Raw genomic sequence first — 249,979 nt, forward strand, 5'->3', positions numbered from 1 at the left:
TACTAGAGATATCTTGGGCCCGGGGTGACCTTTCCAACTGCCACCTCACCCCAGAGGCTCAGTCAGAGGACGACCAAGGAGTTACTTCAACTAGTAATTATTTTATGGATCAGTTTTAAGTTTCCTGAATATCAGAGGTTGTTAATCAATTGAGGTGAAAGGGGTATAAAAATAAGTTTCTAAGTAGGGACTCTCTAGACACACATGGAGTACTTAGGCCGTAAGTGAAGGGAAAGCTTTTATCAAAACCATTTTTTTTCAGTAACAGATGAATACATATTCATTGAAGAAACTTCAGAAAAAATAAAATTCAGAAGATGTTATTCATGATCTAATCAACTCAATATCATTGCCTTTAACATGTACATACATGAAGGAATATTTTCCTTTTGTTTTCAAAACTTGTTATAAGAAGTCAAAACATGACTCCTGCTGGAATATTGAGTCTACTGATTAAGCACAGCTCTCTGGAGTCTGTTCACTCAACTCCCTAGAGCAGTGGGAGACGGCTCAGCGGTACTTGCTATAACAATAGCTATCTATCAATTAGTGTTTTAGAGGAAGCAACCAGGCCTAAGTGGATCTCCTTGGCTGGCAGGAAGTGATGGCTGAACAGTGAACTGAATGGAGTATTTGAAACTATTATTCTTACTTTCTCCCCTGTGGCCCTGGGGACTGAACCTAAGGCCTTATGCTTCCAAGACAAGCACTCATCCATTGAGCTACATCTCCAGCTTAGAATTCTCTTTAAAAATAATTATGAAGCCTGAAGGGTCGCTATTGCCTAGCAAACAGAAGTTAGGAGACTATAAGTCTTTCTGAGGTCTGGCTCATCTTTATTTTTTCTTCACAGGAGCCAACACAAATTTGGCGTTATAAGAATACTTGTCCATGACAAATGTTCTTTGCTGTTGTGTGACCATGGCATTTCCTGATGACTAAGTAGGAAAAATTATGGCCAAATTTTTTTTTAAAATATTTATTTATTTATTATGTATACAACATTCTGCCTCCATGTATGCCCACACACCAGAGGAAGGCGCCAGATCTCAGTACAGATGGTTGTGAGCCACCATGTGGTTGCTGGGAATTGAACTCAGGACTTCCGGAAGAACAGCCAGTGCTCTTAACCTCTGAGCCATCTCTCCAGCCCCTGGCCAAAATTTTTATAGGATTATTTGGCTCAACATTTCCAACTTTGATTAAGCAAATATGTTATTAGAACTAATGAAGTATTTGAAAGCCTCCTCTGGTGTGTTAGCTTGAACTGTTAATACACAGATACAAATTCCTTTTGACCTATTGTGCCCTTCAGAATGAAGCAGGCTCTATAAACTCTGAGAGTATATATGAATATGTCATATACGAACAGGACATCAGGTTGGGTGTGGTGGCACATGCCACACCTTTAATCCCAGCACTGGGGAGGCAGAGGCAGGCAGATCTCTGAGTTGGAGGCTACTATAGTCTACAAAGTGAGTTGCAGGCTACAATAAATAAAGTAAAAATAATAATAGCAAAGAAATACGGGTGACTCGTTTTTAGGTATCTCGTAGTGTGTTTAACTCTTATTTATTTATTTATTTATTTATTTTTCTGAGACAGGGTTTCTCTGTGTAGCCCTGGCTGTCCTGGAACTTGCTTTGTAGACCAGGCTGGTCTTGAACTCATAGAAATCTGCCTGCCTCTATCTCTTGAGTGCTGGGATTAAAGGTGTGTGCAACCAAGCCAGGCAATAGGCAGTCCGTCCCCCCTCCCCATTAGAAAAAAACCCAGGTTTAATGGATACAAATGTTCCCAGACGGCTTCCCAGTCCCCCACTCCGACCCCGGGAGACAGGAAAGGAAGACCAGAAAACCACCTAGGCAGTATTTTTAAATGCATAATTAAAGTGTCAAAAACACCACACTGGGTAAAATTACACATCTATTTTTATTTCCATTAGAAAAATATTATCTTGTAAGATTTTGGTTTACTTTATTCTCCTGTACTGTTCAAGTTTAACTATTTTGATTTAGTTCCCTATATCTAACATGAGGACTAAATATTTCACATGAGCAAAATAATAATTTAATTAATTAGCTGTGCTCTTACTATTTGTCATGAATAACAGCTCACCTTCCCCATTCCTGCCACTCACACGAGCAGCTGTGCTGAGCCTTCTCTCACTCGGCAATGTGAGTGTGTGTAAGCATAGTTAGAACATCAGCCAGTGTACCTAGTAATCTCCAATTCATTTCTCCGTGCGTGAGGTTGTTTCCTCGATGACCTCAGCTACTTTGGTCACGTTTATACTTCCCAGCATCATTCGTAAAAATTAAGGTGTGAAAGACGTTTTTAAAAGATCCAGAGTCTGCGTCAGCATGGCCACTTATAGTCATGCTGAGCTGAACGGCCCCAGGACAGCAACTGCTTCTATTTCAATTCGACTTCCCTGGAAAGAAAACAAGAGTCACTATCTCCATCATTTGACACATTAAGGCTCAATGCTACTTTCTAAAAACAGATGCAACTAGTAGCAACACAGCTTTTTTTTTTCTTTTTTGAGACAGGGTTTCTCTGCAGTTTTAGAGCCTGTCCTGGAACTAGCTCTTGTAGACCAGGCTGGCCTCCAGCTCACAGAGATCCGCCTGCCTCTGCCTCTGTCTCCAGAGTGCTGGGATTAAAGGCGTGGGCCACCACCGCCCGTCTAGCAACACAGCATTTTTTACCTTTCCTCTCTTCACAGAAAACAAAGAATAGAAAAAAATCCACTAAGACCCTGCTGCAGGTCAGGCTACCATGCTAGGTACGTTCAGGTGTGTTAGCTCATCTGATACCCGCAGCGGGCACTAGTTGTGAAACCAGGCACTCGCCTCAGAAAGGCTGGTCAAGTTGTCCCAAGTTGCAAAGATGAACAGCGGATGACCAAACCCATGTCTTTTGATTCCAAGCTTAAAGCTCTACACCCAGGGACCCTTTCCAGTAACTAATTAACAGTAACTAATTAAGACAGCAAAGGACACTGCTAGGTGACACCAGGTCTTTACTGGCAAGTTACAGGAAGTGAGCAGGACCTGCCTCTGGGCTGTAGGTGCGCAGCCTGTGCAGGACACACAGGAAAAGAGGCCCTAGTGGGGGACACCAAAACCATAATGGTGGCATTGTGTGCCACTGGTTCCGAGAGCATCATTCCAGTGAAAAGTCTAGACTCTATTCAATGAGAGCCAGGTGAGGATACATAATAGCACCAATGCCCAAATTCTCTGGCCAATACTCTAAAATAAGTAGAAACTAGCTAGAGTGTTAAGACACCCTGCTGGTATGTAGAGCTTCCTCCAGCAAGAGCAAAGGCTGTCCTGAGGTCTCCACTGATTCTACACTGGGTTCCATTTGAAGAAGTCCTTACGGAAGGTGGAGGACTGGCAGGAAGTCAGACTGCAGGGTGACACACAGGAGGGGCCCAGCAACCCACCACTCCACCCTCAGCACAAATCCCATTCCCTAAGTAACATTACGAAACTGTCGCTCTTAAGGTTTTTCTCATAATTTAAATCTCTGGAGTGGGTCATGCCCGTGTGTTGCTTTATAAGATTTCTTAGTTTTTTTTTCTAGGTACATAGCAGTATCAGGGTTTTGCCTTTAGACTTTATGTTTCTGAGAAACGGGACTGTACTATTTTTGGGTGTGCTTTCGGAAAGACGGGTTTCGTGTGCCCATGCGCACTGGCCATCTTACGCGGCGTACTTACTCTGGGCAAAGCAGCGACCTGGTACGCAGCCCTGGCAGGAAGGTTGCTCTTGAAATCTGAATGTAGAACAACATCAGGTTAGTCTCAGCAGGAGCAGCCAGAGTCTGGGAACTGCCTCGCGGCCCGGCTGTTTCCCTGACACAAATGACACCTCAGAAAGCTCAATTTAGACTGTCTGACCACATGACTTTATGACATCCAGTGCTTTCCTAAATATTTTATAAACCAATAAGAGACATGATCAGGCATTTTTGTTTTGTAATGATGAGAATGGTTTGGGCCTTAAAATGATACCCATGGGACAGTTATCCAAAGAGGGAATGGCTCCTTATCTTCAGTGAGGACGCTCCTACGAACTCTGGCCTTCTCTGGCCATTTCTTCTGCAGAGAATAATAAGGACATTTCTCCCACACCGCACCTTTGTCTTATCTCACCAGGAGACAGGGACCCGCTTCCCCCACCATGGCAACGACAGCAGCCGTAGCATCTGCTCAGTGCCAGCATCTGTTCTAAGAGCTTTATAGGGCAATTCATTTAATCATCCCAACAGCCTCCTAAGGTAGCGGAAGACTGTCCTCTCTTTACATACAAAGAGACCAAAGCATGGGAATGTTAAGTAACTCCCTACTGATTCTGAGAGAGCCAGAACAAAGATATTAGCTAGACCTTATCATAGCAATAGCAACAAGGCTATATGTCTAGAAAACATTTTGGGGGAGGGTTTAAAAAGTCAAAGAAACTAATAAAACTAGGCTTTAGGAAAATGAACTTGCAGGGTTTATGTATCTTCTATTTCTAGGAACTGCGATAGAATACATTAGATCTTTTCCATGAGGCCTACTGTATGCTTCCAAGCAGAAGATGGACTGGCTCAGGACAAAATAGCATTTTAAGATCTCTGTCACTTTTACTTGACAATGACGCTCATTTACATTAGCAGATTTACTTCCCTTTAAAAGTGAGCAGGAATAAGGACAAATTACTCACACATTTTGTAGACCTCATTGACAGTGGCAAAGTCATTTATGTCGGCCAGCAAAACAGTTGTCTTTACCACTAGAAGACAGAGTTTTCATTCATCAGACTCAAAACAAGGCTCAGGAAGTCAGTGTGTGATTTTGTGGCTATCTTGACGAAAGCAGGGAGTGAAGAAGTGGAAGGAAACAGTGCTGTCTCCCACACCATTAAAACCACAATCTTTAGCAACTAAGACGGGACGCATATTGTTGGGCATCATACGTCCTTCACAAAGACCAAGGAGATATCAAATGACTCAATGCCGGAATGCTTACCCAACATGCATGAGGCCCTGAGTTGGATCCTGGGCACTGCAGATACACAAACAACAACAAAATCCACCAACTAACACTGAAGAAAAAGACCCAGTGGCTCACCGTTAGTGAAGTCACAGCCTGCAGCTTTCAGAATCTCGCCCAAGTTTGTAAGAGCCTGCGAATCAAGCCAGAAAGGTCAGATGCCGATGTTATATAATCACACGTATATAATGTACACATATATACAATCATATAATTGGTGTCTCCACACAGTCAGTTATGTATTGGTTCCCTTGAGTGTGGACTGAATCTTTCTGGAATGTACGGAGAAGGCTGTATTATTCTGTAGGAATACTGGAATGGAGCTACACTTGGGAGGTTAAGGCAGGAAGATGAGGAGTTCAAGGTCACCTATGGCTGCACAGTGAGTTCAAATCCAGCCTAGGCTACGTGAGACTCTGTCTTAAAACCAAAACAACCCCTCTCCCCCAGACTCAAAATAAACCTCAAATAATCAAACCCTTATTAATTATATATATATATATATATACACATACATATACATATACATATATATGTTTGACACTGAGGTCTCTGGAAAAACCTTAGTTTTTAAATTCTAGCTTTAACTTACTCTTTTCAATATATTCTTCCTCCCCATTTAGGTGGTAACAATACAATATTTGTTTGTGTGTTTATTTTTTTAGTTTTATGTTTAATCATTTGTGTGCATGCGTGTTTCTGTGTTCTGTGTGAATCCACACAAGTGCGTACAGGTGTTCATAGAGACCAGAGGTGTCAGATTCCCTGGTAGCTGGAATCACCAGCTATTGTGACAACCTGTGTGGGTACTACAGACCAAACCTGGGCCCTCTGCGAGAGAAACAGGCTGCTTTTCAACCTTGAACCATCTCTCCAGTCCCTTAATATACAAATAAAGCAAACAATTAAAAATCAATTTTGAAAACCCCACATACAGGGAAAAGGTCTCTCATCCCTTTTCTCTCACTCTTAGAACCAGCCATAATTTCAAGTTTTGTATATGGGGCTAGAGAGATGGCTCAATGGTTAAGAGCACTGGTTGCTCTTTCAGAGGACGCAGGTTCAATTCTCAGAACCCACATGACATTTTCCCACTATCTGTGACTCCAATTTGGAGGCCCTCTTTTGGCCTATGTAAGCACTGGGTACACACATGGCACACAGACAGACATGTAGACAAAACACCCATACACATAAAATAAAATTCAAATTTCTTATAGGGACTGGCACTATGGGAGATGTGGCCTTGTTGGAGTGTTGGTACTAGGGACTGGGTGTCTCAGTTAGGATTTCTATTGCTGTGAAGAAACACCATGACCATGGCAACTCTTATAAAGGAAAACATTTAATTGGGGCTGGATTACAGTGCAGAGGTCCAGTCCATTATCATCACAGCGAGAAGCATGGTGGCATACAGGCAGACATGGTGCTGGAGAAGGAGACAAAAGGTCTACATCTTGATCTGCAGGCAACAGGAAGTGAACTGTGCCCCGTGCTGGGTGTAGCTTGAGCATATGAGACCTCAAAGCCCACCCCACAGTGACACACTTCTTACAAGGCACACCTAATAGTGTCACTCCCTATAGGTCAAGCATTTAAACACACAAGTCTATGGGGGCCATACCTATTCAAACCACCATGATTTGGTATTCCACTTTTGTTTGGAGTATTATGGTCTTTGGGACTTTGAATTAGAAAAGAAGTTGAATGTTTTAAGTGGGGGCTTCATGGACCATACTAGCAGGAACATGGAAGACAGTGGTGCTGAGGAGCTTGGCTCAAGAGGTTTCAGAGGAGAAAAATAATAGTATGTGACCTAGAGAACATTCTCATGGTATTGTGTAGAAAATGTGGCTGTTCTCTGCCCTTGTCCCAAAAAATCTGCCTAAGGTAAAATTGAAGAGTTATGGATTTACAACTTGGCAGAGATTTCCAGACGCCTAATGTTGACTATGTTACTTTGGTGGCCATACTTGGAAAAGGAGCCAAGCAAGGAAAGTTACAAAATGTACAATTTGAGGAGAAAAGGGGCACCAGGAAGTGAAATAGAGCTACGTGTTCAAGGAGATAAGCGGATTAAAGAAAATCCTGACGTTAAATGGAATAAAGGCAGTGGCGAGTTCAGGGCAAAATCTCATCCAGCTAAGCTTCCAGTTTGTAAAAAAGAATTAAACAAAAGTTTAGAGCTGGGTGGTGGTAGCACACGCCTTTAATCCCAGCACTCTAGAAGCAGAGGCAGGTGGATCTCTGAGTTTGGGGCCAGCCAACTTAAGGCAATGAAGGAAACCATAAAAAACAGGAAGTTGGTGAAGATGTAATTGAACGAGAGGGCCTGCCCCAGCAAGCAACAGAACTTGGCAGTTTGGGCCACGTGGTTCTGGCTTTGGAGTCAAGGACAGAAGAAAGGGGTTCTTTAGATACCCAGAGGTTGTATTCCGCATAGACAGGTAATCTTCAAGCACTTCAAAAAACTGTAAATATGGCATTTCAATAACGTAGGGTTCTGCTGACATAAAACATGACTGCTTCTGGCAACACCAATCTATTCCTGAAAAAATGTTGGACACCGAAGATACTCCACTTGGAGCTTGTTCTCTTCTTGGCAAAACCGACCTTTGGGCAAAAAACTGCCTATGCCTCGACCACTGACAAAATGCATGGTGTCTGGACTGGACAAGCAGGACACAGTGAAAAAGACTGCCAGACCTTGCCCAGACAGGGTAAGACAGTTCTGAAAAATTTCCGGCCTCTAAAAATGGTCTGTCAGTTACTCTAGGCCTTAGCCAAAGTTGGTTGCTCCAATGTTGCAAATGAGACTTTGGGTGATTGCCCAGGTAGCCAGTGGTCTCCATCATTTATTGCACATTTTGGAAGTCGCTTGATTGCACTTCCTGTTTACTCAAGTAATATTATTTCCCCTCTCAGGTCTTCAAGGGGGTTAAAGATTAGATAGCTGTAGTTACTTTCCTCTCATGACTTAGCCAAGCCATTTCTAATACAAGACGTAGACTCCTTAGGATAGGAAAATTATTAAAACATTTAACATATGTTTCTTAATATTGTTTAGGCTGGCTATAATTCTAATTTTTATACTTGATATCTGTTCTTATATTGTATATAGCTTGTATTGGGTTTGAAACTCTCTTATTTAGACAAAAGGGGAGATGCAGTGGGAACTCCTTCAGCCAATGGCCTTTGAGATGCTGGACCACTTTGGGCGTGGTCTTGGGTACTATAGAAATAGATGTAAAAACATGCGCAGCCTCTCTTGGCTGCTGGATTCAGTTCCTGTTCCCTCTCATGCAGAGGATTGTTGATCTCTGAGTCTACCCCTATTATTACACTCCCTTCTGAGCTAGCATGGGACTACTTTATTGTAATCCATTACATTTCCCCATCATGATTTTGACCACCCTTGCTCATATAATCCCTTCTCCCTCTCTTTGACTGGACTCCAAGGGCTCAGCCCGGTGCTTGGCTGTGGATCTCTGCATCTGCTTCCATTGGTTACTGGATGAAGGTTCTATAAGGACCATTAGAGTAGTCACCAGTCTGATAACAGGAGGCCAGTTCAGGCACCCTCTTCACTATTGCTAGGAGGCTTAGCTGGGGTCATCCTTGTGGCTTCCTGGGAGTTTCCCTAGCCCCAGGTTTCTCCCTAACCCCATAATGGCTCCTTCTAATTAAGATGTCTTTTTCATTGCTTTCCCTCGCCATCCCTTCCCAAACTTTGGACTTTTAAAGAATGTTGAGACTGTTATAGACCATGGGGACATTTAAAAAAGTTTGCATTATGATATGGCTGTAAGTCTATGGAGGCCAGGGAGTGGATGTGATAGTTTGAATGAAAATAGCCCCATGGACTCACAGGGACTGGCAGTATTGGGAGCTATGGTCTTGCGGAGGAAGTGTGTCACTAAGAGGTGGACTCTGAAGTCTCAGAAGCTCAAGTTATGCCTAGTGTGTCTCTTTTTCTTCCTGCTGCCTGTGGATCCAGACGTAGAACTCTGAGCTCCCTCCCTAGCACCGTGTCTGCCTGCCTGCCACCATGTTTCCCACCATGATGATAATGGACTAAACCTCTGGAACTGTAAGCCAACCCCAACTAAGTGTTTTCCTTGCTAAGAAATGCTGTGGTCATGGTGTTTCTTCACATCAATAAAACCCTAAGACATACATAGAATAACTAAATCTAAAATTAGATTTTTTTTTTTTCAAAATCTGAAATCAAGTAGTGAGTGGCCGAAAACACATTTATCGGCTGATGTCTACTAAACTTATCAGGGCCATGGATGATCAGTGGCAGAAAGGGCCTCTAATGTGAGGTGACTCACCTGTTTGGCTTCTTCTACTACCCCTCCTGGCACAAGCTGTCCACTGGAAGGATCCAAGCCCACCTGTCCAGAAATGTAAACAGTCCTGTCCACCAGCACGGCTTGGCTGAAATGAACAAAAGCCAATATACATGTAAAAGAGATAACATAAAAGTCAATGCTAAAATAGCAATTTAATAAGATAAAAATGTACAAGGTGTAAAATATAAAACTGATAAATTTGACTTTTAGTAAATTAAAATTTTGTTTATTGACAGACATATTTAAGAACGTAAAAAAGTCAGAGGAGGGGAGAGAATATTTACAACATATATCTAACGAAGGACTTGCACCCAGAATATATGAAGAACTTGTAACTAAATAATATTAAGATATACAACCTAATAGAATACAGGCAATTGATTTTGGCAGATACTCCATAAGATACACAAACAACTAAGGAGTACAGGAAAGAGGCTACACACACACACACACACACACACACACACACACACACACAAATCTAAGAAGCCACTGACATCACAGCAGTGGCAGAAACACACCGCACCTGCAAGAATGAAATACACTGGAAAAAGTAAAGAGCCAGAGCCTTCACACACGGAACACTGGAAAAAGACTGGGCCACTTCTTAACATATCCTCAACATGCTACCCAGTATTATTCCATCCCTCAGGCAGCTACGTAAATGCGAATGAAAACACATCCAAAAACTTTACATGACTGTTTGGGAACAACATCCCAATAGACAAAACAAACCACTGTTGGATTCAGCGGATGACTATACATGGTTTAAATTCCAGCAAAGACAAACTATTAGGAGCCCTTAAGAAAAGGTGTCTGGTGGAGGAAAGGTTAGTTATTGCTTGTTGTATAGCTGTAGATGCATTCTGAGAGCAAGCCATTCCTCACAGAGCTTACTGTGAACTTCTGTATGTATATTTTTCACTCATTATTATTATTGGCTTTTCAAGACAGGGTTTCTCTCTCTGTGTCTAGTCCTAGCTGTCTTAGACTAGCTCTCATAGACCAGGCTGGCCTCGAACTCACAGAGATCCACCTGCCTCTGTCTCCCACTGGGATTAAAGGTGTGCGCCACTATCGCCCAGCATTTTTTTCATTAATTTTTAATAGCTACAGCATATTGCATTATAAAGATATATTTTAATCCCCTTCTCTTCCATTGTGGTTTCATACACTGAGACAACCCCCACCCTCCACCTCTCTGTTTCCACTAGATCACAGAGGTCGCCTCATTAAAATAATATTTTTTTTTTGAGAAAGGGTTTCTTTGAAGCCTTGGCTGTCCTTGAACTCACAGAGATCCGCCTGTTTCCAACTACCAAGTGTTGGGCTTTAAAGGTGTGTGCCATCACTGCCCAGTTCAAAATAGTACTTTTGCGGGGTTTGCTTTTGCTTTTGAGAGAGGGCTTCATCATGTAGTCCTGGTTGACCTGAAACCCACTGTGTAGTCGAGGCTGGCTTGAATTTATGGTGATCCTCCTGCCTCTACCTCCTGAGAGCTGCGTTTACAGCTATGTGCTACCACAACATAAGGATAAAGAGGACAGTTTTAAACAAAGCTTCTATTATTTTCTTCTTTTCATTTTTGAGTCTCCTGTAGTCTAAACTGTTAAATAACCTCACTATGTAGCTACTTTGAACTTCAGATCCTCCTGCCTCCAGCTCTTAAGTGCTGGCATTACAGTCACACACCACCCCGGACTTTAAGGACTTTCTGTTTGTTTTCTTGAGACAGGATTTCACTATGCAGCCCTGACTCTCCTGGAAATCAGTATGTAGACCAGACTGGCTTTGAACTCACAGAGTCTGTCTGCCCCCCCCCCCCTCCCGGAGTGCTAGGATTAAAGGTGTGTGCTGCTATGCTCGGCTTTAAGGAATGTTAAATGTCTATTCTGAGTCTGTCTCCCAGACTGTAAACTTCTGAGGGCAGAGAACCATGCTGCATCTGTACAGGGTGATTCTCTGCACACAGCACGCATGCTGTGTTTGCAGCTGCTGCTGTGTCCTCTCAGCACACAGCACCACCAGTCCTGGCTGTTAAAGCCGTGTTCTGTGCAGGACCTTGAAGTGCTGGAGCTCGACCAAGAACGCAGAGAGCCTACGGTTCTTCTCGACTCTTGGCTTCCTTCCACCTCTATCTTCAGACAGATAACTACTGAGCTTGTTAATGTGTGAGTTTTCTCAGGTTGAACAGTACCACTAGTTAACTAATTAACTATTAACTGACCCTTGTAGAATTAGGTAGGCCACCTGCACTAGGCCCTTCACAAAAATATCTTCAGTTCTCCCAACACCTAGAAGAGTTTAAACTCAAATGCATTATCAATAAACAAAAGTTTTATGATAGCTAAAAGAAATCTACTTATTCAGAATAACAAAGCTGAAACTATTTGAGTTATATGAATCACCCCCAAAGGTTTATTTATTTATTTTGGTTTTTCGAGACAGAGTCCTGGAACTCAGTTTGAAGAACAGGCTGGCCTCAAACTCACATAGATTCGCCTGCCTCTGCCTCCTGAGTGCTGGGATTAAAGGCGTGCGCCACCACCACCCAGCTTAAAAAGGTTTGTTCACAAAAACAAAAAACAACAACAAAAATCAAAAACAAAACAAAACAAAACAAAAAACCCAATTGGCTACTTGATACTTTGGGGGCCTAAGAAGCCTACTCTTCCAGCTGTTAGGTTCTAAAGCTGTCTTGTAATTTTTATTTTTCAAAGATTTTATTTGGGGGCTGGAGAGTTGGTTGAGTTGTTAAGAGCACTAGCTGCTCTTGCAGAGGACCCAGGTTCGATTCCAGGCATCCACAGGGTAGTTCACAAATGTCTCTAGCTCCAGTCCTGATGCGATCTGGCACTCTCTTCTGGCCTCTTCATGTATGCAGCATATGTACACACATACATGCAAACAAAACCTTCATACACATAAAACAATAAAATAAACAATTTTTACAAATAGACCTTATTTTTACTTATGTGTGTTTGCGTGAGTGTACGCCACATTGTATGTGGGTGCCCAGAGGCCAGAAGAGGGCATCAGATCCCCTGGAGTTACCTGATGTGGGTACAGAGCACTAAACTTGGGTGTTGTGCAGAGGCAGGAAATGCTCTTAACTACTGAGTCATCTCTCCTGCTCCCCATTTTTTGAAATACATTTTATTGGTGTGTGTGTGTGTGTGTGTGTGCATGTGCGTGTGTGTGTGTGTGCATGCGTGTGTGTGTGTGCACCATGGTGGACACTGGAGGAGGAGTCAGTTTTCCCCCTGTACCATGTAGCTCCCTGGACCAAAGTCACTACATGCTTTTCCCTGCTGAACCATCTCACCTGTGCAGATTCCAGACACTTAAAAGCATTTTATTTTACTTCCTGGCCAGAAATACAATAGGCATGATGGTCCAAACCTAGAATTCCTGTGCTTAGGAGGTTCACCATGTATGAGGCTTACCTACACCAAACCAACCTTAAAACCGAGGGTGGTAAAACTCTCAAAAATGTTCCAATTAAGCTCCCAGTCACAATCGGTGCCACATTACGACAGAGCTAACAAAATGGAACGGCACACACGGATGTTGCAATCTCTCCAGACTCTGTCCTCGGCATCCTCAAGTGTGCTGAGCTGGCTAGTTAATTAGTGACAACAGCCCATCCATCCCAACGCTGCGGACTGAAAAGATCAGCACATTAGAATTCTCTCTACAGAGGACCTAGACTTTCAACAGTGTACGCACCACAAACTTCATGCACAAAAGCCTTTATTTCCAAATGGTCTTCTAGCATTTCTTACTCCCTTTGATTAGAATGCAGGGTGGGACGTCCAAACACCATGATGTCTCGCCACCCCACAACCCCCCCAAACTGACATACTCTTGTTGAGTCTCTTCCCTGCACGCAGCTTGACAAAGCAGTGACCTCACCTGTTCCAAGTCAATCAGAAATATTTTACTATGTTTTCTTGTCTCCCTCTATGTATGTTTGGAGTGTGTGGTGTGTGTGTATACATGTTCTTGAGCTTGATGCATATGTGACCGTGGAGGCCTGATGTTGACATCAGGAGTCTTCTTCAACCTCTCTTCACATTATATATTATACTGAGGCAGGGTCTCTCAGCCGAACCTGGAACTTGTGATTTGACCTAGTCTATCTAATCAGCTGGCCCTGGGGAATTCTCTGTCCATGCCTCCCACCTGCTGTGGTCACGGGAGGGTCACCACACAGGGCTTGTGTAGGTGCTGCATGGGGATCAGACTCTCTGGTCTCCATGTAGAGCAGTTCTTTTTTATTTTATTTTTGTTCTTAGATTTATTTATTATGTATACAGTGTTCTGCCCATATGTATCCGTGCAGGCCAGAAGAGGGCACCAGATCTCATTACAGATGGTTGTAAGCCACCATGTGGTTGCTGGGAATTGAACTCAGGACCACTGGAAGAACAGTCACTGCTCTTAATTGCTGAGCCATCTCTCCAGGCCCCATGAAGAGCAGTTCTAAACAGAAAGAGGGGGCCTACACCCGGGTTACTAGGCTTCAGGACAAATTTGTTTGGCCTGATCGCTTCCTTATTTAAGCTTAAGAACTAGGGTTACTATCATGTTCACCTAGGAGATAAAGAAGCAACTAAGACAAAGTCTCTTTGCAAGGCTACACAAGTAAAAAGAAGTCAAGTAAGAATTTAAATCCAAAGTCCAACTCTGTTCTCCCTGACAGAATCCAACTCTTTGTTTTGAGACAGGGTTTTTCTGTGTAGCCCTGGCTGTCCTGGAACTCTCTCTGTAGACCACAGAGGCTGGCCTCAAACTCACAGAGATCCGCCTGCCTCTGCCTCCAGAGTGCTGGGATTAAAGGCGTGCACCATCACCACTGGCCAAAGTCTAACTCCTAATGCCAACTTTTCAATGTTTCCCCAGAAGGTCAGCCATAGACAGTGAATCATATTAAGAGAATTTTTGTTGTTGTTGTTGTTGTCTTTCAATTCTTCTAAGCTGGGAACAACAAATGAAATTGTTCAGAATCAGCCCCGGAGTTCATTACACTGCTTTCAAATTGTATTACATAACTTAGGGGGTGACCTTGGCAAATTATTCAACTTATTGCATGTCAGCTCTTACATTTAAAAATGGAGGCTGTAATATTAATTGTGCACATGGAACATTGTTAGGGCTAAGAAAACATCAGTAGAAGTAGCAATTGTGGTTCTGACCCTTCTTATTGTATTAAGGATTAAAAAGATTATTTTCAGAAAACAAGTTTAAGAAACTATCCCCTTTAAAAAAAATAGCGTGGGGAGTCACACATGTTCAGCAGGCTTTTCCTTTTTTCTTTTTTTTTAAAAAATATTTATTTATTTATTATGTATACAATATTTTGTCTGTGTGTATGACCGCAGGCCAGAAGAGGGCACCAGACCCCATTACAGATGGTTGTGAGCCACCATGTGGTTGAATTGGAATTGAACTCAGTCAATTGAAAGAGCAGGCAATGCTCTTAACCTCTGAGCTATCTCTCCAGCCCCTCAGCAGGCTTTTTCACTGAGCAATTTCCACCCTCAGCCAGGAACACATGGAAAATTGTTATTATTATTTGTGTTTGTGCATCTGTGTATGTGCATATGTGCACCATCTGTGTGCATACCCATGAAGCTAAAACAGGGTGTTGGATCCCCTGGAGCTGGAGTTACAGATGGTTGTGAACAGACCCATGCTGGTGCTGGGAACCAAACTTGAGTCCCTGGAAGATCTCTTAACTGCTGAGTCAGCCCCAGCCATAAACACTTTTTTTAAAAAAGATAATTTATTTTTATTTTATGTGCATTAGTATTTTGCCTGCCTGTATGTCTGTGTGAGGGTGTCATGTCCTCTGGAACTGAAGTCACAGACAGCTGTGAGCTGCCATGTGGGAACTGAACCTGGGTCATCTGGAAGAATAGTCAATGCTCTTAACTGCTGAGCCATCTCTCCAGCCCCAGCCAGAAACACTTTCAACAAAAAGAGCAGGCCCAAAGCTTTGAGCCAACCGCAATACGTAAATAGAATTTTGCAACTTAGGGGCTGACCTTAACACTTTTTATTTGAGTTTTTTTTAAATAGTTACTTTCTGTTGTACTGTTTCCTATTTTAAGTATTCTGATAAAGTTTCCCTTTAAAATTAATTTAAGTAAAAGTGAGTCATTTCAAAGAAAATGTGTATGAAGTTATAAAACACCCGGTACATAGTTTGGGAGGGAAAAAAAGCATTTCAATTGCAAAACTATTTCCCCCAAAAGTGTACATCCTGTATTCTTCTATCTTTGCGCCCTCACTTCAGCTAGTTCCTCTGGTAGGATTGCAAATCCTCAACAATTCAACTTTAAAGAGTCAAACTTCACAACACTGCCAGAAACGAGAAGTCCACCTTTAAAAATTTAACCTGATGACCTTTCACAAGCAGTTTTCCAAATCTTTTTTCTTCTTTCTCTGCTCCAAATAAGAGAATCAGTTGTCCCCCCTTTCATTTGGTCTCTCACACCATCAAGTTTCATTTCCAACCCATTTATTATAATAATGGCTGTTCTGCCACACCTGAATGCTAATTCTCTTGCTAGTGTGGTATTCAGGGAGCTAGAGTTCAAACCAAGCTGTCACTTACAGACCCTATGACCTTGAGCTAGTCAGCTAGCTTGACCTTGAGACCACTTAAAGAAGAAAAGGTGCCTGCCACGTAGCATCCATGGATGCTTTCTTGTTGTTATATAGGTGAAGGCCTTTCACACCGGATCACTTCTTACACATTTTCGTATCAGTTAAGAACTTGGCACCCACTACACATCTTCCGCTTTTCAAATGTTGCAGCTGTAGAAAGGAAATCTGCAGCTCTGATTCACAGTGAAGAGATACTACATCAGAAACTACTCTTTCAAAAGGAAAATTGGCTCTAGACATACTTTAGTGAAGATTTAGAAAGGAATTAACGAGGGGAAAGTTTGCAAGAACACATAAGATACGATCCAGGGATCTTTTAAAGCCGAGGCGTCTTGAGAAAATAAGGTTTCAAGTTGGTCCCCAGGTTTTAAGAGGTGTGCTGTTCCCCATCTCAGAGCTAAGAACACCGAAACAGACCAGCAGGTTCCAGGTTGGTCTGAGCTACATCAATAGTGAGACCCTGTCCTTCACAGGCAACCACAGAACGAAGCGTAAAGGGAGTACATTTCTATGTAAAAGCACTTCTGGCAAGTGAAGATAAATGCCAAAGGGTGATTTTTTTCCATCTAGTATATGTATTTTTTTATAGTATATAGTATTTATATTATATAGGGCCATCTCAGAAAATCGCCTTTGATGTTGCTTCTATTTGATATTAGTGATAAATAAACATGGAAAACCATTCACACACATCACAGGGCATGCCTACATGTTGTAAAAACCAAGGACTTGGATAGACATACGGGGATTTGCTGAATATTGCTGTGATCAGCTGTCCACATGCAACAAGCATCTGTTGATGGGTTTACTCGGGAATGAAGAAAGGATTAGTTCAAACTTCATGTTAGTAAAAGAAGCCCGTCACAGAGGACTACATAGTATAGGATACTTTTATGAGGACACATCTTTAACAGGTAAGCCCTATAGCGATGGGAAGTAAATAAGAGGTCATGCGGAACGAAAGCTTATTTTAGGAAGGACACAAAGGTTTCTTTTCGATGGCTGACAACTTCTGCGCATAGTTGAAAGCCACTGAATTGTACCCATGAAAGGAATGAGAATTCTATGACTAGTTTGCTATTTCTCAACAAAGTTGTTACGAAAACCAAAACCAGAAGCCACAAAAGCAAAAGCCGAGGGGTGGGTGGGTGACACCACTTCTAACCAGAGACAGCGAGTTTAGGCAAGTTTGGCTCCGGAGTGAGGCAGCTCCAGATGGGGCCCAAGTCCCTGGAGGGCAAGCTTCTGGGCACACTAAGCCTCCCCTATTCCCTGAGGGGGATCTGGGCGCAATGTCCCCTTCTGGACTCATTTTCCTCGCGTGTTATAAGGGGTCGGTTCTGAGACCTCCAGCGGCCACAGTTCCAAATGGGCGACCCGTGCACACCCGGTACTTGTGCTACCATGGGAATCATTACCTGTAGGCACCGATGGCCGCCGGGGCTTTTGCGGTGCTGATCACCTTTTTGATTATGGACGACATGCTAATCCTCTCACGAAGACTCTCCAGAAGAAGACTCTACAGCAACTCTTCTCACTCCTCTGACGAGACAACTCTAGGCACCAGGGTTTTTGCCTCAGGTCCCGCCCCCCAATGGGTTCGCAGGGCATGATGGGAATTGTAGTTCGCGCGCGGCTCCGGGACACGTGGAGGAAGCTGCCGTGCTGGCGCATGCGTCCTCAGCTTGCTCGCTCACTCAGTCCTTGCGGTGGGAGCTTTCTGACCCGCGGAACCCTCAGAGTCTGGCAGGTTGGTGTTGAGGCGCTGGTGCCTAGCGGGGTTCGTCAGCTCGCGGGGGCCGCGTGGTGGGGCGGCCCGCCCGCCCGCAGTGGCGGGGTCGGCTCGGGGCATCTTTCACATGCCGAGGTCCATGCTGCCCGGGCGGGCCCTCTTCCAGTCCGGAGCCTCTGGCTGCTGCGATCCCTCGAGCTTTACGCTCTTTCTTGCCCTGCCAGGCAGAACCCACGCTGGGAATGCGCTAGCGTCCCATTCTGGTTCCCTAAAGGGGCGGGGTGGGTCGTTGGGGGGAACCAAGCAGAGGTGTGGTCTGCCTTTCGTTATCTCCTGCCTCCTTTCTCTGCAAGATCGCCTAAGGGCGACTGGGGTCCTGTGTCAGGGGCGTCTTTTTCCTCTAGCTCAGGGCTTCAACGTTTTCCCACTCCCGACCCCGGTATATGAACTAGATGTACAAATCAGTTACCGATAATATATCATAAAGAAGTTTATTTTAAATCAGTTCTTTAGTGTATTTGGTGTAAATTTACCATTTATTGTATTTATTAAAGATAAAAGCCAGTTTGCACTTTCTGAAGTAGATGTGCCTGTTTATTTTTTCTTCTTTCTTTTTTGTGGTGCATGTCTTTAATCCTGGCACTTAGGAAGCAAAGGCAAGCAGATCTCTGTAGGTATGAGGCTAGTAGCCAAGGTTACACAGAGACCCTGTCTCACATCTACCCCCTCAACAACAATTTTTTTTTTTTCCCCAGGAGGAGCAGGTTTTAAGACAGGGGTTTCTCTGTGTAACAGCCCTAGTTATCCTGGAACTCTCTCTGTAGACCAAACTGGCCTCGAACTCACAGAGATCCACCTGCCTCTGCCTCCCAAGTGCTGGGATTAAAAGCGTGCACCACCACTGCCTGGCAACAAAAATTTTTTTAAGGATACTGGTGATCCAGATTGGAAAAGCCCAGCTTCAGTGTAGCTATTAGACACATGGAAACCAAATCCCACACCTCTCTGCCGTCTGCATTCTTATCCAATACTTACAGAAACCGTGAGAGTGGGTGCTCGTCTCTTGTTTTACAGAGAGAAGCTAAGGCTTAGGGAGACAGTAAATGGCCAAGCAGGGGCTGGAGCACAAACGCTATCTCTAAATTCCATCACCTCAGTTAAAGGGTCCCGGGTGTCCTTTATTCCACACAGTAGCGCGTGCATGCTCTTGTTGGCATGCCATCACTGCGGTGCTGGTCATTATGCCTCTGCTTTTCTTTGTCTGTGGGAGAGTAGAGAAGAATCCAGGGCCTCTGCTCCCTGTGTGCAAGGCTGAAGGACAATGAGGGATCCAGGCCTCTGCTTCGTGTATGTTTCTGTTGAGATGAGTTTTGGGTATGGATACCTATTCATGGCTTTTTTGGAATACTTGCTATGGATGACTATGGTAATGTTTTGGTGTCATCAAATTTTGACCTATATAAACATTTATTAAATTTATTGTTTTTACCTTTAGTATTTATTAGTGTGGGGGCCTAGGGGTATGTCACAGTGAGCATGTAGTTGTCAGAGGACAACTTTAAGGAGTAGATCTCTCTTTGCATTGTGTAGGTCCCTGGGTTTGAATGGAGGCCATCAGGTTCGTCAGCAAGTCCCTTTACCTGCTGAGCCATCTTGCTGGCCTGCTTTGAAATTAAATCCTTTTGTTGTGTTTTGAAATAGGGTCTTAGGTATTGCAGGCTGTTTTCATGCTGTATGGCTAAGGATAACTCTTGAACATCCTGCCTCTGCCTCCTAAATGCTGATGTGAACAACCGTGTCTGGCAATTCATTATTTTCGAAATAAGAGTTTTCTCTCTGTCTACTAAGTCTATTGCTTTCTTTCCAGAAATGTCGAATGCAAAGGAAAGAAAACATGCTAAGAAAATGAGGAACCAGCCCACTAATGTGACTTTAGCCTCTGGCTTTAGGGCTGACAGAGGTGGTAAGCACCATTTTGGAGAGGGGAGACCTTTTCAATCTCAAAAACAAGGTAAGATGCACACAGTGTTCTTTCTACTTTATTTTGAGTTAAATTGCTTTTGCCAGTTTTGTTTGCTAGCCTTCATCTCAGAGGTAAACAATTTAAATTGATTTAAGGAGAGATACAGAAAACTCTGTTATTAGATCTTGCAAGTCTGTCTTCTTATTAAAGTTCACCTGTAACCCCACGCTAACACAGAGCCGTGCCGTCATCCCTGGGTGTGTAGAGGCCCAAGTGTTGGTTACCAGCTGCTCTCCTCTCAGAGGATGGAGAAGTACAGTGTAGTGTAAGGACCTCTAGCTCTGTCTGGGGTTTGACTCTCAGCCTTGGGGTCACCCCACGTGAGTCGCTTCGCACTTGAATTTCATTCTATTTTTGCAAAATAAAAGCAATAGAACCCACCAGTATGAATTGTTTCTAGACTTTAAAATCACAGCCTGGTAAGATGCTCCATGGGTCAGGTGCTCAGTGGGTCATGTGCTCAGTGGGAGATGCCCAGGCCACCCATTCCTGACCACCTGGGTACCATTCCCTGAACCCACGGTGGAAGGAGAGAACTGGTTTTTGAAAGTTGTCCTTTGACCTTCATTCATGTGCCATGTTTGAGTCAATGTGATAATGATACATAAAATTATAATGTGTATGAGATTAAATTCTCTTTTCCACTCATTACATATGTGAGTGTGTGTGTGTGTGTGTGTGTGTGAGAGAGAGAGAGAGAGGGGGAGAGAGCGAGGGAGGGAGCGAGGGAGTGAGCAAGGGAGGGAGGGAGAAGGAGGGAGAGAGAGAGAGACAGACAGGCATGAAGGGAAGGAAAGAGAAAGGGGGAGGAAGAAGGGAGGACAGATACTTTTGTTGGAGTGGAGGTTTGAACACTGAGGGTTCACTTGACTTTTTAAGATAGACATATTGCCATAGTATGCTATGCATATTTTAGAGCTGATATGTTTGATTTAAGTTATACTCCTGTATTTCCTAAGAGAAATATAGTCAGCATATCACCATTTAACCAATGTGATAACCGCAGACCCTTGTGAAATGGTAGGGTAGAGGTGTCTACTGGACAGCTGTAGAGAAGGCCAGTTTGGAAAGGTTGTTTAAGGAGCAGGGTGCTTTAGACCTGATTGGTTGAACATGAGATTTAAATTCTCTCTCTCTTTTAAAGATTTATTTATTATATATAGTGTTCTGTCTGCATGGATCTCTGCACATCAGAAAAGGGCACCAGATCTCATTATAGATGGCTGTGAGCCACCATGAGGTTGCTGGGAAGTGAGCCCTGTCCTCTGGAAGAGCAGTCAATGCTCTTAACCTTGGAGCCATCTCTCCAGCCCCTAGATTTAAATTCTTAAGCTCTAGATTTGATCTAAAAATGGATCTTCTGCAACTTTGCTATGTGGTACAGCCTTCCCAAATATTATCTCATTTATAGCTCACAGTGACAAACCTTCTAATGTGTTTTCAGGTTGTAGAGGCCTAATTCACATTCCAATGGAATAGCCAGGAACCCTGTGCAGGTCTCCTTGACCTCTCCTGTCTGCAGATGTTTATACCATAGCAATTATAGGGCTTTGATTAATCTCAAAGGAGAAAATCTCCTTGTTTCTATTGACCTGGCATATCAGTGTGATTACTGTTACACCTGTCAATATGTCACCCTGACACGATCATTGGCTGTATCTGTCACTGTGTCACACTGACATCATCATTGGCTGTATCTGTCACTGTGTCACACTGACATCATCATCGGCTGTATCTGTCACTGTGTCACACTGACGTGAGTACCTGTTGTACTGCCGACTCACTTTGTGACTTTGGGCTTGTTCTTGTCAAAGTCACCTTGCTACCCAAGATTCTTCTTAGAAGAAAAGATAGTGGGGACTGTGAGTGTACAAGTGCTTGGTGGGTTAGCCTGGAGACCTGAGTTCAGTCCTTGGAACCTATGCTCATACATGAATGCGTGCACACACCAACCCCCCCCCCCACACACACACACCAACACACACACACGAGTATGGGCAAATAATAAAAATTGTATGATGGTTGTAGGGTTAACAGGTTAATTCTCTATGGTAATCCTACCTCTCGTAACATATTTCTTTTGTTTTATTTTTGAAAACATCCTAGAACTTCATTCTGGATCCTCGCAGCAGTGGCAAAACAAGACGAGCCCCCACTTGCTCCCTGAGTCTGATGGGAATGAGCAATCTTCCTCCAAAATAATGTTTAAGAAAAAGGGGGGCTGGAAAGCGGGTCCCGAGGGCACGTCCCAGGAGATCCCCAAATACATAACCGGTAGGTGTGGGTCAGGAGCTTGAGCTCTTTGTTTCTAGAGCCAGCACACTGCCATCTGCTGCCCTGCCTGGCTCCCCCCTCTCTGTTCTAACCACTGCTCACTTCTAGCCTGAACTCCCACCATTGCATCCTTAGGCTGGTGTTCTCTCTTCAGATCTCAGTCCTCTCATCAATCTGTTTGTAAGCTGTTCCCTAACTTCCTTCTCCCTCTTCCTCTGAAAATACTGCAGAGGCCGTAGAAGCCGAGATTGAAAGCCTGGCCTCCAGGTTCACATCACCTCCATCCCCACCATCACCTCCATCCTCACCTCCATCCTCACCTCCATCCCCACCATCACCTCCATCCTAACCTCCGTCCTTACCTCCGTCCCCACCATCACCTCCATCCTCACCTCCATCCCCACCATCACCTCCATCCTCACCTCTATCCCCACCTCCATCCTCACCTCCATTCCCACTATCACCTCCATTCCCACCGTCACCTCCATCCCCACCATCACCTCCATCCTCACCTCCATCCCCACCTCCACCCTTACTGCCACCTCCATCCTCACCTCCATTCCCACCGTCACCTCCATCCCCACCATCACCTCCATCCTCACCTCCATCCTCACCTCCATCCTCACCGTCACCTCCATCCTCACCTCCATTCCCACCGTCACCTCTGTCCGCGCCGTCACCTACACTCTTTGTTCTGTGAACCTGACTTAGCTGTGCTTTCTGATATTTCTGTTTCTAGATGAATTTGTTTTACTGGCACCAGTTTACAGAAAGAGATACGTGCAGAAAGAGCTTGACACTGATTCTGTTTTCAATGAGGAAAACCAATAAAAATTATTACAGGCTTTGAAAAAGCAGAAAGTGATGACCCCCTTGAAGTCAAGTTTTATAAAGTTTTTCCCTTTGTTTTTTCATTTGTGAACATTGTAATTAAGAATGGTTGTGATTAGGGGTTGGGACACTCTTCACACGGACACTCGCTTGTGAAAAGCTGGGCATGGTTGACCCCGGGAGCTCCCTGGCCAGTCCAGTCCAACCAGACCTTTGAGATTCCGGTTCAGCTGGAGACCAGAGAGTGATAGGAACACACAGATGTCTTCCTCTGGCCGCTGCACTTAAGAATCGGGGTGTGTGTAGCCATGTGCACACAGCACAGTGTACAGCCACGGAGATAGGAAGCACAGGTTGTGATTCTGTGTCATGACTGTACAGTGCTTACAGCCTCTGTTCTTCACAACTCCAAAGTTGGCTAACCTTATTTACAGACTAGAATATTTAGGAAGATAAAATTTTTTCCTAGCTTGAAAATGGGATTCTTTTAGAAAACTTGGAAAAGTGTCAGCATTGAAGAATCTCCAGGGACTAGAACACAGAAATGACCAGTATTGGCGCTTACTTGTGGGAGTCGTGGTGTCTGGATGTAAGTGCTCATTTCAGATCCGATCCCTCTGAAACCCAGCAGTGACCTTGCCGTTTCCCTTACAGCCTCTACTTTTGCTCAAGCACGCGCTGCTGAAATCAGCGCTATGTTAAAAGCTGTGGCCCAGAAGTCATCGAATTCGCTGGTTTTCCAGACTCTTCCACGGCACATGCGGCGAAGAGCCATGAGCCACAATGTCAAACGCCTTCCTAGACGGTTGCAGGAGTTGGCCAAAAAAGAGGTACGCATCCACTTAGTGTTAAGGTTTAGGTTGGTAGTTCCCAGAAGGGTTCACAAGTGTTGGCCCAGAAGAATTTTAAAGGAAATCAGCACACCCACTGTGACGTTCTTTTTGTTTTTTTGCTTGAATATTTTTGTTTTGATCATTACCTAAAATATTATCCTGTCCACCTTCTCTGGCTACTTTAGCAGGTAGTTAAATTACAGCATCTGTCATCCCTCCTTCCTTCTCTCCCTTTTTTTTTTTTTTTTTTTTTTTGAGGCAGGGTCTCACATAGCACAGGCTGGTCTTAAATGTGGTCCGTAGCTAAAAAACAGATCTTCTTACCTTTACCTCCCTAGTGCTGGGATTGCAGTTTGAACTTGGTTTTAATCTTTTTATATAAATCTGATTATGTTTGGGCTTTACTCTAAAATTGGCTAAGCTACCCTGTCTTTACTATATGCATTAAGATGTATTTATGAAATGCCTACTATGTGTTGGTACTGTGCTGGGAGCGGGTTAGAATCCAGCAAATTGAAATCCTTATCTTTCAAGGGGTTTACAAACTATAAAGAGTTTGTTTTCAAAGAAGTTTAGCTTAATAATAGAAGAGATTTAAGTGTGAAAACTAACCAGGAATTTTGCACATTATCAATCAAATGTGAGGTTTGTTTCTTAGCAAAATATAGCATGTTTAAATGAATGAATTGGCGTATTCATTTCTGTATTTCTTTTTCTTTTTTTTTTTTTTTTTTTTTTGGTTTTTCGAGACAGGGTTTCTCTGTGGCTTTGGTGCCTGTCCTGGAACTAGCTCTTGTAGACCAGGCTGGCCTCGAACTCACAGAGATCCGCCTGCCTCTGCCTCCCTGTGCTGGGATTAAAGGCGTGTGCCACCATCGCCCGGCTCATTTCTGTATTTCTTATGTAAAGGTTAAAGCAAGAAGCTAGTGTTTGATTACTCTTGTTCTCTGCTAATAGCCACAGGAAGCTTATGCTACTATGTTGAACATTTTTTTTTACATTTGTTTACTTTGTTCCATGTGTATGAATGTTTCCTGCATGTATGTATGTATGTGTATTATGTACATGCCTGGTGCCCAGACAATCAGAAAAGGGCACCAGAAATTACAGATGGTTGTGAGACACCATGTGGGTGCTGGGAATTGAACCTGGGTCTTTTACAAGAACATTGTGTAGTAAACCACTGAGCCATCTCTCCAGCCTGTGTGTTGAAATTTTATAAGTATTGTATCTTCATAAAAGATGAGGCTTGCCCCATTAGCAGACAAGGAACTTTGCTTCCTTTTTCCTGCCTCTAAAATCTTCACTTTCTGTTGCCTCCCTCTCTGACCAGTGTGGGGAAGACTCCAACCAGTTAAGCAAAGTGGCCCATCAGGTCCCCACCCCATGTATTATAGTTGTTTGAACTCCTAACGTTCAGCCGTGGTCTGAGGTGCTTACAAACAGGGTCAGCCTTTCTTCTTTAAACTGTAGGCAGAGAAAGCTGCTCATCAGAAAAAAGAACTTTCAAAAAATAAATGCCACAAAGCCCGAAGATGTCACATAAACCGGACGCTGGAATTTAACCGTAGACAGAAGAAGAACATATGGTTGGAGACTCACATCTGGCATGCCAAACGCTTTCACATGGTGAAGAGGTGGGGCTACTGTCTCGGAGAGAGGCCCACGTCCAAGAGCCACCGGGCCAGCTACCGCGCCATGACGAACCTCTGCCTCCTACAGGTGTGCTTTGCTGTTGGCCTGGGAGCCTTCCCAGAACTTGCTTTTGATTGTTCCAAAGAATATCATTGTGATAAGTCTTTTCTGTGAGGACTGGGACACTGCTGTGTGCTGGAGAGGAAGCCGCCTTAGTGGGAGAGATGGACATCTAAGGGATATGTGCCATTCTTTGGTTTTTCTTGAGACAGGGTCTGAACTAGGGCCGTCTGTATCCAGCCTGTTTTCAGTGCTTTCCGTGTGTCCACTCATTCAGTCCTTACAACCACAGCATGAGGTAGGAAGTTTCTGTTGATAGACGAGGAGACTAAGTTACAGAGGTCTGGGTAGCTCACCATGCAGCTACTGAGCTGGGAGTCTCGTCATCCATTTCTCTGTTGTGACTCAGTTGTACAAATTTGGGCAAGGTCCATCTGGTCACGGATAACTGAGAGGGAGCCGTTGTTGGCAGGAAGGCAGAGGTTGCTTGGGATCTGTCCAAAGCACAGCTCTCATTCTGTCTTTTGGTTCTGATTGCTGAGTAAACTGGGTTGGTCTGGGTGTCAGTGGTCCCGGCATGAGTGCTGCTTCTGCTGAACCATGTAGCATTGCACAAATAGCCATCTCGGTGCCTTGGTGCCCTCTCCTGCGATGCAGGGAACGGTAGGATCGGCTGTGAGGTTGTAGGGAAGGCTGTAGCTGTGGCCATAGTTCTTCAGGGTTCTCAGTACCCAGTGCTGTCTCCCTTCATCCTGTCTGCAGTAGCAAGACTGTACCCTCGCTTTTCTTGTGTGTTGATTAGTCAGACCGGCACAGCCAGGACAGCATGGGAGGGAGACAGGACAAGTTCACTGCTTACGTCAGAGTTCAGCGGTGTGCTGTACACGTCAGGGACTGCCCTGACTTCAGCTCACTTTGTGAAATTCTCTGTCTTGTCCTTTCCTATGGCTTCTCACCTTACGTCAATCTGAGGAAAGAACAATCCATTATTTAGAAGCAGCAGTTTCTATAGCCCATTTTGAACTAGCCAATGAGAGTGGGATAAAATACAGATATGCTTGTTAACATGTGGGGCTCTGTATGTTATGAATTAAATGAAGATTCATTTTGACCTTTGACTCAGATTGGCTTCAGAACATCTGCTAATGTATAGTGATAGGCAGGCTGTGGGGTTTGAGTTGTGGAAGCTTTGGGTGGTTTGATCTGTGTCTTAGAACAGGTTTTCTTTTTTGCCAGTGGTGTTAGATCAGATCCCCTTTGCGGCTGGAGTGATACAGTTGTGAAGCCACCCAGAGTGGGTACAGAAACTTGAACGTGGGTCCCCTGCCAGAGCAGTCCATGCTCCTCTCCTCCTGTCTCTCAGCAGGTTTTCTGACATAGCATTGGCTTCCTAGCATTTTTTTTAAGCCAAGTAACAGATCTTAGCATATTTAATTTTTTTTTTCTTTGTTCAGGACTTATCGTATTACTGTTGTTTGGAGTTGAAGGGCAAAGAGGAGGAAATACTGAGGGCGCTTTCTCAGATGTGTAGCACAGACACAGGTAATGGCTTCCAAAGCCAGGCGCTGTTTTAATCTCCGTGTGTTTATAAATGTGTTGAATGGATGTCTACTGTAACATTTCATAGTTTTAATATGACAATGTGTGAGATATTCTTACTCCCAGTGCGTGTGTTAATGTAAGAAAGATTGAGTTGATATTTAAATCTTGAATAGCATTCTTTTGTGTAAAGTGAGTCATTATTCTGTGGAGTAAACTTAGGCGGAAACAGCTTGAAACTCACGAAGTCATTCATCTAACAAATCTTTTTGGATAGCTCTCTGTGTGCCTGGTTCTCTGTGACTTAAATAAAGGAACTAAAGCTTCTTCTCTCGTGGAGACAAACAGTAGTTAATAGTACGGCCCTCAGGAAACAGTGCTGCTTGTGAGCCCTTGAAGTCACGGTATTTTGTTTGTGTTTGTTGCAGGACTGACTTTCGCTGCAGTTCACTGCTTGTCTGGAAAGCGACAAGGGAGTCTCGTGCTTTACCGGGCAAATAAGTATCCCAGAGAAACGCTTGGGCCTGTCACGTTTATTTGGAAGCCTAAGAAGACCCCAGAGGATACGTCTGAGGATAGGCAGTTGTGGATCTGGCTTCATCCGACTCTTAAGCTGGTATATCGTTGAGTCGCATTCTGTTTATTTATTATACAGTGTGTGGGCATAGACGTGGAGGCCAGAGGACGGCGTGTGGGGACCAGGGATCAAAGCCGTGTCTTCAGAATGATGGCAGTCCCGTTTACCTGTAGAGCCATCTCACCTGCCTACTGTTACATTCTTAATTACCACCTGAAGACGATCTTTTAGAAATTTCAGTGGTATAAAAGTTTGACTGTCAGTTTGGTATGATACTTTTATTAATGAATCAATTAAAATTTTGTTTCCTTCCTTCTCTCCTTTCTTCCTCTTCTTTGAGACTGACCCTGTGTGGCACTGACTGTCCTACGTCTGCCATGTAGACCACACTGGCCTCAGACTTGAGTAATTTGTCTGCTCTGTCTCCCAAGTGCTGGGATTAAAGTCATGTGCTACCATACCTGACTGATATTCCTTTATTTAAAAAAATTCTTTTTATATAAAACTATTGAACAAAGATTCAATAATCAATAATTCAATAATGGTTATGTTTACCTTGAACATGATGATTTGATCATTACATATATAAAATGTAATGATTACCACAATGAACATACCCTTCTCCACCAATTCAATTTGTAACAGTGCATTTAATTTAAACACACGTTTTAAATTTTTATTTTAAAATTTTATTTATTTATTTTTCTCAAGACAGGGTTTCTCTTTGGAGCCTGTCCTGGAACTTGCCCTGTAGCCCAGGATGGCCTCAAACTCACAGAGATCCGCCTGCTTCTGCCTCCTGGGTGCTGGGATTAAAAGCATGTGCCACCACTGCTCAGCTTAAAAATATTTATTAAGAATGTATTTATTTTTCTTTTATGTGTGTCAGTGTTTTGCTTATATGTATATCTGTGCACCATGTATGTGCCTGGTGCCCAAGGAGGCCAGAAGGGGCTGTCTGATTCTCTGGAGCTGGAATAACAGACAGTTGTTAGTCCTTGTGTAGGTGCCGAGACTTAAAACTGGGTCCTCTGCAGGGGCAGTCAGTGTGTGTTGTAAAGTCCATGTTTAACGACTTCTTAGGCTGTCCTGGAGGAAATGAAAACAGTGTGCCAGTGCTCAGAACCCGTCAGCTCAAGTGTCTCCGTTCCTGACCCACTCCCGACACCAGACCGAGAGGAAACTCAGCCTGAAGTGGATGGTGAAAACATTGGCAAGAAAAGGAAAAGGAAAGACGATGCAGAGAGCGCTGAACGGACCAAGAGAACGCTTGGGGATGGGACTAGAGACCCGTGCCAGCCGCGCTCGTGGGTCTGTCTTCCTACAGGGGTCGTCATCAGGTAGGAGCTGAGTTCACCGTGGAAGACCTCGCTCCCCCCCAGGTTTCCCTGTGTAGCCCTGGCTGTCTTGAACTCAGATCTGCCTGCCTCTGCCTCCCGAGTCAGGCCTGGCTGCCTTGTCCTGTGTGCTGCCATGTCTGCTATGACTTGTCCCAATTTTTGCCAGTGGTATAGACATCATAAGTGATGAAGTTTCTGTTTATTGGTCTTTTCTCAGTGATCTGACGATGGAGATGAACAGGTTCCGGCTGATCGGCCCTCTTTCCCACTGCATCCTGACCTCGGCGCTGAGGGCTGCTCCTCTACACACAGTGAGTAAATGTGACTGTCGTGCTGGTCCAGGCAGATCTGTAAACCTAACATGATCCGATAACCCATCGGTTGTTCCTTAAACGTATATTTCCCAACTTCCAACTTGTCTTTCTTAACAAAGATTAAAAAAAAACCAAACTTTCACTTCTAGAAGATTAAATCTCAATGGGTGTGATAATTCAATTGAATTTTTTTTTTTTTTTTTTTCTGAGATAGGGTTTCTCTGTTACATCGTAGCTGTCTGGAACTCGATCTGTAGACCAGGCTGGTCTGGAACTCAAAGAGATCTGCCTACCTCTGCCTCCCAAGTGCTGGGATTAAATGTTTACAACATCATACCCGGCTAGCCAAATTGAATTTTAAATTATAGATTTTTTTGCTTTTCTGGTTCTTATAGAAGGTAATCTCCCCTCCATAGATGAGCAATGGAATGCCTCTAAAAAAAATCTCTGAAATTGTCTGCTAGTCTTCTTTTTTCTTCCCCCTCCTTTCCTTCTTTTTTTTTAGTTTAGCTTATGATAGATTTTCTGGGAAGTTAAGTATGTCCACTCAGCACTTCGGGTCAGAAGCAGGGAAGATAACCACCACTCACATGACATCATTGAACACTTAACAATGTAACTGAATGGTTGAGACACTGAATTTGTACCTCTTTTAATTTTAACTAAAGATCAATTCTCTCTGTGGCTTGTGACTGCCATATAGGCAGTGCTGGTCTAGAGCATGAAGTGTGGTTAGGGGTCTCCTTTGGGTTCAGATCTCGTTTATTTTCCATCCTAGTCAGTTGATTTAGCAGGTGAGCCTCAGATTTGATGTGGGCAAAGACAGTGATCAAGCTGAAGAAAGCGTGGGCTTTTAGGACAAGGAGGCTCTAAACCATGAAACAGCCCCTCTCTGTCTCCTTTGCCTTCTGCTGTCTCGACCTGGGGTCCTGGTGTGGATTTAGGTCTTTCCCTTGTTATTCCTGCTCAGGATGGACAGCGATCTTTTAACATTTTATTCATTTTTTGTTATTGTTGCATTGCTTTTTGTAGATGGAATCCAGGCCTTTTGCTTGCTAGACAGGCAGTCGCTGTAGCTAGCCCTGAGCTATATTCCAAACCCAGTTAATTCATTGCTTGTTGAGATAACAAATTCTCAAGTAGCTTCTCATGTAATTTAATGTAAAACTCAGATCCCGTAGTGTGGCCTGTGTCATCTTAGACTTTTAATCTTTCCCCACCCTTTGGCCACGCCGGCTTTTCATGGTCTAGAAAGTGTCATGTCCATTTCCTTGACTCGTACTTAACTTTCTTTCTACCTTTTTAACATTCTGTTGTGCTACTCTTGGTTAGGCTAAAATTTCCTCATTCTTTAAGTTTCAGCCCGTCTCATGCAGTCTGTATTCCCTCTAGAACCCTTCCTTGTGCCCTCAGGTTAGCCCCCCCATTGTTCTGTAGCATCTTGCACTTTTCCTCAGTTTACTAGTATAGTCTGGTTCTTGTGTTTATAACACCTGTGTCTCTCACTGGCCTCTGCGACTCATGATGGTCAGCAGGCCCGGTTCTGCCTGGTTCTGCCCTCTGTTCTATCTCCAGGGCTTAGCATAGTGCCTAGCATAGAGTCTTCCATGTGCTAATAAGTTATGGAGTAAAGATGTGAATTCAGGTTTGGTTCTGGGAGCCTGTGCTCCAAACCACTTAGCTCTGCTGCCTGTCAGGTTCTGTCAGGTGGCCCCGCTTTAGGGTCCAGCACTAATCACTGCTCTTGGTGTCATGTCTGTCATGTGTCTCATACTTGAAACACCGTGGAAACCTTGCCAAATCCCAGCCTTGCCTGGGCGTTAGTGAAGCGTGTGTGCATCTTATCCCGTGTTGCTAAGAGTAGCACAGCGCTGGCCTGGTGAGAAGGGAGCGTTTTATTGCGTACATTAGAGAGGAGGCGGTGAGAGTGGGGGAGAGCCGGCGCCTCCGTAGGAAGCGTGCACAAGGAAGAGTGGCAATGCTTGATTAAATAGCGTCTTGGAAAGGCGTGAAGTCTCTAGCGTGTTGGTCTGGTAGTAATTTCTATCGAGTACAGTTACATCCTCACTGCTGCTCCTGGTGAACGGGTTTTCTCACACCCAGAGCCAACGGTTACAACCTTCTTACAACGTAGCGATCATTAGGACCGGCTCACCACAGTTGTTAGGCCGGCTGCTGAGGAGGAGCTCTTGTTTTCCAGGGGGAAGAGGATGCAGAGGAGACACCCCATCACTGGTGGAGTGGCGCTTGCAAGAGCTCCGATGGTGTTGTCCTTCATCAAAGACAAGAAGCCGTGTTTCAGTTGCTGGGAGGTAGAAAGAGGGAGAATCTGCTATGCTGGGGAGGAGGGGAAGAGAGGAGTGGGGAGGGGCCAGAGAGCAGTTGGCCCCAGTGAGTAGTCTTGCTTTCTGTCGCCTTTATTTGCTATGATGTAACTCGAGAAGCGAGAAGCTGGAGTCCAAGATTGAGGCATTGTGCTCATGCCTGTGAAATAAGGTTGTTCGTATTCTAAGTCACTGGCATGCCGAAGTTACAAGTGAGCGGCCCTCACCCAGTGTCTGTGCTTACTGCCCCCTTGGGTGTGTAGCTGATGAGAAACCTACCGGTTCATGTTGGAAGATAATTTTATGTCCTTTAAATTTTATCTTGCAAGAAACTTTACTTTTAAAGTGTTAATTTATTTTCCGAGTAAGTTAATGGGGAAAAGGTGATACAAATTTTAAAGTAATTTCCCCAAGAAAATAGTTTCATTAGGAAAATCTGAAAGGCTCAAACTACAAACAAGATTGTGCGTGTGCGCGTGCGTGTGTTTCTGTGTGTGCGTGCATGTGCGTGTGTGCGTGTGCGTGTGTGTGCATGTGTGCGTGTGCGCGTGCGTGCATGTGTGTGTGTGCGTGTGCGTGTGCGTGCGGCGGTCAGAGGACCCCGTGTGGAAGTCAGTCCTCTCCTTTCACTCACACGGATTAGACTCAGATCATCAGCCTCCAGCAGGCGCCTTGACTCACTGAGCTGCACCTGCGCTGAGCGAGCCTTTCTCTAAGCTTCTGTTTAACACATCCCTCTGTTTCTGTTGTGTTGAAGGAGTCTCCTCACCAGCGGAAATTCCTGCAGGTACTATTCTGGGATTGACAGTGAGGGATCCGAGAACAAATTTGCCCCCACAGCGGTCCAGAGCTTTGCCGCATCCAGAAAGACACCAAGGTAAGGTGTTGCCATGCTCCTGGTCGAGCTGTCAGGTCCCATGAGGTGTGTGTCTGAGGACATGGCGTGGAGAGTGTCTTTCAGGGAGGTGTAAACCACACAGCTAGCTGCTCAAGTTTGATGTTTTTCCCAGAGTCCTCAGTTTTCTCTAGTGTGTCTGTAGTCTCCCAGATGCCTGGAGCTTCAGAATTTAGCTGTGAGGAAGGGATATGCACCGGCAGCTGGTCTTGTGCTCTTTGGAAGCCTCTGTCTGACCATACAGATGATCCAGGTTCGAATCCTGGCAAGGCCATCCCAGGTGCTGAAGTATCAGACCACATGGTTTTGACAGAGTAGAGGGACCCATGCAAGCTGCTTGGCTGGGAGGTGGGTTGGGACTGGCTAGAATTTTAAACTGCTCTGGATTGGCTGCAGTTGGGATGGTGTCATTTAAACACATTAATTAGGAGAGCCATTGAAACTAGCTTCTGAGTTTGGGAGAACATTTAAGTGTGTCATAACAACTTCACAGTTTTGTTTCCAACCTCTCTGCATGTCGTTAGCTAGCTTACTAGGGACCAATAAATGGCCCCGTCAGAGCTCCACATAAAAGGTGCCTGAGGATTTGAAGACTCATAGGTAAATTAGTCACCGTGGAGCCTAAGACTGTGTTGCTGTGGCTGTCGCATTCAGTGGTCTAGTGAAACTGTGTACGTGGGAGGGTCTCCCGAGAATTATGTGTGGAGCTGTAGTCACTTCAGAGCCACGGGTGGACTCTGCATCCCTCTTGCTTCCTCATCATCTACGTTTGGATGGGCAGTTCTAACGCCCTTTCTAACAGGTGTAGCATGAACCGGTTAAAGAAGATTAAAGCCTGCCGTGAAACATGATCTGGTTTCTACTGTAAGATTCACTGTTGTGTTAGACATTGGCGTGGATTTCATTACAGCCTGCTTTTGTTGCTATTATTTTGTTGTTTTGAGACAGGATCTCATTGTGTACCTCTGGCTGGCCTGGAACTCCCTTTGTAGAGCAGGCTGGTCTTGAACTCACAGAGCTCTGCCTGCCTCTGCCTCCTGAGTGCTGTGATCATTAGAACCTGTTTTAAGTACTGTAATTCCTATGAAGATACTTTTATTTGATGTTGAACTACGTAAAGAAGTACACTTTCGGGCTGGGGATGTGGTTCAGTAGATTTCTTGCCTAGTATGTGAGTGGCCCTAGTTCAGTCCCTAGTTGTTTTGAGATAAGGACTTGCTATGCAGCTATGGCTGGCCTGAACTTGTTTTAAAGCCCAGGCTGGCCTTGAACCTGTCAGTATTCCTGCCTCAGCATCCTGAGTGAACTCTTCACATGAATTAGCTGAATTAATATTATTCTTTTTTCTTTTTTTTTTGGTTTTTCGAGACAGGGTTTCTCTGCAGCTTTTTTTTTTTTTTTAGAGCCTGTCCTGGAACTAGCTCTTGTAGACCAGGCTGGCCTTGAACTCACAGAGATCCGGCTGCCTCTGCCTCCCGAGTGCTGGGATTAAAGGCGTGCGCCACCACTGCCCGGCTCTGAATTAGTATTATATCTGTATTTTTTCTTATCTAGCAAGCTGAGTCAAAACAAAGGGTAGAGGTACATTTTGGGGGGCTGGGTCATTTGAAAGATCAGTCCTTAGAAGACTCAACAGGACAACTTAAACCTAATTCCTCGACCTAGCCCAGTCTGCCTATATCTGAAATTGTTCTCTGCCCGTTTTGACTTGAATAGGCAACAATAGCAAAATTGACTCAAATGCTTCTAGCTTGAAAGAGTTTGCCTGCTTTGGGTAACAAGCTCCTTATTTTCTTAATAAACTGGATCTTAGGCACCTTTTAGAGGAAAAGGTTCTGAGGAGCCTGACTGTATTCTCAGGCTTTGAAGAGGTTAAGAGTTAATTATTAATGTGTTTTTATAACATTTTCCAACTTCACTAACAGAGCGGTTTACTGTGTAAGTGACTGGTCTTATCCGAGGCTGGAGGTGTAGCGTGGTGATAGAGCTCGTGCCTAATATCACACGGGCCTGGGTTCGAGTCCCAGCACTGGGAAAATGGAAGGAAAACCTTGAACCACATTTGTGCTGTATGTTCTCCTTCATTCGCTGTCTGTAGCAGTTGCTGACATGCTTCCATAGATTGTTTGAATTGACTCTTGCTAGAGAAGAGCTTGCTTTAACGCTGGCCCTGGAGGCAGAAGTATGGGTCAGTGGCGGGGCATGTTCTAAGTGTGTGTGTTGTAAGCGTGTACTCTGGCTTCTCACTCACTGGCTAGCAGCAAACAAACCAAAAGGGAAGAAAGGAAATACTGAGCTACATTGTGTGTGTAGCTCCTTTAAAAAATTGCTCTTGAAATATCCTTTGGCTATATGTCCTTGCCACCACCACAACCATGAAGGACTCTGGTTGCCTTCATAATGGCAGGGGGGCAGACATATTTTCCTTTTCTGGTGCTCGTAAGCACGGTTACAGCACAGGGCAGCCGTGGCCTCCAGTGCTCGTGAGCCCTCTCACGGCACAGGGCAGCCATGGACTCCAGTGCTCGTGAGCACGGTTACAGCACAGGGCAGCCGTGGCCTCCAGTGCTCATGAGCACAGTTACAGCACAGGGCAGCCGTGGACTCCAGTGCTCGTGAGCACTCTCACGGCACAAGGCAGCCGTGGACTCCAGTGCTCGTGAGCACTCTCACGGCACCTCAGGCCTCGCTGCTCAGTCTCCAGGAGAAAGAGCAGTTGTAGACACTCTCTGCAGCTTTCTTCTCGGGTCTGTTTATCAGTTTATTTCTCTCCAACTTTGTTCTCCCTGAAATCTGTGAGCCAGTGCCTAGTCACTCCCAGCTTATTTTTCCCCAGCCGCAGACCCACACAGGAATGTGTTAAGTGAGTTCTGTGTTGGCATTTTGGAACAATAGCTGTCCCCTCCTCACCAGTTGATTTTTTAATTCTTCAGTCTGACAATATAGATTTGAAGGACTTTTTTAAAAAAAAAATTTTTTATTATTACGTAACTGTCTGTGTGTATGCCTGCAGGCCAGAAGAGGGCACCAGACCTCATTACAGATGGTTGTGAGCCACCATGTGGTTGCTGGGAATTGAACTCAGGACCTTTGGAAGAGCAGGCAATGCTCTTAACCGCTGAGCCATCTCTCCAGCCCCTGAAGGACTTTTTTCTGTCATGTTTAAGTGATGGTGTGGAAGTGTCCATCACTGAAAACCCTCCTTTCTGATATTCTAAGCGCAGTGTGCCTTCCTTAAGAAACAGGATAGTTCACAAACACTGCTCTCCTTAAAGGAATAGAGAAGTGCATTTTACAGACAGGAGTGACTAGCTCAGTAAAGTTAGTTATAAGAGAACCAAGGGTAACGGAAGTGTCTTCTAGAAATTGATTATCTTAAATTCAAGGGGCAACTTATAATTATTAGTATTATAATTGTGTGTCTGCACAGAAGTAAATATCAAAGAAAAGTGCTTATTAGCCTTTGTTATCTCATGGGCTAGGAGACCAACTATGGGAATAACTTAGTTTCTGTCTTCTAGCTCGGGACATGCCCGTCACTACCGTCTGCCAGTGTTCGGACTGACGGAGAGAAAGTGTGGTTTGAAGGCTCTTTCTTTTCCCTCTTAGATAATGAGCAAGTTAGACAGCTGCTTCTGGAGGGCGTGCCTGTGGAGTGTGCCCACAGCTTCATCTGGAGCCGTGATATCTGTAGGAGTGTCACAGAGAATAAAATCTTGGATCAGGTAACTAACGTGCCAGGATTACTGGTAAGATTATGGATGACGGGGAGAGTCACTGTTTTAGAGACTACAAAGTGATTTTATGTTTCACTGTCCCGTGTACCTATTTATATATTCTCTCCCCCACTCTACCCTGAGACAGGGTTTCTCTGTGTAGCCCTGGCTGACCTGGAACTCACTTTGTAGACCAGGCTTGGCCTCGAACTCAAAAAGGTACGCCGGCCTCTGCCTCCTGAGTGCTGGGATTAAAGGTGCACACCACCACTGCCTGGCTGATATTCTTTACTGTGATACTTGGAATTTTTTTTTCTTTGATCTTATTCCCCTTAAACATTCTGTCGTTAAGTTTACAATGAGCCAGGCATTGTGTTATACTTATAGATGACTAGAGTGTTAGGAAGCCTAAGAAATGCCTGGGACACTGAAGTTGGCTTCCGGTTTGAACCTACTCACTTCTTGGGGACAGGATCAAGGCTACAGAGGAAAGGGATGTCAGAAAGTAAAAACAATATGTACAGTGGTCCAAGCCTGAACCTGTTCATAGTCCCCAGGTGGGGCAGGAGATGGAAGTTAGTAGTGGGACAAAGGAGAATGCATGGGACACACAGGCTAGAGGGGAGAGGACCTGAAGGCATTTTAAAGATTTGGACCAACCATATGGGTTCCGCTGAAGTTTTTAAGACTGGCTTTGACATGATTGGATTTCACTCCAGCAGTATGTGGTATGTGAAGACAGAGTTAGCCTGAGGTTGTGCATGGAGAAAGCCAGGGAGAGGACTCTGGGTCAGATAGCTTAAAAAGAAACACGTGTATATAAAACAGCTGGATGTGAAGAAAGAAAGAAGCGTACACATAAGACATGGTGGAGTCTAAATTGTGCTGAAGTAAAGGGGTTAGGGCTCAGAACATTTCAGAGGATAAAATGGTGAGATTTGGTGGTCGCTGGAAGATGACAGAGGGTGTCTGTATATTAGCTCCTAACATTCTAGTTTGGCTCTAGGGTGTCAGCTAGAAGAGAGCCAGGGTCATGTTGACTTGTTCACTGTTGTGTTCCCAGGTTCTAGGAAAGCACTTAGCGTGTAAGAGGCACTCAGTAAATATCCTGGGATTTGTGGTATCGTTCAGTTAGATGGGACTTTGGAAGAGAACCATGGGAAGGCGAGACATTTGAGAGGCAGTACACGTCTCAAGAACTGATTTCTTAAGAGATGGGTCTTAAATTCCTGGTGGGAAGCTTGGGGCCACAGGGAAAATATTGCAGAATGAACAGTAAATACATAGGTGGTCATAGAAAAAGCTTAGCAAAAGCAAAAAGCTCAAGGCTTGAAGTTGGTGAAGTTGCAGTTATACCAAAATGTGGAGGAGTGTCTAGGTATCAGTGAGTTGAGAGACACTAGCTGCACATCTCTGAACACAGCACACATTCCTTCCCCTCCTGAGCATCCTTTTACAGCTTCCAGTGAAATCTGGAAGGAGGTCGTTCACTCCTTACCTTGCATTTGTGCATGCAGCTTATAGTGACTTCTGTTTTAATAATTGAGACCTGCTAAGAAATCTTCTCAAGCAGAGCATTCTCAATTGTTCATCTTTGAGAAGTCATTAATTTTTGTACTGTTTTACTTAATGATAACATATCATAATTAAAAGGGATAGAGTATCAAAGTGTAGAATTGATTTTGATATGAGATTAGCAGAATGAACATATGTAAGTTAACTTTGAGTTTTCTATTATACCCCAGCCCAGAGAGCAAGTTGAAGATAATTTGACATTTTCCTACCAAAGCCTGCATATAGAGGAAAATCTTTATAGAAAGGATATTTTTGCTTATACTGGCTCATGTTTGCTTATTCAGAGTCTTTTCCTTTCCCTTTTAAACTTTTAAATTTGCTCCTATGGTGATCTAGAAGATCTAGTAAGATGATCTAGAAGATCTAGTAAAGTCTATAAGGTCTACTAAGTTCTAAGTAGATCTAGAAGGTCTAGGAAACTAAAATGTCTAGTAAGATCTAGAAGGTTAGGAAGATCTAGAAGGTCTGGAAGGTCTAGGAAGGTCTGGGAAGGTCTGGAAGGTCTAGGAAGATTTAGAAGGTCTAGGAAGATTTAGAAGGTCTAGAAAATCTAGAAGGTCTGGGAAGGTCTAGAAGGGCTAGGAAGGTCTAGAAGGGCTGGGAAGGTCTCGAAGGTCTACAAGGTCTAGGAAAGGTCTACAAGGTCTAGGAAGGTCTGGAAGGTTTAGTAAGGTCTTACAAGGTCTAGGTACGTCTAGAAGGTCTAGGTAGGTCTAGAAGGTCTAGGAAGGTCTGGGAAGGTCTGGAAGGTCTAGGAAGATTTAGAAGGTCTAGGAAGATTTAGAAGGTCTAGAAAATCTAGAAGGTCTGGGAAGGTCTAGAAGGGCTAGGAAGGTCTAGAAGGGCTGGGAAGGTCTCGAAGGTCTACAAGGTCTAGGAAAGGTCTACAAGGTCTAGGAAGGTCTGGAAGGTTTAGTAAGGTCTTACAAGGTCTAGGTACATCTAGAAGGTCTAGGTAGGTCTAGAAGGTCTAGGAAGGTCTAGAAGGAAGATCTAGAAGACTGACTGTTTATATTGACTTATTTTCTTCCCCTTTAGGATTTAAATCGGATGAGAAGTGAATTGCTGGTGCCAGGGTCACAGCTTGTTTTAGGGCCTCATGAATCCAAGATACCTATTCTTCTGATCCAACAGCCAGGAAAAGTGACTGGCGAAGACCGGCTGGGCTGGGGAAGTGGCTGGGATGTCCTCCTTCCCAAGGGTTGGGGCATGGCTTTTTGGATTCCATTTGTAAGTTGCCTTTTGATTTCACGTAATAGTTGCACTATTTAAAACACAGTGATTAACGTATTAATTGTACAGCTACTCTGCGATATTTCCATATGCACTTGCTTTACATGTTGATATCCACCTGTCTACCCTGGCCCCACACACTCTTCCCAGGCACCTCCCACGCGGTAGTCATAAACAATACTAAGTTTTTGAAGTGGAATAATTTTTTTTTTAAATAGTAATAACAATAGCTGGGTGGTGGTGGTGCACGTCGTTAATCCCAGCAGAGGCAGGCGGATCTCTGAGTTCAAGGCCTGCCTGGTCTTCAGAGTGAGTTCCAGGACAGCCAGGGTGGTTACAGAAACTGTCCTACAAACAGATTTAAAACAATTGTAAGAGCATACTTTTGTGGTTTTTAAATGCTAACTATAAACATATTCTGTTCCTGTTTCCCAACTGTAGTCAACATTTTTATTAAAATCTGTGTTGTGTGTATTTTCCGGCTAGCTTAAGCATGACTCTGCTAGAGATGGTAAGAGGCGTAAGAGGCATGCCGGTGTCAGACTGCTGGTCTCATGCAGGTAGTTAATTTTTGGCATTTTATGCCTAGTGCAGGGAGCAATCTGTTAATCATTTAGGAAGGGTTTTTTATTTTATTTTTTAAAGTTGTTCCACTTAATTTCTTTTTAATTAGGGATTTTTTTTTTTCTGTTTTCTTGTGCTAGGAGTTGAACTGAAGGTCTTAGACAGGCTAGGAAGCACTCTCTCCTGTAGCTACAACCCCAGACCATTAGGCATTATTTCATTCACATAGAAAAGATAAAGTCCTATGTACTGAGGGGCTGTGCACCCTTTGCCTGCCGTCCCACTTAGAAAATTAAGCGTACAGATTCACTGGCAGGGCTTGACGCCTGGCACACCAGTCTCCCCGCTCCTGAAGTGACACCGTTATGATTTTGGTGTTTGTTTTCCTCTGTGCATATTCTCATACATTTATCAAATGCGTGTATCTCTGTAAAGTACATGTTTTTAGTCTTTATGCCTTATTGTGTATGTGCTTCTGCAACCTGTGTTATTCACTGGGTACTGAGGATCTTTTCATGTGTATTGAAGTCCATTCATTCATTGATACTATGGTGTGGTGTTTGGTTATAGGATTATCCTAGCATGTATTTACCAGTTATCTTTTTGATGGGCTTTTAGCTTATTTCTCATTTTAATATTTTAGGATTAATCCTTGTAGCTTATAGAGGCAGTTAAACAATTTCAAGTCAGTAAACCAACAGGACCTCTTGTCGTTTCTTTTAGATCTACCGAGGTGCAAGAGTTGGGGGGTTGAAAGAGGCAACAGTGCATTCTCAGTATCGAAGATCACCTAACATCCCAGGTGACTTCCCAGACTGCCTTGCTGGGGTTCTGTTTGCAGAAGAGCAAGCTAAGGATCTTCTAGAAAGCTACAAAAGGTAAGGAAGGGACTCTCTTCTGGTCTGTCTCTAGGAATGAGAAGTGTCTGCTTGAATCACCTAATGGCTTGGGGAGCATTGCAATTACCCTGTGTTCAGTGTGAGCCTCCCCTTGAGTTCTCTCTTACCAAGAGGTGGCTGAGAAGATGGTGCTTTAGCCAGGAGCTTCTCTGTTGGCCTTTGGAGGCCCATCTGGTACAGCCCTTCTCTCGGTTACTTTCTGACTTGTGTGATGGACAGCTGAACTGCAGACAAGCATTTCAGATGCTTGCTAATAGATCTCACCCCACCCCACCCCACTCTTGTGGAGATTCTGCTTTAAAAGGCTGATTCATAAACGTTTAATGAAGCCATGGAGGTGGGCAGAACACTTTATGCTGCTACCGTTCTGCCACCCAAACAGACGTGCGCTGTTTTTAGTAGTTTAGTATTTATCCTTGTAGTCTCTAATCTTTCAATGGAAATGAGTGGATGAGGGCCTCTATTTCTGATATATAGAGAAGTGGACCATAGGTCTCTGTATTCCCGTTAAACTGTTGGCTCCCGGAAGCACAGATACTCCGTCTCGTGAGCGGTGACTGTGGATCCAGCCATAGGCGGTATGCAGTCGGCCTCACTAACGTTTGATGAAGGAGTGGACAGTTGGATGTTGCAGTGACTTTGCTGGGAGCACCATGAGGGCTAAGTCGGGAATCCCTGCTCGTTACCACAGCCACAGAGACAGGCAGGGGCCTGGCCCGTTTGTTGAGTGATAGACAGATGAATGTCTCAGTGGCTGAGTCGTGACTTGATCCTGCACCAGGCCACCAGCAGTCATGCGCTGCGTGTCTCTGTACCTCCCAGACTGTAGCTGAGGGGCCTGTAACTAAGAATACTTAGTTTTCACTATTTAGACTTTTTCACACTATCTTGAGACCTGACCTTTCCATTTAATCATATATTGTGTTGGTTTCCATATCAACAAACAGTGATCATAAGCCGAATGTTGGCAAGCTTCTTTTGTAGAGGGCCAGATGATGGCAGTGTTGGCTTTGTAGACTCTTGGTGACCATGACAGGGACGCAGCCACAGACGACGTAAACAAAGGAGCGAAGGTGGAGTTCCAGCCAGGTCTTATGTACGTTCGCTCACATTTGGAATTCATAAAATTTTCAGTGTCATGAAATAGAATCATTTACTTTTTCAGTCGTTGAAAATATGAGAATTATTCTCAGCTCATGGGTCAAATAAAAACAGATAACAGGCCAAGTCTGGCGTAACTTGCCGGCTGTGGTGCAGGACGGAGCTTGGAGTGGTTCTGTGAGTTTGCAGCATGGAGGGACTGTGTTTCATCAGTGACCTTTTAGGTTGCCTCTGTTTTCTTGCCCTGTGGTTTGGGAAACTTCTACCTATATACATCTCTATATATTTGTCTGAATCATTCATTCATCCAACACATTCATTTCAAGTCTACTGTTGAATCCAACACCCCTGTAGACACCGTGGCTCTTGTAGGCACAGAGTAGACTTAAGTCTGTCCCTGACTTTATGGAGACTCTATCCTTCCTTCCTTCCTTCCTTCCTTCCTTCCTTCCTTCCTTCCTTCCTTCCTTCCTTCTTTCCTTCCTTCCTTCCTTCCTTTTTCTTTTTTCTTTTTTAGACTAACCAATGTTAATTTCTTTTTAATTTTTTTTTGATAATTTCATACATTGTGTTTGCTGCCCCCTTGTCCTCTCTTATCCCCCTCCCTGTTCCTACTGACTTCTTCCCAGGTCCTCCTGTTTTCCTGTCCTTTCTTGTTTTTTTGACTCATGGAGTTTAATTAGGGCTGTGTATGAGTATGTATGTGGACTGTGTGCTGGAGCATGGGCACATTAACAATGGCCACACCGCTGAAGAAGACTTCCCCTTCTTGGGGAAGAGGGCCTGGTGAGCCCCTCCCAGATCCCTGCTGGCGTTTTGACAAGCTTGCTCTTTGCAGGCCTTGTATGGGTGGTCTCCATGTGTCCATGACTGGTGTGGCTCTGCCATGTCCAGAAGACGGTGTGGCATAGTATGTGTGGCTCTGCCGTGTCCAGAAGACAGCGTGGCACAGCATCCATTCCCTCCTTCGGTTCCGTGTCTGTATCACGGTTCCCTGAACCTTAGAAGGGGTCATGTAGATGTCCTGTTTATGGCCGAGCATGCTGTGCTCACTTATTCTTGGTACTTTGGCAAGCTATAAGATGTGCATTAATTGCAGAAGATCCTCTGACCATGGCTGAGAGCAGCACTAGTCTATAAATATAAGCATAAATGTTTAGAAGGCAGTTTGACGACAGGTCCAGTTAGCACAGCGGTTCAAACCTGTGGGTCAAGACCCCAATAGGGGCTGACTATCAGATACCCTGGATATCAAATATTTACATTATGATTTGTAATACCAGCAAAATTATAGTCGTGAAGTAGCAATGAAAATAATTTTATAATACGTCACCTCAAGATGAGGAACCGCACTGAAGGGTTGCAGCATTAGGGAGGTTGAGAAACCCTGCTGTAGCAGAACATCAGTAGTTTGAGTCTTTCCAGGGGCCTGTGGTTTACAGTGGAACTTCTCCCTAAATTCTGACCTGGTGTGTCCCATCCGCCATCCAAACACACAGTATCAGTTTCCTTTGCATCCCTCCAGGTACCCTGCCCATACACAAAAGTTTGCAGGACACAGTCTTTCTCTTTACTCACATTTAGTACAGTTGTCAGGTCAGAAGTGAGGGAGACGCCTTGTGCATCTCCAGGGATAACATTGCCCAGCCCCAGGGGCACCATGATTGGAGCTCTCAGGGTAAGCACTGCGGTACTGCATTTGGTTTTCAGAGGCCACATACATTTGTAGAGGTGTGATCTATTTAAAAACCAAAGGTCTGGGTGCGGTGGTGCACACCCAGCACAGGGGAAGCAGAGGCAGGTGGATCTCTGAGAGTTTGCAGGCAGCCTGGTGTACAGTAGTGAGTTCTAGGCAGGTCAGGACTACACGCACACATACATGCATACACACAGCAACAACAAAACAAAAAAGACCAGAGAAAACAGCTTCATGAGCAGGGTTGGTGATCTTTATTATACGTTCCTTGGGGAGTCTTGTGTGTGCGTGTTGGCTGCAGATGTGTTATAATGGTCTTGTTTGTTTTAATTCTCCACTACTCAGTTGTTTAAAATTGATATCTTTTTTCACCAGACGCCCTCCTGCCAAAAGGCCCAACTATGTTAAGCTTGGCACCTTGGCACCTTTCTGCTGTCCCTGGGAGCAGCTGACTCAGGACTGGGAATCCAGGGCTCAGGCCCGAGAGGCATCTCCTATAGACAACCCAGGACGACTCTCAGTGCCCTGTGTCCCTGAAGAGATCTGCCAGGCTAATGAGGCAGACATACCTGAAAACCACCTCACAAAGCCAGAAGTCACAGGCTGTCAAGCACAGGCAGGGACCGAGATGGTCTTAGAGCACGGTGCCGGTGAGAGCCACACCTCCGCCGCTAGCCAGCTCTGTGTTCTGCGGTAAGTGCAGGCGGCTGCCACAGCCATTGAACTGTTCTCTGTACTGAGCATGCTCCTGTATGCTGATTGGTGACTTTCTGAGAAAGGGAGCCGGTTCTTTGATGTGTGATAGGCGGCCTAGGGAAGCAGTTTTTTTTTTTTTTTTTTTTTTGTTTTTCGAGACAGGGTTTCCCTGTAGTTTCTAGAGCCTGTCCTGGATATAGAGCTCTTGTAGACCAGGCTGGTCTCGAACTCAGAGATCCGCCTGCCTCTGCCTCCTGAGTGCTGGGATTAAAGGCGTGCGCCACCACCGCCCGGCGGGAAGCAGTTTTTGATTTGAGACACAGTACTGACTGATGAGAGATGATTGGAAATATTGTCCTAAACCAGGGACCCTGATGGGTGACAAGCCTCTGTTTTGAGTTAGCCTTTCCAGTTCTTGGAAATTAGTGTGTGTGGGATGGGCCGTTAGTCATTCATTGTGGGGATGCTGCAGCATCCATGTGTAGGGAGCACGAGGATGCTGCAGTGTCCATGTGCAGGGAGCACAGCGTCTATATGCAGGGAGCACTGTGATGCTACGGCGTCTATGTGCAGGGAGCACTGCCCTTGATGCTGCTGTGGACTCAGCTTTGCTTCTCGGCATGCTGTAATGTGCTCCTATTTGAATAGTGCTCCTTTCACCCATTTTATATCCTTCTTTGTCCTTAAGCTCTATCTTCTTGCTTTGATTATAACCCTAAGATCTGTCTTATTTTTCTATAAGCCTTATTTTTTTTTTCTGTGCCAATTCTAAAATTTTTGTTTTTAAGTTTGGCACAGTTTTTTAAGTTTTTCAGAATGGCAGGCATATGAAAAGAGGAATGTTAGTTATAAATAAATATATAGTATGCTTTAAATGTTTTTTAATTATAATTTTATATGTCTCTTACTTCATGTAGGAGTAGGAAATTACTGAAGCAACTCTCTGCTTGGTGTGGGCCCAGTTCTGAGGCCAGGCGGGCTCCCTGCAGCAGCCAGCGAGAACTGACCAGAAAGGCCTACTTGTCCATTCTGGATGATTTCCCCAGAGCCCTGGTGTGGGTCAGCCTGTCTTTGCTCAGGAAGGGCAGCCCCGAGCCTCGCGCCATGATCTGTGTCCCGTCCAAGGAGGACCTGCTCCAGCTCAGTCAGGATCCATGTTACCATGGACCCCTGGAATCCAGACACAGCGACCCATTCAAAAGCCTGATTCTGAAAGAGAAAGAAAAGAAGAAAATGGAGAAGAGGCAGAGCCAAGAGCACACTGCCTCGTCGGGCCTGGCAGCCGGGGCGCCCACAGCTGAGCAGGAAGCTCTGATACGGGGACTTTGGTCAGGCCCTCTCTCAGGACTGACGTCACACTGCTCCAGAGTCCTCCTGGGCTTCGTCACACAGGGGGATTTCTCTATGGCCGTTGGCTGTGGAGAAGCCTTAGGGTTTGTTAGTGTGACTGGCTTGCTGGATATGCTGTCCAGCCAGCCGGCAGCCACAAGGGGCATGGTGCTCCTGCGACCACCTGGCTCTCTGCAGTATCGGTTTGCAAGAATTGCCATTGAGGTGTGAATTCCGGTTAGCAGCCTGGCTGGACATAGATTGCTACTGTTTTTGTTGACTCCCATGGGAGTCTTGGCTGCTTTTGTCATCTGTTACAATGTGCAGTTTGGAAACAAGAATTAAAATGATACAGTTATGTGGATGGTGGTCTGTTTACCTTATCCTAATAATCCAAGTGTTTCCATCTTTTCCTGTATGGGAATATGTTCAGTTGTTTAGCATGTTAGTTGAACACTTTGTATTAAAGTAGTATGACCCTCTCCAGACCCCCATGTGCCGCTTCCCAAGCTGTTTTTGTTATGAACAAAAACCTGAGAGGTCTCTCTGAAAAAAATTTCAGTCATATGGTATGCAACTATGACTGTTGACAAGTTTGACTCAAGAGTCTAGGGAACTGGGTGGTCAAGCTTTTGCATGGATGAGGCCCTGGGTTTGAGCCTAGCTTGCATCACAGAGCTAAGGAGACAGGCAGACACGTTAAGTGCCTGGCTTCTGCACTTGAGGCCCAGACTGTGTGGGCTGTGCATAGTTATATCCTGGTAAACTGAGTATCTTATTCCATAAAGAAGTCACAGGTTGGTGCCTATTGTCAGGAGGGCTGGGTGTGTGACAGAATGTGTTGGGGGGGTCTATGTCATGAGCCCGTGATTGCTTTGTTGTTAATTTTTTTAAAAACACCATGGGATACACTTTTGGTGAGATTGTCAACACTGCCAGAGAGCACTCCGGGTATTGAGATCCTGGGTACTGCCTAGCGGCTGCAGCTTGAGTGACTGCCACTCTCCTGACATCATATGTGACATCAACGGTGGTACAGTGGAATGCCCAGCCAGTTAGAAAGCAGCAGGAGAAAATACTTCAATAAAATAAACCACCTGATTATCCATTGGTTGTAGTGCACACCTTTAACCCCAGCACCCTGGAGGCAGAGGCAGGTGAATTTCTGAGGTCAGCTTGGTTCACAAAGTGAGTTCCAAGACAGCCAGGGCTACACAGAGAAACCATGTCTCAAAACAAAACAACAAAACTCATAAATAGACAAAAACCCATTGTTTTCACAGATGATCTCTAAAGGCCATGAAGGTTTCAAGATACATTCTATTAAATATGATCCCTGCCCCCCAAAAAGAACCCAAGGTCAGGTTGATTTAAGATACTTCAGGTTAAGCAAAAACATTTCTTTTTGTAGTGAAAGGATTTCTGGAAACTTTCATGTTGTCGTGGACATTGGGAGTCTCCAGACAGTAGGTGAGAATGCATAATAGTTTCCAACTTTTTAATTTTTCTTTTAAGGAACATTTTGTAGGATTAGTTATTAGTGACACCAGGACACACAACAGCTATCTCAGCAAGGTGGTGGAAATAGCAGACCATCCCTTTGCAGTCAGTATTTGGTTGAGGTCTTGAAAGGGGCCAGAAAGAACTCTTTGGTGAAGCGTGAATCTAATTAGTCTTAATCAATAAAAACCTGGAGTCAGCTATTGGAAAAAGCTGTAAGATGAGAGAAGCAGAGCAGCAGCCACCAGAGACCTCTATGAAATCTCAGACTGAATGGGTGGCTACCCTGTCTCCATCTCTCTAGTGCTGGGATCAGTGGTGTGAGCCTCCATGTACTGGGATCAAAGCTATGAGCCACCACTGCCAGGTTCTGTTTCTCTTTTAGGACTGGTTCAATCTAAAGTAGCTCAGGGTGGCCTTGAACTGATCTTCCTGCAGCCTTCTCCCAGGTATTGGGATTAAAGGTGGAGCCACCACTGCCTGGCCTCTAAGGTTAGCTAGTGGCTAGCTTCACCCTCTGATCTCCAGGCAAGCTTTATTTGTCAGAGCACAAACAAAATATCACACAGCACTTTGGTGTTCCTAGTAAGTGCTCTTTAGGGCTCTTTCACCGGAGGGGCTGGAAAGAAGACAGGCCTTGCAGTCAAAACTGGAGCCACGGAGATGGCTGGTGTCCCCTCTCACCAGTCTCGTTAGTGCCCAGCTCAAATGAACTGAAAAAAAAAAATAGCGTAAGTGATGTCTGTAAACAGAAAAATACTACCTGATGTTCGCAGTAGTTACTGGGCCATTGCACGTTTGCTTCCTAGGCTGTTTGCCACTTTGTTGCTTAGTGGTTTCCATGGCGTGTGGCCACCCAGCTGCGTTCTACACAGCACTCTGCCTGCTGTCCTTGTTCTCAGGACAGGGCAGTGGCTCTGCTTTGTGGGTGGTAGGTCAAAGAGCCGTGCAGTGAGAGCACAGGCCAGCCCTTCCTGGAGCACTGGTTCTGGGAAAAATGTTCCCTTTACCAAGTGAGCTGTGTTCCACTGCAGATTCCCAGTGCACATTTGAATAGCAGAGACTCTGCAGAGAAGAATTCTCTTCCAGGATCTTCTTCCCACTCTCCATGTCTATTGTCCAGAGAACACAAGTTTTCTGGAATATTCTTTGAAAAAGTGAAGATCCAGCTCCCTCAAGAAAAAGACTTATTAGGATAGCTGTTCTCTATAGTAACGGAATTGATTGCTAGAGTCATGCAGCTATTGAGATAAGTGGCTATGGTTTCTGTTCTTTTATTGAGGGAGCAATGATGTCATGGTTCACAATTCAAGCAGTGTCCCAAAGGTTGTAAGTTGAACACTCAGATCAGTTACACATGTGGGACACAGAATTAGTTCTGGGAGATTTTGCATTCCATTTTTTGGGGAAGGTGTGTATCCTATAGTCCTGGCTGTCCTGGAACTCTGTGTAGATCGACCGGTGTGACCAGGCTGGCCTTGAACTCAGAGGTCCTACTGCCTCTGCCTCCTGAGTCTTGGGATTGAAGGTATCACCGATCATTTCCAGCTTCTGGGGGATATTCTTTCAAATATTTCATGATGCGATGGTTAGTGTTAATATCAAGATCTGGTCAGTTTGGAGACAAGCCTGTACGCACTAGGTTAGCTTCCAGATGTGCCTGTGGTGAGGGTCAGGTTAGCTGAGGTGCCATAGCCCACGTTGGGACTGTGTAAGAAGGAAGATCTGAGCCGCAGCACAATCCTCATCCTTCCTGAGTGCGAATGGGTGCAATCAGACGCTTCATGCTCTGTTGCCCTGACTTTGCCCTTGAACTGTGAGCCAGACGAAGCCTTTCTCCTTTAGGTTGCTTTTGTCCAGGTAACAGCAGCAACAGGAAAAGTAGACCGTGAATGTGAGTCGGCTGTTTTTATCTTAAAGGGAAGACAACAGCAGTAACAAGCATCTTCTGGTGGTTTGAAGCAGAGTCTTCCCATGTAGCCCTGGCTGACCTGGTACTGCCTATGTAGCCCCAGCTAACCCTAAGGTTTGCAGCGGTTTTCTGGCCTCAGCCATGAATGGTTGTGTCTGGCAGAATTTTTCTTTTCCCAGGCTTGGCCTCAAACTCTGGCCTCCCAAGCCTTTTGATTTCTTGTACTGCTGCACCTGGCTAACAACACCGTAATTTTAACCACACTGACTTTCACCACCCAGATGAGAACTTCTGCTAGCTTCCTGTAGCTATCCATAGATAGTAAGATATAGATGAGGGGACAGGTTTTTTTGTTTTGTTTTGTTTTGAGACAGGGTTTCTCTGTAGTTTTGGAGCCTGTCCTGGAACTAATTCTTGTAGACCAGGCTGGCCTCGAACTCACAGAGACTGGCGCCTGCCTCGCCTCCTGAGTGCTGTGATTAAAGATGCGTGCCACCACCGTCCGGCTGAGTGAACATCTTTTAAGAAAAAAAAAAAAAGGTAGGTTTGATAATTAGTTAAACAAAAGCCCATGCCCACGTGGTGGAAAGAAAGAATTGACCCCCCAAATGTTGTCTTTTGACTTCCACACTTGCTTGCACAGGTGGCCAGACTCAATTTAAAGTATCTCCAGTCTCTTGCTGCACCCTTTCAAAAAGCTGAAGTTTAACCAGACTCTGTCCCAGAGGATCCCCTTTCCCCATCTGTGCGTTCATTTATGGACAGTCTTCTAGTTTTGGTCCAGTCTCTTCACGGTCCCCTGGGCCTTGCTCACAGTGTTCTGGACAAACAGGGCTTTCTGCTCCTTCCAAGGTCGCTTGAGAGCTTGACCCCCGATGACTCTGCACAGACCAGCTCTGTTTTCACAGAATTCCCAACCAGCTCCATCCCACCCATCTGAGCTTGGCTTTCATGGCCTTATCTGCCGCTCCATTTAAATTATGTTACAGACAGTGGTAGTGCGTGCTTGCAATGCCCGCAGTTGGGATGCTGAGGCCAGAGGATGAAGGGGTCGAGATTTTCCCGAGCTGCTTAGTGAGATCCTGTCTCAAAACACAAAACCGAAACCAAAGCCTCCCCTCTGCCTACATCATCCCCCCAGGCCATGATAATTTTACTTCACGGTGACATCGCACTGTGTGATAACTAATGATTGCATTGTGTACTTGTCTGACTCTTACACACCAGCCCAGCTTCTGTCTAACACAGCTTTGCTGAATTGAAGCGTTAATTGATCAGTGTTTATTTTAGGGTATTTAAACTTGGAGGCCAGATAAAAGTTGTAATGAACAAATAAGCCACTAGGGGGCAACAAGACCTCATGAGAAAGCATAGGCTGTGGTTAAAAAAAATCCAATTAAATTACAATTCTTTTGTGTAATATCCTGTGCGAGGGACATTTGTGAGGCTTAGATCAATCAGGACTCCACCTTTTAGGGAGTAGACCCATTTGAGAAAAATCCTAATTGACAAGGCTTGGCTGTTTATTTGGTGTGTATTTGTGTGGTACGTGTATATGATGTGTGTATATATTTGTGTGTATATGCTTGTATGATTGTGTGTGTATGTTTGTGTGTTTGTGTTGTATGTGGTATGTGTGTGTGTTTATGTTTGTATGATTGTGTGTATGTTTGTGTGTTTGTGGTGTGTGTTTGAGTGGTATGGTGTGTGTGTGTGGTGTGTGTATGTGCGTGCGTGTGCCTTGGCTCACATGTGCACATCAGAGGACAGTTTCCAGGAGTCATTTCTCTCTGTGGGATGCAGGGATTGAGCTTGGATCCTAAGGTTCACCAGACAATAGCTTTTACTGAGCCATCTTGCTAGCCCACGGGCTCTGTGAATTCTGAAAAAGTGTCTAGATAGTCTCAGAGGGTTTTATGTGAAGTGATAGTCGCTCACCATATCCAGCCTGCCGACCAGCAGAGGGAAGCTTGGGGTGACTGTCATATCACTCAACACTGCTTCATTTTTACTGAAGTCACTTATTAACCCTGTCTGTTTTCTTTTCTCTAGGGTAAACTAGCCTAATTTCTCTAGCTTTCCTTTACTCTGCTCCCATGACTCACAGAAAACCTTAAATCATCTTTTAGACACAATGCGATTTGCTCTCAGAGCAGCCTCTGGCTGGGGCTGGCAGTCGGGGAAGCAGCCTCAGGAGCTTTGGGGCTGTGCATCTCCAGCTCCCTTTCTGGTACTCCATGATTCAGTCTCCCCTGCTCGAGGGTTGGGGGAGAGTGCTCATTTCCTCTCTGTTAAAAGCAAGCCTGGGACTGCCTACATAGAAGTAGTTTATTCAGGAAGTGATTAAGGCAACAGGAGTGTAGAGACAGAAGAGAGAACCTTGGAGATCTGAAAGCTGTGTGTACCCAACCGTGCATAATGAGTTTACTACCCTTGTGGACACGGGAGGCTGTTTCTCTCCAGGGACACTCTGGGGGACCCAGTGCACCTCCACGTGGTTTGCATGAAGCTCACAAGAGCTTCATTGACCAGCTCCCCTTCCTTATAAGCTTAGGGTTGCCCCAGGGGTGTTCATTTTCTGTTTTCCCAGTATCTGGTTTCCACGGAAGGCCAAAAGGAAGCCCGAGGGCTGGTTTCACCTGTTCCCGAGACATTATTACAGAAAAAGCTGACCAAAAGTGGGTCAGGAAAACATGAGACAGGGCTCTCCAGGTTAGGATGACTATGACCTGTTGTAACTTTGCAAAAGTTATTCCGGTGTGCATGTGTGCATGTGTGTGTCAGTGTGTGTGTGTGTGTATTTGAGTGTGTTTGTATGTGTGAGAGTGTTTGTGTGTGTCAGTGTGTATGTGTATTTGAGTGTGTTTGTGTGTGTCAGTGTGTGTATGTATGTGTGAGAGTGAGTGTGTTTGAGTGTGTGAATGTATCTGTGTGTGTGTGTGTGTGTGAGGGAGTTCCTGATGTGCACTCTGGGACAAGCCTTAGCAGCTGGCATGTCCAATGTCATGACTCTAATGTCAATCTTGCAAAATACAGAGCTGTACCCCCTCAGTTGTCCAGCAGATTCTCAGGCCCATGCTTCCCACATTGTCTTAGGGAGCAAGTCCCAGGACTGGCCCCTGGTCAGGAAATGATGGATGGAGCTACTCTGCTGGCCTTGGGCTAGCTGTGTGTCACTCATCCCCACCCAGCTTGCCCCCAGCTTCCATCTTCTTCCTTTTCTTCGCTCCCTACTCAGGGCCTTTTTTTCTCTGTTTCTCAGTAAGAAAGCAGATATTAGAGAACAGTGTGATTGGCATGCGTTCCTGGACCAGCAGCTTTGGCAACGGGAACTCAGAATCTCAGGTGCCCTGAGACCTGAAAGAGACTCAGCATCTGAACAAAATCCCTTAGCATTCCCATGGGCAGGAATGTTCCGGGCTGCTCACAGATCCCAGGTGTCCAAACATTGCTATCATACCACCCAGCTATCACCAGAGCTCTGGGCACTTGCCAAAGGCACACATTTCTGAGCACCAACCCCCAGAGTCCAGCTGCACCGGGCCTGTGGGTGGCCTGCAGTCCATGGTTACATTAGTTCCCGGGTGATTTTGTGGGCTGGTGTCAGAATCACCAGGTTGGGCTTTCTCCCGAGTGTAGAAAACACTCAGTAGAAAACTTCGGGGCTTCTGACATCTTTACCTTTGACTACTTTAAATGCCACTATTTTACACCCCTGAGTTGTTAGAAATCAAGGCACGATTTTTTCTTTTCTTTTTTTTTTTTTTTTTTAACACAGGGCTGAGGTTCTGAGCCATTGAGCCTCTTCCCACACAGCCCCGACTCCACAGCTGACTGTTGAAGATTCTGCTCTTTCCCCAGCACTTTGCAGGCTTTGCTAAGCCGTGTAGCTCCCGTGGCTCTGACTGGTGGATCCGACTCAGTTAAGTTCTGGTGAACTGGGATGGTCTGACCGCTGGGTGCTAGGGGACTTAGGGCTCAGCGGCAGGGTCTAGACTCTTTCTGTGCTGTTATGAGCCACATGGCGAGTCCGCAGTGTCTGGTCCGCTAGACTCCTGTAAGCCATGTGCACCGCGTCTGAAGAAACCGGCGTGGATATTAAAAGCTTTGGTTGCCGGCTCTGGGAGTCTTGACTGAGCGTCTGTGGAGGTTTGGGTTCTCATGACGGGGCAAACCTGGTGGGTGAGGAGCAACTCACCTAAGGAAGAGGGAAACGGGCCTCCAGGGCGCCCTGCCAGGCCCTCCAAACCAGAACAAAGATTGCCTTAGAAGGCAGTCCTGGGATGGAGCCCTCAGGCCTCATCTCCCAAGCTTCCCCACTGGAGTGGGTGCTGTCATCGAAAGGGGGAAGGTAGCAGCGACATGTCATCCCCGGGAAGAGCTCGGTTCCTGACAGGCTAGTCACACATTGCCCTATTCTTTCTCCCGCATGGGGCGCCGGCTCTGCAGCCGTCCCAGAGGCAGGTTCTAGGCAAGGGGCCAACCAGTCTTGGGGTCTAGAGTTTGACTTTTCCAGGACCAGCTGCTTGGCTCTGCTCCCCCCCCTTTGCCCTCCACTCCCCCCAGAGGCTGAGCAGGAGGTGGCTGTGATCTGAGCCCCCTCCACATTCCCAGGTAGAATCTAGGCACATTTTTGTAAGTCGGATGGTAGTATCCACCAAACTGTAGTGACCTTAGAGAGAAGTTGGAACAGCCTTCAAGAGACTCGGCACCGAGAGACCTTCTTCGTGTAGCCCCCTGGGGCGCGTCATCTTCTCTCACTCTCGGTGGGGAAACACAAACATTGGTTCTGGCAGCTTGGTATGTGGAATGGATCTGCAGGGCTCTCTGTGACCTCGTTCAGTCACTAGACTGTCAAAAGTGGAACACTGGGCTGTGATAGCCCCCTAGGGCTTTTTGTGCCATGTTCCGTTTAGTACACTCTCTGACCACGATTCCTGCTTCCTTTTATAGACGAGGAAACCAACAACAGAAGAAGTTCACTGCCTGGCTGGCTGATCAGGTAACTCAGGCTGACCCAAGGCACATACTGGGTGAGCCTGTCCCACTCGCCAGTCTTTCTACATCAGAGACACAGCAGCGGTTCTGTGTCGGGCACCCAGGGCTCAGATGCGCATGTGCGCATGTGCAGGAGTCAGACACGGCCTTGCTCCTAGCTTTGGTGCCCTGCGAAGGCAGCTAAGGAGTTTGGCACTCAGGCCGTCAGTGAAATCTGGTCTCATTCGTCAATCTGCTGTTTTTCTGGAAAGATGGCCCTGGAGTCCTGATAGATTTATTTTCTTTGCTTTCATTCTGCCCAGATATGCTGCGGATATTTATGACCCCGGCACCACCCACACCATCCATCTTTCCTTTGTTAGGCGTGTGTGTATGAAAGGCCCGTGATTACGTCTCTCGATTGGCCTGCTCCTCTCTAAAACATCAGCCAAAAGCAAGACAATAACATACAGCCACCCCCTACCCTGAGGAGAAGTGGGTAGCTGCAGGGCGTTCTCTTTCTGAACCAGGGCACCCTATAGCTGCAGCCTCTGCTCATTCCCTGCCCAGTGTGGCTCTTCCAAGCAAAGCTCATTGGAGTCCTCTAATCTTGCCCGTAAATCACTGGCCTGGCTCCCAGGCCTTCGTGGACACTGTTACTCAGTTCCAGCGGGGATTAGGAGTAATCTCCTGCTCATTTGATAGAACCCAGTTATTCTTTCCATCTGTCACCCCCCCCCCCCACACACACACACATAACCCAGGGCAGTGTTCTGGTTTCTCTGTGGGCCAGGTGGCCCTCTCCCCCACACAGCTAGGGATCATCTGAAGGGTACAGGTTGCGGAAAGACAAGATGGGGGAGCTGGGCAGCTGTTTTGCTGACTCCCTTTTCTCCCTTGGCCATGGAAGAAGTTGTGTCCTGGAGAGTGTCCAGTCACTCTGTGACATAGCTCTGCACATAAGAGCTGGGGCCAGAACCTGGGTCTCCTGCCGCACTGGGTACTCCTCAGGACCAGGATTTGGGAAGAAGCCCCCCTCCTCAGTAGGATTTCACACCCATAGTGGGAGCGGACTGTTTGCTGTGCTAGACTTAGGTCTCTGCCTTTCTGCCTTCCTCTTTAGATCTTTCCAGCGTTCTCCAAGTGGGTCTGTCCTCAAGGGGCAGAACTTCAAGGGCCTGCTTGGGATGCTGGGAAAATCCAGAAAGATGGGCTTCAAGTCCTGCCATTTCCGGACTGAGGGACATTGGGGGAGGTCACCGATGCTCTCTGATCCTTGGTGCTCTTGTCAGCACAGTGTAGGGGTTATTAATGTCCCCTCATCCTCTCACAACAAGACTGAGAGGGAATGGCAGAAACCCGAGCGCCTTGTGTTTATATTCACTCAGTGCTTGCCTGTGTCTGCCGGCGAGTTTAGCTCATTTTATATAGACTATTCTAATCCTCACGGCAATTCTATAAGCTGTATAACCTCCCATTTCGGAAAAAGGTTGCAAGGGATGTTTCACTGAGAAAGCTCACCGAAGCAAGGTAATTGTCCAGGGAAACACAGCAAGAGAGTGACGTCCAACATCTGTCTGTCATCCCAGGCGACACGCTCTTCGGAAGAGGTTTGTCACACCCTGTCATTTTCCCTTTAAATACGACCTCTTCTTAACAATCTGTTGGCAAATAGAGGCTTAAGACACAAAGGCTAAAATAGGTAGTTATCCTGAGATGCAATCAGTGAGAGAGGTGGGGTTGAACAAGGCCATTTGGTGAGGGCGTGAAACATGCAGTTCCCAGGTATGGCCACAGGATGGCAGTGTGGACCAACGGTAACATTCCCAGAGGCTCAGGCCGTGGGGCAAGAGCCCTAGAAATAGAGAGGCTGCTGGCAGCCCTGGAGGGATGTTGCCTGGTGTCTTTCGGGAAGTGGGCAGGCGTGTTTCTCTTTAGATTCAGCCGGTGTTTGTAGAGCTCCAGCTGCAGACCAGGGCCTACACTCAGGAACTGGGAGGTGTACGATTTGTCGGAAGCTCTGTGTCCACGTGGGGAGGGCTCCAAAGTGAGGAAGAAAGTAGAACTCTATGGTAGAGCTATAAAAATAAATCAAAATTTGAATTTGCTTTACTAAGATCAAAGGAGACTCTCATGTTTTCCCAGAGCCTCACACCTTCCCCAGCTGCTCTATCAAAGCAAAGGAGACTCAGAGAATTCTGCCTTTAAGAATGTTCTAATGATGGTCAAGATCAAAAACACTGATGACAACTTATGCTGGAGAGGTTGTGGGGAAAAGGGAACACTCCTGCATTGCTGGTGGGAGTGCAAGCTGGTACAGCCCCTTTGGAGATCAGTGGGGTGATTTCTCAGAAAATTAGGAAACAACCTTCCTCAAGACCCAGTAATACCTCTTTTGGGTATATATCCAAAGGACGCTCAACTGTGCCACAAGGACATGTGCTCAACTATGTTCATAGCAGCATTGTTTGTCATAGCCAGAACCTGCAAACAACCTAAATGCCCCTTGATCAAAGAATGGATAAGGAAAATATGGCACATTTACACAATGGAGTACTACACAGCAGAAAAAATAATGACATCTTGAAATTTGCAGGCAAATGGATGGAGCTAGAAAACATCATTTTGAGTGAGGTAACCCAGACCCAGAAAGACAAATATCATATTATTCACTCACTCATAAATGTTTTTTAAACATAAAGCAAAGAAAATCAGCCCACAAACCACAATCCCAGAGAACCTAGACAACAATAAGGACCCCAAGAGAGACATACATAGATCTAATCTATATGGGAAGTAGAAAAAGACAAGATCTCCTGAGTAAATTGAGAGCATAGGGACCTTGGGAGAGGGTTGAAGGGGAGGGGAGCAGAGAAAAAGGTAGAGCTTGATAAGAATCAATTAAAAAAATTAAGAAGGAACCTGGCAAAATAAAAATTTAAATCAGGTTGACTGAGGTATGGAAACACACACCTGTAATCCCAGTACCTGCTAGTCAGAGGCAGACAGATGCCTGAGAGTCCAAGGCCAGGCTGTTCTGCATAGTGCCAACCACGGCTGTATATTAATAAGCCCTTGTCTCAAAAAAATTTAAATAGGAATAGAAAGATTTTTTTAACTCCTAGAAGAATGTCCTAATGACCAGCGCCATCCCTTGTTAAGCATATCCCATCATCCCCAGCAGCTCCTCTCACCTGGGCCAGGCTTGACTCAGTTCACCTGGGATGGGGCCGCTCTTCCTCCCAATGCTGCTGGTCTGCGTTTTCCTCCCTGTATCCGCATCCCTCCCACTTGCCTCCCTCCTGACTGTAATCTGCCCTGCATTTGCCATGTTATATAGAAAGTGTCGGCTTACACAAGGGACCGAAATGTCCCCGAGGGCAGAGTCCTTTGCTTAGCACTTGTACCTTGTCAGGCAAGCAGGGCAATCCCCTAGGAACCTGTTCAGTTTAACTGAGTTACTGGAGAGGAAATGGACACACGTTATCATTAGCAGTTACTACCTGACTCAGGCCTAGCAGCGACCCTGCACCCTGACATTATAGACTCTATTTTATAGGTGAGGTGAGGATAGATGCACAGATCCATGACAGACAGACCTGAAGGTCTCAGTGGCTTTAACATACCTGCAGGAGCAGGACAGCCTTCTCCCATTTCGGTACTGTATCATCTAGAACACACCTTCCTGAGGCTGCTCTCTGGTTGGCTCTGGCTGCCATGGCAAAATCCCACAAACTGGTCGGTGGCTCAACAGGCATTTGTTTCTCCTCATTCTAGAGGCTGAGAAGTTGAAGATCAAGGGGCTAGTAGACTTGGTTTCTGGTGAGAGCCCTTTTCCTACCTTTGTGTACCCCCCAAATATAAGCTTTTTTATGTCCTATTCTGAAGAAAGTGCCCTAATGCAGTGGGCACTAGAACATTCCCCTCCCTCTCTCCCTCCCTCCCTCCCTCCCTCCCTCCCTCCCTCCCTCCCTCCCTCCCTCCCTCTCTCCCTCTCTCTCTCTCTCTCTCTCTCTCTCTCTCTCTCTCTCTCTCTCTCTCTCTCTCTCTCTCTCTCTCCCCTTTTCTCTTCCTCATAGGCTTCCTGTTCTCATGACCTCATCTGAACCTGATTGTAACCCAACGGTCTCAGTGCCCAGTACTATCACATGGAGGTTATCAGTGTGTATGTGTGTGTGTTGACAAACGTGCAGTCAATAACAGCTTCCACTTCCACGGCGTGTTTTTAGCCAAGCTGCACAGATCTAGAGTAATTTCTTTTACAATTGAGCCACCCAAACTAGCCTTGTCAGTCCAGTGTCAAGGCAGAGGGGACTGAGAGGAGAAACATGTCCACCAGAGGGTGCTAGCAAACACCACCACAGCCCCAGAGTCTGTACACATTGTTGTGGGTATCAACACCTGCCAATCATGCTCCAACATGAGTATACATATCAAATGTCCTACACAGGAACACAGACCCTGTACAACATTCTGTGTTTAAAAAGAGACACAGTGAAGTAACCATGCTAGAAAACGGAGAAGCCTGCCATGCTTGAGGCCCTTCCCTCACACTGCGTAGCCAAGTGTGATGCTTAGGACCGGGTGGGGGAGGACATCGGAGCAGAACACCCGCAGAGCAGTAGGCAAGGCACCGGTGACAAGGCAGGGATGGCAATGTCCTCGTTGTTTCTAAGGACAAGAGAGTTCTGGAGACGGCGGTTCCCGGGAGGTTCCCAGGAGCAACGTGAGACATCAACCTAGCAAGGTTTAGGCCTCCCCTTTTCCCAAGGAGCTTGCTTTTATTGAGGTCCAGTCCTGAGGCTCCATGTAGGTCTCTGCAGTGACAGTTCCACATGGCTCCAGGGAGCTTATGTCACGGTGTTATGACATTATGGAGACTGGAGGTGCCTAGTCTTTGCTGGAATTAAACTATTTGAATCAATTGTAACAATTAATGAGCCTTAATGGAAAAAATAGGAAAAAGTAAAACCGCATTGGTTTGAAGCCTTCAGATGCTGCACCGCCCCTTCCCTGGGAAGCTTCAGTGAGTATCTGGGACACAAAGGCATCCTTCCTCCAGGGCCTTCGGGACTCTGCTCGCGAGATCATGGGCTCCCTTGGAGCTCTTCCTTCTGCACCAGCAATTTCGCCTGCTCTGATGGACAGCCACGTGACAGTGTGTGGCAGCCATGTGACAGCGTGTGGCACGGCACTGAGCCTCCTTCTGTCTGTTTCTCTGGTTGTTCAGACTCCAGGGAGTCCGCTGCCTTCCTAGGTGTGCAGTTACACCTCTGTGGGAAGCCCTCTCCATCTACCCCAACACAGTCTTCATATATTCTCCTCTGAGCTCCCAGCAGACTTAAAATACCCACCCGCCACCTCGAGCCCATAAAGCGTGTGTCTAAAGTCTAGGTGGAGGTCTGAGTCACCACTAGCTCCCGAACACACTGTTGGTGCAAGTAATGGCTTTTCAGCAGATGAATGAATGGACAGGGGAGCCGAGGACATGGTCCTCTGGAAGAACAATTAGCGCTCTTAACAGCTGAGCCATCTTCTTGCTCCCATTAGACTTCAAACCTGCTAAGAGAAATGTGTTGTTCTTACACTAATCTATGCAAAGAGACCTACTCCACCAGATATAAGGATTTCAAGGACAGGCACTGTACCTTTTCCATTAATTAATTAAATTAATTAACCATCCATCCATCTATTCACTTGACCATTCATTTGGCAGTTCTGTTAGTCACTTACCTGTCCATCATTCATTGATTCATTAATTCATTAGTGTGTAAATAAGTACCACCTGCTAGGCCTGGGGTTAAGCTCTTGGATGTCACAACAGTGACGCCCCCCTCTCTCAGGTAGCTGCTTGGGAAAACAGACAAACAGAAGAGGTATAATATTCTGACTTTTTAGTTGAAGTACTGTGAAGAGTGAGGGAAAGTGTGTCAGGAGGTAACGGCTATCTTAGTACTGAGTCAAAGACTTGCTGACTGGCTGGACACCCGATGGAGGTAAAGGCTGAGTCCTGTGATTGTCAGAAAAAGAACGTTCCAGAGCAGCCATCATGTGGAGGCCCGGATGTGGAAGTGTGCAGAAATGGCAGGACAGGGGACTAGGTTGATGGCCACGCAGCAGGAGGGGAAATGAAGGTCTTTGGCCTTCACGTGGATGCACTGAGGAGCTGTGGTGGGGCTTTGAGGGCCAGGGAATCTTGTTGTGAAGCCCACTCTGCCTAGCTCTCCTTCCTCCAGTGCTTCCCTGGCACACAAAGACAGGAACCCAAGTTCTGGCCACGTGTGCTCACACAGGACCCTCAGCTTTTCCTTTCCCAGGATACTGCAGGTGTGTTTACATGTTTAGTTCTGGTCACGTGTGCTCACATGGGGCCCTCAGCCCTTTCTTTCCCAGGATACTGCAGGTGTATTTGCATGTTCAGTTCTGGTCACGTGTGCTCACACGGGACCCTCAGCCTTTCTTTCCCAGGATACTGCAGGTATATTTGTATGTTCAGTTCTGGTCACGTGTGCTCACACGGGGCCTCAGCCTTTCCTTTCCCAGGATACTGCAGGTATATTTGTATGTTCAGTCCTGGTTGGGGTCGCCTGGCACCCCTTCTCCACAGGGCCACTTGGAGCCACCCACTGTGGCACTGCCGTCTCCCTTCGTGGAAACACTGATACAGAGCTCTGTGGAAACTTCATGAAGTCTGTGCCCAAGTACACTCGTATGGGACCCAGGTCACCCATCTCCCGACTAAGCACACCCTGAGCTGGCTCCTTCCCATCTATCCGCCAATCCGCCCCCGGAAGCCAGGGCCTTCCAGGCTCTCTCACACTGTTCTTTGGCCTAACATGAACTCCACCCATCTTATCAGATACAGAAAGGCCTGAATTCTGGCGGGGGCTGTCATCACCAGCAGGACTGAGATCCCAGCCAGCTGGCCAAATTTCTGGACATTGACATTCAGACATTGGTCTAGCTGCTGTCTTTGGTCCCACCCTCTCTCATCTCTGTTCATACTTCCTGTCCTTCTCATAGGCTTGCTGCCCCTCAACAGTCTCAGAGATTCTGCTCTCCTAGGCTCTTTCTGCTTCCGCAGTCTCTGCGGGATCATGCCCATGCCCTTTTGGGATCCTCAATTCAATGCCACTGTCCATAGGTGTGATTTCTGAAAACAGCCTAAGGCGCCCAACTTCTGACTTCTTAGACACATTAAGAACACTGACTTTGTGCTCATGATTTGCACACCGCATGTATGTGTCTCTGGTGACATGGGGTACCCAAGCCCCTCTGCTAAGCTGTCTTCAGGCTGGACTGTCATCCTGCAGCAGTGGTATGGAATCCATTATGTTCTTTATCCTGCAGAACTCAACAGAGATAAATCCTCCAGCACCCCACCTCTCCCCAGGCACTCTGTGACTCAGAAGCCCCACACCGCAGAACAAGAGGCCTTCCCCATTTCCCACCTCTGCCTCCAACCCATGCTCTATCCAGCAACGAGGAACCTTTATTGCAGTGATGGTCAGGGCTTGGGATGGTGGTGTTATTAAAAACAGATTTAGCAATGCTCTAAGCAGTTAGCCTGCCTGGCCAGCGATGGTTCATCATAGTCATAAAAGCAGGCGGGATCATTGGGGTCAGCTAATCTCTGCTTTTAGGCATAACCACACCTACGTCATTCCAGAGAGATGGGATTTTTTTTTTTATTTGTTATTTCTTAAAGACTTTCAGAGGGCTGGAACTCAGAGTTCAGCCTCCTTCAGAAATTACCTCTAGGGTTATAATGTTTCCGTAGCAATGCCCGGTGTGTGTGTGTGTGTGTGTGTGTGTGTGTGTGCGTGTGTGTGCGTGTGTGTGTGCATGTGAAGCTCACACTGTAGGGTTTCCATGGTGCCTCTGTCTCCCCCAGCTGTAGCCTGCTAACCTTTTCAGGCACAGGGCTGAGATAACAGCCTCAGAAGGGTGGTCTAACAGCAGGGTAGGGGGACTCCATAGCTCAGGCCTATCTGCCTCACTTCTTGCTCTGTGATCTAAAGAGAGGCCTCATTGGACCTCGGTTTCCTTGGCTGTGAAGGGGAAATAAGAACTATAACTTTGCAGTTTTGTGAAACTTGAGAGGCCGTATACCACATGGCTTGTCCATCGTAGGAGCTCTGTCTGTATCAGTGAGTACTGGGAATAGAGAAAGACGAGAGTAGGAGGCACCAGGACCATTATGGCTCGAGAGTCTCCTGAGAACGGACTATGTGGTCACTATGGGCATTCGTAGACAGACTGAATCACCAGGGTAACCCCTTAGTACACGGTGTGAGGCTCCTGGGGATCTCAAGACCACCTGAACTGGTGGGGCACGACATCCTATAGCCATTACATGCAGGCTATTCAGCTAACAGGCTGATGCTTCCTCAGCTCTGGCTGTGGAGGACATGGGCGCATGTCCCTGTGTTCTGTGGGATGCAATATATGTTGCCCGACTTGAAGTAAATCAACCTGTCCCTGGGCTGTTGGTTTCCATGGTAGCAGAGGGAAGAGGAATCAAGCAACCAGGAATTACTCTTAAGAAAAAAAAAATAAAGCAAGATTTGTTGATGGGAAACCTGGTGACTGTTGTAGCTACGTGTACACCGATTTCAGAGATGGCTTATGTGACAAATATTTGCAAGTACATTACGCTTTCTTGTGCTTTACAGATATTACATTTTTATAAGTCAAATGCATATGGTGACCCTGAATGAGCTCACGCTTTAGTAATGTTTTCAGTACTGTATTGATTAGGATGATCCAAGATCAGTTGACTTTGGTACTGTTTCTATGGCAACTGCTTTGGGGTGTCACCGATGTTGCCATATTTATATAATTCAATCTGTACATGCTGTGGTCTTTTGTCTGTCCCACAACCAGCTAGTCCCTCTTTCTTCCTCTACTTCCCCCGCCCCCACTCTGAGCTACAAGAATATTGAAACCAGGCCAGTTAATTATCCTACAGCAAATTTGCAAGCGTTTCACAGAGAAATGAGGATATCTCCAAAGCTGGGGCTTATACACCAGCCAGTCAGACAGCCATATCGTTTGCACAAAGTCAAAGTTCTTGAAGGACACTAAAAATGGATGCACACATGACAACGTTCCTTTCAGCCAAGAATAAGGTCCTGGTTTCTTCTGCTCCGCGGAAGCTGACGAAGTACGGAAGCTGCTGAGGCCGAGTCTGAGGCCAGCAGAAGTTGGCTCCACCAGACCTAAGGAAAGCAGCTGTCTCTGTGGTCACAGCAGGAACGTCACAGCGTGGGGGCGTCAGCATGAGTCCATGGAGAAGCTGCAGCCAAGCCTAGAAGACAGCTATGCTAAGCAATAGTGTAAACAGCTTTTATCCTGGAAGATGATGCCATTGGGGGCTTTCAGAGCTGAAGTCAATGCTTGGTTTCAAAGCTTCAGAGGATGCACCGACTCCCTTGGTGGCTGGTGCAGCTAGGGACTTTAAGTGGAAGGCAATGCTCATTTGCCATTCCAAAAAATGTTGGAGCCCTAAAGAGTTCCACTTTGCCCCTCTGCCTGGGCTCTACAAACCGCACAGCAAAGCTTGGATGACAGCACATCTGTTTACAACATGGCTCTCTGAATGTTTTAAGCCCCACTGTTGAGAACCACTGCTCAGGGAAAAAGAGTTCTTTTAAAAATGTTACCACTCCTTGGCAGAGTCCTCTGTCACCCAGTGCGCGCTCTGAGGGAGACGACTAACATCGCTTTCATGACTCTAATACAGCATCCGTTTTGCAGCCTATTGATTGAGGAGGGATTTTGAACTTTCAAGTCTTATTATTTAAAAACACATTCCATGAGTCTGGAGCTAGACCTGAGCTAAAGGAAATGGAAACTATTCAGGAAAGGGTTCTTCATTCTAGATGCTGTTAAGAATGCTTGCGGGCTATACAAGCACAAGGACCTGGGTTTGAACCCCAGTGTGCACATAAAATCTGGACAAGGTGGCACACATTATAACCCCAGCACTGTGGGGGTGGAGACAGGCTGATCCTGGAGCTCACTGGCCCGTCAGCCTAACTGTGATGGTGAACTCCTGTTTACTGAGAGATCTTGTCTCAAAAAGTAATGGGGAGAGCAATAGAGTAAGGCACCTGGTATCCATCTATGACCTACACCTATATATGCACGGACAAACATGCATGCATGCACATGTACACACAATACACACACCATACAAACGAAAGAAAGTAAGTAAGAAAGAAGAATATTTTTTGACTCCTGGAAAAAGGTCAAAACATCAATATTAACAGGTGTTTGGAAGCCGCTGATACCGACCCTCATGGGTGACTTAGAGGGTCCAAAACCACAGAAAAGAGCTATCCGTGCAGCTATCTGCGCAGTGGGGTTAGCAAGGGAGCTTGGACTGGAGCTTGAGAGGTGGCTCAGTGCCAGAGAACTCACCTAGCACACAGGTCCTGGGTTTAACACATTAAAGTTAAAATTTAAAGAGGGCAGATGAATGGAAAGAGCTGAGATTAGAAATGGAGCCTGAATCAGCTGCCGCTGAATTGCTGTTGTCTTCTGACAAAACCCTGATGGCGGAGGCGTTGCTTCATGTGGACAAGCAAAAGAAGTGCTTCCCAGAGATGGACTCTCCTCCTGGTGAGGGTGATGTGACCGCTGTTGAAATGGTAACAGCCTGATACTAGTACCATAATCTTAGCTGGAGAAGCAGGCTCAAGGGCTGAGAGATTGACTCCAAGTTTGAAAGGAGCCCTGAGGTACACAACTTGCTACCAAAATGGCATTTCAAGCTGCAGAGACATCCCTTGTGGAAGAAAGAGTGTGGACGCAGCACACTTCGCTGGCATACCTTTCTGCAGTCACCCGCCTCCAGCACCCGCCACCCTGATTAGCCAGCAGCATTGTGGTGGAGGCAAGATCTTCCATCATCAAAGACTACAGCACAGTGTAGGTTCAGGATGTTGTTAGCATTTTTAGTAACCAAGTGTTATTAGTATTTTTATTTTTTAATTTATGTGTAGGTATGTGTGTATGTGAGTGTTTTCCATATGTGTGTGGGTGCCCCTAGAGGCTGGAGGAGTGTAGTGTGGAGCTGTGGGCAGGCCTGCTTTACATCCCACCCAGCTCCCGGCCACCGGCTAGCTTATGCCCCAAAATAATTACATGGAAACTGTATTCTTTTAAACACTGCCTGGTCCATTATTTTCAGCCTCTGTCTCACATCTTGACTAACCCATATCTAATAATCTGTGTAGCAGCAGGAAGTGGTGCCTTACCGTTTAGTCTCTAGCATACGTCCATCTTGGGCTGGAGCTTCATCGCATCTGGCTTCTCTCTGAGGAGAGGCACGGCGGTCTGTCTAACTTAGGAGAGGTGTAGCATCTGACTGAGCCATCTACCTCACTTCCTTCTTCCTGTTCTGTCTACTCCACCCACCTAAAGGCTGGCCAATCAAATGGGCCAGGCAGTTTCTTTATTAGCCAATGAAATCAACTCAAACAGAAGACTCTCCCACATCAGAGGAGGGCATCAGAGTCCTTGGGACTGGAGTTCCCATGCTGGGAACTGGAAGAAAGACAAGTGCCCATAACTGCTGAGCTCTGCAACAAAGTACTTTTAAAATGAACTGTCTTTTACAGGTATCCTATTGCAGATTTAGCACACTAAGGTATAGTGCAAATGCAATTTTTATGTGCTTTGAGAAGTAAAAAAAAGCGAACTATTCCCTTTACTGCAGTATTTACATTGTTGCCACAGTCTGGAACTGTGACATGTGAACTATTCCCTTTACTGCAGTATTTACATTGTTGCCACAGTCTGGAACTGAACCTGCAACATTATCAGAGGTTTGCCTGTCCTGAACATCTACCAGCTCCCAGGCACAAGGACATATCCATGATTGTAACAGTCAAGATCATTGGTCTTAAAAGGCTGATCATATGTCAGACAGGGATAGAGAGAGATAGGTGATGGACAATATCCAGGACAAAAACACAAATTACACAGCTGGAGGTACTGTGGATGAGTGTGGCTCTCTGCTGAACGGCATGGATTGGAGCGTTGGGAAACGCACAGAGTCAGTGGGAAGACTGTAGGATTAGATGTCGAAATGGGGCAGAGTCCAATGACATCAGACGGCTGCCTGAGGCTCTGATGACACACGGACCACTATAATTGCATGTTCAAAGTCACCACTGCTGGTGGCTAGTGGACATTTACAATTGCCCCACACTCCAACTTCAATGCCAGGAATGCGGTGTCAACTGTCTCATGTTGGGAAGAAGGGAAAGTGTGTTTTCAGCTTGCACTGTGGGAGGGAGTAGGGGACTTTTGTCTCCCAGCAAGGGTGTACTATTGTGGACTCCCAAACACTTGTACCCAGGCCTAACTGCTGAATGCCCAAGGAGACAAAAACCTTTGTCATAGTTTGATAAACCTACTGTGACAACTTAGGGCACTTAAAAACAGACGTTTATCACCTTATGTTTTGGAGCCTAGAAGCTTGAAACCAGGGTAGCATTGGGGTTCCCTTGCTGAGGGTGGAGGGGGTAGCCTGTTTCTCTGCCAGTCTCAGGCATCTCTTTGCTTGTTGACGACATTGCCTTGTGCCTTCACGTGGCCTTCAGTGTGTGTGTGTCTGTATCCAAACCTCTCCTTTCTAAAATAAGGGCACCAGACATACCGGATACTCTAATGGCTCCACTTACACCATAATCACCCTTTAAAGACCCTATGTAAGGTCACATACTGAGGGCAGTGTGGGCTACGTAGGACATCTTTGTGTCTCTCCTGAGGTTTGTGGTTCAAATCACAACAGTTCCTTTCAGTAGAAGCTGGTGGGCATTTTTGTGACTTTGCTTCATTTCTCTTCCTTGCAAGAACAGGGTGGCTTTCATACTGATGGTTTTTGAAAGATATTTATGCCATTGTCAATTTTTAAATTATGAAAATTAAATAAGTCTGCCTTGCTGTTCCAATCATTCATTAAAAAATAAAAAACACCCATCCATTAACAGGGCTTGGATTTCTCTCAGCCATGTCTGTTGATAGGTTGTAGCTCTAATGTTCAGAGTGTCCCCAGCCACAGGGTAAATGTTTTTTCCATTACTAACTTGTGGTGCAAAACACCGAGGAAAGCGAAGTCGTTCTCACTGCTTTTGGACAGAGACAGCACGTGCAGCGGGTGGGCTGTGGGAAGGGCCAAGCACCAATCTGCAGCAGAGACCTGTCACCCTTGGCCCACCCAGGAACAGCTCATTCATCGCTCGGGCCTTCTGTCCAAACATGCCTGACATCCCTGTGGTTATAAGAAAGGACTTGTAGTCATGCGTATGTGTTACAGCTGATGTCTGGGCTACCTTTGCCATGTCCTTTCGGGGAGCTTTTCCTGTCTGGCTTGGGTGTGCCGGGGGTTAACGCTGATGTCACATTCCCTCATGGGTGGGAAGGGAAAGGGAGTGGTGCCAGGCACAGGTCCCAGGTTCCCCCTACCCGTTCACATTCACAGTATCGCTCTCCTGCGCCTTATTCAGAAGCCCTGGAGTAATTAATAGACGGGACAGTGGGGTCATCGGCACACACGCAGCACAAACGGCCGTGCGTCTTTCTCTGAACAGTGCTAGGAAAAAAGAATCTTGGGACTGAAACTAATGAATCTCCCCAGTAAACTTGCATGTAACAAAAGGTGGGGAGACAGAAACAAGGAAGAGAAAAACCCCAGAAAACCCAGCAAGGCTTCCCGTTCTCAGAAGAGGGGCTTTCTAGCCCCTAGTGGAGGAGACTCTGTGGAAAGAGTAAACAGGAAGTGCCAGCAAGCTATTTTTGTTTGCTGCCGTCTTTACTTTCTCTTGTTTCAGTGGAAAATGAGTCTAGATTCCACAAAACTCCTTAGTGAACAGCAAGCACGACCGGAGGCAGCGCCAAGGCTGTCATTCCTCTGCCGTGGTTTGGATGCAGTCCTGCTCTGCGGAGACCTTGGAAGGCCGGGGGCCGAGCCCAGCAGGAAACAGGTGGTTCACTTTAGACAAGGCTGTAGAGCGGCCAGTCAGGCTGTGGTGCCCATGCCCAGAGACAGACCGCTGTCCTTCAGGGGTCCTGTATGCTGTCATGTCCTGGCTGTCACCGTGAGGTCCCCATACCCAAGGGGGAGGGTCATGAGGAATGCCAAGCTCCCTGGAGGTGGTGGGGAGTAAGCGGGTGGGAGTGGGGCAATGGGGAGAAGAATTCCTAGCTCGCAGTGGGGAGGTGGGTAGGAGGGTGGGAGGTGGAGGTGGGGGGCTGAAGGTGGGGGGGATGCTTGTGCTACTTGGAGGAACCTCCTCTGGCTCTCATTAGCTTGTTTCTCCAGTTTGTCTCGACCCATCCACCCAGCTGCGTGCTCCCGGCAGATGGAATTGCAGAAGGCCCTTGAAGGTCCTTTGCTTTTGCACCCCAGGTACCACCTGCTTTTGTGACTGTGATTGTTCTCTCCACTTTGAAGAAGGTTACCCTTCTTCCCCGTTTCCTCAGCACCCCTTTCTGTACTGGCTTTATCATTTAGCCATGACTAAGCCATCATTAGATGGATCTACGAGCGACTCTGAGCCTTTAAAAACACTAACAAATGAACACTACTATAGTAGTACTACACAAGTAGTAGCTCGTGGCACTACTTTGAAGGCTGTAGAGTCTTTAAGAAGTGGGGCTTAGCTGGCAGAAGTAGGCCACTAGGGACAGACCTTTGATAGGTCCCCTTGCTCCTGGTTATGACCCGCCCTCTGCTTCCTTGTCTACAGTCATGTGAACAGTATGGTCGCATTTCCACCACCAGGGGGGGAAGCTGCCCCCACCACGGTGCCTTCCCCACTGTGACGGACCAAAATGTTTGAAACTGTGAGCCAAGCCGACTTTTCCTCTCAGGTTGTTTCTGCCACGGACTGACGACACCAGCCAGAAAAGTGACTTCTATGGGTGTGAATGTTCATCTATGTGGCTGCTATGGAGGCCAGAGGTGAGCATTAGGCGTCCTTTTCAACTGGGGGAGGCGGGATATGATGCTGATCCTGGAGCTTATTGACTGGTAGACTGAACCTGGGTCCTCCAGGTTGTGGGACAAGCATTTCACTGTCTGGGCTGTGTCTCAGCCAGGAAAGTCCTAATACAGTATTTCACATGTTCACGCTGCATTCTTAGATATGAAGAAAATGCCACCATTTTCTTCTTAAGTGTAGCGTATGTAGGCTCCAGCTGCTTGAGGCCAATGTGTGTCAGGATATATGGAGCTTGCTTTGAGCTGTTGCTCTGTCTCTGGGGCTTTCTCCTATGTCCTGGTGCCTCCAAGACCGTGCTGATCTGTATATTAACTCTCTAGGTCGTTGTAACAAATGTCCACGTGCTTGGTGGTTGACAGTCGGCGGGGCAGTGCTCCCTATGAAGGCCTTAAAAGGGACAGTCATCCTTGATCTCTTCCAGGCTCTGACGGCTCCAGAACTCCGGTGCGGATTCCCAGATCCCACGTCAATGTTGGGTTGTCGTGGTAGCTCACCTGCAATTCTGGTACTCGGAAGGCAGAGATGGGGAATCCCACAGCAAGCTGTACGGTCAGACCAACCCCATCGATGAGTTCTGGGTTCGACTGAGAGACTCTTCCTCAATAAATGAGTGAGCCAGGAAGACTCCCGACACTGAACGTGGGCTTCCGTGTGCGTGTGTGCACCAAACACATACATTACAAGAGAGACAGACAGACAGAGACAGAGAGGCAGAGAAAGACAGACAGAGATAGAAGAATCTTAACTTTTGCAAAGAACCCTTTTCCAAATAAGAGCTTCATCCACGGATTTTAGGGCTGCAGAGAGAGCAACCATTTGGTACCACTAACCTACACCATCCCATCCCTCTGAAGACCACCTAACCTACAGTGGCCTTTATCTCGTTACAGCTCCCAGGTTGTTTGTTCAAGCGGCCCGAGGAAGACATTCCCGACATGCCACTGTGCTGTGTTGGTTTTGTGGCAATAGCGGTAAGAACAGGATAAGAGTTAGGGCTGGAGAGATGGCTTAGCAGTTAAGAGCACTGACTGCTCTTCCAGAGGACCTGGGTTAAATTCACCAAGCACCCACATGACAGCTCACAACTGTCTGAAACACCAGTTCCAGGGCACCCGACACCCATGGCAAAACATCAATGCACATAAAATAAAACATAAATTAATTAATTTAGCAAAGAGTTCCATGTCATGGGTTCAATAATACCAGTCAAGTCACCCAATCCCACGCAGGGAGAGGATAGTAGGGTGTGCACAAGACTAGGCTTAGGACTAACCTGCTGTTCCGTGAGTATAAGAGTGGCCTTCTCACGACCCTAAAAGGGAGGTTTTCATGACTTCCTTAAATTTTATGCTCTAGGTGTCACTCTTAACTGACCTGACCCTAATCCCTGTGTTGTTGTGTGCTCTGATTTCCTGATGTGGAAACCATAAATAAGATATATTCATATTGGATAAATTGTAAGAGCTAAATGAGCAGCTCAAATAGAAGATGAAGCATAGTGCTTACTTGTGAACAGAGACTGTGCTTTTGTTTCCCCAGTGCACGGACCCAAATAATCACACAGAAACCATATTAATTACAAAACTCTTTGGCCTATTAGCTCAGGCCTATTATTAACTAACTCTTACATCTAAAATTAAGCCATTTCTATTAATCAATGTATCACCACAAGGCTGTGGCCTACCAGTAAGGTTCTGGCATCTGTCTCCTATGGCAGTTACATGGTATCTCTTTGACTCCGCCTACTCTCTCTCTCTATCTCTTTCATCCTGGCTATATTCTTCCCTGCTATAAGTCAAAGCAGCTTCTTTTTTAACCAATGGTAATAAAACATATTCACAGCATACTGAGGGGAATCCCACATCACCTGCCTGGCACACTATGGACTTGGTAAATAATACCTGTTATTTCTACAACTAGATGGTAAGCTCCCAAGATGCTGGTCCTCATGTCTCATTCATTTTTATGTTCCTAAGGACCGTAAGCTGTCAAGATTTGGAAGCAACCACGATGCCCTTTGGCAGATGAATGGATAAACTGAGATATATCCAGACAGTGGTACCTTACTCGGTACTAAGCGGAAATAGATTACCGAGCTATGAGAAGACAAGGAGGAAAGACAAATGAATACTAAGAACAAAAGTAAATAGGCTCAAAGGGCTACATAGGAGAAAAACTGTATGGAGTTCCAAAAACAACGAAATTTCCATGACAGTAAAAAGACCAGGGGTTAAGTAGGAAGGAAAGGGTTGGGGAACCCAGAGATTTTAGAGCATCCTTGGTAGATATTGTAATAGTGGGTGAGTGTCTCTAAACCTTTAATCGAGACACAGAATACACACCTCCAAGAATAATGTCTCAGTTATGGTTTCTGTTGGATTAATGGAACACCATGACTATAAACAGCTTGGGGAGAAAAGGGTTCATTTTGCTTGTCCTTCCATATCATAGTCTATTGTTGAAGGAAGTCAGGGCAGGGACTGAAGCAGAGGCCATGGAGGGGCGCTGTTTACTGGCTTCTTTTTAATGAATTTTTTCATTTATTTTAGATACAATCACGTTTTCCCCTCCTTCCTCTCCTCCTATACCTCCCTCCCTCCCCTCTCATCATATACCCCTCTCATCCACTCCTCCCCCATTCTAAATGGGGCATCAGCCTGCTTTCTTACAGTGTGCAGGATCATCAGCCCAGGTGGCATCATCTACAATGAGCTGGGCCTTTCTACATTGATTGCTAATCAAGAAAATGCGCCACAGCTTGTCTATGGGTCAGTCTTAGGATGTCATTTCTCAGCTGTTATTCCCACCTTACAGATAATGCTAGCTTGTAGCAAGTTCACACACACACACACACACACACACACACACACACACACTCCAAAACAGGTGCCCTAATGGAGAGGAGGAATGAGGCACAATAAAGATTCACTGGTGTAAGCTCTCTGATGGCACCAAATATACCCCTGTGGGGGTGAACACTGATAAATGGGAGGCCATGCAGGCATGGGAACAGGAATTACATGAGAAATCTCTGCACCTTCTGCTCAGTATTCAAAAAGCAAAATAGAAAGTGCTCCAAAAATACCACCAAACCAAACTCACATTAAAAATAGTGAGCAACCAATTTTGATCTAGTGACTTCATGAGTATTTGGCAGTTCGAGTTGTTTGGTATTTGGGTGAAGAGTCTATAATCAGGCAACTATCCCAAGCTTTGAGTCTCTAGACCAAGGCCCGTCAAGCTGATTCATTTCCTTGTAGTGCGTTGTGTTCAGAGGCTTAGGTGAAGTGCCCTGGACGGAGAGGGGGGAGAGCCCAAACCTCACAAAATGTCCAAGGTTTGTTTTAAAATTAGAACCGTGAGAGGAGCAATTCTGGAAGTGGGGTGCCCGAGTGCGGGAAGACTGGTCACGCCTGCATAACAGCGGCTCAGATCTGCCCAAGCTGCTCGGACCGGATGGGCAAGCTGCTCTGTCTCTGTTGGGCACTTGCTACATCTCTCGGAAGGAGGTTCTTTCCCGGAACGTGGAGACTATCTTGCTTCTTGCCCAAGACTCTGTGAACTTCCTAGCAATGGCTTTCTCAGTTGGGTGTGCCTTGAAAAATCATTTATTTGTTATGGGTTTGATATTCTTCTTTTATGCTGTGCATGGTACTCAGTAAGTCTCAATAAGGACCCACATTGAAAGAGAGATTTTCTAGTTGGGCCACAGCTCCTGTAACGGATTTGTTCTGGCACAGGACAGCATGTTGGGTGGTACCCTCAGGCTGGTAAGAAAGGGGACAGACACAAGAATTTCTGGGTGGGAAGGCTCTTCCTTGGATTTACCACACGCTAAAGCACTATTTTAAAGCACTGTGTTCAATAGCCCTAGTCTATATTTGAAACCGTGTATGCGTCGATCTTTTTTTATTTTTAAAATTTTTGCTTCTAGATGGCCATAATAAGAGCCAGGCTGTTGATGAGTTTAACAATTAGAAGCAGCCTCAAAATTCCTCATGCAGTCATTTTAGGTTCAATTTTGAGTTCTTACCAGTGCAGAATGTGTGGTGTTTATCTAGCAATCTTGCTAAGAGGCTATCAAGCCCTGAAAGACATGAAGGCAAGATATGTGTATTAAGAAATGAAAGAAATCAGGCTCAAAAGGCTGCATAGTGTATGATCCCAGATATCCGACATCCTGAAAAGACAAAACTTGACAGAAAAAAGGCTGGGCCGAGGGAAGGAGGGATGGACAGGAGCCAGACACGTGCACCAGGCTTACAGCTGCTTGCTTGTTCAAGGACTGTCTTAACAACAAGTCACAGAGTGTGCACAGAGCAAGCTGGATGTGTGCTGGGGAGGTTCATTTTTACTAACTGTGCTTATATCCCTCATATCTCCATTAAACTGGCATCCCAGGGGCCAGCTTCAAAATGGCTGAGCATATGCAGTCACGATTCCCGGATGTGTTGTGTGCCCGGAAGATGAAGAGTATACAGACATCCTCAGCTTTGTATTTCCAGCTGTTGGAGTCACCATCACACCTGCTTTCTTTTGGCCAAACTCAGATTGTTCTTCAATAGCTCTGGGACTGCACACATCTACAAAATCTTCCTCTTCTTCTTTCTCCATTATAGAACAGAAACTGCAGGGCTGCATGTGGGACATGTGTAAGAGGTGACGGCGTGCGTGTGTGTGTATGTTGTGGTGTGTGTGTGTGAGTTGTGGTGTGTGTGTTGTGTGTGTTGTGTATATGTGTGTGTATGCATGTGCATGTGTGTGTATGCATGTGCATGTGTGCATGAGCATGTGCATGCATGTGTGTGTATGTGTGCGCGTGTGTGAATGTGTGTGTGTGTGAATGTGTGTGTGTGGTATGTGGTGTGGTGTGTGTGCATGCGTGTGTGTGTGGTATATGTGTGTTTGTGGTGTGCTGTGTGTGGTGTGTGTATATGTGTGTGTGCGCGCGTGCATCTATGCGTGCGTGTGGTGTGTGTGTGTGTGTGTGTGTGTGTGTGGTGTGTCTGAAGAATACATTGAGCCTGCTTGAAAATCTTTTGTCATACAAGTTTTCAAGGAATTTTTGGTAATGAGGGCGTTATAGCATAGGGTAAGCAAGCATTTAAATTAAGTGGTCAGATGGCAGAGGCCTCTGCACTAGTTGACTGCCCGAGAGCTAATTCCAAAAACCATTATCGGAGTGGTATGTAGGACTGGGGAAATTCTTTCAGCATGTTTAGTTGTGCCCATAAAAGAACCACGGCTTTCCAAAGAGACAAAGTTGGACTCTGAGAATAAACTCATAACAAATCCATTTATTTCTTACACAAGCAAAAATGATCCTAATGTAAATACCAAGCATCTGATTTGTCACAAACCATGAAGTGTCAGGTTTTTTCTTTTTAGCTCCTCAGAGCTCAAGAAACAAGGCTTGGCAACACGGATTGGCTACTAATTATTTTTTTTGTTACTAACTACGGATGTACATCAATTTCCATTTGTTTACGTATTGTCTATGGCTACATTTGTGCTCTGATGGAGTAGCTGAGTAGTTAAGGACAGATGAAGGACAGATGGACAACACAAATCCCCGAATATTTACTTTTTAAGTCTTTGCTGAAAAAAAACAGTCCTTGGTCTAGACAAATAGTCAGATGAGCCAAATGTTGGCCAAGGGTTCCCAGCCTACAATTTCAGAAAAGGGGGTGGGTTGGCTGTGGCTGTCATCAGGCACTGAGCATGAAAAGAGAAAGAGAAACATCCCCTGAGCCAGTCAATTAAAACTTCTCTCTACCTTGGTTTGACACACCACAGTTAGTAAAATCAGATCTGAATATAATATATCTAACCATGATTTCAAAAGCATTTCTGTATCACATAGATGAATTTCATCTCTCAAAACCTTAAATGCAAACGCGGGAGGGTACCAACACATTGTTGTTAAAGCTTGTGTCTGCAAAACTCTACAGTGCTCAAATCTGGATGTTGTACCTATGAAATGTGGTCCTGGTTCAAGGAAAACTCTTTGGTTTAGCTGCTTCCCAGTCTTTGAAACCAATGTCAAGATTTACTAGAAATCCATCATTTAAGGCACCACGTACATAACTTAGCTGAGCTGCCCAGAGTCAACAAGCTATACCCATTCAGTAAAATACGTCGTTAATTTTATGACTGTTGCATCCAGATTAATGGGGCACTTTTCACAGTGGCAGAAACTGTTAATAAGAATTTGCAGCCAGAGATAGGCTTTGGGTTATTTCAGTTTGTTCAGAGTTCAGGTTATAATAAAGAAAACATTAAAAGTCTAGAGACAGTTAAGATTAGCATCTCATTATCTCCAAGTTTAGTGCCAGGCACAAACATAAGTCTTCAGTGACACTGGGGATGATTCAAGTGTCATGAAGGATGGGCCTTATTATTTGGTTACAATAAATGTGTACTCTTTCCTTATTGTTTAAATACTAGGTACAGCATAAACAATAAAAGTTACCACAGATTATGCCTGCAAATGTATGTTAGTAGAACGTGCTAAGTGGCAGCAAGGAATTCCCATGAGCCATGGGTCCTCTATAGGCTACATTCTATGGCCAGATTTGAGGAGCAGAAACCCAGTCCTCTGAACATGATTTTCCTTTTCTAGAAGAACTGGCAAAGCTTCAGAGGACTCGGGGGAATATTCCAAGAATCTAAATGCCATTTCGAGAATTGTATTGGAAGTTAAAGCATAGAAATCCACCAGATAAAGTATAAGATCTGTAACAATTTAAGGCATATCATAAAGTTTTTTCTTCAGTTTCAATGTAAATATAATAGGATCATAAGGCTGGAGAAAATGCTACCATTCTAGAATTTTATTAAAAAAATAAACATTGTGGCAAAATCTTTAACACTTTACAAATTTGTGTGTCACATTTAACACAATAACCATGGTAAAATATGTGTTGTTGGAATTTTAGTACATATGCCAGAGGTGTGACCACAGTTTCAGGTCTTAAATGTGTCCCCCCCTTTGTTTGTTTGTTTGTTTGTTCTTGTTTTTCAAGACAGGGTTTCTCTGTGTAGCCCTGGCTGTTCTGGAACTAGCTCTGTAGACCAGGCTGGCCAGAGATGCACCTGCCTCTGTCTCCCCAGCCACCACTGCCCAGCATACAGTTTTTTTTTCAAAGCTAAAAAAAAAAAGTCAGAAGCTAGGCCTTGGAGTTTTTAGTATATGTCATAACAGAATATCACTTGTAGATTCTGTTTCTAAATGAGGTCCTTCATTTTCAAAGGAGGATTTCAACGGAGTTGGTTTTCCACAAAGGCGATTCACCATCCTGACAGGGAAAAGGGAGTGAGTCCGCACGAAACGTTCACAGAAGAAGCCCGAGAGGAGCACATCAAACCCTTCCTGAAAGACAGGTTGTGGCAGCAGAGGGTGTCTTGAAGCCAACAAGCTGATCCTGCAAGCCACATGGAGGAGCCACCTATGCCTTCTATGGCCAGATCTCGAGTGCGCATTTCTGTGTGGCATCTGCTCAAGCAGCCAGGCTCGCATGAAGACACAGCCAGTTAGATGATTGCTAGGGAGAGATTCAGGGTGTGGGGAGCACTTTGAGTTGCATTCCATGAAAGCATTAGACTGTTAGAGATTAGGAGGGCCCTGATTGTCCACAGTGGGGGGGAAGGCCTGAATCGAATGCGCGCACGTCAGCGTGAAATGCCTGCTGACACAAATTGAACATGTGCAATGTTTTAAGAAGGTGGTATCCAGTAACAGGCCAACAGCCATCCCTCTCGGCGTTTTAAGCTTCTTTCTTCTCTCCACTTTGGCTCTGTGTTGGGTCACTTCCATCAGGCAGGGTTCCATAGGATGTGCCATTTGAATCTGGTTGTATTTTGTCCAGCATTTGTTTCCCTGTGGAGATAATAATCATAAAAAGATCTTTTGAGCTCTTAACAGATAAAAATGTCCTAATAATTTCTCTCCAGCTCTGGTCACATTTTATGTCTGTAAAAAACACACTATGTGGTTACTCTCTCAATGAAAAAGATAAAACGTCCAGGAAAGAGAGGCCCACAAAAATCTCATAGCCCTCGTCATGTGGTCACACGCTTCTGCCCACTCTGTACTGGGCATAGAAACAGGTTGGAACAATCAGGACAGCCACATAACCCAGTCACTCCTCTCCTAATCTCTCTCTGTGTGCTTTGTCTTTCTCCCTTGTCTATACAGCAACCTAGAACACCATGCACCAGGAGTTTGTCACTGCAGATCCTACACATGAAGCTTTGTGACGTGGAAAACAGCTAACAAACAAACAACACCCTTTATTTTCCAGATTTCTTTTTTCTTAGCTAGGCGTGGGTGGGTGGGTGAGGGCGGGAGGGTGGTAAGAATGGTTTTGCTCTGGATTTTGCTTCTGTTGTGCACTGTATGCACACAAGGTGGGCTGTTTCTCAGTGGAAACAAACATCAGGAAGATGGTACCCAGTGGTCCAGTCTGCATGAACGGTGAGGAGGGAGAGTGTTCACGTCCTGGTGACTGTGGTGGTCACTCTTGGCATCACAGTGAACAAGTTGCCTCAGTCTTCCTCAGGAATGATGTTCTTTAGCATCTGGACCGTCAATCTTTGGATGGCCCCTCAAAGGGTCTGTAGGTGTCAGGGATCTGCCATTTCCCAAGGATCCATGTCCTCTGACACTTTAAGGGGAACCCCATGAGAACCTCCAAGTCACCCACATCAAGGAAGCCTGGTCAGTTCCTCAACAATCACATGGTTCTGTGCAGAACTGTTCTATAATTATTAACCTTATGCCTCCCTGGGCTTCGCCACTCATTGCTCTTCTTGAGGTAAAAATTATGTGTTCATGTTAACATCAAAAATAGTGCCAACAGTGATTAATTTATAAGGGTAAACTTTCTTTCTGTATTTTAAAAAGATGGCATTTATTGGTTTGTGTATGTGTGCATGCGTGGAGGTTAGAACACTTGTAAGAGTTGGTATCAACTTCAACCATGTGAACCGTGTGTCATCAGGCTTGGTGGCAAGCATTTTTATCCGCTGAATCATCTCAGGCCCAAGGATACTCTATTATAGAGAAAATATATACATATCTTTCATTCTTACCAGGAATATTCCCAAAATCAATAAAAGACTGTTGTAGATGTTCATTTTCTCTATTTCTTGTCACCAAAAATACGCCCAGGAACGACAGAAAGCACCTGTAAGAAACATGCTAATAAAGAACGCAGGAAGACGGAAACAGCCCGTGGTAGTAAATAGCCGTTCTCTAACTTGTACATGATGACATAAATTCCATCGGTTTTGTATATCCCATTTCTTAGGGTAAACTGCCTTGAACTTGTCTTGATTCTCACAGCCAGTAATAGTTATACCCAGAACCAAGACTTGGGCAGTTTCCAATAAATCTCTGCCCCAGGTTTTCACCATCTGGAGGCTAATTCGGGCTCTAAACCCTTTGGGTAGACACTAGGTCTCGTTTTCTATCCATGCATGCCCAGACCCATTACTGGCATGCAACATGAGTAAAAAACAAGTTATTCTTTAATTTTCTAAGAAATCTCATTGTCCTTGGCCATAAGAGCAGTCATAGTTTCCAGACCCCAGAAGTTTGGCCGCGCCCAAATGTCTTATGAAATTGAATTTTCAAGATAGATGGTTTCCTATGTTGAAAATAGACTAGGCTCAAGTTTGCATAACAATGGTCATGCTGAGTAGCAGATCAAGAGGCAGCTGAGCATTGATGGGGAGTGCTTGGAGCTGAGGGAAGCAGCTATTATTGGCAACACATCATCGAGGCTTGGCTCTCTGTCTGCCAGGGATGTTAGCAGTGACATCCACCGAGTCTCTAGAAGGGGCCCAACTGGGTGCTTTATGATAGAAAGGGGAGCCACCAACCCGAAGCTGCTAAATCTCAGGCTAGAATCTACCAGCCTTGGCCATTTGCTTGGGTCATCCAACCTAAGGGCTCTGAGGGAGAGGTGGGGCTGACGAGAACAAAGAGGCAATGGAGTAACCACAGACACCCGTGAATTTATCATGATTTTGGTTGGAACAGAAAATCCCCAAGGTTTCAGGACTCTCAAAGGAGGACACAAGCCACAAAGCCAAGGGAGGACACAAAGCCCCGCATAGAGTGTTAAGTTGAAAAATATGTTTCTCATAGTATGTTCCAATTTTCTATACTTCAGGTACGATGCCAAAAATCCTATACAAAATTAATAGAACTTCACATGCCTGACCTCTGAGACTCTTACTCACCCAAAAAGATATATGAACACAGTAAGAAAAGCAGCACCAAGGAATTCCTTGTAAAACACGATGCCTGTGTAAGAACAGGACAGAGTTAATTTCAGGGTGGAGCATTTACGATAGAAGCACATTATTTTTTTTTAAAAAAATGTATAAATACATATTTTTTATAAGTGGTTTCCCTTAAAATGCACATTCAGTATTTTAATTTCAAAGACTCTGTGTGATAGTCTTATATTTTAAGCAGAAATTTCATTTTTGCCTATATATGCATGTACTTGCATATGCATGCTTAGTCATATATGTGCACATGCCAGAAGCCTGAGCACAGCCTGTGTCATTTCTCATGAAACATATGACATCATGGTTTTAGAGGCAGGGTCTCTCACCGACTTGGAGTTTATCAGTGTGGCTTGGCTGGCTAGTTAGTTGAGGCTCTGGGGTCACAGATACAACTTTGTCCCTTCCTTCCTTCCTTCCTTCCTTCCTTCCTTCCTTCCTTCCTTCCTTCCTTCCCTTCCCTTCCTTTCCTTTCTTTCTTTTCTTCTTTCCTTCCTTCTTTCCTTTTCTTTTCTTCCTTTCCCTCCCTCCATCCCCCTCCCTCCTTCCCTCTCTCCCTCCCTCCTCCTTTCTTTCTTTCTTTCTTTCTTTCTTTCTTTCTTTCTTTCTTTCTTTCTTTCTTCCCTTTAATGTGGGTTTTCTCTGGGGATTGAACTCATGCATGTGTGGAAAGCCCTGTACTGAGATGTTTTCCCAACACTGTAAAGAGCAATATCTTATATTTCCACCCTATGGTTTTCATCAGGAGTCAGTGAACCTACCCTGAGAATCCAGGTGGATCCTGAGGCCACTGGCATCAGGCTGCAACCATGGACCCCTTTGGCTACATCCTACATTCTGTAAGTCTGGCCAGATGCCCATATGGGCACTAGAGGGATATCTGGCAACTGGGTGTTGCCCTAGCTCCATTTTTTCTCCATGGAGCTTCCTACCATATCCTTCCTCTGGTTCCCCCTGTAGGCCATTGGGAGAAAAAGCATGTACAGTCTGCTTTAATGAACGTCTCTCCTCTCCCAGCTAGTTTCAATGATTTCTTCATTTAAGGCCCCAAAGACTTTGTAGAGCTTTTTAAAAATATTTATTTATTTATTTATTATGCATACAATATTCTGTCTGTGTGTATGTCTGCAGGCCAGAAGAGGGCACCAGACCTCATTAAAGATGGTTGTGAGCCACCATGTGGTTGCTGGGAATTGAACTCAGGATCTTTGGAAGAGCAGGTAATGCTCTTAACCACTGAGCCATCTCTCCAGCCCCTGTAGAGCTTTTATTGAATAGGAAATCTTTCAATCATGGATCTTCTGAAACTAGTTGTGTGTGGGTGTTAGTTTTGCTGGTTGGGCAGAGAATATTTACTGTCTTTTGGAAGGTACCGCTGTAGGTGCTGGAGACACCATGGTGAGCAGAGTGAACCCTGCCCTTAGGAGAAGCTTGCTCAGTCTCAGTTTCTCCTCTTCACCTGAAGAACAAGCTGCATCCACTCCTGCGTAATATTTCCACATGGATGAGCACTTCCTGTTCTGTGATGTACTGCTCTTCAATCGTTGTAAGGGTTTTGTTAATTTAGTCAGTGCACCCTAATGCTCATATCCCAAAGGGTGGGTAAGCGATATCTGCACGCCCGCTCTTTAGTACAGAGCTTGTTTGTGCACACCCTCCCGGTGTTTTGAGATTTTTGTGTCATCAGAATGGGTTTCCGGAAATGGAATTTCTGTTTTAGACAGCAGAGACTTTTTTTTTTTTAAATTTTAAAACTATATTAAAATCGTAACATTTACCATCTTAACGGCTTTTATGTATGAAGTTCGGTGGTGTTAAATGTATTGACATTGCTGCACACGCAAGTCTGACAACAGCTTCATTCTGAAAACCTGAAACCGTATTCTGGTCAAACATTTCCTCTGCCCTTCTCAGGTAACCACCATGTCTCTTCCCATTTCTGTGAATTAGACTCGAGTACGTGAGCTCACGATTTTATTTGCTTTCTGACGTTGACTTGATTCTCTTACTCACGTCCTCGCGTTCCGTCAACATTGGAGCAGGTGGCAGGACTCCTTCCTGTGTAAGGGGGACAGTGCTCTAATGTAGACGCTCCTCACACGTTTCTGTCTAGTCTTCTGTCAGTGGGTACTGGGATTGCTTTCCTCTTTTGGCTATTATGGTAAGTGCCACAAATTTGGGTTCATTTTTGGGGGACATACACAAGAGTAGAATTGCTGGATTGTAAAATAATTAAATTTTTTTTTGAATAACTGCATCCTGTTTTCAATAATGGCCATATAACTTCATATTTCCACTCACCAACAGTGCAGGAGTTAATATCCTAACGTTGTTTTATCTTTCCGCTGTCCCTCTGTTGTTTCGGGGAGTGGCCACTGAAAGCTTTTACTGTCATTCCACACACAACATATGAACTGTTATCATTTCCAGAACGTTCCAGCACTCCTTATCCATCAGTTGCCCAATGTCCTGAGCACTAAATTCAGCTCTAGTGACTGAAAAACCTTTTGCTCAGGGAACTACATTGTTTTTTTACATCTTCTGTATATTGATTACTAGGGCGTATGTCATGCCTACACTTCTTTTTGCTTTATTTTAATTTTCTGATAATTCTAGGGTATATCAACACTCATTCATTTCTCACTTTCAGCAGAAAGCACTAGACACTAAAAAAGATATAATCTTTTCTATTATATTTCTTTGAGGTTCGATTTTCTTGGGAAACAGAAGGCTGTATGAATAACTTCAAGAACCTACCAAGTGGGCTGGGCCTGGTGGCACACATCTGTGATGCCAGCACTCAGGATGCAGAGGCGGAAGGACCATGAGTTAGAGGCCAGCCTATGCTACAAAGCAAGTTCCAGGGCACTGTGGACTATATAGCAACCTGATGAGAAAATGGCAAATACATCAATGAGCTTGAGCTTATTGATTTGAGCCAGGGCCCATCACTATTGCGTTTATAGATGGATTTACTGGAATCTATTGTATTTTGGTTTGGATCAAGTTTTAAGTTTGTACTTTTTAACATTATCATTTCTGCAATATAAAAGTATTCATTAAGATACAAGAGCTGTAAGAGAGGAAATAGCAGTGTGGAAGTTTGTCAGCCCTTCCGTGCAATGGTGAATTAGGTCAGGAGCTCCGTTCTCTCATTAAGGTGCTGAGGACACAAGGATGATGAGCTCAAGGAACTGGGGTGTTTGGCCTGCAGGGAAAACTCAAGAGTATTTTTTCCATCACTTTGATTTGCAGGCGCTGCGAGCAGAAGACTGAGAAGTACAGCAAAGGCAAGAGCCTTGAATTCATAAGGAAACTAATCTGAGCTCCGGTGTAGGGGAACATTTTCTAGTTATTAGAACTCTCGAGTTAACGAGGACTGAGCTGCCTCAGGAAGCAGAGTGCCCTGGGGAGCATTCTCACAGAGGAGAGGACCAGGGAGGAAATTAGATTCTGGCTGGAGGCTGAGGACATGGGCTCCCAAAGCTGCCTCGTTCCTCCTTGGAGTCTGAGAGAATCTTGTGCTTGTGGCGGGGTGGTTTCACCTGCCGTGGGAAGCCAGGACTCACCTGCGATGATGGCACTGGTTGTGAAGAAAACGTGGTTGACTGGGACCACGGTGGTCGTCGTGTAGAGTTTCGTGGCTTGGTTCAGGAACCTGTAGAAAGAAGATGGCAATCGCTGGAACTCCAGTCCAGCAGCGCTCAGCAATACGCTAACAATAACTTCAAGAAATGTATGTTCTGTAGCTCCAACTACAAAGGGAAAGGAAGTGCAGAGGAAGGGCACTTCCAATCAGCGGCCGTAGCTTAGATGCATCTGATGTATGAGATCAGATGTCAGGTTTTATGGTCTGTTTAAACCAACAACAGTAACAATGAAAAGCAATTAATCATATTCCGAGGCCACAGAAGTTTGAGTTGGAAGCGATTCAAGCTGCTGGACCAGTATCACACTGGGGTTGATTCATTAGGATAGACCTTAGAATCTGCTAAATATCATATGTGGGGAACATATAGCTATCCACTGACATGCCACGTGCCAAGAAAGCAGACGGAGAAGCAAAGGAATGTTTAATGTTTCAAAAGCAACGTTTGGTGCTCCAGCTGCAGAACATATGTGGGAGCTGAGCTTCTGCTCCAGCCGCCGCCACCAGGAACGCAAGTTCCCACACTGGCCGTGCTGCTCAGGTGGCCACGAAGCCGTGCCTTGCATGGGCATCACCTGAGAGGTTCCCAGAAGCACGGCTGTTAGGTCGGGAGAGTGATTTGCTCGTTCTCCAGCAAGGGACAACAGATGTCAAGAATAAATGGAAAGAAAAAAGAGGCTCGTGGATAAAGCTAGTGTGTGTGTGTGTGTGTGTGTGTGTGTGTGTGTGTGTGCATGCAAATGTGAATATACTCGTACAAACAAACCTCCTAGGGTAATCCTAATGGGCATCAAGGTGGAAGACTACATTTTTACCTTGTGAGAGAATGAAATTAGATTGACTGGAGGCAGCCTTCCCTCAGCTGTGCTTGCCTCTAAATTCCTGAGGGGAGGTACCAAGTAATGACACTGGTCACTAAGCCCCCAAAGGCTCTGTAGCAGTACCAGTTAACTCAAAAGACAGAAGTGGCAGAATAGCAATATTAACATATAATAAACACACCAGTCTTAGGAAGTGGACGTCTCCTGCCTCTCTCCTGACACTGGCCCAGGACCTACTTACAACCCACAGGACAGACTGCTGCCATCTGCAGAGCAAGCCCCTCCTCTCATCAGCAGTTTGAGATCTGGTTTCCTTCTGGGCACTGGGAGATGCTTCTGCACAGTGTTTTGAGGTGAACTCTCCGGCTAACTCAAAAGAGCCCGGCAGGCAGAAGTATAATCACAACATGAAAAGTGGGGAGGGTGATTAAAGCAGATGGAAGTGGGGGACAGGAATTAAAACTGTTCCATGTCACCAGTATTGGGACCCAAGAGAAACACGAAACAATCATTCCTAAATCCCATGGGTATGGAGGAAATTCTGGCCAAAGATGCAAAGTTCTGAGGAAAGGGTTTTCCTCCGGGCCAAACGTCTGGTTTTGTCCATCTCTGGGCAATTAATGAGCGTGAGCTAAGAGACGGAGGTGAAGGGTTCATGTATTTCCTATATTTAGAATGAAACCCTGGATGTGGACCTGCCCCTTTGATTTATTGCTAATGACAACCTGTGTACGATCGGTATTAATTACAAGCAGAAGAGCATCAGGGAAGCATCAGGCGCACTCAGCTGGATCGCGGCCTCACTTTAGAATGTGCAAGCCGCGGAGGCAGTTCTTAGTACAAAGTAATCATTGGAGGAAGAAGAAAGCGAGGCATGCTAGGCCGGAGGCCGGCTGTGGATAAGCTGGAGGTCCCGTCTCCTGGGAGACCGCTGTATTTCATTTTAATTATCAGCTGAGCCAGTGCACGGAGAAGCGCAGGAACGCGGAGAGGTTGTTGAGTTTGTAGGCGCTGACTTACTTGACTTGGAAAACACAAGAGGCTATCATGATGACAAGCATGATATAGAAGATGGCGTGCGTCAGCTGCATTTTCCCCGTCACAGAAAGAGTGATCATGCCTGAGACAGCTTTCACTGAAATCACAGTCAATGAGGCTGGAAGACAAAAGCACAAATAAAACACGTATTTGAGACAGGTACACGTCTTAAGTTTCCTTGCTGGAGTGGCGAACGTGCCAACGATGCTTTCAGGATGATGTTTGGAAGGGTGTGTGGCGGGGTGGACACATGCAGGACTCTTCGGTGCACACTGCTGTGTCCGCCATGGGATGGGGCCTTCTACTTCTGCAGCAAGGTGCTCACTTTCCAGCCCCGATGGGAGATGGCCATGGAGATGACAGGAAGTACTAACGGATGTGAAAGGCGAAAGCCGTGAAGGGAAGCAGCAGGCCAGGGTGCCAGTGCAGCCGTCAAGGGAAAATGTCAAACTGTGTGGAGAGATCAAAGCTGAAGAGGTGAGAAAATAAGAAGCAAAAAGCCACTCACTGAGCAGCCTGAGTTTACTGAGAGTTTGTTAGTGGAGGCCCTGAACGTTCTGACAAGAACAATAAGGAGATCCAGGACCAGAACCAAGTGCTCATTTCTCAGACTAACCCATAAACATGATGTTTACATAAGTAGCATCTTCTGATTCTCTGCATGGAAGAGAATCTGGAGGGAACAGACTTTTCATAGGTCCCAGAGACCAATTAAGGAAAACAGGCTACAGAATGGATTGCCAACACAGTGTGTGTATTTTCTTCTCATGTTTCTATAGAATCCAGAGCCTTTTATCTGTCTCAGATCCTTTGAACAATTTCATACTTTAGCTGAAACCCATAGAAAATTCTCCAGCAGGGGCTGAGGAGATGGCTCAGCGGGTAAAGTGTAAATACAGGACCTGAGTTGGACTCCCCAGAACAAATGTCAGTATTGTGGCTGTGTGCATCTGTAACCACACTGCTGGGGTTGGGGTAGATGTAGAGACAGTGGAGCCTGGGAGCTTTCTGGCCAGCCAGCCTGGATGAAACAGCAGGTTTCAAGTTTAATGAGACTCTGTCCTAAAAAGCTGGAAAAGCAACCGAAAAAGATTTTTTTCAAAGTCACCCTCAGGCTGTCACACATGTCCAGAGGAGCAAGGCACACATGCACAGGTACATCACATGTAAAAAAGAAAATTCACAATTTTTTTTACATGAAATCAAGTAATTACAAGCCAAAGGCAATATGAAAGAGAAGTAATACTGTATTACTTTTGATCTACATGTTCACGCTGTATCAGAATGTTTTCCTTTTTAGCTTTTAAAAAGATCATATAAGACATATAAAGCATATGTTTAAAGGAGGTAACGATCCTTCATAATTTCATTTTCCAAAATCTGAAGACCCGCTATAATTTGAAGAGTACTAGGGCACACTTCCAAGCTAAGCATTTTCATTCAATTAAAAGTCATAATTATCAGAGATTAGAAGACAGATTCTAAAATGAATCCCCAATCTGAGCCAGGAGGTCTTATACCCTGGATGCAACTCCATCTCCACCTAGAAGAGTCTTTTGACCTGCTCTGCCAGGTACGATGGATGAAGACAGCAGTCAGATCTTAGGCAATCTACGGATTTTAAGCTCTGCACACTTATTTGTTTGTCCCTTGGTGGTTAAGTCTGCTGGCCACTCTTCAGGGGCCCCAACTTCCTCCAGGAACTGGAGCACAAAGTGGCTACAGTCACGTTGTCTGGCCAGCCAGGTCTCACAAGGGGCGGTTACATTGTTCCAATCACCTTAGAACCTCAGGGTTACAGAGAACCTTAGAGGCCAGCTAGCTTAACTACTGCATAATTCAAGTTAAACTCAAGCAGGCAAAAGAAAAAAAAAAACCCAACCCAAACCAAAATAACAACAACAGCAAAACAAACAAACTAGAATTCTTTAGAAAGCTGCTAAAGAAACTACCAACTTCTATAATTGATTATATTTTGGAAGTATGAATAACTGTTACCTTTGTAACTCTTTATGTTATTTCTAGGCTGGTACCAAGCACTACAAATTACATGTTTTCGCTATTTTGGGAGGGCAAGCGGTAGGGGATTGGTAAGAATAGGTTGAAATTCCAAATTCTGACACTTTGAAATTAAAAATTGTGACAGAGTATCAATGTATTGTACATTAGAGACCTATGCGTGCCAGGAAAGATGACTGGAAACATCATAATGATACCATCAGTTGTGATCTGTAATACTGGGAGTATGATATTAAATTAAAATATCTATAAAAGCATACATGTTCATTTAAAAATTAGAAAAATGCAGAAAATCTTTAAAGAAAAATAAAAATCAAATGCCACGCCTTCAATCCCAGCACTTTGGAGGCACAGGTAGGCAGATTTTCGTGAGTTCGAAGCCAGCCTGGTCTACAGAGTGAGTTCCAGGACAGCCAAGGATACACAGGGAAAGTCTGTCTTTTTTTTTTTTTTTTTTTTTTTAAAAAAAACCCCAAAATCAATTGTCATCTTTTTTATAATTTGCTTTTTTATTTTATGTTCATTGGTCTTTTGCTTGCATATTTGTCAGAATCCCCGGAACAGGAGTTACAGACAGGTGTGAGCTGTCTTGTGGGTGCTGAGAATTGAACCTGGGTCCTCTGGAAGGGCAGCCATGCTCTTAACTGCTAAAATATCTCTGTAGCCCTCAACCGTCATCTCAGGACTCATACGCAAGACATTTCTAACATTTGGGCACACTATTATTTTCCTTTCCCCAAGGAAGAATGGATCACAGCCTGAGACTCAGACAGTTTGCTCTACGTAGGAACCATTTCCCACCACCATTAAGTATTTTCCATGACATGAAGTATTCTAAAGACTTTTATCAGCTGTCAAGAATGCCTTTGTATGAGGTGTATAATTTATTTTGACAATTTCCTATTTTTGGATATTTAGACTGTATCCTTTATTTCTCTTTCATTAAAATGAGGCTGCAGTGAATTTTCCTGAACACAAATCTGTCCATCACTCTGCCTATTTCTGGGGACAATCACCTGGAGGGAATCACCGTTGACAGCTGTTGTGTGAGGCTCACAGACAGCCTCGGAGGATGGAGTCACACTGTCACACGGTGTCAGTCTTCGTGACACACGTTTTATTGTTGCCTTTCTACTTCTATTTTCTTAATTGTCAGCCGTAAACACATACTCCTGTCATTGCTACAACACATTCTCCAGCTCCCTGCTCATCCCTGATTTGATGTCTGTCTCTCTTAGTTTAACACTTACTTCTTTATCCCTTTCTAAGGATTCCTGGGTGACTAGATACTAGATTAACGTCTCCTAATCGAAGTCTTCAATATTTCAGTTGTTTGTGCTTTGACAACTGGAGTGTGCTAAAAATAGGGTGAGATTTCTGGATCCTCCAGCATTCTGACCCTTGGGAGGATGGTGCACAGAGGCTTCTGATTTTTTTTTTTTAAGGAAGGAGGTCACAGATTGTCATTAACAAAAATCACACGTTGAACAACAGAACTCAAAACCTAAACCATGCCAAAACAACTAAAAGACCTCATTAGATATATCCTGAGATTTCATTTGCATTCAAAAATTTCTAGGAAAATTCAATTTAAATGCTGTCAACACACACATACACAAATGGTCAATGTTTGTGGTGATGGATATATTAACTATGGGTGTGATCGTTACAATAGTGTTCATAAACCATAATGCTCCTTTACCCCATATATTTATATGGCTATACATTGTCAATTTATAATTATTAAAGTATCTAAAATTAGGGACATTTGAGGGGTAGGATGGAAACCTAATACACAGTAGAAGCTTCCTAAAATATATACATGTGAAGATGACCTAAATGAAATCATCAAATAATGGGGGAGACAGAGCCCCAATTGCCCATCTCTTGTCATCAAATGAAGCTTCCAGTCTTGGGATTGGGTTACACCTAGTTGAGTTGTTGGCCAAAGGGGTCCCACAGGAATCCCTGAACAACCCACGCTGTTACCAAGGCTACAGGTTTCTCTCCACAAGTGACAGCTCCCCATTGCTGAAGACAACACCTACACAACTCGTTGAACATGGAGAAGCTGAGTTAGCGCCTGTACAGAGCTGTTACCCCTACGTGCTAGAATCGTTGGCACAGGGACTTTGCACATTACCAAAAGAAATGTAAACACCAAGCTAGCCACAGACCCTCTGATCTAGTGTAATAGTGTCCTGCCGGCAAGGTACGCTAGGGTGATGGTAACCAACCAATCAACAACAGTGTGAGTAACCAACCAATATCTGATTTGACTTGAGACCCACTCCATAAGATGGAATCCATACCCAACACTGCTTGGGTGACTGAGCCTGAGGATAGATAGTTTGGGGTCACAAGGGTAAAACCAGATTCTACTGGTCTAAAATAAAAGTAGCAACAAAATGACTCCTAATGACTTCTACTCTACTTATAGATCAGTGCCTTGCTCAGCCATCATCAGAGAAGCTTCTTCCTATAGCAGACAGAACAAACACAGAGACTCACAGCCAGAGATTATGCCGAGAAAAAGAGACCTAGGAACACTAAGCCCTAAATGGATGTCTCCTTCTAATCCCTCCCCTCAGGGCTCAGAGAACCCTGTATAAGAGGAGGCAGGAAGAGAGTGAGAGTCAGGGGGATGGAGGGCACCAAGAAAACAAGGCCCTGTCAATAGACATGATCACAGCACATTAGAACTCACAGAGACTGAGGCAGCACCCACAGGGTCTACACAGGTCGGCACCAGGTCTTCTGCATATAAGCCTTCCAGTTTAGTGTCCTATGGGATTCTGGAACAAGTGAGTGAGTCTCTCTTTCTTGTGCCTTCTACCGGGCTCCTTTCCTTCTGCTTGTTTTGTTCAACTCTGATGCGTTAGTTTTTGTATTCGTTTATTATATTTTACTTTATTAATCTTATTGTACTATTATCCCTTAGAAGCCTGTTTGTTTTCTAATGAGAGACAGAAAGGGAGAAGATTCAGATGGAAAGGGAGGTGAGGAGGAACTGGGAGGCACAGAGGGGGGGGGGAGACTGCAGTCAGGATATAGTGTGTTAAAAAAATCTATTTTCAGTGAGGAAAAAACATTAAAAGTGTGTGTGAGTGTGTGTGTGTGTGTGTGTGTGTATGTGTAAAGAAATGATGTCGCAAGATACAGGCACGACAGCTACTCATTGGATGCCCCTTTGTTTCCCTTCTCTTCTCTTCCCCCTCCCTCTCTCCTTTTCTTTCCTACTTTTTTTCTTAAATATATTTTTTGAGATAGGGTCTTGTGAAGCTCATATTTGACCTCAAGCTCAAGTATGTAGTTGAATCTGGACTTGAACTCTGGATTGCACGCATATCTAAAGTACTAGGATTGCAGACATTTTGATCTGCCACACGATCAACATATTAGATCAGCAAAACTGCCCACACATGTCTGCCCCCTCTCACCTGCCTCCAATTTGCCTCACGTGTGCTTTACTTGTTTATTTTTATTTTAATTTTATGAGTATGGGTATTTTGTCTGCATGCATGTCTGATGCCTGCAAAAGCCAGAAGACAGCATCCGCTCCCCTGAAAATGGAGTTACAGACGGTTGTAAGCCACCATGTGGGTGCTGGGACTCAAGCCCAGGTCCTCTGAAAGAGCAGCTGACGTTCCTAACCACTGAGCCATCTCTGCAGCTGTTCACGTGTGCTTCTAACATGTGCAGGGAAGCACACAATGTGCTGCATTTCCATTTCATACAACACTACACGTTTTCCAAATTTCCCCATGGCTTTTGTAACTCCTTTTTCTCGTAGAAGCCACTAGTGACTAGCAATAATTTCCTTTGACCATGGTATTTAATCAACAATCTGTAGGTTTTGATATTAAGTATTTCCACCATGATCTTGAATCTATGTGCTGCAATTAAACCTGGGTTCGCAGTTCATGCGATTGCAGTTGGAACACTGGTAATGCCTCCAGGATTTTATAAGTATCTAGTTTTGTAATTTTTTTCTGTTTTTATTTTACTGTGAATGTGATTTGTCCAGTTTCAGCTTTCTGGAACGTATCAAGGACCTTTGGGTAGCCCATTATAAAGTCTGCATTTGTAACTAGCATAGCACACAAAAAGGAGGGCCACTCTGTTTTCAGGAGATAGCATCCAACAGTAGATGGTCCAGCTCAACACTAAGTATTCAAATCTTCTACTTCAAAGCATTTGTCTGTCTCTTTGTCTTCCATGAGCAGAGAGAAGTCTCCTATGCCTCTTACCATTCTGCAAGTGTGCCTTTCTGAGATTTTTTTCCATTGCACGTTCAACATGATGCATCTCTGGACTAGACTCTTCTTCCTCTTCTTCTTTCTCCTCCCCACCCCTCTTCCTCCTCTTCTTTTTCTTCTACACAGGGTCTCACTATGTAGTCTCAGCTGTTTTTGAACTCATGATGCACACCAAGCTTGCTTCAAATCCTCTTGCCTCCCAAGTGCTAAAGGTGGCGTCACTGTGCCCAGCCAGACTAGACTCTTATCAGAATGCTTCTGCTCGTCACATTTAATGTTCTCTGCCTGATTTCTAACTTAGCAAAACACGACACCTGCTTTCTTCTACTTCAGTCATAAGTCACACAGTTCTAGACAAGGTATGTATGTTTATACGCTCATTTCACATCTAGCGAGGCTGATCAGACAGGGAGCTGGTTCCGAAGGAGATTCTTGCTCTAGTTCTGAGTGCTAATCATGGCAGATGTAGAGACCTGAGAAGGAGGGGCTGGGGAAGGACTCATTCTAGAAAATAGCAGGTATGTGTGTGGCTATTTCAGTAATTCGCACAGAGCTGTTCCCAGGCGCACGGACTGAATCCAATTCAGAACCATTTTGAAAATTACTCTGAGAGTTTCTCTGAAGTCCAATTTGAAAATCTTCCTTTTGAAAAACTGGTTTCATCTACATTTATGTTCACAACCTGATCTTAATTCTGTTATGCTCCTATTTCAATGTCTCTTTTATTTTCATTCTTTTTCTATAAGGTGTACGTTTTCTCTTTTCTTATTTACTTCTGAAAATAATTCAGAGTTCCCCATTTTCTTGATCTCTAAAACACCTGCAGATGGTGTTTTGTGTAGGGTATATTTGTTTCTAAAAGTGTCATAAACACAAATCCTATGATGCAGAGAAGAGGATTAACTGATAAGGTAGAGAGGTGAGGGCCCAGCATCTCATTAGTGGGGTGAGGTACACCTGCCCCAGCATGGTAGAGAGGTGAGGGCCCAGCACCTCATTAGTGGGATGAGGTACACCTGCCCCAGTGAGGCCAGTATAGTCCATCAAGTTTGGTTCATCTTATGGCAAAAAAGTAAGAGTTTTAAATAAAGTATTAAGAGGAAATTACTCAAAACGGGCTGTGAGTGATCTTCATGTTGGCATATAAGTATATGAGAAAGATCAGGAGAGATAGGAGATAAAAGGGTCTGAGAAAAAAGTACAGAAAATAAGTTTTTATCTAAGTATTAGGTTCCAAACTTTTCCAGGAGCCACTGGGACAAGAAGTAAATGAAGAATGAAAGAAATATAGTATTTAAAAAATCATGCTATTCATGCTTATGTTTCATATTAACTATAGTTAAAAATATAAAGAGGATAGACTTGTTAAACAAGTTCTGTGCCAAACTGAGTCCCTTGGTTTCTTCCTTTTTTTTTTTTTTTCCGAGACAGGGTTTCTCTGTAGCTTTGGAGCCTGTCCTGGAACTAGCTCTTGTAGACCAGACCAGGCTGGCCTCGAACTCACAGAGATCTGTCTGCCTCTGCCTCCCCAGTGCTGGGATTAAAGGCATGTGCCACCACCGCCCGGCTGGTTTCTTCCTTTTAATATTTTCAATGATCCTCTTAAAAATCTTCAGCTTTTCAGGGGTTACCAACAGATGAAAAACTTAAATATATTTTAAAAATAATTAAATATGTATAAATTGAGAAATGATAAGCAAAGTATAATTTGGATTTTCTTTTTGAGGGTCAGAGGTTGAAAAACAGAAACAGTGAGAAAGGGAATAGCGTGTCCGGGTATTTTCCTTTGACGGCCTGACTTGGCACAGCACAGAGACTCAGACCACAAATCAGGGCTTTACCAAGCAAGGAGTGCCACCAGGGCGAGACTCACACCACGAAGCAGGTCCTTACCGAGGAGTGCCACCAGGGTGAGCAGGATCACAAGGTGCTTCAGTCCTTTTTTCTTATGAAAATACAGAAGGATGCAGAAAACTAGGATTTCTAAAATCTAAAAATGAAACAGATTTTTTTAAAAAAGTGTAAGTTACTCTATATAGCCCACAAGATGCCCTAAACATCTGCTTGGATTTGCTATGGTTCTCTTGCCGGCTGGGGTGACCGTAAATGCAGGGTGGGACCGACACCCTCAGTTTGGCCCCCCCAAAGAGCTCGAATGCTACCCACCTACCAGCCACGCCAAGTCCAGCGCTCCAGCTCCAGCCCCTGTGCCATTCTGGTCTCATTGGCCCAACTGTTCCTTGTCCCTGTGTGTGCTGAGCAGCCATGCTGTGCTACACTGGGCAACCGCTCAAGTCTTGATTCCCCATGTCTTGCCAGGTCTTTCTGCAGCATGCACCACTGCAGGGCCCCTCCAGCTTCACCCCCTTTACCCTCTGCCAGTCTCCTTGCAAGGCTGCGGCCATCTTCCACTTTGCCTGACTCTACCCTTGCCTCTCAACACTCCTACCATTTGGCAGTCTAGAATTATTTAAAGCTGTGGATTAATAAATGAAATGTGGTATATTACAACATTTTATTTAGCTATAATGGGCAAGCAGGATAATGGGTAGAAATCATATTACATTAAGAGAAATAAGTAGATCAGACTCAGAAAAACAAAATAAAAGAAACAGCTGTGCATGGGATTCATGCAGATTGATACTGGGAATGAAAATAGAAATTAGATCCAGTCATTCTTTGGCTGGAATTTCTTATGGCTTTCCATCCCTTGTATATTAAATACCAAATTTTCTCCCGGGTAACAGAGTTTAGCTTCTGCTACAGACCTCATAGCTGGTCCAGTCTGTGCCAGTCATGGTGGCCCATGTTCTCTGTTCTCTCTCTTTCTCCTTCCCTTGCCTCCCCCCTCACTCTAGTGCAGTGGTTCTCAAGCCCTCGGGGTTGACCCGCACTTCCACAGGGGTCACAGCATGGCTGACCCCTTCGCTATTCTCTGACCCCTTCCCCGATCTTCACGCAATGGCTCCTTCTGGTCATTCAGCTCTCAGCTGAAACGTCACCGCCTCTGAGGTTTCCCTGATGACATGATGTATAAGAGCCACCCTGTCATCCTGCACAGCCTGGCTCCAGGTCACTGTTGCCTCTTTATCAACAGTGACTGTGTTTCTGGCTGTTGCTTCTCTGTCTTCCCAACTACAGACAGACCAATTTCTTTCTGTTCTGTTTGTCACTCTGTGTCCAGTGCACAGTTGGTCACTCAATGAGTATTTATGGAATTCACAGATCTATTTCAAACAGCTTGCTGCCAAGCAGACCTAATATCCAATAAACTGAAGAAATCACTGAGTTAAGGACCTCACTATTTCCAGAACTGACTTTTACATATAGAGCCTTCTCTAAATACTGTACTTCCTGTTTGGGCTCTGGATCCTGCCACTGCTAGATCTCTCTCAATTAGGAAGCTTTCCATATAATATGGAAGATTGAATTATCCTTTCAACTTTCCCTGGTAAGTGAGGCCAATTATTACACTTTTCTGTATAGGAAATATTTGCAAGGTCATTAACTAAGATGCCCTACAAAAGCTGTCAAAGAGCTTTTCCTCTTCTCTAGAGCTCTTATGTCCTCCCCAGAGCTCCTATGTCCTCCCTAGAGCTCCCCATGTCCTCCCTAGTGCTCACTATGTCCTCCCTAGAGCTCCTATGTCCTCCCTACAGCTCCTATGTCCTCCCTAGAGCTCCTATGTCCTCCCTGGAGCTCCCCATGTCCTCCCTAGAGCCCCTATGTCCTCCCTACAGCTCCCCATGTCCTCCCCAGAGCTCCTATGTCCTCCCTACAGCTGCTATGTCCTCCCTAGTGCTCACTATGTCCTCCCTAGAGCGCCCTACATCCTCCCTTTGAGGCCTTGGGTGTTTCTGTCTCCTTCCTCCTTTAACAGAAAGGCCTTCTTGGCTGAGCGTCCCTCAGTGCCAGTATCCAGTTCTCACCTAATGTAACTGTGGCACTGGATTCATCACCAGGGGACAGAGGGCCCTCCCTCAGGAGCAGAGCAGGGAACATCTGCTTCATGCCTACTTTAAATTTTGGTGAGGCAGGATATAGAGAGTTGTAGCCAGTTCTGAAAATCATGTAGATTTTTCCCCCTCCTCACATTCCATCTCTGTGGCTTCAGATACATAAAACATGAGCTCTCATTATCTACAGAAGGACTATGGTGGCACTGGGTTCTGCCTTGTGTCAAGAGGTCACACAGCTCCCAGGGATAAAATATTCAAGCAGCATGAAGAATGTCCATTCTTTTCTACACTTCTCTCTGAATTAGGCAGGCGGCTGTGGTTTGATGGGCTCCTGCACCCCATGGAGAAGCCTCATTGCCGACTGCCCCTGGGAGCCCAGTGTGTACTGCTCTCAGGGCTCTCCTTACATCAACTCACCAACCCTTCCAGCCCTCTTAGGAAGTGGGTTCTATGATTATCTTCATTCTGTGGGTGAGCAAACTGGGGCCTGTTGTGTATGTGGGGCGTGTTGAAGAACACTGTCCCCAGAATGCAGAATAATGCCACCCCATCCAAGAGGCCCATGTTCTAAATGCCCAGAACATTTGTTCACACCATGGCATATTGCCCTGGGGCTCTGCGGCTGGGGTTAAGGTTATGGACCTGAAAGTGGAGATGATCCTGGGTGATTCGAGCCCGTGAGCCCCTGAAAGCAGAACCGCTGCAGTCACAAAGATGGGCAGTTTAGGAGAGGCTGAGGAAGGTCCTGCTAAGAACCTGTAGGAAGGGGAAGAGACAGGGTCCTCCCTGGAGGCTATGGAAGCCTGCCAGCATCTTGACTCTCTCCCTGTCTCTCTGTCTCTCTGTCTCTCTGCCTCTCTCTGCCTCTCTCTCTCTCTGTCTCTCTCTGTCTCTCTGTCTCTCTCTGTCTGTCTCTGTCTCTGTCTCTGTCTCTCTCTGTCTCTCTCTCTCTCTCTCTCTCTCTCTCTCTCTCTCTCTCTCTCTCTTCCCCCCCACCCCTGTGTGTACACTTGAGTGTGGGTTCCTACAGAGGTCAGGAGAGGGCACTGGGTCCCTGAGCTGTAATTACTGGTGATTGTTTAATCAGCTGATGCGGGTGCTAGGAACAGAAGTCCTTTGCAAGAGCAGTACATGCTCAAAACCACTGAACCATTTTTCCAGCCCCACCCCTTTTCTTTCTTGAAAGCTGAGCCATTCAGAAGACTTTTTTTTTTTTTGAGGGGGGGGTCTCACAGAAATAGGGTCTGTCAAGGTTCTCTGTAGGCAGTTGCCCTGATCTTGCATTTCCGTGAAGTGCTGGAGTGTGTCCTCCAGAGAAGGATGACCTTGGCCTTGAGTCCTGACTCTCTGAATGTGTATATATTGACTTTGGCCAAGTTACTGTACCTCTCTCTCTGCCTCAGTTTCCTTTTCTGGGAGGCAAAGGAGACAATGGTGACCACTAATGGGGCTGCTGCTGCAGGGGTGAGGTGCAGAATGTGTGCGGCTGTGCACAGGCCTTGCCTGCTCTGTCAGAGCTCCCTACGGAGCGCCCCCTGCTGCTGGGGTGAGGGCAGAATGTGCACAGCTGTGCACAGGCCTTGCCTGCTCTGTCAGAGCCCTCTACGGAGCGCCCCCTGCTGCAGGCACGCAGTGTTGTTTGCATCTAGATGACAGCACAAAGGAATCTCACAAGAGAAATATTTAATAAAAACACAGCTTTCTTCCTCCAGGTTCACAGCACCAGATGGTGGGTGTTGAATCAGCTTTGTCAGAACTGCAGACTTAATAATCAGCATTGGGCACAGAATTACTTCAAATGATAGGTTTGGGCCCCCGCCACTGCTGATTTAAGGAGAGAAAATGAGCACTGTGTAGATTATCGTGTGAGGGATTTTATGTTCAGAACAGAGGTTTCAATTTGAGTAGTTTATTGGAAAGTCTGGGTGGGCAAAACAGCCACCACCAAGCCTGCCAAAGAGCATGATGCAATTGAGGCCTAGGGCTGCCCTTCCTGTGTGGGCTGCAAAGACTACATTAACAGGTGTGTTGCGCAAGGAATGGCTCTATAACTCCTTGGTCAAGCAGGACGCATGGGACCAAGGAAACATAAGCTCCGCTCCTACCTTTTAGTTCACTGACACAGGTTTCTCGGAGGGATTGTGCTATGCAGTGTCTTTCCAAAGTACTCTGACCTTGAGACCCCATTCAGCCTTGACTTTCGGCAGGTGTGAGGGAAGCGAACTATTCTGTGGCAGATGGGCCTGGGAATGCTGGGGCAGTGGGTGAGCAGCAGACACCAGGCTTCTCAGATCCCTTTTCTGCACAAGGATTCCTAGCAGGGGACAGGCTCCTGGCTTGTGGTGAGGCTTTCACTAACAGAGAGCTGGAGACATCACAGACATCCACGTCAACACATACGTGAAGGGTGGGAGATGAGCTGGCCTGGACTAAAACTACACAATTCCTTTGTGGAAAATGTAAAACTGATTGAGACTTTTAGATATTTTTTATTGATTTGATATATTAGTCTGATCAATCCTGAGAAGCAGTTCAGATGCTGTCATTATACTTGGTGTAATACAGAAACGATGAACGGCTTGTCAAAAGCTAGTGTTTTGGGGGGTGTTGTTGAGACAGGGTCTATGTACCCCAGCATGGTCCTGAACGTGTGATCTTTCTACCTATCTTCCTGAGAGCTGTGATTGTAGCCATGTGCCGCCACACCCAGCTCAAAGCATAGTCTTAATCTAATTATAACCTTTGTAGAAACTAAAGAAAAGAACACAACCAAGAAAAAGAGCACCAAATCTACCACATCTGAAAGCTGAACTTTGATTTTGATCATTCCCCTAACACAACAGTGCCACTCAACTGTAACTTATTAAAGACTTATTTTATGCTATCTTATAAATATCTAAAAGTAGTTACACTTTCCTGTGTGGAATTTATTTTGAGATAGTTTTCATTATTATAATATGTTTTTCAGAACTAAAGGTCTTTCTGAGGATGATACTTTCCTCTCTATTACCTAGGTTACAATATACACTGCACTAGGTTGAATGGGTGAGTATATAAATGAATTTAAGAGTTAGCTTTGAGGACATTTAGCTGTGAGGGTGTGGGAATGGGGGATGAAACTGGGAGGAGTTAGGGGGAGGACTGGAGGCTATGGTCAAAATACTTTGTATACAAGAATTCAATTCTCAAAGATTAAAAAAATGATATAAAACAATTAGCTTTAGAAAAATATCAAAATGTAATTAAATTTGGAGTATTTTTGTTCATCTGTAAGGTTTAATAAGAAGTTCATGAACTGGGGATACGTCTCAGTAGTATTCTTGCCTAGGGTGTGCTGGGTCTGGTTTCAATCCTCAGTACCATGAGGGGAAAAAAAGAAAAGCAAAGATTTTAAAAAGGAAGTTTTGTCCTTTTTAGATGTATTCTCGGGTACTAAAAACAATACAAGATACGTCATCATTAAACCATGTAGTTTATTCCAGAAGAGAAGGCTTGATGCATCTTTAATCTCCAGAGGATCCAACTCAGGCTATTAATTTTCTGCTCCTAGGCTATGTCACTTTTTTTTGTTACTGGATGAAGCATTTGTTTTGCCTGTAGGCAAAAAGTTGTAATGTGTTGGTCAGATTTCAAGCCTGCACTACCATGAAATATTTAATCAAGTATAAAGAACAGAAGTAAATCAGCGATTAAAGCTCCGTCTAGTGCTTAGAGTTGATTGATGAAAGCCGTGGCAGTTAAGAGACTATGATGACGGACAAGTAAGAAAATGAATAGGGTGGGGTGAAGGCAGGGTATGAAGAACCCTACGAAGGCTAACTTGAGTTGGGAAGCCCAAAGCCCACAACTAAGGGTAGGGGCTAAGGAAGAGCTGCTAAGTGATGGGCAGGGTGAAAAATGAAGTCTAAGAGATTAAGAGCCTGGCTAGCAACATATTACAAACAGGCATTTCTTTAGGAAGGGCATTGTTGAGTAATGGGCTAGCTGATTGACTGATTAACCAATAATTCTCCCATGGCAGTGCATTCCTGGAGTAGAGGACAGGTAAATAGGGAATTATGTCATAATGTGGGCTGTAAAAAAAGCATAGCAAATAGAGAAACTAACTTTGTTATTTTTCCACAGAAGAGGGTGCATCAGAGTTGTATCCATGAGGCTGAGTTTGCAGGGAGCTAAAAGATGATGGAGTTATAGATTAGAGGAAGCAGGGTACTTCCCTGGCAAAGGAACCATAGGCAAAATGGCACTGAGTTACATGGCTGACAGGGTGATGCCCGTAGTTACCAGCATGATGTTGACCAGCAAGGAGGACAGGCTTCTTAAGACACTGCTGGCATGGCCTGAGATGATTGAAGCTTGGATGGATGCAATACAGTGGGGATACCAGAGAGGGGTCAAGTTCAAGGGACTTTAAAACATGTAAGGATGGAGAATGGGGAATCAAGATGTAAGAAGTCATATGTCGCTCAGGTTTCCAACATGGCAGACCGACTCAGAAAAGATAAGAGATGAGAAAGTTTGGGGGCAAAACACTGTTTCGATTCTGATAATTTACATTTGAGGAACTATGGAACATCCACAAAGGGGTGAGTAATGACTGAGCAGGGAGCAAATGCAGGCTGTGAAGAGTCAGGAGAGGCCTGGGAAGAAGTAGGTCTAGATTACAAGAACACAATGCTGTGTGAACAATGGCATCTGTGCTGAACTTGAAACAAACTAGAGGTGCCTGGGAGGAAAACTCAACTGAAGAGTTACCTTCATCAGACTGGCCCATGGGCAAGTCTGCAAAGGCGTCTTCCTGATGAATGAATGACAAGGGAGGACTCCTCCAAGTGTGGGCAATCCCACCCTGAACAGGTGACCCTGGGTTGAGTAAAAAGTCAAGAGAGCCATGGGAAGCATTCCTTTCTCAGGGCTTTCTTCTTCACTTCCTACCTCTAGATTTTTGCTTTGAAGCTCTACCTAGCTTCCCTCAATCGTGTAATGCAAACTGTAAACCACATACATCCCCCCCCTCCACTAGCTTTTGGTCTTGGTGTTTATCATAGTAATAGAAAAACAAACTAGAACAGGATTGTTTTAGAAGGTCTTGGTAGCATATATTGTGTAAGGAGACATATGTGGTAGGCAGATGAAGAGGGGCTCATGAAGAACCCAAAATGGGAGCAGTCAGAGGAGGAAAGAAATGTAAAATACACCAAGAAAGTCAAGGAAGAGAGACATTCAAGATGACGGGCATGGCGTAAACACTGCACAAAGTTCAAGAGTTCCTTCTCTCCTTCCCTCTCTCTCTCTCTGTCCCTCTCTCTCCGTCCTTTCCTCTCAGTAAAATATATATAGGGATCTACTAATTGTAATGAGAAAGGAGTAGGTGGGAGCTGAGGAAATGGGTGGCTTGGAAGGCTATGGTATAGTTTATTAATGGTGCGTGGTATCTGAACACTTAAAAGCAGAGACATTATTTTTCTGTGGAGTAAGAGGAAGGAACAAAGAGGGTAAAAGTGGAGAACATTTGTGAACACCTGTGTTCCAGTGGTCAGGGTCATGTCAGAGATAGTGAGACAGAGAACTCTTGTCACGCTTGTGGACGTCTGTGTTCCAGTGGTCAGGGTCACGTCAGAGATAGTGAGACAGAGAACTCTTGTCATGTTTGTGAATATCTGTGTTCCAGTGGTCAGGGTCATGTCAGAGACAGTGAGACAGAGAACTCTTGTCACGTTGACAGCTGTGATATGAGTCTAATTTACACCTGGGGGGCAAAGTTTACCTGTAAAACCCGTAAATATCAACAGCATACGTTTAATACTAAGTTGGTCAAGCAAGATAACCTTTTTCTGCATCAGAGAACTAGATCAGATACCTTTTTGAGGTCACTTCTAATCCTAAAATAAATGTATGAGTGTATAGGCTTCAATTCTTATTATCAAATTTACAAGTATTTTGTCAAACTAGTTCTTAGGTAAATGCTCACTTAGACAGTTCCATTTCTTTCTAATACTTGTCCTTTCTAGAATCCTCTTTTTTTCTCAGTCTCGGCTGCATTCTGTAGTGAGTTATATATCTCTGCTCATCCAATTCCTTCTTTATACTTACTGAAAGCTGCCATTGTATCACATAAAACATCTCAATCAATGTCTTCAGCTGCCTATTTGCCAGCTCCTTCCTTCCCTCCTTCTCCCTTCTCCTCTGTCCCTCCTCCTTTCCACACATCCCTTGGGACTTTATCATTGCTGCTGCTTTGATCTCAATGAGCACATTTTGGAAGATGCTTCAACAGTGACTTAGCATCTCAAATCCCTCAGTACTGGTAGCATGCACTTACACTTTTGTCACTGTGCTGAGAAGAAAGGGCTGTGTGGGTTTCGTAAGACTGTAGCCCCTGGTGGTCTAGAGAATATACATCAGAAGCAGTAAAAGATGCAGAACCCTTACCACGTAGACCAGGAACTGCCAGCCAACAAAATAATACTGTACTGTCTTTGCTGAGATTGCCTGGGTCATATTTGGAGCAAAGTTCACCAACAAATACGTTCCTGCAAATGCCAGCGTCATACCTTTGAATAAAAAAGGAAAGACAAACCAAATTGAAAAAAAAGATTAAAGATTTTCTTTTTCCCTCTTTCCCGTTGGGGCAGGGTCTTGCTATGTAGTCTGAGTTGGTTTGGAACTCATTCTACCATACAGGCTTGAACTCACAATCCCTCCTATTCCAGTCTCTCAAATACTGATTTTACAGGTGCGTATTATCACCATAGCTACCTTAAAACTTTTTGTTGACACAAACATTACCTAGAGGGAGTATTGTTTGTTAAAATTCAGGCAGTTCTTGACCCTCCATCCCAACTGGTCCCATTAAAATGCAATTTTCAAGCCATTCCTAAAGAGTACCACATCTTTAAAGGAGATGAAAATCCAGCAATTAGACAATGCAGGGCTTGACTCCAGACTCTGTTGTCCCATGTGAGTCCTATCCTCCCTCGGGGTTTCCCCAAACACAGAGAAGATCAAAGCATGCACAGCTGGAGAGGTAAGGACAGCTTATCCTACTGTTCCCACACTGTGTACAAATCAGTCTACCTAAACCTCGGTCATCTCGATTGAGATGGACGTGCCTGGACTGGAGGATAGGGCAGCCAGTCCGTTTCACGATGACCAGCTCTCGCTCACTCATTCCTGGGAGCTCGGGTGGTCTAGACTTTGAAACTCGGCAATGGGCACTTTAATCGGTGTCATGGATGGCAGTCCTTCCAGAAGTAACTGGGGCGAGAGGGACCGCACTGTAGAATTCTAATAATCTGCTACGTTATAGAACCCAGGGGTAGCATCATAAAGACAGATCACATCCTGGACTTATCTGAGCTCATCATTTCAGCACTGCTTAGAACTATGGAGACAACAGATGCATGAGAAGGACAGTCAAGGAAGGGCGGGACCTTCTGAAAGGTACTAAAAACTGCCTGTTTATACATAATTAGCAGCCTGAGAGAACTTTATCTAAGTAGCCCTTTTCAGATACTGCACTTGAAAACACACCTTCTTTCACTATTGAACACATCTCTGTTGTGGATATAACTTATAAACAGCCTTGAATCCAACTGGAAGAGCCCGGTCTATCTGTAAATTCGGTGGTTTGAGGGGCGGATTTCCTAGCCCTCCTAACCACATGGTCTAGGTTTTGAACTCAGTTCATGAGAACAGTGTTTAATGTTACAGACGTTTGACAACAACCTATGCAGGGCCTACAAAGTTTCCTGTCACTGATAAATATACATTAGAATACATTGCGAAGACAAGATTATATGCATAGTTTTTAGAGCTATCTCTAATGAGAACTTTTAAAATGAAAAAACAACATACATTATTAAACACTTCAGTAAAAGCAAAATAATAAAAGAACATACACAAACTTGGGGGAAATACTGGCCAGTCATGTTCTTTCTTTAGAAAACAAGAGGATTATTTCAAATTAGGTTTCTAGAAGGAAGGGGTTTTTAAAAGATGAATTTTTTGAACTCGATATGACAAAGTAGCATAAATCCACTGGGCACACTCTAAAATGTTTCAGAACTTCCAAGTTTCCTTTTGTGGAGTCCAATTTTTATTGACTTTTAAGTCCCTTTGCTGAAGTTTCTCTCCTCACCTTACATGACCCAGCACCCACTAAACTTCCTGTGTTGTGATGTAATCTGGAGTCTTGGTCTTGTTAGGAGTTATGCAATGGAGCCCGAGGAAGCCGGCTGCATGGATGGTCTCTCAGCTGCATCCCCAGTCAAGGCTGGGATCCTGTAAGTCTAACTTTGAAACACCCTGGAGAAATTCAAATTTCCCTGTTACTTCCTGGACAAAAGAGCAGGCAGATTCTGCATTCGGGTGGAACTCTCATCTCCACAAAGCCGTCCCATCCTTTAGACCTGGGAAGTGTGCCCCCAAGAGGCCAGGCGAGGCAACTGCATGCGCTAGAAACCCAGACAACCTGGGACTGATGCATTTCGGGATATTAACTGCCTACCATGCACCATCTGAGCTGACCCTAAAAATTCATTTAGAATTGTATTTCTGTTAGGATAGCCCAGAGAGAATGGGGCTGTCAGTAAGGAGCCTCTAATCCAACTTGACAATGGGTGGTACGGGCAGGAGGGAATTGGCTGAACTTTTGATGCTTAGGGAAGACCTCCCCCATTGATTTTTAAAACAAAACAGAAAGAAGGAAATAAGCTAATAAACAGAACAGAGTTGCACACAGCAGTCCTGGGCCTTCTAGTCAAGTGACCCTGAGACTGTGGCCCAGCACTGAGATTTGGGTATCAGGGATGACACACACACACACACACACACACACACACACACACACACACACACACACACAAACCACTGGGCAGATGTGTCTGGACACTGGAGTAAGATGACACTCCAGTTTGGGGGTGTGGCCATCCTGCTTCCTCATGCCCTAGCCTAGAGCAATTCTATTTCCTCATTAAATGAAAGTCAGTTCTCTTGATAGGCAGATCACTTTCCTGATCTGAGACAAAAGCCTGGTGGTTTAAACGAAGGCCTTATGGGCCCTTTCCCCTGCCTGTAGAGAACCCAGTTGATGGACTGGCTGGCCTGCCTGGAGCACTGGTAACAGCGTAGTCTGAGGAGGAAGACCCTCCAAAGACTTAAAAAGTGGAATAAAACATCCTTTCCCCTGCAAAACATCAAACGCGGCCCCCGAGGAGAGACTGGATTTTTGGACCCTCAGGTCCCTGTCTGTTTTGTAGAGGGTCTTTCTCTCTCTGTGCTTACTGTGTGTGTGCATTTTCTCATTTCTAAGAACAGCCTTTATTCATTGACAAAAGCAAAAACAAATAACAACAACAAAAAACTCAATTTGGTTCTCTTACAAACTCACAGGTGCTGTTTCCCATGTAACTTGATTTAATATACAAATAATAAGATATCTTCCTATAAACATGTACAATGTATAAAGCTAATGCATAAGCTAATCTATGCTCTTTACAATAGGGAGACCAGCTGTCCTGGAAGGGAGGAAGGTACTCTTTATAAATTCCAAACTAGTTATTTTATAGACAAGAATAGCTAACATGAAAGTAATACTGTGATCAATATTAAAATATGATAATACTAAAAGCATTGTAGTTTAATAAAAAGAGGCTGAATGGATAAGGAAAATGTGGTACATTTACACAATGGAGTACTACGCAGCAGAAAAAATAATGGCATCTTGAAATTTGCAGGCAAATGGATGGATCTAAAAAACATCATATTGATTGAGATAATGCAGACCCAGAAATACAAATATCATATGTACTCACTCATAAGTGGCTTTTAAACATAAAGCAAAGAAAACCAGCCTACAATTCACAATCCCAGAGAACCTAGACAACAAAGAGAGCCCTAAGAAAGACATACATGGGTCTAATCTACTTGGGAAGTAGAAAAAGACAGGCTCTCCTGAGTAAATATTGGGAGCATGGGGATCATGGGAGAGGGTAGAAGGGGAGGGGAGAGGAAGGGAGTGGAGTGGAGAAAAATACATAGTTCAATAAAAACAAATAAAAAAAGAAAAAGAAAAAAAACGATAAAAGGGGCTAAGAAGATGGTTTAGTGGGTCGAGTGCCCGTTGCTCAAGGGTGAGAGCTGAATTCAAATTCCCAGCACCCACATGAAAAGCTGAGTGTGGCTGTGTTCACACCTATAACCCCGTCTGTGGGGGACGCAGACAGGAGGATTACTGGGGCTTGCTGGCAGTCAGCCAACTCTAGGTCTCAAGGGAATAAGATGGAATGACAGAGCGGGGTACTTGTCCTCCTGCGGCCTCTACACTCATGCATTTACACACATGTGCACAGACCACACACGCACACATCACCCACACCACCCGCCTTGTACACACAAGTGGAATAAACCAACTCTAAATGCTTTACATGTGATTAACAATGTTTATAACAAATCCATGAGAAATGATTAGAGCAGTCCTCTGTCTGTGGGAATACATCCCAAAGGGCCTGTGCCTAAAGTCTCAGAGAGTAAAAACTTCCATTTATCCTGTCTATTTACCTATGATAAAGCTTAACTTACAAACAGGAACAATAAATGATGAATAATAACAACAAAACAGAACAACAAAAGCAATATACTTTAACAAGCTATTTAAACCTTACAAATTGCTTATTTCTACCATTTCCATTGAACATTTTTGGACTGTCGTTGACCATGAATCACGAAATTCACACGGCAAATATGTGTATACGGACAAACTGTTTACTATTATGTAACTGTATTATTACAACATATATTATAAATAAATCCTATAGCGTATCATACGTACAATGTATAATGTATAATCTTTATTACTACCCACACCTGACAGATGAAGAAGATGGTTAGAGAGGGAGTAACACCACTCTGCCTGGCATTTCCCAGCTGGTAGTAAGTGGACAGCTTGGTTTGGAACCCAGGCGGTCTGTTTCCCTGACTCGTCCAGATGCCTAGTGACTGCGTGAGGTAGGGTCCCTGAGTGTCGAGCATTTGAATGTCAGTCCACCTGGGGGGGGGGGGGGGCTCATGCTGCACAGGACACAGGCGGAGACCAGACAGAAGACTCCTGGCAGAGGACCTGGACGGGTTTCAGGTTATTTTGACCTTGAATTTCCTTTAGTTGAGCATTCCAAGTGGGTGCTCCCCAAAACGGGCTTAGAGAGACTCAGGCACCATCAGAAACACTTGTGAGATATCAAGTCTCTTTGGGAAGAGGTGAGTTAAAGAAGCCTGAGCAGTTCTTCCCCTGGAAGCCCTCGCAGGTGTGCCAATATGCTGACGTTTGCTGACTCACCCCGCAAATGACCAAGTTATCTTAGTCTCTAAACATGCTGGGCCATTTCTACTGCTCTGAAGTGGTGTTTTGAGGAGTGTTTTATACTTGGGAAATGCTTGACATTTAATGGTCTGGCTGTGAACTCAGTCTTTGTCTCAGGAGGCTACTAGTCGGCTACCAGTCTCCTGGAGATACTGCTGAAAGGAATGAGACATGAACGGAACGGAAGGAGCCGAGCCTGGAATCCAGGTGCTCCTGTCCCCTGGTTCCCTGATGTGCCAAGTAAGACAAATGTAGTCAGTTCTTCAGAGATGGCCGTCTGCTGGACAACTCTTAATTAAAATTCTAAACTTTAGTTTTCTAAATTTTCTGACTTCCGGGAGCCTTTGGTTTTAAAATTTTCAGCTACCTTGACTCTGAACAATTCTTTTGGGCACCGTATTATCTCTTGATTGATGAGAATCCAGGTGTTACTTCCTTGGAATACCAGAAGGCACATAATGAAGTGGATTCGTTAGTACAAGGTGAGCAATCTAGTCCAGATTCCTCAGGCTCAATGGCAGATGCCCTCAAAGGAGTCCTAGCTGGGAAGTCTCAGGTAGTCCCGGACCCACCGTCAGAAAGCTCTAATCTCGAGGCTGCTCAGAAGTCAAAATGGACACTCTGTCCTCTCAACTCAAATGGTGCTGCACTTGCCTGGGTCCTGTTCTCAACAAATGAACCCAACCCTGCTGATCTTGGAGCAGGGGCGGAGAAGCAGGAAAATAAATGGCCTTGGTCTCACTATCAATCTGGGGAAACCATTTGTAGGTGACTTGAAGCAATCAGGTTACTGGTCTCTGGGGAGTGTGGGGAGTTTACTGTAATTTGTATTTTGATGATACCATTATGTGGACCTGAATCAGTACGGTGTTCCCAGCCGTGGTGTTTTGATGATGATGGAGAAGAGGAAAACGCTGCAGCTTTGGGCTGGGTGAAGGAAGAGAGGAGGCTGTGCTTTTTTTTAAAGGAAAAATAATCATTAAAATAATTTTAAATTCTTAATCCGCTAAGAATCAGAGTTGGGGCCAAAGCCTGTCAGTGAGTCAATAACGGCGGTGACTCTTTTCAGACAAGGCTTTTGTGAGGTCATTTTTTTGAGGCCAGTGCTGAAAAGCTTCATGGCCAGAGAGCAACATTTGGCAACAAATTAGTTCAGCTTGTTTGCACATGGCCTCAAATCTCCATTTGTTCCACCAGGAAAAGCAAACTTTCATTTGTTTGAAGCAGGGGAAAATAAATGGTATTCCTTCTCACATTCTGACAATTTAATTTTTCGCACGCACATATGTTAATCTTTAAGAAAACACCACTAGCTACTCTTCCCCCTGTTTGGTTTTAGTCCCTGAGAAGAAAAAAAAAAAAAAAAAAAAACAAAATTAAAAAAAAAAAAAACTGCATTCTTTGCTTTTAACAGAAAGAGCCACATTTTCTCCAGGCGAAAGCGATGAAGGGGTCAGGGAGGTACCCATACGGCTACAGGGAGGTACCCATACGGCTAACACGCCACTGCACGAGGCCGCGGAAAGGCCTCCCTGGACTTCCCCGGTTCAAAGCTAGTTACTGCATCTCAGAGAACGTAAGCCTGTGGTGGTGTTTGTTGGAGGGAAGGGTGTTCAATGGATGACTCCCCCTCCCGTCTGTAACACCACATTAAAGGCAAAAACTGATCACTTTGTTAACAGTGACATCCTCCGTCAAAGAGCAGTCTGTTAGAAAGGCAACCGAACCACACCAAACCACAAACCGGAGCTTTGTGGGAACTTTATGTCTCCTCTTGAGTGTGTGGCAGTGACTGTAGTAGTTAGGAAGGTCCTGGCTAAGGCTCTGAGTACTTATTATGTGACACGCCCTGTTCTAAGAACTTCAATACATTCATTCATTTAATCTTGGGATGGGTAATAGAATCTTTCTTTAAAAATGAGGAAACTGAGGCTTAGGGAGTTTATTTAAGTAACCTCGTGTCACAGGGCTCTAGAGACATCTCCTAGGCCCAAACCCCCACTTTGTCAAGTTGCCATCATTAGAAAGCTGCTCTATTAACTGCCAATTCTGTGATCCTAGGAAAGTTAGGTAACCTCTCTGAGAACCAGATTTTGCTTCTAGAAATGGGTTATTCCTATACTTAAGCAAGATATTCCATGTAAAGCACAGCATAGAACCAGGAAAAGGAAGTTTAAGACATGCCAGCTGCTGTTCACACACACACACACACACACACACACACACACACACACACACACACACCAAAGGGTCCCAAGCATCAGTGTGAGGCTGTAGGATCCCAGCATCAATGTGGGGCTGTAGGATCCCAGCATCAGTGTGAGGCTGTAGGATCCCCAGCATCAGTTTAAGAATGCTTTAACTTTAAAATGGAAGTCAAGAAATGTATTTGTCAATTGGAAGTCAAAAATGCTTTGGAGAAGAGGTTTTGCTTTTGCTTCCTCCACAGGAAACAAGAGGCTGTGGATTCATTCCAAGTTAATATGGATCTGGTTTGAGCAAGGGAGGCCTCCTTGACAGGTGATATCTATCAACCAAGGTTATAGCTAGTCATCCCAGGACTTGGTCATTATCTAAAATTATTCTCAGGGACCCCTAAAAAGATGTCTTTGCCCACAGACAACAGGAAGCAGTCTGGAGAACATGACTCTCACATTCCCACGAGATGGGGTTGGTGGTCTTTGGTTCTTTGGTGGGTTATGGATGTTTGTTATCATTTAGGGGAATATGGTCTATTGATACAAATTTAAAGTTACTTTTGTTATACTGTACATATGTTTCTACTCTTATTTATGGTTTTGTACTTATACACTTTATTTAAAAATGTAGGGTAAATTATAAACTATTTAGGCTAATCAAGAAATACAGGTTAGTAGTTAGTCATTATAACAATCAAATATATGGATATGTTAGGTATGTTTTCAAGATCACATAGATATATATTTAGATAGATAGATGATTTTCAAAGACCCATGGAATACGACATTTAAAATGTTTTGTTAACATAGGGATTTTCATGACAATGAGACACATCTGCTCTTGGTAGCACTAATTTACTTCAGAGATGATGGACATCAAAGAAACTCCTTATGGGGTTTGTGTTCAATGTGGCAAGGCAACCATTTGTGCAAGAAACTACTTTGCCTTGACTTCTGACAGAATACTATATAAACTGGACATGTAGGACCCACAGAAAGTGATTGCTGAACTTTGCCAAAACAAGATAGGATAATCCTTCAGGGTTCCTGCTTCACAGAAGAGTCTTCTGCAGGAAAGATACTGTTGAATTTTGCCAATACAAGGTGGGCAGTCCTTCAAATTTCCTGCTTCACTGAAAAGTCTGCTAGATATTCTAGGCCTGTGGGCTGAAGATGGATGCCACAATGTTGCAGAGGAACTTTGGATGACTGTCCAGGAAGCAAGATATCTTTGTTGTTAGGTACTATTATATTCTTCTGGGTCTTTGATGGAGTTGAAGACTAGATAGTTATAGTTACAGTTTTCCTTAATTATGATAGAAAGTAAATTAGGCATAAAACTTTGGAGTCACTAAGATGGGATGGATGGTGGAGAATGTTTTCTGAATTGCTAAATACTAATGGACTGAATATTGTAAAAGTAATTCTTGCTTAATAACTTTTTTGTCTTATATAATTTTACTATATTAAAGTTAAAACTTTACATTTTTATTTAGATGAAAGGGGAAAATGTAGAATGCTAGTTAAAGATGTATTGCATTTGTTTATGCTGTGGAGCATTTGTTTAGTTATGCAAAGATGTGTTGTATTCTTTTATGTTACATTTGATTTAACTCTTTGAAACTGTGTTACTTTGCCTGTCTAAAACACCTGATGGTCTAATAAAGAACTGAATGGCCAATAGCAAGGCAGGAGAAAGAATAGGTGGGGCTGGAAGGCAGAGAGAATAAATCTGGGAGGAGAAGATCAAGGAATGAGAAAAGAAGGGGCCAGACACCCAGCTACAAAGCAAGTCAGGGAATGAGAAAGAAAGAAAAGATATACAGAAATAGAGAAAGGTAAAAGTTCAGAAGCAAAAGGTAGATGGGATAAATTTTAAATAAAAGCTGGCAAGAAACAATTCAAGCTAAGGCTGGGCATTTATAAGTAATAATAAGTCTCCATGTGTATTTATTGGAAGCTGGGTGGTGGGCTCCCAAAGAGTAAAGAGTAAAAACAACCAACAATAATTTATATATTTTATCATGGAAGGTAAATTATTTGTAGTTAGGGATGGCGATACTTAGTTTTAACTGTCAACTTGACACAGTATAGAGTCACCCAGGAAGAGACTCTCAATGAGGGACTTTCTAGATCAGATTAACCTGTGGGCAAGTCTGTGGAGGACTGTCTAGCTCAGGTTAGTTTATGGACATGTCTGTGGAGGACTGTCTAGATCAGGTTAGCCCATGGGCAAGTCAGTGGAGGACTGTCTAGATCAGGTTAGCCCATGGGCAAGTCAGTGGAGGACTGTCTAGATCAGGTTAGCTCATGGGCTAGTCTGTGGAGGACTGTCTAGATCAGGTTAGCTCATGGGCAAGTCAGTGGAGGACTGTCTAGATCAGGTTAGCCCATGGGCAAGTCAGTGGAGGACTGTTTAGATCAGGTTAGCTCATGGGCAAGTCAGTGGAGGACTGTCTAGATCAGGTTAGCCCATGGGCAAGTCAGTGGAGGACTGTTTAGATCAGGTTAGCCCATGGGCAAGTCAGTGGAGGACTGTCTAGATCAGGTTAGCCCATGGGCAAGTCAGTGGAGGACTGTTTAGATCAGGTTAGCTCATGGGCTAGTCTGTGGAGGACTGTCTAGATCAGGTTAGCTCATGGGCTAGTTCGTGGAGGACTGTCTAGATCAGGTTAGCCCATGGGCTGGTCTGTCTTAATTATTAACTACTGGAAAGACGCAGCCTGAAAGTGGGCAACACAGCACTTTCAGGGCTTAGGTCCTGAACTGTATGGCAGGGAGAATGTGAGCAGGGGGCATACTCAGGCATGTATTCATTACTCTCCGCTCTTGGCTGCGAAAGTGACCAGCTCCTTCAAGTTGCTCCTCTGTGGCTCCCTGCAGTGATGGCCTGGAATCGTAATCCAAGGAAACTACATTCTCCCTTAAAGTTGCCTCCATTGGGACATATATCTTAATCAAAGCAACAGAAGAAAAACTGGAACAAGAACTCAGTCATAATTATCTCTTTATTTCTACTAGTCAACTATTACCAGTAATAGTTGAGACAGGAAAGTCCCCATTACCCATCTATAGGACCTTATTAAACTGGGAGAGTTTAGTCATTCATCCAGTGTTAGCCACCCAAACTACAAAATGATAGAAGGTGTTAGATGAAAGGATTTGAAGTTTCCTTGTGACATTTGATAAATATGAAAAATAATATGAAACCTAACTCTTAAAACCCAGGCATTGGCTGCTCTTATTTATGATTTCATATGACTTTCCCAAATGACCCCATAAACCGCAACATATAAAAAAGGATGCATTAAAAATAATAATGTTGGAAGAGATACAATCACATACGAATGCATTTGGAAAAACATTTTTAACCGTGAAAAATCTGACACTGTTGACTAAAATCTCGACCAGCAGAATCAAACCAGAGGAAAGGGAAAAGTTAAGGCACATTCAAGACGTTAAGCTCAAGAGAAACAGGATCAGGGGCCGGGAGAGAAATGCTAAACATACCAACAGTGGTGTCAAATTCAGAGCTCACATTAAAAGGACAAAACAAAGCTCCCTGGAAGAGGGTGGGCATTGTTTTGGTTGAAGTGTCTAAAGTCTCTGTATTCATTTCCATATGTCAGCAGAAATAAAGCAGGCTTTTGTCAAGGAGTAATTCTCATGGATGATCTTCCCACGGATGTGAAAAGAGACGATGCTTATGAGAGAGCCTTGCTACGTAACAGAAATCTCCATTATAGCCAGGAAGGCCACTGCTAATTTCCATTAGGAACCATATTCCCCCCAAAGTGACTTACTCTGTCTTTACTTCTAAAATGTTTATTTGTGCGTGGTGTATACTTGTGGTGGTTCACAGTAGGGGACCCAAGGTCAACTCTTGTCTTCCTCTAGGACCTCCTCCTCTATTTTTTTATTTTTGAGATTATAATATAATCACAACATTCCTCCCTCCAAACCCTTCCACATACCACTCCCTTGCTCCCTTTCAAATGTATGGCCTCTTTTTTTTTCATTACTTGTTATCGCATGCATGTATGTGTAAATATACACATATGTACTCCTACCTATAGCCTGCTCAATCTGTATAATGTCACGCATACGTGTGCTTTCAGGACCGATTATTGAGCATGGGATAAGCAGTTGGTGTGCTCTTCCCCGGGGAACTGCTCTCAGCACTCCTTCATTGCCTGCAGTTCTTCATGTAGGGTTGAGGCCTGTGGGTGGGCTTTCCCCGACTACTTTGACATGTCTGCTGATGGTGTCCGTGTTCAGCTCGTGTTAGGGCACTCATGTTGGTGAGACTTTAAGCGTGTAGCTTCTCACATTCCTAGGAGACGCAACCTCACAGCAAACCTTGATTGTCTGGCTCTTACAATTTTTCTGCTTCTTCCTCTGTTGTTTCCTGAGCCTCAGGTATGAAATCCTTTACTTTTCAAGGTAGGTTATCGCTGAACTTGGGGGTATCCATCCAGCTAGAAGACTGGCTGGGAAGCCCCCAAGAGCCTCTCCGCTTCCCCAGCTTCCTCGACACTTAGATTTCAGACACATGCCACCGAGCCAGGCTTTTCTGAGAGCTGGGATCCAATTCAGGTCCTAATGCTCACCCAGAAAATGCTTCACCCACCAAACCATCTTCCCAGCCTCTCTAAACAAAAGAGAATTTCTCTGTTATTTCTGGAAGGTGTTAAATAAAACAGGTACTCATTTGGGGGAACTAGTACTTTGTGACTTTTATTTCTAGGCAGTATAAATATAATATGGCAAATGCGAGCTTTCAATTATAATAGTCTAATAAGTAACACAGATGTTTTCCCTGAATTTTATGATGTTCAAAAAAGTATCACAACATAAGCAACAACAATATTGCAAAATAACAGTTTGCTGTGGCCAATAGCTAGCGGTAGCCTAATGCAAATGAAAGCTTCACGTGAGAAGAGGCAGCGTCCCCCCGTACAGAGCGCCAACCCCAAATGAGATATGAAACCATTTCATTAAATTTTCTGTTTTTAAGTATGTGATTTTATAGGTAGTATTTATCGATCAAGCGATGCTATAATTAGATGAATTAAATGGTTACTCACCTAGTAAATCTGAGGCTCTCAAATTTTCTCTCAGAAATACAACGGAAATTATGGCACTACCTGCAAAGAAAATGGCCATTAGTAGCAGTTCCAATATAAAAAAAAAAGCATGTATTATTCAGTGCAATATGAAGTTAAGCATTTAACGTCTTTGCTTCACCGTTGGCAGTTGTGGCTGTGAATTCCATGATGGAAGAAGACACACAGGGCTGAGCAAGGGAAACGAGGGGGCCTCCTTCATAAGCTTACTGAGTGAATGTGTGGGTAGGAAAGAAGAGCCGGAAGAAAGAAGGGAGGAAGGAGGAGAGAAGCAAAGAGAAAAGGATGAAAGGAAGAGCTAGAAAGGCAGGAGAAGCAAGGAGGAAACTCAAGAAAGCGGAGAATGGCTAAAATTTACATAGGTATAGCGTATCCCACACTGAAGCCATCAGCTCCAGCATCTCCTCATCCAGGGCTCTCCCTAGCTCCCTCTTCTCCAGACAGCAACCCAAGTTTGCACCGCATCTGTCATCAACACCCTGGTCACTGTCCCCGCTCTTGCTTGTGCCTCTGTGTAATAGCACAGTAGGAATCTGTCTTGACATCCCACTCTCCCCTCTCTCCACACCACCCAGGGGATCTTTCGAAAACGCCACACTCACGGAAATCTGCAGCGTTAGATCTCTAATGGCTTCTTGTTAATTACAGGGCAAAGACCCGAGCTGCTGACCGTGGCCTTCGATGACAGCGGTGACTTCTCTCCTGCCACCTTCCTCACATTTGCCCTCCATTCCCCTTCTGTTTTGTGCCCGTCCTTTCTAAAACACACCATTATAATTCCCAGGCCCACCGTGCGATTTTGTGCTCATGGCTTCTATGAATACAACTGCCCAATCTGTGGTCAAATCTAGATTCAAGATCGCGTCCCGATCCGGACTGAGCTGGACATCTACCCCGGGATAGTTTGCGTGTGGTTTTTCATTGATCTGAGACTTATTGCCATCATCCTTTTATTCTGCTTTGTGTCTTTACTCTTCCGAGAGTGGCTCATAGTGCTGGACTCTCAAAGCTGAGCCAGGGCCTGTCGCTACGGCCTCTGGTCAAGAAGGCAGTTTGACTTCTGAGCTGTTCCTTTTGTAGATTCATTCCTTGATGAATTGGAAAACTCCAAATTGCAATCACAAAAATGATATACACTGTAATCTGGATTTTAAAGTTTTATTTGAAAATTTAGCCGAGATTTTAAGATTAAAAACAGAGGAAAGAATGCTTTCATAAAACCAAAACAAAACACAAATATCCCCGTGGCCCTACCACAGCCAGGGTTTGTGGTAATACCCATGGTGCCTGTTGCCATAGGAAGCCGTATGGATGCCTGGGATCTGGGCCACCACCTCAGGCCCTATTAGTATCCTAGGGCCACCCTGCAGTTGTGGCAATGCTGATCTGAGTGGCCTGTGCTGCCACCGGGGGCCATGACATTCAGGCCTGGACTGCTTCTGAGGACTGTGTCTTGGTCCATGGTCCTACTGAAGCCGGGGTCTGTGTTAATGTCCATGTCCCGTGTTGCCACCAAAGGCCACAAGGATGCCCAAGTTCTCTGGCCATGTTGGGATCCAAGGGACATGCCGCCGCTGGGGCCATGACGTCATCAGTGCCAGAGCTGTTGCTGAGTGCCATGTCTGGGTCCGTGGCCTACTGCAGCCAGGGTCTGTGCTGATATTCATAGGAGGGTCTATTGCCATATAAGGCCGAGTGGCTGCCTGGGATCTGGCTGGCCACCTGGGGCCATGTGGGTTTGTTTCTAGGACCACCCTGCAGGCAAGGTGATACTAATCTGAGTGGCCTGCCACCTGGGACCATGGTGACATCCGCAAGGGGAAACCCAAAAAGAAATATAAAAGTATAACAAAACAAAATTAAAAAAACCAAAAACTACAGGCTCCCATCCAGGGCTTTGAGTTGGCTCACCCCAACATCTACCCCATCTATGACCTGCTGGAGCACGTGAAACAACTGGTCCTGTGGAACCCTATCTGCAGGATCTCCAGAAGTTTGGTGAGGGTCAGAATTGATGGCGTACTGTTCAGAGGCCGTGAACCAACAACATGTTACACAATGGGCGTTTGCAAGAGAAGCAGCTTGAACAGAACGCTCCATTGCACGATACACTGCAGTTCACGCTAAGATGAAGGAGGAGGTGATGGACAGGCAGGGAAGATGAAGAGGGAAGAGGATTTTTAATTGTTTGTTTTTTAGTTAATATTCTTGTTTGTATTTTTTGTCTTTTTTTTTGCTTTACTTTTATTATTTCTTTGTGGGTTTCAACACTGCAGGGTGATGGGCAGATACGGAAGTGCTGGGGGATGGGTGGGATTGGAGTGCACGATGTAAAATTCCCTAAGAATCAATAAAAATTACGTTTTTAAAAAAGTACTATTATTTAGAGAAAAGTGCAGTTGATATGTTGATGTTTTTAAACCTCTCACTTGAGAACAAACTATAGAACCCTGTTTTCTCAGCTACTATGGAAGCAGCAATTTGTTATGTCACTAAAAATTCTTCATAGAGATAATTTTAATGTCTGTATAATGACCCATTGTGTGGATGTCACAGTCACATTTTGAATATGATTATGTCTGGTGTTCTGGTGACTTGTTTAAAACAAAATCATCATGTTTTCTCGTTAAATAAGCTGAGATGCTCATATGCTGCCCATCCTGACACTTGAGTTGTTCTTTGCTCCTGCATAATCTTCCTGGGCGGGTTATGTATTCAAATGGAACTTTACCAAGTACGTATTTAATTGAGTGGCTTGGCTCTAAAACATTAAAGCAAAATTTTGTATAGACAAATATGAATATTAAATTATCAAATTAGGCCTGTTAAATTACAAGTTGAGTTTACTACAGGTATAAAAATGTTTATAAATTTCTATCCTAAGATAGAAATAATTCCAGGAAACCACCAGCATCCTGTGCTAAGGAGCCTTAGAAAGGCTTGAGGACCAACGCCTTTACAAGCTGCATCCGTTCAATGGCTTCTTACAAACCTGGGCTAAGAATGTTTCTATCTGGAAAGAGATAGATTAACAATGAAAAACAAGCACCATGTGACCGCACTAAAATACACTGGTGCATCCCATGTGACAACCCTGGAGATGGCGATCACTACATGAGTTGCATTTAGGTGGGAAACTCTGCTTCCACAGAACAATAGGGATAGCTACTTAGTCTAAACGCTGTGAATGTGAAACTAAGTTACAAGAAGGCTGGACCTTTCCTCTCTGATCTACTCATCTGAGAAACACTGGTGTTGCAGCTGAGCAATTGTAGACACGGGCACTTCCTCCCCTGCCCAAGGCTCTTTCTTGTACGCTGCTTCCCTGGAGGTCAGAAAGGACAGATTCCCTTTTCCTTGTTGCTAAACCACAGCTTCATAAATAATCTAACTTTCATAGGGAAGTGTCATGTGGGAGATAATTTTATTGCTTCCAGCCAAAAGGATATGACTGTAATAAAAACTTATATGCGGCATGCATTGAGCTGTGTCAACTGCCACAGAACGGTTGGTTATGCTTTATGAAACAAATGTGCTCTTTTTCCTCACTAAAGGAATTTGGAATCTGAATGCACTTCTATACTTATCCATTTACCTGTTTTAAGGAAACATGAAATTTTTCTAGAAAGTTGTGTGTGTGTGTGTGTGTGGTGTTACTCTTGTCTGCGCATGTAGAGACCAGAGGGGCTGATGTTGGGTTCTTTCCGCTATCATTTTCCACCATATTTTAAAAAAATATTCATTTCATTTTAAATCACCCGTGTGTGTGTGTGTGTGTGCGCGTGCGTGCACGCGGGTGTGAGTGTGTGCATGCACGCGTGTGATTTTATGTGGGTGTGTCCACATGAGGGCAATGCCTGCAGACAGCAGTGATGTCAGCTCACTTGAAGCCGGCCAGAGTCACAGGCGGTTGTGAGCTGCCTGATGTAGGTAATGGAAAACCAGATCGGGGCTGTGCAGTGTATGCTCTGAACTGCTGAGCCATTTCTCAAGCCCTCTGCCCATAGTTGTTGAGACAGAATCTCTAACTGAACCTAGATCTCATTGTTTCAGCTAGACTAGCTGTCGTGGAGCCCCTGGGATCTGTCCCCTCGCCTCACCCCTCAAGCAGGGGTTCCGGATGTGTAGCCTATACTCGCTACATTGTTTTAGTGGGTGCTCTTGATCGGAACCATCTCCCCAGCCCCTCTGCTAGGTTTTTACATAGGATAAGATATCTGTTTAGAAAAGTAATAAAAATAACATGCTACCATGATAAATCTATTTTTTTAAACTCATATATATGCAGCTATGGGTGAAATATGAGCTGTACTGAGAAAACCAACAGTATTTGAACAACAGCTAATGGCATGACTTCCTAGTAGAGTAGTGAATTCTTAAAATGAGCAAAAATAGATCAAAGTACTCCCATACATCCCTGAAACCAGAGACCTGCCCAGCTCAACCAATAACCATTGCCTAATAAACCAGAGCAGGGCTGATCACGATATTTTTATTCCTACTGTATAATTTAACATTCAAAATTTGGAAGAGCATTTAAACATCAATAATCTTAAAAACTATGTAAACAGCACAACTGCAGGTCTGCACCAGGTGTAATTAAACCACAGCCTCGGGCTTTCCTTCAGCAAGTTTATTCTGGGGTGGAGGAACACTAGGCCAGTTCTTCGCTGTCCAAGACACAGAGAATGCTCATTGAGGTTGCTGTTTAATTGCTAGGTACCTTTATGGTGTGTGTGTGTGTGTGTGTGTGTGTGTGTGTGTGTAAGGAGGAGACTATATGATTTCTAGGAACTCAGTAGTGTCAGAGAGTTAACAACGTGCCACCATTCAGACAGGTGTTTTTCCCAGGTGGAGTTTACAGTTTAAATAAAGTCAATGAACTGCTAACTGCTGTTCTTGGCCAGTGGGAAATGTCTGCAGAATCTGACACCTCTTTCCTCCAAGCTGATCAGCTACTGACAGTGGTTGATGCTACTGCAGTTGCTCAGAGGATGGCCTGATCTTGGGGCTGGAGCTAAACTGAGCGGTCTTCATTAACCTTAAGGAAAATCTCAGGAAGTTTGAGCAAGGCTGCTTCGTGAAGATCTGTAAAGACAACTGGAATTGGCTGGAATGACTTTCAAAATGTCATTGAGGGTGAAAACTAGAAGTCTCCTTGGGGAACTCTGGGCTGGGGCTGCAGAAGGTAGCAGGGTGCTGTGCCAAGGAGGGAGGGTGGGACAAGCTTGGAGCAGCACCCAAACTAACACAATCTCTCATCTCAGGCTGGTGGAGATGAAGCATGTGGTTGCCAGGGGCCCACTCTGCACATGCAATTGCCCAGGGCTTTAAGAGCACACGGATGAAGCCAGGCCTTTTGTGAGTTTTAAAGGTGGCTCCACATATATGAGCCAAGAGACAGGGATCTGTTTTCTGTGATAACTGGGGTCTGCGGGTGAAGGCAGGGCGGAGAGTACCAGGAGCAGGTATCTGCATACACCATCCTTCCCTTATTAACAGACAGTTAGGAGCACTCACAGGGAGGAAAAGAAACTCAGCCTTTTAGCAGTAAACAGGTGGCCACAAATACAGACATTCACAAAGCACAAGGCAAAGTCCAGCTTCAGCAGTCAGAATAGAAAGGTGAGGCCGTGCGGCTCACTGCTGACTGGAAGCAGTGGATTGTTACCCTGCTGCATAGTGGCTGCTGTTGGGGATTGATGGCATGTGTGATCTCATGATCATCTCCTGAACACTGAACTGCTCAGATTCTTTGATCTGCATCTGGGAATCTGTCTTAAGGTAGCAATTAAAAAAACAAAAACTGGAGAGAGTCTAAACCTATCATTACAAAATTACTATTCCATTGTAGAAAACTAGAATAGTCTAAAGACTCAGCAGGAATGGACAGAGTATCAGTCAGCAAAAAAAAAAAAATGTTGGAAAATTATATGTTGGAAAATTATAATGATAAGAAAAAATCATATTGTACTATTTTAAAAATAGAAAATTGTTCTTTACATGATTATGATATAAAATATGCAGTCAATAATGTTGGTTATTCTTCTTGGTAAAGATTTATTTTTAATATTTTAAATTATGTATACATGTACATGTGTATGCATGTGTCTGTGTGTGGGTATGCGCACATGGTTAAAGATGCCCTTGGACACCAGAGGTATTGGATTCCCCTGGAGCTGGAATTACAGGCAATGGTTGTGACTTGCCCAGTGTGGGTTTTGGAAACTGAACTTGGGTCCTCTGCGAGAGGACCTGAGCCGTTTCTCCAGCCCAGTGGCATCTATGCTATGGAGAATTCTGCATGGGGTAGTTATTCCCGGGAGACAGGCGTTGCTATACTTTATAACTGAAGAAGAATGGAGCCAAAGAGGGTGAGCTCACTGCCCAGTGTCACAGGGAGACTGCGGAGACAGGCTAGAATCACAATAGTCACGGCGTCTGTTTAAAATCCATCAGAGGTTACACCACAGGCACAATATTCCCATGAGCTAGGAGGAATATATTTTAGCATAATGTAGTGATCGCAATTAATAATATTACTGCGTATTTTTAAATGGTTAGATTTTAAATGTTCTTAACAAAATAGATTGGTGAACTGACAGCTATGTTAACTATCTGACTTGATCTTTCTACAAAACATCACCTTGTACTTTATACAAAATATACAATTATTGTTCATTAATTAAAAATGTAATCTAATTATAAAAATTAACTTTAAAATGAGAAACTGTGCCAAGATATAAACTTTTTATAGGAGCTATAGTGGGGCAAAAGTCTTGATCAAGGGTATTGTCCATAAGGAGGAATGATATAAAATCTTCTAATAATCAAAATTGCATATCCAAGGGCAGTTTATGTATTTCCTTAACCTTGAAATTCCAGTGTTCTTTGGTCAGGCGATAATGAACAATTTAAAATTTGTCTGTGAGTCATTTGTTTTCTTTTGACCATCATGAGTCACTCAGGTTAGTAATCAGAATAGACATTCATTCTGCCCAAGGTTGACATGAGACAACCCAGATACTCACACACACACACACACACGAACTCACATGCACACACACACTCATTCTGATTTACAGTTCTAATAAAAACAGATAAGCGCCAAGCACATTTTTGGTGGCTTCAGCCAGTCTCAGAAGTAGGTATGCACCCTGAACTGCTGCTGGCTTCCCTGTTCTTCCTGATTTATGGAGAAATCAGCCCCTACCTTCACCTGTGTTCTCTTCTCTGACATCACTCAGCACACAAGGCTCAGCACAAGACGGGCTGTTACTATGGAAGAGTTATTTCGTGGAATGTGGTCAAGATTTGTGTTCTGAGGTTCATAAAAAGTCAGGAGCGGGAGTGGAGGGAGGAAGAGAGACAGAGGCAGAGAGGGACAGTTATACAATGTTTGACTTGGGTTTATTTCTGCAATTAAGCACAAACCTTCATTCACAGCCTCAAAGGCAGAGTCAGATCTCTGTGTTTTTGCAATAATAGATAAGTGAGTGCCTGGGGAGATGGCTCAGTGGTTAAGAGCACTTGCTGCTCTTGCAGAGGACCTGGGTGCAGTTCCCAGCTTCCACCTGGTGGCTCACAACATCTATCACTCCTGCTATGAACTCTGACCTCTCAGCCTCCAGGTTCCTTTGTGGTATACAGACATATATGCATCAATTTTCATTTTCAGGACATTCAACTTATTGTTTTCACTTCTATGAACTTAGGGGATACTGTATGTTGATAATATGGGAAGCGGAAGGCAAGAACAGTAAAAAAAGAAAAAAATTCTTTGTTAAAAATACCTCAAAGTCTGCAGGAAAAGAATGTATCTACATGATAATGCTACAAACAGAACCTAGAGAGTCAATGTCTGGCTTGTGGTTTCTGGCCACTAAATGGCGGCTTTATTGCACTGGTGGAAAACAAACCACCAAACACTTCCCTGTCAGCCACAATCAGGCCTCATACCTGTGGACACAGTGAGTGTGCTCTCGGGCCCTGTGGCTCGAGCCACACCGAGGCTCTCTTCTGTAATTATCATCACCTCTAGCTGTAAAACTTGGGGGAAAAGTAGTCGATTGCAATGTACGACAGGGAGTTAGGATGGGAGGCTCCGAGGATGCACAGTCTGAGAAGCAATTTCCTATGCAGAGCAAGGTTGTCCTGTCATCTATGCTGGCGGGGCTGAACGTGTCGAGATACTTTATAACAAAGACTAACTAACAATTGCTCAGATGGTGATTTGCATAATTCTAGATGAGGAAATTACCTGGATTAACAGTAATCCTTTCTTTGCTACATTGTTCTTGGCATGCATTAGACCTGAAAAGACTCTAAAAATAAAAAAAATAAAAAGGTAAAAATACCATCACTGACAATGTTAATTCTGCATTATAAATTTAATAGCCTATTACTTCATCATGAGCAATTTGTCTAGAAATAGTTTGTATTCTCAAAAAATAAAAAGGATGGGTGAAAAAGAGGTTTCAAGTAAAGCTTTAGATTCCGCAATGCATTTTTCTTGAGAGTGTATGAGCAGACATAAAATTAAAACGTCAAGAGTTTTAGTCCACACGGTTTATATAAGTTGGGTTGGGGAGAAATGTACTGAGGAAAAAATACAAGCCAGGTGGAAAAGAGGTATTTTCTGTATATTTCAAGCACTGAAACCAATATCCATGTGAAATGTTGTCACGGCATCCACCAAGGGCATAGGAGTGTGGAGAGCTGATCACGTTGACACTGTTGCTCCAAAGGACAGAGACTCCGTGGCATCAAGGCTTATACAACACTACATGTCACTTTCTCATTGGTCTGCCTGCGTTTCCTCTCGTTTGTTTCTAATAAAAATCTTGGAGACTGAAGTTTCTGCTTGACTTGACTGCTCTGGAATTTCAAGACCCCAGTAGGGCTTACATGTTGCAGTCTGACCATCCCCAAATGGGTGCAGACAGTTCCCTGAGGGTTTCTCAGCAGAACCAGGGAAACACGTGAAACAAATGATATCCCACACAGGTCAAGGGCTTTGATGAGTTACGACAGCTATCTGATTAGGGGAGTGAGGAAGAGCACAGGCTCAGGCTCGACTCTGTGGCCCTCTCAGTGGATTATCAGCTCCCAGCCTTAACCCAAATCAGTTGGGCACCTGGGTGATGATTGGTTTTAATTTCTGAGGAAATTATTCTGTGGCCAGTGAGAGCTTGCTGCTACTAAATGTTTGTTCAATACGAAACTCCGAGTATTTGCTCTCATCTAATTCTTTCTGAATTCAATCCATCCCTTCCCTCCGTTCACCTTAGCCATGACTAGGAGCGGTGGTCTGTTTGTGTATCTCACACAGCACTTGACATGGCAGACAGTCACTCAGTATCCATTTCTCACCTTTAACAGTGTATCACTGGAAGCATCATCAATATGTACATTGTCAAAAAGTCTATCTTCTAGGCCAGAAGTCAGTGTGCTCCTAAGCATGGAATTGAAAAGTAGCATCCGTGCCTCCTACCCACTCCCTCTCTGGAGCCCGGAATCAGTCTCCTTCCAAACTCTGCTGCTTATCCCCCTACAAGAAGTTGGATTATACTGAGTGAGGTTCCCTCTGAATCTCCCCAATTCCATATAACCTCAGCTTCCGGATTGTAGGTAACTTCCTTATTTTTAACTATCTCTAAATATTTACATATAGCATAGAACTTAGTTATGGAGGTATGAAGTGGACAGCAATGAAGTATTTCGTAGATGCATGAAGGGTCTTACTCATCCCCTCCGGGATAAGCTTAGGAACTTCCTAGCCTTCACGGGAGTGAATATTCTTGAGTGTCTTGCAGTGAACTGACTAGTCATTGTACAGCATCAGAAACTGAAACCTTCAAGTGGTGAATGGCAGGTAAGAGTATATGATGTTCTTACAGAAGACCCGAGCTCTGTTCTTAGAACCCATTTGGGTGTATCCGTGTGTGTGTGTTGGGGGTGTGTCTTCACAATCACCTGTAACTCCAGTTTCAAGGGTCTGATGTCTATACCTCTGTAGGCACATATACACCCCTCCCCCTTATAAATTAAACCTTAAAATAAAAAAATAGGAATTGAATTTTTTAAAGCACATATGCCCTTTTCATCAGTATTCAAACCCAGACCAGTTCTGCAGGCTGTGCTGTAGGAGTTTCTTGTGTCAGGCTCTCTTGGATGGTAAGCAATGCGACATACACTCCCCAGGGTCTCACGTTGGATGGTGAAGCAGACACTTGGGTCATTGTGAGCATGTGGAGTAGCGCTGAAGGGCCAGGGTTGGTCAGGCCATTGTGCACAACTGTGCAGTTGTATATGTTGATCAGCACACTGAGACTCCAGATGTATTTCTCAGGATGGCCATGAAAATTCACAGATGGACAGAAATAAAATATCACATGGAGGGGTCATCTTTTTCTAATTCACAAAATTCCATCATGCAAATGGGAAGTGGCTCTGTGTGGAATGTGAAGATTGCTTAGCTCAGTCTAGAAGACAGGAAAGGCCTCCTGAGGAAGAAGGGATACCCAGACTAAAAGGATTGGCATGTCAAAAATCATTAAAATTCCACGGTATATCTCTTCTCTTTCCTATTCTCTCCTCTCCTCCCCTCCCCTCCCCTCCCCTCTCCTCCTCTCCTCTCCTCTCTTTCCTTCCCTTCCTTTCCTTTCTCTTCCCTTTCCTTCCTTCCTTCCTTCTTTCCTTTCTTGCTTTCTTCCTTCCTTCTTTCCCTCCCTCCCTCCTTCCCTCCTTCCCTCCCTCCCTCCCACAGGTGTCATATTTTAGGCACCTCCCACCTTTTCTCTGAGTCAGAGTTCCTCACCAGCCTGGAAGTCACCAAGTAGGCTAGGCTGGCCAGCTGGCCCCAGGGATCAACCTGTCTCTTCCTCCAGACATTACAAAGGCACCGCCCTGCTGAGCAAGCTTGCCTGCCTGCCTGCCTTTCTCCTTCCCTCTTGCTCTCCCTTCCTTTCTAAGTGGGGCTCAGGATATTGAGCTCATCTCCTGATTGAGCTATTGTACCAGCTACTATCTAGCATGTCTTTTTAATGGATTTCTGGTAAACAATAGCTTGTAAAAAAAATACACAGTCCAGTCATAGTTGGAGACGAAGATGAGTGTGTCCTTCTGCCCGAATTAACGTACAGGAAACAGAACTGCTCACGGGAGAGCAGGAGGAGGTAGACCACACACTTAGAGGCAATGTCTTCTTCATGGTGATAAATTCCCTTCCTCCCTCCCTCCCATCCTCCCTCCTCCTTTTCTTCCCACCATGATTTTTTTGCTTTGCTTTTTTGTTTTTTTAAATATATTTTTACTTTGTGAGTTGAGGATTTCTTACAATATAGTGAGATTATATTTCTTCCCATGCCATCCCAGACCCGCCCCACCTCCTCACCACGCCTGACAGCTTTGTGTCCTCTTTTCTTTCTAAATAATTCATCAGGTCCAGTCTGTGCTGCCCATATACTACTGGGTGTGGGGCCATCCAGAGAAGATCGTGGACCTAGCTGAGGCCACATTCTTAAAGCAAACTGACTCCGCCATCAGCTATCAACAGTGCCTCAGTTAGGGGTGGGAGCTATGAGCCCCCCTCCCTACCCTCCCTGCCACACTGGAGTGTTGACTGGCTTGATTTTAGGAAGGCAGCCACAGCTGCTGTAACTTCACCAGTGGGCAGTGCCATCATGTCTGAAACATGCCATTTTACATGGGTTTACTCCGGTTCTCCCTAACAATTGGCTCTTAACATCCTTCTGCTCCCTCTTCCAAGATGGTTCCTGAGTCTTGGGAAGGGGTGGCTTTTAAAGACAGACTCTTCGTGTGTAGTCATGGCTGGCCTGGTTCTTACTACATGGCTCAGGCTGGCCTTGAGCTAGTGGCAGTCCTCCTGCCTCAGCCTCCTGGATGCTGATTAGGGGTGTGCACTACCATACAGGGCCCTGTGCCTGTTTTATAGATTGTGCTTTGCCTTGGTTTATTTGGAAATGTTCATGAGGACAACGTGGAGGAGTTGGAGAGTAATTGCTGCTTCATGGATGAACGATTCTACTTTCCGCTCCATGCAAATTAACCACTGCATGGATAAGAACAAAGCAAAGCCTTCCCAAAATGGCTCATCCATTTTAAAGCAAGGAACAAGCTCCATTATGAAAAATACTGTACTTTGTTTCTGTGTGACAATAATGATCATTATGTGCACAGTGACAATAGCCAGGGCTGCATGTCAAACAGTCTGCACCATTGAGCTTACGCGAGTCTTCACAGTCACCCCTGAAACAGCAACTATTTTTACCACCATTTTACAGATTAGTGTTCTGAGGCATAAAAATGGTTTAAACTGCGTGCATAAGGATGGGCAGAGCCGGCCAGGGGCAGGCGTGGGATCCCACCAGGCAGTGTGACCCAGAGCTGTTCTCATGACCGTCCTACTGGCTGGTGTCCTGGAACACTAGTCAGCCTAGCTCTGAGGAAATTAGAAGCCCATGAGCTTCCTAAGAGAAAAACAAAACGAATCACCATCTAGAATTAATTACACTGCAGCACAGCCACATTTTCAGTCAGAATAAGCTTTAGGCACCATTGTCTATGGTGAGTGAAAATGATACAAAGAATCCGACGCTCATTGCTGGAGCTACAGAGCCCACCAGAGCTTCGGGCTCTTCCCACGGCTAATCTCTGCTGCTTAGCAGAAGGCTTAGGGGTGTTCTGCAGAAACTATTGTATCTAAGGTTCTCCTCATAAAAGCGCCTCTGGCCACTGGGTTCTGGAGATGTATTCACTGGTCTTCCTCTGAAGATGATATACAATTGCTCAAGCCCCATGGAACATTCTACTCCCAAACTCAGATACCTCTAGGATTATTGACTTCTTTATAAAACTTTCTACACGTGTATATATTTGTATAAGTGTGGCAGTCAGAGAACAGCCTGCAGAAGTCAGTTCTTCCTTCCAGGGATGTAGTTCTAAATGCACCAAATTCTTTCAAACACTTTCTCTTCGCTCTCTCTCTCTCTCTCCACACACACACACACACACACACACACACACACACACACACACACACACACACTTAAAAGCAAGAGACAGAAGAAAAATAGTAAAATATGTAATAGCCATGCAAAATTATAGCATGTTATATTTTTTTCAAATTCAAAGGGAAGTTTCATTTTCTAAAGTTTCCAACAAGAGAAGGTGAGACAATGTCAGCAGAGAGAAGTGTAGAGCGCCTTCTTGCCTGTCTACAGACACAACCATTTGTTTTCAGAATCGTTTCCCTCCGGCACCGCACTGGAAGGCTCTAGCATCCTGGGCCCCACCTTCCACACTTCCCTGCTGCTCCAGAGAGCTGTGGAACAACGTTTATGAGCGTGCATTGCTGTGTGTGAATGCTGGAGAGGAGGAGATGATTTGTACCTGAGGCTGTAAGCTCACTTGTTGTTGTTGTGGTGGTGGTGGTGGTGGTGGAGGTTGTGTGTATGTGTAAGTGCTTTCCTCATTTCATTTGCTGATTTCACATGATTTACTCATTGTGTATAAACTCATTTCTTTGGATAGTGTTTTTCTTAACATATTTTTTTGGTTGATTCTTTGGGAATTCCTAAAGAATTCATATCACCCACTTCAACCCCACTCATTTCCCAGTGCCTCTACCTTTACGGGTTCCCTCCCAAAGGAAAACAAAATAAACAAAAACCTCCACTTCCCTCCTCTGTTTTTCCCGCCTCTCCATCACATGCTCATTTGTCATCGTGGCTTTGGGAGCTGCTGTGTATGGCACAGTGGACCCTTTTGTCCAAAGAGCTTTACTTGCAAATGTCCATAGCAATGAGTTTTTGGTCTGGTTCAGGGCCTCTGGCTTCTGGTGTACCATCAGTACTGGACCCTCACTGAAACTCCTCTCAGATAATCTGCCATTGCCCTGAGTGATGGCGATCCTGTGGCTGTGGTTCCATAGGACCAGTCTTTTCGTGTGCTCCACAGATCATAGACAGATAGATGTTGGGGTGAGCCAACTCAAAGCCCTGGGTATGGGTCCTCAGTGGCTGAGCTGGGACCACCCCCCTCGGTGATGGGCAGAGCCAGTTCTCCTGTGCCAAGCCAACAGGTTCCACGGTGAGGGGAGGGGATAGCTATCCTGAATGCAGGGCCAGCTCTCCCATAAGGGGTTAGACCAGCTCTCCAGTGCCTAGGCCACTGAGCTGGCTCTCCTGAGTGGGGCAGAGCCAGTTCTTCCAGGACCAGAGAGGAGCAAGGAGCGGAGCCAGTTCAGCATAGCCCTCTGACTTCACCATGCATGTCCCTCATGGTCCCCAATGGTAACACAGGCCATGGACATCAACACAGACCTCATTTGCAAACAGACCACAAATCCAGAGATGGCTTTTAGCAGCAGTCTGGGCCAGGACATCACCATGGCCCTGAGTGGCAGTGCAGGCCACCCACCTACGTTAGCCTGTTTCTCATTGCCTTTGCTTCTTCAGTTCTGCCTCTTTCCACAGCGCACGAACTGTTTTGCTTTACCTTCTCTCCTTTTCTTCACCAAATATTTGCTCATCATAACAATGCCTGCAAGGTACCCTGTGGGCCTGTGGGTGTTCTTCACCCGCCAGGGCCGATCTGCATTGGGAGAGCTTGTGGATGTCTGCAGACAGCCCCGATGAGCAGTAGGAGCATTAACTGAGGCTAAGAGCCTACAAAGAACACTTGCCTACATCTGTGTGAAAAGCTCACATGTGCAGGCAGAGCGATCAAGGTACATCGGGGGACTTGGTGAGGGGGACACGCTAAGCGACAGGGCAGAAAACGTGAGTTCCTAGTTATTAATGAGAGCTTCGGGCAAGTGCGATGACAGCAGAGTCACAGCTCCGTGAACCGTCTTCGCAGGGCATCACTGCCCAATTCATCTCTTACTGACTCTCTACTACGACGTTTTCCCAAGAGCTAGGAGAACATGAGGTAAGCAGAGCCAATACAATAGATACGGTGCGCACGACCCTCCTCCGGGTAGCCACTGACGCTGCCCACACACTCTTTCCTCGGACATTTCATGGAAAGAGCATAAAACAGAAACAAGAGCAAAGCCGAATAATGCACAACCTGAAGAGAACAGAAAGCCCCTCTGTCCCACGTTGACAACCCAATAAAAACTCTTAGCTGTTATTTCTCAGATATTGAGAAGGAAAACATCTAGAACATCTGTGGATGTATTATATGCAATAAAATAGAACACATGCCCAACTTACTTATTTTATTGGGATGTTAAAAACGGTAAATGACTGTATAAATTTTGTCTCCGCAGGGTGGTATCGGTATGTGGACTTTTTGTATGTGTATGCAGATATGTAGTATGCATGTGTTTGCACACATGTGTGAGTGCCACCCTGTGTGTATGTGTGGAGAGGCCCGAGGACAGTGCCGGGCATCCTTCCTTCTCTGTTACTGTCCATCATGTTTTCTTGAGACAAAGTCCCTCACTGGACCCGGAGTTCATGGTTTGGCCAGTGAGTCCCACCTGCTGTTTTGAGCTTACAGACAAGTGCTACTTTGTCCGGCTTTTACATGGGCGCTGGGGGTCCAGACTCAGTTCTCATGTTTGTGAAGCAGGCATGCACTCTCTCCCATGCAGCCATTTCCCCAGGCCTCAATATGGGGCTTCAACAATTTCAAGGAAATAAAATAAGTATTTCTTATAAAATATCTATTATGATGCAATCTTAAAAATTTGAAAAGTTAAAGGAGAGGCTTCCAAAATAAAATGGAATTCTGTCTGTATATACATTCTTTCAATTTAAGCTGTACTTCCCTGAGAGGACCACCTCACATTTTAGAGAAATATTAAACTTGGGCTATATGACCACATGATGCCCTTGATCCAGTCATTCTCAACAACTTTCAAGTCGTTTCTACTTCAATGAAGATTCTGCATTCACAGACATTTAGAAATATGCTGTTCCCATAGCAGCAGATAAAGAATAAAAAGATTTTTTAAACTAATGTTAAACAAGGCTTGTTATAGAATTTATCCTTGTTAGCAGTGATTTTTGCTCTTTAAAATATGTCATTTTACTCATCTCTAAATGGACTTAGTTGTGAGTGGATAATTGTGACATTATTATAAAACTGTACATTCTTATGGTAATGCAGAATAACTCATAATTAATTTTTAATGCCAAAGAGAGGCAAAACTATGATTCAGGATCAGACAACAGTGACTCAATTATCTATACTATCCGTTTAGCATAAAAATAAAATACAGTTGCTTATAAATGTTTTTAGATAATCCATTAGTGATCCAAGACACAGTATAACTTCTAAAATGACTTTTAACTTCTTCAGACTCAGATGTTGAGAACATGGCCTTACATGTAAATGTATAGCTATGGAATGAATATTTCCGTGTGGCCAGCGTGTGGCATGGAAGGGCATAACAGAGACTAGAGCTGCGATCCTATGCTAACATACTCAGAAAAGCGGGAATAAGACATTTTTCTGTGTTACCAACTATAATTTATGAACATGTTAATTGTAAAACAGGGGCAAATGGCCTACCTGTGACTGACATACATCCCAAGGGTGCAATCAGAGTGATGGGAGCAACGCCGTAGGCTGCAAAATTGCCTGTCTCTCCTATGGCCATCAGCAGGACACCACTCCACCACAGTGCACTCTTAAAGTACGGCTTTGGGTGCTCCTTCTGGGCCAAATGAAGATGAGAGTATTTCTGGAAGCAAAACAGAATGTAAATAGAAGTCATTTCTATCCAATTAAAACTTGCTGTCAATTTTTATTTTATTTTTTGAGGCAGGTTCTCACTGTGTATCCCTGGTTGGCTTGGTATTCACCGGTAGAGCAGGCTGGCCTCAAACTCTCAGTGATCCCTCTGTCTCTGCCTCCTAAGTGCTAGGACTAAAGGTGTGTACTATCAAGTCCCACTTACTTGGGAAGTTTAGATCTCATTTACACCAGAGCTTTCTAATTATTTGCTGACTCTTATGACTTTCTGTTTGTCCCAAGAAGAAGCATATTTCTACAGCATTTTGTAGTCTAGGGGTCTTTGTGTAAGCACACTCGGTTTTCCCCCCCTCACAACTCTGTAAAATGTGTATCCTCTTCACTATCTGAAGATAAGTCTGTACGTGAGGAGCGTCTTAGAGCACTAGGCTGAGATAGTTGCTGGGTTTTTTGTCTTCTGGTGTGCGTCGTAAGGGAGGGAGGACGGAGGAGGCGGAGTGAGGAGGAGGAGGAGGCGGAGGAGAAGAGGTTAGACGAGGAAGAAGAGAGTCCTCCTCCTCCTCCTCTCCTCCTCCCTCCTCCTCCTCCTCCTTCTTTTTAGAATTTAAAGTAGTTCCAGATCCCAAAGAAAAACATTACAAGATTAAAAGCAGTGAAGTATTAGGGAGAGAGTGTATTTTAGAAGGGATTCAGATGTATGGGTTGAAGCATCTACCACAATTAATATAGCTGGGCAGGATGCAAGTTGCTGGGCATGTGCTGCAGGTGGATTCATTCATATCTGGTTTTGAATAGTTCTTTGTATTTAAAACATAAATGCATCATGCTGGAGGTACAGCCCAGGATAGTGCACTCATGAGCCTGCACCAAGGCCATGGGTGTCATCTCCCAGCACTGCAAATGAAGCAAACCTATGAATCCCGAGAAACTCAATTAAAATGTTTTCCCTAGATTTTATGATAACTGGACACATGATAACTGAACAGACTAGTGGACTGGTCCAGGTCATCTTACAAAGTAATTAGAGGTTTAGAAGAAAACATGGAACATTTAAAAGAAAAAAAGCTCAATTGTGAATTAGCAGGCCACAGAGTACATGCTGAGGTCAGAGCACAGTTTTGGGGGCTGGTTCTCTCTTTCACCATGTGGGTCCCAGAGGTTGAGGTCGGGCCATTGGGCTTGGAGGCAAATGCCTTCACCCATGGAACCGTCTTACTGGTCCTAAAGTTCTTTTGTGTAAATGCTATAGTTTGTGTCTGAAATGTCCCACAATGATCTGTGTTAAAGGCTTGGCTCCATCACTGGGGGATGGGGATCTTTAAAGAGATAGGACCTACTTGAAGGAAGTTAGGTACTAAGGGCATGTTCTTGATATGGGCATACTGTGGGAACTCCTTCAGCCAAAAGCCTTTAAGATACCAGTCCACTTGGATGTGGTCTCTTGTACTGTAAATGCAGACACAAAGCTCTTGGCTGCTGTATTCAGTTCCTGTTCCCTGATCATGCAGAGGACTGTTGATCTGTGGGTCTACCCCTAAAGAAAGAACCCTTTATTATACTCCATTCTGAGCTAGTGTGGGACTACTTTATTGTAATTGCCTACATCTGGTGCCCAGCTTGGGGCAACTACATCCACATAAACCCGAGAGGGCTTGGGAAGTAATTCTAGACACAAAAGAACAGAGTTAAGCATGGCTTCTTGGTAGCAGCATTTTCTCGGGTGGGCTCTTTTTTTCTAGAGGCAAGTGCGTCTCATTTAAGAGAGGCTTTCTGACTCAGTTTTAGCTGCAAAAACCTTGCAGCTGTTTTAAGAAATCCCACCACCAAATACTTAAATTGTGTTTATGAATAGCCAACAGTATGTTTCTTGGTGGTAGCAGGGACCCTGAAACTCCGTAGTGCTGTGGCAATAAACATGACTCTGGCCAGTACCTCTGCCTTGAAGTTAGACTTTCAGAAAGCTAAGGGATTGGGTGGATCCAGCTGTTAAAGCCACGACTTTAATCCTAGCCACATCGCTTAGCAAATTAAAGCCTCATGTGGTCAAAAAAAGAGATATACAGTAAAGATAGATTCAGACAAAAAAAAAACCTCTAAACGGTTTACAGTGTGTTTAAAAATATGCATAGGCTTGGGAGAGAAGAGAAAAAGGATAGAGAAAGTCCTTTCAAAAAGAAATAGAGTAGTTGGGTGTGGTGGCACACATCTTTAATCCCAATACTTGGGAGGCAGAGGCAGGCAGATCTCTGTGAGTTTGAGACAAGACTGGTCTACAGAGTGAGTTCCAGGATAGTCAAAGATACACAGAGAAACCCTGTCTTAAAACAACAAAAATTAAAAAATAAAAATGAAAGAAATAGTATTTAAAATAAAGGCACATAAAAATGGAAAATACACAGAGAATCTGGATACTGTATGTTATTGTATTGTCTTCGAATTGTTTGACTGCTGAGGAAGGAGCAACAGCTGCTAAAAAACATTTGATTATAAATGCTGCTGGATTAATTCAACATGTACAGGAGAATTCTGGGAAGAGGAAAGTCTCAGTCTGCAGTTGTCACCCAGACGCAGAGGAAGCAAGATGAGAACGCCTCACTGATAAAAGGTACCAAGTCACGTGGCTAACACAGACAAGAATTATGGGTTAATGTAAGATATAAGAGCTAATTAATAAGAAGCCAGAGCTAGTAGGCCAACCAGTTTATAATTAATGTAAGCCTTTGTGTTTTTCTCTGGGACTGAACAGCTATGGAACTGGGTGGGACAGAAACGTCTGTCAGTGGGAGCATTGTAACCTTTCCTAATGCCCCCTCCACCTGACCCTGCTTCCTGGCCACAGTAGGTGAATAGGTCTCTTCTGCTGTGTGTTCCAGCCATAATGTACTGACTGCCTCAAGTCAAGCAGAAAGGGACAAAGTGCCAAAATAAATATTTTCCTTTGCTAGTACATTTTTCTTGGGTGCTTTGTCACAATGATGGGTCTCAGCAAAGCAAAACATGATTTATTTCCATATTTTTCAGGAATAAATACATTTCTTAGACATTACTAACAATTATAGTAGGCTATGGTCTACTAAAGTTTTACATAAAGTTATATAACATTCAAGGAGGTATTTTGATATTAAGACCTATTTTAGTTCGGTAGCTTTAGAAACTAGATTGGTTTGATTCTATTTCAAACTGACTTACTAGATGATTTAAAATTTAGATTGAATTCACAGTTTGGCTTAAAATTCAGATTTCATTCAGTTTTTAGTTTAGCAACAGGGGTTCTCTCAGGTCTCTAATTTAGTTGAAGTTTTTACTGTATGTCCTCCGAGCTTCAAGACCTTTGGTCTACATAGCGAGATCAAAAAATATAGTGTTTCATTATTTTTCTTCTTCTTTTTTGAATAGCTGGAAGAGCTGCAAAGCAGAATTACCTACCGGTGACAGGCACACTACATTCCCAGGTCGAGCTTCAGGCAGAAAAGTTGAGTTTTTCTTACCTGGATATTTAGGGAAATGCTGATAACCAGGTTTCCTAAAATAGCCAGCAACACTCCAAAAAGGTGAACCTGTAAAAGGAAGCATTTTCTTTAAATGGCTTTTAGAAATAGTACTTGAAAGATATTTGGCGGTGCTGCAGGGGTTTGCTTTTGTATTAATTGATTTACTCATCTGCTCAGTTTTGCTTCCCTGACATTTGCCAAACCTGCCCTGGGAATAATATTTGATTAAAGTGAGAACATCACCAAATGCTGGTTTTTGAAAATAGCTTGGTCAGGGCCAATGAGATGGCTCAGTGGGTAGGAACATGTGTCGCACAATTCAACAACCTGGCTTTGAACCATAGAACCCACAGTGAAAAGAGAGACCCAACTCCTGAAAGCTGTCCTCCGACCTCAACACGTGTGCGGCCCATGCATGCTCACATCACACACACATATACCACACACAAACACAATAATGAATACAACCATTAGGTCATAGCACGTGTGGCAGCTCATGCCCATAATCTGAGCACTAAGGAGGCAGAGGTGGGAGGCGTACACAAGAGGGTCCTAAGGTTCGCCTGAGCCTACACAGTGAGATCCTATTTTGGAAAAGAAAGAAGTGAGTCCTTTACTAGATTTTCTAGGCATTTGTCTGTCTCATTCAATAAACAGCCTCAGGGTCTTGCTGCCCATTGAGATGCTTCGACATAACTGTTTGGTTCATTTTGTTTTGTCTTAATACACCCAGAAGGGCTGTGGTAGGAAGAAGATCACGGGACGCAAAGTCAAAGGAAAGCTGGGGGCACAGATCTGCTCTTCTCTGCTTGGGTGGTCTTGACAATTTGGTTCACTTTCCTGGCCTAGTGAAAAGGAGGAACCCTTCACCTCGAAAGTGTCCCACTAGATAGAATGCATCTCCCACTTCTCCTCTGGTCACTGTCTACAGTGTTTCTCAGCAGTTGACTACGTCACCGATGCCAGCTCTGCCAGCCCCCACAGCTGTCCTCACCTGAACCATTCAGCTGCTCGAAACACACTTCTCTGCCTCTGGTAAGTGGCACACCCCACCCAGGTAGAACACTGGATTCATTGAGGTGCTGTTCTCCATCAGCTCTCTCCAACGAGACTTCACCCTCCTGGCCCGTGGCGGTCTAGAGCATCTCAGACCACCTTAACGCAGACCCTTCGTGGTAAACGCTATTTCTTCTTTAATATCATCATGTGTGCCATTAGACTCTACAAAGAGAGGGCAAATTCTCCGAGGTAGGAGAACCAAGTCTCAGGTTTCCACTGAGCATTCTAAAGAATCTACTCCTCAAAGCTGGGGGATTAGTAAACACTTGAAAAGTAGATAACAGTTTAAATAAAAACCAGAAAGGTTAAAAAAAGAAGTTCTTCATATTGCTCAAATATTTATCACGGATATATTAAGAATTATTTAATAATGTTAAAATGATTTCTTTAAGACGATTCTGTGTGGGCTGCTGAGATGGCTCAGTGGGTGAAGTAATTGCTGTGAACGTGAGGGCTGAGTTTCAACCCCAGCACCCACATAAAAGCTAGGGTAGTGGCGCACGTCTTTAACCCCCACACTGCAGGGGAGAGATAGGTGGGTCCTGGAACTCACTGGCCAGACAGTCCAGACAAATCACGTAAACCCCAGGTTAAGTAGGAGACCCTCTCACGAAAAATAAGGTGGGGAGGATCAGGTGCGGGCTCAGTGAACGTAACTGGTAACAATTCACACCCTGTGACTAGAGTGACATTTCTGGAACCACGTAAAAATCAGATGCAGTGATTTGTGTTGTGCTTCCAGCACTCCTACCCTGAGCTGAGAGGTGGAGGCAGGAGGATTGACCAGAGCTTGAGGGCCAGCTGGTCGGGAGTGAGCTGCAAGGCAGAATCAACAAGAGGGACCCCGCTTCAGGAAGGTAGAAGGCAAGACAATCCCTCCCCCTGAGTTGTCCTTTGTCTTCCAAACATGCATAGTGGCACGGGCACTCATGCACGCACGCGCACACACACACACACACACAGAGAGAGAGAGAGAGAGAGAGAGAGAGAGAGGGAGAGAGAGAGGGGAGAGAGAGCGAGAGAGAGAGAGAGAGAGAGAGAGAGAGAGAGAGAGAGAGAGAGAGAGAACCATTGAGGGAGACACTGAGGTCTGCATCTGGCTTCCATGTGGCCTGCACACATATATATGCGTATTTGCACACAAGCATGTAAACATGCATACACTACACGCAAACTCACATACACACAGATGTACTTGATACTGTCATCCGGGCACATGTGTAAAATTCATAAGTATAAACTAGCAATGGTGGAGAGAGCTTCTCTTAGTCTACAGAATGTAACTTTCAGCGAGCTTCAGATTCCATGAAGAACTACTTGAATTTCAAGTGAGCATCACAATCACAAGACCTCCTTCTGAGACACAAAGTGTCTTTGAAGTTTCAGAGCTCTGTTAGCCAAGCCAAAGTAAAATTTTGTATTTAAAAAATGAAGCAGAAAAGTTGAAAACTCATTTTAAAGTTGATATATAATATGGTTTCTAATCAGTTCAGATTTTGTTCCTAATAAAGGCACTTGGCAGTGATTTTGCTCACCATTGTTCATGGGGAATGCTTATATCACAATACGATGTACTATTTCCATGGTTTTTACTTACAATTGAATGCATTTGGCAATAATTAGGAAAATGGAGAATCAAAAGCAAGTTGGCATTGAATGTATAATTATGAAAATCTTCCATAGCTATAAAAATAAATTGCTGAAGAGAAATAACCAACTCCAAAATCCTTTAAATCATTCAATAAACCATTCAAAAGACACCAGGCTGCGAGTTTTAAAATTGGTGACCAGATTTGGCAAAAGTTTCTTGGATGTGACACCAAGATCTCCTACTATATAATACAAAATATACACAGGTTGGACTTCATCAAGAGAGAAACTTTGTTGTTTTTGTTGTTTTTTTTTTTGGTGCTGGTGACCATCCCTGTTTCCTTTTATCTGCTAGGCAAATACTCAGAGCTATAAGCCCAACCCTCAAATCAAAATCTGACAGTAACTCTATCAACACATTGAAGAGGCAAACAACAGAATAGAAGGAAATATTTATAAATTCTTATGTGAGTAGGGCTTGATAGTCAGGAAATTGCTTAAAAACGCCCACAATTCAACAATAAGACAAAAATGCACAAGATAGGAGCAGGTCTTTCCAAAGAAGACTACAAATCGAAACCACAATGCTGTTCTGCTGCACACCAAACAAGATGACTACAAACAGAAATGAGACAATGAGTGTTAACAAGGAGATCGAGGAAGACTTTTACATATTACTGGTAGGAAGGCAAAGTGATACAATCAGTTTGACAGCTTTTCAAAAACATGGAATTTCTATTTGTTACAGTAAAGGGTAGATTATTGAATCTACTCTGAAAAGAAATAAAGGAGATTAGAGTCAGAGTTCTTGGTTTGAAAAGATAAAAGGGGAAGTGCTGTTGAATAATGCTTTTGTACCCTGTATAGATTTGTCATTCATATTGGGTTAATAAAACGCTGATTGGCCAGTAGCCAGGCAGGAAGTATAAGTGGAGTGACCAGACTAGGAGAATTCTGGGAAGAGGTAAGGCTCAGTCTGCAGTTGCCACCCAGACAGAGAGGAAGCAAGATGAGAATGCCTCGCTGAGCAATGTTACCAAGACACATGGCTAAACATAGACAAGAATTATGGGTTAATTTAAGTTGTAAGAGCTAGTTAATAATAAGTCTGAGCTAAATTGTAAAGTCACCAAACCTACTTAATTGACATATGAAAAACATACATACATCTTGGTGGTGAGGACCTCCTTAATTAACATATGAAAAAGATACATACACCTTGGTGTGAGGACAGTTTACATCCACTCTTTTAGTATTTTACACACTATGACTTGCAACAGTCACCATGTTATACAGTAGATCTCTGGAGCTTAATTCTTTCATGTAACTGAAATTATATTTTGGCTGAGTTTTTTTTTTTTCTCTTTTCTCCTTACTCTCCTGCTCAGGCAGTTACTAATTCTGCTTGCTACCTCCCCTTTAGAGACAGGGTCTCATGGAAACCAGGCTGCCCTTGAATGCACTATGCAGCTGATGATACCCTTGATTCTCCTTCCTCCCCCTCCTGGGCGCTGGTAATAGAGCAGTGTTTCACCAGCTCAGTTTATGTGACATGAGGACAGAACCCAAGGCTTCGTGCAGGTCAGTCACAACCAGCACTCCCCATGCTCCCATCTCAGTCTTATGTTACTCCTTTAGCAATTAGTTAAAAATTCATCTTGAAGTGATTGTAGATTCATATAGTAGGCTGCAAAGAATTCTACAGGTAAGACCAATGCATCCTCATGTAACATCTTACACAACTAGAATAAAATATCCAATAAATTGGCCTTTTTTTTTTTTCTTCTGGGGAGAAAAGGGAAAAAAAAAGAGGCATAAATTGGCCTTTTATCAGCTATGCATGCACGTACTTGTGGGCTCTGCAACCCCACAAGGAATATACTCACCATCAGACCCTTCTGTTACCCTTTACAGAGAAACAAGTCTTTCTCCTGCCTGTGCCTCCCCCACAGCAACCATGAATCCATTCCCCATTTTAATATTATTTCACAAGTGTTATGCAAGCGGAGTCACGAAGTATGTATACTTTTGAAATTGGCTTTTGTTCATTGAGCATAATGTCCAGCTTTGCCCAAGGACGTGTGTCAATGCTCGCTCCTCTAATGGTTGAGTAGCGTTCTTTGGTGTGTGTGCACCACAGTTTGTTTAACTGTTCACTTGTTGAGCGACGTGTGTATAGTTTCCAGTTTAGAGCTGTTATAAATAAAGCTGCTATGAATGTTCATGTATAAATTCTTTACGAAAATAAGTCTTAATTTTTCTGGGATAAATGCCCAAAAATGTAATTGCTGGGTTGTGTGGTGAGCCCATTTTTAGCTTGGCCAGGAACTGCCAGACTGCTTTGCAGAGTGGCAGTGTCTGAGTAATCCAGTTTCTCCACAAAGCCATCATGTGCTCTTGACACACATTCTGAACTCCATCAATGTTCTCATCCTATGTAGCATCACTGAAGCTTGCACTTAGTTTAGCTGCAATCTGTTCTCTGCTATCTTATATGCTGCTGGTTACTACGACGATATTGCCTAGTTCTGCTTGGCTTGTGTATCCTTCAATTAGTCATGGCAATTACTTTTTAAATAAAATTTATTTTTAGAAGCTTTAGGTACACAAAGAAAATTGAGCAGAAGCCACAAAGCTCTCGCGTGGGCCCCCTACTCCAGTAAAATGTATATTTTCCCCATCATCAACATCATCCTCTACAAAATGGTACATCTGTTATATTTCATGAATCTAACACATTATCATCCAAATTCATGTTTTTGTTGTGGTGATTTTTTTTTTGGTGTTGTTAACCTTTCATGGGTTTCAGCAAATGTGTTAGATCATACTACTGTCTTTTTAAACTCACCCTAAGAGGCCAGATACCACAGCCTGAAGAAATTAGGCCTCCACCCTGCAGATCTCTCCCTGAGATACTATGAGCTATTCTGTGCTGTGGATTGTATGCTCATAATTTATGCCCTTAACCAGTACCTAGCTCCTCCATTCTCCTCATGAGTTATGTTATTTCAAACCTAACTGCATGGTATAAAGCATCCTGCCAGCTCCCTCTACCAACTTACACAAGTCAGACAAGCCCCAAATGGCTCCTTTCTCTGTTCCCTCTCCCCCGTCACCCTGCCCACTCTATTTATTTATGACGCTTTAAGCCATTCCTTTAATGAAGCCCCTCTTCATTTTTAAAGGGAGCCTCTTCTCTTTAAGGCCCACTGTGCCGTTTCCAATAGATACTGCTCCCTTTTGTAATGCTCTTCTGACTCAGGGCCTGACATTGGTCTGAACCCCTCCACCTGTCAAAGCCACTTCCAGAATGATAATTATGTGTCGACTCCTTTCAGAGCCAACAACCACGCCACTTTCAATAACAATACACGTCCGCCATTATAGAATCTACTGGGTAGTTTTGCTAACCTAAAATCCCCCCCTCTCTGTTCGCTGGGTTTCAGTCTTGCTTTGGTCCCACCCATTCCTTGCTCTGGGAAGGGAGATGTTCTCTTAGTGCCACTATATGTTGGAAGTATGTAAGCTGTATTTTCATTTTTGCGGGGCTTGCAGTGCACAGATTACTCTGAGTCTCAGAGCAAACCTTAAATGTGAGCTTTTGAGCCTTGTTACAACTGTTAAGACCTGGGAAACTTTTAGACCTAAACTAAAGGCTTTTTGCATTACGGGATGCACATAAGACTTTAGGGGCCAGAAGTGGAACGTTATGGTTTAAAGTTATGGTGCTAAGAGATGGATTTGTGATGGTTAATTTTGATTGGCAACTGAATTATATTAAGACAAGACTAAAGGGACTGGAGAAATGGCTCAGGGGTCAAAAGCACTTGCATCAACATGGCAGCCCAGAGCTATCTGTAACTCCACTTACAGGGGATCCAAGAGGGCTTCTGTGGGCATCACATATGTATGTGCCAGGACATGTATGTGTGTGTGCAAAACAGTCATACATATTCATACATATTAAGGAAGGAAGGGAGGAAGGAAGGAAGACAGGAAGACAGGAAGGAAGAAAGGAAGGAAGACAGGCAGACCTAGGGTATTAATGAAACATCCATCCACGTGTCTGTGAGGATGTCTCCAAAGAGAATTACGTAAGGGGAAAGACCTGTGTTGAACATACATGGTACCATCTCGTGGGATGGGGACCTGAACTGAATAAAACAGAGAAAAGGAGAAAGCCAACTGAGCACTGGCGTTCTCTCTTCTCTGTTTCTTGATCTGCTGAGCTATGAGCGAGTAGCCTCCTGCTGCTATGGACAGCAGCTGACCCATGAGGATGGACCGATCCCCTCATCTGACAGCCAAAATAAATGTTCTCTTCTCTTATGGCACTTGTCAGGGATTTTGTCATGGTGATGAGAATTCGGTATCTGTGGGCGAATATTTTCCATGGCTACTCAAGTACCTTACATGTAGCATTTGAGTAGAACACATGCATCTCCCTGTTCACTTTGAACAATGTCTAGTTCACTTATAATATTGTTCTAGGATGGCTTTTTCCTTCGGGATACCATATGAATCCCATTGCCATCTTGGAATGGAGGTTACTTAGATTCAGTAGCCATGGCAACAAAATAAGCAGAACAGCAGTGACAGCTAGCTCTAATAGATCAGTGATAGTAGAGCTGTGGACATTCCAAGTGTCACAGGACCTTCCCATTGGTTTTCAGCCATTGCCCTACTCCATTCTGCCTGTCTTTCTCCATATTGAGAGATACATGCCAGAGTCTATAAGAAGCAAAAGGTTAATTGAAAGTGGGATTCCGTGGCTTAGCTTCCATGGGATATCATTGATGGCGGGACTCTGCACTGATGTAGCTGTTTTTGGATCATCCACAGTCTGTAAGTAACCTCAGGTTAGTGAGTCAGCTCATCATGTTGGGGATGGAGAGGGGACCCCATTGTGCTGAGAGTGTGTGGCAGAGTCCCTCAACCAGAGGAGGAAGCACACACCCAGCCAGAGCTGGAGGCAGACAGGGAAGTCTAAGAGCTACCCCCATGGCCTTTATCCCCCAGGCAGACTCCACATCCCAGAGGTCCTATGACCTCTCCAAATGGTGCTACCAGCTGGGGACACCTGAGCTTGTGGGGGAGCTCTTCACATTTGAACGATAAGGTAGAGTAACTCCCCACTAATGGCTACCGTGGTTTGATGCTTATTGTCTCCCAAAGGACTTACGCCAAAGTTTTTGGTTCTCAGTGTGGACTCTTTTGGGGTGCTGTGGGCCTTTGGAGGGAGGGGCCTTACGGGAAGGTCTTCGGTCATTGAGGGGATTCCCTGAAAAAGGACCATAGGGCCCCAGTTCCTCCACCTCATCTCTCTCATTCTCCAGTTATGTAGTGATCAGTTTGTGGCACCCTGTGCACCTCTGATGTGAGACTCTGATGTGAGTAGGCGGAGTCAGAGAGCCACCATGTAGCTACCAAAGGAGATAGATGCCCCCAGAAACCTTACTGGTAAACCATGAGCCTCGTGGTAAAACATAGAATAATAGAAATGGGTTAATTTAAGATGTAAGACTTAGTTATAAGAATCATAAACTAAGCCGGGCGGTGGTGGCGCACGCCTTTAATCCCAGCACTCGGGAGGCAGAGGCAGGCGGATCTCTGAGTTTGAGGCCAGCCTGGTCTACAAGAGCTAGTTCCAGAACAGGCTCTAGAAACTACAGGGAAACCCTGTCTCGAAAAACCAAAAAAAAAAAAAAAAAAAAAAAAGAATCATAAGCTAATAGGTCAAGCAGTGATGCAGTTAATATAGTTTCTGTGTAATAATTTCAGGTCTGGGCAGCCGGGAATGAACAAGTAGCCTCTGAACAAGCAGCTTCCGCCTATACCCCACCATTGCCCTGTGGCTTCCTGACAATGTTGGAAAAGCAGTGGGTTTTCCAGACCCCAACTGGGGCTTTAAGACCATGAGGGGGAATACACCTTTTCTTCCATAAGTTAATTACCTTGGGTATTTTGTTAATAGTTACAGGCTTACCAACACTCACACTGAGTTATTTGGGAGGGCATTCGCACTTAAAACAATGTAGAAGAACCTGGTTTTAGTGACCATCAAGATCAAGAGATAACTTATAGCAACCACCTGTAAATGCCTTTAATTCTGAGTAGATTAATTCTGAGAAATGTGATTTAATGACTATAAAATCCTTAGTTGCAACCAGGAACTTCATTTTCTTATTGTGAGTGGGCCCTGACAAAATTTATCCAATTATTAATATGTCTTCATCATTATTTATTTGAAACGTCATCTACTTTCTAATATTAGAAATAGTGGCGGCCAAGGCTCCCACCCACTCCCTTCCACCCCACTTTGCCCTCGCTAGTTTACTGAAACTCGTGATAAAGACAGAGAATCAGCGAAGGTCAGTGGTTCACGCCGAGTCATGCAGCTTCCTTCTCCTTGGCCTAAGGAGCGCAGGTTCAGTCTACGTCACCTTCAATGGACTCACACAGGTGACCTTTTGGCTGGTGAAATCAGTACTCCCCATTTTCTTTTACATTAGCAGAAATTTTGTTTCTTTATCTCAGGGAAAATGAAATAAAGCAAAGACAATCATAGGTGAAAAGGTTATTTCGTGTCTTAGTAATGGAGTTGCAAGCACAGGCCGGAAACACAAGAGGAAGCTCCGACTTTTAACGGTACAGTGTTGTTGCCATTGCGGCTTCTTTTCTGGCAGTTCCAGAAATGTCTCGGCAAACAGATGGTGGCAGCCGTAGCAAACACCTCATCAAGAACGAAGTTCAAAATATCAGCACTAATAACTATTACTGGGTTTTAATTTTATTTGAAGTAACAATCCTACTCTTTTTTTTCTTTCTTTTCCTTTCTTTCTTTCTTTTTTTTTTTTTATTTTGGCGCCAGAATGTTCTTTAAATATTTAACAGTGACCCGCATTCTCGTGTTACCGACCTGTACTCCCTAAGTGGGCCGGTCTGTCCAGATGGAGATGGGATGTGATAACGCAGGAATGTGTAGAATTAAAGTCTGTCCCAGCCCTGACTTTGAACTCAGCCATATTCTTGGCTCTACCTTCAAAACATACTCAGAATCAGACCAATATGGAGCCAGTGTGTGACTGAAAAGGACCCAGATCCAGAGCTGATTTTGAACACAGAAAGAATTACAGCCGACTCCTGATGGTAATAATGCTGCCTCCCATTCTAAGCAGTAAAACATGCCTGACCTGGACATGTGATGTACTTTCGATATCAATGATAAGCCACACTCAGTGATTTAGGCCAACAAAATACTGCAGGGATGATGTAAAGGGCAGTGGGGGTTGTGGCTGAGAAATGCACTGTCTGCTTTCCTTAGGCCACAGTAAACTCTGAGAAATGAGCTGGAGCGGATTTGGGGTTTGCCTGGTAACTAGGTAGACACCCAGCCCAGCTCCAACATTCCTGGAAGGGAAAGGAGGCCATCCAGATTCCCGGAGCTGCATCTACATCTGTGAGCATCTAGGCGGTAACTGTACGTGCCGCTGAGTTTCGAAATATCTGTATCTGCACACACAGAGGACTAATTAGTACTTCACATCGTTAGCATTCTCTGGGTGAGGGACACAGTGTTTACTGCACTATTTCTTTTTACTGTTTTATCTGTTTGAAAAATTTGAAACTAATTTTTTTTTTTAAAAAAAAAGCTGCTTTGCAGGCTCAATGAAATTAAGAATATGGGTTCACTTAAAAATATGAGTTTAAAGGGGAGATAACAAGAAAAGAAACGAAAAGGAAGCTGGTCGAAACAAGAAAAGATGTTAAGGAGAAAAATAAAACCACGGCCCAACTTCAAACCACATGTAGACACAGCTTGAGGAAAACACAGGACGTGACGAGGGAGAGGATGTGAGGTGAAAACGATCCGACAGAAGATCAGAGATACGGGAGACAGAAAGCGCGAGGAAGCCGGCGTCAGGTGTTACTCATTCGGTCAGACATCTATTTGGGATTTACTCAGCAACTGCTAAATATTAGGCCCCGTGTCGGGACTCAAGGATGAAAAGTCCCTCAAGATGTTCAGAGGAAGCAGAGGAAGCAACAGTCACAGAGAGAGCACACCTGTGAAGAGCGAGCGTATGGCGTGTTCTTTACAGTCCGCAGAACAGAGAGCACACGGCGCGGCTCTGCCTAGGCTGCTCCGCGTGGTGACTGAGACAATAAAATTTACCCTTTCGCGGTTTCACAGTACGGAAGACAAAATCCAATCTTGTTGAGATGAAACCGAGGAGCTGGGAGAGCTCTGTTCCCCTGGAGTCTCTAGAGGAGAATCTATCCATTGTCTCATCTGGCTACTTCAGGCTGCTGGAGTCCTGGGCTGTGGCTATACCACCGAGGGTCTGGCTCTGTTTGTACTGTTTTCCCTGTGCCTTCCTGTTTTAAGGACATGAGCAGTGACATTTGGGGCCCGACTGACTGATCTAGGATAGTCTCCCCATCTCGAGAGCTTTGCCCTTAATTGATTACATTTGCCAAGTCTTTATGCTATGCAAGGAAGCAGCATTCACAGCTGATTTAGGGATTAGGGTGTGGGTCCATTTTAAGGGGTTATTATTCAACCTTGCCCATGTATGGCAAGCAGGTACAGCGTCACAGAGTGTACCAAGGGCCTTGCAACAGAGAATGCCAGTATGGTTGATGGAAGAGACAGGCAAGAGTCTCTATATCCCAGGGTCTATAGGTAAGGCAAGGACATAAAGGACCCTAGATGGGAACATGCCCAGGCTTATCGGGTTCACTCCCCTTTCCATCTCTGTGGAAACGTCCAGACCACTGACTCAAAAGAAGTTTCAGGAGTCCAGGCCCATGGTCACATGACACCTTGTTTTTTGGCTTGTTGCAATATGGCAGGAGCATGTGGCAGAAGAGAACTGTTTACTTCCTGGCTGCCATGAAGCAAAAAGAGGAGCAACCTGGGTCCCAGTATCCCAATCAAGGGCATGCCCCAAGCAACTTAACATTTTTGCACTGGTCCCTCCTCCTATAGGTGCTGGCAGTTCCCCTTTGAGCCACAGGCAAGGGAGCAAACCGTAAACACACAGCCTTTGGGGACTTTGGAACTTCAAACTATTACAAGTGTAGAGGATAAACAATGGGAGAGGAGACCAGGGAGCAGAAGGCTAATTATGAGATGGCATTCAAGGGGTTAAGCAAGAAATAGGAGCAATGAGACTAACTGCAAGAGGGTCATGCAGAAATAATATCCACAGCAGTAAATACCAGGTACAACCCGGAATCTGTGATCCAGATTACATTACTGGGTGGGTCAGGCTGTTCTTACTATTGACCTCCTTGACTCTTGTAGACAATGGAGTTGTCAGTATTACTGATCCAAATAGAGATAAAACTATAATCTCATGTGAAAAAGGAGAAAACTGCAGTGAAGAGTAGATTTTTAAATCTTTTATCTTATTGTGGCACGCTATAACCATTTGCTATGTGCTATAGGGTTATCACATTCCTATTCTGATTAGTCTCATGACGTTAGATCCATCTGGTGATTATAAAAAACCACCAGGAAAAGGTCGGAGTTACGTAACACTGAATATCATCGTTATTCTACACACGGTTCTGTGCCAGTTTCTAATCAACCTTAAAACCTCGGCAGACAACCCCAACATATGGCCTTCCCATACAATTAAGAAGTATTATATTTTATCTTTTATTAAAGGACACATTTATTTCCACAATTGTACATTCCCCATTAAAACCAGCGGTAAACTTGGTTTGCCAAGATGCCGTCAGGCTTTCACGTCTGAGAAACTAAAGTTCCAGGAGCGCATGGGAAAAGGAACACATTTAGTAACTCTTCTGCAGAAGGTTTTTTAACACATTGTTAAAAGAGAGAGAGGTGAGAAAAGGCAAGATTCTAGTTCAGAAAATATTGAACTGGGTTCTATTACAAAACCACTTAGTCCTGTCTAATATTGGGAAGGGGATCTCTTAAGTCCCCGACTGTAGCACTGAGTACAAAGAATGCTACTGCTCACCCCTAGATCCATATAATCATGATTTCAAAACCTCCAATTCTTTGTAAAGAATCAGGACTGCGGCCGCCTTTTGTGGGCCCAGGCTAGGGGGTCCGAAAGCTGGATGCTGTGGGCCTTCTTGGCTACAAAGTCTTCCTCTACACCTGCCTGGTTTTCCAGACCACTCATGTGGGATTCTCCTCTGTATGCTCTGACTATGTCTTATTACTATTGCTTAATAAAGAAGCTGTTTCAGCCGATGGCTTAGCAGAGTAAAACCAGGTGGGAAATCTGAACAGAGATAGAGACAGTAGGTGGAGTCAAAGAGATGCCATGTAGCTGCCGAAGGAGAAGGACTCCAGGAACCTTAGCAGCAGGCCACAGCCTCGTGGCAATACATAGATGAATGGAAATGGGTTAATTTGAGGTATAAGAACTAGCTAGGGATACACTTTAATCACTGGTCAAATAGTGCTGTGGTTAATATAGCTTGTGTGATTATTCGGGTCTGGGTAGCCAGGAAATGAACAAGCTCGGTCTCCATTTATAGAGTGCATGGTTCTTTGGGGGAACAACGCCTGCTTTGAGCTCCAACACTCCTTGGCCACAACTGAACACGGAACTCCACCGATCCTATCTGATGCTAGCCACTGGATGAGTTTCCGCCCGAGTTTGGGGAAGGGGCAGGATGTTGCCTCACACTGTCTGATCTCTGCCAAAGCCTCCTGGGGCTCTTGCATCCATCAGATCAAATCTTTATGAAGCTGAGACAGGGATCATGTAAGTTTTCTCTATGCCTTGTACGTTGTGATATAGATCTTTGGCTGCCTCTAAAAGGCCAGGACTCAAAGCTCGACTAATTTCCCCTACTTCAACTTCTGTTCTAGCAAAAATTGTCCTATCCCACTGGTCCAGTAGTCAGGTTACAACAAACTTCATAGTCAACATGCACATGACACCTGTACTTATTAATGGTAACCAGGCTAGTTGATCATAAGACTTTTAAAACGGCTCTACATGTAAATCTCTTCATGAATGTGGCAGTTGTTTGAAAGATGGTATCGGCTTGAATCTTAGCCACTATGACTTGTGTAGCCGCAGCCAAAGGCATCTAATAATATTTTCTCTCTATTCCTGCTCACGTGTTCATAGTCACATGCAGCACTGTATCTGCTCTGGAAGTTTCATAGGGGCAGTCAGAGAATGTAAACCAAGAGCACGCCTTCAGGTGTTGGTCAGTGATTTTAACATTTTTTTTATTATGGATTTACCGTTTGTACCAAGTGATGCTATGATTTATGGATGGAAAGTGGAATAATTAAATAAGGAAGATTAGCACCTAGATCACAGGCTTATCATTCTTACGGAGAGGAAATCTGAAATTGGCTCTTTGCTATTTTAAGTGTGCAATCCATTACGAATATTCAGCCCTGTGCACCAGAGCTCAACAATCCAACCCCCCTCCTCCCGAGACTGTATCCTTTGGCCAGCATCGCGCCAGCTTCTCCACCTCTCAGCTAGCACAGCACCACTCTGCGTTAGGGGTTCAATTGTTTTAGATTCCGCACATAAGTGAGAACATGTGGTTTTGTCTTTCTATGGCTGCCTTATTCCACGGAGCTTAATGTTCTCTAATTCCGTGCTGTTGGAAGTGACAGAATTTCTTTCCCTTTTAAGGTTTAATAGTATTCCACTGTGTACATATGCCACATTTTCTTTACCCACTCATCTGTGAGAGGACACTTACACTGGCTCCCTGACTTGCCTATTGTGAATACTATTACCACGGACTTGAGAGGCAGTGCAGGTATCCATCTCTTCAACATACTGATTTCAATCTTTGGGGTAAATACCAAGACGTGGGATTGCTGGATCATATGGCAATGCTATTTTTAGAGGGTTGGTTTGTGGGTTTTTTTGGTAATTTTTAAGTATTTCTGAAGCACTTGCATTCTCTCATCTTTCTGTCTCCCTTCCTTCCCTCTCCCACACACAAGTTCAAACATGTCCCAAAAGTACAGCTACGTTTTAAGAACACACTGTGTGTCTTCTGGCGTTGCTGTTTCAGTCCTCTGCCGCTCCGTTGAGAAGGGCTCTCAGCACTCTGGGTGGACTGATCATTTAGTTTGGGTCCTCTTTGCTGATTGGCTTACATAACTTCTTCCATTAATTTTTCCACCAACAGGAAAAAATACAAGGCTTTTCTAGATGTATTTGGCAGGGAGGGTATAAGCCTCGAACTCAGAAATAAGCCATAGCCTAGAAATTGTCTAGTGAAAAGGATAAAAGAAATGAACCCTACAGCCTAAACTTTTACGGAGACCATTTCTCAGGCCCTGTCCAGACAGACAAGGACTCTGCCTGGAGAGGAATACTCCCCAGGCAGTGAGCTAGGGTATAGAAAGAGAGGTGGATGAGCTAAGATGTGCGGGCCACGGGCTGCCATGTAGACAGCTCACAGGAGGTTTTGCCTACCTGGTGGGAACTTCTACTTGGACCAGTCAATACCGCCTCTTGGTCACAGGGACCCTAATTCATGGAGAACCTAGCCTTCCCAAGGAGATCCACATTCTTAAGGAACGTCAGGCCCAGCACCTCTGGCTTTGGGGACTAATACAAAACAGGTCAGGAATAGTGTCTAGGCAGACAAAAGCTCCTGTTTGTAGTGATTCTTCATTTGTATTTTAATAAATAAAGCTTGTCCAAAGATCAGAGAGTAAAACAGCTGCCCTGACCAGGAAGTGGTAACACACGCCCTTAATCCCAGTGGCCATATTAGTTTGCCATAGAAACTGGGCAGTAGTGGTGCATGCCTTTAATTCCAGTACTAGAGAGGAATATAAGATGGGAGGAGACATCTCTCAGACACAGTCTCATTCTGAGAATTCCTGGAGACAGGATCTCCATTTCGGACAGAGGTAAGGGCCAGTGGCTGGCTGTTTTGCTTTTCTGACCTTCAGGTTGAACCCCAGTTTCTGTCTCTGGGTTTTATTAATCATGCTACACCTGTTGTCTTATTAAGTCTTCCTTCCCTGGGGTGCAGCAGTCTGTCACCTAGCGAGGGGAGTCTGCTACAGTGGGACCAACAACCGAGGAACACAAGCTGAACATCAGAGTGAGAGACTGAACACTTCCCATATTGTCAGAGGTCCTGCACCAAGGCATTGGTGAATCCAGGGCTATTGTAGCTTTATCCTTGATCAAAATGGATTCGTTTCTTTTATTTTTTTAATCCAATTACATTTGCATGACTTGCTGCCTGAACCTCTTTCCTTGCAAAGCATTCTTGGTAGAGAGGGCTAGTTCTAAAGCCAGAGAGAGACTGACTCTTATTAAAAGTTAAAGGAGTTAGGCCAGAGGTTCAGGCCGTTAAAATAAGAAAACAGTTTGATAATTGCAAAGAACATAAGTTTTGGAGAATCGGGAAATCAGCCAGGGCCTCAGCAGGCAGCTGGACATTCTTTTTACAAAGTGGCGGTAATGACTCACCACACTCAGGGCGCGTCTTTGGAGGACTCACGACTAAAATACAACCCGAAAGGAAGGGGAGTGCGTGAGTAAGCACAGATATTGACATTAGAGATCATTTTCCGGCACCTCCTGATGTGTGCCGTGATGACAGGAGACCATGCTAAAAATGAATATGGCCAACTGATGAGGCTGGGCCAGAGCACAGGTGTGAACATCCTCAAAGCAAGCGGGAGGCCAGTGGATTGTTAGCTGTCTCCTCTCCAGGGCGGTTATAACACTCTGGTGGTTATGGCAGACTGAATGAAGAACCTTGACTCTGTATAACACGTAAGTCAGTTAGAACAAGGAACAAAAGGAGGTAGTCAATTAAAGGCATAGATGGAACAGAAAAACACGGATTCTTTAGGAGACAACAAAATAGGAAGGAACTGCAAAAAACCAAGGTGGGGGGGATGAAGAGATGTGTGGTTCAGTAGGTAAAAAACCAAGGAGGGGAGTTGGAAAAGGTGTGGCTCGGTAGGTTAAAAAAAAAAATCCAAGCAGAGGTGAGGTGCTTGAGAGGGGTGTGACTCAGTAGATAAAATGCCTGCCATCTGGGTTTGGAACATGGAAACCTACAAAGAAAGCCAAGCATGTGGCAGGTAGATATCTGTAACTCAGTGTTGAGACAAATGGATCCCTGGGGTCACAGGTCAGCCAGTCTACCCAAATTGGTCTGTCCCAGATTCAGTGAGAGGGCTTATCTCCAATGCTGCTGCTGCTGTTGGTGGTGATGCTGAGAGTGACCAGTGAAGACTCTCAACATCAACCTCTGCCCTTCACAGCCATGCACACACGTGTGCACACACATGTGCACACACATGCACGCACATGAACACAAACATGCATACAAAATTAAAAATCCAAAGCTAAGACAAGCATAAAATTTAATGTTAACCCTGACTGAGTCTTCTCGGTTTGAGCATGCTGGTCCTCCCCCAGTCAGGGAATGCATCAGACGTGACCATAGTTCCTACCACCAACACCTCCATTAGCTGTTCCTAATGCTACACACCTGACCGCCCCAACCTGAAAGACTGAAAACAGTAAAAGACGTCAGAGAATCCTTGCTTTACCCATTCAAGACGCCAAGGGCTCCCATTAGACTCTCTCCAATTAGAATGTGGAGATGAAGAGGAGGCCACCATCAAAGAGTAGGTTGGCACTAGACGGAGACGCACAGTGATTGCGTGTTAAACAAAATGAAGTTTTATCAAACAGCTGATGTGAGGTTTCATAATTTCATTTGTGTTGAATCTCCAAATTACTGACTACAATATGTATTCCTATGACTTTCCTACAGCACAGGTTGCTTGTACTAATAACAGCTGTTCTTATTTGGTATTTGCTATGTGTTTGATATTTTACTATTTGGCATGTATTATTTTATTCTTACAATGCTCACATAGGGTAGGCATGTCCTCATCATTTCAGTAGAGAATGCCGGGAAATAGGGAAATGGAGAAGCCCACACCACACCAGTAAAGAGTCTGTGCTTCCAAAACTATTCCATTAAGAACAAACTCTATCTATATAGCCACTGCAGAACCGCTTCAGGAATGCCACCCCTACAACACTCAGAGGCCAGCTTGAACAACCATCCATGCTTTAGAAAGAAATGAGCAAAACGCCACTTCTGCGCCCCCCAAACAAAAACAAAAACAAAACAACAACAGCAAAAACAAACAAACAAAAAACCCAAAACACTGGCCTGGCTTTGTGGCAATCACTTTTTGGTTCTTCCTATAAAGTAGGTTTGTATCTTCAGCATTTGAATGCTGTCTCTCCTCCCCCACTTTTATATTTTTTAATCCTATTTTAATCAACATTTTCTCCCCTCTCCTTTTGCAAAGGTAAATTCTGAAGAAAGGAGGCCATGTAAATCTGTAATTTGGCAAGTTTTCTACAGTCTAGATTTGGCGGTTAGGCAATGCAAGTATTATAATTAGTTTGAGCTGAGGCATGGGAGGTGTCAGGTGGATTTAAATGCAAACATCTGGTCTGCCAAGTTCACAAGAGCATTAAGACTAACAAAGAAGTCTTTCCTTTCTTTTTCCTTTTTCCTAAACAAAAGCTTCAATAAAATTGCTTGATGCTTTGTATATTTACTCCTAAGAAAGTCTGATAAAGGAAAAACGCCATATTAGATGTATAAGATAGGTTTTTAAAAATCAGCAAGTATAAACCAAAAAAAAATTTTTTTTAAATTCCCTTAGGAAGGATATGGAAATGACCAGCTGTCTCTACCCAGGCCTTTGAGTATTTGAAGACTTAGCACTTTTCTTTTTTCTGGAGAGTTATGCAGCCACGGGCAGAAAAGAGATGGATGAGAGCAGAGCTAACTCAGCCGGGGCAATGCAGGGCTCATCATGGGCTTTGTCAGCACAGCGAGACAGGCCGTGCTCATCTCTCTCTCCACGTTTACTCCTAACACCACATTCTTCTCAAGCTTCATCTCCAGCAGCAGCAGCCTTTAGGTGTGGACTGAAAATAGACTACTGAGCTTGCTCGCTGTGCGGTCGTGGAGCAGGTTGCTCAACACAAGCTCCTTTGCATGCACAAGTTTGCTGTGTAGCTCAAAAGACAAAACAGTTACAAGTGTCACCCAGTAAATCCTTAACAAATGCGGGCCTCTCCGACTTTGCCTCCTCTTTGTCAAGTTGTGTCGATTTTCTTTAAGCAGGTTGACTTTAAAAATTCTAGCCATTGAGAATCTAAGTTCAAATAAAGGACATTAAAAATTCTGAATTTTCATACCATCCTATACAGAGTAACCCTTTAGCCACATCCTTGCAAATTCCAGCAGTGTATGAACGTGAGGACCTAATATCAAAACCCTTCATTGCTGCTCTTCCCAGCTTCCCTCTCTCCTGTCCTCTCCTTTCTCTCTCCATGCTGGTTCTTTATTCAACACACAGTAGGACTGGATCTGACGATCCCAAACCAATCCTGCCAGCAAGGAAACTGGCTCTGGGAGATGAAGTGATTCCCTCAAGTGCAGTCAGCTACTTAACACCATCAAAGCAACCTGCTCTAAGGCCGGCTGGAAACCAGATGTCAGCACTGGTTACATGGTTACATCGCCAGCAACTGAAAGAAGGGGAGGGCCAAGAGAGGTCCAGGTAGGAGCTCCCTGGGACCTGTGGGTTAAGAAATACTAGAACCCATTTTCGTTTGTTAGTTTTTGATTGTATGTGTATTTTATATGTGGTGTACTAGTGTATGTGCAAGTGTGTGTGTGTGTGTGTGTGTGTGTGTGTGTGATGTTCACGTAGAGGCCAGAAGTTGATGTTGCATGTCTTTCTTGACCTTTCCACCTTATATATGAACTCAGGGTGTCTTGCTCAAGCCTAGAACTTGCTGGTTTAGCTAGTCCCCTTATCTCGCTTGCTCTGGGGAATCTCAGCTTCCAGAGTGCAGGGATTGTAAGAGACCATCACAGCCACTTAGCATTTGCATGGGCTCTGGGACCTCTGTTTACATAGCAAGTGTTTTACCCATTCACATGTCCTGAGTGTGAACATCTAACACTTAAGGATATGGTGGGAACTTGAAACTTTATAGTTAATTTTATTTTAAAAAAATTATTTCTTGAAACACAACCTTAGTTCCCAATTTAAATATCAACATGTCACCATTTAAATGTAATTTATTATGCATCAGTGACTTTATAGGAACATGATAGTCCAGACAATTCACCAAATGTCTTCAAAGCTTAGCTAAAAAGGGGGCTGGAGAGATGGGTCAGTGGTTAAAAGCACTGACTGTTATTCCAGAGGACCTGACACCTGTGGCAAAACCCCACTAGTGTATATAAAATAAAAATAAATAAATTAAAAAGAAACTTAACAAAAAGGGCAAGAAACCGGGTGTTTTCTATGATGGAAGATGAATTTTCCTTTAAAATTAAAAAAAAATCTGAATCATATCCTCATATTTTGATAAATGGACTTTTTTTTTTCAATATATGGTTTCTCTGTAGCTTTGGGGCCTGTCCTACAACTAGCTCTAGTAGACCAGGCTGGCCTTGAACTCACAGAGACCCACCTGCCTCTGCCTCCCGAGTGCTGGGATTAAAGGCGTGTGTCACCACCATCCAGCTATAAATGGGCTTCTTTAAGGTTCACAGTTTTGACCTTTGATAAACCTTGGCTTTTATTTATATAAGCAAAGGGAAGCATGTATACAAGTATGAGTAAATAGGGCATTTTAAATATGACCTTTAGATAGTAAATGTCAAACTAAGATAAAGTTTTAATCTCATTTTTAAATGTGTGTGTGTGTGTGTGTGTGTGTGTGTGTGTGAACCTGCAGGAATGTGTGTGAACCATGCACTTTATACATGTAGGAGCCTGTGGAGGCCAGAGGAGGATACCAACTCTTCTGGAACTAAAGTTATAGGCAGGAGGTTGTGCGCCATCCTGTAGGTGCTGGGAACTGGACCCATCCAAGTCTTCTGCAAGAGCAGTAAATGCTCTTAACTGCTGAGCCATCTCATCAGCCCCAGCTAACCTCATCCTTAAATGTTGGCAAGGCATTAAACATTTAAAAACTTCCCTGAAGGTCAAACATGACACACATCATATCTACGTACCAGATTTAGTCCACATCTGGCCAGTCTAAGGCCTCTACCTCCTGTTAGCCTAATTTAGATGTTCTAAAATTTAATTTGCTTTGACTTTTGCACTGCCTGCTCTACAAACTTCAATGGCTCCTGACTGTCTGCTAGATAAAACCTTAACTTCCTTACTTCCCCTTTAAGGCAATCCAGGACCAGATCCAAGGTCCTAAACCCTATTCCCACTTCGCAGTCTCCATTTCCCATAACAACCACATCCTTTGGACAGGACTCAAGGCATGGAACTTTCTAGAAAACACAGCTGTTCCTTGTTCCCAGGGTTCCCCTCTCTGAAATGTCCCCCACCTTTGCATTCCTACTTCAAAGTCCTACCCATTCTTAAGTGTCCAGCTGAGACAGCCACAGGCTTTTCTGAAACTCACACGGTACCATATACCCCTGTCTTGGAGTTACACACACCTTCCGAGCCACCTAATAACATTCCTGAAAGAAATGTTTGGGTCTTGGGCTACAATGAATATTCCCACAGTGCTTTGTACTCACAATGAGCCCAGTAGACAGCTCAGGAACATTAGCCTTTTGTCCTGGAAATGCGTGGGCAAAACATAAACCAAGTCAGCAGAACTCATCACATCCAAACTTCCACAAAAGAACAGGGAAGTGTTTGTTTGTTTGTTTGTATGTTTGTTTCAGGTGGGACAGGCTCTCAGTGCAAAACTCGTGGTGCTTTCTCAGGATGCCAGCCCAGACTTTTTGCTCCAAGCATTCTGACATCTCTCCACCACTTTTATGTGGGTTTTATGTGGGCACCATTACACGAAAGGACTTTTCAGCAGAGGAAGGCTAGTGGGTAAGACCTGATGTCAATCGCTGTAAAATCAGAGAGCTAGCTGGGCCACCAAGGTGACAAACCCACGAACATTGCACAGCCAGTTCTAGCCTGCTGGTTGCTCCCAGTGCTAATGTTGACTGTGGGGCTTGGAAACTTAGATCTCACCTCTCTCTCTCTCTCTCTCTCTCTCTCTCTCTCTCTCTCTCTCTCTCTCTCTCTCTCTCTCTCTCTCTCTATTCAGCTAGTGACAAAACAAAAAATCTAGATTTCATTTTACTTTTACTGTCCTACACAGGACTAGTGGCACTCAATAAACTGTTTGCTGAATGGATTTTAACATTCAATTTTTACTTTTCCTTGAAACAAGAGTAATAATCCATTCGGCCGCAAGCAAAAGAATAAATGACTCTGTTTTTTAAGAGGCCCAGCTCTGCACGCTCGCGGGAAAAGCTGGCGTAGTCTTATGGGTTGAGGTGCCAGTTTAGCAGTTCCAATTAGCATATTCCGGAACACCCCTTTCTGACTTGAACAACTGTGTACTAGCAAGGGCAAGTGAAGCCTTGCAAACATTTATGTCACATGACAATCTGTGCTTGGGAGAGCCAAGACAATCAAGAGTTCCGGGAAGTGTTGAAGAAAACCAATGACCGCATATGTTCTCCCTGTGAAGACGGCGCTTTGCTGTTTTGAATGATGCCATGGTTGGTCGCATCTACGATCTAATATTTTACCAAGAGCAGATCATTCGTTCTTAAACTTTAATTGGGATTGTGTCTATAGCAAACATAAGATATACTGAGGAAGTCCCCATGAAAAGAAAATCTGTTCTTTGTAATTCTGTGGGTAGAGCAAGGAGAAATAGTATAGGTCTCCAAGCAAGTCCCCTTCCCTATTTTATTATCTTTTTTTTTTTTTGACAAAACAGACTTAAAGCAAAATTAATGAGGTGGGCTAAGCTTATTTATTCTTTATACAAATCACCTCTGAGTTCAGAAACTAACACTCAAGATAATTTTCAAAAGGAATCTAACCCTTTGATTAGTGATTAAAATCTCCCACTTAGGACAACAGTAACATAATTTTATGGATGCATTCTTGTAACAACAACAACAAAAAAAAAAAAAGGTTCATGGCTTTGTTAATGCATAAGACCAAAGTAACAGAATTAGGAAAACTGGAAGTCTGAAACCAGTCCGTGAAAGCTCACTTGCCCCGCTTGAAAGAATACAAACGCTGCTAGAGGCAGGACTTTTTTCCTCTCCCTGATCTTGGGGGCCATGCAAAAATAAATGAGCACCCTATCCCCTTTGACGCTCATATATGCATGTATGTGTGTGTGTGTGCATATGTAATCTCCATCATAAGCCCGTGTTGTTTAGGCTGACAATGTTGTTTTCCCAAAGAGCAAGCGATGAAGAACTGCAGCCTGAAAATATCAGTGTTTCTCCTAGGGAAGGGCGATGCCAAGACCTTGGGGACACGACTCTGCAGAGGTGACACTGGGAGGCCCTTAATGAGTTTTTGCTTCTGAGAAAGGTGTCACTTTTCTTTTTTTAAACTGTGAAAGGAACCTGGGGTGAAAATAAGTAGAAATCCATTCCCATTGCCCTCAGATTCTTGCAGAAGGGGAGAGAAGACTCGCTGGGGAAGCGAGGTTCCTGGGGACCCAGAGGCCCACGAGTGGGGCCGGGAGCGTCCTAGGGGGAGGGGGTCTGCTGTGAGGAGGGGAGGGGGTGAACGTGTGGCGGCGTCACATGTCGCTCTGCCCACTCGCACGGCCGCTGTCGCGCGCGCGGAGAGCTGGCAGGAAGGCCCGGAGCCTCCGCGGGGCCTGCGTGGAGCTGGCGATCGCCGCGCCCTGGTGCGGGCGGCGGCCTTACCTGGTTTCTGCGGTACCAGGCGCTCGACAGCGAGCCGTTGCCCGGGCCCGGCGCCCAGTACGTGAAGTTCCGAGATAGCTCGTCCAGGACGGCTGAGGCATCGTCCTCGGGGCCAGTGGGCACCGGCGCCGCCATGGGGACTGGCTCCGCTCTAGGGCTCGGGTGCCGCGCCTCCCCGCCCCGCCGCTCCCCCGCAGCCGCAGCCACTTCCTGCCGGGCGGGCGACAGGGCGCGGGCACCTGGCTCCCAAGGCGCGCAGGTGCGGTCGGGGCGGCCTAGCTGTCGCGTCTCCTCGCTCGACCCGGGTGTCCACACCTGTCAGGGCAAGAATGAGGTCATCTCCTTTGCCTCCGGGATCTACTGTGCGCAGAGCAAATGTTTGTCCAAGTGCAGGGAGGAAAGGAGCCATAGGTTGACTCAAAGAGTGACCCTCGCCCTTGGCAATCCCACTTCTCGCATGTAGAAGGTCTAAAACGCTCCACATACGGGGGTGGGGGAGAGAAAGTCATGATTTCTCTCTTTCCAGTATTGTGAGCAGTGTGGGGATTAAGAGCCCAACAATGGACTGACCCTTGGGAACTATTCGTGGGAGAGAGAAGAGATACCCTAATGCAGATGAAGGACCCCAAGGTGTGAGCGTTGGCGGGATGAGCTTTCTGTCAGACAGGGTCATGGAGACTGCCGAAAAGTCGCCAGCTGCTTTATATAAAGATGTAGGTTGGGACAGAAACACTAAGAACAACCTCAAGAGCTCCTACGGCTATTCTGGTCTGACCTGTTTTTAACTCTGTCACTACAAGCGATCTCTGCATCATCTCTCACTTTGAGCGTTCTGTGATCTTGTGCTGTTGCCCGAAGCGTCTGCGCTTGGAATTTTTTGTTTATAGGGCACTGGGATTCTGCTTAAGCAACATACTTAACCTCCATAACTTCGACTTCGAGAGAAGGCCGGAGTTGGGGGGGAGGGGAGGAAGGAGAGGGAAGGAGAGGGAGGGAAGGAAGAAGGGAGGGGGGAGGGAGGGAGGGAAGGAGGGAGGGAGGGAGAGAGGGAGGGAGGGAGGGAGGGAGGGAGGGAGGGAGGGAGGTTTTTCAAGAATCCTGTCTAGCTGGGACCCGGGAGAAGGCTGTGATGGCTCGTTCGGGAAAATATGAAATGAGAGAAGAAAGTGTGAAAAAGTCATTCAGGTTCAGCAGAAACACGGGAAGTCATCTCGACGGGTGTTGTTTCCTGCTTGAGCAACCAAAATGTTGAGTCAGTAATTAATAATTGTAGCAACTATTCTCAATTTAAAGAAACAAATTTATTTTAAATAAATATCTTAAGGAGAAATACCTATTTGCTGTATTCCATTATTTCCATAAGTATACGGGGCTAGGAATTAAACCCGTTGCTTTTTGCATGCTAAGCAAGCACTAGACCCCCGGGGACACATGCTGTCACTTCTATTCCCTTTGCTTTGCCATGCCCGCTATCCTCCCACCCTCTATTAGAAAATTTCCAACCTCCACACCCATCATCTTTCCTCCTGTGACCCCATTGGCCAGGAATCGGTCACGTGCCTGGTTTTACCAGAAAGTGATTTCTTGGGCATTTCCAGCCTGGAGAGTAGGCTCTGAGTTCTGCCAGAAAGAAAAGAACAAGGCTGGGTGGGGTGGCAGAGGGGAACTAGCAGAACTGGCAAGATCACTCTCAGTGTTTTCTTCCAGCCAGATTGTAAGTAGGCATGCAGTCTCTAACACGCAAAGCAGACTTTCCTGTTCAGCGTGCCTCGAAGCCTCCCCCGTAGACAGGTTTTATGCACGCGCTGTGAGACCTTCATAATCAGGCCCCGTAATCTGTTGCACACACCTCATTCCTTTTTATTTCCTAACTTAGAAAATCAGCTTCGATTTCTTTATATTTGTACAAAACCTCCAGTTTTGGAGAAAGCGCTTGGGGGAGAAAAGATGTGTGGTGTAGCCTACGCTATGCTGTTCAGTCGATCGATAGGTTCCAAGATGTGGCTGCCGTCGCTGCTGCTGTCCTAGGGTGTGTGGGTGTTTGAAAAGCAATTCGTGACCAGGGTTCCTTCCCACAGGGTTCATAGGAGGCGGCAGGGATACGTGTGAACTATTTTGGTCCCAGTGGTGTAGGTGGAGCTTCGGAGACTGTTCCTGCTTTTGATGGCCTCTGCCTCTTGCAGGGCTTCTGGGTGGGGGGTGGGAGGCAGAAGCCCCGTTGATTTTCACCGGATATGATCAGCCTCCCGGTTCTCAAGGCTCCAATCTGGAGGCTGACTTCCTGTTAATTCTGGCACCACCCCATTTGAAGCCGGGCTTCACTTTGCACTTGAAGAGTGGGTTCCATTTGGTCCTCCTTATTTGGGATCATTTAATTGCAGAATTAATAATACTTTAAAAGCATGTTTAGCAAGACTAGGTTAACACTAGCTTTTTGTTGCTGTTTTGTTTTTTTGTTTTTTTTTTCAACAGACTTCTCACAAATGGTAAGTGGAGGGTCCCAGCGACTCACTTTTTATATATGCAAGTGAACCCCAGGCCAGAGACTTTAAAGAGATAGGTAGAACTTTAATTTTGTGACAATAACGTAGGAAGTAAATAAACAGGAGCCTGGCAGACTGCCTGTGCTCCGATCCTAACGTCGCTTGTTTGCTCCATTTCTCTGAGCCTTTCAAACTTTTACATAAAAAGGAAAGATGGCTCAATGGTTAAGAGTACTGACGGCTCTTCCAGAGGACCCGGGTTCAATTCCCAGCACCCATGGCAGCTAACAATCCTGTGTAAAGCCCTCTTCTCGTCTCCTAGGGAAACACATGCACATAGTACACAGACATACGCGAACACCCACACTTGTAAAATAAACATAAATAAAACTGAATCCAATAACCTCTGAAGTATTCAGTAAATGTTGGCTACTATCACCTATACCTTAAAATAGGAAAAAATAAAACTTCTTTAAACAAACACACAAACCATGGAAGGAAATTTGACATCAAATTACAATAAAGCTGGGAACATTTATGCATCAATAGACTGTATAGAATATAAAAGGTAAGTTAGAAACTGAGAGTCTGTATTTATCACACCTACAACTGGCAAAAAATTGTAGGCTAATTAAAAAAAAAAGCAGATAACCCAGTGGATAAAATAGGCATTTTTTTCTTGAGAAAAAAAATGAATGGTTAATAATAATAATGCAAAATATTTTAATCTTAATGATAGACAGAGAAAATGCAAATTGAAATTCTGGGCGACAACCACTTTTGCCTCACTAGTTTGGAAAAGTAAAAATTTAAAGATTTAGATATCATACACTACGTACACAAAATGGAGTTCTATTCAGCCACATAGAAAGTAATAATTTCATATGTCATCTGCAGAAAAATGGGTGGAATCAGAGATTATCATGTTAAGGAAAATAAACCAAGTGCAAAAAGACAACTATAACCTGTTTTTATCTTCGATATGGATTTTTTTAAAAAAATGTATGTATTTGTGTGCATGCATGCATGCATGAATTTGTTCGTGCCACTTATGGGTGGGTGCCCAAAGACACCAGAAGAGGGGATCCAACCCTCCAGCCAGAGTCACAGTCAGTTGTGAGCCACCTAATATGGCTACTGAGAATTGAGTCCTCTGCAAGAGCAGCAGAAAAACGCTGGGCCATTTCTCCAGTCCATGTGTGGAACGTTATATAAAGTGGCGTGGTATTCATGGATGACTTACACGCATCCTCTGGCATTCACTTCATCACTTCTATGTGAGATCAACAACACAAAATGAGTGTTCTACATATATTTGCTACACTATGCTGTTTAGGGAATAATTTCAGACAGTCAAAGTCTGCACTTGTTCAGTCCATAAACATCCTTCCCAAATATTTTTAATTTACTTTGGGTTGAATACAAGTGTTGGGAAATATTATTTTAAGGTGTGTTACTTTTGTTTATGCTGTTGGACATTGGTTTAATGATGTAAAGATGTGTTGATTTTGTTTATTCTGCATTTTTTTAACTCTGTGAAGCTGTGATTCTTTGCCTGTCTAAAACAGGGTGTAATAAAGAGCTGACTGAATGACCAATAGTGGGGCTGGCAGGCAGAGAGAATCAATAGAAGGAGAAATGAGGAAGAGGGGAGAACTAGAGAACAAGAAGAGGAGGCTGCTAGGGGCCAGCCACCCAGGCAGCCACCAGCTAAGGGTGAAAGTCAGATATCCAGGGGTAAGAAAAGGAAAAAGTCCAGAGGCAAAAGGTAGTTGGGATGATTGAAGTTAAGAAAAATTGGCAAGAAACAAGCCAAGCTAAGGATGGGCATTCCTAAGAATAAGCACCTGTGTGTGATTTATTTGGAAGTTGGATGGTGGGCCCCTCAAAGAGCCAAAAATGTAAACCATGACACAACATACGAGTAGGTGGCACTCGCAGATACAGAAAGCTGAAAGTGTACCCTGAAAATAAAGTGAACAGCAAAACCACGTGATTGAGGGTCTGCATGATGAAGTCTAAGTGGGAAGCTCGGAGTCCCTTAGGTGGCACTGCTGGGTGCTATGGAAGAAACACAGAAGCCAGGGGAGGTTTCCAGGGGAGACAGCAGGACTGGCAAGCTAGAGGATGCCATGGCCCAAGAGAGGACATAGAGGAAGCTGGGGGAGAAGAAAGGCAGCTGAAGAGGGAGGAAGAAGCATGGGTTTCAGTGGTGTCCTGGTTGGGAGGACTGAACACAAAGGCTGCACCACTGGTTGAGGAAAGAATGGGTTTGAGTTTGATACTCATGGAATTTAAGAGTTTTAGAGCATCTGAGAAGAAAAGGATGTGCAGGGATCCAAAGGAGGAGTGTGCCAGAGTCGAGGAAATCAATATGGGAGTCACACACACACAGGTATCTGAAACTAGCCAGAAAGAACATGCGGCGAACTTCTTTTAGAGCTGCCGTTTGCAACTTCTGTAAGGGCTACATTGTAAGTATTAGTGTTTGTGGGCTATGTGCTCTGTGTAGCCATTATTCAATGGTGCCACTGCAATATGACAGCAGCCAAGGACATGTAAACAAGTGGTTGAGACTGTGTTTCAATAAAACTTTATTTACACACATAGAAGGCTGCTGGTTTTGCTCCATGGGCCATTTGCCAGCTCCTTCTTTGGAAAGAAAGGGTCAAACACAGAACACAAGGCCAACAAAGACCACTGGAGAGGTAAATGAATACTCCACTAGAGTTCATGGTATGTGAGTTACAGGATTCTAGTTCAAAAAGAAGTTAAATCATAATTAAGAGCTGGAAAGACAGAGTGAAGCTTGGCTATGGGTGTAGGAACCTGATGATGGGCTATAGGCTTCATCTTCAGGTCAGTTTGGCACTGGTGGGATCATAGCCACAGCAGCTCCTGTTGTCTGTCTTAAATCATGGGCTCAGAAAGATGAAGGGAGAAGACACATTGGAGTATTGGCTCTGGTCTTCATTCCTCTGCATGACATAATATTTCTGCTGTTATCCCATCCCTTGTTCAGTGACCACAACTGCTCCCACTAGAGGTATTTTCTCAGTGATGCTAAGATTGGCCAGTGGAAATGTGACAGGGAGAGAGCGATGGGCCAAGACTTTCAGACACATCTCTTTCTTGTCTGTTCATTCTGTGCCCTCTGTCTCTCCCTAGTAAAAGAAGGTTCCAAGTAGTCCCTGTTGAGGGAGAATCAAGGAAGTCATGGAACATATCTTAAGTCAGTCCTTAGAGTCTTTAGCAGAAGATTAAAGAAAATAAATACGGGCAGTTAAAAGTCACTAAAATTTGGAGGTCAAATGTTAAACAACTCAAGTAATTAAGAAAATTTCTAACTGACCCTGGACAGAAAGATCAAGTTTAAAAACTCTCTTTGGCTTGATGCGGAACGTGTGATCTACCCAACAACAATCACTAAGCAAAGAGATTTCGTAGTATGATTGGCCCATTTGGGCTCTATGCTCACTCTTTTCAGGAAAACTGGAGTATTAGCAAGATAAGGTGAAGGGATGCTGAGCAGACCCAGCAGTAGCCAGCCCGTAGAAAGCTAGTGAAGAATAGATCCATGGAAGCGTGGGCAGGAGGCAGATTAAAAATTGAGGGTGTATTGAATAATACTGTCAGTGGGAAAGAGAGCAAAAATGAGACAATATATGAGGTATGTTTATTGGCTTTGAAAGTAATGGGAATTATTGATGACCTCTTCCTGAGAAGTTTCAGTTGACTGTTGGGTTAACAGATTATAGATAACTATAAAAATGCCCCCCCAAGCCAATCAACCAACCAACCAACCAACCAACCAACAAACAAAATCTATAATTCATTGAAAAAGACTCTAGATAAGGAATCATATAGGGAGAGCCAGCCGCTTTATTTATCTGAGCATCACTTTGAGGGGGATTACTTCTGGGCAGAGGAATGTTGGAATCAGGTTACCCCTGAAGTAGATCCTGCACCTTGAGGGCACAGCCCAGGCTGGTGGATAAGCTTGGGTCAGGTATGATTGGGCTTGCAGCAGGAAGAAACGCATATTTGGGAAGTAGACATGAAGTGATGTGAAACTTAAAGCAGGAAGGTTTGAGGAGGGAATCACCCAAGGGAGGACACACAGAGAGGTGTGAACCTGTAAGAGTATCTGGTCTCATTCCTGGAGAATCAATGGTGACAGAGTCAGCTTTAAACAAAAGTATTCCCCCGACAAAATGCTAATCTGGTGCCCCCTTTCCTTAATATTCTGACCTTTTCTTGGCTCCTTTCAGGACTCTTTACCTTACCTTACTGCCCCCCCGCATTAACTCTCCGGGCATGCCCCCCACTTGTCTTTACTGTCTTCTGACTGGGGAGAGGTTCTCAAATCCTGGTGACTAGTCAGTCCAGTGTGTTGAGGTCCTGTAGTGCCCCTCCCCAACAGTGTCCTGTCTCACTTCTCAGTGCTTTGAGCTGGTTTTTTTTTTTTTCGAGACAGGGTTTCCCTGTAGTTTCTAGAGCCTGTCCTGGAACTAGCTCTTGTAAACCAGGCTGGCCTCGAACTCAGAGATCCGCCTGCCTCTGCCTCCCGAGTGCTGGGATTAAAGGCGTGCGCCACCACCGCCCGGCACTTTGAGCTGTTTTTAAGAGGTTCTGAGGATGCATCCATGGCAACTTTTTAACATAACAGATCTTCTCTTGCGGTTATTTGCTTCCTAAGTAGATTCTCTTGGCAACAATTCTTAACCCAAAGGATCTTTCTATCATGGTAAGAATTTGAGTACATGGAGAGGGGGAGCCTGGAAGAATTACCCCTCAAATCTTTACACAAAGTAGGTTTGTTCCTGATAAGAATATTCCTGAACTCGAGAGAATATCTAGGGAAAGTAGGTTAAGAACTTTAATTTTAAAACTAGGATATTTCATTCGCAGTGATCATGGATCCTGATTGCCACTGTTCTTTGAAAGGCCCTCAAGTGAGGAACACAGAGCCCAACAAATGAGCTGCTACCATTTTTTTCTTTTTCCTTAGCAGGGATAGGGGTGGTAGGGGGAGTTTGGTCTTTGTTGATAGCAAACCTGTCCTTCAGGTTTCTGTGACCTTCTTGCTAAGCAGAACTCTTCTAGAGTGTTTACGTCCCCACCCGCTCCTCATCCTCCCTGCTGTTATTGCCAAGGTTCAGAAAGGTTCGGAAAGCTATGGCAACCATGAAAGAAGTTACACCTGTCCTTTGCTTTAAGTGGCTTAACTTCAGTTTAGGAGAAAGAACACACACATGAAAAGACTAATGTGCACAGACTAAATGTTGAAGAAACCCAGTGGTAACCATGGATTCCAGTATAAGATGTACACAGTGGAAAATCCTTCACGGTCACGGTTTTTGAAGGGCCTGGGAGAAGAGTGCAGCCAAAATGAACGTGGACACAGCAGACAGTAAGACAGGGTAGGGAACACCAGGAGGAAAGAGGAAAATGCAAATGTGTGTGTAAGGCCCAGAGGCATCAGCTCCACCCAGCAGCTCCATGCCTGGAGAGCAGCCTCCAGGAACAGCTTGAGGTCCAGATTGCTAATTAGAATTTTTTTTTTCTCTGTAGTTTTCCAGGATCAGCATGGAGTGTCATATGCATCTCTGGCAGGCTTCCTAAACCTGTCTAGCCAGTCAAGTACCACGGCTGCTCCACCGACTCACATGTGTTCCTTCTGCAAAGAATTCTCTGGATTTGCATGTGCTTAAAATAAGGAAAAACAAAAAAAAGGGGGGGGGGTAAATCTCCTCGGTCTTCATGCATGGAGGTGATGTTGATTTTTCTCCGCTGTGTCCTCTGTCTGCATCCGAAGCATTGGTGTGGGATGTCAAACACAGCAGGGCCAGTTCTGGAGTTCACTCTGTGGGTCCCTGCTCGGTGTTGTGGCCTTTATGAATTCTTCCTGCGTGTGCTGAGGACATGATGGAATCAGCATCCATGATGAGGTAGGGTAGGCTTTGCCTCCTACCAGCCAAAAGCACAGCGTCCCACCCTGTACCCTCCCCATATGCTTCCCCGCATTTCCCCAACTCCTGCACTGTGTCTCAGCTATAGCTGTGTGCTGCTAGCCCCAGTTTTATTCTATTGCTAAACAACAGCTGTGTGGCTTTGGACAAAGCCCCTCAAACTCTGTGGCCTTGTTTTCTCATTACTGAAAAGAGAGGTTTGGACTACATGGTCTTTTAGAAAGTTTCTAACTCAGAAGTGGGCATCTACAAAAATTTCATCTTCTTCACATTCACCTTTAGCAATTTTTTTTCCTCCCCTTGCTACTCAGGGAAGAGGGGGGCTCTAGAAGGAACCACGCTTTAACAGACTGCCATATGATTATTACACTCTTAGAAATACAGTTAGCTGTGACACACAGGATTTAGGTCATTCTGGGGTCCAACCTGGGCATCATCCAACAGTGCATCATCCTCTGTCTTATTGTCTATGTGTGGTAATTGTCATTGGTAGGTCAAATAGATTGTTCTGGGGTTGGAGAGTTGAATCCAGTTCTCAGGCTCACAACCTCCTGTAACTTCAGCTCCAAGGGATCCGACTCCCTCCTCTGGCCTCTATATGTACCCATATACACAAAATTAAAATCTTTAAAAAGTAGACTGATCTGATAATATGAAGAGCAGATGCTCCTGGGTCCCCAGCTACACTCATAACAGCAGTCAGAGGTTGCTACAGAGATCCAAGTGGCTGGGAACCCAAGACTGCAGAGTTGCCTGTACACCTTTAGCAGAAATGGCGTAGCTCTCATGATTTCAGGCTTGTCCCTTCTGCCACGCTAATGGTTCCACCGGTTCAGAGACGTCTGCACCTTCCCACTTCACAAGTGTAGAACAGGGCAGTACAGTGGGGATATAAGGCCAGTCACAAGTGGACTCTAAAACATTTCTGCAGCTATGTGGAAAAGACGAAAGGAAGTAGGTTAAAATAATTTTAATAACTGACTTTATTTTACCTACCATTCCTATAATGTTGTCACTTCAACATGTAACATATAAAAAGTATTCATTAGTTTTCCATACTGACTTTGAAGTGGGGTGTGAATTTTGTACACGGGACACACCTCAGAGGAGATCCTTGCTTAGCAGACATCTTTACATCTGTCCAGTGGCTACTTTAGGGAAAGTTAAGCAAGATAGCAGGACGGGGGCGCCTCCTACACCCTCCCACCAACGACATGCCCAGCCCTCTCCTTACTTCCTATCTCAAGACTCCATTCTCTTCACAGTGGTCACCCTGGAAAATAGCTTACAGTTTCTTGGAACACACGCTCTTACTCAAGTGGCTGTCATTTTTTAAATTTTTTTCTCTTTCAAAAACTCCCGTGTTGGAAGTAACCGCAAAGCCATACTCAGTCCACAAGGCACACGTTACCACAGGGAATTGTCAGCTGCAAATACAGTCAAGCGTGTTGGTGAGGTAGGCAACATTTGCCTTCTCTTTTCCACCATGCATTTGGAGACCTTTATCCACTGTGCTCTTGTTTAGATACTGCTCTCTATGAAATGTCATTTGCTGATTCAGTTCACCGAGTCTAATACGTAGCAGAGTTAATGAAGACTATAGCTTATAGGAAGGATGAAATCTCTAATCTGGGAGCTTTAAGTTTGAGTGAGATTGGAAGACGAATAAGCAAGGTCTTGGAACACACTGAAATCAAGGAATAAATAGTTGGTACTCTGAAAGGTCGTAGGAGAATGACTAACCTAACAGGGGTATACAAATGTGTGTGTGTGTGTGTGTGTGTGTGTGTGTGTGTGTGTGTGTGTGTGTCTGAATGAAGGGGAAGTCACAGACTTCTAACGTGAGAGCTGAAGACTGAGAAGCTGCCGTCTGGGTTGTTGGAACATCAGATGGGTAAAGGAAAACAGCATCCTAGGCAAGAGAAGAGCTTCATCCACCTGGAGCTTGGGCGAGCACACCTGTGACGAGGGCATGGGGATGTTGACGGATGATCATAGTCAATGGTTTGTTCTTTATTTAAATCCCATAGGAAAGATCCTGGAAGCCGGCCCTGATTTTAATTTCTTACTATATTTTCAGGCTGCCTGTACAGTTGTTTACAGGATGCTTCCTTGTTTACATTTAAATTCAACATGTCTGACATCTCTCAGCGCTTTGCGTTTTATTAACTATCCCAACGTGGTTCTCGGTCCTAATTTCTTCGTCTCTAACAACGAGGCCAGCTCAGCTTCAGTCTTCCCACATCCTCACCTGCTGGACCCAAGCTGCCGCAAAGCCTTACTCATTGTTTGACTACGCATCTGAAGGCTTTGGTCCAGGCACTTTCTGCCTTCCCTGAAGCTGATCCATCACTCATTCTTTAAACAATAACTTTAAATTTTCACCAGCACTATCTAAATTCTAAGTGGAATAATTTGTACTCTGTTGAGACATCGTTTTGGAACAAATAAGCTGTTTAAAAAATTGTATCAGATGATGAAGCAGGAAAATAATTTCAGGGCTTCAGAGAAGCAATTTTTTATTGGAAAACACACAATTCTTAGTCTTGTATTTATGCTTAGATTCTTCCATCTCCTTACATAGTGAAAAATTCACTAACCTTCCCTTAAGCCCATAAGGTTTTATTGTTGCTCAGAGACCCCGTGGACAGTTTTTCATTGTCTAATTGTGTCCTTTCAGAAATAGACTCTCCCTGGAGCACACTACCTGCAAATCCACTCCACCTTAAATTTGTCCTTGATTACGGAGTAGCTTATGTCATGTTAGCACAAAACTCACCACACCCCGAACGCTGGACATGGAAAATTCAGGACACAAGAACCAGATTGAATTCAGTGTCTGGGAAGAAATGCTAATTCCCCCCAGTTGTATTTGGTCATATTTTAAACAAAATAATTCACTGGCTGGAAATTCTATTTCAGTGAGAATTTACTGAGACTCATACACTGTGTGTAGCCTGAAACTGTTTGGTAGAAGGCACAGCGACTGATGTCATGATGTCATGAGGACACACAGTGTGACATTGGGACAGAGCACTTTACACCAAGGCTAACAGAGAAAATATGGCTGTATATTGTTACAAGAAATGCAAGAGAAATATTGTCTCCCGAGCTGACAGCTTTATTGGAAAAACAATTCTGGTGTGTGTTCATTAGCTTCATAGTCAACAGAGGGGTAAGGGAATGTTGGGTGGAGCAGGTGCCACCACAGGAGAACCACAGCACACACCTTCCCTGCCTCTCTGCTGGTCCTTGTGATGCTCGATTGTCACTGTCTAGGCTTTGACACTCAGTTGTCCATGTGATGCTACCAAATTATTTCTGAAATGAGTTTTGTACTGAAGCCAGTGGACTGTGAGTAAAGACCTTCATGGTGCAGGCACCGCCTCCAGGGCACTCTTCCTGTAGATTCAAGATTACAACATCAGCTTTGGTCAGAATGCCCAGCCTCCTGTCCTGCCCCACGTAGTTCAGACTTTAGAGACCCTGAAACCATGAAAGTCAGTTCCTTAAACTAACCTGGGGTGGTGTGAATGAGAAATGCCCCTTAGGCTGGGGTGTTTGAACACCTGGTTCCCAGTAGGTGGCAGTATTTGGGGGGCTTGTTGGGGGAAGTACATTGCTGGGGTGAGTGTTGAGGGTTTACAGCCTTGTCCACTTCCGGTTTGCTCCCTGCTTCTTATTTACGGTTGCAGATATGAGCGCTCAGCTTCCCGCTTCTGCTGCCATTGCTTTACTTACAGCAGCATGTGTTAGGTAACCAACAGTTACCTAACATGCGTACACACCATGCTCACCCAACATACATGTGCACCCACACTCATCTAACATGCATACACCTATGCTCACCTAACACACATGTTACCTACTCTCATCTAACACACATGCACACTCACCCAACACACATGCACACCCACGCTCACCCAACACACATGTGTACCCACGCTCACCCAACACACATGTACACCCACACTCATCTAACACACACGTACACTCATGCTCACACAACACATATGTACACCTATGCTCATCTAAGTGTTCTAGACTGGATAATAGAGTTGATTTCCATGTCTGCTTTAAAATCTTAGCTGGCCCCTTCTCTAACTGGCAATGGAAAACCACTTGGAAGGGGGAAATATTCTGAATAATTAGACATAATTAGGTTGTCAGCTCATACATCATCATGCCTTGCCTCTTAGGGATGTTGTGCAGATTAACTGTTAATGTTTGTAAAATGAGCTCCAAGTGCCATGTATCATTGGCACAGAATTCGATTATCAGCATGATGAATGCAATTAAGTCATACGAATTTTCACTGCAGGGTGATATCTGTTCTGGAAGGTTCTGGGAATGGGCATCGTGGTTTTTGAACTGGCATTTCATTAAGAAACACTTTGGAGGGCAGGAGTCTGCAGGGTCTGTGACACACATCGAAGAGCCCGGGTTAGATGGTGGCTTCCACTGAAGGCCACATTTTCACCCTACATCCAGCTGACAGTAGAATGAACTCAGGATCGACTGGAGGGTAAACCAAGTCTTTCTTTTGAACACAAAGTTACCCTTGCCTACCACACAAGTTACGTATTTGACTTCTTTAGTTACGAGATTCACTTCAAAACCTCAGAAATGGCATAGATATCCTCAAGACATACCTGTTGGCAAGCTTTTCTTAAATAGACAAATGATTGCTGACACAGAGGTTCAAATACGTAATCTGTATTTTCAGATTTGGTGACCTTTGAGGGAGGAGTTGAATGAGCTCTAGGGAAATGGTTTTTAAACATCTGGGTTGTAGGACTCCTCCGTATCCTCAAAACTGATTGAAGAACCAAGAATGTCTGTGTGTTGGTTATGTAAATCGTTGCTTGTTGTGTTACAACTCAAGTTAAGAAAAAAATGTGAATTTCATTTCTTCATTAAAATCACAAGATTATTGCATAGTAAAATGAATAAGATATTTTTAATGAAAATATCAGGGAGAAGTGTGACATTGTTTTACATTTTTAGACGTTTCTTTAATGTCTTGCTTAATGGCAAGCAGCTGTGGTCCCAGGCTGGCTTCTGCCTCCCATCTGATGTGAGACATTGTTTTGGTTGAAGTAGTTGAAGTAAATTTGGCCTTACACAAATCTGTAACTGGAACAGAGAGGAGCATTTTAACAGCATTTTGAAGATAATTTGGTTATTTATTTTAGATTTGACACAAAAACTCACAAAGTAGCAGTTTCTTAAAGTTTCTGAAGTCATGCACATAACTTTTTGTCATCCCGTGCACTAAGAAGCCGTTGGTCTGTCTTGTCCTGATGTCTGGCATTCCGCATTTGGAAACTATTGATTCCTTAAGTTATGCAGGACTTCCAAAGGCTGACACATTTCAGGATCAAGTAATCACTTTCATTAATATCATCACTGATTTCATCATAAATTTTTTAGGTACTGGTATGCTGTCAAGTTTCCCAGATTCTCATTTTCATTTGAAAGCTGGAATTTTATTGTTGGCCATAAATAGTTTGGATTGTTTTCCATGAAGTGATAGTTTCACTTCATTCACTTGAGAGAGAGGGTCTGGCAAATGCCCATATCATATTAATCACCACTTGTTCTCACGTGAAAAGGGGGTTCACAGGTCAGGTAATAGGATGAGTCTCCTGGAGCCAAAAAATTATAACTAGTGTATATCAAGGTCTTCGTGAGAATTTCTCATTTTCCCACCCAGAAAATAAATACAAGTTTGCTGCTTAATCGTTGTCTTTATTGACTGAATTGACGCATGGAAAATCAGTAGGTGCATAATTGTGAGCACACAGTGCCTGCCAGTGACATGTACACTGTAGTGTGTACACAGATACCCCCAGTGACGTGTACACTGACTGTAGCGTGTACAGTGACTTCCAGTGATGTGTACACTGACTATAGTGTGTACACTGACTGTAGTGTGTACAGTGATGCCCAGTGATGTGCACACTGACTGTAGTGTGTACACAGTGACTTCCAGTGATGTGCACATTGACTGTAGTGTGTACAGTGACTTCCAGTGACGTGTACACTGACTATAGTGTGTACACTGACTGTAGTGTGTACAGTGACTCCCAGTGATGTGTTCATTGACTGTAGTGTGTACACAGTGACTCCCAGTGATGTGTTCATTGACTGTAGTGTGTACGCAGTGACTCCCAGTGATGTGTACACTGACTGTAGTGTGTACACAGTGACTCCAAGTGATGTGTTCATTGACTGTAGTGTGTACACAGTGACTCCCAGTGACATGTACACTGACTATAGTGTATACACTGACTGTAGTGTGCACACAGTGACTCAGTGATGTGTTCATTGACTGTAGTGTGTTCATTGAATGTAGTGTGTACACAGTGACTCCCAGTGACATGTACACTGACTGTAGTGTGTACACTGACTGTAGTGTGCACACAGTGACCCTCAGTTATGCGTATACTGACTGAAGTGTGTACACAATTGCTGATAATGACATATACTGACCATCATGAGGTAAAAGCATCTGTGAGTGACATAAACATAGACCCTATCGAGTGTAGAAAAGATCACCCCTCATTTCAGCTGGCGCTCTATTTCTTCATATTTCCCAAGAGTTCTGTCCATTTTTCCCCACCAATGCTAATGGTGGAACGGTCCAATAGCGCGTGGTTCCCCAGTCTGATCCTGGGAATAGTGCGAAACTTAGAGTCATTTAAGAGGGTTGGAAAGTTGAGGGTCCAGGAATAACCCTTGGATAATAGTCAGCATCAGTAATGTCCCAAATGTGGAGCAGAGGACAGCTGTGAGCTGTTGCTAAGACGTTCCTTTAGCTGTGCTCAGAAGGAGACAGGGCCATTTGATGGAGCCTTCTCCTTACGTTTTAAACATAATAAGAAAGTATATTATCTTGGGTAAGTTTTTCTTTTGCTACAACATGCAGAAAGGAGCACTGGGCCTTGCTCTTGAATGCGCATGCACACGCAGACGAATAGGCCACAGTTTGTGAATGCACATGTGCATGCAGATGCACAAGCCACAGTTTGTGAATGCTCATGCGCATGCAGATGAATTGGCCACAGTTCATGAATGCGCATGTACGTGCAGATGCATTGGGCATTGTTTGTGAATGCGCATGTGCATGCAGATGCATTGACCCAACTGAACTTTCAGAGCATGGTACCTTTCTCATCCACGTTGCATGCTCCCAAGTGCAACACTTACTTTGTCTGAAAACTTTTATTCTGTTACGTTAAAAACATGTTGGTTGTGACCCTAAATTGATTTCACATCTCACCAATAGCTTGGAAACCAAAGCTGGAAAAATAAAATAAAAATTCTGGCTCAAAATATAGGTAGTTTCATTTACAATTTCCTTCTTGGGGTGTGTTACCTCTGGTCTGAAAGTAAATACACTCACCAGCTGTTAATGGCTTGTTTCCCCAAATTGACTCAGATGCCAATGATCTTAATTCTATTTTGATGCCAATACTTTTTTATTTTACTTTCATGCATGTGTTCACATACATGGTGTGTGTGTGGGCAGAGGTTAGCGTCATGTATCTTCCTTAACAGCTTTCTACTTGGTTTGTTTAAAGACAGGGTCTCCATAGAACCTGTAGTTTGCTGACTGTGTTACGAGTGCCGGCCAGGATGCTCGAGGGATCAGTCCTCCTCTGTCTTCCCAGGGCTGCAGTATAAGGACGTAGTACCAAACTCAGCTTTCACACGGTTGCTGGGAATCAAACTTGGGTCCTCATGTTTGAGCAGCAAGCGCTACACCTTCTGAGCTGACCCCAAGTCTGCCAACTGCTTCAAAGTGTCACTGAATAATAAAAGGTTTTATATCAGGGTGGAATATGTGGATTACTATACAAAACGTCCTTTTGACTTTACTTCCTCTGGGAAGGTACAAATGTTTACCTGGCATTTATAAAATCTGAAGTCTTTCTTGATAAATATGCACAATTAAATCTCATCAGGAAGCTATTTTGAGACTGATAATAATCATTGTTCTCATAAAGAACCTCTAAACGGCTCTCGATTTCTATTCCAATCAGTTCTGCTCCAACTTCCTGCTCTGCTAATCTGAGAATCATTACCCTGACAGTAAACATTAAAATAAAATGGCCACCATTTGGAAAGTTAGGCATTTAAGGAATTGTATTGCTGTGGATAAAATAGATGGTGAGACAGTAGAATAAATTATAGGCAAATATTGCCTTTCCCCTTTTCAATATCTGGTCTCTATCTGCTTCCCTCCCTTAGCTTTCTTTCTTCTTCTTTTTTTCCTCCTCCTCCTCCTCCTCCTCCTCCTCCTCCTCCTCCTCCTCTCCTCCTCTTCTTCTTCTTCTTCTTCCCACACTCTCCACTCTCTCTCTCTCCTCCCCCCCTCTCTCCCTATATTTAACTCTCACACACACACTATGCCTCTCTTACCTTGAGCACTTGTACCATCTACTTAGGCCCAATCCTTGCCCAGTTTCCTTTGGTTTGCTATCTTTTGACTCCCTGCCTTCAGGGGCTACCTAGAAAGGATTGGTGGAGGAGCTAGCTGGAAGGGAGAAAGGCTTAGTTATCTACATCAGTTGTTCAAACCAGGGCCTAAATTAGGGTGATGCATTGGGAATGGAGAAATGGGAACAAATCCAGAAGTCTGGTTAGCCACCAGAATGGAGTCGAGTGAAGGGGGAACGAAGATGGCCTTGAGATTCCAGCTAAGGGGAACTGGGTAAGGTGGGAGGAGGCAGGGAAACAGGAAATGTGATGACTTTCTCTCTGAATGTTCTAATCATTTCTCAGTAGACTCAGATGATCTGGTGCTGGAACCTGGCCTAGAGACTTGGATAAGGTTGTCTATACTGAAGCTGTTGTTGAACTCACAGGTATACATGAAATTACGGGTGGAGTAAACATAAAATGTAAGATGCATTACCGCAGGGAACTTGGGAGCTGAAAAACAGCAAGAAGAAGAGTTGACAAACACGGAGGAGTTGACAAACATGGAGAAGTCCCAGGGGCAGCAGAACCTGAGGGGAAATCAACACAGAGGCAAAGAACTGTAACCGCTGGTGAAATACTGAATACTGTTACTACCGCCTAACAGCCATCAAGGAGATGCCTGAGACGACATTGCAGCTCTCAGGCAGTATGCATTTCTTCATAACTTCTTACTAGTTAGGTAAATTTGGGCAAGCCACAAAGCAGAGCTGAAGCAATGAGGCTGATTGCACCTGGCTGCTAGAAATGTGTGGTCAGACAAAGTATTATCCGGTTGAAGGGGTTTAGGAACACCGTGTAGTCGGTAGAGAACAAGGTTCTGGGATTCAGGTAGTTAGGATTTAAGGCAGGAGAAGACATTCCCCAACGGTGACTCCTCATTGGGATAAAATGTTTCGCTGAGAATCTTTGTGATTCCTTTTTCTTTGTTTCAGAACTGAAGGGAATCTTGTTTATTTTAAATGTTATTATTCCATGCTCCATGGGAAAAAAACAAAAGGAGAAAAAATATTTATATGAAAAACCTTCCTTTGGGACAAACCAGTTTTTATGCTTCATTCACTTTCCTCTAAGACGTGGACTCCGAGGGTTTCCTGACAGAGCTCATGGCTCTCGAGTGTAGTAACACCTTCCCTAGAAAATTAAGCAGCTGCTTACAGAGCCTTCCACTTCATGAGCAACAGAAACAAATAAGCGATTCGCTGTTCAACTTAGAAGTCCAAAACGACACTCTGAAGGAGGATCATGGAATCATGGAGCATAGATGGCGTGAAGGGAATATAGAGGCTAGTGGATTGTGGAGAGAAACCTAGCCTAGAAGGTGTTCTGAAGAGGAAGGGACATTCAGAGACGATACTCTAGGAGAAGGGCGATTGTTTAAGTCACCAGCCTTCAAAGGTCAAACAGTTTGGTAGCACAGTAATATTTTGGGTCATGATGCTAGTCCTTTGGTGTGTGTGTGGGGAATCCCATCAAGCAAACAGAAAAGTGTTTTATTCTGTGTTTGGAGAAAACAGTTATAAGTTTGACTTCTCAAAATCAGTTTTAGAGTAGACAGGTTATGTAGGCAGGACGTATGCGGGATCCAGAGCTTTGGTGGGCATGGAGTCTCATGTGTGGCTGAGAAGTGTTAGTTAGGCACCGTCTCTGGCTTCAGTCACGATCTGAGTGTGGCTTACCTTGCCTTGAACAGAACAGTAAAGTCACTAGCTTCACATTGGTGAGGGCAGTCTGAGGACTGGTAACCTATCAGAGTAAAACCCAAAAAGCACGAAATGTCTCATCATTAGAGGGGGTGCTCGGGTTGTAAGAGGATTTGGACACATCACAAGGACCATTATGTTATTAAGTTATTAAGCATGCATTTGTAAGTCAGTTTATTCTTGCCAGATGAAAACATAAAAAATCATTTCTTAATTATCCAGGCCCTGAAGTCTTGCATCATTAACCACATATTTAAAACAGCTTTGTATCACTTACAAAAACAATTTAAAATATCAGATTATTGAATTTCCTGTGTTCCAGTGTCCAGCTGCCTTGTGGCCAAGATTAACCTGTTTATTGTCTCAATTAAACACATCAGAAAGTGTTATTTTCCATTTTTCAAAAAATTTAATTCCAGGGAAATGAGGTAATTCATCCAGCTATGTTCACCAATTTACGGTTGCGAGTCAAACATTAAATTCTGATTTGTAAAACTTAATTGTTTTTTTTTTCTTTCTTTTCTCAAAATAAAAATACAAAGACAAAAAAAAAATTAAATCCTAGGTCTATTTGTACAGTATGCCAGGCAGGCAAACATGTCGTTAAGACTGAAAGAAAGAAAAGAATAAAGATGTTAAATTATTAGCTTTGAGTTGAACAACAGAGAAGCACCAAATGAAAACACATCCACCAGCCAAGAAGAGTTGTGCTCCCTCTCCTGTCCATCACCAGCGGCGGGCAGACGCGTGGGAGAGCGAACCAGGGCTCCCCAGATGCCGAGGTCTCTGCTCTCTGGGGTTGGGCGGGCTGGAGGGGACCAGAGTGGATGTTTCCACATAGCTGTACATCCCACTATTAGGGAAGTGCTGGCATGAGCCAACAAAGTGGAATTCAGATTTGGAACCAGACCATACCTGATATATTTTAATTGATTGTCATGCGATTGTACATCTGCTTATAATTTGACTGTCTTTTCTTGGTATGAGAAATGCTCTTGTGCAGGGCGGATCCCAAGCTCCTCTCGGTTTCTATATGGAAAAAAGTATTTTCTATCTTTTCATTTCTCTGCTGAATAGCTTTCAACAAGCCTTTGGAAAATGTCTGGGCCCAGATTTACAAAGTATCAACCCTGCTATGCTAAGAAGATGTGGGTATTTTATGGGCTGCAAAGCTCTCATTGTTAAGCAATTTTTTTGGTTATGATAATTTTAATAATAAGGGCAGTAAACCACTCTAGAGGTTGGAGGGCTAACAAACTCAAGTTAGTTAGAATTATTTAAGTTCGATTTACACCTTAGTGACTAAATCCAAAATATTTGGCTCCAGCTATAGTTATGATTTATTTAAACATGACCATTTAGATAGACGATTTTCAGAAATTGGTGTTAGCTACAATTGCAGAGCAAAATTATTAGGTCCCCAGTTTTCTAGATAGGAAGAAATTACTTTCTTCCATTTGATACGTGCCAATCTTCATTGATCCAACTTTAGTTCTCTTATAGATATGTCTTTTTACTAATTTCTCATCAAAAATTTGTCAGTAGAACTAGGGCTTTGGGACTGTGTTTTATTGGGGGGAAAGAACAGAGATGGCAAGTTTCATTTGCATTAGAAACACTTGGGGAAACCCATGGAAACAGTAGCTAAGGTTTGGGAATCTTTTCCTGTCACAAGTCACGCAATCACAAGTGTATCAGTGTTTGAGAACAATACAACCAGCCCAGCCCATGGGCCAAAGCCTCTTAGGCACTGCCTGTTTTGTATAATATTTTACTGAAGTTTGGTTACGCCTGTCATTTTTATTCTATATATGGCTGTCGTCACTCTGTAACGTCAGAGTCAAAGAGTTGAGATGAAGAATGTAGGGCCGCAGGACTGAAAATATTTACTACATCACATTATAGAAACATGTCCTGACCACTGAATTGTACATAGTAGAAAGAGAACACGCTTTCGCAGATCCATGGAATCCATCCATCTGCTCCCGTGATCCGTTAGACAACTCGGAAGTAAGTCACAGATTCTAATGGGGTGGGACGCTAAGGTGCTCACCTATAATCCCTGTACTTGGGAAGCTGAGGCAGAACTGTTCAAGGCCAGCCTGACCCAGCTAGGGACACCTTGTCATCTTAGAAAACAAAGCAAACAAAATACTCAGGGACTTTTAAAGGAAGTTAGGTATTAACTAAAAAGTTTCTTTAAACCTTGCAATTGTTTCAAATAAAGAAAAGAACAGCTAAACTGGAAAATATAGCTATTGTGTTGTTTTGTTTTGTTTTCAGAGCTGAGGATGGTACCCAGGACCTGTCCGTGAACTTTCATCAGTGAGACAATACCCAACCCTGCAAAAATATGTTTTGACTATAAGACAAAAACTGTAGAGATTTACTGGTGTTTCAACTTGGTGCAGCAGGATGACTCATCACTAGACTTTGTTGCATAAGAGGTGTCATAGAAATTTAGTAGCTTGGTGATGCAGTGATATTCAAATCTAAGAAAACTAAACCTATTTAGAAGCATATTTGTCTAAAAAGAGGAATAGTACCGAGATTTTAGGGATTTGGAAGTGTTTTGAATTCAGCAAGGCAGGGCACTGAGGAGGAAAGGGGCTAATGATCTTTAAGTCTGTCTAGCCAAACACAGCACATCATAAAACAAGGGTGCTTTCTGGTGCCACAGCACAAGAATGTGCCGTACACAGTACGAAGCATCTTGAAATGTGAATAAATCGGAGGGCGTTCCAAACAATAGATACGCTCGAGAGTGTGGAAGCTGAGCTGGAGCCTTTGATTTACATAGCACGATGACATCAAGGCATACAGCCCTTCCCACGCTGGGATGGATTTTCCTCCCGGAGCCTGCAGGAGATGTTGAACTGACTTCACAGGGGATTGTCAGCAGAGAGGGGAGACTGATTGCCAGGCGATGGCGGGGGGCTGGAGAAGAGAATTAAATTCCTTACACCTTGTCCATCATGTAGTTCATTCCCTTCTTCAAAGATCTCCAGTGACTGCTTATTACGTAAGGGATTAGAGTCAAAGCCGGCATGGAATTTCTGGTGTGCTCTAATCTGTCCCTCATGCTGGGTGTCCTTCAGCATTTCCATGTGCGTCACCTCATTCGGTCAGCGTAGGGCCGCTGACAAGTTGGGGGAGCTGTTAGGATTTCCAGTTTACAGGTGCATACAGGAACAGCCGCCCAGGTGCACTCGCTAAGGACATGATCACCCGAGTCAGGGCTGAACTTTACATCTCTTGACGCATCCAAAGTGTTCGTGAAGATTCTCCTTCAAGGTAGCTTTCGTCTGCAAACTAATACATCTCCCACCTCTCCAGGCTCAGGAGCAGCTTTCAAATTCTAGTTTGGTCTCTGTTATCCAACGGGGCCTGAATTCCCGCTCTGGATGCTCCTTTGCTAGGTGGTAGATGTTGTTGTTGGCATCGTTCTTTCCTCTTAGAGTTCAGCCTGGCTTTGTGACATCACTCACCGTTCAGGTATTTATAGTGACAGGACAGTAGGCAACTTTTCCACCACAAACATATTCTGCAGCTCCAGCAGAACGTCTCTCTTGGACAGGGTGCCTATGCACCGTGCATTTTCCCCTCTTCCGTAAACTTGATTGTACATAGAGAAGGAGGAGATTCAGTAACTGGAGAGTAAACAATAACTTCATTCCCCCCCGCCCCCCCGCTGTCTTCGTATATGATTAAGAGAAATGTGATGAAACAGGAAATATGGGCCAGGCTAAACATGACAAACATCTTTTGGGCAGCACGTCTCTTTCAGCAGACTCAAAGTATTTTGAGCACAATGCTCCATTTTTAACTGATGCTCGGATTCATAGGATGACCAATACAACTAGGCAGGTCATAAACCAGCTCACAAGAATTGAAGATTGGAATCGGTACTGATTGGTGAGCCAACCTTTCGTACATTTTGCTTCCGTGCTAGCAACTCACAGACGGTAGGCACATCAGGGAGGAAGAGAAAGAAAGTGTTTTGTCCCCTAGCATTTTTCTGGCCATAATCCATCTTCTTGATGTCATTGTTACTCTACAGCTTCCTGGCCTGGGCCTATAGGTGCCGCGAGATGAGGAATAGCCTGCAGAGAGTCTCTCCTCATCCTTGGTTGACTGTGGGCTTGGGAACTGAGCGCAACCAGCTCTGGGAAGTCTGATAAGTGGGAAATAAAAACAACTTGCACTCTCAAGTCCGTGCTCCCCGACCCCGTGTCACCGAGTCACTGTGCCCTTCCCTGGGATCAGTGACCAGGTCCAGGACTGATCTTGCGTCCCACACTGAGCACACTCGTAACCAGAGCTCTCGGGGTTCAGAGCCTAGCCTGCTGAGGCAGAGCTGCATGGTCCATGCCATATTTCCATATTTTTTTCTGGGTGAATGTATCGACAGCACTACAACCGAATGCTAGGTTGTGCCTATCTACTTTGCCGACTTTCTCTCGGTTTCCTAGGGTCTTGCATCACAGAAAGAGATTATATTCATCTAAGTGCTACCTGGGAAGCTGGAAACTTACGTGGTTTTCATTACTTCTGCAAGAGTCTCACTTATATTCCACACACACACATTTCTTCACTTAAGAGTGAAGGAGAGCGGTGTAAAGTGAGCGGCGTGTTTACAGTAGGCCCCTATGGCTTGCTATCAAATTAGTGGCAAATCAGTATTATCGTAAACAGGGGTCAGAGATCAAACCCACAATTTCACATAAAATTCAAAACACGAGACGCAAAATACAAAATAAAAGGATAGTGTCATGAGACCATCAACTACTCTTAAAAAATAATCAGAACCAGGAAGAGATGAGAGGAAACGAAATTTAAACACAATTTTAGTCCAGAACCTTGCAGAGAGATCTTTTGAGAACCGTGACAGCTGACCCCATGTCACTCATCCTACATGGAAACACACATCAAGAGGTGGCAAGGACCAAGGGCCAGCAGCTCCCAGAGTCTACTCATGGGGTTGACACGGACGTCTGTTTTTCCCTTTGCACAGTAGGGTGGAAACTCTGGCTGTACTGCTCTAGAAGGGTGGCAGCCATGGAGAGGGTCAAGCTGGTAAAGAGATGGTGGTGGCTCTCCCAGATTCGATTAGGTGTATTTTTTGAAAAGTCAAGTGATTTGGTAGCATGAGATTGTACATACCACTCCCCATTACCACCGTAGGCGGCTCTCCATAGTTGTCTTCTAAGCAGGAAACTGGGAAAAGCACATGTATGTTTGTTTTTGGACAGAGTCTTCCTACATAGCCCTGGCTGTCCTGGAGCTCAGGATGTAGATGAGGCTGGCCTCGAACTCACAGAGAGTCTCCTGCCTCTGCCTCCTGAGTGCTGGGATTAAAGTCATATGTCACCATGCTCAGCTAAAGTGGTATTTTTAAAAAACAACACAAAACATAAATAAATACTATTCAAAAGGTATTATTAAAATTGGACCCCATAAATTTGTTTAAAATCACGCTATCATTATTAATTTAGGATTAATTAATCTTAATTTAAAATGTAACTATTTACTAAGTCCTTAAATGAATAGATTAAGTCAGATGACAAGTATTACCGCAGGGAAAGCTCTGGAGAGTATGAATATTTAAGACACTTAAGTCAATAATTTCAATCACAGTGTTACCTATTCACTCATGTTTGCTTAATCAATGCCACCAGATGTCAGTATATTCTATGCAATTACTACTGGGCTCTTAAAACCTTCCGGCTAATGAACATAATATAGTGGCCTAATAATGAAGCTCTCCCGAGGATTTTAAAGCCTGTTCTTCCGTGGTGTATTTAACCACAGAGGTTTCTCCAGGGACATGCCAATTCTCAACTCCTCAATAAACCTCAGCACTGACGTTTCTCTTTTTGTTTTCAAGACTGGCTTTTGTTATTTTAATTACATTTATGTGTGTGTGTGTGTCTGTATGTGTGTCTGTGTTTGTGTGTCTGTATGTGTCTGTGTCTGTGTCTGTGTGTCTGTGTGTGTGTGTGTGTCTGTGTCTGTGTGTCTGTGTGTGTGTGTGTGGTCTGTGTGTCTGTGTGTCTGTGTGTGTTGTGTGTGTCTGTGTGTCTGTGTGTGTGTGTGTGTGTGTGTGTGTGTGTGTGTGTGGTCTGAACACTTGACCATGGAGGTCAGAGGCATTGGAAACTCCGGGAGCTGGAGTTATAGGTAGTTGTGAGCCGCCCACTATGGATGCTGGGAATTGAACTTGGATCCTCTACAAGAGCAGCATACATGCTTGACAGCTGAGCCACCTCTCCAGTCCCCTCAGCTTTTGCTGTTTTGAGGCAGGATTTCTCATAGCTCAGGCTGGCCTCAAACTTACCGAACAGCCAAAGTTACTCTTGAGCTTCCTGGTCCCACCTCTGGGTCCTGGGATTGCAGCACGTGACGGGATGTCCCCTTAGCACTGAAGTCTGTGAAAGCAGGAAGAGGAAGCTCAAACGGATGCAGAGTGCTTAGCTCTGCATGCGGGGGAACACAAGCTTGAGTGTTCATTATTAATTTAGCTTCAGTGCTCTGTTTAAAGCTCCTATTTCTGACACAGGGGAGCCAATTGGCTTTGAATTTCCCGTTTGGAAGTGACTTATTAGTATTTGGCATGTCAGCTAAGGTATGAACAGTCAGAGAGACACTAGCTCATCGTGAATATAAAGAAGGACATTATTGTTTTTGAAACAATAAATGGAGAAAGAAAACATCACGATGTCCTGTCAGCTTAGAATTCATCTCTCTTCCACAACAGAAAGAATGCAAACTTTATCAATACAGGGCTCCCAAACCTTCCAGAGCATCCACCTCAGCTAATTAAAAGGATACAAAAGTAAAAAAAAAAAAAAAAAAAAAGTCTTAGCAATTTGTGAGGTTTTGAGATTTTAGGTTCTCTCAAGCAATAACTTGTCCAGTCTTTTTTTTTTTTTTTTTTGGTTTTTCCGAGACAGGGTCTCCTTGTAGTTTCTAGAGCCTGTCCTGGAACTAGCTCTTGTAGACCAGGCTGGCCTCGAACTCAGAGATCCGCCTGCCTCTGCCTCCCGAGTGCTGGGATTAAAGGCATGCGCCACCACAGCCCGGCTTGCCCAGTCTTTAAAAAGAAATACTTGGAAGCTTATTTGAAAGTGAACCACTTTCAGCTGCGATGCCTATATGAATTCTGAGAGACAGAAAATGCTTTGAATCTTCAAAGTCTAACTTGAGAACTAATGGATGTTGCACGAATAAGACGGTATTGACACGTCGCATTGTTAAGACGCTGTGAAGATTGTCCTGGGCATGGTCCATGGGGATAGAACTCTATAGCAGCTCCAGGCTTCCTGTTGCATAATGAAGTATGCACATTTAATCTCGGGACTAAAAGGGCCCGCTTTCATCCTAAAAGCAGCTATTACTGGATGTTTTATGCTTGAAGAGAAGTCCTTTGAAATCTTATTCTTTAGAGTTTGAAAAATTGTGGTAGTCTTGCTCCTTTATGACAAGAGAGAAAAGTTCTGCAAGATTTCTTGAACTCTGTTTCCAAAGACACCAATATGCCTTCAGCTGTGCCAATGAGCAGGTAACTTTAAGCTTTTAAAAAGCTCATCTGATTTAAAATGTTTATAAAATATTCTACAGATTTCCTCCTCCTGCCAAATTTGTGCACACATACACACAATTTCTTTGGCTCACAAATAGGGGATTTTTTTTTTATCTTGATAACATACATTTTCTGACACAGACAGCTCTTCCCTGTATCTGAATATTTGTGCTCATGTAATACCGCAAATCCTTGGAAATCACATTTTCTCTTAGTAACGGAAAGCAGATGCTGTGAGCATCACTCGGACATACATTCTTCTTGTCTCTGTCCCCCCCACCCACCTCCCACAAATGCATTTTACACAACACACGGAATCCCACCCACTTCTCAGGCCCCTGGGCATTTGCACGGCGCACCGTACAGTAACAGTTCTGTTATGAACTAATCTATTTGACTTACCGAAACTGGTTCCCAGGCGATCGCTAATCTTCACCCACAGGCTCTTAGACAAGTAGATGGCAGGTGTAATTAATCTTCCAAAGCCGGAGAAAGAAACCAGGAGGAAGTAGAAGACACATTTCACACACGCCACCTTGTTTGTACTTCATTAAACCTTATGAGGTAAGGGTACTCTCTCCATTGGACCGATGAGAAAACTGACTCAGACAGATTAATTAATATGTTCAAGGTCGCTCTCTTTGTAAGTAGCAGGGCCAGGATTTAAACTAAAATCTGACTCTAAAAACCATGGATGACTCCAAAAGCCGAGTCCGGTCCAAGATGTTTTGGTTTAAGTGTCTTCTCCAAAATTATATGATGAAGGATAATAGACCTGGACACAGAACACGGTACCATAACTGGATTATGTTTGGACAGACTCCCCACAGTAAAGCCTAACGCTCAGTTTCTGCTCACTGGACACAGAACACGGTACCATTAGCTGGATTATGTTTGGACAGACTCTCCACCATAAAGCCTAACACTCAGTTTCTGCTCACTGGACACAGAACACGGTACCATTAGCTGGATTATGTTTGGACAGACTCCCCACCATAAAGCCTAACACTCAGTTTCTGCTCACTAGCCAACAGCAGCCTACATTTTTCTTATATCTTTTAATACTGGTTCTGATTTATTCAACATACTCAATATCTTAACTGAATTATAGGCTTGCATTTCTCTGAAACCTCTAAGTCGTCTCCGGACTTACGGTCAGTCCGTTAGTCAGCAAGGAAATAAAACGTAAAGAAAACTCACCAGGGACTACTATTTAAATATTGTTTAGCCACAGAGAAAACCGTGGCTGTGGTCATCAGCCTTCTGTGTGGCAGTGGAGCTGGTTGAAGCAGGCAGGATGCGGTGGGGAGTCGGAGGGTGGGCCCGGCGCTTACACTGGCTTGGTGTTCCCAATATCTCGTGTATCTGCAGCCTATCTTTCCGCCATTTCCATACCTCAAAAAATATGAATCCCCAAGATGTAAGGGAAAGGCAAGAGAAGCATGAGTGCTTATACACACACCATTTCACTGTGAAGTTATTGTTTGGTATGGAGAGCAATGAGATTGTATGACGACTGGAAGGTCAAAAATTGAGGCAGTTTAAAATGTCGCCTCGTTTATTCAGTGTGGGCCTCAACAGACTTAGGCGATTCTGAATTCCACCATGGGGAGCAAACCTCTGGCCTCCCCAGGCCGTCCTGGTTTCCACTTGGTGGCAGAGGTAACGTCTGCTCTTGAGTTGAAATGATGAACCCCAGTGTTTTGGAAAAATAAAAAGATGTTTCCTGGGCCCAGTTTGGAGCCATCTCTCAAAATATCAGAGTATTGGCAAGCAAGGCTGTTAAGGACACCAGCCTTTGCTTGAGCAAGCACAGTGCAATGGCTACCATTTTGTTACTGAGTTCATTTTTGGAGGGGAAATCATGAGTAACAGAGAGAGTGGAAAGGAAAAATCACTTCCAAGGGCTGTACACGTACCACTTTTTCCTTGTCACCCACCAGGGAAGTTCATGGGGTTGAAGACACCATCCTGATGGGAAACTCACTGGCCCATTGGTCCTTGGGGGAGTATCTATCACTTTACCCCGTTATAACCCTAAAACTTGGCTTGCAGAACTCCAGCTACTCTGACTCAGAGGCCGAGAAGCTCACATCCTTGTGTGTTTACGCTTTCTGTGCCAAGACAAGGGGAAGAGGGAGGGCTTCCAATGGCTCGTTGCTTTATGAGGCCTCTGGTTAGAAATGACCCAGACCCTGGGTCACAGGCCTTGCCTCACACAGGAGGGTCTGGGCTTTCCCTGCACGGTATCTGTTCTCAGGGCCAGATGCAGGATGCTGTCAGAGGGCCTGCTGAGCTTAGCCAGGGAGTTCAGAGTACGTCATGTGTTTGTTATGCTTCGTTGGGTTTTTGGGGTGAACGTGCGTGTGTCTGTGCTCAGGTAAAAGTAGAAAATAAAGCGATTGATGCTTCGTTGACCCAAAAGGGCTCTGAAATGTCAACAATGTAACAAAGGACCTTGGCTGGTTAGAAATAACCAACCTTTCAACTCGTTCTACAGACAATGCAGTCTGTCTCTGCATGGTGGGACTCGTGCCTGGTGCTGTTAACTGAGCCAAGAAGCCCTGGTGGGGTAGGTCATACAGCCTGGAGAACTTAATACTAGCATTTGGCTAAATAGACACAGTGTTAAACTGTACTTTCAATGCTTTTCCTTATAACCATAGCTCAATGCATCTCTAACCCTCATCCGGGAAGATTCTTTGTGCAGGAGATGGCCATTAACATGGAGATCCACAACTGGTCCAAGTGTACAGAGAACACGATTGTGGGATGTTGCGACCTAAGCAGGACATTCTTTCTCCCTAATTTCATCTCTCTTCTCTCCAAGGCTCAGAGATCAAGGCTCAGAGATCAAGGCTCAGAGATCACGGAAGATGGGGCAGAAAGACCGTTGGGAGCTGGAAGTAGCAGAGACTATTGTGAAGTTGTTTCTAGTCACAACAGGGACAGTGCTTATACGAGCTCACAGGGACTGTGGTAGTGTTCACATGAAACCTGCACATAGTCAACGCAGAATCCCAGCATGGGGGCAGGGAGAGCCCATCCTGGCTGAAGAGCTATCAGCAACTGGTAGCTGCTAGGGGAAAAGAATAGGTTTACTTCACATGCATGTATTGCCTGTACTCCTGCGAATGACCATGCTCCCATGCATGTACAGGCAGCACTAAGTGGACTCAGTGGGTTTAAAAGAGAGCACATGAAGTTGGGAGGAGAAAGTGGTGGGGGGTGGAGCAGGAAATAGATCAAAGCACAATATATTTCTGCGTGAAACTCAACAATAATTTAAAAATAGTTATTACAGCCATCATATTCAGCAGTTTATAACCTATGAAATAATTCTCATCATATACTCGTTTTTCTGAATCTGCTCATATTTCAAAGCAGCTTGACTGGCTCCCTGACCTTCAGGGATCCTGATGCAACAGAAAGAGATTGTCCTCTCTCACACTGAATGTTTTCTCTCCAAATTTTATTTTTGTCATAACGTTGCTGATGTAATCCCCTTCTCTGGCCCTTGGCTGTTATAGCCCATGGTTATGATCTCAATGTTGGTAACAGAATAATAGGATAGTAAAAGTTATCTATTGATTAGTGTGCATGGACATCATTGTATCGAGAATCTTATATATATGATTAATAAAAATAATTATTATAAATAACATATATATCATTTAATCTACTCTTCACAACAGAAAGTAGAAAATGCCAAGTATAATGCTTGCCTGGGCTTCAAGATGATCAGAATGGGTCATAGTCAAACATTACAAAGGGGGAATCTATGGTAGTGTGTCTGGAAGATGTTAGGGTTTGGATTAGCAGATTGGGTAAAGAAAATGGCTTATCCCTCAATCATGGGGCGGAGCGTGTCTAATTTCCTAAGAATCTGAATAAACAGGAAGTAGACTTTCCTCCTGACTGCTTGAACTGGAGCAAAAACCATTTTCTGTCCGTGGTGCCTGGTTCTCAAGCCTTCAGCCGTGGACCAGACTCTATACCGCCATCCTAACGTTGGCAGATGGTAGGTTATGAGGCTCCGTAACCTCCACAGCCGAGGGAGCCAATTGATTCTGTTTTCTTTAGTGGAGGGCTAAGGTGGCGGCCGCCATTAGAAGCAAAACAGAAATGCTATGGGCAGGTACTCGGTTGTCCACTCGCTCGATCCAGGGAGCAAACCAAGGAGGGGCTGCTTTAGATTCCGCACTCCGTATCGGGTGGGATTGTCGTCTTACCCACTGCCGATGTCTCGAAGCCTGCTGTGTGATAGGAATCCAGTAAACATCTAGCAGATGGACGGATGGGTGGACATTTGGATACCTGCCTCATGAGATTTCTGTTTTGTTTCAGATGGAGGCCACACCTCTGCTCTCCTCCGAAGTGGCCCCTTCCTGGCCTTCTCTCTGGAATTAACAGAGTCCTTCTCTGTGCTCTCCCAGAAATGTACTAAACTATAGAGAATATATTTAGCAGGACCGACAGTACATCCTGCAAAGCTGAAAGTCCTTTGAGGGCAGGGATTTTATTTCGTTCACTTTATGCTTAGGCCCTGCACCAGGCTTGCCGCTCAGTAGATGGCCAACAAACCTCAGCTGAATTAAAGACTCTGTCTTGCCTGTCCAGTCCCATCAATTAAGACTTTTTTAAAATTAAAGTATCACAAATGAAAGAAAATCAAGGGTATAAGGAAGAATCAGGGACAGTACAGCACACAGTGGAACTACCCGATACCCATAAGGCCGCGCAGGCTCTGCTGCGTCTCTCCGCCTGGGCACTGGAGCACGCTGCCTCCAAGCATAGTCTCCATTGCCTTGCACATGCTCACCAGAGAGGAAGTGACCATTTGCAGAGTTCTTTTTCTCACTGTGACAAAATACCAGAGAAATGCAAACCACGGAAAGAAGGATTTATGTCGCTCACAGTTTGAGGGAGGGGGCGGGGCATGGCACCCGGCATTTGAAATGGCTGGTCACATTGCATCCACAGTCATGAAATAGAGAAATTAATGGTGCCTTCAGCTCGCTTTCTCTTTTTGCTTCGGGCCAGGCCCCCAGCCCACGGGACGGTACCACCCACATTTAGAGCGAGTGGTCCCTAGACATTCCCTCAAGAGGTGTCGTCCTTAGCGATTCCAAACCTAGTCGGGCTGGTGCCTTTCTTGCCTACTATGTCGGCATTGAATGATGAATAAAAACTGCATTCAGGCACCTGACAAGCTCTCAGAGTTTAACATCATTCAACACACCAGGCTGGTACTCGGCCTCCCCAAGGAACTTCCTTCTCAAAGACAGCCAAGTCCTCCTTCAGCCCTGCCCTCTGTTTGGCCCTGCTGGTCCCTCCTGGCCACTCCAACACCAGCACAGACACCACCTCCCCTTTCACTCATCTGGCACACCGTTTTGGTTTCTTGGATAATGCCTCTTCCGCAGGAACTTCATGGTTTTGTTAGTGCTGGGTTCATCTGAGTTCTCTCTTCACAACTGAGTTTCTCTAAATAGTTCCCTTCCCCTCGTTCCTACACCCACTGGTTCAGCCCAGAGGTCTGCTGCAGGTGACCCCTAAAGCTTCATACTTTCCCCCTCAGTTCACTTCCATAAGCATTTCCAGAAGGGTCTTTGAGTTTTAGACACAGGGGATAAATAAAAATAACAAGCAGTGGCTCCCTTCCAGAGAGCTGTCGTGGACACAAAGCACACACAGGCGAGGGCAAGTGGGTGATAATGGAGATTGCTCAGGATGGTTTCCCCACTTTGGGAGATGCAACAATAAGGATTCACAAGCCCCTTGTTTACTTGGAGGTGATCCAGGAAAGCATGTTGAGAGTGGACCAGAGGGAGAAAATCCAGTCTCGCACTGTGAAAAAGTAGATAAGTGCTACAGGCAACTAGGGCTCGGTCTTTCTGTGACTCCTCTGGGGTGCGGTGTCGAGCAACCTCTGGGATAGCCACAGGTCCCTGCCTGTTGTGGGTGAAGGGTTACTTCTAAAGCATTGGCCTCCTGCTGAGGTGATGAGTCCCTATGGTCAGAGAAAGTCCGAGGCTGCAGACATTGCAAAACAAAGCTGTAGCTACCTGCAGGAGTTGTTCCTCAATTCTTAGTGGATGAGAGAGTAAATAATAGCACCTGCTTCACTGATAGAACAAGTCAGCTGCCACTGAGGCAGGTGTGCTTTGAAGAGCAGAATGTTTCTAGAGAGGCTGTGTCAGTAAGGCCTTGAAAGGGAATCGGTGTTCTCCAGGGCAAACGAGTAGGGAAAGGATTTTGAATCCAGAAGATACAACAGCTAACAGCTAACACCAGCTAACACCATTTTTCCAGGTCTGCAACAACTCCCTCCAACACACGCCCACGCACACTCATGCACCACATGCGCACACACGCGTACGCACTCACCTATGCACACACACGCACACTCACACACACACATGCGCGCACACATGTACACACATATGCACACACACACACCAGTCTGTGTCAATACAAAGAGGTGTTTGACTGTAGTCTATAAGGATGCCTCGGTGGACAGGAAAGGAGATCAACTGTGGATAGTATACAACCATAATCACCACAACTATAGTGAGCTCTAGCTTTACAGAAATAGTTTTGAGCCTTCTGCAGAGTCCAGCTTCAGACACCTTGCTCTCCTTCGGTTTCCTTATTCATTTGCCTCGAAAGGCAGATTTTCTTGTCCTGAACATCTCGGTTTTTACTGTATTCTTTAGCAGGGTGATGCAGAGTAAAGATCTTAAAGAAAACATGACATTTTTATCCCTTAGGAGCAAATATAATTAGGAGCCCTGGGGAAACAGAGCCTGTGTTACATACAGACAAGACTACCTTCATCCAGAAAAAAGAACAATAGAGATTGGGAAAGATTCACTTCAAACATATACTGCTGGGCATAAATAAACAAATAACCCAGGCCTGCAGACAGTGAGCAGAGCCTTGGGCTCCAGGTGTGCTTGAGTTTGCCGGTGTGCAGTTGGCAGGAAGCAGGTTCTGCTGAACACCAGAGTTCCCCCGTCTTTAGCAATACTCTTTGATGATGTCCTGACTCCACTGTAGTGTGTTTTATTTCACCAAGAGTAAAGGGCAGAGGGGGGAAAAAACCCAACGATAAAAATAACGGGTATTTTGGAAACTGCTCCTGTTTATATCATTTCATTTTTTTTATAGAGGAAGCTGGGAACAGGGATGGGCGAGGAGGGCAAAGAGTGTTTCAAAACTAATTATAGCACTAAAGTCCTCTTAGTGCCTTGTTCCTCTCTGTCACAGGACCGGCTTTGTCCTGATGCATGAGTCAGACGCACCCAGGGTCACGCTTGCGACTATAAGGAACCAGCATGACATTTGGGGGGTGTAGCTAGAGTCCATCCTGACTTGGAACGTGGGACAGAGCTTCTCAGCAGGGGCTGGCTGGGTGGGCTCCCTGTCTATAGGTGTAATCTATAGGTATAATTGTTCTGCCCTGTCTGCTGTATATGAGTCTTATCCTGTAGTGAGTGCGGTAGACCCTCTTCCCTGCCAAGCTGTTGTCAAAGCCCAAGATGTCTCCTCACACTGCCAACTGTCCCTTAAAGGGCCACTGACACAGAAACACACAGTCACTGCCGTGGAAGCAACTTTGTCTTATTTCTTGTTTTTGAGAACAGGTCTTACTGAGCTGCCAAGGCTGGCCTTCAATTAGCCATCCTCCTGCCTCACCCTCCTGGGGTTACAGGTTCACCATCCCATCCAGTTAGGAAACTTGTTTTAGAAACCTCTCAAGAACGTTATTATAGTTCCCCCCCACCAAAGGAGAAAAAAAAGGAAGAAACAGAAAGCCCCGCCTTTTCCACTCTTTTGTCTCTAACTCCCTTTCCATCTTCTATGATCTTTTTATTGCCCACTACTGTTTGATTTTCCTCAGTTCTCTCAGACAGACCGAAGTAGCTAAACAAAGCCCAGGACCCTTGTGGCTGGGAACCTGAGGCAGGCAGATAATGAGATGTTTTCAAACAGTAAAGGGGGAGGGGAGGACAGACTGTCTCATGTGCTTCCTATTAACCATGATCTGTTGTAAATGATGCTATTTCTAATCTCCAGAAAAGTATGAAGGTTATAATCTCCTTGAAGGCAGGGGCGATGCTTTACTTTTTAAATCTCTGGGTATAATTGCTCACAATGGCTGGCGTATAATAGATGCTCAGTGAATTTGCTAACAATGAACTGTTTGAAATGCATGGACTAGCAGAAGCCCAGAAGACCCAGAAACAAGCAAACAGGCCTCTAGAGAGTTCCTTGTATTTAAGTGAGTTACTCACGAGGGACTCTATCCTCAGAGCTATCTGTTCTCCCTGGTTCACATCTGTCCAGGAAACACACATCGCTCAGTGCAGTGAGACTGGGACATAGGTGGGGGGAAAACAACAAAAATAAAAAAATAAAAAAAACAAAGCAAAACAAGCACAGAAAGTCATCACATGCAGAGGCATCATGGGTAATTTGAGTGTGCTGTGGCCTTTCCAGAGACACTGAGACCTCCTGTGTGCATGGGCCAAAGCCCTGTGATGTCCTCACGACACGGGCAGTGGGGATCTGAACCTGGGTTCTTGTGCTTCTGCATTAAGTACTCGAACATGCTGAGCCCTCTCCTAAGCCCCGCCTTCAGAGATGTCTACTCTTCATCTTAAAGGGAAAGAAAGGAATAACTGGCTTCCCCAAAGGAGGGAACTATAGGAATGGGAGGGAAGAAAACAGGAAGTCCAGATCTTGAAAGGAAGAGGCCAAGTTTGTAGCCTTGGTGACTCCAAGGTGACAAAGGCAGGGAAGGGAATGGTTTGGGTTCAACATTATATTTGGTCACTGAGTGGCAGTGAGTTTGGGAATGCTTGTGAAGTGTGGGGCAATGCCGAGATCCGACTGGAATCAAGCAGGTAAAAAACTCACAAGGCTAAATAGTCAGTTGGACCACCCTCAAAGCATCCGGAATGTTCCCTCTCTATGATCCGTTCAGCCCTGACAAGAGTACAGAGATGCCTGTCTCACATCCCAGGCCCAGCCCTGCTCTGCTCTGATAGGCAGGACAGGAAACACAGGGTAGGTGGAGGAATCACCATTCTCCTGGCTCTGTAGCCTCAGTGCACCCACAATTCCAACCCAGTGCTTCCAACCCCCTGCAATGAGGCTGTGTCTGAGATACACACACACACACACACACACACACACACACACAGAGTCCACCCCAGCGCTTCCAACCCCCAGCAATGAGGCTGTGTCTGACATATACACACACGCACACACCTACTCTCTCTCTCTCTCTCTCACACACACACAGAGACCACCCCAGCACTTCCAACCCCAGCTATGAAGCTGTGTCTGACTCTCTCTCTCTCTCTCTCTCTCTCTCTCTCTCTCTCTCTCTCACACACACACACACACCTCACATGGCCCACCCTCCAGAGGTCTTGCAAGTGGGCTCACGACCTACTGGGCCCACGTCTTGACAACCTGAGCACACAAAGGCTGAGAGTGAAGAGAAGGGACATTTCCTCTTCTCCCTTGGACTCCTTGCCCTTGGACTCCCTTAGAAAACCCTTAGAGGGTTTTCTAAATATGAGGTTCTTTGTAGGATGGCAGAGACAGAAGTGAAAAAGCTATGAACTGAGACCTTGGTCTTCAACAAGTGTGTGTGTATGTGTGTGTGGTGTGTAGTATGTGTGTATGCTTGTGTAGTATGTATGTGGGTGTGTGTGGTTTGGTGTGTGTGTGTGCATGCATGTGGTATGATGTATGTGTATGTATTATGGGGGGTGTAGTATGTGTGTGGTGTGTGTGGTGCATGGTGTGTGTATGCATGCATGTGGTGTGGTGTGTGTGGTGTGTGTGTAGTATGTGTGTATGCCTGTGTAGTGTGTGTGTGGTTTGGTGTGGTGTGTGTGTGTGGTGTGTATGTGGCATGATGTGTAGTATATGTGTGTGGGAGAGAGAGAGGGAGAGAGAGAGAAAGGTGTGGTTTGGTGTGGTGTGTGTGTGGTGTGTGGTTTGGTGTGGTGTGTGGTTTGGTGTGGTGTTTGTGTGTGTGTGTGTGGTGTATGTGGCATGATAGAGAGAGGGAGAGAGAGAGAAAGGTGTGGTGTGGTGGTGGTGGTGTGTGTGCACTTCTATAAGTATTTTGGAGAGAAGATGGCAGCGGTGACAGATAAACACAGAGGAAATAAAATAAACAAACAAAGGAACCCCCGTGGTCTTTCCCCTGGGACCCACATAGCACAGCTTATGTTTCTCACGGCTTGTTTTGCCTAGTTTCTCCCAGTTAGCTTCAGTCCCTGCCGAGTTCAAACAGGCAAGCCGAGCTGGGGATGGCCCACTCAAAAGTGGTATCTGGAAGGGGGGGCAGTCCCCAAATAGAAAAACGCATTAGTTAGGGGTCAGTTAGCACCAGGGCAAATAACTCCACATGCCTTCTCAGGACACGGCTCCATTACAGCATGGAACGATGATGAGGGTGTTTTTAGAAGTTTCCATTTTTGGGGAAAAGCGTTTGCTTTCTGTTGTCTAAAAATGCTTTCTTCGGAGCCTCTTGTTCTCGGGGACTTGGGACAGTCGGCCGCTGCTGCGGTCCCCATTTGATTGGAGCCTGAGACTCTGCTGCCTCTCCTCTGGCACAATGTCCCCCGTCAAGTCTTGTGCTTCCTCCTTCTCCTTCTGGAGAATTCCAGGGGCCCGTTCCCAGAGCTGTACTGATGGCCCTTCGCTTGGCCATGCGAGATAAACTCAACTCCAGTAACCTAAGCTTGAGAAGGAGGCGCAGTTCTGCCGTTATGCCCTAATTTGCAGTTCATCATTAAATTATCACGGTCTCAGATGGCACTTTTAATCCTCCTACGGGTCCCACTCAGTGGAGCAGCTTCTGTGGTAGCATAGGGGGGGCGGAAGACGATGAAAGCCCCTCCCTGCAGATCTCAGCTGCGGGCTTCTGGCTGGGGTCCTCGTTACTGTGCTGGGGTCCTCGTTACTGTGCTGGGGTCCTCGTTACTGTGCTGGGGTCCTCGTTACTGTGCTGGGGTCCTCGTCACTGTGCTGGGGTCCTCGTCACTGTGCTGGGGTCCTCGTCACTGTGCTGGGGTCCTTGATACTGTGCTGGGGTCCTCGTTACTGTGCTGGGGTCCTCGTTACTGTGCTGGGGTCCTCAATACTGCGATGGGGTCCTCGATACTGTACTGGGGTCCTCGATACTGTGCTGGGGTCCTCGATACTGTGCTGGGGTCCTCGATACTGTGCTGGGGTCCTCGTTACTGTGCTGGGGTCCTCAATACTGCGATGGGGTCCTCGATACTGTACTGGGGTCCTCGATACTGTGCTGGGGTCCTCGATACTGTGCTGGGGTCCTCGATACTGTGCTGGGGTCCTCGTTACTGTGCTGGGGTCCTCGTTACTGTGCTGGGGTCCTCGATACTGTACTGGGGTCCTCGATACTGTGCTGGGGTCCTCGATACTGTGCTGTGGTCCTCGTTACTGTGCTGGGGTCCTCAATACTGCGATGGGGTCCTCGATACTGTACTGGGGTCCTCGATACTGTGCTGGGGTCCTCGATACTGTGCTGGGGTCCTCGTTACTGTGCTGGGGTCCTCAATACTGCGATGGGGTCCTCGATACTGTACTGGGGTCCTCGATACTGTGCTGGGGTCCTCGATACTGTGCTGGGGTCCTCGATACTGTGCTGGGGTCCTCGTTACTGTGCTGGGGTCCTCAATACTGCGATGGGGTCCTCGATACTGTGCTGGGGTCCTCGTTACTGTGCTGGGGTCCTCGTTACTGTGCTGGGGTCCTCAATACTGCGATGGGGTCCTCGATACTGTGCTGGGGTCCTCGTTACCTATCAGAGCTGGGTGGTTAAGCGGCACTAAGAGAAGTGAGTCTAAAAGAGCCTTGGTGAGGCCTTTGAACTGACCTCGGTCTAAAGGGTTATCCTTGTATAGTGAGCTAAAGCTTAACTTGGTGAATAAAGCAGTCTATCACGGTGAGTGTGTGTGTTTACATATGTATATGCACACACACGTGTGTGAGTTTGTGTATGTGTGTGTGTGTGGCACGTGAAGACCAGGGGACAACCTTTGGTATAGTTCCTTGGGTACCATTCACTTTCCTTTTTCCACTATTCATCCCTCCCTCCCTCCCTCCCTCCCTCCCTCCCTCCCTCCCTCCCTCCCTCCCTCCCTCCCTACTTTCCTTCTTTCATTCCTTCCTTTCTTTCTTTTGAAACAGGATATCTCATTGGCCTGGAACTTACCAAGTTGGCTAGGCCAGTTGCGCATCAGATAGAGACGTCTGCCTGTCTTCACTTCCTTAGTGGCAATTGCTTGACTCTTTATGAGGGAAATGGAGACTGAGCCGAGGCCCTCACACCCTTGGCTTGTGCTGTCTCCAAGCCCAGAACTGACTCTTACAGTGAGTAGCCGGCTCTCAAAGAGACACAGCAGGTTACCCACAGGCCGTCCACTACTTAAACCAAGCCCAGAGAAAGAAAACGGCATGCGTCCATCAACCCGGCTGTCTTCATACTTCATACCCATTTCCCATCCATTGCCTCCCGTCCTCAGTCCTGCAAAGATTACCAGCAGCTGAGGAGTGACCCTTCACTGATTCCAGTTTTGGGCGCTGGCTTCCTCAGGAACTGTTCTTTGCTTCACCACATCCCGTTGAATTGATATAGCTAAAGTTTTATTTTTAATAATCCCGCTATATGGCATTAAGTGACTTGAAACAATCCTTCCGTTAAATGCCGACAAGCATTCTGTGAGCAGAAATTACTAACCCCTATTAGGGAGAAGGACACTAAACCCAGATAAACTGTGTGACCACAAATGTTGCTCCACATCATCCTGGTTTCTAATCCATGTGTGAGGACTCTGAATGGGGACCCAGGCTCTAACCACTGCCAAGCACTGTCACTTCCCAAGCACGCTGGGTACTTTTTATACTTTGGGGTTCTGTTGCATTCAGTTCTCCTATGGTTCCACTCTGATCTCTTCTCTTTCTAACATTAAGGTCTGCCTTGTTCCTGTGACAACTCCTTCTTTTGGAGTCCCTGTAGGCTATACTTGTAATAAATACTGTGTTCTTGTCTAATCCCCTGCACTGGGCACCCTGGATCTCAGTTTATCAGACTAGAACATTTGCATGGATTTGCCAATATTGCCCACGAATCCTAGCTTCTACTTGGGTCACGATGCTTTTTTCTATTTCTTTTGCTACTGTTGCTGATGATCTGCTTATCCTTCGATGACTTTCCCTCTCCTGGGTTCAGGCATCTCTTGTCATGGGGCAATGTCCCATCAATTTGCCCCACCTGTTTCCACGGTTTAAACCCCTCTCCACCCCAAAGTATTTGGAAGATGCTTGTCTACTGACAAGCCTACCTTTCCATAAATGGGTGGCAAAGTTTCTGGGCATCCATCTGTGGTTCTGCTGTAATTAGGGCTAGTCTCCAGTTTGTCAAGAGGAAGGGTTTAGCTCTGGGAATGTCTGAGAGAAGGACCTCTGCCATGGGGTCTCTTTGGAGAGCAGAGGGGTAGGGATAGAATGGAGTCAAGGCCTGACTGTCCCCTGCATTGTCTAGTATTATAAGTTGGATAAATTGGGTCCTACCTTTAAGAGATACAAATAAGGACTTTCACGCTTCAAAAGCTACTTTTAGTTGATAGATGTATTTTGTTTGAATGTGACTTTGAAAGGAGACTTGTCATGTGGAACTCCAGAGCTATAAAAACCCCATTTGGACACTTGCCCCTGCCGCTGCAGAAGATGATTGTTTTGCAAACCATCACGTGGCGAGTCCTTAGGAGGGCACTGTTTCCATCTGGAAATAAAGTTTACCCAAATTCCAACAGGGTTTCCAACAACACAGTCCTCATCTGGAAATCTTCCTTCCTTCCTTGGTTCCCTAAATCTCTAGGTCAAGAGGAGCAGGACTTCTACCTACAATTCCGAGCATCCTTACAAAGCCAGATGTCCAGGACAGCCCCACTGTACAGGAAGAAGGAAGAAGGAGCCACACACTCAACACAGTTTAACTATCTCATTATCCATTGTCTTGTAAAGTTCCCAGCAAGTAGCCTGTGTGTATAATTGTATTATGCATCATCCTTATCATTGTTAGTGTATACATGTACACGTATATGTAATATGTGTAGAAGTATGGACATACATGTGCCAAATTGTGCATGAGTTCTCTTCTTCCGCCATGAGTTCTGGGGACCAAACCCAGCTTGTCAGGTTTGCTCAGTGCATTTTTTATCCACTGAGCCATCAAGCCAGCCTTGGATTTGTTTTAAAAGTGGGCAAGATAAACTCAGTTGGGTAAGGCCAGATGACTGAGACCCAAGAGCCCGAGGAGGGAGTCAGGCACTCTAGGATCTTGTAATGTCGCTTTCATTATCTACAAAGGTGTTCAGGCCAGGGGAATCTCAGTTCCACTGGATAGACGAAATTTTAGCTTAAAAACAAAATAAAGTGCATAAAATGTCTGTTGAATGCTTTGAGATGCTAAGAATATTAGAACCAAAAGTTCGAGATGTATGTGAGGGTGTAGAGATGGACCAGTTTTGTTGAAAACAAATCAAAACCAACGAGGACAGACTGACACTTCCTGAACCTGAAGAGATTTGAGAGCTGTGCTTGCTGGATCTGGCAGTGTATAGCCACTCTTCATCAGGCACTTATGACTCTCATAATGGACGAGGAGCCCACGCTTCCTCAGTAAAAGTTGGTGAAGTATCCCTCCCTGTACTTCACCTCATTGATTCCTGATCACTACACTCAAGGCCTCTGGGAACTACCCAGGGCATTTCCTCATTTCCTTTGACTAGATGTCAACTCTTCAGTCACCTTTCCTAGTTTTGGTCAGTCAAGGGTTATACCAGCAAGGAGAAATGTTTAACACCAAATATAGGGTGGAAAGAACACAAAAGATCCCAGAGTGCCTTGCTCCCTTCCCAGTCTCCTGTCTTTCAGCCATGTTGGCTTTCACAACTGCGTTTATCTTGCTTTTTCTAAAAACAAACCTATGGCTGGCTTTATGGCCTAGTGGATAAAAAGCACGTGGTGTCCACGCCTGATTTACCCACGGTGGAAGGAGAGAACCTCTTGTGATGAGTGGTAACAGCTGAAGAAGAGCTGCCCCCAGAACATCACCACCTGGAGGCTGTGTAAAAGATTCCCCCAAAAGATTAGGGTGAATTACATCCGCTTCTTGCAAAGGGCTGGAAATAATGCCTGGTATGACAAGGCATGCACAGAGACAGGAAAGCACAAGCTATAGGGGAAATATTTGCAAAAAAAAAAAAAAAAAACCCATATCTGATCAAGAACAACAGTCATCCAAAATACACAAAGAACTTGGAGAGTTGACTTTAAGAAAACAAACAACCTCTTTAAAAATGGGCCAAAGAATGCGAAAAGACACCTCACAAGAGAAGATAACACACACGGCAAATAAACATATTAAAAGATGCCTGACACTGTGTCATCGGGAGCTGCAAATTAAAACAATAGTTATAATTAAAAACCACCAGCCGCACCAAGTGCAGGTGCGGCTGTGAAGCGCTGTGAGCGTTCAGGCACTGCCGCGGTGCGGATGGGACAACCGCTTGAGAGGTTTGGTGCTTGACAAGGCTAAACATCCGCTCCTACCATCTGATCCAACAGTTCTGCCTCTTGGCACCTACCACACCTGCCGACGAGTTGAGAACATAGGCCCGTGCAAAAAAACTCTGAACCCAAAATCCTTCTAATCTAGGAGCCACCTAGATATCTTTCAATAGATGGATGGATAAATAAATTATAGCACATCTTAACAATGTGATAGCATTTAGTGTTACACAGAAATGAGCCACAGAGCCGTGAGAAGACAAGGAGGAGTCTGATCATTTTATTATTGAAGTGAAAGAAGCCATCATGATGTATGATGCCAACTACATGGCATTCCAGAAAAGAAAATGTCGTGACGATGGTCAAAAGACCAGAGGTCTCCCCAGATGTTACTTCTGCTGCTATGGTAAAGTGTAACTTAGGGGAGACAGGGTTTATTTTAGCTCCCGTCCCCAGGTTCAGTCCATCATTGTGGGCCAAGCCACAGCTGCAGGGGCTGGAGGCAGCTGGTCAGAGACGTCCAGAATAACGAGCAGAGAGAATGAACGATGCTGGCTTAGGGCTCAGCTAGCTTTCTCCATGGTGCAGGGCCCCAAATCAGGGAACAGCATTGCCCACTTCTAGGCTAGGTCTTTCCGCACCAATTAAAGCAATTAAGATAATCTTCCATGGACATACCACAGGTCAAAGTGGTTGCTGATACTCTCTTCTCAGACAATTCTGAGTTGTGTCTATTAGAACTAACCATACAGCGGTTGTCAGGGATTGGGAAGGGCTGGTCATGAGGAGCATGGAAGGCTTCCAGGGCAGTGTGTCTACTTTGTGTGACACCGTGACAAGGGGGGGGGGTGTCTACTTCAGAAAGTGACAGGATATTCAACACACCAGGAGGGCTCCTTAATGCCAAATACGGACTTAGGGTGATTATATGTCACTGCGACCTCATCAACCATAACAAATGTACCACCCTGACCCTGGCATGCAATGTTCAGAGTGGGGGAGGCTGCATATACAGAAGCAAATGGATTAAGGCAACCTGCTCAATTTTGTCACAAACCTACACATTCTATAAAAAAAAAATCCTATCTTTACAAAAGTAAAAGAGTGGGGGAAGATTATCATACTAACATTAATCAGAATAAAGTTGAAGTGGGCATATTATTATCAGAAGTACAGTATTACCAGGGACAAAGAAGGCTGTTTTATGAGGACAGCATGACCAGTTCTTTGGGAGGAAGAAGTACATGGTGTACCTGGGGATATTGATCAGAACAATCAACTCCAGGAAAGATTTTAATAAAATTGCAGAGCTCTAAGAAAAAGAAAAAAGCCACTTTGAGCATCTAAAGAACAAAAAAGAGTATGTGGCATAAAGGAGAAAGAACATTAGATTATTATCATACTTTTTGACAGAAACATTTTATGCCGGAAGAAAATGGAGAATGTTCAAGACATTCAAGAAAAGAAAATGTGAGCCAAGGATTGTATATGCAGCAGAAGTGAATTTCAGATCTAAAGGAAGACAGACATAATGTTATCAACAATTTAGTCCTTTCTGAGAAGTCTCCTAGAGAACAATACTACAACAGTCAAAATGACCAGAGATACTTAGGAGGAACACTGAAGAGACTAAGACGCGATAAGAGGGTACAAAGTGCACAAATGGATTTCTTCTTTGATGGTTTAGATGAAGGCAAGGATATTTTCATGTAGGAGAGATGGAGTGACCAGGCACAGAAATGTTCTGAAATGTCTTCCGTGCTAGGATTAGCACTGTTATCTGTGTGTGCTCTGCATGTAATATGGGATCAGACAAACGAGTAATTATCATTAGACACTGAATTCCTGTTTCTCCCTCTGTCCTTGATAATCAGAAATGTTAGGGTGGAGAAAAGAAAATACAGATTTAGAATGTTAATAAAAGCTCTGTGATTAATACGCTTTTCATATGTATATGTTTCTCACATATGTGTATAGTTTTCATAGGTAAAAGATAAGATTTACATATCAATATAGATATATTGCCTCTCCAAAACCCAGGTCTGTCCATTGGAAGGCCTAGAAACAATGGTCAACCTACTAGCACATCCCCAGACTCAGACTTCTGTCGAAATGTCATTTTTTCAAATATCTTTAGAGAAATGATTGGTTCTAACAAATGTGGAAAATGTGCAATATGGCCAATTTGTCACACTCATTAGCAAGGAAACTATCAAAACTCTGTGGTTGTGACAACGGCACTCACGGGCCCACTTATAGAGAACCCCACTAATGAGAGTCAGGAGGACGTTTAGTCTTAATGTTGCTGATCTTTTCAGGGGGTTGACAACCATCATCCGGGTTTAAATCTAGAATCCCATGATAGTATTTAAAGGCCCATAAAGTCAGAGATCTAAAGAGCATGGGGCCCTTTATTTCACCTGCTCCCTTTGTACTTTAAGACTATATACCTTTGGGAGCCAGCCAGTAACAAGAGCAAACACCTCTTTGTGAAAGTCTCCTAACAGACAATAAATGAAAATGACAATATAGCCAATCTGTAACTCTTTAACGAGAGGCCAGTTATAGGTAGATAAAAATATAGAGGCCAGCAGAACCAGCGGAGATAAGGAAAGACTACCTCGTTCTTCTGTTGACAAGGAGAAATAATGGCAGCTATGTCTTGCCAAGTTCAGGCTCGCTGCAGGCAGAGCCGAGAAGCCATCAGTACACGAGCTTTAGCCTGCTCTCACACCTTTTCATTCCAGAATTTGGGAGGGATAAGCAGAAGGTTCGGGAATTCGAAATTATCATTGACTGTGTGGCAAGTTCAAGGTCAGCCTGGGGCACATGAAACCCTGTTTCAGAAAACATTAAAGAAACAAAAGAAGAAGAAAGAAGTACAATCTTGACGCTGTCCTCTTTCCCATCTCTCCCTGGTGCTCTGCCATCCTTGAACATTTCTGGCATTAATTATAATTAATCATAGTAACACTAACAATAATTTGTGTTTTAGTCCAGCTCTCTCAGAGCTTATGAGAAAGGTTTTTGAAGTAAAGACAAAGTTTGCTGCAAAGACACTCAAAGGGCATGACCTCCACAACGGTGAGCTTCCAGAGCTCCAGTTGAGGATGAACAACAGGACCCACAGAGACAAAGAACACTAGCTCAGAACCATGTGTGGCATCTCTCAAGACGGTGAACTTCCATTCCTGTTTGTGGTGCCCTCCCCACAGAAGGGTTCTGATCAGTGCCCTGTAGAACCATCCAGCATAGAGAGCTCCATAGGAACAGAAAGCCTGGCTTAGACAGAATGCTAAGCCAACTCACTGTTAAGACTGACTTTCCTCCTGCCTTGTCTTGTTTCCCTCACCTCATTCATTTAGTAACTAAACTCTGACCACCGAGTCTGGGGGTGGGGTTCAAGACAAGATACCCCTTCTTCCCTCCCTCCGCCGGGATCATGGAGCTGCAGTGTGATCACACCCTGCATCCATCTTTGACTAGAGGGTAGGGTAGCTGTTGGAAGGAAGGTAGAGCCAAGAACTAGGGGAAGGGGGCTGTGCCACCATCCAGAGCTTACCTCCTTCCAGATGTGTTTTCTGTGGGAAAATTAAGCTACTCTTATTTAGAAATTTTCTTTTATAAGCAATTGAACATTTTATTTGCTGTCATAATCCCCATACATTCCAATCAGTCAAAATACACAAATCCTGGGCGCTTCCCTGAAGGACACGACCAAAGAGCTGTCTGATCAGGTAAACGGTTTGCCAAAAGGGATTGTTTAGAGTGCCAGGCATTAATTTTTCTGTGTCAGAATGTTGACAGGAAACTCCTAGAAACTCAGTGCCCGTGACCCAAGTACTATCTGTGGTAAACACTCACTCGCTCATGCTTCCTGGCCAGCGAAGTGCTGATTTTGTTTCGGTATTAAGTATCTGTCTGCTAGAGTGATGTTGGGAGTGCCCCTCTCTAAGCGGTCTCTTCGGCTTCGTGCCTGGCTTTTCCTTCCTGCCCCACAATTCAATTTTCTCAGCTTCTCTATGCTAAGAAACTGCAGACAACGGCTTTGCTGAAGCCGCCAAATTCCCCTGTGGCACACAGATAGCCATTTCAGAAACAATACATTTCTGGAAGACAGCTTTAGATAAATTTATTTCTTTGAGCTAATCAATTGGCCCAAGAGAAGGCTCTGTGCAAGGGTTGGGCCACTCCAATGAATAATGCTGGCATAACCCTCAGGAAACAGGGACTGGGTAGGCTGCCGAGAGCGTATCTGCCGCCTTGGTCTCCATGGTGATAGCCACCCCGAGGCTGTGATGCTGAGCTTAAGGCCCAGAAGTTTCACTGGCTGATGCAGATACTGCAAAGACCCCCACGGTTAAGAGGTGAGGTGCGCAAACAGTCCACCTGTAGTCTTCTCCAGGTCTTTCTGGGTATCAGTCTTCAGGGCAGGTAGGTTTCCTGACCTGCTGGAGGCAGATAGTACTATGTAACTAAATCTGGCCAATGAGATGAGAGAGCTCGATTCCTGGGAGAGACTCTCATGACGGTCTTTTTCCTTTCCATGACGCTGTGTCTCAGATGGTGGGTCCTCCATCCATCAGATCTTGTCACACATTTTGCAGCACAGAGGACCAGAGATGGATGAGCACTATAAGCAGAATGAAGTCACTGGGATTTGGGGCATATTTCGAAGGTACACTGATGTCAGAATGGATGCCCTCCATACTGGGCAGGGGACCAGCACCGTCTGGAAAAAGACCCTTGAAAACATAGCATCAAGTTCACACTGATTCCTCTACCCTTGGTCCCAGGTCTCCCCCGTGAGTTCCTGACACCACCTATTCTGTGCCAAAACAGCACAAGAGGTCTGTCACTTGCTTGGGGAGGGGGGGGGATGTCCAAGGTGTATTTGTTACAGGAATGTGCCAGTCTAAACTCAGAAAGAACTGCCCCTTTGTTAAACCCCATTCTGGTTTTCAGAAAGGCCAGGGCCTGTGGCAGGAAAACAGTGCAACCCCACTAGATAAAGATCCTTTCACCGTGGCCCCCTGTGCTGAGGAAGCCATGGTGGAGAGGCTGAGGAGAAGAATGGAGAACAGAGCTGAGTGCCCCGGGTGCTCCAGCACACACAGATCCCAAATGTGGGAATGCTATGTGATGATTTTATGAAATATAAAAGTCAAATGAATTTTTCATGAAGAAGTTATCTTCCCAAGATGCAATAATGGAAAATTCCTTTCAAGAACTGGTGTTTAGACCTCACAAAAATGCGCGGCAAATTGCATTGTGATTTATTTGTCAATGTTTTTATAGGTTAGGCGTTACTTTCTACCCCACAGCTGGAGTCAATTTTTAATATTTAAAAGTGGAAAGAAAGCAAAAACCTAAACACATCCAGAGCTGTCTGTTTTAGATTGAGCTTTTCCCAAACAGTGCTGTTTAGAACTGACCCCTGAGCGTGGTCGGTCAGCTGCCAGCTGGCACTTACGTCCCTACAACATAGCATTAAAATACCTGGGCTTGGGCAGATTGCACATAAGACCTCCGAAATTGTAGCTGGTGGGTCTGCTGTTTATAACCAATTTCAAATGCATGTAGCCTGTCTGCCCTCTCGATTGAAGAAGGAAAAGCCTTCTTCTTTTTTCCCTCTGGATTTCCCTTCATGCCCTTAGCTCAAGATGCTGTGAACATAATTTTCAGGTCCAGCGGCTTCTGACCCCCATAGATGGCTAGGTGAGTGAGAATCCCACGGATGCCTCCTTTATTTGCAGCGTACCACCCAACTACATAAAAGCAAGCTGAATCCTCCAGACTTTGAGCCCCATGAGTCTAGTCTGCAAACTATCCAAGGCCCATCTTCGGAGGCTTCCAGGTAAAACAGTGCCACCCTTCCGCTGAAGGGCTCATGGCAAGAATTCCAATCACAAAAAGCGAGAGCAAGCCTGTACCCCTAATCCCATTGCTTGGGCCAAATCTACAGGCTTTAAGGTGGGCCTCATCCCATCGTTAGAGAAAGTGTTTACAAAACGAGACTAGGTCTCTGCTTTGCGTGACCTCACTTAGTAGTCACCGCAATAAGGTATATGTGCCTCGGTGCCCAGGGCATCGTGGTTCGTGCTCAGTGGTAGCCTCTTCTTAGAAAGCCGTTAGATTGGCACGAGCCATTGCTAAGGAGGCCATGTATGTATGTGCTTACCAGCTATGGATCCAGTAACACACATGTGGAGGGAGAAAAAAAAAACCCTAATTGCGACCGACACAATCCCTGTGGGTAATAGGCTTGATACCCTTTTGATGAAGAGGCGTTTCTCTTGCTCTCTCCCCCTTTCTTCCTCTTGATCAGTCTAGAGCCAAGACCCGCAGGAGGAGTTGGTTTATTTCCAACTGTGTGCGTTGGCCTTGTTGACTCTGCCAGACAAAGGCCCCTGATGGCTGCTGGCACTACTCTACTCCCCTCCCCCTCTGCCCCTCCCCAGTCAGGCTTCCTAAAGCACCAACTGCTTCACACAGACAAACTTCAAGTTGGCGGGAGCCTCCTCCGCAAGGCATGGAGATGTCAGATGCACAAGAATGTGGGGATTAGGCTCAGCTACTGCTCCCTTTCCCTGGGAAGCTTCTCCAGGGCCATCAACAGAAACAGCAGCACCAGGAGAACCTCTTCAGCACCCTGCTGCAATTCATAACCTCAGCGACAGAAGGATGATAAGGGGTGACTATTTCCCGGTTGCAAAAGGCTTTCTCGTGTCACGGGGAAAAAATTGCCAAGGATTTCCTTCTAAAAGGACACACTCCAAGACTAATCCCACATGTAATTTGATTTAACCCGAAAATCTTCATAAACACACCTAAATGGCATTAAAACAAGATACAAGACCTGCCCGCCACCAGGGGGAGCTCTTCCTCCTGGTTCAGGCTACCATTCTAGTCCTCCCGTGGCCCACCCCATTGCTTAAAAAATAAATAAATAAAAAATAAAAAATGCTTGGCCTTAAAGAGGGAGAAGTAAGGACAGAAGCCGGCTGTCCAAAACAACAGATACAGAGGAGGTTTGTACTTTACCCCTAGGGCAGGGGAGAGCCACTAACGGATTCTCAGAAATGTGTGGCTTTTGTACTGAGGCATCCTGTCTTTTTTGGCTCAGGGTCTGGCCAGTTTCAGGAATCCACCGAAACAAGCTACTTGGCACCGAACGTGATGCTGTTACAGAGTTAGTGGGCAAGACATTCTGAGAACGGGGTTGAAGATAAGGATCAAGACGGAAGTTACACCGCCTCCAAAAAACCCAAGAGAGGCACAGCCACCCTTGAGCCGGACCGCAGTGCACGCACAATGCATGCCTGGAATCCAAACATGGTCCAGAGACCAACAGCTCAGGGAAGCAAATGAGAAGTGACTTTTGTAAAGAAAGAGCTGGGGAAATGGCATTTCCTTCCTGTGCTGAGGAACAAAGTCGATATATTCTCAGGAAAAGGCACACGCTCCCAAGTGCACCGACTGGGCCCCGAGCGCGAACAGCTGTGGAGTGGGGAGGGAGTACGAACACATGTCTTGACTTCAGAGACTCCCAAAGGCAAGGGAACCAAGAGAAAGTGATAGAAAGGAGAAAGCAGAATCTTCATGATTGCCTATTTCAGAATCAGGCCACCGTGATCTCCTTCGGGGGTGACTGTAGTGTCTCATGGCTAAATCCTCCCCTGGGCCCATCCAGCATCCAGGAGGATCGTTTCAATCTAATCTAGACTCCTTCAGCGGCCTCCCATTGCCTCGAGGCTACAGTCCCAACTCTTTAATGTGATCTGGGAGCCCTCCAGACTCTCATCCCTGAGGTCTCTGAGTCTCAGTTCTTGCCCTTTCTGCTAAGCTTTTCTGAAAATCTTGCGGCTTTCCATTCTCAGAGGCGCTGTGGCCATCGTTCTTCCTTTGTCTTCTGCCCTGGTACTGGAGAGATGTCAAATACATCTTCGAGAGTCTCCCGGAAGCTAAGACCCGGACACCTTCCCTCTTCTCTTGGTCTGGCCACGCACAGGCTTTGTTTTCTCAGTCTGTCTCTTTCTGTTCCCTTGCTATCCTTCAGATGCTGAATTATAAGTTATTTACTATGGAGGCCTTTCCTGAACCTACAAGGTTCCTGAACCCACAAGAGGGACACCCCTACTTTCTTTTATACCACTCGATGTTCACCCGTCTTGTTTCATGTGTATAAACAGCTACTGACCCCTCTAAATGGACCTTCTTGGCTGTGTCCCCATGCCTAGTCCTGCACCTGCACACACAGCTCAAATAACACTTCTTGAATTAAGACTTATTAATGAAGCCGCAGTTTGGCCTTTGGGGCATTTGTGGCCATATGTTACCCGACTGCCCATCTGCATTTAAGGAATATTTCTCCTTCCCTGTAAGCTCCTGCTCATAGACAGTCCCATTGCCTTAATAATAGATGGTGCAGTCATTTGTCGTGTTGCGAAGGCATCACCTCTACTTACCTGAACAGCAGGGCACAGTTGTCAAGGCACGTGGTCACTAGCATTCCAGCAACCAGACAGTATTGTTAGCAGACCAGTAGGCTAAAGCTATATACTGTTAATAGTCACTTTGTGTTCATGTGACCAAAAAAATCTGGGGAAAAAAATCCCATTTAAAGAAGGAAAAGTTTATTTTGGCTCACAATATCAAAGGGATTTCAGCCAATCATGGTGGGGGAAGGCAGAGTAGAATCCATAGGAGACTCCTTAACACGGTGAACCGGACAGCAGAGAGAAGATGGCCCAGAACCAGGGGCCAAAGAGCGACCTTGAAAGGCCTGCTGCCAGTGGTCCACTTCGGGTAGCCTCACAGCCATTCCACAGCCCTCCAAAATAGCACTGCCATCTGGAGAAAAAAATAAAACCCTTCAAAACCAGAGCTGGAGAGGGGAGCACTTCAGCCTCAAACCATAACAGGATACATGAATACATGCTCCCAACTTTTATGTAAAATATTCAAATAAATAGAGATCAGTGATTTCTAAAGCATCTCCCAGGAGTGTCAAAGGCTCACTAAACAACAGTCAGCTCACTCTCTTGATCCTGCATCCCCACAGCACCCAAACTCTCAGGACAGCGAACCAGAACAGGGTCAAAGGTGGGCCTTGCCATTTTGATGACCTGGTCTAGACAGAGTCTTGTGGACACAGAAACCCACAAGGGCCAGACAACCGATGTATCCCTTGCACTAAATGCCCCTTCCAGATAGCCACATCCTTAGTGGTGGGAGAACCACTTCCCAGAATGTGTGAGGCGCACACATTCTTCAATCTAGGCCCCACTTCTTTCTCACGGTGTAAAGGTGTGACTGCAGTCACGTGGACACAGCTATTTTTTTTTTTAAAAAAATAGGCATGGCCTCCGTGTCCGAATGGCGTGTGACTGAGGGCACAGGCCCTGGGGGAGGCTGTCTTCCTTGTCCCAGCTTGTGAACTCGTACAGTTGCTTGACCTCACTGTATTGTTGAGAGGATTAAATCAGCTAATGAAGAACATAGATCAGCGTCTGGCATGAGATAAACGTCACAGAAAAGACGGGCCATCTGTGTGTTTGTCACAACAGCGGTGAACAGACGTTAAGATCTATTTGGGGTACCACTCCAGTGGCTTTGCTGTGGGAGCAGGGACAGAGCAGCACACCCATGCACAAGGTGTGCTTTGTATGGGGACATGGGAAACACTGGAAGTCATGTTAGCTTCTAGAAGAAGTCTTGGCCTAAAGCAGTTCTGCCGGGTCTGCCGTGACCACAATGAGCAATGGGGACAGCCTTCAGAATGTGGCTTTGTGGTTCAAGGACAAAGGGACCCCAGGTGAGTTCTCTTGCTTCTTGGCTCGGGTCACATAGCATTTTGAAGCCAAGCCAGTCCCAAGGGCGTGGTGATCTCAGCTTAGTCCTTGCTGCCATCCTTATCCTCCAGAAGCTGTGACCTGCACTGTCAACAATGCATACCTCCCGATGGGATCAGTTCCGTTGGATTCCAGGTGGCAAATGTCCATCTGGGGAGGACTGTGCCAACGCACACCATCCTCACAGGAGGAAGGAAGATGGGCTCCGGGAACGGTGTTACCAGAGATGGTAGAGAGGGTGGCGTGAAGGGATTCAGGCCCCGTAAGAGCAGTCTCCTTTCGAGAGAACACAAAGTTAATTTGGGTGCAGATGGCTTAGCAGGGAGAGGGAGAGAAGGAAAGATGTGGGCTTCGTGGCTTCAGTGTCGGGACTGATAGGAGCTCTGGGAAGCCTGTGAGTGAACAGAGAATGGGTTCTTTTCTGGGAGCACCTGGGTGGCTGATGGAGCCCCGTCTGCACACCCTATCTCAAAGCTGAGCCCCTGCTGGTCCTCCCGTCATCATTATGCCTGTCATAGCTCCCTTCCAGAGGTCAAGATAGTTGACATTCTTTCAGAGATCTGAAATGGTGGAGGCACACTGGGACACTTTTTTCCTGTGACCAAGGCTGCGTTCAGCCACATCCTGCTGGTTTTCCAGGTGAGTATCTAGACAGCAGTGCTTTCCACAGAGGGAGGCAAAGGCAGTGTGCTGGAGATTGGCAGCCATTTCTTCCGCCATACGGGCTCCTCCAGGACAGTTCTAGAATGGGCGGTGGGGGGACGAGAGTACGCTACTCCCACCTGAGTTAGCATCACACAATCACAAAATGTGACTCCCTTATTTCTCGCTGACCTCTGCCCTGAATCTGCTCCCTCAGCTGGGCACCTTAGCAACCAGGGAGGAGGGTTGCTCTGCAGGTCAAAACTGGATCAGCAGATTCTACTTGCAGAAAATTATCTGACAAGCGTTAGCTATTATTTTCTAGAAAGTTCCTATATGGCCACTCTCAGTAATATTCCCTGTGTGTGCCTCTGTGGGTGTCTCTCTCTCTTTCACACACACACACACACACACACACACACACACACACACATTTTGTTTACAGCCCGAGAGAGACACATCCATGCTTAATATATACCCCACCCTCGTCACAATCAGCTCCCAAACTCTAAAAACCTACACATGCTCGTAAATGGAATACCCTTAAATGGAGCAGAATTTCTAAATACCCATGAGTCACACAGCTAAAATGTCCCCTGGGGAGTCCAACTTGGCAGCATACCTTTTCCTATTAAAAATCGAGTTGAGAGATTTTCGTGGCATCCAGCTCAATGCCAGGATGAGCCCATCTGTGTGTAGTGGGGAAGTTAGCAGTCAGAACTGGGAGGCCACACGCCACACCTTCCTCCTGGTAGACATACACATCTGAAAGGCACTCAGCAGAAAAATGGACTGTCCGGCCCCTGGAGTAGAATGAGCTTTGGTTAGGGAAGCAGGGACCCTGGTTCTAGCACAAGCCCTCCCTCCACAACTGGGTTTACCTCTGAAGCATGTCTGTCTTCAGGGAGCCTGTCTCTGAAAGGAAAAGGAGACCAGACAGCAGAGTTGAACAAGTCACAGGTGGTTAACCTAAGGACCCGTCCCCCATTTGAGCTTCTTAGGTTAAGGGTCACCACATAGCCAAAAGAGAGTCTATGGATTCTTCTTTCCTTAGCCTCGACCATCGCTAAACGAGGGGAACTCTAAATCCACACACATCACTAGAGACTAGAAACGCTGCGTTGACTGTACTCAAGGGCCAGAACTGGCTCCTGGATGATCTGCCTTTCATCATTCTCTTGTCTCTGGAAGGCCCAGAAGACCTCTCAGAGAGTGCCTGGGACTGAAAGCAGTCTTAATGAGTGTTTTGCCTGCTGGAGAGCCACTGAGGGAGGAAGGAAGCCTGGGGGTCCCTGAGGAATCCCTAGCCCGCTCAGAGGCATCTCCAGACAGCCTGGAGCCTGGTTAGGGGCACAGACAGCTGCTCCCTGTGGGGTTCCAGGCAGCCTCAGGCTGAAGGGTGGTCTTGGCGGTAGGATCCTGCAGATGCTAAGTCTCACCCACGGCGCTGCGCTTGCCTTCTAGGCCAGCTTCCCAACAGCTTCCTGCTTGTTCCCACATCTGCGCTCTCAGAAACCAGGGTTACTCAGGACTCCAACTTGGAGGAACACATGGGAGTTTTTAGCTTACTGCTACTCTCTATTGTTCCTCCGTGGCTCCTTTGTCCCTCCTTTCTGCCCTTCACACTTGGCTCACATAGGGGCCAGTCTCTTACTCAAGAGTCTCTGTATGAGCCCAGAATACAAGCCGTATTCCCCGCTTTGGTTTTCATTTCCTTAACAGTGATCCTGCTTCAGGTCCTTCCCTCCCTCGCTCCCTCGCTCCCTCGCTCCCTCCCTCCCTCCTTCTTTCCCTAAAGAAAACTATGTGGCTCTTGCTCACTAACTTTACGATTTAGAGTCTGCTAGTTCCTTTAGTTAATCTGGCTGCTTATTCCTTTTCCCACCCCCAAGCCAGAATCATTCTCTGCCCTTAACCCGGCTTGGGTGGTTTGAGTCTATAGACTACATATCCCATGATGCCAAGTTTCTAGCTTTCCTTGCAGTTCAGCCAATGGGAAGAGGCTTACTCTGGGACGGTATTTCCTTTAGCTCCTTTGGTGAGATTCCCTGGGCCTTGTGTGACTCTGTTTGCCACCAAGCATCTCTTTCTCTAGAGTTTTCATTCTTGCTAACCAGAGTGAGCCTTTCCCTCCTGTCCAGACTTTTGCCTTACAGTGTAGCTTGCCTTTTCTTGCTCCCGGCCTTCCGTTATGCTGTGTCCCCCCACAGTCCTTAGGGAAGCAGCCGTCTGAGGTCAATTTTGTTTCCCCTTGCAGCCACATCTATGGGATGGTTGCATCTTCGAAGTGCTTTGCTCTCCATACCGTGTTCACCAGAAGTAGAAGAACTCCAGACAAACTTTGATACCTTGCTGGAGCCAGTGAGCCGTGGGAAGAGGCTAAGCCTGGATGACATGACCCCTAAGCACCAAAACACCACTTCTGTGATCGGTGGAAACTTCCACGAAAACCTGACAAGAAGCAGAAGGAGAGAGTAACACGAATAGCTTCAACTTTGCTTTAAGACTTTTTGAAAAAGATTTTTTTTTGTATGTGAATATTTTGCCTGCATGTATGTATGCATACCAGTTGTGTGCCTGAACTATCAGAAGCCAGAAGAGGACAGAAGACTGCCTGAAATTTGAGCTACAGATGGTTGTGAGCCACCATGGGTTCTTGGAGCTGAACCTCAGCCCTCAGCAAGAGTAGCCAGTTCCCTTAACGGCCGAGTTATCTACACACACACACACACACACACACACACACACACACACACACACACACACACCTTTTAAAGAAAAAAGAAACAAAAAAAACCACATGAAGAATTCACGTACCTGCCATTGCAGGGCCACAGTACCCATGCCCCTGCATTACTCCCGTTCTCCTCCATCTTTAGAGCAAGTAGAGTGGATTCTGTGTTTTCCAGGCTGTATCTCCATATTTTCACAAGGAATATGCTCGCTGGTGATGTATAACATATGGACCCTATAGTCTGTTCAGTCACAGGGATTTGGAGTTTTCTTCATTTACTTATTCATTCATTCCCTTTTGTTTTCTATAAGTCGTACCTATAAAACTCATTTGAGAATTTCTCTAGGACATCCCAGAAGTGGAGAGTTTAGTCACTGAGTACGTATATTTATGGTGTTATTAGATTTTCTCAAAAGATGTTTTCCAGAATGCCTTTGTCCAGTGGTCATACCCACGTGTCCCTACATTTTTAATAATACTTTGTTTTGTCAACATTTTCTATTTTTTACCAAGTTGAAAATGTGTAGTAGAATTTACTTGTTTAAATTAGATACTAACCCAGCTTGTTGGTAAGGCCCAGGCTTCCTTTCTGCGAATCTCGGACATTTAATGTTCTTGTGTGAATCGCTGGCTCATGGGCTTTCTAGTTATTTTTTTCCTCTATTAAGCTCTTTCTCCTTTTTAAAAAGTTGACTTAGGGAACTTTACATATCTTGGACATAAATTTTTATGATATACTAGTTACTTTATTTTCTGGTTTTAAATTTTAACATTTCATTTACGGTTTCTGATTTTAATGACCTCAGATAAATTCTTTCTTATCTCCATGTCATAAAACACTGTTGCACATTTAGGCCATTAAGCCAGCAGAGTTTATTTTCGGTGTGAAGTACAGAGTTTAATTTTTTCCACATAGGAAATGGACATTCTTATTCAATGGTTCACAAGTTCCCCTGTAATTTATAATGTCTCCTTTATAGCAAACTGAGCTCCAATTTCTATGGCCTCTATTTATGGATTCCTATTCTGCTTTATTGATGTGTGTTTCTATCCGCATCATACATCCCCCTTCCTGATGATGGGAGATAAACCCATATAGCCTCCTGTCTCAGCCACTCCCATCTCCTTCCTCAGTTTACACATACATCACTAGAAAAAGCTTTCTAAGAACCCTCACTTTCGCTGGCTGTCCGCCGTGTGCCGGGCAGCGTGCTGACTGGATGCGTGTTATCCACCCACTCCTAGCAATTCTAATAAGATAATCCCTTGCTTTTCCAATCAGGCCCCTGAGGCTCCGGAGTTGAGTAATTTGCCTGTGTTCCACAGCCAGGAAAAGATAACACAGGGGCTTGAGCCCAGTTCTGTCCGTCTTAGTGTGCTGGGAGCATTCCATTTTGATTTTCTAGCCTTCAAGATCTCCACACCCTTCTGATGGTAAAAGGGGGACATTAATCTTTCCCTCCGGTGTTGTCATAGGGACCATGTGAGATGATACGTATGAAAGCGCTTGGCACACGTCTAACCCATAACAGGTGCGCAGTAAGCATCAACTAACACGAAACAGCAGCAGGAAGTGCTGGCTAAAATTTAAAAGAAAGGCGCAAATCTGACCAGGTTTGTTTACTTACACTGCCTTTTAAACTGAGAACGAGCGAAAGAGATCTTCAGGCTGCCTCCTCTTTGCCCCGCTTCCCAGGAGCAAGCAAGACTTTAAGAGGACGCATTTAAGGACCAGAACCCTTTGAGACCTCCTTTAGTTCATGCCCACCTGGGAGGCTGAGAGCCAAGCTCTGTGCTTGCCCAGCAAACCTGAGGAATGAATAGCTGTGGCAAGGCAGCCGGAGCTGGAGGGGGTATCATCCTCCCTAGGCAGGTTGCATCCTTATCCCTTTACTGACTGCCATGGCGGCAAGGCCACTTGGACGCCTTGCCCTAAAGAGGAAGGTGGAACTGCATCGCCTTTCCAGGCAGCTCACTGGCTAATGGGAACCACACTGATGAGGGAGGTGGTGGACTTGCAGAAAGCAGCCCCCAGCACATACCCTGCCTTCCACGCGAGAAGGCTGCGGTCGCTCACGATTTTCTTGCCAATTGAAGTTTTTCACAGAAAAGCAAACACACGCACCGCACGCGCGCACACGCACGTGCACGCACACCACACACACGTGTGCGTGCACACATGCAGGCACAGGTCGCTCACGCGTACTCTGTTTCAGAAGCAGCGGGCTGTGTGCGATGTTATTGGCTTCTCTGAGTCCACACACTTCTGCGCTGTGTCACTGACAGCTCCACCAGGGCCCCAGGGCACTCTGCAGGGGTCAGAATAACAGAAAAACATCACTGGGAAGGACAGCACACCCTCTCCCTTGTTTGACTTGGAAATTCTTTCGGAGTCGTGTAAGAAGCAATATGTTGAGTCTTAGAAGAGGTGAAAATGACATCAGGTTAGGAAAGAGAACCCGGAAAGGGCAAAGTCTGTTTTCCTCTGCTGGGGTCTGGCTGGGAGCATTTCAGGCAGCTGCTGAGGGCTGTGGGATTCTTTTGAAGGTGGCTGATCTGTAAGGGGCAGGACTCTTTACACCGTACAGTTTCCCCAAACCAAGTGGGGACCCTGGACCTCATAACCTTTCCATATGGTTGAGAGGAAAAGAATAACATTCGACTTCTGTTTAAGATTAAAGAGGTTTGAAAGAGAATGTGTTCTTTGGGGGGATCCAAAAGGACCCTCGTTTCCTGACATGCTAATGTGGTAGTGGTTTCCTCGTTCCACACCAAACATATGAGCCATGCATGAGACATATGACACACCCAGGGTTAGGCCGATTCCAGGGAGCAACACCAACAACTGTGCTGTTTTTCCTTCACTGCCGAGACCTTGCAGGATGCCGCAGGTCACAGTAAAAGGTTGGAGGGGTGACTAACTCAGTGATGGCCGTGGGCAACTGTGCTGTGCCTCACGTCTAATGGCACTAATATAGAAGCAGAAGCCTGGACTCTGGCCCTCATCCTGGCCTTTGCTGGGTGGCTGTGCCAGTTATTGTCCTTATTGCTGTGGCAAAATGTCTGACACAAATCACTTAAACAGGGAAGAGTTTATTTGGGATCCTGTTTTGAGGCTGTGCTCCATCATGGAGGGGCAGGCACGGGGGCCAGAGCTGCTTTAGCTGTGGGGCAGGAACAGGAGGCCGCTGGCCACTCTGTATCTGTGGTCAGAAAGCAGAGAGATGGATGCTGGTGTCAGCTGGCTTTCTTCTTTTTGTTCAGTCCAGCAAACCGTGTTGTCCACACCCAGGATGGCTCTTCCCTCCAGGAAGCACCATCACCCATGTACTCAGAGGTACGTCTCTTGAGTGTGTCTCTTGGGTTCAGTCAAGCTGATAGTCAAGATTAGCTTTAGGCTGGGGACTGCTTTTGTGTAAGGTGAGGTTGGACTGCTGTCTCCAGGTCCAGATAGGTAAGCATCCAGTGTCGCTGGGAACTGAGATGCCTGGGAAGGAACATGTTCCAGAAGCTCTGACCATTCCTGCTGGAATTTTCATTTACTTCTTATCCCTTTACCACCAAACCTCTTCTTCCTCTCCATCCCTTCTTCCTCTTCCTCTGTCCTCAGGGAAAGGAAGAATAATTATGCACACACTGGGTCTGAGGGACCAGAGTTGGTAAAGAGTCTCCTTTTAACAGAACAAAGCCATTAAACTAATCAAGCAAGGCTATGGGGAATAAGCAAGGTAGTTGAGGTGAGGATATTGGGGACTGGGAACTCTGACTGTGCTGAGGTCTATTCTACTGTTGATGCCTTAAGTTTCACTGTTAAAAATAGGTCCTATTGTAAAAACAGTCGTTTCTCCCCACAAAAGGTATGTATTAAGACCTGGTATTAGTGCAGCCTTGGTGGGAGGAACTTTTATGGTTCTTTCTGAAGTTCATTTGATTGGTGGCAGGATGAAGATGGTAGACAAGGTGAGGGGACTCGCCAGCTGATGGATGTGAGAGAAAGGACAATCAGGCTCACGACTCCAGAAAACAGACTTCGTGTGTCCCCCAGGTTTGACAAGGGTCAGCCTACCCTGGAACTCCCCTGCTGGGAAGAAGTGAGGCCCAATAAGGAAATCAAAACCAAGGGTGACCTGGGTGCCTGCCTTTAATTCTAAGCAGAGGCAGGTGGATCTCTGTGAGTCTGAGGCAGCCTTGGCAACACTGTAAATTCCAGGCCAGCCATAGCTACACAGTGAGACCATGGCTTAAAGCATCCAAAAGGCCCTTGCTAGCACTGCCTGGTCCTTGGGGCTCGCAGGCCTTCAGTGAGGAGATGTGGAGGCCTCAGAATTCTAGGCCAGTAGACAAGGTAAGTGAGGTGCACTTACCCATACGGGCGTCTCTTGTCACCAAATGAAGACTCAGTTCCAAAAATGTCCCAAATAATCTAGGCTCTCCACAAACTGGTGGTAAGACTCTATCGCTGGAGACAACACACATGCACTTCTCAATGAACATAAAGAAGTCAAGCATGTGTCAATCCAGAGCCTTCATCTCCATTGGCTAGTCTTCAGGATACTGGAGGGTTCCCTGCATGCTATCAAAGTGCTTTTATAGTTTGTTGTAGAAGATTAACGATGTCCCTGAAATTCTTCATAAGTTTTGCCTGTTAGTGGAAGAAAACCGAATGTGTCTTAAAGTCAAGGTCTTCAGTTTACTTATGTTCGTTAAGCCCTTGTGACAGAGTTTGTGAGTCTGTTGGGAAGCTCCATTGTTTTTATTAACCAATATAGACTGGCAGGCAATTGAGCCTTAGTTTGAAGCTTTTAATCTAAGAGACTTATGTAATTTAAAGCTTCCTTGAAACATCTCAAATTTGTATCACCAGCAAGCAACCTGCCTGTCCCATGCACCCATAGGTATTATAAAGCCAGAAAGCTTTTAAGGTAAAAGCAGACATCCTGGGTGTGTGTGGACCGACCAGGCAGCCCCCAGGGAGAAGCTTGTGAAGCCTAGCTTGCTGCTGTAGCACAGGGCTTGCTAAACTGTCTGATGAAGATCTGTAAGGAGCTGGATAAAAAGAAAGGGAAAAAGGCAGAATTTGGCCATGATATCCCTGCCCAATAATGGAGTTGGGCAATTAGGATAACAAGGAAGGAGTGGGTGACCCTGGTAGCCCAGAGGGAACAGAGGACTTGTAACCCTAGGCTGGTGGTGCCAGTTGTCAACATCCATCCCAGAGATCTGTGAACAACAGGCTTCGCTGGAGCACACAGGAGGTATAAACGAAGAAACCTCTGTGTTGATTAAAAGTGCCAGGGACTGACCAGATAACTGCACAGTTACCCTGGGCTCTTCTCTGATCCTCTCAATGGTTTTGTTGGGGAAGGGATCCCAAGGCAGCGTCAGTCTGTGACCACCAGGCTCAGAAGCTCTGTGAGGAAGAACCTGGGGGACTGACCTCCCTTGGTGAGGTAGAAGAGGGTGGTCACCCCTGCAATGTCCTGCCTGTCCTGATGGTTTGGACAGGGTCCAGCGATCAGTGCTTCCCCCTGACATAGGGCTCACAGGGAATCTGGTAGTGCCCCATCTTCTCTGGAGGTGGTCTTAGGGCTGCTTCAAGGAGCTGATATTTCTGTCTACCACAGGACGACATTTAATCCTTTCCGGCTCCTCCCTCCCATTCAACACCTTAAATGCCATTTTCAGCAGATCTCTCTGAGAGGGTCGAGAGTAATCGGTTAGTATTTAAGGTTTTTTTTTCCCCCTAATATCAGGAGCTGACTGGGAAAGGAAGTGAGTTGAGGACAAGCATGTCCTCTTGAGAATTAGGATGTGTGATGAGGGAGAGCCTCTGAGAGCCCGGCAATGAACTCAGCAGGATTCTCATCTGGTCTCTGGGTGACCACCTCAGTTTGCCGAAATTTACCACCGTATGGCAGGCTTAAAGGTATCTCAGGGTCTAAGGAGGGAAAGGTGTTTGGGAAGGAAGACAAGAGGAGTGGAAGAGTCTAATTCTGAATGGGAAGAACCCACGGTTGGTTAGAGGGAGGAGATGAGGTGCCACTGAAGAAAGAGTGGCAATAAAGAATTTCCAGGAGCAGAGAAAAGGAGGGGAGGTAGGAGACTTAAGATTTTTCTTTCTATGTGCAGGGAGTAGGGCCTGCAAAGAGGAGCCCTGCCAGAAGGAGGCTCCAGAGGGAGTCGTGAGTGTGAAGAAGTACAGCTTGTCACCCTTTGTCTCGAGGTAAACAGGCTAGGAGAGGAGGCACAGGTAGAGCAACCCGGGGTAAGCGCAGTCAGACAGGCTCAATCCAAGGGTATCCCCAGGAGACCAAGACCCGTCAGAGCGATGCCCAGAACCACGGTGGACAGGCACCCCTGTCCATGGCATGCAGTGCCCAAAAGGGCTTGGGAGACTGCCTGGTATATCATTATGGCTTCTGCCAAGCAACAGAGAGAGACTGGGCAAGTGCCTCCAAGAGAAAGACACACGAGTAGGCGAAAAGAGCTGAGTGGGTATGAAGGTGGAGAAGAGAAGTGGCCTAAGAGACGGGCTGTAACTTTGAAGCAGATTATGGTGGGTGGAAGAAGCCAGCAGAGGCAAGTGATCCATGTCCAGGATCACTTAGCAATTTCAGTTATATGAGGGACTTCGGGGTCCAAGTGTCCCTTCCATGTTTTGGCACCAAATGCGAAGCTCCATGATGCCACAGAACTAGACCACCTCATGGGTGGAAAATACAGTGTATTAGGAGACAAACCGCAGAGCAGTCTTGGAAAATAACCTCAGCTTAGGGGGACAGCAAACAGGTTTCTGTGGCAGTCAGCAGTGTGGAGCATCCTTGAGCTGATGCAGGCTGCTCAGGATAATTGGGAACGAGATGCAGTCTGTCCCTGTCAGTTGGAGGGAGGTAGTGACATTCCTGACGATGAACACTGCTTGCCTGTTCATAAGAATCTGGCCTGGCTTGGGCCTGGGCTGCCATCATGGGACACTGTCAGCAGCATTGCCATTCTGGGGGACCTGACAACTCCATTCTGAAGAGCCAGGGAACTCTGTAAAAGCACTTTCTGACTTCTTCGACCCTGGCTCTGCGTGTGTGTGTGTGTGCATTCATTGCGTGTATGTGTGTTTAGAGAACACTGCCCCCAAGCTTGGAACCTTATAGGATGGCCCTGCCTCTTAACTGAAAATGGCTCATTTTGAGCCCCAGTAGAAACGAAATCTGCATAAGAGGATGAGGTACTAACTCCACAGGTAAAGTTAGCATCTCCAGGCATCCCTCCGACACACATGTGCTATGGGTGAGCAGACAGATACAAAGGGGGTGTGCGGGAAGGTGGACTCAGGTGCACACTCTTCTCTCCAGGACTACGCCAGCGGAGGTCATTCAGCATCAAGATAACGCTGCCATTATGGCTAGTTCTTGGAACCAGTTCTCTGTGGGAGGCTTTAGAGTAACTTGGTCATGCTTAGTGTCTTCACTAAATACTGTAAGATGGAATCTGCTAGAAGTCACAGCACACTCATGTTTGGCTATGAACAAGCCATGTGGCATCCATCAACACTTTCTTTGTGACTTTTCTTCAGCTCCCTCAAGTAGAGTGGGGGGTATTAAGACTATAGAAAATCTGGTAAAAATCAGGAGTATACAAGCATTGCACAGAGCAGAAAGTCTCAGTATGGTCAGAAGCACTGGCAAGATCTCAGGCTACCGGACCTCAAATGTTCTCAGGAGTTCAAGAGCCCGAAGGAGGCCATGTGACAAAAAAAAATCTTATAGCTTTACATGAGTATGTGTGCCTACAGGATGAGAATTAATGCAATTACTCAGTGCAGCACAGAGCTAGGCACACAGTAGGTGATCGGTAGACATTGGTTGAACTGGTGAAGCCACACCGGTGTACCCACCCCTTGCCTCCTCTGTAGTAAGGACAGGGAAAGAGGAAACAGTCACATACTGAACACCACTCTCTATTGATGACTTCATTTCAGTTTCTCAGATCTAAGTAAGGATAGATGGTTCTGTCTTGCAGACAGGCAGAACAAGGCTTCAGGAGGCTTGGGTTAACACGCCCGAGGTTAGGTGGTTTGTGAGTGATGGCTTCACACATATGCCCACGTCCCTATACGCTGCCAGATCACAGTGGTGGTAAGAATCAGGGCAAGGACAGAACAGTTGGGAAAGCCAGAAGGCAGGGACATGACTCGATGCTGTCCCCAAACATGCTCCTCTCAGCAAAAGCACGGCTCAGATGTTTCCAGACCTGGTGAGTCACTGGTGGCAGAGTGGCCCCCATGTCTGCAGGATTGAACTTCAGAACGTTCCCATTTTATTTTTTAGCTTGTTCAAGGGCCGCTGCCAAAATCCTGTGTCAGCTGCACTTGAGCTTTGAGGGCACATGAGGTATTGCTTTTACCTTCCTAAGTCTGAGGTTGTGATGGATACCATGGGTTGAACTGTGTCTTCCTGAAACATGGGGCTGAAGTCTTTATTGCCTATGTAAAGCAATCTTGTCAAGAAATAAGGTTTTGCAGATGCCACTGAGTTAAGATGATGTCATAGGGAGTGTGGGTCCCGGTCAAGTATAACAAGGGTCCTACAAAATGATGGAAATGTGGACACAGACATCCACATAAAGAGAACACTATGTAGGATGCAGAGGCACAGGCTCCAAGCCACAGGGTACCAAAGAGGGCAGCCACCATCAGAAACCCAAAGGGCAGCAAGGAAGGATTTGACCCAGGATCACAGGGACGGTAGCTACCTACAACCGGACTCTGAACTTTTAGTCTCTGGAACTGTGAGAAGATCAATGCTTCTGTTTATAGTCCTAAGTTGAGGTGACCCTAGGAAATAAATGCAGAGGCCTCATCGGGGCAGCCTCCTAGGTCCAAAGCCTAGCCCTCAACCATATGCATGGAAGCCCACAGACTCCATCAGCCTTCCCCACCCCCACAGACTCCATCAGCCACCCCCACAGACTCCATTAGCCTCCCCCACAGACTCCATCAACCTCCCCCACCCCCACAGACTCCATCAGCCACCCCCACAGACTCCATTAGCCTCACCCACAGACTCCGTTAGCCTCCCCCACCCACACTGACTCCATCAGCCTCACCCACAGACTCCATTAGCCTCCCCCACCACCACAGATTCCATCAGCCACCCCTACCCCCACAGACTCCATCAGACTCCCCGACCCCCACAGACTCCATCAGCCTCTCCCACCCCCACAGACTCCATCAGTCACCCCCACAGACTCCATTAGACTCCCCCACAGACTCCATCAGACTCCCCCACCCCCACAGACTCCATTAGACTCCCCCACAGACTCCATCAGACTCCCCCACCCCCACAGACTCCATTAGACTCCCCCACAGACTCCATCAGACTCCCCCACCCCCACAGACTCCATCAGTCACCCCCACAGACTCCACCAGCTGCCCCCAGCTCCCAAGGCTGTCCTGCCAGTTCCCACGAGACCAGGTGAGTTGAGCTCCCTACGCACATCTCCCTGGTAGGCGCTTTATCCCTTGCTTGGCTCTGAACATTCTTCCTGGATTCAATAAACGATACGACTTCCTGTGAACACAAGTGCCAGCATCCTTGGTGCTATTTATATCTTCCACCAGTGGGTGGAAGGTCCTAGAAGACTCACTCCATGTAGTATGGGGAACGGAGACGCCGTGAGACTGTGCTGTGCCAATGGAAGAGGCAGAGTGGGACCATGAGACGAACACCGCTTTGACACGGGACAGTGCAAATGGCTGTTTCCTCCCAGTCCTGCGACGGGGGGTAGGGGGGATGGACTATTGATCTATAAACCTTGGTGACTTCATCTACAATACGCCCCCTGGGGTTACTACGACATTAAATGGGATGTGCCTGGCACACTGTATTTAATAATGTGGGTCTCATTTCATCATTATCATTAAGTTCCCTGAAATGGGACAGTTCACAGCACGAACCATGACATCATACGAGGGGAGAGACACAGATGGGAGACTCATGGAGTTTCCTGAATAAGCCTATTCTTCTGTTTCCTACAAGCAGACCCTTCCACCATAGCTGCTGCTCCACACATGGAATCGAGCCTAACCCGCCCTCCACCATTATATCTGTCCTCAGTCCAGCCCCTGCCACTATCCGGTGTGTGAAATTATCCATTATGGGACGTGATTCATTATCTGCTTTAAACGTGCACCAGCATGGTGTTAGGTGGAGAGAGAAGTCTACACTAATTCTTTCTCTCTTTACTTCCAGTTTCTATTTCCATTTTATTTCTTCAGCAAAGTTCCCATTAAATGTAACTTGTGCTTGGATGTATTAACACTAACTGCAATATTCCTATTCAACAAAACAGAAAGGCTAGCCTATTTTTCCTATATACCACACATTAGCTACTTTTCCTAATCCCTGTGACCAAATACCTTCTTTAAAGGCAATTTAGGAAGAAAGAGCTTAATTTTGGCCCATGGTTAGAGGGTACAGTCCATCAGAGCAGGGAAAGCCGGGTGTCAGGAGCGTGAGGCAGCTGATCCTCTCGTATCTACAGCCAGGAAGCAGAGAGAGACGAATGCCGGGGCTCAGCCAGCCTCTTCCATTCCCCCCTTTTTTCAGCATGGGACCCCAGTCTGTGAAATGGCTCTACCGCTTTTAGGTAGAACTTCTTTCCTTAGTTGGACCCCCTGGAAACATCCTCACAGAACTGCCCAGAAGTGTGTCTTCTAGATGATTCTAAATTCAGTCCGATAGACCATGAAGATCACCCCATCCAATGCCATAAGAATACCATAAGGCCCCAAATGTTAAAAACTTTTTCTTTTGAGTTGAGTCCTTGAATAGTGTTTAATAAAAATATTAATGGTTATATTATAGATTTTCATAATTGCACTAAAATTAATTCCTTGAAAATGGAACAAAATTAAAATGTGAGATCGGCTTAAAAGAAAAGCATCCCGTGTACAGTTAAACCAACAGCCATGGTGAGGGCTGAAGGGTAATTTGCCGCTTCTCCCTTCATGACCTCCCAAAGGCCTGCACTCAGCCTCCCTGCTCTTCTGTTCCAGGCATGGAATCCACTCCACCCTCTGACCCTAGTCAACAAAGACACGGAATAGTACCAGGCCTGCATACGCCCCCACCCTCAGCCTCCCCACACCTGAAGCTTGTAGAGCAGACTTCACAAGCCTTGGCTGGAGGGAGCGTGAGCATCCGCTAGGCAGCCTTGCCGCACCGGAAGCTCGTAGAGCGGACATTAGGAGCCTGGGCTGGAGGGAGTGTGAGCATTCGCTAGGTTGATGTTACCCTCTCTGCCTCTTGTGGGGTACATGTTGATGCAGACGCAGAAAGGTGGGACCAGGGGCCACATGCGCCAGGTGCCCGGTGACTTCCTCAAAGGATCTTCCCTGGCTGGGCAGTATCAGGTCATAGCTTCTTTGGATCTGGAGAAGAGATGTGGAGCGGAAACAGAGGCAAAGTTCTTGTAGCGTCACTGGCTCAAGAAAGAGCATCCCCGAGAGGTATGTTTTTAGAGGGCGAGATGTGGTAGGATTAGGAGCAGAGCTCAGGGTCCCCAACCACATTCAGCTGAAGGCACATACCCTGAACAGTCTGTGGGGGTGCAAAAGTCTCATATTTTAACTTTCTACTCACTGGCTGCATGATTCATGACAGTTACTTGTGTTTCCTACACCTTGGTGTCTGTAATCCTAAGAGGACATGAAAAGAACATTTGGGTTGTGCGAATGGCCTGAGGGAATGCGTCTGAAGCACATGCCTGAGACATCATATGAACACGTGTCAATAAATGACAGCTGCATAAATGGAACCTGTCTTTGTCAACACTTCCTCCCCAACCACCTTGTCCTGGGTATCATAATTATTGATTTATGGCTCCACTCCTTTCTCTGGCCTGGTTAGCATTGAAAAGGGCCAGCAGGGAAAACCCACTGCTTAGCCAGCACATAAAAAAACAACTGTCCAGCCTGTGCAGGTGACAGCACGTGCAGACAACTGTCCAGCTTGCACAGAGCAACTCTCCACATCTGAAGACTTGCCTTAGAGGTGCAGTGCACAAGGCTCTTCAGGGGGTGGGGATGGGGGAAAGAGGCACCTTCTACTAGAAGGGCCTTGGCCTCCCTGAGCCCCACCGGCATTGGGCAATGCAATCCATGCAAGGCATTTGGGCTACAATTACCATCCTAAAGGTTCCATGCCCTAGCTGCTGAAGGCATCAATGTCCAAGAGCTTGAATTTCAACACCATCTCAGCTCTTTGTTTCCTATCTTGCCTACTTAGGAGGTTGTGAGAGGTGCAGTTTTATTAAGTCAGGTAGCTCAAGGACTGACTTCTATAGAGCTGCAGAATCCTTAGAGGGTCTAGGTCTCCGCTGGAAAAAAATAAAATCTCCTATAGGAAAAAAATAACTTTAGTGAAAATACAGTAAACTCATATCAGTTTGGTTTCTCCAGGCAATGCGGCGAGCTGTTTGTATAACTTTCCTAAGTGTACTGCGAATGCACACAGCACTCGGCGACCTTCACAGAGCAATTAGCTTTAAGCAACTGTTAGGAGATTTCCTCTTAGGCTCTGTGATACTGGATGATGCAATCACTCAGCTCAAAAACTTTGTTCTTTATTGTTATTATAAGTCGGCCATATGCTGCAAAAATGTGCGCCAGGCCTCCCAGATTCCACCCACACTGCCCTGACCACTTTGTTTTGCAACAACTTGCAGCTGGGGATCAGCCGCCAGCGCCAGCCCTGTTCCTTCTTCCAGAGCCCTGGGACTAGAGAGCTGGACACAAGAGCTCCAAAAGTCACAGGTGCAAGGTCATGCGCACTCCCTTGCTTCCCTGGATAATCAGACCCTTGAGTTCTTTCATTTCTAAAACAAAATTATTGTAAGAGGTAACATGTGTTCTGGGAGTATACAGAGAAGCAATTAAAAAAAAGCAAAATATGAAAGTACCACATACATGACCCTGCAATCTTCTTCCCAGGTAGTCGTCCAAAAGTACTAGCCAGGATCTTAATAGAGATACTAGAACCCTCAGAAGCATTGCAGCGCTGTTCCCAGTTCCCTAGACTTGGTGAACAGCTGGATAAATGAAACGCAGTGTGTACATATACCTATTGCTATTGGTGCAATTCAGCATTTTAAAAGAAGGGAACTGGGCTGGGGAGATGGTGCAGTAGATGAAGTACAAGCTTGAAGAGGTGAATTCAGATTCCCAGTACCCTCAAAAAAAGCCAGGAGGTAACTTCATTTGGGGGACTGAGGGAAGGGCAGAGACAGGTGGTTCTTAGAGGTCCAGCAGCCAACCACTCTGGCATGTTCTAGAATCAGGGAGTGAACCTGTCTTAGACATGAAGGCGAAGAGCTATAGAGACAGTTACCTGGTGTTGGCGATCTCTGGCTTTCAGACGTGGATGAGCACACATGCACATGAAGGAAAATGTTACATTGAGGATATTTTGCTAAATGAACTAAGCCAATAATGGAAAGATAATACTGCACAGTCCCATTTGTATTCAAAGTCTCAAAGAGTCAAGCATATGAAATGAAGAACTACAGCAGTGGTTACAGCAACTGGGAGAATATGGTTGCTCATCAACAGGAGATGAACAAGCTCTCACAGATACACTGCGCAACACTGTATCTACAGTAAGAAGTAACGTCCACTTGAAATCTGGTTAAAGTGCTTCTACCTCAATATAAATATATTTTAAGGGAAAGCAGAGGGATGGGGGAGTTGGCTCAGTGTTTAAGTGAGCTTGCTGCTCCTTCAGAAGACCTGCATTTGGTTCCCAGCACCCACATCGAGTGTCTCCTCGCAGACAGCAAGTGTCTCACGGTCAGTTGTCTAGTCTATAACTCCAGCTCCAGGGGATCCAGTGCCCCCTAGCCTCCACAGGTACATGCAGGGGTCACACACACATACACATCAAATATGAAATGAAAACTTTTTTTTTTTTTTAAAAAAAGGGGGAAGTGGAAAACACAAAACACAGCCTTATCACGCCACAGTGCTTACAATGCCCCATGGCAGGACACTCCCGTGAGGTCACGTCCTGCGGCACAATTCTTAGCTGCACCTTACAGGTTTGTTCACCATCCCTGCTGTTAGCTGCTCATAGATGTTATTTCAAAGAGGGCCCTCACCGAGTCAAAGAGCTGACAGTTTTACAACTTTTCAATCACGTCCCCCTCGAGAAAACTCCATCCGCTCTCCTTCCAGCAGGTGTGTGTGAGGCTGCTCACAACTGGCCTTTCTAGGACTGGGAACTGTGATCTTTAGAAAGTTATGGTTTTTTTGATTCCTTTGATTCTTGACGAGGTAGATTCTCATTTCCAAATTTCCCTCCTGTATTCTTTATCTGTTTCTTGTTGATTTGTAAAAGTGAAACGCACGAGGACACCAAGTGTCTGTCCACTGCACACTTCGCACAAATTCCTTGGGTTATGTCAGGCATTTTAATTTTATGGCCCTGGCTTATCCACAGTTCTGGTCCAGGGCCCCGAGACCGGCATTTTCAGCCTCTGGTGAGACTGGCAGGTCTTCACATCTGCGTGTGCAATAGCTTCACCCACCAGTTGAGAGCCCTGAAATCACTTCTGTTCCCGCTAATATTCAACCCATGTATATGTCTTGCCTGCTGTTCACAGGCAGTTGGGTTTGGGGCTAAAGAGATTATTTCTAGTTCACCATGGCTTCCATAAAGCTTAGGACAAAGGGCTGTTGTGAAATCAGAGGCAAGAGGCAATATTTGGGCAGTCTCTCATTTAACCCTCGTGACAGCTTTAAAGGTTGATCATTGCTCCCGTTTCACAGATGAGGCAATAGAGGCTCAAGGCATTTCATTGCTTAGCCTAATATCACCCACTAAGTAGGCAAGTGAATAAATTATGTGTGAGTTGGAGCCTGCCTTTATTTAAATACTTGATTATTTTACATATCATTTAATTTTTTTTTGCATTCATTTTGATTCTTATGAAATGCATTAATTGAGGGGACTGGGGAGACACTACCTTCTCTTTCAGAGGACCCAGGTTTGATCCCCATCACCCACATGGCTACTTACAGCCATCTGTAACTCCAGTCCCCAGGGAAACAGTGCCCTCTCTGGCCTCCATGGGCACCAGGCACCCACGTGGTGCTCACACATACACGCAGGCAACGCAACCACACACAATTTTTTAAAGACTATACCACACTGGGCTAAGGAAATGGCTCAGTGGCTCCTCAGAGCAAGCTGTCTAGGGAGACCATGTGTACTGGTGAGTTCTGGGTTTGATTGAGAGACCCTGACACCCTTACATATGTGTATATGCACCCTACCACGACCACATGTACATCCACAAACATGCATGCACACGTGGGGAAAATGTGTTGTAGTAATGTATTTCATGGCAAATTAAGAGCTCCACTTCTTACCACAGCCTCCCGTTGTGCTACATCTCCTGGTCCCGTGGGCGAAAGGTTTCCACATACTTGCTCCTGGTTTTGGTGTTGGCTTATGCACATTCCCAGGATGCATTATTCTGTGACACAGCGTAGACTTCCTGCGCAGCCTGCGCTCCCGGAAGGCATAGAAGGTAACGCAGACGCCCCAGCCTTGAGTGCCGAAAGGAAACAGGCTTTTTCTCACAACCTGTATCCTTCAGCCGAGACAAGAGCTTCTAAGGCTAGAAGGAGAGGGGCCCCGAGGAAGAGCGCTCTGGTCTGAGGAGCCTACCCAAGATGCTCCATGCCCCGTCTGCCCAGCTCCCCAGGGCTCTCTCTCACAGTTCCGTTCACCATCTATCTCTCTACCAAATCCCATACTCTCCCCATCTCAGCCTGCAGAGCAGCTTGAAAGCTAACACATTCCCACCTGCCTGAGTGTCTGCTCCAGCAGCCACGCGACCGAAGGAGAATGGCCAGAAGCCCAACACCCGAAACCAAGCTCGACTGGCAGGACCCAGTTCCTGGAATCACGATGGGGACTTGGGCTTGGGCTCTGTCCTTCAGGGAGAGGTCCAAAGTCCAGGAAGTCCATCGGGATAACTGTGCCCCCTCCACCAGAAGAGAGAAGCAAAAAAGGAAGCCAGGTCCATCCTGGGACAGGTCCATCCTGGGAGTCCTCCTGTTCCACATCCTGAGGAACAATTCCTTCTCAGGACTTTCTGGTTTTAACATGTCTCCCACCGCCTTCTTGAATGGTAGTAGTTTGAGCGTTTATGGCTGTTATAGATTGGATAATCCCCAGAACTTTGTATATCAGCTTGTTTTTCAATGAGGAGTAGGTTGTTGCAGCATCATGGTTGCAAGGGTTAAGGCTGGCTCAGTCAGTTCTCACAAGGGCAAGCTGTCACAAAGGGAGCCCACTCATAGCAACCCCCTTTCTTTCTTTCTTTCTTTCTTTCTTTCTTTCTTTCTTTCTTTCTTTCTTTCTTTCCTTCCTTCCTTCCTTTCTTCCTTCTTTCTTTCTTTTTCAAGACAGGGTTTCTCGGTGTAGCTTTGGAGCCTGGAACTTGCTCTGTAGACCAGGCTGGCCTCAAATTCATGGAGATTTGCCTGCTTTTGCCTCCCGAGTGCTGGGATTAAAGGCCTGTGCCACCACCCAGAAGCAGGGTTTTTTGTTTTGTTGTAATGTAGCCAAGGTGTGTGCATGAGTGTATGTGTGTCAGGGAGGGCATATGTGCATGTGTGCATATGTGTGTGTGTGTGTGTGTGTGTGTGTGTTGGGGGAGGGCTCTCACATGAGCCCAAACACATGGAGCTACTCTGATTTTGGAATTTAATTTCCAAACTGTGAGCTGTTAGGAAGTCTCTTTTCTTCATAAGCAACCTGATCTTTCACGTTTTTGTTGTTGCTGTTTTTGAGACAGGGTCTCACTCACTATATAGCCCTGGCTGCCCTGTGACTCACTATGTAGACCAGGTTGGCCTTGAACTCAAAGATCCACCTCCCTCTATGCCCTAAGTGCTGGGATTTAAGGTTTGTATTTTATTATTGCAATATAAAAGCACCCCAAGACATTATAGCTTTGGAATCTGGGAGTGAAGTGAAACCTGTCCTCCTCACCTTGCTTTTGATCAATGTTTTATCAGCAATAGAAAGAAAATTAGAACATCATTGGTTAAAGAAAGGTGTTAGAGATTAATGAGTTCTCGTTCAAAGCCAGCGATCAGGCTGAGTGAGGACTGGGGCCTTAGCTGGCGTTTCTTCTTCACTTTTCCTCCCCAGAAGAAAAATATCCCCTAAACTGGAAAATAAAGACAGACTGGAAAGTTTGGGGGCTACTTAGAAGACAGCCCAAACCTTCTATTATAAAAATTCTATTGCATGAGCCTTAGACAGAGTTTGAGGACATCTGAAATGTCATTTTCCAGGAAGGAGAACCAACCCAGGAGCTCAGAAGCAGAAACTAACTGCCTTTTCACAGTATCCCGAGGTCTCCCGGTGACCAGAGGACAGCCAGGTTCCCTCAGGTTCCTGGGAGGCGTGAGTGAGCCAAGGGCCAACTGTACAAGGGCTAAAATCAAAGCAGGCAGGCCACACACAGCTTGCTTCCATGTCCTTGCTTCCAAGGCTAAGGACCACCAAGGAGGTGGTCACATGACCGTGAACTCCTCAGCACCACACACACACACATGCGCACACACAAACACACACACCACTGTAGCACGGGCCTTGAGACCTTGCAATTTACACACAACCATGGAAGGAAGCAAACCGAACTGGCAGTAATTAAATGCATTTTCCCTGCTATGAGGAGAAATAAATAGGAATTGATGCCGAAGACTAGAGCTATATTTCATACGGTTTTAGTTTGTACTTCTTACCTTCCTTCCATATTCTAAGCTAGTCTGTATTCTGCAGCTGGATTAATTGTCCTGAAAAGCCACTTCATGCTTTCGTGGCCTCAAAGAACAATTACTGAACTGCTACAGTGACCCAGAAAGTGTTTTAGGGGATTAACTTTAAATTCACTGTAACAAGAACAATGAAAAATAGCACTGCACAAAAGACCATTTTATAAGCAAAATTCCAAAAGTTTAACAACATACTCTGTTTAGGATGGCAGTGGCGAAGTAGGCATTCAATACCTTGCCGATGCAAATGCAGCACGGGCCAACCTCGATGGAAACACATTTAGCCATATCCATTGATTACATATGGGTTTGCCTTTCAGACACAATCTATTCCAAAGGAACACTCAAGAGTGTGAAGGGGCATGCACACGAGACTATTAACATAGCATTGTCTCTAATGGTAAAGACTGGACGTGCTTGCTAACAGGGAATGGGGGACCAGTCAGGCAGCTTGCTGCTATGGAAGTTCACAACAGCAAACAGCTATAAAACAAAGGAGGGATGTTTCTACGCACCAGAGAAGTGTCTGGGACGCAATTAAACTGGGAAATGGTGCAGGGAACCCTGGAATGCGTATGTCAAGGACAGGATCTGATTTGAGAGCAGGGAGAGGATTTGGCTGTGCCAGCTGGACCACAACAATCAGCTCACAGATGAAGACAGAACTAAACAGAGAAGACAGAGAGGCAAGCACAGCTCCCATGGTTACGACTTGTGTAGATTTTTTAGCTTTAAACAATGTAAATGCTCTACGGAATTATAAAAATAATCAAATAGAAAAATGCAATCCTTTCAAACGGAAGGTAAATAAAACAATCAGGCCTAACTGTACCGATTTAGATCGCTATTCATACAGAAAGAGTAATTTCAAACAGTTTTTGAGCCCAGTGATTTGATTATATAACCCAAGGAAGATTTATCGTAAGAAGAAAATATACATACATATTAAGCTGTTGTTTCATTAATTATGTTGTTAATTCTATTATGCTTGTCATATCCTAAACCACAGCAGTAGGATGTAAAAACAAACAACTAATTCTCTTTGGGACCCAAGATGTTCAGAATAAGAGAAAAGCAAAGTAAATGCAAGGTCGCAGAAGTTATGGGAAAGCGTGTGGTTTTCAACCTGACTGAGGGTGCAGTGTGAGTTCATCATGTATTTTCTCTGTTTGTTGAAACCTCCAGGGATGATGGCCCATTAGTACTGACAAGCTCCTCTAGGGTCCTGGCACTTGCCTTTAAATACCATTTCCCACTAAGAGGAACCAGAATTCCTTGTGGAATGGCCTCTGAGCTCCTTTGAATGAGAATGGCCCCCATAGTCTGATACATTTGAACCTCTGGTTCCCCTGGACGACTGTTTAGAACTTGTTAGGAGATGAGGCCTTATTGGAGGAGGTGCAGCATTGGATAACGGTAACAGCAGCGGAAGTCAAGTCAACTGTATTTATTTTCCTTCTTCTGAGACTGGCTTTACTCTGCTCTGCTTTCATTTTCTCTTGAAATTTTCTTTCTTTGAGTTGCATAAGTGAGTACATTACATTTCTACCCCTTCCTCTCCTCCCCTCTCAACTCTTCCTGTGTCCCCCCAACTCCCTCCCAAATTCCTAACCTCTTCTTCTTTGTTGTTGTTACACATACACACACACACACACACACACACACGCACACACACACACACACACACAGCCTCTAAGCCCATCTAGTCTTGCTCTGTGTACATATGTTTAAAACCAACCCCTTGGGATTGGGTAATTTATAATGAAATGTATTTTCGTTTGCCACAGACTTCTCAGAGGCCGGTTTCTTCTCTTTCAACCTTACAAATATTTCCTTCTGGCCTCCAAGGTTTCTACTGCAAAATCCTAAATATCTCAACCGCTCTTCCACTGAGCCATATGTGTTTAGGCATCTGGGAATTTTCAAGATTCTCTTCTTGCCTTTAGCTTTTAGAAATTAGAAGAGTTAAATAAATCTGGGCACCGATTACTTTGGAATTATTCTATTTTGGGCCCATTTAGCTTCCGGATTCTTTCACTGAATTTGGGATATATTTTAGACATCATATTTTCAAGCACAACTGTCTTTCTGTGCTTCCAGAGCCCTGGGGACTCAACGGCAGGTGTCTGGATAAGGCTGGAGAGCCTGTACGTCTGTATTTGTGTTCCTACTCTTTCTCCCCATTGTTCATATCTGATCATTTCTGATGAGGTACCTTCAAAGCCACCCTCCCCTGCTCTGTCACATTCCGCCCATCATGTGGGATTCTTGCTCCTTTTTTTTTTTTTTTTTTTTTTTTTTACTGTATTTTAAGCTCTGAAATGGTCGTCTTCTTCCCCTCATGTCTTCTGGTTCTTTACTGAGACATTCTGTCTTTTCTCTCATGGTAAGAGAATTAATTACCCTGGGCTTTGGATCTGTCCTAGCTCCTCTGAGGTTTTCCTCAGGTAACTCTGTCGTCTGTGTCATTGGAGCTCTGGCATCTCCCATCATGTCTCCCAGGCAAGGTGCATTTTTGCCTGGTTTCTTACATGCCAAGTCTTTCTGAATTGCGCCCTAAATGTGCTGATTATTATATTATGAAACTTTGGATCTTACTTAAATCCCATGCAGAGTGTTGCTATTTTCGTCTTAGCAGGCAATGAACCTGATGAAGCGTAGGTCTCCGTTCCCAGTTTGCCTTCTGTGCAACTGTGGTTAGAACTGGAGTTGAACTTTCAATCTACAGTGTTCTGATGCCGACAGGCGCCCCTAGTGGTCATCCTGGCACCCGCGTCGTGGTCTCTGAGTTTTGTTGTTGACAGAGTCCTACCTGGTCCATTCAGTCCCAAAAAATACACAGAGGTCTACATTAATTATAAATTGGTTGGCCTATTAGCTCAGGCTTCTTATTAACTCTTTCTTACATTGTATATTAACCCATTGTCTGTGTTAGCCACGTGGCTCAGTACCTTTTATTAGCGAGGCATCTCATCTTGCTTCCTCTGTGTCTGGGTGATGACTGCAGACTGAATCTTTCCTCTTCCCAGAATTCTCCTGTTCTCGTCGCCTCGCCTCTACTTCCTGCCTGGCTACTGGCCAATCAGTGTATTTTATTAAAATACAATTGACAGGGTACAGACCATTGTCCCACAGCATTTTGTCTCTGTTTAGGATCAAAACCACGTGGGCTGCTCAGGCTCAAGGGCAATTGATAGCCGCCTTTACGCAACCACTTTCCATGGCAACCTCTTTCTTCTCCCTTCTTGTGACCCCAAGTTCTGGGGTCCCCCCCCGGCAGTCCCCTGGTGAGAAATCAGGGCTTTGGTTTTAAGGTGGAGTTCCTGCTTTAACTGTCCAAACTGAGAGAGTCCTGGGTAGGGCGATGACTCACAGTCAGTCAGTGGTTCCTCCCATGCTGGTTTTCCTCTGCAGACACAGACAGCTTTTGGAATCCTCAGACAGCGTCTTGTATAGTCTCCAGCTATAAAAGCCATGCGTCCCTGGGAGAAACGCTGGAGTTTGCTCATGCATCTTACCTGGTACCTGAACACAATAAAGCCATTAGAGGAAATTCTTCAATACTGTCCGTGGTGTGTCTCACATAAAGACATCTTAAAACCCGAAGTTAGGAGAGGTAGGAGTTTTTATGAATCTGTGCAGATTTCTTTGATTAGAATGTTGATTTCTCCTTCCTTACCATGGCTACTGAAAACTTTAAAGACAGGTTAAGCTCATGTCGTGGAATTGCAATGTCTGCCACATGGGAGATGCTTGGTAAACATCAGCCACCCCTACCTAGCCACGTCCCTCGCCTCCTCAAGAGCTAAGCGCTATACTTCTGGGTGTGGTTTTTGATACAATCTTACCCATCCCTGTGCTTTTTTGTTACTTGTTTTTTTTTTTTTCTTCTCACGATGGTTCTTCTGGGGGGCAATTCTCACCTTATCTGTCTTTCAAGCTGCCTTAAATTCTGTTTGGAAGTAGTCAGAGCAAAACAACAAAAAGTCAGTAAGAAGAAGGAATGTGTTTACCATAGAGAACCAAAGCACTGTTTATTTTCTTATCTTCTGTTGAATTTTGTGTCCATGTGAAAAGCTGTTTCAGAGCTATAGTGGAGAGTACCAGGTGTCCTCTGGGGTCACATGACCTAGGAACTCAGAGTCTGGGACTCTGCCATCAAGCATGTCCCATAGTTGGCTTATGTTGACCCCTGCCCCTGCACTGGAACCAGGGGCCTTCTGGAGGTCTGGTCCCAGCATGCCGTGGTGTGAACTGGGGCCTTCTGGAGGTCTGGTTCCAGCATGTCGTAGTGTGAACTGGGGCCTTCTGGAGTCTGGTTCCAGCATGCCGCAGTGTGAACTGGGGCCTTCTGGAGTCTGGTTCCAGCATGCCGCAGTGTGAACTGGGGCCTTCTGGAGTCTGGTTCCAGCATGCCGCAGTGTGAACTGCTCTGCATCACTACACCCTGCTCACCATGGATGGACTGAGGGCTCCAGAACGATGAACTAAGTGAAGGCCTCCTTTGTCAAATTGTCTCTGTCGGATATTTGGCACAGTATTATGAAGGTCACTAATACTACGCGGGGAGTCCACCCCAAATGACTGACTTGCCCTGCACAGTCCCAAGACAGCCACACTGGAAATTGAGGGGCTGAAACTAGTGCTCAGGATGCTTGTGGAAAAGTGACTCTTCCGTCCCCTGGTCCTCTCACGTTCTTTGGGCTCCCCTTGGACTTGGACTATGCTCACTGCCACGGTGCTGTCTGAACGTGGGCAAGGTCCACAGATCAGTACTGGGGATAAACATGATTTTGAGTAAGTCTGCCACTCTAATGTGCTATAGCCTGACAGAAATGCATCCTCACCTCAATCCCAAGGAATTATGGTAGTTTCTCTCCCGTTGCCTCTTCTGGGCTGACTCTTTGACAGATTTTATAAGAACATTTGTTTTTTTTGACCCTAGCCTTCAAGAAGCATTGCAAACTTCCGCTTTTTCTCTTGGGAGTCTTGCTTCTTCCATGCTGGAGGACAAGAGACACTGCGGATCACAGTCAGCCACATTACCCCAACAGAGACCCCGTCAAGATAAGCTAAATCAGCCTACAGCTTTCTGAAAACAAAAAGGGCCCATCTAATTTTAGACTACTTGTCAACCTGCTGAACCACGGTTTTCGTTTAAGCTGCTGGGATTTAAGGTATTGGCTCTGGAGTTTTTGTTACACACACCGAACGATTTCTCCGCCACTTCTTAAGCTCCTGGGAACCCAGGCTTTTCAAGATCACCACTAACGAGGGCAGGAAAAGATGGGATGTGGTGAGCAGCTGGGTAGCGTTGGATTTGGGGAAACAAGAAGCTGGAGAGACCAGGGCATGGAAAACAGTGGAAGGAACAGGAACAGAAGGGCCAGTTGGAGGAGCAGGCTTAGATCATCTCAGAAGGCCCCAGAAAGACCTGGGGAACCAGGGAAAGGCTGGGGACCTGTTGGGCAGAGCTGGGAAGAGCCAGAGAGGACAGAGAACACGAGCACTACCTATGAGGGTATGAGGACTAGGTTTCTAACCTCAAATAGGTAAATTAACTTTCAGAAGGTATTAGACATAGGAAGTTTTACACACTTGACACGTTTATTGCACATACATGCTTTCAAACAGTGAGGGCAGGGAGCGAGTGCTATAGTGTATGCTCTACCCTTTGTCAGAGAATTCTGTATTTTCCTCCTGTCATCTATTCCTTGAGATAAGAAGGAAAAGTGAGAAGCGGTGCAAAGACCAGCAGCATTTATCATAATTTTCTGCAAACACAAAGAACATGATAAATAGTAAGTCATCACAGCCAGGGATCTGGCATTTAATACTATTTGCTCTTTCCTCCTTCTGTGAGAACACGACAATCATTTATTTCTGCTCCTCATGATTGGGAGAAGTCTTAGATTCAGTTCTTGCCAACTGGTAGTGACAGCAGCAACCATCCCATGCCTGAGTCCAAGTATTTTCTCTTGGTATGTGGCTTCCTTCCGCTGTGCCCTGATGCAGGGAACATGTGCGGCTTCCTTCCACTGTGTCTGGATGCAGGGGACATGTGTGGCTTCCTTCCACTGTGCCCGGATGCAGGGAACACGTGAGGCTTCCTTCCGCTGTGCCCAGATGCAGGGGACATATGCGGCTTCCTTCCACTGTGCCTGGGCACTGGGGTCAGATGTACAGTGGCAGGCTGTCTGTCTGGATCACTGAGGCACATAGTGGAGGGAAGCTGTGTAGCGAGTGTTGCTCAGACGTGTGCTTAGTCTGACTTGTGTCTGGTATGGGAGGTCCTTCTGTCTATGTGTTGCTTTTATTGGTTAATAAAGGAACTGCTTTGGGCCTATAGCAGAGCTGTAGGGGAACAGAGCTTGGGCGGGGGGGGGGGGGGCGGGGAACTAAACAGAATGCTGGGAGAAAGGAGGCAGAGTGAGAGAGAAGCCATGGGGCCACCAGAGTCAGACACACCGAATCTTTGCCGGTAAGCCACTGCCACATGGTGATATACAGATTAATAGAAATGAGTTAAATTAATATAAAAGTTATCCAATAAGAAGTTAGAGCTAATGGGCCAAGCAGTGTTTTAATTAATATAGTTTCTGTGTTGTTATTTTGGGTCTAAGCTAGCCAGGCAGCCAGAAACCAAACAAGTGACCTTTCCATCAACGCATGCCAGCCTGATAAAATCTGGTCACTGCTCCTAGCATAGCATCCCTTAACCACCCTCACTACTATGGTGCCAGCAAGCTGAGTTGCTTCTTTTTTTGATAAAAATATCAGTTGCTGATGAATTATAACCATGAGGAAAACAATTGTACTGTTGAGGAACATTGATTATACATGGTTTAATCTCTGGCAAGTTGAATCTTCTGTTTAGAGGACCAGCCCCAAAACTTTTTGAGCAGGGATATGATAATAGAAATTGTATTCATCTGGCAAAAGCCAGAGCAAAATTTGATATTATGGCAGAACATGAATGTGTAATATAAGTACCAACAGGAAATAACATTATGGCTACTTAAGGAATAAAATACAAATGTAAACAAAATTGCAGCAGATGTAGTGAAGGAAGGCAGTCTCTAGAGAGTCAGAAGGGCTCCAGCGTCTTGCTAGTTTAGCTATAACCTTGGCTTTCCTCACGAGACACACCCCTGATGGAAAGGGAACACCCGGCACTTTTTGTTGGATTTCTAGGTTCCTCAAATGCAAATATTTCTGTACATAAACACATTGGGGATTATTTTCATAAAAAGACACCTCTGGAGAAGGATTATAAACAGTGTGTTAGTAGACAACTTATCTAAATTATCAATAATAAAAACAATCAAGGGGCTAGGTCTATTCTGTGCTTTGACTACCTGGAAAACAAGGCAAGGGAATGCTCTCTGCAATGACCTCAGGACAGTTTTTCTCCCTTGACTGTGAATCTTTCCATCTTGGGAGTGAATATATGGTGACACGCTCTTCTGACATCATTACAATGTTTGCACCACTCAGGGTATATATAGCTGCGGCACGTGCTAGATACACATTTACCAAACATGAGTTTGAACCATTGTCAAGTGCATGATAGGAAATTTGAAGCTATGCCATTACAAAACAAAACAAAACAAAACAAAAAACAAAAAAAAACCCCACCTAAATGAGAGATGCTGTACATTTTTAAAAAGAACATTTTGGTGTATTAGTAAGGACATAGATTATAAAATCCAAGCCAAAGGTACACTTTCAAAAACATCCACTATTAAATTTATTTTCTTGGGACTAATCTGGCAAGCTATATTAAGTAAGATTAATGACACAGATCCAAAATAATACAAGAGCCAAACCTCAACACACTGCCCTGGGGTGCATCTGAAAACATCAAGTGTCTGCAGATATTCCTGTGGTCACTGGAAAGTGGGGTGAAACTCGGGGAGTTGCCTCCTGCTGGAATCTGGTAAGACAGTGACCTTGAAACCCGCACCCCTGAGGAAGGCAAGCTGTCTCACAGCATAGTGAGTTGACCAACCAGGAGGGGCCCCGGAGCAGGCTTCACTCTGATATCCTTCAGTTTCTGTGTCTGGAAGCCCGTGGCTGCTGATCTTTCCTGACCTTTTGTCAGCCCACATCTTCAGCAAAAAGTGTCAATTCCGATGGTCCACACTTAAGTCCAAACTCAAAGCGTCGTGTCCAGAGAATCCTGGGAGTCAGTGACTTGGTGGCAGGACGGAATGAAAAGGAGTGCAGTAGGAACAGCTGGCAGAGGTGACAGCCACCCTGCCATGGAGGGGAGCAGACCCAGAAGCCACCCAGACCGGCAGCAGACACTGCACAGAGGTGTGATCAGACCTATCGCATCAGTCCACTGAGGTCTGGGCACTGCTTGCTTTAGAGCAACCCTGAGCCCGCTCGCTGCTGCAGTGCAGTTTCCCACTGGTGTGAGGATCTGATCACACCAGGACAGCCTTGCACACCGCCAGCCACAGGAAATAACTTAGCAGGTTCCACCCTGCCACCTCTTTTGAATATAATATGTTTTCTGCAATTACTGTGTAGCAAGCCTTATTCTAAGCTCTTAGTGATTACCTAACTTAATCCTGCATTTAACCTTGCCATCATGCCCCATCTTACGCATTAGGAACCTGAGGTCCAAAGAGGTTACACTAATTCTGAAGGTCAAATTAAGTGTCAGAGTCTGGACTTCAGAACTCCAACTCTGAAATAAAATGAAGTAGAATCTGGGTATTAGTCTTAGTTCCCAAGGACTTACCATTGTGTGTTCTAAGTTTTATTACTAAAACACAAAAACAGAGAGAGAGAGAGAGAGACAGAGACAGAGACAGAGACAGAGACAGAGACAGAGACAGAGACAGAGACAGACAGACAGAGAAACAGACAGAGAGAGACAGAGAGAGACAGAGAGAGACAGACAGACAGAGAGAGAGACAGAGAGAGAGAGACAGAGAGAACTCCCCTCCCCAGAGACTGTGAGCACAGACGGAGCCTGCCTCTGCTCACACTGGCAGGAAAGGCAGCTGTCTCCCTTAGCAGAGGTCTAAGGGTGTATGCTGGAGAGAATGAAGGGTAAATTGTACTCTTGAGTGGGAGAGCAACAAGCTTATGTCTTAGTCCATTTTCTTTTATTGTAACCAAATATCACAGATTAAGTAAATTAGAAATTTAATTTATTTCTTTAGTTGATGAGGCTTGGAAGGCAAGCACACGGCACAATTCCTGCACTGTGTCTGCGTGATGGAGACATGGAAGTGCCTGGAAAAGGGAATCTGAGGGCAGGACTCTGTTAGAGGCGCTGCCACGGGAACCAGCCTCCACTGGTAGGCTACTGTTACCTTAATCCATTCATGAATACGATGCTTCATGAGCTTAGCCCCTCTTAAAGGCTTCATCCCCGAATACTGTTATGATACTAATTACATCTTAGCATGAGTTCTAGAGCAGTCAGAGATAAAAATCGGAGAAGAGACCTTTCTTCCCAGAGACAGAGGCCAGGCAGTAGCTTTTTGAGGAGACTGTGGCCTTCCCGTTCCCAGCCCAGCATTCTGACTAAACCTGAAGGCCTAGGTTGCCAAAGGCAAGGGACATTAAAGTTAGAGTAATTAATATGTCCTGCTTTGCCCAGAACTTTCCATGTTTCAGTTCTGAAAGCTCCACACCCTGGGAAACTTCTGAATCCCAGGAAAATTGGGACAGTTGGCACCATGATCAAAGGAGAAGTCACGGGAAACTCTCTCACTCCTGCCCCAAGCCCACAGGCTACATTTCTCCCATCCCTGTAATGGCAGAAGGTCCTTAAACCCTCGCTGTCAAGTGTAGAATGATTCTCACTATTCTTAGTCCGAGAGACGGTGAGGCCCTATGTCAAGTCCCCAGATTCCATCTGCATGGTCCCATCATCTCCCTAGGGGACAAACTTGATGGTTGGACTCACTCTCAGCCTTAGGCAAAGGGACCCGGCCTTTTCTCATTTTCCACGAGAGGACAATATTCTCTCTTCATTCCAGACCCACTGGGTAGGGGCTTAGAGATGCAAGGAGGTGGTCAAGATGTCTCTCTCTGTGAGACATGACATAGAGTTAAGTCTTGCAGTTAACTGACATGCAAAGCATTGCACATGATTCAGTTTGGGAGGGAAAGAAGCTGTGACGGCCCCGACGTACCCCCTGTTCCTGGCTGACTCTTCAGAGGCGTCCTAGGCCTTCGCGTGGCTGCAGACTTTCACTACATGTGGTCCAGACTCTGCTAATGATATAAGCAAATAAACTCTGAGCATCCAGAGGAAACAAATCACCACTCCATCAGAATACTTGGGGTAAATTAGCTCAGCGGACTGGACCAGAGACATGCTCCATGACTCACCCTCACCCGGAGGAAACAAGGGAAGATTAAGTACCACTTGATTGAATCACACTGAAGCTTGGCATAGCGCAACAAACACATCAGCTTGAAATCTCACATTAGGAACACATAATCTCATAAAATTTATGACTGTTATTGCTCACCACATATGTTTCTGAGTTACTGTGTGCTAGGCTTTGGGCAAACTGCATTGTTGGGGTCTTGAGGGGCCTGTCTGATGATCTGTAACGTATTTCAAGGAGGAAGACGCGTTCCTGTTTGACACTCCTTGGCATGATCTCCGCAGTGGTCTGCCCATTGCAAGCGAGGGAGCTGCAGGGGGATCAGGCGTGTGCCACACCCCAAGTCGGCCTCTCTGCTAGTCCTAATAGAGGTGCTGATAGAGAGACTGGCAGAAAATCTTCTTCCCTTCTCTGGGCCTCAGTTTTCCAACCTGTGAAACAAACCAACAAAATGAGAGGCACTGTAAGTCTTAGAGGCTAAGGTATTTGCGGGCCTTGCATTACAGGAGTCTACAAAAGAGCACCACGACAATATATTAAAGAGAAGACAGGGAGCCTTGGCCCACTGCCCTCCAAACCCACAGAATCTGTAATAAGAAGTGGTCAAAGCATCACCGTGAGGTCAGCAGTCAACTGGGGTGTGGGAGGTGGAGGTGTGGTAGATGGAAGGGCAGATGAGTCCCAGGGGCCAAAGGATTTCAGCCGTGAGGATCTGGGAGGAGTGGGGGGGGGGGGGGGACTGGACGCCAAGAGAGGGGTTCTCTCGGTCTTGTTGCCCAGACAGTTAAAGCTCAATTAGGATCAGTTTTCAAATGTGTATCACTGCCGGAACTCCACTCCCATTGATCAGTTTTCTTTCTCTCTGAGCCCAAATACAATCTCATGGTTTCTCTCAACATGAAGGCCACCCCCCCCCCTGCTTCAACCCCGATACTGTGGCTGGTTTGGTGATAAAGAGGAGCTTCCCCACATTCCAGTCTATGTGGTCTGAGTGAGGGTCCATCCAGATCCCTTGCCAGGGACCCCAGCTCTTAATACAGGAACTCACGACGCAGGCTTATCGGAAAGCCAGAGCAATGGGGACAGGCGTGAGTGCCCAGTGTGGAGAAGCCTTTGCAGAAGATGGTCTCCAGCATCGCCTTGGCAAGAAGAGGCCACGGTCTGCCAGCCCTTGACTCACTTGCTGAAGCACCCAGTGGGATAGGAGACTCACAGGCCCCGTGGTTAGAAGACTGTGCTCTGGCTTGTCCTTTCCGCTCTAGCCAGATCCGCCCTGACCTCCTTCTCGGTAGTATCTCACACATGCGTCCCCACCAACAGCCAAGGTCTGGCCTGACTTCGGGGACCCCTTCCAGGTCTCTCCTGGTGTACTTCCAGCACAGCTGGCTCGATCCAGAAAGTTCTGAACAAGAGAGAAACATTTTTCTTATGGCTTGTACATTTTCATTATGATTTCCACAGTTGATTCTGCTCAATCTGCCATAATAAAAGTCTCTATTCATTATCCATATTCTTCCAAATGATCTTAGTTTGAATTGAAGTCTAGTTCTGTTAATATTTTGTCTTTTTCTCTTGATTGTGACTCAGATATCAGCTGAGGGCTGCCCTGCCCCTCAGCATCTGTGACATGTCTAATGGCAGGATTGTATTTTCCCAAAATGGCTACAACAGCATTTTTAACCCCACAAGCTCATTCTAGATCTCTGCAATTCTTCCCTCGGGAGATGGTGGATGGGTCCTCTCATGAGCCTGGGTGGGCCTTTTGACTGCTTTGACTAACAGGATGGAATAGAAATCACTCTACAGGCTTTCTAAGAGGCTGGGTCAAGAAGGCAGTATTGCCTCTCTCATGATCTGTGCCCTTGGAGCCGTGAACAGCCACATAAGCCACCATCCCCTCTGAAGATGTTTTGTTGGATATATCACAAGGAGGTATCACACTATCCTTGCTGCTCAAGCCTTTCCCTAGGCGCCATTAGCATGAATGCAGCTTTGATTTGCACAGCAGCTGCATAAACACAGCACCATCTTACCCTACAGCACCGGAGAGGCGTCCCTGGTTTGTTGCAGTTGCTGCCTTTTGCATAAGGGATGATGATGAGAAGAACAATGTGGATCTGAATCCGGGCCCACCCAACTCTCTGAGCAGTTTAGATATATAGCTGAATCCTTTATCCAAACTGACATCTCTCTGTGAAGAGGCTCCCTGGGACCTGCATTCTTGAGCCAGACCCAGTGACTGATAGATACACTGTTCATTCATCTCCTTTAGGGAGCTGAAGAGGCTGGAGCCTTCTGGAGTCTGTGATTGGTTTGTTTGCCTGGTGGGGGTGGGTTCTGCGAGGAAGGCAAAGCTCTGTGTCCCTGGAGGGCAGAGCAAAGCCATAAAGGAGGCCCTCGGCCCATCTGTAGATCAAGAGAGCTTTGCTTTCCAGCTACGGGGTGGGGGGGGGGGGAAGGGGAGGTAGGAGGTAGCCAGCTCCTGGTGAGTTCAGCAGGCTTGCTTCATCTGTCTCCCCTGGAGTGTTTATCCCAAGCCCTGAGAGCTGTTTCTGCTGGGGCCATCTGGGGAAGGGGGATGGATGTGCTTGGGAGCAATCTGTCTGTCCTCTGAACCTGAGGAGACTTCACCAGGTGGAAAGTCACTCCTTCCTAGGAGGGACATGGAGCCAGTTCTCCATAGTATTCACTGATGAGCATTTTCTAAGCAGAACCCCTGGAGATCAGCATCTGCTGGCCCCTTCCAGAAGCTGAGGTGGAAGACCCATACTGGGCGGAAGACACCAGGGAGGCTCTGACCTTTCCTTTGATGATTTCCCTGGGCCTTGAGCTAATTGTGAAGAATTCACAACTGGCTTATCAATCTGTCACTCAGCTGCCCCCACAGCTGCTCCTTCTTGAGAGAGGCCAAGAGCAGCCAAGTCCTCCCTTCCCAAACAATCCATCCACCCACCCCTGCCTTCATGACTACTCTTGACTCCAGGGCTCAGGCAAAGCCCAGGATAGGAGGTTACCTGGCAACCCTAGATGTCATGCTTTATTATCTGAGCCTAGAGTGCCCCAGCATCTTAGGAGAAGCATCCCTTGAGATTAGAGGCAAGCAGTTTCAAGGTGATCTTAGGAGATGCCATCCGGGAAGCATGTGTGGTGGGAGAGAGAGAGAGCCCGTGAGAGGTGGGCACCAAAGGACACTGATCTTACGGGAGGATTTGGCAAGAGTCTGGAGTCAGCCACCTCTCCTCTCCTCTTTTGGAATACCGATACTATTTGTAACTGTTATGAGTTGGGGACCCCTACTCCTAGTTTCCCTCTGGCCTGCTTCATGCACAAACTGCAGGCTTCTGTAGGCAGAACTGTTGCAATGCTATAGCACAGGTAGATAAGAGCCAGAGGACGTGCCTGGGCACCCACTGTCTCGGCTGCAAACACCTCTGAAGCGGTAGAAATGGCTCCTTCCATCCAAAGTGGCTGTGGAGATATACGCAGATTTTCTTTATTTTTTCTCAGCAGGCAGTGAGTGACTTGGTTGAACAGAAGCCTCACATTCAACTACTTGGGTAGCAGTTCAGATGCACTGTTTAGGGGTCAGATAAACTCTAGGGCAAGGGTTAGAGACTGAACTTGGGGACTCCTCGTTATTCCTTTCAAATGTGTCCCCTCTGTTTACAGTGACCACAGCCGCCTCCAGCTCCGTCCTCTTGCTAGAATGATGTTGGGTTTTCTCTCTTGAGGTCTTGCTACTCTGCTATACAGCAAAGCCACTTAGGCCACCCCCCTTGCTGCCGCTTTTAAACTTGAGAGTAGGTTCTCATCCGCCCATATAACAGGCTGGATACAAGAGCCGTGCATAACTAGAACTTCACAAGCAGACCACATAAAAGCTACGGTCAAGTCAAGGACAAGTTCTGAATTCAGACAGTCTGCCCCATTGCCCAGCCACTCTTTAATCTCTTCAGTCTCCAGTTTTCCCTCCAGCGGGAAAAGGAGGCCCTGTTGCTGTGCCCTTGCATTGTGCCTGGAGTATGACCTTCCAGTGTAGCCCAGGGCTGCCAGGCACCAGAAGCCCCTGTTCTTGACCCTGTTTTCTCAGATGGGCCTTCTGCCCTTGGAAAGTCTGCAAATCCCCATAACCTTAGTCCACCTTCTACTCAGTTAAGACATCCAAAGAATTCGCTGCTGATGTTCTGCATGGGAAAATGCCATCCAAGAGTATCCATTAGCGTCCTTGGAACTCAGTGGGGCGCGGTAAGCCTGTGCCAAGTGACGGTGATGTGGAGTGGTAACTCTACCACTGCGTGGAATTCATCTCCATCTGAAAGATGCCCTCAGGTGTGAGTTAAAAGATAGATACCCTACAGCCTAGTAACTGTGGTTGGAAAATACAGACATCCTTTACTGCCTTTGGCTCAGTATTACCGCCTCAGAGAAACCTTCCTTTCTGGCATCTTCTCACGCAGAACCACTCCTGTCCAGGATGACCTCTGCGCAGCTGAGGATGGGCGCTCAGCCTGATGTGTGTCTGCTGAATGAATGTTTATGTCTGTATCTGCTCATGCATGGTAATGTTTCACACGGTCTTTGGGAGATACTCAAAGGCTTGTGGGTATGAAGGACACAGACTTCCTTCATTACTTCTGGATTAAAGAAATACACTCCGTTTTCCCCTTTAAATCTGATTAAATCAATCCTCCATTCTTATTCCCCTTTCTCTTATTTGTGTCAACCGTAGGGACTTGGAAAGGTTAAAGGATGCTGTTTTTTTTTTTTTTTTTTTTTTTTTTTTTTTCTCGTCTCTCCAACAACTCTTGCAGTCAGAAGTGGTCATATGACTCAGTATCAACCAATGAGCTACGAGGGAAAGTTTGCCATTGTCTTTTCCTTCCTCAGACATAGGTTGGAGGTATGCAGTCCTCTCGAGAACACGAGATAGAGGGAGAAAGGACTGAGACCCACTGGCCTGCTTCACTCTGGCTGAACTTGAGCCAGACATTTGCCTCCAGACTATCGGTATCAAGGCTCCAAGACTAGCTTGTGTGTGTGTGTGTGTGTGTGTGTGTGTGTGTATGTCTGTGTGTGTGTCTGTGTGTGTATTGTGTGTCTGTGTGTGTCTGTGTGTGTGTCTGTGTGTGTGTGTCTGTGTGTGTGTCTGTGTGTGTCTGTGTGTGTCTGTGTCTGTGTGTGTATGTGTGTGAGTCTGTGTGTGTGTCTGTGTGTGTCTGTGTGTGTCTGTGTCTGTGTGTGTATGTGTGTGTGTGTCTGTGTGTGTGTCTGTGTGTGTCTGTGTGTGTCTGTGTCTGTGTGGTGTGCCATTTCTCCAGAGAACTGGTGGGGTACTTTGATTCCTTCTGGAGTGTCTGTCATCGATACTCAGGCATGTTTGCGCTAGTTACCTTATAACACACAAAATGGAAACATCCCCTCTGTAAGGAAGGTGGACCTGGTGGCAGCAGAGGTGAGTTCCAGCAGTGCCGCGTGACAGAGGAGGCCACACCACTGATACCTGGCCGTTCCATACTACCCCACTTGGGGTTCAAGGTGCCGGGGAAGCATAAGAACTGAATAGAAACAGTCCTGGGACATTGCTAATATCTTCTGGGCAAAAGGATCACTAAAGGGGGAAGGGGGAAGGACGCACCAAGCAGAGAGAGACTCAGGGGCCGAAAAACGCCAAATGCCAGTGTATAAGGCCACCGGCAAGTGAGAATCGCCAGGGAATGAAAGTCAAGGACTCAGGCATTGTGAAGTTTAGATATGAAGAGCAAGTTGTCATGAGCTTGTGGCAGGGGCTGATTTTAAAGACCAAAATAGCCGCTGATGGGAAAGAGGCATTTTCTTCTTAGCCTGCTACTGATTTTGCATTTAGAGGAGCTAGCATCTGCCGGCACATACAAATGTGCACACGTAATGTGTTTGAGTGTCTGTATTTGTGCGTGTCCTGTGAGCTGAGGCCCGGAGTTCCAGGCTGGTTGAAGGAGAAGCTTGTTTAGTCAGAATCTAGCCCCACTGGACTTCAAGACCCCTGCATCACCTAGAGACGGGAGGAGCAAAGGGCCACATGGGTGCCATCCCTTTGTCAGGAACTGACAAAGATCCATCCTGTCCAGAGTAAACTGCACACTGAAGACGACTGAGCCCACCTTGCAGACCCTGGCCAGACCGTGGGATGGGCAGACATCCTTGGCTAGAGAAATCACTTAGCCTCTGAGAACCTCGGAGGCCGGGTGATAACCCAACTCTGCGTAGTCCTTAGTCCTCAAGGTTAGCGTAAAGGAGGAGCCAAGGAAGATTGGGGAATTTTTTAAATTGTCAAGTACTGTGACAATTAAAGGATTATAATTATTTTCCACGACAATAATAATAAGCTAAATTTGATTCTGGCATAAAAATGCAAATAGCTGAAACCCAGTGATGTAGAACAGATCAATTTGGGGAAATTATACTTCATCTGCATTTCACAAAGCTAATAGCAGTGCACAGTGCCACGGTTCTGAGAAGGACCAGAAGAAAAGAAAAGTGCATTAATTCAGCGAGTCCACCCAATTTCTGTCGAATCAAAGGCACCACAATTTATTCATGAATATGATGCTGAGCTTAGGGGAAGACTCGATGATTAAAATACACCTCTTAAAACCTTTACGAGACCAAGCAATCATTTGCATTCTAAACAGACCTCGGTGACACAACCTCCTCAGAACCTTAGATCACAAAATAATGCAAAGCCAGCCGCTGGCTGGCAAACTTCCTGCTGCCATTATAAAACAGTCTGTGGGTTCCTGTTCTGCTTAGACAATAGGCTGGATAAACAAGTGTGCATGGCCAGGAATCTCAGCAAGCAAGACCTTCAATCAGGCTAACCTGGCTCTGTTTTAGCAATTTTTTTCTAGGCCAGTCCTGAATTTAGATACATGATCCTATTTTCCAACCGTGTCACCTACCATATGACCCAGTTTTAAGTTTGAAAAAGAATGTCTCCGTTGCTATGCAGACTCCAATTTTTTTCTTTAACTTAGTTTCCCTTCTTGAGACTACGAAAGAACCAGTAACCTGGAGTTCCTTTGCTTGTCTTTCTCCCACGGGGCCCATCATCCTTAAACGGTTACCCCGTAGCCTGGGATCACTCAGATGACGCTCTGGAAACCCACTACTGCGCATGTCCCTTGAAGAATTCAATTACTAGTGGTGAAGAGGAAGTGTCCACAGGCACCAACTCATGATGTGTAAGAGCTGTAACGGGCTCCGTGCGAGAGAGGAGGCCAGGATATCCCATGATTTTCCATTAGCTCCGAGGCAGCCTTGACATACCCAGCATGTCATCAACTGTTTGGTTTTCTGTATGAGCTCTCTGCTGGCATGGGAGGCCCCAGAGAAACTGACTCTCTATTATCCCCTTTCTCTTCAGCCTGCTCTTCTCTTCTTTGCCAAGTCAACTCTACCACCAACTCCTTGTAGGTATGGCCAAGTAAGATCCCACACCTACACGTCATACAAACAGGTACCCAGAGCACCACAGACCAGCTTGGCCAACAACCAATCTCCAAATCCCACTTAGGACTCAGCTACAGCATTCTGCAAATTGAATTATCTAATGCTAGATTTTCTGTCCTATTGTTACCCACACGCCAACCCATGTGGTTCAACTTTAAGGCTTAAAAACTCAACTCTGTGGCCTTGTGCCCTTTGGTTCTTCTGACTCATTCCCAGCCATCTTTGAGCTCAGGGAAATCTCCTACACCCCGTCTATGAAATGCTTTCTGGGCCAAGCTCAGTGGTAGAGAAAGCTCTCATGTTCCCCAAACACAGAGTTCCCCTTCTCAGCTCGAGAGTGCCACACACCCAAGCGGAAAGAAATGATTCAAGTGAAAGGCTCAGGGATCAGATTTCATTTAGGTATAAGCCCTTGAATCAGTCTTATTTATTTTCTCTACATTTATATTTCTGAAGTTTTTCCATATTGTTTCTAATTTTGGATATTAGGGGAGAAATTAAAAACTCCTGATCTAGAGATAATGGGATACCTTGGTGGTTGTTACACTAAAAACCACACAGCTGAGAGAGGTTTGGAAAATCTAAGATGGTTGTTTGACTCAGCGTAGTTTGGTGCAAAGCTGGGAAAGTCCAGCGCCAAGAAACCCAGAGACTGAGGGCTCAGCTTCCCTCACAGGAAGAGCTGTGTGCCCCCAGCCTTCACCTTCGTCTCCTGCAGATGGTGGAGTAGAATAGGAATGACTCTTTGGGTTAGGGTTCTCCAGACGTCCCTAGTTTGTAGCTCCATCCACTACCTATGATTCTTGCTTAAAGGTGTAGTTTCCCCTCAAGGGCAGCTTGATCTGTGCTGGTCAGCCTTGCTCACAGGGAAGTCAAACGGCTTTGATTGGTTACAGCAATAAAGGAAATTGAGGAAGCCCACCCAGTCTAACATCAGCTTTCAGGCTGCGCGGTCCCTCATCGCCAAAGGTTGCTGATCTTTCTCCCACAAGGATTGGTACAAGTACTTCTAATTATCCTCGCTAGCTCCTATGGCTCCCAAGGGGGAGGCTTTACTGCAGCTCCTCCTCCTGCAGCAGCACGGGAAGATGTCTGTGCTGGTGACACAATTCTAGTTACAGATGCACTATATAAATCCTGGCTGCTCTCCCTCTGGAGCAGTAAGATGGACAGCCACTAAATCAGACATTTGCTGGCTTTAAAGCTGCAAGTCCTCTGCACGCACAATACCTCACGGTGTTTTCTCCGTTGTGCCTGAAACCTCCCGGTGAACTACTAACATTGCTCAAAGTCCTTCTTTCGGGTTCCTTGCGTGGACCTTCCTGTGAAGTTTCTGCATTTCGAGCAGCACTTAATGCATGTGATTCAAAGGCAACATGGTTGCAAGTCTCGCAGTAGCAGCCCCACCCTGTGCCAGTGGGTCCCCATGGCAACGGGTCCCTGCCACAATGGGCTAATAACTTGAAGTAGTCTTCACGTATTTGTTGTTGATTCACTCCTAAATAAAAACACCGCGTTTCTCAAAACAGCGTTCATGTCTGTGCTTTCAGGGTGCCGTGAGCAAACGCCCGAAAGACGTAGTCTACGAGAAGACGGGTTTGTGCGTTAGCTCACAGTTTTAGGGGACACAGTCCACCAAGGTGGGAAAGCCAGAGGGCTGAGCACTGTCCAATGCCGTGGGAGTCTGTGGCAAGGCTTGTCCACCTCAGCAGACCCTGAGCAAAGGGTAAGGCTGGAACTGGGCGGGTTATGACCCACAAGGTCCACCCCCTAGTGATTCAGTCCTTCCAGCCACTACTAAAGGTTCTCACAACCTCCCAGACTGTCAAACACAGGTGGGTAGAGTAGGACACTTCGCATTGTAATTGTTTCTTTATGGACCATATCTAACACTGACATATAGTTTGAAAAAGAGATTTTTGTAGTCGCCGTCCACTTAACCAAGCTGCAAGGCCCCATATTCATTTGAGTCTACTTTTCTGGGAGCTGAAAACCATATTTTTCTCTAAAACACCAATTTTGATGTCCTGTCCTGACAGCCATATTCTCCTGTAAAACAGTAATTTTGATGTCAGAGCAGGCTCCACCGCTGTTCCAGTCTTCCCTGCTCTCCGTTGCTTTTGTCTGATTCACCGACACTTGTTTGTATAGAAGCCCAA

General features: G+C 45.2%; 3 protein-coding genes across 3 annotated transcripts; 1 reads left to right on the forward strand and 2 right to left on the reverse strand.

Moving 5' to 3' along the window:
• Window positions 1–1,913: 1,913 nt before the first annotated feature.
• On the reverse strand, window positions 1,914–17,653 carry Rida (reactive intermediate imine deaminase A homolog). The gene is made up of 6 exons (XM_038342106.2): window positions 17,496–17,653; window positions 9,382–9,487; window positions 5,126–5,180; window positions 4,719–4,787; window positions 3,731–3,786; window positions 1,914–2,434 (listed from the first exon to the last, which is right to left on the reverse strand). Exons 1-6 carry the CDS (start codon window positions 17,558–17,560, stop codon window positions 2,378–2,380), a joined length of 408 nt encoding a protein of 135 aa, XP_038198034.1. The 5' UTR covers window positions 17,561–17,653; the 3' UTR covers window positions 1,914–2,377.
• Window positions 17,654–17,767: 114 nt separating this feature from the next.
• Window positions 17,768–45,595, forward strand: Pop1 (POP1 homolog, ribonuclease P/MRP subunit). The gene is made up of 16 exons (XM_038342105.1): window positions 17,768–17,827; window positions 19,677–19,820; window positions 21,939–22,106; window positions 23,592–23,767; window positions 25,244–25,492; window positions 26,920–27,007; window positions 27,433–27,620; window positions 28,665–28,921; window positions 29,139–29,232; window positions 31,436–31,547; window positions 32,317–32,436; window positions 36,064–36,179; window positions 38,784–38,975; window positions 40,266–40,420; window positions 43,614–43,931; window positions 44,852–45,595. Exons 2-16 carry the CDS (start codon window positions 19,679–19,681, stop codon window positions 45,492–45,494), a joined length of 3,018 nt encoding a protein of 1,005 aa, XP_038198033.1. The 5' UTR covers window positions 17,768–17,827; window positions 19,677–19,678; the 3' UTR covers window positions 45,495–45,595.
• Window positions 45,596–75,846: 30,251 nt separating this feature from the next.
• On the reverse strand, window positions 75,847–157,186 carry Nipal2 (NIPA like domain containing 2). The gene is made up of 11 exons (XM_038343427.1): window positions 157,043–157,186; window positions 133,616–133,684; window positions 129,945–130,116; window positions 113,358–113,417; window positions 101,146–101,267; window positions 92,648–92,744; window positions 84,459–84,594; window positions 82,538–82,626; window positions 78,918–78,981; window positions 77,763–77,857; window positions 75,847–76,548 (listed from the first exon to the last, which is right to left on the reverse strand). The coding sequence occupies exons 1-11, from the start codon at window positions 157,175–157,177 to the stop codon at window positions 76,436–76,438; spliced, it is 1,152 nt and encodes a 383-aa protein (XP_038199355.1). The 5' UTR covers window positions 157,178–157,186; the 3' UTR covers window positions 75,847–76,435.
• Window positions 157,187–249,979: the final 92,793 nt, after the last annotated feature.

The sequence above is a fragment of the Arvicola amphibius genome, chromosome 9 (assembly GCF_903992535.2).
Source record: "Arvicola amphibius chromosome 9, mArvAmp1.2, whole genome shotgun sequence".
In the NCBI taxonomy this organism is placed as follows: Eukaryota; Metazoa; Chordata; class Mammalia; order Rodentia; family Cricetidae; genus Arvicola; species Arvicola amphibius.

Coding starts and splice junctions, on each gene's coding strand:
- Rida (XM_038342106.2), bottom strand. CDS start 17,560: ATGTCGTCCATAATCAAAAAGGTGATCAGCACCGCAAAAGCCCCGGCG. Junction 4,788..5,125: donor AGGCTGTGACTTCACTAACG/GTGAGCCACTGG, acceptor TCTGTCTTCTAG/TGGTAAAGACAACTGTTTTG. Junction 2,435..3,730: donor AGGTCGCTGCTTTGCCCAGA/GTAAGTACGCCG, acceptor TTTTCTTTCCAG/GGAAGTCGAATTGAAATAGA.
- Pop1 (XM_038342105.1), top strand. CDS start 19,679: ATGTCGAATGCAAAGGAAAGAAAACATGCTAAGAAAATGAGGAACCAG. Junction 36,180..38,783: donor AGAATAAAATCTTGGATCAG/GTAACTAACGTG, acceptor CTTCCCCTTTAG/GATTTAAATCGGATGAGAAG. Junction 38,976..40,265: donor TGGCTTTTTGGATTCCATTT/GTAAGTTGCCTT, acceptor CGTTTCTTTTAG/ATCTACCGAGGTGCAAGAGT.
- Nipal2 (XM_038343427.1), bottom strand. CDS start 157,177: ATGGCGGCGCCGGTGCCCACTGGCCCCGAGGACGATGCCTCAGCCGTC. Junction 133,685..157,042: donor CCTGGTACCGCAGAAACCAG/GTAAGGCCGCCG, acceptor TTCCTTTTACAG/GTTCACCTTTTTGGAGTGTT. Junction 78,982..82,537: donor AACCAGTGCCATCATCGCAG/GTGAGTCCTGGC, acceptor GTTCTTACACAG/GCATCGTGTTTTACAAGGAA.